Source organism: Gallinula chloropus (genome assembly GCF_964237585.1).
Source record: "Gallinula chloropus genome assembly, chromosome: 12".
In the NCBI taxonomy this organism is placed as follows: Eukaryota; Metazoa; Chordata; class Aves; order Gruiformes; family Rallidae; genus Gallinula; species Gallinula chloropus.
In genome coordinates, this window is record NC_140097.1 from 11,731,614 (window position 1) to 11,975,935 (window position 244,322).

Below are 244,322 nucleotides of genomic sequence, written 5' to 3' on the forward strand. Positions count from 1 at the left end.
CAGGGAAACACAGCATTTTATGACAGGTGGTCATAAAACAGATTTCATTGTTTATTCTTCAAAGAAATTATTTGAAAAAAAACACCACCTTACAAAAATCAGGATATATCAACTAAATTCTGAAAATATAAATTTGCTGAGAAAGGACAGCATCAGAAGTAGCTACCACAGATAGTTAAATGATTTCTCATACTGCAGTCTTCACTGTTGCTATGACAGAACATAGGCTATATATAAATCCAGACTGAAATCCCAAAACTTACTACCTACTAGATTTCAGCAGTCTTAATGCTCATTAACTGTTCATTAACTCTAATGTTTCTCTCAGAAAATGCAGATTACTTGAATTTTACATTAAGATATATTCTGCGGTATTCAAGTAATGCATAAAATTGGTGTTTACACATTAATATTACTACAGACTAAAATCCTAGTTGTATCTTTTACAGATTGTAAGGATGCTAATAATAGTGCATACTAATTTAAGACAAAACATTGAGGATCAGAAAATGCATGCACGCCCTCTTTTAGATTAAAAAAGTCCAGATGTTTCTTTTTACACAGTATGTTCCACCTCCTCTGTCAGCCCAGAAAAGCACAGGATCTTGTGAAGGCTGTATCTGAACTGCCCAAAGCTAGTCATCCAGCTGGCAAAGCAAGGCAACACCTCGCTTGATCCAGTGCTGGACTGGTTTATCCGTGTTAAGCATCAAAGCAATGACAAAGTTAGTAGAATGTCCGGTGGTGGATAAGACTCCTTTACGCTCACTTGTCTTGTAGAGTGGGCAAACATATGCATTAGATTTCTTCATATCCGATTTTGGAGCTTAAAAAAAAAAACAAAACCCACATTCATCAGGTCTATTAATAGAAACACAAGCTACATAGAAATATTAAGCATTTACAGTAACATCCTTAAAGATAGGTAAGGCAGAATTGTTTTGTGAGCAACACAGTAAAATTGTCTGGCTTTTTTTGTGTTTTCTTACACTGTTTGTTTTGGTTTTAAACCCAACTCATTTAACTACCATTTCTTTTCAGGACTCAATACTTCTCTGTGATTCTACCAGCTTTGTAGAATCACTCACGTGCACATTAAAATCTGAATAGTAACATAGTCAAAGCATAGTTCACACACAAGCTTTTAACAGCTCCACAGGAACTTTAGTCCAACAGCCACAGAATCTAACTGCAATTCAAGTCACCTGAGATCCAAGCACACAACTCCACATGAACTGTTTGTATGCCTGGACTGCTCACATGCAACTTGTGCAGTCTTAACATCATGTGTGTCTGAACACGTGCAGCCTCAAGAGAAAGCAGAAAAAGTGGGAACTCTCTGCAACAGCCCACCAGTGACTAACAACTAAGTGTGAACAACTGCAGTAGAAAGTCCTGCTTCAGTGAATAAATAAAAACAGGGTTTTACTGCTCCCGAACAAAGAAAACAAGAGATATGGAAAATGTATTATCAGTATAACATGCTACTAGCATAACAGATAAAAGTAACCTGAGCAAAACATGCTAAATCATGTGAGGTAGAACACTAAGTCAATCATAAGTTCTCCTCAACTTGAGTGGAGACAGGACTTGAAATACCATGTGCTTTCCTACCCAAACAGATCAGGTAGCACCTAAACATATTTATGAAAAGATTCATTTAACTAGTCCTTCTGTCAGATGAATAATTATAAAAATCTGTGGGGAGAAGCCTGTTGCTCAGATGAAGTGAGACTGAGTCAAGGTAGCAGGCCAAACTTTTTATGTAAAAGTCATAGGTCACATGCACATTTGGGTACTTTTTGGTGAGGATAGGACCATTGATCTTCTGTAAAAAAGGAATTTCACTGTGCCAATTTCTTGCTGAACAGCTCATGCTTCAGAGAAGTTATACTCACTTGGCTTTATCCAAATGATCGGCATAGTATCGAAGAGCAATTTGGGATACTGCTCTGCTAACATTCCCCTGGTGAGAGAAAACAACAGGTAATTATTTGTGGCTTGGTGTTAAACCACAGGAGGTTTGGCATCTGTTTTTCAGTTGCTGCTTGCCTGCATTTTTTTTAATTCCTGCATGAAAAAAATGTTTTATTTGGCGTGTTATTTACACAACATGACAAGTAACACTTAAAACATTTAAACAAATCTTGTTTGAGCACCTAAGAAAGCTTTCCAGAACCATAGTAAAACACTTTGTTACTGACTTGTTCCTGTCCCAGCGAGCTCCATCTAAAAATAATCCACGGATATAAACACCATCTTCTGGTGCAGTCTCAGCTGTATCCTGAGGAATAACCTACAAGAAATAAGTGTTCCATGTAATTAAATTTTCATAACTGTTTGCTTTTTCTATTGTGCCAATAACAAATTTTCAGAAGATCAATCTAGAATGAAAATACCATCATAATACCTTCCTTTCAGTACTACTGTTACACAAAACTATAAAGGTAACAGATTTCTCTGAGTTTGTTAATTGCCTCTGTTGTAGTTTATAAAATGAGGCTTTACTCACACACAAACAAGTAAGTACTCTATAGGCTGTTTTCTTGAGTGGAAGTCCAGGTACAACTCATTTTAACAAACTACTTTTACAGATGTTATTTAACAGGCCTACCTTAGCAAAGAACTAAATGTATGTCTTCAAATTGCACGGAGTAATTTGCAAAATATAATATCCAGTCAGGATTTACTTACTATATCTTGTTGCAATATCAAGACACAGATTAATAAAATACACATTTATCATTCATCTCTACCTCAAATTCATATCCCAGAAGGTCAATAGGGATCCTGTGCTTCCTAGCATAGTTCTGCATAGCTCCAGTTAAGAAAGCTTGAGTAAAATAGAATCCTGACAGCCAAAAAACCGTGGGCTTCCCGAATTCATACCAATCCTGGAAAGAACAAAATGACACAGTCAATAATCAGGAAAAGACACATCCCATATTGTTCGAGCATTTTCTACATAACTGTACTCAGAAAATGTATCACACCTTTCCCAATACTCCAACATACAGGACAAATTATATGAAAAAGCAGATAAAACAATTGGTGGTACTGCCTCTTGTACATTACCTGTAAAAATTTCAGCCTTTCTAGAAAATCTAGAATATAGCTCCCTAATGGTTTTAGACTCGGGTATGAACGTCTTGCCCAACTCTCAGGAACTTTGCCAATAAGTAGACTGCCACACACTGCCTCCAGTTCAGCATCCATAACAACCAGTCCTTTAATGGCTTTTTTCAGGTTAGTGAGAGTAATACGAATAGTTCGGATTAAACTAGAATTAAAAAATAAAACAAGAATTTCACACATTTTGCATGACATCCTCACTGGGAAAAAAGAAAAAAAAAAGGATTATGGAGCCATCTATACAACTCCTATAGCTGATACATAACTGCACAATTAGCCATGTGTGTAAGGTCATGGATATGTGCATTTGTGCGGATTTATTTTAGGAACAGTCTAATAAATTGTCTTATCATCTCTGATATCCTCTTACATCTTATCCTTAATTTGAAACTCCAAATGTATACACTGCATACTAGATGAAGGAAAAAGGTTTAGATTACAAAAGAAGAGGTGGAAAGGGTCTGCAACAACGGAAAACTTGGAAACTGAAGGACAGTAAAGACACTTTTCCATCAAGAAAAAGGTTTCATAAACTACATGTGTGTGTAGTACAGTTTCCAACACTTTTACCCTACAGATCAGAAATAAAATATAATCAAAGATAAAGATAGTGAAAGACAAAATGAAGTTAAAACACATCTATCCCACATTCTGCCTTCCCACAAGGAGTCCTAGTGTTTGGACTGCAAATACCACTGCAGACAATTTAGAAGAATAAATATTTCACACAGCATCGGCTTTACAGTGTATGATTCATAGGGAGACTTTTTCTGTGAATGGAATTATTTTGGTTACATTTAATAAAATATGACACTTACTTGTTAAATCTTTCCATTTCTTGCACCAATACAGTGTTCATACTTTCTTCATATCGCACAGGATATTTAGTTAGGCAACTTTCAACGTCAAAATCATTTGGCAGCTGTAAACGACACGTATTTGGAAATCATTCTATGTATCATTATGCATCGATACTACATCAACAGTATGGATCTATGAAAAACTGCAGTGTAATAACTACCATTACATTTTCTTACAAGTAGATCAACTCATCATTTAGTAGGTTTTTTTCAAATAAACATTATGGGATTTTTAAAGTAATGTTTGTCCTTTAAAAACTACTGAGAATAATTTTTCGTACCATGAAATGTTATGAATACATTCGTTTTGTTAATTTTATTGTTCACATGAATGAATCAACTGTTCTTTTAACTTGTGTTTTCTCTGTTTTCTGTCTCTGTCTCCTACATATTTAATAAGACTTCTTTCAGCTGAAGTATAGCCATGGTCACACAAGTTTTTACTTTAACATTGGATTAAATTCCTCCCAGGAGGTTTTTCCTCCAACACAATTCAATTTGACACTGAAGATTGTAGATAAAATATGTTCTGCTTTGTAAAAAGGTAAGTTAGAGTCACTGGAATAATACAATACCTTGCTGAGAATATCATCTGCAATTTCATAAAGAGTACTGTCACCACCTCCAGAAGTTCCCTGAGTGCCTCCTCCTTGTGTTAAAAGCAGAGATTCAAAGAGGATCTTAGTTTGCTGAAGATCTTTTGAAATATCTACATTTTCATGCAAACCAAATATCTCTGGGTGCTGACTAAATGGAAGACTCTAGGACAAAATAAGCAATAAACATCTGCATGAGATAAAACAGCATACTAGGAATCAGATCCAAAGCTTTTTTAAGGAGTGAAAAGCTAATACTGACTTCAGTTGAAGGTGGATAAGGACCTTAGCAGTAGGTATGTCTAAGCCAGTAAGTATTACTGGTAATAGAGCTATCACCTCACAGAAAGAAATTCCCTCTCCCTCTCAGAAATATTCTAGATCATGGCAAGGATCATTCAAGGATGCTAGGCAACAAGCCAAGGACACAGTTTCATGTGCTGCAAAACTACCTGTTTAATGCATGCTAATCCATGACAGAAGCCTTCAAGGATTGCTTTATTAGTGCATCATAATTAAAACAGTTCAAAATCTTGATGCTGCTTTTTACCTTAATAAACTCAATGTAGTCCTCATATGTGCCTTTTGGTGGAGCATAATAGTTACCACTGGGAGAAAAAGTGTAAGAAGGATTTTCAATTATATCTGGATTGTAGAAGTCATCCAGCATTGTCAGCAGTAAACGTCTGTCCCAGTCATCTGTCACTCGACCTCCATAGTTGCACTCACCAGTGAGGTAAGATATAGCTTCAAAAGGAACATGGCTATATTCATTTATGAATAACTGAAACAGAAGATTTGGGTAATTACTGAAATATCTGCAGAACAACAGTGTGACCTACAGACCAAACAAAGAGCTGGAAGCTATAGCGAACGCAAAACTGCAGTTTATGGAGTTTTCTCCTTGAATGGTGGAAATTCAAATTCTGAAATCTTTTTCAGGTAAAAATTATAGTTTAAAAAAAAAAAGGAGTTAGTAGTAAAAGCCTCGTATGAATATCCAAATTAGTAAATTATCCAAATAATTATTGGATTATTTACAAGTGGATAGTATGTCCAGTCTAAATTTTCTAGATGGCCATTTTTCTATGTCATAAAGAAACTGTGCATTTCACATAATTTTTCAGAACCCTCTGACCTCTTTCACTGATATATGATTTAATGATAACTTCTCCAACTGTTCAGCCTCAACTTCTGCAACTAACACTTTTATCTCTCCTGCCTTTTCCACACAGTGTAATGTTGAAAATATTTATAATATGATTGAAATTCCTTGCTTTTGTAGTTGAAGTCATGAAAATCTATGAACAAGTGATGTAACTTAAGTGTATAGCTCTTTTGACTGTCAGCTATGTTTGGCAAAACCCGAGTTAAAGGCGGCAATAGGTGATTTTACCTGCAGCTGTCTGATACTGATTCGCAAGTCTGACTCATTAAATCCATAGGGTATGTTCCAACCAAGGGGCCCAAATTTTCTTCTCTCTTGAACAAGAGCATGGAAAAAACAAACTCCAAAGAGCAGTTTCTCCCATACCTTTGAGAAAAACAAACCCAAAAAGTATTATTAACTAGCCTATATTCTCATGGTGGTTTGTAACTTGTGCAGAGAACACACCATTCAATCACCACTCTCCATTGAGGGTACAAACATGGGCAACTCGAGTATGCTGTGGTTACTTGGTTTGGGCACAAATACACACACAGTCTCCACATATGCAAGCACATTTAGCTAGCTCAAGTACCATTACACAAGTTTTTTCTCTTCTTCCATTTAAAGAGCAGCTGACTTTGTACGAATTAAAATAGCAGCAGATACTTATTTTTAAGGTTCATTAGAAAATCATAGATTGCATATGTATTGTTTTATATAAGTCCTTAGATGTATCCACTTATACCTATGCATAATGATTACCATACTTGTATTTCTGAATAAATCCACTGCTTTTTCACTTTCTTCATGGGTAATGATTAGCTAGGTGGTTCATCACTTACCAGCAAGTCATATAGGCACCGCAATACTGGTCCCTGATCTTCTCAGCGTTTACCACCATCTCAACTAGAATACATATGCCCTACTAAGGAATTATCAGAGTTTCTGTGTGACATGTATGTACTTTAATGAAGCCTAAGAAACCATTTTAAATACTGCAACATGAAATTACCGGGCAACCTAACTCTTAACTAATATTTTTAGGCTGAAAACCCTAAACTCACAACCACAGTAAAAACTGTAGCTTATTGCATTTACTGGACAGAAATCAGTGTATCTGTGGATTAAAAAACAAAACGAAAAACACAAATTCCAACCATAAAAACAAGAAAACTGTCAAGAGATAGACACATTACCAGCTCCTTTTCAGGGCATCCAGAGAAGAATGCAGGATCAGAAATGGGATCAGAAAGAAATGACTGCAGTAGGTTTAATCGGAGACCAGTAGGAGGTTCATTTGTCATCTTCACTCCATTCTGCAGAATGGTTACTGGAAACTAAAAACAGCAAAACTGCACTCAAAGTCTGGAATAGATGTTAGATTGTTATAACAATATATTATTACTCTATTTATTATATAAACAATTTTCTCTAAGAAATTCTATTTTAAACATTTAAAAAATTCTCAAAGGTATCAAGAAAGCAAGACCTTGCTCTAAACTACAAACAGATTTTAAAACGTGTTCTTAGTATTCAACGCCATACAAATAAAATGCAAAATGAACCTCAATGACAGCAAAAAACTTCATAATTATATATTCTGGCAAAATGCAGTTCCATTCAGTAGCACACAAAATATCACACAATATAATATCAAAATATCACAAAGGAAGCTTGATGTAACCATCTTTATTTTTTAATATCCCTTCTTGATTAAATTATCTCTTCAACAGCCTTACTCTATCTCAGAGAGCTTTCCATTTTCAGCTCATTCAGGGATTTATTTCTCAAACATGTCATCAACTTTGTCTTTCCCCAAATACAGAATGTTTGGCAATGCACACACCTTTGGTGAAGGGTAACTAGTAAGCCAGAGTCTGAAGACTGGATGACATTTTTCACTGTTAAAGTCTTCACATATTTTCTCCAGTGTTGGCATCCAGGAGACAGCTAAATGACAATTTTGCAAACAAACCCAGGTTCCTTCTTCCATTGCTTTCTCAATCATTTTTGTAGCTATAGGTCCTTGTCCTTGTCCTAATGAGATGGACTGAAACTTATCTCCAATCATCTCTCTGTCTTTTGCAAATTTCAGAAGGCCTGGAACAGAAACAATAAGCTTTTAGTTTTTCTTGATTAAAAAGCAGTTATATCAGGAAAGAATAAATTTAAAATGTTCACTACTGTTTTGTAGTACTTGCACAAAGGTGTGTCCTGAAAGGGAAATTCAAGTCCCTAATCTGAAAAGCTGTACTATGCTTTTGTTTTCTCTTTCTGCATATACTTACTAGACATGGGATCCGCTCCTGGAGACAGCACAAATACTAAAGGGATTGTAGAATTTGAATCTGAGTAACTTTTTGTTAGATCAAAAGGTGGTGGCTCTACAAATTTCTTCCCCAGCTTATCAGTTACAAATGTTGTTACAGCTGGACCAATCTGATAAAACAAGTGCAGACAAACCATTAACAGCAATTAAACATAACTGCATATATGACAGCATGTGCCATGTACTAGTTAAATTCCTGACCCTACAGACACCACTGCTTGAGGCCAGTCTTGCAGAATGCTTCAGAAGCAAAGGTTGACAACCCCGTCTCTTTTTTTCCCTTACAAGATGAATAATAATCATAGAGTCATAGAATGGTTTCAGTTGGAAGAGGCCTCAAAGATCGCCTAGTTCCAACCACCATGCCAAGGGCAGGGACACAGAATCACAGAGTCGTAGGGGTTGGAAGGGACCTCCAGAGATCACTGGGTCCAAGCCCCCTGCCAAAGCAGGCTCCCTAGGACAGGTTGCACAGGTCGGTGTCCATGTGGGTCTTGAATATCTCCAGAGAAGGAGACTCCACACCCCCCTGAGCAGCCTGTTCCAGCGCTCTGTCACCCTCACTGTGAAAAAGTTCTTCTGCATATTGGTGCAGAACCTCCTGTGCTCCAAAAAGATCAGGTTGCCTAAAGCTTTTAGAAAATAAAAAATAACATACCTTGTGTAAACAATATTAAATTACAGTAAGACTTTAATTCAGACTTTACCTAGAGTGGAAAACCAGCACATTCCCCCTTAGTAAATATTAATGTAGTACGTCATTAAGGAGCAATAGCAATATGTACTTTAAATCCCAAGAGCCCTTGTTGTTAAGGTACATGCAATGCAACTTGCTAAGTGTACCAAAGGCAGAAGGTGGTAAAAGGTCACCTCGGCTGTTCAAATAAATACTTTGGATCTCTGCCTCAGAACCCTTTGTATACCAGCATACGGTACTGGATACTCCGTGTCTTTGTTCAGATGAATATGAACAAGCACTTGAAGAAAACTAGAACAATGACTATACTTTGAAAGATGCATGAAGTCATGTCAGACAAAAGATTTCAGCTGATGCCTGGTGTGTTTGCATTGCCTAATTGAAAAAGAAGAATAGCATTTACTTTCTTAATAAAACATGATGAAGAGTAGATTAGGTATTTTAACAACCAGTGCAAGGTATGCTACAAGACATGGAGCAGTCTACAAACACTTGACAACAGATCATTTTACCTTGTCAGGTCGTAAGCATCGAAGAATTATCATCCTTTGCAATTCATTTAATGTATTATTCAATTGTTCTGGTAACGGAAAGTTCTGTGGCTCCTTGCTGTCATACATTTTTTGCCATTCAGTTGTATTTTCAGAGATGTGACTCCTAGAGAAAAAAACCCAAACAAATCCACACTTAAAATACTGTGAGTACTCGGATTCCATTTTTTGATGTTTATCAAAAGTTAATTGCACTGCATTGCTATACAAGCCATTCTAATTGGCAAATAATCATACAGCTGAGCTTCTCCATGCTGACGAGTGAAAAAGAAATCTTTTCCCACCATGCTATTGCAAACATACATAACTCCAGCTGACAGGTTCTGAGTTGACAATAAATTCTGAGCATTCCTTCAGCCAGCATTACTTGTAGTTCACAGGCCGGGTGAATTTTTTACCTCCTATTTCAGGGAAACTCCATTCCTTAACCAAAGCAAATTAGCAGAAAATTCCATCAAGGAAAAAAGATTTCCTTCCTTCACACAACATGCACAGTACATACTCTGCAATGGGACAACTCTCAGACTATTTAAAGGCTAGATCATCATCCACATTGCTACTAAAACTCCAAAGGGAGATCAACACAGACAGCCCCAAACATTTTCTTCTAACAGGGCAGTGTTTCCATAGTCAGATCCAAATCCTCCAAGTATTTGGGCTCTGTCAACTATTTATTTGCAAGGCTCGTACAGCCACTACAGAATTTAGGGTTTAATTCCATTTAAACCCAGGGTGAAATTCTCCTGATTTCAGGAAATTAGATTTTACCATTGAAACACAGTTTCTTTACCATGGAGATACACCAAAAGAGAATTTTCCTTAGGGAATGCCTCAAATAATTTAGGAAAAGAGTTTAATTAAATAATATTATAAGTGAAGCAAACCTAATGATTAAATAAGGGACTCATTTTACCATGCTGGCATTTCAGTGCTGGTTTAGAAAACATATAGGAAACATTTATTTTAGCATGTTATGCATGCTTTAGTCAAAATTAATTAAGGGTAGTTCATATCAAAATTTTACTCTACCTCAGTTCTTTCAAAGCTGAGAATTCACTTGCACGACATAATTCATCCCAGCTCTTATCTGGTAGCCAAGATGGATCCGGATTCTTGTACTTATTTTTGAGACCTACACCCCCAGTTAGTAAGAACATAAACTCTTGATGTTCTATTTCATTTTTAGCCCTGTATAAAAAACAAAGATGGATAATATTCAGTTACCAAGATACAATTCTACATAATATAAAGAGTTGTTTAAAACTAATTACATTTCTCTTTCATTTAGTATCACTTCTACTTTAGTAATAGCTGACATCAGATCACAGTATTCTGTATTTTTAAAAACTGTGTAGTAAAAATGACTGATTAAGACTACATTAAGGGTTTAAAGAGCCAAATGGTATATATCTGCTTATTTCTTTTTAAAAAACACACTTATTGCTGATTTTTAAAGGCTTTACAGAAAAGAATGCATTCTGGGAATAGAGTAGCCTTACAAATCGGCCAAGGAAGAATGGACTATATATGGAAGCGTACACATCATGATTAAGTATGCACAGTGTGACTATTATTGCAATTCTGAATTTTTCTTTCACAATGTATTGACATAAAATTAAAAAAGGAAGTTGAAACTAAAAAGCTGGCAGGAAAGAGAAGTCTGCAACTGAGATCTCATGATGTACACAAAAGGATACAAGAAAGAGGAGAGGAAATTAAAAATATAGAAAGGCCTCGCTGTTGCTTTGATGGCACATTATTGTATAGATTTCTTTCTAAAATGTTTTCTTAAATAACAGTAATCATTTCTGACATAGGATGTTATGTAGAACTATCCTGACCCTTTAAAGGGAATCAAAGATTTATTACTGGCAAAACAATTGATTTTAATATGGACAGGAACATTCTTTCATTAACATGTCCAAGGCTATATACATAGTAGTGACACATGCACTCACATTCTCTTTTACTTGTAAATATTACTATTACCAAGTCCCAAACATTTATGATCTTACTCCAAAGATTATATTAATATGCACAAGAACATATCTCAATATTTTTCCATTACAAAAACACTAATAATAATTCTGTTATTAAAGAGATTTCTCAAAAATGAGCTTACATGAGAAGATTACAACACAGCAAAAACGAGAAGAGCAGCTTGTCCTTTTCAAAAAGTGAACGACACACATTGCAATACAAATTGTATGTAAAGTGGTCATTTAGATATCGAAGTCGCTTCTCCAAAATTTTGGATTTGTTACTAAAAGGAAAAGAAGTGAGAAACTGAGACTTCAAATTTAATAACTTAGGCAAATCAATTAAGAAATCTGAATCTATTTAGGGTTGCAGGGAAATGACATTAAGCTTACATAGTCCACGACATACTCAGATGCCCATTTCCCCCAAATTCCAAATATATTCAATGTTTTACAGCTGTTTTAAAAGTCTCATAAAAAATAATGACCTGAAATAATCTTTTCAGTTAAGTGGTGATGCTCTTAGTGAAATACACTTCACCCTTTCTGTAAGTCACATTCTTAAGAATAATTAAATAAAGCACACACGGTTCATTGCTTGCTCAAACCGTAGCTAAAAAGAGCATTTACTTTATTAACAAATCATATTTCATTTAAAAACCCTGCATTTAATGAGGGATAAGAGATAAACGGTTTCAAAAGGGAGTGAACTGTTCAGAGCAGAACAGTGGAAACACCTTATTTTACACCAGAAAGACTGTATTTACCTGTCATGAATAGAGTTGATGAAGAGGTTAACAAACCAAGTAAGGGAGTACTGGTACATGGGATCAATGTTTGCCAAGTCTGCAATACTAAAGAACAGCACTGACGAATGCTTTGCAATAGGTCGATAAGCTTCTCGAGATTCAGCAATTTTAAGTTCCGTTTTCTCTGCAACCTAAATATGAATAGCAGTTGATAAAGAAAAGCTTTCAATATTCTCTTTCTACAAGAAATATAACTACTTAATAACATTATTACAATACTTCTACACAGGACTTGATAATGTCAGAGTAAGACAACTTTTATATTCCAAAACTCATAACCGCAGTAGGTGACAACTACATTAGGTCAAATGAGTACTTGACTAGCGTAGTACAGCCACATCTATTTACCTACACTACAGGATGCAGTAGTCAAAGCAAAGGACAAAGAATGTACAAGAGTTCCACTGCATCATTTAGCATCGACAGTATCAACCTTTAAAGTTGTTAATATTGCAGAGATAATCAATCTGTAATTACCCAGGTATTTAAGCTCTAGTTATTATACTGTAAATCCACTCTATATATTCAAAGTATTGTTTTGTAAAGAGGTCTTTCAAAATTAGATTAGATGTATTCGGAGTTTACATTTAATAGGCATTAACAAATAGCAGGAAAGTCAACATCAGCTTAAAGAAACCACTACCACGGGATTTCTGTTAAATCTATAGTAATTTTTAAAAATTAAAAATCTTTATTTTTTTATCAATGTTATTTAGTTGTCATTGGCTTCAGCTGGTGTTTTATCCATTAAGTTCAACAAAAGAATCTGGATTGTCTCCCTGAATATTTTGTTGTTTTAAAAAATTAGTTCCTTTCTTTTATCTTAACATCACCTAAACTTCAGAATTTACTTTTATCTCTTTATAAATTGATAAATATTCTTTAAAATATTTTCAGTTAAAGATTGAATAAACAATCTGTGAAGATTTGAGAATAGATCCAGTTTTATTTCCCTTCACATTTCACAAGCACAGTTTCCTCACGCTTTATATTCCCTTTGCTAGCTTCTAATTTTCACATTTAATTTCCACTTATTGTTTTCAATTGTCAATTGAGAACACATATACATAGTCGTTACCTGCTGTTTTTTTGTGATCTCATTAGCCATTATTTTAGCAGAATCCAAGATCTCAATAGCAGTCTCATCTTCCAGAATATTTCCTTCAGATGAATGTAAGGTTTCTAAAATTTTCTTCTCAGTATCTTTTAGATGCTTTTTATTTGCTGCAGATTGGAGAATGAGAGCATTTCTTTTCTCTTCCAGTTCTGGCCTAATGAAAAAACCCACGCACAACACACAGAGTCAATGTTCATGTTCCATTGAATCTCATAAAGATACCTCCTCCTTCCTAGAACAAATGTTTGTGAATGTTCTCTTCAGTTTAAGAGACTGTTACTGTTCAGCATATGTTTATATTTCTGAGAACAGATTTCTTGGCATAACTTCCGTTCAGTATTTGGAAATGATGGTCTAAACTTCAACATCTTAACATTTTGCATGTTGGCACGTTCTAGTTTTCCTTTATTACATCTCTACTGTCTGGAAAAACACCATGTGATATGCAGAACTACATCCTAAGACTTTAAATGACTATTTGCCGTAAAGAGAGACTTACCTCTCTTTTGCTACAACAATACCCAGCAATTGGTCTTCAAGTCCCTCTGGCGTTATCATGAAATTGAGTAAAGAAACTTTTGTAGCAAGTTCAGGCATATAATGTGGATTTCTCAGTTTTGTGGTAATAAAAAACTTGAAATCACTGGAATACTCAATAACGATCTCTCCAAGCCTGATACACTCCACACCTCCTAAAGTTGAGATGAGAAAAGTTATGAAAACCATTATCTAGTTAAATTGCTTACAGAAAAAAACACTTGATATATTGTAAATGGCAAATTTCTTTAAAAGTAAATAAATAAATGTGATGGTCTGAAAAATTTCAGAGACTTCAATGAGGCTACGTAGAATACCAGAGATGGTAACAGAGCGCTGTGAAATTGTTCTCAAATATGATATTCTTACAGACTATTCTTTTCTTTAGTTACCTGTCGGAAATAAATAGTATGAACGTGAAAACCCTTAAAGCAGGAAGGAAAACTCAATGGGGTTTATCTGCATTTTTCTGTCGTTTTCCAGGACAAAATAAAAGTTGAAAGCCAAATTCATTGCTACTTTCCTATGCTTAAGAGAAACATAGGAAAGTTCTGTCTTAAGCAGAATACCTTAACAGCATTTCTTGCCTGTGCAAAATTTAGTAGGTATTAGTATTAGACTAAAACATATGAAAAACTTCATTTCATTGACAATCTTCCCTTTGCAGTAAAGTGTCTTTATTCAGTCTCCTACAGTGACATGGTGAAGGTCTTCACATTAAACAACTATCATGTGATGTATGAATGACAGCTATTTAAAAGATAATATAGAACTTGAAGATGTTATGAAATCACTTTCCCCTTGCCACAGACAGCAGTAAAACAGAGAGTAATAAGACAAACATTAGAGACTACCATAGACCGTAAGACGAACATTAATATCATCTACTTCGGGGTTCAAAATAATTATACTGTACCTTGTTTAAAAGTCTGTTTAAGTAGCAGAGGTTCAAGGGACGGGTCTAGATCTTCTCCAACATTTTCTAGCAGAAGTGGAGTTCCAAACTGAATGCAGTTCTCCACAGTTCTCATATAATCTGTGTCACTGACCTTGATAACATTCAGGTTGTTTTCCTTCTCAAAATTCTTGATCCATTTATTTGCTTGACCTTGAGGATCAATCATTAAGGGCCTAGAACACAGAAGACTGTTTTCTCAGTGATTGCAGGAGTTTTTAAAAATTCTAAACTATTTTAAGACATTCTTTGCCAGGCTGTCAAGGAAAAGGTTATATAATTTTGATTCTATAAAAAATGGATATATCAAGCTTATTATCATAACTTTAAAACACCAAAAATAGTTCTTAAAATTGAAAAAAGTTAATAAAATACACAATAATGCCAAAACATTGCTAAATCTTGTTCTGTCTCTCCCCTGGAGTTCTCATTATTTCAAATTTATTTATTTTTACATAGATATGAGTTTCACACTCAGTAAGTATCTGTAAAACACAAAAATGTCATCTGATAGCCATGTAAGTCTAAGAACCTGAAGTGGACTGCAGTATCTTGACCCTGCAATTTAAATAACTGAATCTATCATTGAACACAAATAACGAGTAACAGGACAGCAAGGTACAACATTTAAAAATACAGTTTTAAAAAAGCAAACAAACAAACAAAAAAAGAATGAGAAAGATGCAGGACCGCCCCGGTCCAACTTTATCTACTGAAAGGAAAACCTTCAAGTAACTATGTACACAGATCTCTACAGGGCTGCACTGTCTCTTGATGCTTTGTTTGTTTGTTTGTTTTTTTTTTGAAAAGCGAAAACTTGTTGGGATTAGAAAATTAAACCTCTTTGTTACCTACCAACGTCTTGAATTGTCAACAATTACCCCATTGTCTACAGAAAATACGTCAGTTGGCAAACCAGCAATATTCCAGGCTCTTATTTTTATTGGGTCACCAAGAGTCTTACTTAGAGAGAAATTCTCCGAACAAGGGATATTTTTCTCCTGGAAAAACAGAAGAAAAGCCAGTTTATCTTTACTGCATGTTTCTTTACATCTTTTATTAAATGCCACTTCAATCCAAACTGACATTGTGCATTTCCTTTTAAGAGCTTGAAACAGGTCAGGTAAAAAACCTGGGAAAATCATAGCTTTAATAGTTAACTTTATTTCACCACCAAATATTTACCCTCTCTCCCACTTTTGTAGGATTTGTCCATGTTTCTGCACACTGTAAATGTGGGGGTTTAGTTACCTAAAGTTATGACAATGCATTATTTTAAGAAACTCACACAGTTGGAAATCACCCATTAACTCCCTACAGCAATCCAATGCTGACTTGTTACTGTTTATTGTCATGGTCACAATCAGTGAATTCAAATCTCTTGATTTATGAATAACTACATAAATGCATAACTACATTGGAATGTCCCTTCGCAAACAACATAACCATTTGGTTAACATATATTTACATTATATGTAACTGCATTGTAAAACTAGTTCTTTCATCTAAAGGCAAAACAGAGAAAATTCTGAGATTTTATTTAATAATCAATCCTTACGAAGTCAATGATCCACTCTCATTTCTCATATGATACTTTAGGCCCAGAGTAAACTTGCTGATTTAATTAATTTCAAATTTACAGAATTCTGGATCCAAAGAATTTTGCCCATCGATTTATCAGGTTAATATTAAATAAACTGCCAAATGAATGAGTCAGCAGTGGGCCCAGGGGGCCAGGGAGGCCAATGGCATCCTGGCTTCTATCAAAAACAGTGTGGCCAGTAGGTCTAGGAATGTGATTGTGTCCCTGTACTTGGCATTGGTGAGGCTGCAACTCGAGTAATGTGTCCAGTTCTGGGCTCCTCACCATAAGAAGGACACTGAGGTCCTTGAACGAGTCCAGAGAAGGGCAACCAGTCCGGTGAAGGGGCTGAAGGGCAAATCATATGAGGGGCAGCTGAGGGAGCTGGGGATGTTTACAGTAGTCTGAAAAGTGAAACCAATTAGTTAAACTGAAGATAATTTTCTAACCTTGCACAGTTTGCTCCAATCTTTTATACATTCCTGTCGAAATCCAGCAGTAAAAACTCCCAGATAGGCTATCACACCAGCTGATATCAGAACATCTCCTGTCAAATTATCATATACATCCTGAAGATCATTTGCAGCATCATTCCATCTATGACAAGAGGAGAAAAACAGTGCTGAAACCTCCATATTAATGATACCAATAATAAAAATGGACCTTTTTTCATTGTTGCTTATTTTAACTTCAGGTGGAGAACAAGGACATTGGGTTTCTATGTTTTATTCTCACTGTGAAGACTTTCTCTACAATTCTCCCCATGTTGCTGCCCATATTTTACATTATAAAAAATTAGGAGTCTTTCAAGGGCCTAGACACAGCCCTCACTACAGTCTTAAAAGCTCAGACAACTGAAGCTCAAATTCTGTTTCTACAGTGGCTGTTACAACTGATATTTGAACTTTAACCTGACCTTGATCTCTCTCCACCAAGGCCTCCAATCAGCTTCTCTGCTCGCTCTAGTTTTTTAGCACACAGATCAACCTGGAATTCTAAACGAGCCTTTTCTTCAGTTTTCTCAGTGAACGTTCGTTCCAAACCAGTCAAACGACTTTCAACTGCTGCAAGTTCTTCTCTCTTCTGATTCAACAGTGTCATCGTCTCTGCTAAGGATTGCTGTGCCTCTCTTAAACGATCTTTTTTGGGTGCAACGACCTATTCAATTACAAGCAAGACACAAATGCTTAAAGCACATTCTTGTAATTTTACTATTTAATACAATGGGTAGGGTGAATGTACCACACAAAGGGAAGGTTTCAGAGCACTGAGGGACCAGGATCACAAACGCACCTTTGCAACCCTGTCATACACCTCCATCGCCATAATCCACTTGCATAAACCCTCTGCTGCCGAGGAAGCTTTAGCCACCTTTTGTGGATCAAACTCAGGATTAGTCAAGTATTCAGTCCGAATCCTCTGCATGACAGCTGCCTAGATAACAAAAGCATTAGAGCTCATATCTTAGGACTGACAGTTTGAAATTACACCAACTGACTGCTGTTTCTCTACACAATGAAACAGGACAACCCACTCAGTATTAATTGTGGCAGAAAACACTGCTCATTTGTTTCTTTTGATTTTCCTATCATGATTTGTGGTCTTCTCCTGTTTTCATCCTAATCCTCTCCTATCCTTCATAATCATGCATATGGTGTGTCTTGCATACAGCAGCTACCTAAGTGCTAAGAGCATTAGTCACATAGAAGCCTTAATTTGCACTGTCCCCTGTGCAAAACATGCTAATTTCACTATTTGCTATCTTTTCTCAAGACACAGCTGTGTGGGATCACTGTAAAAATGTGTTTCTACTAATGTAAGACAAAATCCAAGTGAATTACCAGTTCTATAAAAGGCAAAGCATATTCAGTTTCAACTGAACTAGGTAAAAGGCAAAACCCCACACTCTAGGATAGCAAGATTTCTGGGGGAGATGTTCGTATTTTAAATAGAGTTACCCAGGTTACATAGTTACATTCTGGCATTTATTGTATATCTTCTAGTACATTTAAAATATTGCCCATTTTTTCACCATTCATTCAAACAAAATAACACAATTAGAAACAGCCATTAAGAGCAGTACCAATAGGGGCAGTTATTTAAAAATAGGAAAAAAGTTTATAATGATGAGTAATTTAGAAAAATGAACACAAAGAAGGCACAGAAAGGTTGGACATGGATCAAATATTCACTGGTTCCATGAAAAAGCCCCACTTGAAAACAGAATACATGAGATGAGGCTAAAAGGACTCAGGTTCAGAAGAAACAGGAGATAGTTCTTTATACTAAAAAAGACCAAAAGTGGACTTCTGGAACATTTTGAGAAAGACACACAGGATTTAAGTGGACAAGACAAATTCCACAACAGACATCCACTGAAAGCTACCTAAGAGACATTAACCACATCTACCTTTAGAAGGCCTTCATTTAAAGTGCCAGAGACTGGAAGTACATTTGGAGAAATTACTAGATATACTGTTCCTAGTCCTTCCTAGGCACCTGCTTAGGCCATTTTTTGGGCACAGTTTTTTTATGAGCTATTTTTACCTTTTAATGAGATACCACCTAAACATTGCAAAGTTGGAAATACTTGTACGCAAGACAATTCATTCAGACAGAAGGGGAATTCTTGAGATGCCACTTAACAAGGCTTATCCCAAGGAGATTTGACTTGCTTGCCATGACCATATTCATCCTATAGAGATATCCTATCATATTGTAAAGATCCTCGGTCATAATAGAAGTTGACTGACATGTGACAAATGGGCCCTCTCATATAGTATTTTCTAATTATTTTTTTTCCCTACAAGGAAGTGTCTAGAGGGTAAAAATCACTGAAAAATTAGACAGAAGTCTTACTGGAATATTATCCTTGTCGTACTCTTTCAAATCTTTTAAGAAATTCATGTCACCAAGCAGTTTCTTGCTAGGACCCCAGTAATCCAAAATCTACAAAACACAGTAGGAAATGTCTTTAAAAACTTTAAAACAAGCATACAATCAAAAATAACAAATTTTTAAAATTAAATCTCCTGCATATTTAACACTGATTACCTTGCATCTCCTTGAGATGTTAATAAAGGAGAAAGTCTATCAGATCACTTATTTTCCCCAAACCATACTTAAAGCCAAAAATTGATCAGTGTGTCTGGGAAGAGTTACATATTATTATCAACATACAAGTCGAGCAAATTAAGTCTATTCTCTCTGCACATTACAAAACTTAGAAAATTTGGAATTCTGGAAGTTTTCAGTGGAATAGTGCATGGAGGCTGTAAGTACTTGCCTACTTCAGTGGACCTTGGGTGACCTTGTTTATTGAACAAGTGTTCTGTGTGGAGAATAACAGGAATCACACTTGTATTTGAAACTTCTGTCTGCAATTTTACCTTTCTTCCGCTCCCTGAAGGATCTGCAATTCTTTCAGGTTTTATGTCTTTCATGACACAGATAGCAGACATGACAAGCTTGACACCAGATGGAGGATTTTTCATTGATTTAACAATTGATATATCAGAAGGCTAAAATAAGAATCACATTAAATTATGATGAGTGTTATGCCTTTCTCACCACTAAAATAAATGAACTAACAGAAAAAAGGGGAATTATAACACCATTACCGATGAACATAATTACAGAAGACATTTAGAGGGGATGATACAGTGTTAACAAGACAATTAACAATATCCACCAATGTATCCTATGCAGGGGAAATAAAAATGAAATAAATGCTAGTAATGGTAAAATAATGATCAATTAAAAGTGTATTTTAAAAAGCCCAGGTCATAATATTGTTATATGTTTCTGTAAATGTAATCTAAGACATTTCATGTACTTAGTAACTCCTACTATACTAAATTCTTGCATGACTATTTCCAACAATATTGCTTTCATATCACATGTAAGTCATGACAAGGATAAAACCGTTAAACCAAAGACCCAGATAATTCTTAGTCATAAACAAATGCCTTGCTATTCTCTGGTGGCCAACATCAACTTAGCTGAAAGAGGAAATTCAGCTGATACCACTGCTGGTAACCTCAAGTTTTGGTTACTTTTCCCACGTCAGCTTTCTTGCAAACAAACAATTTTTTAAATGAACCCTTCCCACTTTGTATTCTGAGTACATCAAGAGGAAATACCCTGAACAATGACTGCAGAGGTCCCCTCTGTTGCTAAAACTGAGGAAATGTAACCCTTTTCCAACTCTTCTAATCTTGGTACATTTCCTAAATGAAGGGTTTCATGTTAGATTAGCTTGCCTTCAAAGTGTCAAGAGCATCAAGTGCCGCCTCCAGGGCTGGGATCGCCTCTGCCAGGTCACTCTCACATTCATTTTTCAAGGTCTGAGCTTCTGCAGCTTTTTCTGTAGCAATTTCTTCATCTACTTTTACAGTTTTTCTTATTTGTTCTACCTCTGCAGATTCTATTTCTATAGTCTAAAAAAAAATAAATGGGTGAGCTTCCTACTGCACAGTGACCAATGAAATAAAATGACATTATTTAGCACAGCACTTATGGAATGAAGTAAAATATAAAGAGAAAAATTAAGTATTTCAATATTTTCATATATTTTCAATTAATGTAAGGGAATATTTTGTTTCATAACATAATATAACATCACAAAGCATTAACAGTAGGTAAACTGCATAAAATAGAATTACTGTCACTAAAAGCTGTTAAGAATTTGTTTACATTCAGGAGGCAAGGAATTCTTCACGAATGTGCATCAGGCTGTAACTAAACAATTACTAGCTTTTATAGTGAGTTTTCATAGCTTCATAGTCTGTAACACTGACTACCAAAATTTATTTTTTTTCCAGTGATGAGTCAAGCCTTCACCCAAGTACTTCCTTTTCAGTTCTACACAAAAGTGACATCCAGTTTTCTTTGAGGTTTGTAAGAGGTAGCACTGTATCTGTAAAAATACTTAACAAATCAGAAGGAAGTGCATAACAGTGTCAATCAAATCATACTTTTTTTGTGATGCAACAGTAATATACCAGCTAAGTGTATTTTCACAAGTCAGAAATTTCAAAAACACCCAAGAAATTGGTTTCTGAATCCCACTATATTTCCATGAAGTTAATCCCTTTTAGGATCCTTTCAAAAATCAAGTGTTTAATTCCTGTGCATGCAAAGACAGACTGCAAAACGGTTCTGGTTTATTTTGTATACTGATAAACTATTTGTGGTTTTTGCAATGTTTGTGAATGATCTTGGGAAACCCAATCTAACCACTATTTGCATGAAAGTTATTCTGACACCTTTCAGTATGGAGCTCAAACAAGGACTGTATATCCAGGCTCTGTATCTTACATAAGGAATGCAATTATCTTCCAGGTCCAATGATATAAGCATGAATACAGCAAGTTCCACAACACTGCAAACTCCAGGAAGAATGAGGTGACTTCAAAGAATCTAAACTCAACTCTTGCTTTGTGAACGTCCCAAATCAGTGACATTGTATGAGCAAGTTCTTCAGACCCTGTCTACAATCAGCTGAACTATTAATGTAGAAATACATCGTACAATTAAGATTCCTCATTCAAAGCTAATTATTACAAAGGTGAAATTATGGATTACAAGTCTACATGATTAAAACCCACAAAGTTGTATTTGAATGACTCTACCTTCATCATGTGTGCGTTATCCAATTTAGCCTCTTCCAGTTTAGGCTGCAGCTGAACAAGTTCTTGTTTCATCTCACCAACCTGTAACACGTGAAAGCAACCAGGTAGAATTCAGAAGAGCCAAGTACAATTTCCAACAATCTCACCTAATGACTAATTTATCAATAGAAGGAAATAATACTCAGTTTCCAATCAAAACACTTCAGAGACTCATTTTTATTTCATACACACAGTCTCTAGTTTGAAGAGCTACACTCATTTCCAGTCACCATTCAGGAAAGGGAAGCTCTGTTCACACACTACTTAGCAATACATGCATGGAGGTCTGTGGCCTCCAGCACAACTGCTATGATTGTGGGAAAGAAATAGTAAAATACAATTCTTGTAGTTTACTCATAAAGTAATGTTTTTGACTGACTTCTTCATGAAAAGACCAGCTTTTGCCAAACACTTTCAAATGGAGTTTCAGGTCCATTTTTATCCTAACCTGTGATTCAGCAAAAGCTAGTTTATTTAGTCCATTCACATATTTCTTCTTGGCTTTCATTACAGCGTCTCTTTTCTGAGTAAGAAGTTTCCGAAATGCAGCAATAAGCTCAAGATAAGAAGTAGGAGTAACATAATTATGTCGTCCCAGACTTTGTAAGAACCTAAAAAAAATAGTGCCATTAAGTTTTGGTTTCTTTTTTTCAGTTTAACTACTGTTAGAAAAGTTACATAACTGTTTGACACAAAATAGCACTAAACAATATTGATGAGTATTTTTATGCAGGCAGATAAGTACATGTTAACTTTTAATATAGAAAACAGTAGAAATTAAAAACTCAATTGCCTGCTCTTTTGTTGTTTCTTCTAAAAATCCAACTTCAGTTCTCTGTTGCTCAGTTTACTACTTTCAACAACATAACCTTTAAATTAATTAGTTGCTTTCAAAAGAAACAGACTGACCTTACAGAGAGTGACAAAACTGAAGTATGAAAGTATTTACAGATGGGCACAACTTCCTGACGTTCACTGTCTGTGAGCTCAAGTGTTTCTAAGAACTTATTAGCTACACGTTCAAGGGCATCTTCAGGCCAAGGCTGAGAGAAAAATGAGGAAGAAAGCACTTGTAAAATTCAGCTGTTAGCAGCTTTTATAATGAAAAACTTTTATAATTCATAACAGGAGAATGAGTCATGCTAGACCCAAGCATGTCTCAAGAACAATGAGCTGACAGAAGGGTTAGATCAGGTAGCAAGGTCCCTAGCCATGCAATGATTTCTGGTGACAACTAGCTGATCTAGTTAAAAGCTACATACTGCCATTCTACCCAAACATTTCTGTGTCATCTTTTGGCAGAGAAATTGACATGAACACCAGGCCAAGCTATAGAGCTAACTACACTTTAAGGAAGAGTGATACTGTTTACATCGAGGATTGTTAACTACAGCAATTTTCCAAGTTTTATTCTGCTATAAAACATCTACTATAAACAACAGACATTGTATTTGCTACTAATTCCCATGATGCATGATCTGCCTAACAAGCATCAGAAGTTATAACCTTTTTACAGTCACACTGAAATGGTTTCTCTAGTTCTTTAAAACATGTGTTACACAATAAAATGAAAAATTACCATCAAAGACTATTCACTACTTCAGAAATGTAAAATTTTTAGGAACAAAAATTGTTTAGTGGTAGAGTTATGGAGATTGCCCATTATAGAGTTTCCAAAAATATTACAAAATGCCTATGCTATTTTAAAATTGTGAAAACCACTCAGTATTTCTATACAGAAGACAAGAGAAAAGGCTAATGGAAACTGAAAATACAGATTGCTATAAAACTGAAGTAGTTTGTTGAGGAAACAACATAAATACTTCCACATACCTGGAACCAATCTATAGTACAGCAGTTGATGAGTGAGGGAAACTGTCTCAGACGATTGCGGAAAGCATCTCCGATGGGGCTGAATGCTACCACAACATGGAGATTCTCTTTGCAGAGGTTCACAAAACACGCGAACAAGGCCAAAGGACTGAGCTCTTCATGTTTCTTGCCGGTCTGAACTACTGCACGAACACCCTTAGGAATAATAAAGTAACGGTGTTACTTAATTTCTCATTAGAATCAGAGAATCATAGAATCATAGAATGCCTGGTCAGAATTAAAGGTAGTAGTAGGCACAAGCTACTCCATAAGTTCACTAATAACTGGCTGATTTATCTAAGACCACCAAAATAGTCACAGAATTAATAGTATACACCCAAAAGCCACACTTCACACTGAAATGACAAAACAGGTTATAAGGAAGGTGACATTTAAGACAATTTCTAAATATACCTCTAAGATTTCTTGTTTTTCATCTGCTGCAAAAAGATTGGGTACCTCCCCAGTGTTGAGGACACTGTCAACATCTTCTAAAAAGCATTCTTCTTTAATTTGTGCATCCGTGAGTAGAAATACAGTTTTCAAACCTTTTACACCAGCATTCCTGAGAAGACTCTAAAAATGCAAGACAGTTAAAATCCTGCACATTCCAAAACATCCTTCCTCAAAACGAAGTCAAAATGCAGAGAGGGTATTAATACTCACTTTCAGATCTTCTCTCCACTCGTTTGTACCATAGGTCTTAGAAATCTCTGGTTGAAAAACACACATTTTTGCCATGAATGCTGCTAGACGAGTCAAAGACTGACGTCCACTTCCTCCCATTCCAACCAACAAAGCGTTACCCCCCGGCTGCTTCAGAATACGGCTTATACGGGACAAGTGTTCCAACATGTACCTGTGTTTGAAATATGCTGATTACCAGGAATAACAGGACTGCATATACATTTATGCATCTAATAATCTGTGAAACAAATATAGAGGTATCACCTTCAAAACAAATTTCTGAAGGAGGAAGGGGGGAAGAGGGAGAAGAAAGGAAATGGGTATGCACCACAAAGTAAAAAACCAAAACTCACAACACTTGTATTACACATACTTAGCTAAATTTCAAATGTCTACAAATTACTGAAATGAATGGGAAGTGGTGAGAACAGAAGCACTATATGAATAAAGTGTCAAAGAAAAACAACAGAAATTATCTCCCTCTAAAATCATAACAGTATTATCAGTATTAACTTTCTTCAAGTGTAACAGCTTAAATACTTTTTAAAGGAACAACTCAGGAAAATGGGTTATGCCAATAAACCTCTTTTAACCTCAAAAAAAAAAAAAAAGGTTAAAGCATTTCAAAGAAGATAAATTCTTGTTTATTTTAATTAGTTAGGGAAAAAAGGAGTCAAATCCAGGTATTATCCATGAGATCTGACTTTAAAGCTACAGTCAGACATGCTCTCCTGGATTCTGTTTGGTAACTAGGATATTACTTCTATGCTCAGGAAGCAGTCTCTGATCAGAGGCTGCCAGGTCTTCAAACTCCCAGCATAGATGTATATGCAGGTACTCAAAACCCAGCTTGTCAAAATGACCTAGACTGAAATAAGCTGCTATTAGAAGTGTTTAAACTAACTCTAATCACCTTCATGAAGTATCTACATGCCAAGTTACACTGGCAAATATGAAAAGGTAGTAATCTCTAGCAATAGGAAGGAGGAAGGAGTTGTGACCTCTTAATCTGTCTCAGCTGTAGCTCTGCCTGATCAATAATTCAGCTAACAGTAGCATCCTACAGAGACTAAAATTTCACAGTATTAGCTACAACACCAGGCTGGGTACATGCCCTAAAGTAGGGCATGGCTGTGCTATGTAATAACAGAGCAGACAGACAGCTATGATTGTGCTCTATCTCACTCTGAACCTCATAACCTTTGAATTCTTGTCCTTGGTGAAATGAAAGTTCAGTGGCTGCAGGCAAAATTGATGTTCACCTTCATGGGTAACAGAGGTCATAGGAGAAACAGAGCTCTCACTGGTACAACTTCTCTTTTACTTTTGGATAAGAAAAAGAGGACCACTGGAAAAAGGCGTAATGCCACAAACACTTCTGCAGATGCATTAAGGGAAAGAGATATAGAAAAAAACATATCCTACAAAGTTGAATATACTGAATTATCAACTACTGCTTAAAGTTCTTAACAATACAGACTGTATGCACCTGAAAACTACAAGGTTCATTCTTGTTTTGTGGATTTGGTTATATTCATCCAGGCACTGCTCCACGACATCACTGAACAGCTGAATGCTTGGAATTTCAACATAAAGTCTTTCATCTCCCTCAAGTTCTGGAATCATGTAGTCACCAAAAAACAAACTTCTCATATTTTCTTCTGTTACCTATAGTAAATATTCAACACATTATGAAGTCAAGTTCAATACTTAACAAACATATTCCTTGCTGAAATGTTAGAAAACAATGAAGAATTTAGACAAATATTCCAGAGACAAGAACAAGCCCTCTGAAATATGGAGACTCACAGACAACACTCACCTCAAAATTCTCTATTCCATGTATTATACTTGTTCTTTTTTTGTTATGGAGAAAATAGCTCAAATAGCCATTAACAGTCTCATAATTAGGACCTTTAGATTACATCAAATTTGTACAGATGTATTTTTAGCAATTTTCAATATATTATGGAATGGATTACTAAGACCACAAAGCTATTTCTTCTAAATGTCAATGAAATGACAGGGGGAGAAAAAAAGAAACACATAAAAAGGAAGACAAGTCATACAGTATAACAGGATTAAACCACAACTTAAATACTATCACACAGTAACAGGCTAAATTTAAAAAGGCAATGTTTCTTTATGTTGTAAATCAGATCTCTGGAAGTCCATTAGAGAGTATTCATACTTGTATTTATCTCTGTAGGCACAGGGCTATGTGCAGATCCCAGCTACTGTTGTGGTAGTGGTTTATAAATCACTCTGTTTTTTTCTGTTACCTTATCTCCCCCTGCCCAAAGATTAGTATTTGCTGCTATGCCTCCAAAATTATGAGAAAGAATTTTTTTGAAAAGTTGTTGTGATACGATCATCCAGGAGCTTAATAAACCACTAAGCTTGATATTTAAATAAGAGATGAATTCCCCGGCGAGTGAGGGGTGGAGGTCTAGATCTGAAAAAGCATTGCACTTCTTTTTCACTGAATAAAAAACAAGTTTTTGTTTCACTATCAGAAGCACAACATTATTTAATGGAAAAGTACTAAGTTGACCCACACTTTACATCAAGTATTTTTTGAAAAGGATGCTTCCATGCAACAGTTAAATACTTTCAAAAAGATTTTTACTTTTTTTTTCCAAAGAAAACATCTTGCCAAATCCAGCTCAAATTTCTCAAGCACATTTGATCCAAAATTGATTGAGAAACTTCCTAGTCCTAAGCTTATAATGAAAGCAGTTGCTTTGCAACAGGTTAAAAGTTATACTCACAGGTGTGTTTCCTTCCTTCAGGTGTGCAAAAACTGAATCAAATGCTTCTTTGAAATGTTCTTTCACAATATCTTTCATTAAATTGAACAACCAGGTTCTATCATTATCTTCCACTAGACGGTCGTAGAAGACACGAAATACCTCGTGTACAAAGAGCCGAACCATTACGTGTTTGCTTTCGACTGACTGTCTCCTAATGAGCAAGCAGCCATGGATAACACGTGAGAAGTCACGCAGGTTGAATGTATAGTGAGATTTGGTTGGTGTGGGCAAAAGATTTTTGATGGCTTTCTTATACACCTTAAAATAAAAGCAACAAAGAAGAAAATCAACAAAATAGTAACACTATGTTATTGTAATAAATACAAAATGTCTTCTAAAATAGTGTCTCTCTAAGAAAAGCATTTCACATTTAATAAATGCCAATAATATCTAAAGATCTCTAAATCTTCTGAATGTATCAGATGGATACAAACCATTAGTAGCTTCTACTAGTGATTACTATTATAGAAACATTATTCTGTGTTTAAAGCAGCAAAACATGCAAATTATTTTTTTGTTTGTATGTTTTGGAAGGATTAATTGAACCTTAAAAAAAAATTCTAATGGCAGCTGTCAGTCAGTCTTGTGAACCACACACTGTATGTATTATCTAACAAGAGCTCTGAAATACCAGCTCTGAAAGTCCTTGGACTGAGATGGGTTTGGTCTTGAATACGTCCTTGGTAATAAGCAGAACTAACACAAATTTAAAGGCTATTTTCTAGAATAAGATTACTGCAGCAATAAAACTAAGACAATTTTGTCAAAGCAGATGAGGATGTATATAAAAAGTAATAGGGAACAAAACATCTGAAATCTCTGTTTCACCAATTAAATTATCACAGAGCCAGTGGAACTTTAGAACAAAGTAAAGAAAACTTCCATGAAGGTATTTGCTTCTTACCTCTAAAGTGGCAGTGACAATTTGATTTCCAGTTGTGAAAAACTCTGAAGAAAATTCACTAGCCCTCAGGTAGAACCCTACCACAGTAGAGAAGATGCGCACCATTGTTTCGTCGCTAAAAGAATTAATAGTGCAAATGTTGAAATGTCGCAAAAACCGAGGGGTAACAGGATTCCTCCCACCGCCTGGGGGCCCCATAGCAGCAAGTAACTGTACGTCAACAAGTGTAATTTTAGATGTATCCTTTAGATCATACCTTCAAAATAAAATCGAAACATGACATTTAGTTACAGACACAACACATTTGTTAAGGCTTAGATATATCTATATTAGAGGGTACTTTCTGCATGCATAATGTATGTACAAGGAAGTACACTAAAAAAATAAACCAATGAAAAATGCAGACAAAAAAATCCACGTGTAAGAGAATAATTTTTATTTACATATAAATATTGCTGATGTTCAGCAATAAGACCTTCTAAAAAAACTTGAAGTGAATCTGATGATCCATTTCCTAAATTGAAAAGTCACTTAAATAGCAACACAGAAGTTGCTTCTACTGGATAATAATACATTTTTATATAAACCAGAGTTATCTTAGCATTTACAAAGCACTTAAAAAAAGTTTTCAGTGTCAAATTCAAGTGAATAAATAATTACGACAGGAAATGCAGCAGCAAAGAATTTTCAGTTGTATTTCAAATAATTACCAAAATCCATGGTCAAAGAACTGTCTTAAAAGCTCTATAGGAGGCTGTGCACCATACGTCTCCAAAGCAGGCATATTCATATCATCTACAAAAATGATGCACTTTTTTCCCATTGGAGGGCCAAAGACTCCTTTGCGCCTCTTGTCCAGCCTGGCCATAATAATGTTCTATAATGCAGACAAGGAATATTCAAAACACAGTTTACATTGGTATATGTTATCTTTTTGAAAGATGAATATCATGGTTTCAACGGGGATAGAGTTCATATTATTTCCAGCAGCTGGTACAGTGCTGTGATTTGGGTTTAGGATGTGAATAACACTGATAACACCCTGATGGTTTTGGTCATTGCCAAGCAGCCAAGGACTTTTACGTGTCTTGTACGGCCCTGCTAATAAGAAGAAGGGGGGGGCACCCAGGAAGCTGGAAGGGGACACAGCCAGGACAGCTGGCCCTAACTGGCCAAAGGAATATTCCATACCATATCATGTCACATTCTGTTTATAACTGGGGGTGGGCTGAGGGACTGACCGGCAGCTGGGGGCCTGGCGCAGCAGCAGGGGTGTTGCACAGCACCAACTTCGGGGTGATCCCTGGATACCTGACTGCTCCTGGCTAAACCACAACAATAAATTATCTTCTCTACTGACCTGGGTCTGGTTGGCGCTGGTTCGAGCTGAAAAATTAATGAAGAAAGGCAAGTAGTGCTCCTTTTCCAAGTTATTCGTTAATTTGTCCTTGACATACACCGACTTCCCAGTACCTGTTGGTCCCACTAAAAGAAGTGGTCTTCACAAAGAGAGAAATAACATATACGGAGTGCACAAATCTAACCAACTATAAGGTAAATGAAATTATAAGCCAAAGGTTTAACTGACTTGCCCTGCTTGTACTACCTCTAAAAACACTGCATGCCTCAAGAGCAAACTAAAACTGTTTTGATCTACTCACACAACCCTCTCAGAATTTCAGTTTGGTCCCACCACCAAGATAAAGGAGACAAGGGGAGAGACATTTCTTATTCCTTTATTCTATTGGCTTTGGAGTATGTATGAACATACATGGGAGTTAAATTTCTCCTGGTAGGTCTTGCAGTAGTTTAAACCTCATAAATTTTTCAAGCTTTGAAATTTTGCTGGAGGCTGGCTTATGTTTCATTCTCTTGTGTGATTTGACCATAGCTAATGTAATTGATTTTTATATGACTAATTAAAGAAAAAAATTAACAAAGAAGAAAGAAATTTGCAGTGGAGTGACATAACTTACTTTCCGTGGGTAACGAACAGATCTATCAAAAAGGTATAGCGGACTGTTTCCATAGTTGGGACTATAATATCTTGAATCTTCACATTTTTATCACTGCAATTAATATTTTTAATAAATTTATTCCAATGTACCCAACATCCTCTGCCTTTCAGCTAGAAAGAAATAGATGCAAAATAGAACAGCATTACTTCTATACATATGGAAGGTTTTCTCTACTACTGCACTTTTGAAAAATGAAGCTAATGAATTTTAACAAATATTAAATGTTTCAGAAGTTCATATATTTAGGGTTTTTTCTCTTACTATGTCCTCAAGAACATTTCTAAACTTAAGAATACTTAAGGATTCCATTCAGCCAAAACAAATAAAAATACAAAACCACCCAAAAGAGCATATGCAGAAATTAAAGAGTGTAACTGTAATCTAACCTTTCTAATGGATACTATAAACAAAACTGGAATATAAGCAAACTGCCTGTGGGCTCAACATCCTGATTTCTTTCTACGCAGTCCACATCTTCCCTTCTATACAAAACCAGATTTGAGTCCATCAGTTTAGTTTTAGCCATAGAATAACTATAATGTTGCAATATTATATACATAACTGATGTGTACATCCTGGTATTTTCTTTAAAAAAATTGGTCAGCACATTAATTATCAAAACCAAAAAATAAATGAAAAATGCACAGTGGGATTTAATCCAACACTATCCCTCTACAACATCCAACCTGTTCGGTAAAGTGAAAATATCCATCTAGCTATATTTTCCTTCCATTCACACTTTAAGAACCTACTTCAGTCAATGCAGAAGCAATCAATCAATACCTCATACATATAGTCATAGACCAAGCCTTCCTCTTCAAAAGGACACTCCCATTTTCCCACACTTGTTGGTACAGGATTTGTTCCAGATTTCCCAGCCAAAGTTTCCCTCAAGAAATTATCAAAAATTATCCTGCTGTCACCATCACAAGTTGCACCAATGGACCAGACTGTGGCAAAAGCAAAGCAACCCTACAAGGGTAAAAAGACAAGCAACTGTCCAAAAAGTTGACATATTGTATGAACCTTCTACAGTCTGATAAACAAACATAATTCTGAAAATATACTGCTAAGGGATAGGTGCTACAAGTTACCCTTGATTAGCCCTGCGCTGAAGATATTTAGAAATTTAATTAAAGACAGAATAAACAAACAAAAAATCTTATTCAAGGATATACCTATATACAATGAGACACATAAATATATATGTATGAGACAAAATATACACACACACATATATACCGGAGACTATTATACAGAGAAAAAAATAAAACCCACTGATAAAAGCATTATGTCACATGACAAAGCCTGAGAAGAGTTCAATCATATCATCTCAGGATTTTCTAATTGCAAACCCAGATCTAGAAATTTTCTAATTCAGTTTTAAATAAAGGCTTCTACATTCTGTTTTCTTCAGTTTTTCATAGGAACAATCATATAAGATCAGACAGGGTGTCCAACTAATGTAACTCTATGAAAACACTCTTCCCAATTAAATCTTGCTCAAATGAGCCAATCAGTATCACATGAACACTTGCTTCCTTTAAGAGAAACAGTACAATTTTGCTTTTCCTAATTACTCGGTTAAAAAGCACATTTAACAAAAACTATCCCAGAAAAATAGCCTAAATATTTAATCATATTTGTTACATCTAAGACTTGTGTCTCATCTAGGCATCTCCAAAGTTTGGGAGAGGAGGGAGCAGGGAGGTAGTGAAACTGTTTCACATCTGATATCCCAGATTAAAGTTGTTTTGGTTAGTCCAATTTCTTTTGAAGATCAGCATATTCAGAAACAGATACGCGTTTCTCTACAGGTTAAAAACCAACCATAATCCACACATGGATGTTTTTGTTGGTGGGGTCTTCTTTCACAGTTTGGCAAATCAACATTTCAAAAAGCCGTGTAAGAGCTACTACAACGTTGATATTGCTTGCAGGTACCAGTTCCTAAAAGATATAAAAGGATGGATATTTTACTTAGAGGTGTTCAATTAGTTTATCTTTTGGATCTAAAATAATAAAATAATGAGATAATTAGCTAATTATGAATATTTGAAGGCAAAGCTTACACTGAATTTATTCAGAAGATGATTTGCCCTCCTTTATCACTGAAACATCAAGACACTTAGCTTGTTAGCAGTGTTCATGGCTACCATGTGAGTGCTACAATCATACACACTGAAACAAAAACCTCCATGGAAGTAACTACAGCAACACACAAGCAAAAGCCTATGCAGTGTATCAGCAGAGTTTGCAAGGAACTGCACACACTTTTCCTAAAACACAAAGTGCTTTCCTATTCAACATGACAGCTTTAAAGAAAAAAATGTGTAAGAAATTCTCTTGGGAAGACTTTTCTCTCAGAGTTTTAAATAGTTTACTTTTGAAAAGAACAAAGTGGAAACTATGATCAACCTACAAGTCTTACCTAAGATTCTCATTTTAACTTTCCAAAATGGACCAAGAAAATCCCCTCTCAAAACAAGGGGAGGATGATGCATATTAATGCTAATTGTACTTGTCATGAGACAATAGTCCCTCCTTACCAAGGGTAAATGGAAACCACCACCTACCTACTGCAGAAAAAATGGCAAAAAATACCTTGCACTGTTTCTGGCGGAGTCTTAATGCTGGTGGTATCAACCAATCAAACAGTTCCTGCAAAAGATCTTGATGTGCCTTTAAGTTAAGAGGTTCGGGCAGCTTATTCAACCAAGAGGTAACAATTGGTCTCCAGCCCAGTTGAGAGGGCTCCAAATAAATCATGCCACAACGACTGACTGTAGCAGGCTAGGGAGAAAACGTAAACACTTTTTAAAATACATTTAGTATTGATGCCTTGGAAAGCCAGAATCAGAACTCCCTAGCCTTGGTGACTATCAAGCAGGTATCCTTTACTGCAGCGCTGGGCACACAGGGGATTGCTTCTCCCAATGTGTGCGCCTATTAAAGCCAAATTTCTCGTATTTATACAGATTAACTATACATAATCTTTATAATTTCTAAGAAAAGGCAGGGTTATGCAAATTATTTCCAGGAAATCATTTACATTAACTTCTCCCAGATAGAGCATGCTCAGTGTTGCTTAGGGAGTGTCTTCCAGTGGTCTTCAGGGATAAAGGCTAAATGTCTTCCTCACTCTCAGCGCATGCTCTTTATGTGGTTATCTGAGCTCCAAAACACGTTCCTTTTTGCTGAAAACAAGATACAATCCGTCTCCCAATTGGTCGTCAGTCTCACCACCCCTGACTCCCCTATCTTCTGTTTCCTCCAGCTTCAAGTCTGCTACCCTATTGTTATGACTAAGTTTTGCAGACGCTTTCGCAAAACAGCTCATGTGATTACAGCCAGATTCTGCTAAAATCAAAACTAACCTATTCCTAAAAACACACAAATTCTTACTTCTTTATCTTCAAGGCTGTTACTATTGCATTGCTATGGTTAAGTTTTGCAGCTGCTCTCGCAAGCAGCTTAGACAGTTACAGCTTTCTCTTAGACTAATCTATTCTTAAAACCAGGAAAATTCTTACATCAAAGTTATGTTAATTGTCTCTTAAGCTACTCCTACGTCAATCCACTCAGCATGATTACATTTCATTGAGTCAGTATATTGAACTTCATTGTATATTTTCATTAAATACAAGACTTACTGATGCCTGGGAGAGATCCATCGTTTCAAAAATAAGATTCATCTGAAGGGACATTTGGATGATTTCCCCACTCATCAAACAAAGCTTTAATAATAATAAATTTTTTAAAAAGTTAGAAAAACAATTAGCTGTAAATTATGGTACCTGTTACAGGAGTGATCTATATGAAAATCAGCAAAACCCACTATAACCAAGGCAAGGTCAACCACATAAAATGCTTAATTACTTAGAGCAACAATTATTTTTCTTCATACTTTAGCTGAATTCTTCACTTGAAGCATAGTACTAAATTATCCTACCAGTAGGTTCACTACAGTTAACTACTGTGCATGTGGCAGGGTAAAGAAAAGACAGCAACAGAAAGGAGAAATTATATCTGCTGCTTATTGCTGCTAATACTGAAGCATTCCAGCTGGAGATTTGTATAGGTGCTATATTTTTAATATATAGAGAGATATAGATATAGATACATATTTCTACTTAATAAAGTCCAGTTTGAACATTTGACAATTAAAAAAGTTGTACCTAACTTTTATATTAACTTTGTCTCTAATTTTTATATTCACTCTAATTTTTATATTCCTAAGGCCCATTTTGAAAAGCATTGTATGGTTTAATAACTTCATCCTCAGAAGTCATTATTTTTGAAAATATAGACCTTTGTGTCTTCGGATTTTCTTTGTGTGCTTAAGTTTGTGTAGTTTTTGAAACCATGGGATTAACATTAAATATAATTAAATGCCTTTCTTGAAATTTCAGATTACAATTATTTCTGTTACAAACTTACAATATGGCATTATGGAAATACTGTACATTTAATGTCTTACAGGAGTTAATTGACTCTGTGATTATGATTAAAATAAATTAAAAAAATTTTGAAAAGGTTACAACTTGTTACCAAACCCACACTGCTTTTGTCTTTTTCAAATGCTAGCCACTGTTGTTTGCATTTGAGATTTTATATGCAGAAGCATACTTTCAAAACATCACATTATTTTATTTATGCATTTATTTCCACTGACTGATACCTTTTTGTTGTCATCCAGAACTGTGTTCAGGCTTTCTATCCAGAGAGTATCAACCGGCCCATCAAAGATAACCCATTTGCGTTCAGGTGTCTCAGATAGTGCAAATTCTCTGAAAGTATTAGCAATTATACCATCTGTCCACTAGAGGAGAACGTAGGAATGGAAAGTAAGACAGAATATATAGTTCAGTTAAAACTACAAGTTAGAGAAAAAACTTCCTTTTCTTTTTCATTATTCCTCTCTTCTAAGTATTCATCTCTTGTTCTGCAAAGAGCAGAACACACTTCGGCAGTTTCACTCAGGTTCAGGTAACATCAGCACATTTTAAGATAGTGTTTTTTTCAGTTTAAAAGTATATTGCTACAAAGAGAAGACTAGCAATGCAATTTACAGAAACTCAGAAACGCTTCCACTCTGCCTGGCATCTGTTTCTTCCCAGAGCCACCCCAAGTTTCACTACTTCACATGTACTTCATCATTGTTTCTTCTCCAAACCTAAGTTTCACACTTAGAACCCACGAGTTCTTAAGTTTTGCTAGATAGCTTTTGTATTTCTTTGATTATGCTGATTAGGAATAGATAGATAAATGAATAATTTCAGTATGATTTCCAAGCATGAACGCAACAATACTAGGACAATGACCCTCAAAACCCTATTGGTTTGGTATTTTTCTTCTCATATTTATACCTACATAACACGTGATACTGCATTTTTTAAACAATAATTTAAAACAAGCCATAGAAGTATTAGCTAAAATAAATTACAATTGTGTTCAAATCATAACATCATTAATTCAGTGGGATATAATCCAGAATAACAGAGGTCTGACACATGTATGTTAGAAAACAAACAAACAAAAAGCACTAGAAATACTACAAAGCAGAAAAAAACAGAGAGGATTATTAGCTCCTAGTCTTGAACCCATACTGGTATGTTTGCTTCTTTTTCTTACAACCAAACCAGTAATTTAATTCATAGCAGAGCCCCATAAACACTGTCTGGAGTGCAGGGAACAGAATTTGGACTTAAACAGAAGCATGAACCCGGTAAACTGCTTTTCCTGTCCCTGAAAACAACTGTGGAATGACACCATGAGTTAACTGGAAGTTGGAACACATGTAACTACACACATACAATCCCCATGAAAGCCACAGCAGGCGAGAAGAAGAAACAAATAAAGGTGAGCAATTAGTGTACATTATTTTTAAAACATACATTACCTCATGGGATACCATATCAAACTGCCCAAAAAGCTGACCCATAGTGATCGATTTAGGATTCACAGTTCTAAAAATCACTTTTTCTTCTTCACCATAACCACGCTCTTTCATAAGAGACAGCGTATCTGCCAACACATGCAGAACTTTGGTCTTCCCAGAAAATGATTCCCCTACCAGCATAAAGCTGAGAGATGGAAAAAAACCCCACTATTAATAAAGTTGTCTTGAAATTCTGGCTTTTACACCCCACACAACAGCCAACGGCATCATTCATAGACCTAAAGCTAATTTGCAGCAAGTTTTCCAAAAACAGAGCAAATAAATCTGGTTTGTCCTTTAGGAAAAACCATTCTCTTTGCACACACAGAGCCAGAAACACAGACTTACCACCACACTACTTCAGTTATTTGCTGAGTCAAGATTACTTTCTAGTTTTTTTTTTCCTGACTAGACAGAGTTTGTACAAAGTTTTGGAAGCACATAGGCAGAAGGAGCATGTACTACACATACAAAAAATCCCAACTATCATCTCCCACGATTCAAAGTAACTTCTTAGTCACCCAGTAGAGGGATGTGACTGTAACACTGTCACACTGAAAAGATTATTTAATGAGGTGAATATTAACAATCCTATGAATAGTGTCATATTGTATATACTTTCTCCACATAGTTGCTATTCAGTAATAAATGAATAAAGTTGCAGAGAACTGATAATGAATACTTAAATACAGACAAACTTTTACAGTCTTAATTCTTCACCATACTGATACCCACATCTAAAATTGTTACCCAGGTGAGGTTATTTCTGATCTCAAGAGCAGTACAATTCCCCAGAGATGCATTTACAAGAACTTTGTTACATGTAAAAGCAGTACTGGTTCAATAGAAACATTTTGCTACCCTTACGACCTTTTATATTTGATACAAATAACCACTGCAGTTTAAGTCAAACTCACAACAAATGCTGCTTGTGAAACAGCAATGAGACTCTTACCCGTGTCTAACAATCATCATTTCATATGTCTGTATCATTTTCTCCAGAAAAGCTTTTACAGGTTGGACATTATGTTGAATGCAACATTCCCTGGCACATTCCAGAAAATCCTAAAATCAAAGCAGATCATTACCTTAGCTCTACAATTTTAATTACTATCTCAAACTACAGTAAGAGAGTTAAATCCTTCATGATAAGCATTCAAATTAATTAGTAACTGAAATGCTATTAAACAGAATATAGCCAACATCCCAAGGGAAAAAGCCAAACAAAAAAATCACTTCTTTACTTCACATGCAGGACATAAGTATAATTTTTATCTTGAAGAGAAGGCATATCACCATCAGAAAACCAACAGTGTGCCTGGACCAATAGTCTTTTAACAGGACTCTAGTATTCTTACTGGAAATTTTAAAAAAAGTTCATCTAATTTGCCTTTTCCAACATCCTTATCTTCTTCCCAGCCATGCTCCTACAAGGGAGCTATACTTTAGCTATTGTTATAAACAAAAGAAAATACAAACTTCTTTCTGGTTGTAAAGAAACTCAGATGTAGATTATACTCGGTACCAAAAAAAATTCTTGTTCCAAGTTTCACTGGAAAAGTTCGGTAGTTTTCCTTATTTTACAACAGCTCACAGATAACTGTATTACTTACACCTAGTTAAAAACAGAATAACACAAAACAACACACAATAGTTAAGACCAATGAAAAGTTACGAGTGTATTTACATTGTAGTCTGCATCAGGAGGCTTGATTCCAGGAAATAAATCACTAGTTATACCCATGAACAGAGGTATATCATGCGCCAAAAATTTGGGTTCGTTCACATCCTTAATTGACCTAAGAAGCTAGAGGAAAGAAATATATATTTTACTGTTCCTATTAATCTAGCACATAATAAAGATTGATTGATTAATTAATTAAATGGTGTCTTTAGTAAGCAGTTAAGCACAATTGCACAGACATCAGCATAGCACTGGAAAGCTCAGCATGTACTTTGTCTTCGATTCACATATAGAGAAAAATAAGACACGTGGATCAGAGATATGACAAGACGTGGTGGAACTGTCTTCAGAAATCGGAACTGTGGGCATCTATAAAATTCCTTAAGAACTATTCCCACAGGAACTCACCAATATATCTTCATCTTCCGTGGGAAATTTCAGTTTTAGATTTCCAGCCGCCACCAACACAGCTTTAACCGCTCGCATACCATAGTCATAGTGATACTGAGAGGAAAGCTGTTCTGAACAAAGCCTGTAGGTCATGACTATCTTCACTGACAGGGACTTGGCATTCAAAAATCCGTATGAATACAGTGAAATTTCTGCTATCTGAGCATAGTTAGGAACCATCATGGCTACTGTTCGGAAAAGAACCTGAAACACACACCCAAAGAAATAGCTTTAATTAATGCAGGAATAGAAAGTAATTCAGAACTTTTGCAGGTGCTAGATCAGTATTCATCCCATCACAGCATTTCTAACTGAAAATAGTAACATAATTTTAAATGAAGTACTGATTAATATGATTAAGTAATGTGTGGATCATTTAAAACTGTTAGGCTGGGAAACGTTGGCCTGCAGAACATTTGAGAGTTAACAAAATGGAAGAATTATCTATGTTTGCAGCTTGTGACTCACTAGGGAAGCTAACCAAGCTCCCATCAAATTCATCTCATTGTACAATGTGGTACAGCAAAGACTGTCTTGCCCAGCTCCTTTCCCTCATCACAGTCTCAAGAATGCATTTTGCTCCTTACACTGATACATCGAACACAGCAGTAAGCAAAGGAAGGTGTTGTACACAGCAGGTGAGAGAATGCACATCCCTTCATTAAGTGATTTACAGCTGGTGTACTCTTCATGCTGCACTCACTCTGCTTTAATTAGCAGTGTACTTCCCACACAGGTGACCTGCTCTGGCCCAGGAGATCTGTGCCATGTTGAGTCTTAAGGAGCTCCAAAAGGCTCCAGAGAACTTTGCTAAAGCCATGCCTTCTCAATGAAACAGATAATCTAGTCCAACAAATAATCTCCAAGATTTTATTTCATCAGGTTATCTAAGCAAATTCACTGCATGTATTAAGCTGATTGATAATACCTCTTTTAAATAAGGGTACAATAAATTCAGTGTAAAAATACTTTCTCAAAGCATTTTTTCCAACATATACCTGTCTTAAAAATGTTAGTATCTAAATCTAATAATATACCCATGGCCTGACACTTGACAATTTACTTGCTACAGCACTTCATGATTATTTTCACGGCCAAAGACTGAAGAACACTAATAGACATAAAAAAATAAATATTTCAAATTCCTTCAAAAAACTCTAAGTACTTAGAAAAAAAGAAAGAGGAAAAAAAGGAGGCTTGGTATGTGTAAATTGTGCGACAAGTATTTCATATTCCATGTGGTACATAATGAATTAATACCAGCAATACATGTGCCCAAATTAGTTCCTAAGCAGAAGTATGTCTTTTGTTATCTTACCTTCAAGTTATCTGGAAGTTCAGAACGTCCTGCATAACCTGGATTCATAGTAATAGCTACAAAACAGTTAGGGTTAAGCTTCAGTTCAGTTCCTTCAAAAACAAATGTTTCTACTTTTATCTGTATAGCCCTCTGGATGCAGAGGATCTGCTGTGCCACAACAGACAGGACTTCCAGTTCAATGCGATTGAATTCATCAAAACACGCCCATGCACCTGATGAAGCCAAACCCTTGAAAAACTGGAAATGAAGAAAGATAGCAATAGTATCACCAACAGAATCTTAGGAGATTCAAGAGAAACTAAGTATCATGTTGGAAGTTGAATTACATGAAAGAGACCATTATGATAATAATGTCTAAGCCTGTTTAGAGCAAAGATCAGTGATGTACTGAAAAACGAAGTATTTTCTTGGTTCTGAAGGAAGCTAAATCATAAGATCCTGATCCTGTGAACTCTTTTTAATGTTTTAATTAGTAACTTAATAGGATTTCATAAAGCACAGAAAATGCAGTGACCAGTATATAACGTCCAAGGGCAGCAGACCAAAGGTACCACATTTATTTGATTCTGCAACGTAAGAAGACCCTACAATTTTCATCCTAAAAAAATAAAATACCTTTATTTTCTACTTACCTTTCCCATGGCCAGGTAATCAAGGCCATCAGAGCAGTTGAAGACAACACACTGAACAGCAAGAGCTTTAGCCAGATCTTTGGTTGTCTCTGTTTTACCTGTCCCTGCTGGACCCTCTGGGGCACCACCGAGGTTTAAATAAAAGGCTCCAATCTAAGAAACAGAAATAGTTTATGGACATCACCATTATTTCATTCATATTAAATTATTCTGAATGAAAACGTTAAATTGACCAGCACTATAGAGTTTTATATAGTCATTGTATCTAACATAAAAAGTATGGTGACACTAATTAAACCCAGTAATTAAAAATAGTCTGAAATTTACTTACAGCATGGAAATATATTAGAGAGAACTGAATTTTGACCCTAACAGAGAATATCTTCAGATGCATCAGTCAGGTCTCTTAAGACCATTTCTTTCTTAAACTCTACAGAGTTTGTGGTTAGGTTTCCACAGCATGAAAGTTACCATTTTACAACAGGAGGATGGGTGCCTTGAAGCCATACTTCAGCCAAGTAAACTGCAGTAAATGATAAGTCAGAAAAGCCATATCTGAGATGACTTTGGTAACTCTCGGTTGTCAGCTTGGCTGAGGATAGACCAGCACGATAATAAAGAAATGATAAACTCTGCTAACAAAAGCACAGATACTACAAGGTTGCCAACCTTTTGTACTAGTCTTAGGAACAATATTTTCAAAAGTGAATCCTCCTCCACTTTATTTAGCAACTACAGAACATCAGCAAAGTATTTTATGTTCTTGTAAGCTAGATAGGGTGTTTTTTCTGTTTGTTTTCTAAAAAACACAACCACAGCAGAATAATCCCCTAATGTTTCAGTCACATTGGTGGGCTGCCCAGATTGTTGCTATAGCTCAGTTTCATGTTCAATATTCCACATTTGAAAACTGTATATTAATAGAACTACCAGAGCCTTGACAGCAACTGCAAGCCCTAAAAGCATGGCTGAAATGAAGAGTGTAAAAAATACTATATTACAGTAAATATTTCTTTTAGTATTTATTAGCACTGGTGGAAGATCATACCAAGGTGCGGTAACACCTGTCTGTAAGAGGAGTAATGACCAGGCGCGGTGAGTTTCCGAGGTACTCATAGGCATATTTTACATTGCAGTTAATGATGCAGACACGAACGTTCTCAGATTCCCAGTAGTATCGCAGTTGTGCAAGCCACTGAAAGTCTGTTTCCCTCTGCACGCCTGATAAACACAGAATGGAAAGCAACCATAAAAGGCATCTTAGATAACTGGATTTTCTATTGAGTTTTAGAACAGCTTTGAAATTGTTAGTGTTGATGCTCACATCCAAATGCTCTCACACATAACTTAATACTATTGTGTTTCAGGCAGCAAAATCAGATTGGTTAACCATTGTTGATTAGCTATGTATTAAGACACACATGAAGAAAAAAACCCATTATAATCACCACTTTCAATCATTTCCATGAGGACGTCTCTAGCATGAACATCAATAGTAACCAAAGCACCCAATGTAGTCCTTGTTTGCTTTGACAGTTTTCCTCTTACCAACTCCACAATATCATTAAGTTGAAGCTGAAGTGTATCATAATAATCCTTTAAACCCTAAGAGAAAAAAGGTAATTAGGAAACGACAGTTTCAAGCATTCCAGACTTCTTCATGTTGATTAAAACTCTTAATGGAAATTGCTTATTAAGCCACTCTTGTATATTTTTGTGGTTTCGCATCTACTTCTCTCTCTCAGTTATGCATTTACATTGTGAAGCTACATTTTAATCTACAAGTGCTCTAAACAAGAGCATTCAAGTACCTGAATCACAGGTATAAATTACTGTACATAAATTCATACAAATCAAACTCACATGCTGATCCTTTTTCAAATTTTGATTGTAGAGAAATACTTCATTAAGCAAAATACATTTGATGAAACAAAAAAATAATATTTTTTTGAAAAAAGACTGCATTACAAAGTACCTCTGGTCCACTGCAAAGAACTTCATGTACCTCACTTGTCCAGAACATTTGAGACACACATAATACTACTTGTCCAGGCCACTCCAGAACCCACCTTTTCCTCTCAGTCTCCAGATATGCCTGAGAGGTAAATAAAATATATAGATACACTGCCAGTGCACACATGTCATATAGTAATACAGAAACTTATACTGTGACCCCATTACTATTTTTTACCCCTCTTTCTTTTTCTTGGCTATAAAGTCCAAATGAACTTTTAACTCTCATTCGCCCTTAGATTTGCAATTTGTTATCAAATAATTTTAAAGATTCTTGCAATTATCTTTCCATATTATGCAAACACTCCCACTCATAACAAAGAAACATTTTCTGGCTAATGATTTTCTATCAGGAGGAAGCAAGCATACTTCAAGTGTTGTATGTCTACCTTGCACTTAAATAAAAAACCCTGAATAATATATCCTGAAAAATATCTCTTATAATATAGGATATAATATAGATGATATATCCTATAAATGCAGTATTGCTGCCAAGCTTTTAAAGTAATTTATAGCCAGTGTTACAGGAAAACATCTTGATCCTTACTCAAAATTAACTCTTACTTCTCTCCCTGATCTATAAATACAAGTCTTGGTTAACTTGGTCCTGGCCCCATAACTTCATCAACTCATGTTCAGGAAGAATGTCAGGAAGCCAGGAGACAGCCTTAAAATAAAGGGCCATTTTTGCCACAGCTATTAAATAATTACAAAGCCCATACCATTCTTGATCTAGCAATAACATCATGAATACTCTTCAGCATAATATCTTCCACTTGAATTAACCACTTCTCCACTGCACCTCGAGCTTCAGAAGTAGAAATCGTTGAAATCAGTTCTACACACTCGCCTTCAGAACTATACATTGCCTTAATATCCAAATTGGGTAGGAAATGTAGCTTAGCAATGCCTTCAAAACACTTCTTCAAGTGAGGCTGAACTCTGAGAGGATCCTTAGTCTCTGACAGGATCTCCAACATTTCATCATTAGACAAGAAAAAGAAGCTAAAAAAAAGTAGGAAAATGGAAAAAGCCAACTTTATTATCAAGCTATTTTGAAGTATGACCTTCTTCATAACAAAATAAACATTCAGAATCTTTGTTTTTTCAATGGCCAAAACTCATCGTACCGAGGAAAGAAGAGTCGTTTTTTCTCAAGATAAGCATTAAGCCCTCTCAGGATTTTGTCGAGAAGCTCGTTGCAGCTCTGAAGCTTCTCCAGTAACCCTATCAAGGAAGTAGCAACAAGAACCTGCAACAATGAATACATGCAAACTGTAAGCTATAAATAAGATACTTCAAACAGTAGGTTTTTCAAATAATATTTTCTTTCAGTACCATACACTTCCCCTACCTTTGGGTCTTTGGCACAATGCTTCATAATATCTTTCCAGTGTCTGTCCACAGTCTGAAAGAGACGCCCCTCTTCTGGCATCTGTTGCATAATATCCTCAGAAGAGAAAATGGGTTCCAAATACAGCCACTGTGCTTGCACTCTCAGCCATTCATCAATAATCTCCTGAATTGTAATTAAGCGATTTTCCCATTCCTTAATAAATATTTAAAGAATGTCACCTTAGTATTTACAAACAATGCAAGAGAAATAGAGAAAAGGCAGATGCTTTGCTACTCTAGTTCCCAAGGAGAAAATGAAAAATGTCTAACAGTAAACAAAATAAATTAAAAATATTTAGGAGTATTTAGTTTCTTCCACGTATATAGATGGCCAAAAAATGTTCAGGAAGTCTAATGTACCTGGAAATTACTTTTCCAAAACGCAGTTAGCACTTTTGTGCTATGACCTTTTAATGTCTTAATGGTTAAGTAATACCAGGAGGTTATCATTGACAAACTGTTTTATGTCTCCACAACAAGGAGCTCTTTATTTGCAGCTGAATTAGAGAAGCGACTCAAGCATGCCAGAAAGGCCACACCAGATCACAGGAGAGATCCAGCCAGCCCAGTATTCTGTCCTTAAAGTGGACAGCATCTGGAAGATGCTGGAAATGCTGCCTCTAAAGGCAGCATAATGCCTATGTTCACTGAGCCTGCTTGAACCTGAATATTTTGTATGTAAACCCACAAATAACTAGGGAGTGTAACTGCACAGCAATTTCACCAGCTTCTCTCCTGTCAACAGTAATGGTGTTAGCATCACAGACTACTCCAGCCCTGAAATACAAAAGCAGGTGTAAAGCGATTCCATCATTGTTCTGAGGTCTGATTAAAAAACTTCCCCCAGCCCTCAAGAAGTTTCCTTGCCCAGCCAAAAACACTATAGTTCAAAACCAACAGAAATACTGATTTTACAAAATTAGTGAAAGAATAATCACATTCTCTTGGTTGCACTTGAATCTGAACAGAAGAGGGAATTCCAACACAGAAAAGTAAGCAGGATCTATAGGAACTCAAAAGAATCTTGCTGAAATATTAATGAAATGCTTTCATTGATAAGTCAAACAATTAAGTTGTAATACAGTTGGCATGCTCTTACTTTACAGTTATGCTCAAATAACAACATGAAAACCAGGCACCCGTCATACCCTGATTTCTTTGTCAAATGGTTTAATGAAAGGCGATCCTCTCATTGTCTGCGTTTTTATAATCTGATCATCGAGAACAGCTTGGATCTCATCCACCGCAGCCAGAATATGAATACCAGTCTCACGATACACACTTGTGTTGAAGGAAATGGAAGCCCAGCTTTCCCTCATGGCATGCATTGCTTTCTCTAAAGAAAACTCCTACAGTTGAAAAAGAAAATTATTTTTGTCACTGCCTTATTTTTTTTCCAGCTCACTACTTCAATGTAAGAGCTAAGCTATTTTGCTCTAACAGCATATATTGACTTCTTGTTTTTCTTAGCATACCGTGTTCAAGTGCACAGAAAGCAGCACACTCAGGATATATTAAAGATGATACTAACACTAATGAGATACAAACATTTACACGCTTACTGTTATCATCTAATGGGCCAAGGTCTCACCAAATCTCTTTTGTTGCATAAGGGCAAAGACAAATAATTCTAGTCTTTTCATTTCCTTCAAAAAAGCCATCCATCACCAACACAATCAAATCTCCATGCTTACCTTGCTTGCACCTACACTTACAGCTTCAAACTCTTCCAAATAAGGAGCTAGATTCTGCTTTAAAACTTTTCTGAGTGTAGTTCCAGAGTCTGGTGTTAAATCATAGCCTACTATACTTGACATCTGCTGCCAATGACGAGTTCTCATGCCAGGGTTACAAAAGATAATCACAGTAGGAATGTTCTCCTAATTGAGGAAAAACATTTATAAGGTAAAAGTTGTGATCTGCATTATTTCTTAACTTTTTAATTATATTTGATTTGTATTTGAAGTTCTGCTGCAGTAGCTGATGACATAAAAAAAACTTTCTGAAAAGTGCAAATGGATCTCCACTGGATTTTTAAATAATTGTGGCAAATTACTGAAGAAATATAAAATAATTAAGCACAGTGTTAGCAGAAGAAAAGGGACAATTTTTTTTCAGCTTTTTTAAATTCTGCTGCCATTAACGTAACATATAGTCCCATTTCAAAATTCCCAACTATATCATGATATGTTTGTCTGCATTCAAAGCCTACTTTTCTCCTCTATGTGTCCACTGTTTAACAAGTCCCATTTCTAAAACCCCAAAGATATCTGAAATCCTATTTCACTAAAATCAATAGGACAGTACAATCTGGAAATGGTGACTCAGTGCTCTTTCTCTAATAGGGGTCTCTGACACTCCATCATCTACCTATACTGAGTGCTGAATTAAGCATTTGTGCCTAAGCATGAAATACTAACACCCCTCACCTTTTCTTACCTTAAAGCCTTTAATCTGCTCCAGAACTGAACAACACATTGTAAGAGTCGGATTTTCCTTAGTTTCTTCTTCTGTCTTCAATTCTGCAGTTCTGTGTGGTGATATTTTCCAGTCCTGTTGAATTTTCTTCTGCTCTTGCTGGAAGAGCCTTGACATTTTGTACATCTCTCGAAAAAACTCATCGACCTCAGCCTCCATGTTTTCCCCATTTAGTTCCAAAAACATACCATCCATCCATCTGAGAAAAAAAACAGAGAACTGAGTAACAAATGTAGTGCAGAAATAATTAACACTTGTTTTGCTACAAAACAAGATGCACAATAGTTACTTAAAGTAGTGATAAGGTCTTGTTTCCAATTATTGTTATTCTACACAAAATTCTAATGCACAATTAAAGGTGGTTTTATAACACTGCTGTGTATTTCTGTAATTCTCTCAAGTCAGTCCCATGCTTAAACCAAGGAACTGCACCAATTGAGAAATATTAAGGTAAGTTCTGGATAGAGAGCAACATAGGAAATCAAAATATACAAGGCATTTTCATTAAAAAAACTGTAACTTCCAAAGAGTGCAGGAAGATGTACACAAATCTCACTTCATTTAGACATTACAAACCTAATGAAAACTATTACATATTTTAATTATATACAGACTGTAAGCTTTCTAGCTGAACTTCTTCCTTTTCTGGTACATACAATGGCTCATAACTAATGAAATTTTTTCTTCCTAACACATTTCTCTCATAAAATTTGGTTATAGGTCTCACCAATACAGTTAGAAGCCAGTCTGAGATATACTCCTTTGTATTACATTAAAAAAACCCAGAATAAACTGCCTTTTTTCTTAGCTGAATTAAAAATAACAACCCTGATATTTAAGTTACATTACTATTATACTTGGATTACTAATAACAAATTAGTGTTTATATGAAAACAAATCCATATTCTACATCTGACATGAACAAAATTAGCAGAAGGATTTTTCTCCTGTTATGCCTCATTTAGCTTCAGCTGACTTACCTCTTTTCTGTTCGTTGCCATTTCAGTATAAGATAAAAAAGTTTCTGATATGGTTCAATCTTAACTTTTAGGCTGTTTAGGAGTGGGAAGTCACTCAGCTCCCATTCAAGCAGAGTCTCTTCTTTATTAATAAGAGCTACTGCTTCATCAGCCTCCTGTATGCGTTTCTGTAACATCCTCAGGTCAGCCACATACTGAAATGAATTATATGTCTTGAGATATATCTAAGTTATACTCTGAACAGGCATGAAAATAATATATCAAAATATAATAAGCCTTCATATTGATTAATATTTTAGAAAATGTGAGTTAAAACTCTTTTTATACTTGAGTAGATAAACTGTGAAGGACCCAGATTAACACTGTGAAAATAAAGTTATCAGTACTAAAACCATGTCCAAAATGTTTGAACTTTAAAATTCATTGTCCCAGGAGGCAAGCACACACAGTTTTATGTAACTGACCTATCATAAAGGCCACTGGGATTTATTACCTTATGATTTCTGTTTTATGCTTTGAAGTGTTGTTTGGATTTCAAATCCAAAAAATACTAAAAATAATTGTGATAACCTCCAATTAAAGAAAAAGATATTCTCTGGCAATTACAAAATAGAAATCTGCAACATTTTGGAGCCAGTGGTCTGCTCTTCATTAGCAGAAAAATGAAGTTTTGAGGTTCATAGGAAGAAAATAAATCAAACTGCTATGAACCACTCTAACATGTTACTTTTCCCTTTATTTGCTTAATACATCAAAATCAGTCAAAGAAATTCTGATCCCACTCATATTATTTGAAAATAATGTCACTGTGGCCAGAACTGCATGCTTTATGTAAACCAGAGTAAAATAATAATTCACTTTATATATCTGCAATATCTCAGTCCTTGCTGGAATTACCTTGCAGCTAATTTAAGCACAACTTCAGTGTAAACTTTAGGACAGGTGTTGTTTTATAGAATCATAGACTCATTAAGGTTTAATAAGACCTCCAAGAGGTCATTCATTGCGGGAAGAGGGTAAGAAAATGTCTATATTCACAACTGATTACTTTTAAGTTTCTCCCATGACCCCTGTGTATTAAACATACAAAACATTTCTACCCCTTTTATACTAAATGTTCATCAGACCTGTGGCATGCAATCCAGCTCGGAGTATTCTTCAAATTCCGTGATAGAACGTGCCAGCTTGTCTAATTCCGCCATCAGTTTCTCACACCTATGTATTAGTTCTTCCTGTCTTTTATGTTTACACTGTTCAATCAGCTACAAAACAAATTATTGTTTTCAATGGTAAAAAAGCAATGCAAAAGTTATTGTAAGTCCTTTCAATAGTTAACATACACAGCACCATTTAAATTAAACATTTAGCACAAATAGATAAAAAATAAACAATACAGATGTTATTATCTCTACAATAACTGAGATTTCTTTCTAAGTTACTTATTGTATTTAAGTGTGCACAACTTCTCTATGTTAACATGGAACCTTTATCTCAATCATCATAGTGTTTACAATTGCTTTAAAGGACTGCTTCAGCACTCAGACAAAACATAGGGAAGTATTACAGCAAGAAATAGTTAGATTCTCATCTTTGGGATTTGGTGTTTTATTGCCCAAAGAGGACAGCCAATGCTATCCTGTATGTATCTGCTGCTACAAACGGCAGAAATTCCAGAACATAAGGCCACTCTAAAGCACAGGGTTTGCAGACAGAGGGGTTATTTTTACAGCACCAAACAAGAAATCAGCCAAGGCAGAGATCTCCTAAGGTAAGGACACCTACTACCATGCCAAAATTGTGAATCAGACAAACAGAACTTCTCCAAAGGAGAAACCAGTCTTTTCCTACTGCACTGGAAAAAGAATAGATTTATATCTTAGAATAGAAAGTGCAAATATTCAGTCATAAAAACTTGATGTAAAACTACTCTTATCCTCAAGCCAGTTGCTACACAGTCAGCTACCAAGAGATCTACTCCAGATGGGCTCATTAAATCAGACCCACTTTGTACTGCCATTTTCGTTAAAAAGAATTTCAACAAGCATCATGGACTGCCTGTGTACAAGTAGGAAATTAACTTGACTAATTTATTTTCCAGGAATAATAGAATGATAACATGCTAACAAACTATTTTAGACATAGTGTCACAAGCCGGGTATGTTTTAAGTCAGAGGCATATGATTACCCTTTAACATACTTTTTAGTATCTAAATAAGACTTAGTGAAAGAGAAATTCTCAATTGTGATATTCAAGAAATACTGATATTTTTATTTTTAAAATATGTTAATTCTTAAGGATTTCTAAAAGAAATTATTAAATCTGCACTAAATCACTATAGACAAGCAAGAGAACACCAAAAGGCTTCTTCCTGTGTCATAGCCAGAGAGAAAGAATACTAACAAGATGAATACAGACAAGTGAAGAAAGCAGTCTACATTCCACAGAGAGAATTAGGTGTTGCATGTTTGCTATTAATGATTGCTAGCTAAAACCCACAGTTCCCACTGTTGTTTTACTGATGAAGAAAAGGTTGTTTGAGCTAACTGATTTCCTGCCCAAGCTACCAACTCATATTAAAGGCCTGGCAGTTACATTTTCAGTACAACTGCTGCATAGCGCACTTTCACCTTCCTACAAACTTCCTAGTGCTGACCACAAACACATTAAGATAAGGTTACAGTGACAATTTTAAAATTACTCCACAAAAGCCTTCTGTTGCTATAACACACTGGAAAAACATTATTTATACATGTCTAAATTAGTTTTGTTCATGTTCTCTGTGCATTTGCATTTAGCATGCTGAAGAAATAAATAACTTGAATAAAGTTAAAAGTCCCACAAGCTAAAATATACAATAAACTAAGAAAATGCTCTTACATCATCATGCTCATCAAAAATAGGCTGAATCATCGTTGGCCATAACAGAACTGTTGTATTCAATGCAATGTCTTCAGGAGCAAATAAAAAAACATCTAAGAAGTAAATCATTTGCCGAGAGCACTCCTATGAAAAGAGATTTCAAAAAACTTCAGTTATCATACGTCTGTGCAAAATACAGGTTAGGCCAATATTATCTACAAAGACAGAAGCAGACTTTTCAAAATTCAGAGTAACGTCACCAAATTTAATATTAATATTCAAAATACATATGAAATGCTAGCCAAATCCTGGTCCCATTTATGAGCTTATTTCTCTAAATATGACTCCCATAGTCTGTAAATCTACGTGCAAAAGTCCCAATATTATTTTTAATATATATATATTCTGCAGAGTTAACATATATTATATTTACAGACCTACTACCATAACAGAAAATCTGATATATAACACTAAAACATCCAGCAAAGAACTTTTTCTCCAGTAACATTTCTGGCTGACCCACATCTTACACAAATTTTCAATCTTGCTCTCTGAGTACTTATAAAGTACTATGCTAACACAACTGATTCAATGAAATGTAATCATGCTGAGTGGATTGATGTAGGTGTAGCTTAAGAGACAATTAACATAACTTTGATGTAAGAATTTTCCTGGTTTTAAGAATAGATTAGTTTAAGAGAAAGCTGTAACTGTCTAAGCTGCTTGTGAGAGCAGCTGCAAAACTTAACCATAACAGTGCAACAGTTACAGCCCTGAAGATAAAGAAGTAAGAATTTGTGTGTTTTTAGAAATAGGTTAGTTTTGATTTTAGCAGAATCTGGCTGTAATCACATGAGCTGTTTTGCGAAAGCGTCTGCAAAACTTAGTCATAACAATAGGGTAGCAGACTTGAAGCTGGAGGAAACAGAAGATAGGGGAGTCAGGGGTGGTGAGACTGACGACCAATTGGGAGACGGATTGTATCTTGTTTTCAGCAAAAAGGAACATGTTTTGGAGCTCAGATAACCACATACAGAGCATGTACTGAGAGCAAGGAAGACGCCTGCAGACCACCGTAAGACACCCTCTTGACAGGCAGAACACGTGGGAATGGGGAATAAGGAAGACCAGCAAATGGCAAAAAAAAGAGCTGGATTTCTTACTTCTCTCTGGAGTAACACTGAGGGTACAGGTTTTTCATACATGCAGCATGATCAGACAAAAGTCTCTGCACTCCAGAATGAATTCTGTATTTGTACAGGCCAGCATGTTTAGCAAAAGATTAAGAATTAAAGAAGAGTAATTTACCTTGATTCTTAACAGCAGGTCCTGAATACCTTCAGTTTTGACTTTCTTTATATAAGCTATTGTTTCCACCATTTCTTCTGTTGTCTCAGGAACTTTCAATGCACGCTCCTTAATTGCTTCAAATTCCCTGCATATCCTATACATTTAGTTAGCATAAAATATCAAAATGTTAAGATTTTAATTTGACTGGCTTTAAGCTCTGCTTTAATAGAATTAAAAGTTCAAAATTAACCCTGCACAAACTCCATCCCTTCACGAAACTAAGTGGGGAATATGACCAACTCGGGGTAGAAAATTACCATTTATTCATTTACACTAATTGATTCATTTGGACTTTAGGGTATTCTTTTACAATAAAGCTTCAATTACTTTTGTCAAGTACATGAACAAAAGGACAGTGTCATTAGCATACACATACTTCCATAGTAAATAGTTTGAAATTTGGGTACTGTGGAATCCCTATAAAATTTGACTGGTTCATTTTAACCAAACAAGTTAATATGACCACACTCATGATTTTATCCATGTCTATACATTAACCTTTAGAATTGAGTAGTGCTATTACCAGTCATGAATACCTAGAGTTATATGTCATGTAATAAGAGAATCTGTCTAGTCTTTCCTTTGACAGTGCAGTAGTACTGTATTTCACACTTAAAGAGGCAGAACGGTAATGGAAGTCTTTGGATCTTTTAGTTCCTCCACTATTTAAGTCTACTAGTATGTTCCCCTACTAGTTATTGAGTCTAAAGCAGAGGAAAAAATAGATCAGCTGGCACAACTTGCATGAGCTCAGTAGTTAGCCAAGAGTCTACACTGAACAGGAGCCTGGTGTATTTGCATTTCTTCTACCATGCATTAAACACATCCAACGTTCACAAGCATAAAATTCTACTTACTTTTCATTTTCCTCTCTGTAATTCGTAACTATTCTGTCCATTAGCATTCTTGCAAAGTTGTCTGCATTACTAGCCAGACCTTGCTTTAAATCATCACAATTCAAACAGACCATAGGGAAATGCAGCAACTCTGGTAAACCCAAGATTTCCTTCTTGACAGTGAAGAATTCATCTATGAACTTCAGAAAAATATTAGATTTTACACTTCAGAGTTGCTAATTAAATACTTGGCTACATGAACGAGTATTACATATTGAGGAATTAAAACAGTATTTTTTCTATTTAGCACAGACTTTTAGGGAAAAAAACACAGTGTAGATTTGTAGTTAGTCAACATAATTTTTAGCTAAAGGCTAAGCAATTTTTATTCTCTGGATATCATCTCTCCCCTTTTTATTATTACTTTATGTAAAGTAAAAGTTATATATAAAATGTAGAATTAAAACTTACAGCAGTATATTCATCAAAACTGTGTTCTTCTGCTTCAAATCTTTCTACCTGTGCCTGTGCAGTTCCATCTACAAGCCAGCCAAACCTTTCAACTACAATTCAATAATATTATAATATTATTATAACACATACACTGCACAGCAAGGTACTTCTTTCAAAGCAGCAGCACAGTTATTTAAACACTCTTCTACCACTCACCATAGCTTTCAAAATATTCCTTTGGGCTTTTTAAGTTGTCTCTGATAGATTTTTTCAGTGTTGATGTGGCCCATGCTATAACATGACTAGGAAGCTCAGCGTCCAGGGTTGTAGTGCCTCCCATTAGCCAAGAATGCACTGTCTGGATGTTCTAACAGAAATGAAAATTCAGATTATTCTGATTATTTACATTTTAAAAAGCAATGCAGGAATACATAGAGGTAACTGCAATCTGCAGAAAACACAGAACCAGAAAAATATGTAAAATGGACAAAAAGTAATTACTCATTCTGAACCCCAAACACTTCTCAAAGTACCAAATACTCAAAGGCAAATATATAGTCAACAGGGATACAGGTAAAGCCCCCAGAAAGGCTGTCTTCCCTTGAAGCCACAGAGTGATTCCTAAGACAGAAATCTTTAGATATTGTATAAATTATTTGTTAGGGATTTGAGGCTTTTCTTAATCTTTGAAAGAAAAAGAAACTAAACTCCAGATTTCCCTGTCTTTCTCTGGACTTATTAATTCTTAATGCAGGTTTATTGTCAAGCATCACACATATAACTAAGGTGCTAATTATATTTCTATACAAAATGTTAGTTGACAGAAAGTATACAGTGCAAAATTACTTGATTTTCAATGTTAATAATAAATACACAAATAAATTTGAATATGTGGTTACTTAAAGCACTCTCAGGTTTTCTAAACATGCCAAAGAAGGAAAGAATTTTAGCTTCTAGCTTGTTTTATATCCTGTGTAGATTTTCAGACTGAATTTTATTTAACGAACAAGCAGACAGTTAACTTGTAGACATACACACAGATTTGCAAATTAAAACAGCAGACTAAACCAATCGGAAGCAGGTGTACCCACTTTTTAAGAACAAGGAATAACAAAGTGAGTTTCAGAGCCAGGAGTTCTGAGCATTAAGATTCATGATGTGACCTGCAGAATGCTTACTGAAAATAAATACCTCAAGATTCATTCTGCTTCCCCTTACCACAGCAGACTGCTAGATCACTAACATTTTCACATACAGAGCAACTTAGCAGTTACATATTTAAATAAAGATAAAAGCACACCTGAAGAGTTTGTCCTATACAATTTACTACAAACAGAATTGCTTCTTCTAGGTCTTGTAAGCTTGGATAAAATTCCATTTTCTTTTCATCAAGAATCAATTCCATCTTAAATAAAGGTAGAGACTTTTGGTCTTCGGGATCAAAAAGCTTCACAAAAGCTTCAACTGTTCTTCTCAATAATTCTTTCAGCTAGGTAATAACATACATCATTTATTAGCTGGACAAACAAAGAGCCCCATACCACTTTCCCTTTATTCAGTAGACCAGGACTTCCATTCATTTTTGTTCTTCCAGCATGATTTGGAAATGATGCAGAACTGCAGCACACCTAGTGGCAGAGCTGGCCTTTCAGTCTGCCAGCTGGTAGGGATTTTTGCTTTTAAAGGAGAGGGACCCGGTTTTGTTCACTCTGCTAATATATAACATGTAATTGTAGTTCCAAGATTGGTGATAGGAAGGGCCTGAGAACACTGAGATATTTCCTTCTCTAAGCTAATTCTAGTTAGTAGAATTAACAAATTTTCTGCATCTAAAAATCTAGAATAAAAAGAAGTAGACAACACCACCTATTTTTTTAAATGAGGGAAGTTAAAAATATTTATTACTTTGAATCCTTTACTGGATTATATGCAACAGATGGTTAACTATGATTAAACAGGCCCCATATCATATAGACTGCTGATTCATTAAAATTACCTGAAGTTCACATTAAGTTTATCACAAGGGCAAAGATTTTTTTTACCTGATTAGACATAAGTGTAGCCACACAGTTATAAAAAGGATCAACCTGATCCAACTTTATGCCTTTCAACGACTCCTTCTGAGTAAAGAGACTGATAACTTTCTGATACCACGTATTCAGTATCTTCTCTTCTGCTTTAGAACAGCTTAGAGAGACCTCAGTCTTTAAAGATTCACAGTCAATTGGCCATTTCAATCTAGAAGAGAAAGTTACAGGAAACTTTAGAAACAAAATTTAAAATTCCATGTAATAAACTAACAACCATCTATACTGTATTACAAACTCATTCGTTTTAGCAGAAAGCACAGTGGAAACCTAAGCATCACTTCTGTAGACCTAAATGAGGAAAAAAAAACCCTCAAACACAAGGAAATAAAGAATTGTTACCAGAAAAAATAATAATGGGAAAAGATACTGAAAGCTGTCTTTTTGAAAATTAAGAAAATTAGAAGTTCCAAGATTAAAAACTAAACTAAAAGGATAAAACCCAGCAAGAATTCTGATTCTTACAGTTAGCACAGAATTCCTTACACATATTAACACTAATAGAATTAAATTTTTCAAACACTACTTCAACCAGCCTTGTCTGGGGATCATGGCATTAAGATTAATTAATGAGACCTTCACAGAGTTAAAGGCAAAACATAAATCAAAAGGGCTGATACTACCAGCAATTCAAGCACCAAGAAAATATTTATGTGTAAGAGAGAGAACAAAATTTAAATGTGTCATAACACAAAGTAACCTCCTCAAAGAACACTGAATGACACATCTAAGAAATGTATTATATAAAAGAGCCTACCATAAATGATAGAACTGAACAAACTCTTCTTTACCAGCTTCCATATGCATTAATAAATTACAAAACAGACTCTACCTGAAACTTGAGAAATCCACTATAAGAAAGGTAGAGAATGCTTCATAACCATAATCCAGCAGAGTTCTCATTGTGGGTTGGAGAACGTGCAAGTTGGAGAGGATTTGCTTTTTTGCTTGGATAAAACTGTTATGCCATGGTCTAGAAAAATCCAAGCCTCTGATAAAAAACAACCAGAAAAACAAACAACAAAAGAATGAAGGGCTCAAGCAATACTTAAATAAAACACTCCTATGTATAAAAGTAGTATTAAAAAACTTTTGCACTAACATGAATAGTTATTTAAGTGCCATACACATATCTTCAACATGACATGGTGGAAGCCATAAAGATACTCTTCAAGATCAACCATGGTTTATACTCCAGAGTATTTTCAGATCACCTGCTTTTCATGAAGCTCTTTCAATGTAAATTTCTGAATTCACCAACTGCTAACAGGAGTTACCATCGATATTTAGATGACACATTCTGATGCTTCAGCACATGGTACAATTCAGATAATTATACTCTTTCTACCTGAATTCCTCTTCCATTTTGGCAGAGCATAATCACCTTTCCTTCAGTCTCAAGGTTTCACTTCATCGCAGCAAAGTCAGATAAAACGTTGGCATTAGATACAGTTTTACCATGTTAAATACTGCACAATACTGCTGTCTGCCAGTAAAGTGCCCCATATTTACACACTTCATTGCAGAGGTGGCTGCAACATGACTTCAGTGTCTGGGCACTCAGAGCCAGAAGTCTCATTTGCAGTCATTAGTGCTACTCTATGTAACTGTAACAATAGTAATTAAAGACTGTCAGGGCTAACACTTTGTAAAGCATTCAAACATAAGATGTTCAAATGTAAGATCCTCGGCAGACAAAAAAAAAAAAGTCTCATTAAGAGACTCAAGAATTAATATTGTGCTATAACTCAGTTCATGCAGTGGAACAAGAATTTAATTTAAGAAACTGAGTGTGTTTTGCCGGTGAGTTGTCAATTTAATACACTCACAGTGGTAACAAAGGCAAAGGTGTCTCCTCTTCATCTTCAAGCCCTTTTACATCTGGTTTAATAAGAACATTTTGCACTAGGAAAAAAACAAAACAAACCATGAACATTAGAAGAAAATTAAACCATATTCAATAGGCATTGTACTTCTTCAGACTTTCTCCAGGTTGAACCAAGCACGCAGTAGTATGGAAACAACTGTATCATGCAAGTCTTCAGAACACATTAGTATTAGTCAGTCCTACGAGGAGCTAGGAGCTGGACTCTCTGATCCTTATGGGCCACTTCCAACTCCAGAAATTCTATCATTCTAAGTACTCATGGCAATTTTGTTTAATATAATTACATACAATTGTCCCACTGATGACATTATAAAGAAGTTAGTCCCATGTTAAATTGTGTCTTTTTTAAGATGCATTTTAAAAAGTACTGTTCACCCACCAGAACAGTGATGAAACTGGCTCAGTTTCATGTATTATAAATGTAAATAAAAAAGACATCAATACATGATTTTAAGGGAGCGCCATTTCAAAATTCCAGTTCATGAATTTGTAAAGTCTAAAAAGCAAAGTAACTTGTATCAGTGATATCTTAAAATAGCTGATTATCTTGGCAGATATTTATTTTGAGTTTCCTTATGCATAGAAAGCAGCATCAGAAAACTTATGGATGTTCTTACGGATGAACAGCTTAAAAAAAAACTGTTGTTCCGGAGGAGGGGAAAAAACCCCAACTTGTACATAAAAGTTTCAGCTTTCTTTAGTAGAAAACAGCAATACACTCTTACATCAACTTAACTAAAAAGGTTAAAGACAATGTAATATGGTCATCAGCAATCAACTTTTTTCTCATCCAGCTGGTTAACTTTTTACTAGTTCAAATATAATCAGCAAGTTTTGCCTTAAATATTACAGCCTATACACATTTGATGAAGCAGAGAAAGAGAGATCAGTACTTCATTACAAAGATCAAGGCTGGCTGAAAGATCAATCTAGAAAAACTATTTTCAATAGGAAAAGATGGAAGAGCTTATAATATAGACATAAATAAATTAATAAAAGTACTGTGTAGTTTCTGATACTTACCCACATATCTTCTCATGCTTGTTTCATAATCCTTTATTATCTCCTCTAAAAGCTTTTCAGTTAACATCTCTCTGTCTTTGTCTTCCATAAGCGATGGTGGCACCAACTGGAGTATGGATACTAGCCACTGCTGCTGAATGGGCACCACTGGGTTGCTTTCCACACACTTCTTCATAAAGAGATAGTTTGTCTGAAACAACAACATTGTCAGAAGTTATGTAAGTATTTTTGCATTAAACTTGACAACAAAGTCTCTTTGCTCCCCGTGGCTGGAAAATTGTCTCCCTGTCTCAATGCTTAAATACAAAATATTGTACTTTTTAGTAAGGTGTTTTCCTTAGTTCTCTGCTGAAGTTTATGACTGACAATAAAGCAGTTCAAGGTCCATGTTACTGCTATTTGGACAAACATTTATCTGGCAAAAACTATGCACAGGTAATTGGGGTTTTTTGCCGAAGGAATAGGTATTTGTGCTTTTGATTGATAGCTTTGTTATAAACCAAAAAGGGGTCTGAAATCTCTGTGGTCTTCAGAATAAGTTTACCTAACATCAGCTAGGAAAAATACATGTTCCCCTAAGCTATTTAACATAAATATTTCAATGTAAATTTGAGTTTCAAGTGGCTTTCAGAGATTGGGTCCTATTTTAAAAGCTACACACAAATTCCAGGATTTATACATTGCTTCAAATCAGATGAACAATGTCAAAGACAGTTTTTTGAACAGGTTAAAGTACAATCTATGACCTCAGCTGAAGAAATCCAGAAGCCTGCTTTAACTAAGGTTTAGATCAAAACTTAAATTACTGATAAGCACACTTTGTATAATGAAAGACTACTTCCTGTCTGTTGGACCACAAGAAAAGATTCCTTTTTTGTTTCCTATTGCATTTTTCCCCAACAGAACTACTGAAAAAGCTTCTCCTGTTTAACCACCATTAATTCCACATAACATACTCGACACTTCTGAATAAAGACCATTCACTCTTCTAGTCTGAAAAAAAGCTGAAGAATTTAACTCACTCTTCGTTGTTTTTGCTCACTGTTCATCTGTATAAAAAAGGAACAGAAAATCCTAATGTATTAAGGACATGCAAACAACCCCTCCCCCCAAACAGAAATATAAAATTTAACAAATATTATCCCTAAACAAAGACTTTATACTGTAATATACAGGTATTAATTTAAATGGAACTACTCGAGCATATAAATACGTTTATGAATTACCAAGGATTGAGACAAGTGTCTTTAAGTAAATACTAGTAGTAAGAGGCATAAATGTCCCAATAACAAAGGATCAAACAGGCAATAGTTCAAATATTATAGAAATACTTCCTCACAGTGGAAGGGAGCTCCGGGATTGGGGGTACAGGATCTCTGTGGTATTTTTCTTCCATGGATGCATGATAGACTTTTAAAGCTCGATCAATTCTAATGTAAAACACAGAGTCAGAAGTGCAGAAAAACTACAAATAATATGTTAAAAATAATGCTATAATTTTAATTGATGTGGTCTATTTTGACATCCTTATCAGCTCTTTAATATCTAAAAACTAAGGCAGCCTTTTCATACTCTTTCCTTATATGAAGAGCCACATTTATCTTGACCACAATCACAATATATGCATGCCTCAATTCACCTCATCCAGTTGCCCAGAGCTCCTGTAAGGATTATATCTTACGTCTCCCCAGACAACGACAACAGATCTTGTCCAACTGTTTATGAAAAAAAAAAGTTAAAAAAAAGGAAAACAAACTGCAGAACAGAACTCCTAAAGCTGTTTAAGACAAGCTCTTTTGTACTGCCTGTGGCTAGAAACTGCTAAAAACTACCAGTTTTTTCTGCTAAAAAATACCAGAAAATTTTGAACAGTTAGTGTTGGCATACATGATGACCTTACACATTAAAACATTTCAGTCTATTTGGGATACACTCTGCATGTATGTTGCAAAGTGTATTTCAGCTTCATCTCAATATAACTGAGTTAAAAACTACCACGTGGAAGTCAGGCTGCCAATGTTAAGTGTACACTCAAACCATGGGACCTTACTTGAAAGACAATTCACTTTGTACAACAATGTAACAGAATCAATAGATCCCAGCAGAACATTCAGTGTTTGTCAGATAGCTGGTCAGCAGTCCCCTTGCTGGACAGTAACTTATCACTACAACATAGTTAGCATTTTCAGCACACTGAAGGGCTACATTCTAAAACCTACAATCTGCTACTGCAGGTACCATTGAAAGATCAGGATTAACTTTCCAAGAGCTAAATTTAAAAGACTTCTTGTTTATTAGATTTGCATTGTATCAGCATTTAAACTATTGAAAGAAAGGAAACATGTTTCTCTATTTCTAACCTCTATGTATCTTCTTCTAGAAGAATTATGCTTCCTATAAGAGATTGTTTCTACTGTTATAAAAAAAACCACAAAAAGAGAGAAAGAAAAAAGGCAAATCCTCCCTCACTTATCTTTGGCAAAAATCAAATTCCTCTTTGTGAGACATTCTTCTCAAACTTCTATTCTGCATCTTAGTTTTCTACTCTCTTCTAGCTCCATGAAGCCGATTAGCTGGGACACATACAGGTATCTTTACAGAAATAAACACCTGTAATATGTGGCCACTTACAAATTTAGCCACTGAAGTGGCATAACAATTACACAGGAATTAATTAAGTAACTGGTTGTCATCACCAGATCTAGTCACAACAAATGGAATCACTAAAAACCCACAACAAAAATAAAAATTGTATCAGTAACAATACACAAAATGTGTTAAATTAAAAGACTGTAATTACGTCTTTAATTTCTATTTCTTCTTCTGATAGCTGAAACTATTTTTTCTCTGGTTTTAATCCTATCAAATAGCATTAGATTTCCTTACTCTTTTAATCTTTTACATGAATATGCAAGTTGCTATATATTTCACCATAATACCACAAACAACACAACCTTAGCCTACATAATCCTCATGTTTATGCCAAGATAATCAACATGTCTAGGGATTCTTTTGTAAACTGCTGAAAAACAATGTAGGTATTTCAGGAATAAATTTATATAAAAATAAAAGATAGTAATTAAAAAAACTTTTCTTTTTCCATTAGGCCTATAAAAATTACATGAAAATAGCCTTTTCCTGTTGTCTTCCATTCTTTTTCTCCTTTGCAAATGAAAATCTCGAAAGACAATTTTATGGGCATTTACCAACCATCTTGTCAGCTGTGCTCCCCTGGCAATGGCACAGATCACTAAGCTCAGCAGCAAATGCATTAAGATAGTGACAAAGCAGCCTGTTAGAAGTAGACTAACGTTTGGATCATTCACACAAAAGCAAGCAAGTAATCCAGACTTTGATTCCCTTTGAAAAAGGTTTTCATAAGGAGAAAGGATTATTTTCACTCTATCATAAACTATGTTCAAAACGTGAAGGTCACTTTCCCCTCACAACTCACTCCAACAAACATACTTCAAGCAGATTTTGGATTCTGTAAAGAAAAAAAATCAGAGATTCCATCAAATGTTCTTCTATCATTAATGACTTTGGATGTGAAATGTTTAGCACTGCAATAGTGACATCCAAAAACACTAAAATGAACAAACACCATTGCTATTTCTCAGATGTCAAATGTGCAATGTTTCTTCAATTGGAATTTCAATATTTATTGAATTACATGAAACTCACAGTAACTGAATGAGCAACTTCTGCTGTTCGTTGCATCTTCGGTATGTCAGTATTTTGTTCTGTAACGGTGACACATCAGATGTGACTGACGAAGGTAAAACAGTGGGAAGAAACCAAGTTCTCAAAGTCCTTTTATTGGAAGGTGGTTGCTCTAAGCGTGACATCTAAAATCATAACAAAAACTAGATTGGAGAACACAATTAATCCCGTCCAGAAAGCAGTTTAACAGATGTGTGCGTTAACTTGAATTAACCTAAGGCATAAAATGAGGTGTAATAAAAATCTCGGTGTAAATGTCTAGCTTGTAGAACAGAAAAATACTGTAGATGCTAAAATAGCAAAGCTCCAGAGAGACTCTCTTCATATAGCCTGCACTAATAAAAAATGATGGTACAGTTCTATTAACTCAAGATTAGCACATTGCTTAAAAGTAAAATTCTATGACAAATCTGTTTAAGTACTAATCTGACAACTGTACTCTGGCAGACTGCACCTGACTGGTCCTGCACGTTTCCTGTTCTGGTGGTGCCTGTGACAGCATTGCTGTTTCTGTGGCTTCAGTGGGTGACTACATATACCTTTCTTATCTGGTCACTAAAACCAAGCTACTGCCTGGTTAAGTCCACCCATGCTAGGTAACATGGAACAAATTCAGGCAAGGGTGTCCTCTGAAGTTCTGGCGAAAAAAAAAAAATGCCTCAAAGCATCCTTGATACTTGGTGTCACTGTAAACATAAAGCTGCAGCAAGTCTTCAAATACACGATCCTAGAATTCTACTGAAGATAAACAATCTTCAAAGGAAAAGAATCAAAAGCAAAATGGCATCAACATACTCTTAACAACAAACGCATGCAAGCAAAATTATGAGAAAGTTCTTCTTTAGATAATCTTTACCACTGTTAAAAAGAGAAAAAGAGCAAGAAAAAAGTGCAAGAAAGCATTTATCTAAAATAGGACCCCATTCTCCTTTTTATGGGCCTCAAGGAAAAAAGAATTAAACTTATGTGCAAAGTCATTAAAAGTTCTATTTCTTATATGGAAACGTTAAACTGTATTGTCATCTTGTAAAGAGCAGTATAAAATTGATGACTATTCAGAAATAATTTTGCAATGTTGAAAGTCTTGTGGTGAACTTAACAGGCTGTTTGAGAACTGTCTTACACATAGTGTCAATAGACAGTAAGGATAGTGTTTTATGTATTTATCTAACGCAGAGCATGATTTAATTTCAACTGCCTGTCTGGAAACGTTTATTTAAGCTACAGGAACAAGTGCATCTAAATAGCAAGTAGTTGTCAGTATTTTGCTCTTATATGGCAGCAACTCTGGGCTCTTAAAATAATACTCACTTAGAGTATGGCAAGCTGTGCACCTCCAGAAACAAGATTTAGCTGAGAAAATGTGTCAGGAGTTAGCTGAGACAAAAGAGGCAAGCAAGGTTTTAATGGGGCTGAGGGGATGTGGCTAAACCCTGGCTTGTGAATAGATTCTCAATTAAAAGAATGCAATTTGATAAGGTGGTCATGAAATTCAAGCAAAGCAGAAGGGTTTTGCTTGTGACCACAGTTGTGGGTAGTTGGGCTGTGGAACAGGAGAGTGGAGACAGGTATGGGTTTGAAATAGGAATCCTGTTTTGGGGGTGGGATGGAGATGTGGAGCAGCTAAGTGAGTAACCACATTTAATGGCATTTAGCAACGAAAGTTTGATAAGTTTTCTGTCTATAAAGACAGAAAAATACAGAAAGAAAGAAAAAAAACTCTTCCTGTGTGACTGCATGGTAGGGGTACTCCTGGAAAAGCTATGCACAAATATGCACTTCAACAGGTTTGTAGAGGGGATCAGAAAGCCAAAGCTACCTCTGTAGTTAGCGGTATGTCCTAGAAATTAAGATGGGTGGGGTGTGGGCATCTAAAGAAACTCAGCTAAAGAGCCAAGATGCTGTTAGGTTCCCCTGGCTTCCCCTCAGCCCAGCGGAGCCCGGGACGCAGCCCCATCGATGCGGAGGACACAGACATCGCAGCATCAACTCCTCTGTGGGCCCCCGCCCCACAGAGGGCCGCCCCCCGCCCGCGCTGCCCTCACCTCTCCCGGAGCCGCGCTGCCGGGGAGCGCCGGGCAGGACGCCGGTATGGAGGCGGCTCAGGACAACAACGCGGTCGCCACGGAGCCGAGGGCGGGCGGCTGCCAGCGGAAGGGGCGAGGCGCCGTGAGCTTCTCCGACGACGGGAGAGGGAGTTTTCCGCGCGTCTCTCCCAGAACCGGCCTGCCAGTGCACAGCGCCGGCACCGCCCGCCCTACCGGGCGCCATCTCAGGTACCAGGTGCCGAGGCCGCCTCAGGCACCAGCTCAGCGCCCCTCGCACCTGCGGGCAGCGACCGCGCCCCGCGCAGCCCCCGCTGCTTTCCCGGCGGCGCCTTTAAGCCGGTCGCCTCAGCTCTCAGGGGCGGCTTTCCCCTTGCAAAGGAGCTGTGACTGCCTCGGTCCCTGACGTTAACGAGGGCCACCTGCCCAGAACAGCACTCTCGTACACTGCCCATTTATTCAGAGCAAGGGGCTGCTTGTGTTTGCTGCGCTTTGTGCGATCCAGGCTGATAATATACTCTCGTGATTTGAAAACAAACAACAAAACCCACTGAAAACTTGTGAAAATCTTACCTTAGATTCCCTAGTCTACCACATGGCTTAACACAGCCTAAACAGGTCAGAGTAAGTCTCTCTGCTCCGGTGTGCTGCCTGCACGGAGCAGATACAAACCTTCTTAGACCAGGTCACTGCAAGAACGCCTAAGAAGTTATAACGGCCTCACGCATCCGGTGGCGGCTGCTAAGCTTCTACGTTGTGTCAAAATAGAACTGTACATTTTAACCAATTCCAGAGGCTTACTGCACGCTTGCCTACATTAGGCAGAGAGACTTTAGAAGTCCAGTTTTGTGTCTCCGTGGGCAGAGCCCTACGAGCAGACTACATGAACGGCAGGTGCCGCTTTAGAGAGCCCCGAGCGCCTTCCGAACACGCGTCAGTAACCCGGGACTATCCACCCTGAAGTTTCCATTCAAGCACGGTACGTTTCCTCACGGAGAGAGAACAGCCCCAAGCCGTAGATATCACGATATTTATCATAAGCGGTTCGCACCCCTTCGTGCCGTACTGGGGAAAGCAGCCCCACCCCTCAGACAGCAGCTTGTCAGGCGGCCGCGAGAGCTCCCCTGAGAGGGGATGGCGGGGCGGAGGGAACGAGCCGCGCGGCTTCCCCTGCCGGTCTCGCTCGCACCGTACGGGCCGGCTCATCGCTGCGGGGCGGGGCCAGCGCGCGCGGGGGCGGTGCTTCAGTGAGGGCAAGGCGCTCGCGCTCCCGCCCGCCGCCACGCGGCTCACCCTCGCGCAGCTCCCCGCCCCCCGGGCGCGAGCTGGAGGCTGGGGAGTACCGCCCCGCCCTCCGGTGAGGGCGCGCGCGGCGCGTCGTGTCGTTTCCGGCCGCGCCTCTCGGAAGCGCGCGAGCGGCGGCGCCGGCTCCATGTGGCGCAGGCTGTGCTCCGCCCTCCGCAGGCTCCGCGGCTCCCCCGCCGCTGTCGTCGCTGGTGCCGGCCGCCCGCCCGGCGGCCGCGGCGCCATGGAGCGGGCCGAGGTGCGGTGCGTGCCGTCCGAGCCCAAGCTGAGCTTGCGGTTCGTGCTGCCCGACGGCAGCGCCAGGCACATGCAGCGGGACCAGGCGGAGCCGCTGGGCCGGGCGCTGGCCCGCATCGCCACCAACGCCGCCAAGGGCCGCGCCAAGGCGGGGAAGAAGAGCAAGAAGGCGCGGGCGGAGGACGGCCCGGCGGGGGAATCGGCGGAGGCGCCGCCGGCCGTGCGGCTCTTCTCCCACGACGGGGAGGCGGTAGCTGAGGAGGTGCCCAACGCGGCGGCCTGGCAGGACGGCGCCGTGCTGCAGATCGGAGAGGCGCGGTACCGCGTGGAGCGCAACGCGCCGGCGCTCACCGAGCTCCAGCTGCCGCGCTCGCTCATGGCCGGCTTCCCCGTCTGCCCCAAGGTGAGCGCCGAGTTCGCCGCCCCGCAGCACTGCCTCTTCCGCTGGTACCGCGAGCAGCGGCCCGGCGACGGCGCGGAGGAGGCGGCGGCGGGCGACGGGCCGGTGTGGGTAGAGGTGGAGGCCGCCGAGCGCGTCTTCACGCCGTCCAACGCGCTGGTGGGGCTGCGGCTGAAGCTGCGCTGCACGCCTGGGGACAGCGCGCAGCGCTACGGGCCGCCCCGCGAGGTGGAGAGCAGCGGCCCCGTGGAGGCCGGGCCCGGCGCCTGCACTTTCGACTCCCGGCACCTCTACACCAAGAAGGTCTGCGGCGAGGGCTCCGTTCGCGCCGTCTCCTACAACATCCTGGCCGACACCTACGCCCAGACGGAGTTCTCCCGCACCGTGCTCTACCCCTACTGCGCCCCGTACGCCCTGGAGCTCGACTACCGCCAGAACTTGCTCAAGAAGGAGCTGGCCGGATACAGCGCCGACCTCATCTGCTTGCAAGAAGTGGATAAGTCGGTCTTCGTGGACAGTTTGTCTCCAGCCCTAGACGCTTTTGGCCTCGAAGGACTATTCAGGATCAAGGAGAAGCAGCACGAAGGCCTGGCCACTTTCTACCGCAGGGACAAGTTCAGCCTCCTTAGCCAGCACGACATAACTTTCAGTGAAGCCCTGCTTTCGGATCCGCTGCACAAGGAGCTGTGTGATAAACTGGCCGAGTACCCCTTGGTGCAGGAGAAGGTGCTGCAGAGGTCATCTGTGCTGCAGGTACCAGCTTTTCTGTGCATTTTTCCTCTTTTCTCTTCCCACTGTCTCCAGGCAAGTGTAGCCAAGCCAGGTTTGTTGAGCATCAAACCACAGAAGAGAGGGAAAGGATTAACAGTCTGAGACAGAACAGTGGTGTGTTCTCTGTCAGCTAGGTTAGTGAACAGACTAGAAGAGCAGCTTTGGAACAAGAGCAAAGCATTGAGACTTTACTGAGCTGCATATGTGGAATACCAAAATTTGGTAATAAAGGTAAAATAACTCTGTTTTAAGATGAACATATCTGTTGAGAATCTGGGCCTGGTGTTGAGTCCTGGTTGATGGTATTGGCTGCCTAGTCTTTCATAACTTACTGTTGTGTGTCAGAATATATATTTGATAAGGCTTAAATCTTGTAAATCAATTGTAAATGAGGTGAAGCAAACCAGACATTTATGGACAAAACATCTGTCAAATAACTGGATGTAGTGGTAGTATTGGTAATACAGTGGATAGAACCCAGACCTTATATAGAAGATAAATACTCAACCTAAGAGCTGTTCTGTTCATCAGGTGTAAACATCAGATTCTTTGGATTGTCATAAAGGCATAAGTGAGCTATTGGATTTTTTAAAAAATATATAACTTCTCTTTAAGACTTGGCAAAACCTGCTTTTTCTCTTCAAGGTTTCAGTTCTTCAGTCTACAACTCATCCTTCCAGGAAAATTTGTGTAGCTAATACCCATCTGTACTGGCACCCAAAAGGTAACTTTTGTCATGTTTCTATATGTATATATGATAACTGGGTTTGTAAAGCTTTATACCCTTCCTAGGGAGAATAGATTTCCCCCTATGATTTTGTAGCTCTAACCTTTTCATCTGGAACTGAGAGTTTCTTGCCTCGTTTCCTATCTAGATGAATCAAGCCACGCTGCTAGATCAGATCTATTTTCCTTAAGATTGTTCTAGTCTGATTGGGAGTCAGTAAAAAACATGCTGAAAGCAAGGCAAAGACATGTTAACACACAGTTCACCCATAGACTGGACTGTAAAAATGCAGCAAACTTTGTGACTGGTAATGACTTCGCTGTCCTGCTGTACCTGGAGGAATTACATTGGGGCATCACCAAAAGGGCAAACAAATTGGGCTACAGAAGCTTTTATAAGAGATTATCCTCTTTTAATTTTGTTTTCTTTTAGTTCTGTGCCTCTCAGTTGTTTGGTTACTACAAACCAGAAAGCTTCTGTAATACGGGCGTTTGGGGTTCAGCATCCTTGTATGTGAGAGTTTAAATTAAAACACTGTCTGCATCTCTGCAGCTTTCCTAGTCACACCCTTCAAAGGCTTCTTTCTTTATGAAAACTATTGTAAAATCCAGTGCACAGAAAATAAAAAGTGAGATGACTGCTTCAGAACTATACATGAGAAACACTTACAAGAGAGACTTGCAGGATTGCCCCAAAGCTGCTGCGAAGTATTGGAAGTAACATGGCTTTGTATTTTCAGGTGGGAACATCCGTCTCGTCCAAATCGCTGTAGCCTTGTCCCACATCAGGCACGTAGCATGTGACTTGTATCCCAGCATACCAGTCATATTCTGTGGAGATTTTAATAGTACACCATCATCTGGAACTTACAGCTTTATTACCAGTGGTAGCATTGCTGAAGATCATGAAGACTGGGTCTCTAACGGAGAAGAAGAAAGGTGCAATATGCCTCTAAGCCATCCTTTCAAACTGCTAAGTGCTTATGGAGAACCTGCATATACAAACTATGTTGGTGGGTTTCATGGATGTCTAGACTATATTTTCATTGACAGAAATGCTCTAGAGGTTGAACAGGTCATTCCGTTGCCAAGTCATGAAGAAGTAACAACCCACCAGGCTTTGCCAAGTGTTTCACATCCTTCTGATCATATAGCACTAATATGTGACTTAAAGTGGAAATAGATCATCTCTCACATGGTGCTTTTTGGGGGTTTTCAAACAATAAATTTAATACACTGATGGGGAATTTACACCTTTGGCTTGTATGCTACAAAAAAAGTCATGACAATTACTGAAAAGTTCATCTTTAATGGTTCTACTGAACCTGTTGTATGTCACACGGTTCACAATACTTGTATGACATATTTTCCCTTCCCTTTTTTATATGCTAATAGGAAAAAGAAATATTTAAGATAAGGGATTTTGAAAATTGCATTATCACATACCTTTTTATAGGTGTTTTTAAAGGATTAGGAATTATTTTGTAAAAAAAACCCACATGAATTTAATTTCTTTATAAGACTTTATACAAACTGAGGCCTGCTTGATTCAGAACCAAACAAAGAACCCGAGGAAACCGTTTCAGCCAGTTCAGCCTTACCTGTAACCAGTGTAATGACGAGACAGAACTTCTCAAGCAAATTCAGAAATGGTTTTGAACCATTACTGTGCCCAGTTTTTTAAGTAAGTGGCATGAATAATACAGGTGTAGCTACTGCCTTCTGAAAAGATGTTCTTCAGTTGTCAGTGAACAGGCTTTCCGTGTTAAATTCAAGAGTATAATTGATTTGGAAGTATTTTGTTTGTCCACTTCCTATGGGTCATGGGTATGACTAGCTCCTGCTAAAACTGGACTACATATAGGTGGCATCTCCTTTGAACATTTGCTCCTTCCATTGTTTATAATCATTGGCAATATGAGAAACACTTGAGTTTAGAACAGCCCTCTCTGGGGGTGAGGGAGCTTTTGAACAGTGCACTGTTTTCAAAGGGGTTAATGATGTGGTGTGTTAAGTATCCACACCTAAATCTTTAAAGTGACTTGCAAACCTTTATGACAATTGTTCTATTTTCTTCCTCTCTTGCATACAAAGACAGCCTCACCTGTTATTAGCATTTTTCCCACATTTCTCATTCTAGAAATAATCTAGTCTTCCCTATTTGGTAGGAGAGAATTTGGATGTGGGGAAATCTGTTCTATCCATAGCTTCACTGACTGTGGTGGAAGGATTGGAATCCTTTTAACAAGCTGCTTTCCCTGCATCATTAGTCCATATACAACAAACAGCATTTGAAAACTGTTTCATTAGATCTCCCTTTTCCCTGTAATAAAATTCCCTTTTCATTGTCTGTTACTGTTGTCACTTGATTTCTTTCCAGTTACTGGTGCCTTTTTAGGTGACATGAGTCTGCCCAGGTTGCTAAAAGCTGTGCATCATGTACTTGCACAACTAGCCACTCATTTCCACTGCATTCTGCTGGACTGTAGGTTCTAGCTGGGATAGAACTAGATACTAAAGATAGTGGTAACTTTCCAGTAGCATATTACTGAGGGTCATTAGTCATGCCTCTTGCTGTAGTACTTGTGTTTTGAAGGGTGGTGCTTTGCAGAAGTTTGTAAACATCTGCCCTTTAGCATTTTCTGTTATTTCCAATAAAACTGGGGTTTGTTACTGCAGTATCTGAGCATCTAATAAGTTGATGCTGAACAGCTGTACCAGTAAAGCCAGTAGGGAGGTTTAGCCTCAGAGGTCATACAAGGCTGAAAAGGTGCTGGGCCGTAAATCTCAAACCACATGTCCATGTCTCAACATGACAGGAGAAGACAAATCTTATCAACTGTCCCGAATTTTGTTACCAACTCTGCACATAAAAACCCTATGTTGATGGGAATTGACAAAGAGACTGCTCCATTAATATGTGAGGTTGTTGAAGCCTGTTACTACATGAGATTTCATGTAAATGTCCTTTGTAAGTAGCCTTTTCTGACAACATACACAAGTACCTTCCATCTCCCTCTCACCCCAACCTCTCTTAGCTCATCTTGCTCTACCACCTCTGAATTCTGGCTACTTGTTGCCACCATAACAAACAAACTACAATAGGGAAGTGATCCAAGTAAAAATACAGGGCCTTTCATTTGCAAATATTTGCAAAAATGTTTATTGGTTTACTGGGTCGTTACAGCCCAAGCTAATTCACCATACAGCCTCTTGAGCCCAAAGAGCAAGATAGAGGCTTGGAGGTGGGAATAAGGAATCAAGGCCTGGAGTAAGGCCTTCACCTGCTTAAGCTGATCTGCCACAAAGCACAAGAGCAGACCTCACTGTAAGAGCCATCACTTACTGTAATTTATTGTAATAGGTAAACCTTTGGATTAATTTTTTGCACAGCCAGCATTTAAGGTGAAGTGTAGCTGACACAGCCTTTGGATAAGTAAAATAGAAGCAAACCAGGGAATGTGGCAATGAATGACATTAAATAATTGCAAAATAAGAGTAAAGACCAGTATGTTCATCCTGTAAAATTTTATACTCGGTACTTGGGTAGGTCCTTGATCAGCTACTGTTCTGGGTCTAATTAAAAAATGTAATGCAATCTTGCATATGAATTGAAAGTGATGCCTGTACTACTCCAGACTACAAAAATCAATACTACTATCAGTGTTTCATAACTATCTTCAAGACACAGGAGTGAGGAGGAAATGTTGCAAACAGAATGGAGGCTGTAAACCTCATGTCTGTAGGTGCAGGAAAGCTTACACCTGAAGATTGAATGTGTGCAAGCATATGGCATCTTAGAAGGCAGAAAAATTAATTGGAAGAGCTATTCAAGAAAAAAAAATTGTAAGTATTAAACCTTGGAAAAGCACTGAAAGTGACTACATTCCATCTGAGATAGAGGCCTTCAACTTGCCAGCTTTGAAAAATTTTGGGGAAAAAACCTGAAAAACCAAGCACTGCAGGCTGGCAAGACTCAGTCACTTAGAATAGTAAGTTTGCAACTGTTAAATTTGGAAGTGCACTCATATTAACTTACTAATATGCTAGCTGAGCTCCCCCTGTAACTGTAAAATCATTGTTTTCCTCCTTTTTGATACCTATCCATTACAACTGGATTGCTTTGTCTTATTTTCCAAACCTGAAACGTGAGCAGTCTGACTTCTCCATAGTACCAGAAGATGGAGAAGCTCAGTAAGGGACTTGCCTGGTGGCCTGCCCAGAGCACGTCACTCTCATTTCCCTCTGTCACTAACTTGGTTTGCTGCTTCTGTCTCCTTCCAGAGCAGAGCCAGGTAACGCTGGCACCTGCAGGAAGCGTGCAGAAAGGGAGAAACGTGGCACTGGAACAGGCCCAGTATAACTAGACAACCCTTGCACACGGCAGATAATCCTTTAATATCTCTTTAGGAGGAAATTCAGCCCCACAAGCTAGTGCTGGAGATTCTCATTAAAGTATCTCTGTTTTCATTAGCCTGGGCTGCCGCATTTGACTGAGTGCAAATAGCAGCAACATGTCAGCAACCAGTCCAATACTTCTGGAGTGAGAATGCAGCACTAGGGTCTAGGTGATGCAAAAGTCACCATTCAACACAATTGTCTTTTTGTTTGGGGTGGGGGGTGGGTGGGTACACCTTTGGCCTATACCCCCCCAAGCTTCCAAGCTTTGTACATCTGAGGTAATGTATGGTGCTTCCTGTGCTACACATACAGTTATTTGAGCTCTCGTTTTACCTCAACTTCTGGACCTTGCCCAGCAATTCTTGCTCTCTAAATGGCCTCTATAACCCAGGTTTGCAGAAAACCCATGAAGCTTCTCTCCATTGAATTCGATAAAACTCAACTCACCCATGTTCCTCTTGTAGCAATAAGAATGCTCCATATCCTCCACATCTAAAAACTGGTCAAGATTCTCTTTGTAGCTTTCCCATTGTGTTTGGGTTGTTTGTTGTTGTATCCTTTGTTTTGTTGTTGCCCTACTTTCCCAAACCAGCCATTAAGGAAAAAGAAACATCTCATTCAGCTTTCTAATCAGCTTCCCCATCTCAGTGACACAGCACTGCTCTGGCACCTGCTCTGACTAGCTGTTGTTGCAGGAGGGAAGGAGCTGCTTCTTTCCACTGACTCCTGCTGTGGACAAACTTGTCACTCACAAGCACATTGCAAGAACTAAGAACACCAAAAGCCTGTCTCTGGAGATAAGAGATACTTGGATAGTTTTTGGGTCATGCTGGTTATTGCGAAACATAGCTAACCCATGTATTTAATAACTGCAAGAAGCAATCAAGTTCTGCCAGATCCTTCAGACTGGTTTGGCAACTTGGAACTTGGTTTTGTTCTTTTTTTTTCCCCCCTCTGACCTTGCCCATTTCAGACAAAGAGGTCTCAGCCACCCCTGACAGTACTCAAATTCTTAAAAATCTGCATTAGTTTTATCACTGCTTTTTTAGAAGGACTAATTCAAGCTTTCAGCAAAAATGTATCACAATAAACCAAACAATAATGCAAAGTATGTTTGAGAGAAGGAAGAAAAGGAGAGAGAAATGGCACAAGGATGGGAAAAAGACCCAACACACTAAGGAGACAGATCTTTCAACACCTCAAATTAATTGTGTAGCTGCCTCATTCCTCACATTCCTAGCATTAAAAAAGTTGCAAGACTTTCAAGTCCCACCCAGTTAAGAGGGAGAGATTGAAACATTACTGTTTTCCCAGCATCTGCATCCATTTTCTTCCTAGAACTTGATGGGTTTAGCAACTCTTCTGCACAGTGCACACCAGTGAGTAGCTGAACTTCGTTCCCATCAGCAGCCAATTAAGGGGCATCTCCTACTCAAGCGCCCTGTCAGTACCCCAGGGTGGGAAAGTACCAGGACAGACATATGCCAAGTTTCATCATACTACACCCAAACTGCCTTTGTCCAGACAACCTTAGCTGATGTCCTTAATGTAAAGATCCCCCAGTTGAACAAGGGTTTGCAAACTGGGCTCTGCCATTCCTGCAGGCACCTTTGTAGCGTACTGCTGGTTCCAGTACATTGGCTTATATATGCTGAAAACACTAAGTGAAGCAAGCAGAAATACTTACAGCATTTGTTGCTAATTTCTGATGTTTTAGAGCTGATTGTGGTTTTGTTCTGCTTGTAGACAGATGAACAGAACTCCACAGATCATCTATAAAACACCTGCAGAGCAAGTTCTAGCTTACATTCTTCAAAGCTGCTTTTTTTTTTTCCTTTTTAAACCAACAAATCTCCACTACTATTTATGCTGTAAGATTGAGTGATCAGACTAGTTCCATGCACTGATTTTGTGAAATTACTGCTTTTATAGCAGAATTACAACCTACTGGTACACAGAGTGAAGCAGCTAAACAGAGCTCACCTAGAGCTGAGGATTTAATTAGTTAAAAACATTTGAAAGAATTACATCAACAAAATATTACTCCCTAAAAAACAGAAGGTCTCCTTCAAGATAAGCATAATTGGTTTCTAAGTCTCTGCTTTATTTAAAGACTACCTCTAACTCCTTTGGAAGAGAAATCATTTAATTCATCACAAGCATTGTTTCAGTAGATAATCAGGGTGACCAATACAATCCACATTAAAGACCAGCTGCCTCTTCTGAACAAGGTGTTCCTTTTAAGGGTTATTTCAAGAAACTGCATTGCTTGAAATATGCATATTAGCAGCTATTGATCCAATGCATGGATATATCTATCAACTTTGGTTAATATGTAATCAGCAATTCATTAAAGGTGCAAGCAAAACCCTTCTCACCTTTCACTGTCTCCTGGGTTTCTGTTACATATTGACAACAGTTAATGACCATATGCAAGAGTTCTGGAATTTTCTCTGGTTTAGTTTTGTTCACAGTAACAGTAATTCCTAAAAACATAAAACCTTGCTTACAGCAGAAGCTGCCTTGGAAGTTGCTCTTAATCTAAACTAACTTGAGTTTAGCAGACCCTGTCATTGCAATTTCTCGTACCAAGAGTAGCAAGACCTGGGCTTAAAATAAGAGAGGCAGAGCATAAAACTGCAATGAAATAATGCTTTGAGTTCCTGAAGACATAACAGAACATAGTATTTCAGTTGGAAGACTGAGCCATATCGGCACTCCCAGAGCAGACAGGCAACTAAAACAGGTTTTAGAACACCTGATGGTAGCAGCCTCAAAAAATATATTGCATCTTTCGAACTACCAGGGTATAGGGGGCCATAAATACAAAATCAGACAGTACCAACTGCATAAAGCTGATATTCTGGGGTGACTGTCACCATTAATATTGACTAAATTCCTGTACCAGTGTTCAAGATTACCTCCCAGCTAGACACCAACAGACTTAGCAATTCTCCTGCTAAAACCCACATTGGTTTTAAGTGCAGATACAACTACGAAACAGACATGCATGCTTTTTAGACAGATTGGATTTGTTTTATTACAATTTTTGTAACTGTTAGTATTTTCATATCTGGACATCTTAAAAGGAATTTCAGATTTACAACTTCAAAAGACACTTACAGAATTATATAAGTCTCGATGACAACTATTCTACTGCACTGTATACAACTTTGCTGCCCACCTTCTGCATCCCGCTCTACATAGCTCCAAACAAGTGAAAGTCTGAGATTGATGCTGACATTCAAGCTGCAGGAAAGATCAATGGAAAAACAATAAATGATAACTTGCAGTTCAACTATTTCAGGAATCAAAAAGAGCATACACAGATCTCTACATTTTATCATTTTATTAGGAATAATTCCAAGTGGGTTATGAAGAAAACTAATCCATTGAGTTTGATGAATTTTCCAAAATTTCTTTATGAAGATATGTTCACCAACAAACAGTAAAACTTCAGCAGAACTATTATACACTGGGCAAAAATAGTCAGGCTGATACCAAAAAGCAACATGCAACATAAAAAAAATGATACAATATAAAGGAAGACAATCTGCTGAATATTAAAAACAACCTCAACATGAGCTCTTCGCAACCAGCACATAACTATTCTACCCATCAAATCCAATTTACACAAAGGCAAGTTGGGCTGATAGACTCCAAGGACTAATAAAATGTTCCTCAGTGCAGTAGATTTGTATAGTGTTTTAGAGCATTTCCTTGGCTGGAACAAGCAGTATTAGGAATTCTTTTTGGCAAGGGAGAGAAATAAATACATACGGAATGCTACATTTTTAAATCAGCAGACTGTCAGAGGAATGAAACAGGGCATCAGTAAACTAAAAGTAGCAGGGAGAAAAAAAATTAAAACATTAATTTATTTGGGCTCAAAAGAGTATTCAAAACAGATCTTAAAAGATGTCACAATAACTATATTCAGGCATTTAGGCTAACAAGGGGAATGAAATCAGAAGATACACTTTTTTCCAAGTTAAGGAGATTTTTACCCAAGCATATTGCTACCTCTGCAACATGTAGCTCGGTAAACAATAATTGGCAACAAAATAAGTTGAAACGCTGTAATATCCTGCCCAAATATCAGTTCCAGATACTGTAATAACCAAGATGCAAACTAATTTTGTTGTAACAAGCCTAGACCACTTATATCAAACATGTCCCTGGTGAAAGAGTCATCCAGTTCCCAGTTAGCGTTTTGAGAGTTCATTTGACAGCCAGTCAAGTCCCTCATACAGACCAGTTCCTTGTGTAGCACAGGTAGCCTGGACATACCACTGTTAAAGCAGAACACAGACAAAGATTAAATTAGAACACTGACAAAGCACAAGCTGTGCTACCATGGTACGTGACACACTCCCAAATAGTGTTCTTCAGACACTGCTTTGCGTCCTGAGTCAACACTGAGCAGATAGTATAAGTTTTGAAAAGTATATATAAAGCAGGTGGGGTTCACATGTTACTCAAGGAACTCAGGTGTTTGCCTACCAAATACTAGGACACTATTCAGTGCATCAAGAAGCAAATACAGAATGTGAATTTAGTTTAGAAGATGAAAACTAGCTTCTTGGTTTTGAAAGACAGCTCTCTTCAGGAAATGAACATGGAATTATCTAAATTAACAGTTCTCTAAAACACCTGCTATGATATAATCTTAGTGTGTCAATATACAGAAGTTCAGCGAGTATTACAGAAGAGTAAATAGTTTGTGAGGCAGCCCTATGCCTCAAAGGCTTGTGCAGATGGAATCCAACAACTCCGGAGCCACGTAATTTCCTTACTGCTTTGTAGCAGTGAGTACACAGAACGCATTTTCTCCCCCACAAAATCAGGAAAGCCCACCACATACTGTGTCAAACATGTCTGACATCCGTATTTCAGTGACAGCCTGAAGAATCTGTATTTTTTTCCCAGAAGAGGGGAAAAGAGGAAACATCCCCAACAGCTGTACATATTGGATTATGGTCTAAATTACTAATTTGGAATTATGACCTTCAATTGCACACTACACAGTTCAACAGCAGGCACGCACATCCTTCTACAGAAAGAGGAGGAAACTTTCCTTTCAAGTGAGAACATTTACAACACATAAAGGAAGACAAGGGTTCAGCAGCCAGGAAGTTTAGCACTTACAGTTCTGTTGCGCAGAGACTGAAGACCTAGTTTATCTGTCATTTCACTGATTGCCATGGCGTTTGGCAGGTCCTGTTTGTTCGCAAACAGCAGCAGCACTGCATCCCGCAGCTCATCCTCCTGAAGCTAAGTGAAAGGATGCTCATGTCATTAAATTAGCCCAGTTCAGTGTTTCAATAAGCACTAAAGAAACCTCAATTCTGATTTAAGGGTTTTAATCATTTAAATTCTTGCCCCTTAAGTCACTGGGAAACACTTAGCAGCATTTAACTACTACCACCCAAGAGAACACCTCCTACAAGCACAGATATTCTTTCAACAGGCAAATTAAACCGGCAAATTAAAAAAGCACCTAGCTGCTGAGACTCTCAACATGCACTGCTTTTCCAAAATTCTTTCTTCATTTGCTCCACTTCTCTTAAGGTTTAATGAAGGTAAAAAGAAGGTCCTGACACTTCAGTATTTCTTGAGCTAAAGCTCTCTACAGAGTTGCAGTGCACTATGTGACCCAGAATTACCAGATAAATACAATATACACTGTACAAACACCTTAAAATTTTGAAATCCTTAGTCTCTTAGGGAAGCTGACACACATCCAAAAAAATGGCAAAGTATAACAAACTATTTCAGAAAGTTATTGATATTTACCATTTTCTGCAGCTCTTCTGCTGCTTCCTGGATTCTCTCTCTGTCATTGCTGTCTACCACAAAAATGAGGCCCTGTAAGAAGATAAGCCAATGTAAACATGTAGTGGTATTTTAAAATACAAACAAATAAAAAAATCCTGAATATTTTGACAGTCCCCTCTCTTAAGTAAGCAAATTTAACAGAAATTTCTGCTTAAGCAATGCAAGATACCTACCTGAACAAATACATAGTAAGTTTCAACTGCAAAATGAAGCTAGGCCTTCCAAATAAAAAAGTTAAACACCAAAAATACCAGTTTATCTATTCGTGTGGGATTCATTAGCTCGGGGCTGGGGAAGACACCAGCAAAATTGCAGAAGCTAACTCTCCCCTCTTCCTTTTCACTTACTGCAAGAGTACTTCATCTCATGTTTCACTAAAAAAAACCCCAACCCCATACCCTTAAAGTAAGGCCTGCATTTGTTTAAAAAAAGGTTGTACCAAACTGTATTTCTTATGGCATCTGTTATTCAATTGCCCCCCTTGCACTACTTACTCTTAAAATTTCAGCCTGAAAACCTCACATTTTCTCATTCTCTTTAAGAAAACAGAACCAGCTTTTAAAATTACAGTTAACAGGGTTGAAGAAGGAACTGAAATTAAGTATTACTCTACTCACCACAGTACTTCACTAATTCCTTTTTGTCAATCTAGACCTCTCCATTTTTTGCACCTGTCACACACACTATACTGCACAGAAGTTTCTTGGAAACAACTCCAGATTCAACACAGAAAAAACCCAACCAACCAAATAAAACAAAACCACCCCAGCCAACAAACCAAACAAACCACTCCCTAAGTTTCCTGATACTAACAAGAAACTTACCTGACTACCTTGGAACCAGAGGAATCACATTTATGCCACCAAAAGTGACAGCAGTCACATCACTATGAACCAGACATTTTTTAATCAATTGGTAACAGTATCTTTCACGATATTTTTTTTAGTCAGTGTACTAAGTACACTGACAGAGCACAGTAAAAGCTATGTATATTGAGGCTGACTAGGAAAAGTAATAGGTAGAAGGCTGCTTAGATAGCAATATTTCTTATGCATAAGACCATGCTTTGATGAGTTTGAACTGGCATTAACACAGAGGAGTTGAAGAGCTCCTCACAAACAAACCAGCAGCTCTGGCACATTACATAACACTGGTAGATCCATCAGGACACACTCACAACTAGACCTGAAGCCTTCAGGGTAACAAACCAGCTTAATCCAGAATAAAATCTAGGTAGCCTTTAGAATTTGCAGGAAGCAGTGAGGAGCCTTTCTCCTCTCCCGTTGTGAAAGCGAGAAGAGACACCTTTCCATGTATGAGACTCTACAAAACAGGTCTTGAACGACTGTCATCTCTGAACTCTTACCTGTGTGTTTTGGAAATAATGCCTCCAAAGAGGTCTGATTTTATCTTGACCACCAACATCCCAAACTGTGAAACAAATGTTTTTGTATTCTACTGTTTCCACGTTAAAACCTGAAATAAGAGTGTCAAACAGAAACAGTTAATGCTACTGTTAAAATGGAATTCTAATCAAGTGAAAGGTAGTGCCTATATTTCTCCCATATATACATAAAATATCTTATCAGAACTGAACTGCTAGATCAAAAAGAAAAGGGACCTGGGGGTGGTGGTGGGAACAATCACTAAAATGTCAACAGAACACCACCTTCGGTTCAACAACTCTTACAGCCACAAACTGACAGAGGTTCATGATGTGCTCCTGAGCATCTGATACTGGCCAGAGTCAGACACAGCATTCTAGTCTAGATGTATCTTTGGCCCGACATAAGTCTGTTGTGGCAGTACCAGAAAGCCTGTGTTGGTCTTGATGCTTATGCTACCAATAAAGACAGCAAACCCCTACAGTCTTCAGAAATCTAGATTTGGGTTGTGCAGACCGAGTAACAAGAATGCAAACGTGAGGATTAGTTATCTTACCAATAGTCGGAATTGTGGTGACAATCTCTCCTAGCTTCAGTTTATAAAGAATCGTTGTCTTACCAGCAGCATCCAAACCAACTAGGACAAACAGAAAACTTCATTTAGATCCCAATACAAACAATCTGTTAATTCAAACATACACCATTTTACATGCAGAGCATTAGGGTTTGAAGCTTTTTCCTGAGAAGAAACAGCTTTATAAGCACTTAAGTCACTGCTGATACACCACTGTATGTTTCTCCCCATATCATCTACTCAGCCCAGAGAGAACAAGCAATGAAGACAGCAAGCTCAATAACCCACTTTCATCCAAAGCTACAGGCTTACAAGTTTCTAGTCATCTTCCATAGTACCTGTGTTACTTAATTTTTCATATTCAGTTTGAAAGCTTCCTCTGGGCAAGTCAGAATGGTTTGAACAACTAGCAACCATAGCACGAAATAGATGCTCATTGATCACTGCTTTGCACTAAGGTTGGGGAGAGGTCTCAACCTTCAGCTAAGGCCAGCTTCACTTCCACCTGAACCAGGACGACTGGCACTACACTTCTGCCTCCCTCCTTCCAGTTTCTAGTCCTTTTGGTAAAACATTTCTTTTGCACTGACAAAACCCAAGCAGTTTGGAAAGTCCCTCTTCCCTCTGCACATACCCCAGGGGCTGTAACTCTTCCCAACAGATAGAAGTGATGCCCTGAAGACAGACCAGGATGATCTCAGTAGGAGTCTCTACTTATGATCACTACAGGCCCTCTGCACTGAGGCTTGCATTTCTGCTTCTCTAACAGTTTAGCTTATACTGAAGAACATGAAGCTTGTGTGGTAAATATGCAATCCCTAAACCAAACAAAACAAAGTTGAGTCTCAAAGGCATTTTTGAGAAGCATCACTATCACAAGCATATATCACTATTTTCTAAACGTGTTTGTGCAACTGCTTGTTGTTACCCACTTCAGAACATGTAAGAGCAACTCAAAATACAAACCTTTGCATTAGAATCCAATGCCTAGCACATAAACAAGCAGTGGGTACAAAACACCATAGCAACTGTTCAAATAAAATGTGTAGTTGTGAAAATTAAAATAGTCCATTTCTCCCAAATAAAAATTAAACACCCATCAAATAATTAATTATGTAACACTTGCACAAGAAACCAAATGTCACCCTTGTCTGATAACACTGTTAAGTGTTCTGAGTTAAATTCCTACTTGGTGACTGTGATATATTAAGCTTTAAGTGCTTTGATGACTCGACTATTAATAATATAACTGTTTCCCTAGTGTTGCAATAAAATAGAATTCAAAATTACCTACTCAGAATGAAAGCAAGCTCTTAAGAAGCCTCCTCCTTCTCAAGACACTAACTGCTGTTACAGCAAGCTTATTTAAAAAAAAAATCTATCTATAATTGTCCTATATTCTGATACATAAACATGTTAATGCAGTCTCTGCAGTATCATCATCACCTTTTAAAAAACACAGTTGGTCTGATAGTTAGGAAAGAGGAGGAAAAAACAATCTATCATCAAAACCAAAGCTTCCTTGAGAGGTAATAAAACTCCCAAAATGCTCAAATTAAACTTTTAAGTTTGCCATTGTCTAAGTGTTGGTTCTCCTTTAGAGCCACACACAGACATGAACAAAAGGACATGGCACAGCTGAAGTTTCACAGGGGCTTGCAAGTCATGAAAATTTTAGTGCTTCCCTTACACCAATAGTGTCCGGTAGCCTTCGAAAACCCTTTAAACTCTGAAACCCTCAAATACTCCATCTACACTGAAAAGTAACATTTTTCACAGCACAGTACTTGGAGCCCAACACTATTCTCACAGAGCTCAGCTTCAAGTGAGCATCTGTAAGGTGCTCAGATCTTGCAAGAAAACATTATCTGTGTAGATGATACATGGTAGCTTTTCAGTAAATTAAGATCACTTAGTGAAGCACTAATTAAAGCTACACACACTCACAAACTCTTCTCCTACCCCTCCAAAAACCCCCTCAAACAGTTATCAGCAGAACAAAAACTGACAAGAGTTGCTAAAATTAGCAAGGAAAGAAAGCTGACATTATCTACACTAACGGTGTCAGTGTATTTAGGGGTTATACCAAAGACACAGATAAAGAAAAAGCTGATCTCATTTCAAAGAACATACATGGGTACCGAGAACCCGAGACAGGATGCAAAGTTAAGAAATTCATTTAAAATTCCTGAACGGCTCTATTTCCTACATTTCACAAATTACTGCCCCAGTTGTCCATTCTCCTCTTGTGCCAGGACCCACTGTCACCACCTCTGGCACTGGCTGCCCTACCAATGTAAGCACAAAGCCCAGAGGCTGCTGAAATCCACCCTTACCCACAATGCGAAGGGGTTGGACTTTGCACCGAGGGAGGCTGAGCTGCGGACACGCGTCTTCCACTGCCTCCACTCCTGAGACAGTAGCTGTTAACCAAGGGGAGGCCACTTGTGCCAACCACTATGACCTTTCTAGCAAAACCGCCTCTTTCAGTCACACTGCAAACATTCTAAGTCTAAACAATCAATAGTTATCAAGAGCATAGCTTCCTCACTCCAACTGGTCATTTACCACCCGTTACAGAACAGGAAGTTTCAGGGCACCAAATTACGTTTGGTCTTCTCAGCCCCTAGGAAGTGTAACTATTGCTTTTAGTACTTCAAGCAAAATTTACATCTTCACTGGAACACTAAATGTACATCTATGAGCTACTTCTACATCATATCGAGTTTAAGTTGACCAAACTATCAAGATGAAATTCTAAATCTTAAATCCTTAAATAATGTAATTTTCTGTTTCTGCATTTTCATTCTGATTGCCATGTGTGACTGACCATCAACAAGACCAAGGTGTGAGAATCCCAGTGTAGGGCATGGTGGTCTGCAGCAGTACCACAAAGCATTAAGATTACAAGGAAGTACAAATGGGAAACACAGACTTAAACTTGCAACCATTTATCTTTAAATGGAGTCAAACATCCTCTTCCTCTAGCTGAAGGAAAAAAAAAAACAACTCTGCAATGCTTTCAGTTGTTGGTAAAGCCATTTTGGTTCTAAGGCCTTTACTCCTTTTAAGAGGAGTGTTTTACAGACTGTCAGTCATGTTTCTAAACCTCAAACGTGTAGTTCATTCATCCCTGGGAACCTGGGAACACCACCCCTGTGACCACATCACCTTCCTCACTTACCAACCTTCTACTTTGACCACTGGTGGCTGAGTATCTGTCTACTTGTCTGTTACTACAGCACAGAACTTCATATGAACTACAGATACAGAAAAGTTGTGAATTGACTTTTTAAACAGAGCCCCCCATCAAAACCACGAGAGTTTGGTTGAGAGATAGAGATTCCAAAGCTTACTATAAAATGCAGCATGTTGCTGCTTCCAATTTGTTTCCCATAATCAGAGAAGGGCAAAAAACCAAGGAAAACCAAACCACCCTTATTGTATTTGATTCATGACATCCATATTACAATCAAAAGCCAGCCTAGAAAAGTAAAATTAATGAATCCCAACTCACTACAGCTTTGCTTTCCTTCACTTTTACATTTATATCAGTTCTCTCAAAAGTTGTCTTAGTTATCCTTTACATAACATGGCCTCTTTCAGGTTTTGTTTCAATTGGGTAAGTCTTTGGGGACATGAAGGGATAATTCTCAGTACAGGTTCTCAAGTCCTTCCTATGAGCACGCAAACCAAGAGTGGTTAAAAAAAGCCACTTCAAAACCCTAGATAAACACCAGCTAAATTGTTTTGTGCTGTGTGGTGATACAGTTCCCAAGGAACCTAACAATTTTCCCCCTGATATATTTAATAGTTACCTTTGTATTCAAAGTTCCTGTGCATCTATTATCTCAGTTAACACTTGCACAACTACACCAAGGCACGGAACACTAAGCTACGATACTGAGACGTGCATGGTGAATAGGCAACTTTTCTTATGAAGTACAAGAGCAAAGAGCTTTATAGACAAGTGCATGTAGGGTTAGGACTGTTTTTCCAAGCTAATGCCCTGGTTGCCCAGCCTAAGTCATCCAATTCTATCCTACAGTTATTTCTTCTCTCTCGTGCTACAGCTATCTATAAGGATATTATTTTATATGCATGTCCTCAGAATTTTAACTTCACATTTCTGAAAAATGCTTCTTTTTCCAACTGCATTTTTACAAAAACTCCACAAATGCTTCCCTAAAGCGCCCAGCTTTTATCACAAACACAGTTTGAGAATATAAAGGACAGCATGTCATGTTTGCTGTTGGTAATGGCACCTGATGAGAGAAATACTCAAACTCTACAAAACTCAATACCACAGTTTGTCCTAAAAGCTAAACCAATTCTACTTTATCTTGAATTCTGCATAAACCGGAGAAAGCTGTGAAAAGGAAGTTTGAATTATAAATTAACCATCTGTTCATTATCAACTCACCCATATAATATTTTTCCCCTTACTATTTCTCCATAAACACCTTACCCCATAAAGACACTTCACTGGTATAATATACTTCAGCTCATTTTCAAATACTAAATTTAAAATTATCATCTGGAGGAAAAAATTAATTTTTTAATTGATTCATTCAGATATCTCTACTCATAGTGCTGATACACAACATAGAACACTATCAAGAGCTTTTTTTCCATGTCACAAGTGTAAATTAATTATGTGATCTCCAGAATAGTGTATTCTGCTTCTAGACACCCAATTTAGGCCTCATGATACGCTCTCACCACAACACAGCTAAAGTTTTACCCTTTTATACTAAATAACAAATATAGTGCAGTCTCAAGCAAATACCAGACTGGCTCAGAGTATATAATGTATGTCTTAAAATAAAAATTATTTTAAAAGATGCAGCTGATCCAACTGCTAGAAACTTAGTTTAAATTTAGGTTAGGTGAGAGCCTAACTATCCACCAATGAAAAAACTGAAGCCTTTCAAGCTATTTTGATCTGCATGACATTGCTTTCCTGTTTTCATTATTTTGCAGAACGCAACAGAGCTGCAAATACCACAGACACTACCTTGTCCTACAGTCAAGCTCATCTGAAGATCACACTGCATTCATTTAGAGTCATACATGGAGTCTGGCTACTAAGGAGAGAGTCAAATCATTTCCTTGAAACAACAGAGGTACTAAGTTGTCTCAAAGGAAAAAAATTAATCAGGTGATTTTGACACAGATGAAAGTCTCTAATCTCAAGCAGCTAAGATACAATAAAAATTACTGTGCAAGTAACAAAGAGCTCTGTCATCAGAGAATGTATGGAGAACACAAAAACTGTATAATTTTAAAACGCTGCAGTTTGTGCCTTCTGTGCATACGCAGTGGGTGCTAAGGATGAGCGGTGTGCCAAGAAGGGGCAGTTAGGGCCCAGTCCCACTGCTGGCTACACTGAAGCGAGCACTTCATGTAATTCCTTAGCACAAGCTCCTTCAGTCTATGGCCATGAATCAAGTTCCATTCACTTTACTAACAGCATTAAAACGAAAAAATGGGCGTTAAGATTTGTTTCTACGTAATACTACTGGGATGGGGAGGTGGGAAGAGTTGGAGTAGGAAACACAGAACGCAGTGTGTGCCCTCCCGGGCCTTCTGAACCTTCACCTCCAAGGGAGAATCTTCCCGAGCCACTGGCTCCAGCTCCCCCAGTCTGCTTCAAGAAAAGGCAACCTAAATAATACGAGCGGATAATAAAACCAGGAGAGCTGCAAAAGCAGCCTGCGGGGTTCGACTGTTTTGTGCGTTAAATTACAGCGCACACGCGCTATCGATTCAGCGACTCACTACACAGAAACGTCCTTTCGCCGAGGGTGAGGGATACAGGCACCTCGGTTACCGAAAACCGGCCATTATACGTCAACTTCTTAAGCTGCCGCTGCTGAAGGCGCCAGGCTTTGTCACATCCTGTTCCCAGAGCCACACGCCGGGGACTGGACCGCCGTGCCCCGGCCGAGCCCAGAGCCGCAGGGGCAGCGCGGGGCAGAGCGAGGCGCGAAGCCCGCTCTCCCCGGCCCCGCGTGCCTCCCCCCGCCAGCGGCCACCGGCTGCACCTCCTGCAATTCGATCTTTGTTCTACGTCTCGCTCTGGCTCAACGCAAGCGGAAACGCAGGTGCAGGGAGAAGGGGCCGGAGCCTCGCACGCCCCGCCGCAAGCCCCGCAGGAAGCGGGGCTCCGTCTGTCGTCGTCCAGCGCAGTCGAGACAGCGGGACTGGGGTGGAGGGGGAACACGAGAGAAAGGAAAGCGAGAAGGCGGCGGAGAAAAGGGAAGGGCAGACACGTCCCGATCCCCACCCCTTCCCACATCGTCCCTTCTCTCCCCTCCGCTCGCTTTCCAACGGCCCCGCGAGCCCTGAGGAAAGGGGAGCCTCCCGTCCTCCACACCCCGGGACGGGGCAAGGCCCCCGCCTTCGGCCCGCGGCCCCCTCCTGCCAGGCTCCCCTCCCCCACCGCCGGCGGGACACATCCCTGAAGGAGCGGGCGGGCCTGGCGTCGGCCTCGCAGAGCGCAACGGCCGCGGCGGCAAGGCTCCGGGGGCAGGCGGAAGCCGCGGCCGGGCGGCGGCACCACGCCGCTGTCGGCCCTTACCCATGAGGATGCGCATCTGTTTCTTGCCGAAGAGGCGTGAGAAGAGCGAAGAGATGGTGAGGCCCATGGCGGCTCCGGCGCGGGGCTGGGCGGCGGCGCAGCGAGCGGGAGGAGGGCGGAAAGCAGAGCGCGGCGCGGTTGCCGGCTGAGCTCACGGATCCCTCCGCGAGCGAGGAGACAGACTGCCCGAGTGCGGGGCTCGCCCGGCGGCGCCGACTTATAAGGCGCAGGCAGCAGCAACGACCGGGGAACCTCGCTCGCTCGTTCTCTGCCACGTCACGCTCGCCACGGCCGCCCCGGCTCCAACGCGGACAAAATCACGTCACGCTCGCCACATCCCCCGGCCGCGGCACCACCCCTCCGCCACACGGCCCGGGCGCCCAACGGCGGCGGGGACTACTTCTCCCAGAAAGCACCGCGCTCGCTCCGCGCCCGGCCGCTCCTGACGGCCGCCGCTAGTGCACGCCGGGAGATGTAGTCGGAGGCTTCCGTCCCGCCTTACCGCGGCTTCCGGCCGCCCCGGGCACGGCAGAGCGCGGCACGCTGGGAAATGCAGTCCGCCGGGCGCGGGCGGCGCCTGACACGGAGGCCCAGCGCCTCTCCGCAGCACCGCCCGGGGGTGGGGGCCGCAGCGCTTCGCCCCGGGAACACGCGTCCCTGGCGCCACCCACCCCCTCTTAATTGATCTCACAGCAGCTGGGGCTGGGGCCGAGACCCAGCAACCCACCGGCTTCTCGCCCCAGGGCCACAAGACAGCCAGGGGCTCGAGGCTAAAACAACCCCACGGTCGTTGCCAGGGCATTAAAAAAGGCACCTGTGCCCCACCCAGCCCTCCTGCCACGGGAACACGGCGTAGCGCAGGATGGGGACGTTGGGCCTGTGACCTGGGCCCGTGGCAGAGTCGGGACAAAACTCTGGTCTTGGCCACAGAAGCACACACGGTTTCTGGGCCAAGAAAGGGCCAAGACAGAGGGAAAGAACTGAAGCTGCCCCGGTTTATCTGAAATGTGAGAGTTTCTGAGGCATGATCGATTTCATAACAACCTCCAACAGCTTCATCCACAGCACCTGCAAAAGCACTGGGGTATGGCAATAAGTAAAGGTGGGCCAGAAGAGGAGCTCACTGGGAACCATGTTAGTACATACTAGCTAACATTTTTCAAACAGAAGTTATTTAACTTAGTCTCCCTTAAAAAAAACCAAAACAGCTTTAATAGCCTTGATAAAGAGACAGCCCTGAATCAGATCTAAATACTAAATTAGTGGGAGAGGGGCTGAGCTTAAGCTGTTCTTCTGTGTCAAGACTTAGTCGTTCTTCTGAACCAAAATCAGCTTTCAAGATCGGAAACTTAATAAAAATGCAGCTTAAGCTTCAAGTCAGTCATATTTTAACTTAATCCTGGTAACATTTTAGGTGCTAGTGTGATCCCGATCAACTATCAGGTTTCAGTTTCCTGATTGTTTTAAGGAGTCCAGGTCTAGGCTTACAATACTTAGTATTCTCTTCAGGGCACTCAGTATTTACACCTTTTTGTTTTCTGGCCAGGAAAGTTACACTTCCTGAACCCAGATGGGAATAAGCACACTACAAAATTTTTGAAGGACTATTTTTGATATCCTATGTGACTTAAGCACCACATGCTTTGGGTTCATTCTCCTCTTCAGACCATGGCCTGTTAAAGGACTAGCTGCACCTTTACTATATTTGACCAAACTTGATCTCATTTTTTCCTTCATGACATTATTTTTGCTTAAAAAAAAAAAAAAAACTTGAGAAGTCCCAAAGCTTACATATGTCCAGTTAACTCTATTGTTACACAGAGGCACTGTTTTCTTCTCAAGATCCAATTAGGACCCTTTATCATTAGCATAACTCAATTGAATAAGGGTTAATAAAAGCTCTTTATGTATAATTTAAGGACATTGAGTTAAAACCAAAACAGAGCAAAACAAAAAACACAGGGGTGGGAAAACTCACCCAGCTGGTAACTACTTTCTGCACCTGATGCAATTCTGCTGCTGCAACATCATGAATGGTTGAAGCAACCCTAGTCAAAATATGCACACTCACTGTTAAAGGGCTGCAGGGAGTCAGGGCAAGGTCAGAATCCTTCTGGTAAGAAAAAGCTCTGTTTTAGTGACTCCATTTTGCCTAGACATGTACCTATAGGTTAAGGTCTCTTTGAACCCCCACTACTGCAAGCATTACAAGTCACTGATGAGGATGGTAAACAACTCAGTACACCTTTACTTTTTGCCTTTCTTCTAATTCTGTTTAAGCATCTAATTTTTCAGGGACTTAAACTAATACCAACTCCATTAAAGTAGCTTTGCTTGCACTCTGCTTCCCACTACCATGTTTCTCAAGGGCCTCTCAGATGTGTACACAAAAGACCAAAGAATGGACAGCTTTTTCTTGGAAGCTGTTCCTGCCCATTGGTTTCCTGAGGGTTCTGCAGCTCTATCATATTATAAACAAGATGCATGGTCAACCTACCCCACCACTCCATCACATCAGGTATTTCGTCACCTAAGGGGTACAGCTTCATAACGTCAGACTAAGCAGCAACCTCTACAAGCTGCTCAACAGCTTTGCTTACAGAGGAGGGGGATAAAAAAAAAATAAATCAAACCACACACATCACCTAAGTCACATACCTCCAAAGAAAATAAAATAAAAATCAAATCCTTTATTTTTCTTTTACAAAAATACATATTTGCAGTCATGTGATAGTTATCATAGTTGTTACCAGTTTACATGGTTCCAAGAAACTACACAGTGCTCCAGGTTAAATATTTAGGATAATTTAGTATAAGAATGGCCACTTAATTTCTGGATTAGAAATGCTATTCATCAGGGTGTGCAAAAAAATTTGCAAGTTAGAAGTTAATGCTGAAGTGGTGTAGTTTATGTAACATAATAGGTACATTAAACTTTTGGTCATGAGTAATTGTATACAAACATAACCGTATTAAAATACATATTTTCATAAAAATACTGTTGTGACACTTTGTATCTAAATAAGAGATTTTTAGAAAGATGGTATGAAATATTTATCATACAAAAGCATATTCTTAGAGCAGGATTATGTCTTAGGTTTTTAAAAATTCTATCCAAGCACTTAAAAGCAATTTTTTTTTCAATAACCATGATCCACTTGTCATATAAAAGTGTACGATGTGTACACTATAGCATTGTTTATTCTACTTGAAACTGGTCAAAGTACAACACTGCATATGGAGCAGCTGCGTTCTTACATACCACTAAAACTTGTTCAAGAAGATAAACATCACATTCTTGTTGCTTAATATGCAAGAGAAAATTACTCTATGCACGTCTGCTATATGCATATACCGAGAACAATTTCATGCTACAATTTTTTCTTGCCACAGTTTGACCTTTCCATAGGCTTTTTTCAGCTGACATCTCCTCCCAGCCCCATTACCTCCTCAAACACCCTACTCATGTAAGTAAAAAATTAAGTAAAAAACCCAAGAGGAGCTGACTGCTATGATCTCTGACTGAAACAGATTGTATGTTGTATATATCAGCTAATTCTACTGAAATCACCAATTTTAAAATCCGTGTAAGAACACCACTCTGTTTATTTCCTGTGATGAATACTGCATACTTACATTTACACTAGTGATCCACTTCAAATCCTGAATGTCAGCAGTTAAAACCACCAATTAGTATACACTTAATTCATATTTAAGGCATGTGAGTAAGAGCACCCTAATCAACTGACATTGAATGGAGGAGAGTTCAGGAAATTTGTGTCAGCTGCCTTCTCTTCTTTACAGATGCTAAATTAATATGTTTTTGGAGAGATGGTAAGCAGGGGGAAAGAAGAAAGTTAAGAACTGATCGGATTATTTCAGCTGTCCCTGAAACAGTTTTGAAAGCAACAGTTTACCAGTGAAATACCGCAACTATCACGAATTCTGACCATCACACACTGTGCCAGTTTGGCTCATCACTAGATGAAAACTATAAGAAAGAAAAGCAATCGCATTCTATATCACAGGACAGTACAGGATCAATATTGCTTCCCCTGAGTTAACAGGGCTGAGTATAGCAGCACCAATTGGAAAACATTCTGCAATGCCAGCACTGCACCGTGGTCCGATACTGTGGTATAGCTTCATATACCCACAGATTTTTCTTTAAGAGCACTTATTTCAAACAGTATTAGACACAGGAATTCCTTTAGTTGCATTGGTTTTTAAGTGGAAAAAACAGTGAAAATAGTATATAGTGGGCTACACTATTAGTACAGTCCATTTGTAGTGTTAATATACCACTTACAGCTGCGTTCCAAAGTTGGTAAGCCACTGTCTTCTGTAAAACTACATTTGTCTTTTGTTTTCTGCACACAAAAAAAAGGCCCAGTAGAAATCATGTTGTGCCAGTTTTGAGCAAGATATCCTGTAAGTCATCTGGAAGTGCTAGTATGATATCATTGATGTGTGTCTGCAGCTTTTTCAGCGTGTCAGTTTTCACAGGAAGCTGTTCTCTGTCAGCCTGCAACTGCAAGAGTACAACAGAACATGACTTCTACTTCAAATGCAGATTTACCTTAAGATGCACCAAAGAGACATATAACGGATCTGGAAAAATAATTCCTCATTTGCCAACTCAGTTGGGATATGGACAATCACAAGCAAGGTTGTGTTTGTGCTCCCCTGAGGATTCAACCTCTTTCCACTCACATCAGGCACAAAGTTGTAACTGGTGTTTAAAGAACACGAGGAGACCAGCGCAGTGCTTCCAACGTGCCTGCCAGCGTTGCTAGCTAACTCTTCAGTCACCGCTGAAATAAGGTTTTAAAAGCCTGAATGCCTGATTCCTTGAGCCACATGGATCTTCAAAGAATATTTTTATTCAAGTACTTGCGAGCACAAGGGTAAAATACTTCTATCTAGTTAAATCAGGCGAGGTTTGAGCCGTGTTCAATTCAGTTACTTACCAGTTTATTCTTTAACTTTAAGACAAGATCCACAGTTTCTACTTCAGTATGCTTCTGACTCCAGAAAACCAAATTCTAAAAGAATAACAATAAAAGTATTGACATATTTATGGCAACATATATAATTTTCAAAACTAGTATCAATTCACACCTACTGTTCAGAATGGGTCTCTTCCTTACTCTCATGCCATTTACTAAACTCCTTTTATTCATGTACTGTCTCCTACTGTGAACTGCAAAGTCTGGTTTATTTGCACGTTTGTCCAGGACTTAGCAAAACAGGAGACTGGGACACAAATGCAATGCAATTAACAAAAAAAAGCCAAACAGGCTTAGTTTCAAAAACAGCATCTACAGTGCAAAATGGCAGTCAGTTTACCAAATCAGATCTGCCAGCACCATGAAATATTCATATAGGGCCAGGCAGCACTTCTTGTTTTCCAGGGCGTTAAAGGAGATCACATAGTCAATAACTAATAAAATACATTAAGTGAATTTTCCTGTGGAAGCTCTGTTCCCCTACCCCTTTACTATTCACCTATTAAAGACATTTGCTTACATACAGAAAGATGTTAACACTTGGATCAAAAGAAAAAGCCAGTTAGAGTCAGTAATAAATATGTGATACATCCCCTTTTCCTTGCAGTAAGTTAATGTCAGATATAGTTGGATAGATTCTAGGTGACACAATTGACCTTGATATTGCCCTGCAAATTATTTGGGCTGCTCTATTTGAACAAACTATTTGGGCTGCTACGATATGCTGTTTGGGAATTGATGAGGCAAGGGATAAAAATCAATGGCTTTTTAAAAATAACCAGCACAATTTTTTGTTTAAGCTGTGGTGATGACTTACTTTTTTTCTGTTCTTCCTATTCCCTCTCTAGCTGTACAACCTCTTCTCCTCTTGCAATACCTCTTTACCAGCTGCTCCGACTCATACTGACACCCACCAGCTTCTTAAGTAAAGAATGAATCTTACAGCACAAGATCATTTATGTGGCATCTTGTTATATATCAGTAAACAGATTTCACTTCTCGGCTTCCATGTACTATGGATCAATTGTAGGCTTATTTACTATCCATACCTAATTAGCTGTCAATTTTCTGTAGTGCTGAGTTTTTACCTTCAAAGCTACAAACTATATCACAACTAAAAATGTGTTCAAACACCAAGAAAGGAATCAAAGATCAAAAAAATTGGTTTTCTTTTTTTTTGGGGGGTGGGGTATGTTTTCAATTTCAAAATGCATAACAGAAAAGGATTAAAGATACATTTTACAAATTATGACAGTCGTTACAACAGGTGTCCTGTATTTGACAGTGTTCTCTCTGGCAATGGTAGTTCTGGTTGGTGCTTGGCTAACAGATTCATATTCTGCTAGATCAGAATTGACAAAGTTGTCAACGGTTTTAGGTTCAACTAATGAAAACATCAGGAGTAAAACAGACTTGGGGGAGAATATGTTTTTATTACAAGATGATAATCATGAGCACAGTTTTTCTAACCTCATTACAGAGAGCTTCTAAATGAAGGGCCTCCAACTTCTGTGTCATTTCTCTCTGCCGGCTCCTAAACCAGCCATCAAAGTTGGGTGATTTCAAGAAATGCCTGGTAAAACACCAAAGCAAAATGCAGTTTATATTTTCATTACAATTTTGATATAACACTGTCTTCTATGTCATAAAATGTTAAGTAATTTATGTTTGAGTTTGAAGATGATATTAGGACCCTTTCTCTGTTTAGTTTCAACAAATGAAATAGTCTGAGGTGGAAAAGAACAGGTACTTCTATTAATTATGACAAAGATTGAGAAAACAATGTAAAGAAAAGGTGTCTGAGAGACAATAAAGATCAGGAATTTTGATGGGAAAAAAAAGCAAAGCTCAGTTTCAAATACCCTCATTTTTATCTTTGTTTATTTGGAAGGAGGAATCAAGTTATAACCAGAAACAAAACTACAAATACTACTCGTATAATGAGACTTGTAGTGTTACTACCATCTTATGAAAACTATTCGTAGGTTGTTAAGAAGCATTTAAGTGAGTGATGTATACTAAGCATTATGAATTCCTATTACAGCATATAGTCTAAGTCTTAATCAAATCACTGCTGTAGTGAGTTTGTTCAGGGAAAGAAGCATTCATCTTACTGACCTGTCTTCATTGATACAGTTTAACTGTTTATGCTGATGAAAAAACATTACCTGTAAAGTCCTATCCAGTCTCCCTTTAAACCTGATGTGAGCTGTGGTCCTGCTTTTTCCAGTGTCTTCATGAAGTCATCTTGGCTGAACTGCCTCAGCTGTGGTGGACTCTGCAGAAAGAAATAATCATTAGCATATCATAACAGTTTTTTCTAATAAACACTTTCCTTCCTCTTCCTTACCTTCCATGGTGATATGCATTTTTGCAAAGGCATTAGGCTGGCCACGTATCGTTCCTAGGGAAAGGAAAAAGAAAGGTTGTTTGTACAACCAGTATTAAGGATACACAGTCCACGTGTATGTTTACTTATCACTTGTGACCGTAGCATTTTCTCTTCTGAGTATTGGTACAGGGTGAGGTCATGCGTATTTACTACATGAGAGCATAAGACGGATCTTATCTAATACCATTTTCATTTCCCAACTACAGAACTTTACGTCAGCAAGACTCATGGAAGACATGAGGGAAAGGAGGACAAGAGGCAAATGCATACCTGGAGTATATATACCCTGAACTCCAGTCACTACTAAACGTTCTCCCTTTTTTTTTTTTTGCTGACAGTCCACAGGTACCTTCATAGCATAGGTGATTCCAAACAGTAATCCCACTTCATATCAACTATTTGGAAGCGATTTTCAATCAAAGCCCCTTGTAGAAACGTTAAATACAGAATTAACCTACAAATGGCTCTATCAGCTATGGGCATGTCTGCAATAGCAGTGCTCAGCAAAGGTACGGCCGGAGCCCCAACTGGCTACCTAACCTGTGAGTGGTGGAGACAGTTCTCAGCAAGGCCACTGCTGAAGGTTGATCCCACCCTTTAGATTTATGACAGAAAGCAATAAATAGGTTGCCTGAAGTGAAAGCTTCAGCAAGATGACAGGAATTCTGGGAAAGGATTTTACATTGATCCTACATGTCCATCCTGTCTCAAAATAACAGAAAAAATGGACAGATTTTAAGAAAAAACTCTAATCCTTAACGTTCCAGGACAAGTGTCTAAGGATGTCCCAGTTCTTGCAGGACTATGCCCAGAATTTTTGACTATCTCCAAGAATGGAAGCTACACAAGTTCTCTGGGCAATGTAACCTCAGTTACCCTCAGAGTAAAAAGACGTTTCCTGATTGCCAATAGACCCTCCTGTGATTCAGTTTGCACCCACTGCCTCTTGTCTGGTCACTGGGCACCACTGAAGAGAGTCTGGATCCATCTTCTTTATAGCCTCCCTTCAAGTATTCATATACATCGATGAGATTCCAGCACTCGAACCTTCTCTTCCATGAGCTGAACAGTCCCAGCTCTCTCAGCTTTTCCTCAAATGAGGGATGCTCCAGCCCCTCAGTTGTTCTAGTGGTGCTTCACTGGACTCTCTCCAGTAGCTCCAAATCATTCTGGCACTTGGGAGCCCAGAACTGGATGTGATACTCCAGGTATGGCCTCACCAGTACTGAGCAGAAGGGAAGGATCACCACCTCAGCCTGCTGGCAGCACCTCTCCTAACGCAGCCCAGGATACCACTGGACTTCTTTGCTTCAAGGGCATGTTGCTGGCTGATGTTTACCTTCGTGTCCATAATGACCCCCAGATCTTTTTCTGCAAAGCTACCTCCCAGCCTGGCAGTCCCCAGTACATAACTGCTGCAGAGGTTTAGGCCTCCCCAGGTGTAGGATTTTGCACCTCTCTTTGCTGAACTGCACACAGTTCCTGTCAGCCTGCTAGTTATTGGGTAGTTACCGGACTTAGGCTAATGCCAGAAAAGTTTTGTATTATGTGTGTAAAGACTCCACAAGTCTCAGAACTCACTAATGGGATAATGAAGCTCTCAGTCAATTCCAAAAAATACCGCCGAAGAATCACACTCTGTGCTTCTGTGGGACGTTTCTGCTGCACACCCTTAAAAAAGAAGAAATAAAGTATGACAGTAAGGCTGTTACTCCAAAGTATGTTTGGTTTGGCTTTTTCTTTTTTCCAGAATATTTATTTTGGTGTTTCTGTATTCATTTGCCATAAGCTTCCACATAGCACCCTACCCTAAACCACAGAAGGAAAGCAATAGTATCAAGTCCTTTTGCACAGAGAGGCATTCATTTAATTACTGATATTTTTTCTTTTTATGCAAAGAAATTCTTTCCTCAAAAGAAGGAAGAAAAACTTCTATTGGCAAACTTGTGCAAATCTGATAAAGTTTGGAAGTTCTACTTCTTACACATTCAAGATTTCTTGACTAAAGAGATTGGGGGCAGGAGGCAAAGGGTAGAAAACCCAAAACAGTTCAGTTCTCTAAATTATTAAGATAACTGAGTTCTACCAGTCAAGCTTTCATAGAAACTGCTAACACAGCAGCAGCCGTTCTGCAGTGAGGGTGTTTACCTGTCTACTCTGTTATGAATTGAGGCAAAGGAAGAAGAAACTAGTTTCATTTCAGCTCAACCTTAAGTGGAAACACCATACAACAGCACACAAAACAATTTCCATGAAGCAGAGACTTGCACTATTACCTTTTGTAGCTGCTTAACGATGTCTTCATCTTTATTCAAGTATGGCTTGTAAGAGGTATAAACACCTGAAGAAAAAACGCACCATACATCCAAATGAAAAACTAGTCACACTTTTAGAAGTTAAAATACTGGTAATTTAACTCTGAAGCAACTCATTACCAGGTTTGGAGTCCAAAGTTTTTAGGTTCTTCAGTTTTTTCACTTTCACCTGCTTCGGAACTTCACCTGCCAAAACATTTGAAGTTCCCTTACTTGAAATCTCCATTCACATTACTAGATACTACAGTTAAATGTGTAATACATGATTGCTCTGATTTTTAGAAACACATACTTCTCTTTTAGAGGAATAATATTCTAAGAGGCATTAGAAACACAAGTATCCAGAAACGTCCCGTAAACAGGAATAAGGGCATACAGGCTTTTCACTTGATATATCAGTATTCAGTTTAAAATTAAAGAAAACTACCAACAAAACAAGCAAATTAAACAAAAAAACTGAAAGGACACGCTTCTGAATCAAAGCAGCCAAAGAATACTGGCTATATAGCAGTGAATGACTATTTCACTGATTTTGACTTTTACTGCTTCTTTCTTTGCTCCCCTTAGGGTAAATGCTTTCAGGAACAAAACCTTAGTACCTTGGCCAAATTAAAAATGGTATATAGGAAATTACACAGTTACCAGGGACTAAGTGTTGTAAGAAATTATGTTAAGACTTCTTTTTCCATAAGCCAAAGTAAGTTTTTTGTTTTTCAAATATGTAATTATCAAGCCAGAGACACTAAACTCTGTTAACAGTGTTGCAGTCTTGGCAAAACCCTTCTCTTTGATCTAGTTGGATGCTCAACTTCAGGAAAGAGCATAGTATAAATTGCCCATGAAACTGCAGAGCAGGGAGAAATGGAAAATTCAAACAAGCAAACAAAAAAAGAAATATACATCTCAAGGCCTCTCTTTGTCCCTGAAGAAAAACAATTTAAATTTTTAAAGGTAGGTCAGATAGATACATCTCTTCAAGTTCCTGACTAAGCATTGCACCTCAGAGTACCGCAGTATTTTATTACAGCCTGGCAACTGGCATGTTATCCAAAGTGTCTATTAAAATTCTACTCAATCATGTAAGGAAATCATCCAACCTGAAAAAATAATAATTACTGGAATATTGCCAGGTTAGGAATGTATTATCACAATACTGTCAAACTACTTTTTATATTGTAACATTCAAAATTTGCTTTCAGATGGGTTTTACTTTCTGTGCACTTACTGTGACTGGCTTTTTTACATTCTACTCATCCTAAAATTAACATCGGTAATAAGTGATGTTTCTCATTTTAATACTTTATTGATAGAGATATGAAAGCTGGATTGTGTGAAAGGTAAAACATTGTTACTAACAGTATGACGACCTTTTGCATTTAATATACTAGATTTGACAATACAAGATACCTGGTATTCAATAGCCTAATTTCACTTGACATATTTACATCCATGAAGATCTGGTTAGGACTAAAATGAATTAACTGAACTAAAATACACATGCTTGCAAATAAATAAACACATGGTTAGATCTTGTCACACAAGATCGTGGAAGATACTTGTATTTTACCTGGAAGTTTAATGTCTCCAATTCGGATAATGTGAGGCCAGTGCTGAAGGGTTTTAGCAAAAAATGGATTCGTCACCCCTAGAATGACAGATGGTCTAGAAAAAACAATGACAATGTTTAAATACAATGGTAAGAACTTCTGTGTTAATAAATACAAAGGGCGACTTTCATTCTTAATGTGAAATTATTTTCCTTCTGTACTTCTGACTTACATTTCCAGTTGCACAGGACGTTTAAGACAGATCATCTTTTAGTTCAAATGGTAGTGGGAATAGAAATGACATCATCTTGGCTAAATTCTGCCCATTTGCAATGATGATTTTTTTTTTAAAATTAGCAGACATTTGACTCATATTTAAAAGACAAATTACTGCCTTTCAAAGGTTGATTCTAACAAACTCTTGGGACTTCACTGTGCACATCACCATCATTGCCGTTTGCGTGCGGCTTCTCAGCGGAGCTGCTGGTCAGATGATATGATTAAGAGACAATATCCTATTTCCTTTCCACCACTTCAGTGTCCTTTGTTAAAAAGTAGTTATCAAGTGATGAAATAGAAGCACATTAATAGCATTGTGCCCAAGATCACAACCTGTCAGATTTTTCTGTCTCTTCTGTGCTTAGAATCTGGCTTTGGGGACGCACAGGGCCACCCACAGAACAAGAGGCAGTATGAGTACAGGGTGCTGCTACATGTGATGAAATACCAACATTTTTCAGAATAGCAGCTGCCATCTACTTCACAGGCTAATGTCAGCTAAGGAGAGAATATAACTGCAAGGCTCATTGGAACTGCCATGCTAAAAATGGTTACCATCATTTCTCCAGACTGTTTTTTAAAACCCCAAATTTTAACACTTTCCCTACACCGTTTTAAGTTTACTGTTTCTCAAGGGAAAACAGGGAGAAAAAACAGGTAATCTTTCTTCAAGTTTTCATTACTCCTTCCAGCTACATCATGGTAGCAATTAGGAATCAATTTCTGTATTAACCTACAGACATTTCTGACCTTCATTCTTCCCCCTGCTTGCTAGCACACGCACAGACACGCTCGTTACACATTCACAGGTCAGTTGAAAATCTGATCACACAGCTCTGTAACTTAGTATGATGTCTGGACTATGGAACTACCAATTGGCATCTCTCTGTCCTTCTCAGAATGAGCAGCATGAAATTGCATCAGATTCTCAAAAGTCTTGTTTATGTCTGACTCAACTGTCACCAGAAAATTCACTTCAGTCCTACTGCTGTTCAAGTGTGTTTACCTGCAACCATTTTATGCCATGTATTATGTATTTTCCCCCCAGTCATGTCAGTATTTTCATTATTTTTAATTGTTTCTATAATCCTGTCAAATTCATTTGCATTATTGGTTTAAATTCCTTTGGCTTTGCAAACATTGTTCATGATTTTTCAGTGTTACCATTCATGATTTATGATGGTTTATCTGACATTCTTTTCATGCTCGTGTCATCCAACTTACCAAGTCTCAAAAGAATCCAAACAACAGGCACACTCCTCCTCCCTAGGAACAGCTTGAGTCTAGCCTATCTCAACACAGCTATCAAGTGTTCTCATGCCTATTTTGTGTGAGCCAAAAAAGCAAGTTTCACACACATTTGTTTTGGATCAGTGCACACAAACTGACTTCCCCCCCCCCACCCCTAACTGGAGGGTCAAAGTCAAGCAAGGCTTTCATTTATACACACACAAACAGTAATTCTCCAGGTGAGGAATTCTAGATGAGGAATCCTGTTTTGCTGCTACTAGTGATAAAACGGCAAGACCTGGTAAGCTACTTAGTCTATTTTATGAGCCTTCATCTAGTGTATTTACCAGAACCAATTCTGATTTGAAACCACTGACAAAATTTGTGAAAAGAAACAGTAAGTCAGAACATCAAAATGAAAAAATACCCCTTGCTCTCCTCTTGCTAAAGGTAATAAAACACACAGTGTCTGCACCCCTCTTCCCCTTCTTCAAACCGCTGCTCTAAAAGCCTGTTTCCAGTTTTCCAAACTTTTTTTGTTTTCTGCAGGAAAGGTGGAGCAATTCCAGCTCTGTTTCAAATATGAGCAGGCGTACTGAACAACATTTCTGTTTTGCTGCAAAGGAGCAGATGTAAGTTTTCAGCATGGGTTACTGGAGTTTAACCAAACGCTTCATAAATTATTTTTAGAAATGAAATTACATACTGTGTAACCACGCAATTTGTATTCCATGGGAAACATAATGCCTATGTTTGTTTGTTTTTCCACTGCTGTATCTCTGGCAGTGCTTTTTATTGAGAGGAAAAATACAGTAAAAAAACCCAACAAAACACACAACAAAACCCAACACAAACATTAAAAAAAATGTTTATAAACAAGATCAGTGAATGTAACACATCCACCCCATTCCCAAATGAAGCTGCATTTATGTATCATATTTAGAAATAATGGAAGTGCATGCCCTCAAAATAAGAGAAGGATAAAAAAAAAGAAAAACACAGAAGAGAAATGTGTCCTTAAAGCAGTTGCAAACAGATTTGGTTTTGTAGACTTAAATTCTGAACTATTTACATTTTTTCCTAATGGATTTAATGAAAAGATATTTACTTTTAAACTTTTTGTCTCAACAAGGACACCGAGTTGAGCTCACAAAACCGCTGCACAGATGTTGAATGCTACAAGTCACTTCACTTAGCAATTGCTTAAAAATAAAAGCAACTACCGAACAATTTCCCAAAGAGCTACTATGGAGCTACAAGTATCCTGTGAAGCTGAAATGTACTTTAAATATGACAAAGCTACATAGGATAAAGAAGATATGAAACCGGAGGGAAAACTAAAAACAAGTACTGCACTAAAATCAATCTTATAAATAAGGAGTCTAAATGTATTTTCTAATGATACAAGTTCAGAACAGTTAAGCAGTACCTTAACAGATTTATAGTTACAAGTGGCTTTAACTTCCCAACAGTGTTTGATTTACTTACGGGGCTTGTGTGCGAGTTGTATATTCCTTGAATTCACTGTCATGTATGGTGAAGTATGGCCTGAAGTCACTGCAGTACTTTAACGGGGAAATACAGCTGCAAGGTAGAAGGAGGATAAGCACCATGTACACACTGTGAGATTTCATGGGAGAAGCAAATCTCAAGTCCAATGCTTTGTTAAATTCAGATCCAATGCAGTTGCTGCAGCTGCAATCTACAGTAACTCATGTGATCATTAGTCAGAAAGCTCAGCTACATTTACCTAATAAGTGCCAACACGGTTTCTGAAGACTCTGATGGTGATGGTGCCATGACAACAAGTGGTTCTCCTAGCAGTACAAGTTCCCAAAGCATCTGAATGTGAAAGAACACTGGACAGAAACACCTAAAACCAGATTAAGGTATTTTAGCACACTTAACATAACCAGGAGAAATATGTAGTTGATTAAGAACTGGATAAAAAGGTAGTTCACAGTAGCATTTAATAGTCACTTGAAAAATATTAAATACTTTTGTAAAATGGAGCATTTAATAAACTTATTACTTGCAATTTCAGCCTGCATGTTGTCTGAATTGGATTTAGCCAGCTTTACAGAAAGAGAATATTAATAACAATACCAGTAAATCTCAGCTTCCAAGCTATACATGTTACAGAACAGTCATAAATCTTTGATTTGTAGGAATTCAAAGCTGGGAATAAATCAGTGCAAACTCCTACCTGAAAAGATCTACTTCATGAACAGTCGGTAAAGCCATAGAGATCTGAGCATCTGCCTAAAAGACATCGTAATGCTTGGGTTTTAGTCATCAGAATACCTAGGTGTTAAATGAAAGTTTCCCTTCAATGCTTACAGACAGTAGGTGGTACGTACCCTAATTATTTACCACTACTTTACTACTGCAGTATGTACTACATTATCCCCACAAGTAACTGTGTGCTAAAACCAAGATTCCCCCCAACACACACACACACTCCCCAGAGCCACGTGACTTTCAGCCCACAAAATACACAAAATACTAATGCTGTTTCAAACCATGGCCATGCAACACCTGGAGGCACAGAGAGATCTGTTTATATCCACCTTCTATGGCTAGAGATTTTTAATTCAGTTTTCATCTTCAAATTCTAGTTTAGTGTAGTTTTAGCCATTACAAGGATATTTGTGGTCAGTAATTTGATCAGCCTACTGTCCTCTTTCAGGAGCTGGGCAATCTCAAGGTAAATGGGTTAGAAAGCATTTCCTATGAAGAACCCAACTCCAGACTCCTCCACTCGAAGTTTCAAAGACTGCACTGCATTATTATCAAAGTGTACAAGGATTTGCTACCAATCTTTCATGAACAAGTTTAAAGTATGAGAATGAAGGCAGGTATCCAGCTTTGTCTCAGGGTTATATGCAGGAGAAGTATCTCATCTCTACCTGGTGTGCATTCTGTACTACTGGCGTTGTTCCAGGCTTGTCACGGTATGTTGGGATCCGCAACTTGGAAAGAAAGAGACAAACTTTTTTTCCTTGTGTCAAATTCAGCAGAGACTCAAAAGGCTGACTTACATACCAGATGTAACATTCAATGATACACTGCACTACAACACTTTGCTTACTCTACAGAACGTCCACATAACAATGAATACACAGCTGAAGACGACCGATCATTGCAACAGGAATCAATATGCACTATGTAGTGCTACACTGCAAACTGAGCATCAGAATATGAAAATAACACTTCAGTTAAAAAGACTATTGAGAACATCACAACTATTACAGTAATTTCAATGAAAATACATTTAGATGTTGGACAGAATGATCTGAAATGAGTTTATGGGGTGTTAAGGTGGCACAGAATTACTTTTTGAAAAAAATCCTGTCATAAAACATCAGATGTCTGGTGGGTATGAGGCAGGATCCAAATCCACTGAACAACATAAATACCTTTTTCTCATCTCATTCTACATCTGTAAGTCTTGGTTACTACAAATGCAATCATATTGGAAGCTGATGTGCACAAATGGATTTATGTAATTTATACACAACAATTATATAATTCATACACAACAATTAAATCCAACTACCCAAACAGGGAAAGCCAAGGACAATACCACTGAGAATGGTAATTATGCCTTCACTCAGTTTCAGAACACAATTTCAACTCTCATCGATAAAAATTACCAATGAGATAAATGTAACAAGCCATACCCAAACAAGACATACCTGACACTCATCATTCTCATCCAGCATCCAGTGCATTGCTTTATTGAATTTGTGCTTTCAGAACAGCTTCATGAGGTTCTCCTTCCTCTCCTAGTGATGCACACATATCTAGCCATAAACTGGAGAGCACTTGCTAATAAAGTACTTCCAACACTAACCTGTGAATTCCATTTCATATGAGATGCAATGGCTCCCAGAGGCCCAGATCTTAGCCACCACTTAACCAACACAGTTCCTCCCCCTGCACTGGACATTACTTCTCTAATAGCTTTCCTCAGACATATTTCACTTGCACTGAAAATTATCAACGGACCAAATAATTAATTTCTGGTGTGTGAGCCAAAAAACATTTTTACTTGCCAAACTTCAGGAACAAGAATGATTTTCAATATATTTAATTTGCTTGACTGAAACTTAACTCTTAGAATTTAAGTGTTCTGTAATGTTTGATTTGATAAATATACTTAGCATTAATTTAACCTAGAATGCATATTCCAGAGGGATAATACAGACACTTCAACTAGTTGTACTGAAACACCACTCTTTTTAGTATCTACAAAAACTACACATTAACCTATGCACCATAAAAGTTCCTCCATTTCTCCCTGCAGTCAAGTAACCTAATCAAGACCTCTTGGACCTTTAGTCCAAGTGGAGTACACATCTATTCCTGTTCTGAAGTATCAGACACTGAAAACAAGGCAGAATACGGTGAGTGCCTACACATTACATGGGGTATAAAACACTGTCAGAGAAAAATAAGTGTAGGAGTATTTACCTTCATTATCATACCCATAATAGGCAAATGCAGTATTTTCCCTGGAATTGGTGGTGGCCAACGATCAACATCATTGCAGACTTAAAGAAAAAAAGAGTTTATTTATAAGCCCATGGTATCAGAGTCACCTTTGGGCACACTGCAATCTAAATTTGTGCCAACAGCCCACAACAGTTCTACTTATCTCTTGATCACTTGATATTTCAGAGTCTGACAGCCCTTATGACATTCATAATGGTGAGGCATTGGCAGAGGTTGCCCAAAGAGGCTGTGGAAGCCCCATCCCAGGCAGTGTTCAATATTAATTTGGAAGGGTTTTGGGCAACCTGGGCTAGTGGGGGGTGTCCCTGCCCATGGAGCTAGAAAGTTTTTCAGGATTTAGTTGTAAACTATTAATACCCATAAACAATTACAAATATAATTACTAGTTCTAGTGATTTCTGCTCATAATACCACCTGTCAAAAGAAAAAGCCCTGTTTATCTACAGGTGATTAAAAAAAATAATATGGGTTGCACAAATTGCTGCACAGTGAAAGTGCAAAGACACAGACACTGTACAGGGCAGACACGGTACAAATGAACACAGCAGTTCCAGGCAAAGAGCATATTGATAGTTTTTAGGAGGGAGCTTCAACTCTCCCATGGTGCATCCAAAATTAGATAATAGAATCATTTAGGTTGTGAAAGACCTTTAAGATCATTGAGTCCAACCACAGGTTAGCTCTCTACAACAGTCTAGAAATCAAGTCAGTTTATTGAAGTTTCAACCCTTTACTTTGCAAGAAGACAGAAATGCAAACTGGAACGTGACAGTCCTGTTCCTTATTTCTCCAGAAGTAGTATGTGATACTATAGGGGCTCTTCCAGAACAACATCATAGTACACTACCTGCTTCCAGGAAAGCTTCACTTTTTTCAAAATACTCTGGTGCTATTTGCTTTAGGATGGTGCGGAAGAGATGGACGTAAGGTAGTTTGCTGATGAGGACCAGTGACTGGAATAAAGAGCAACAAAAAATTGTAACTTTAAGGCAACACTTCCCTCAGTTCTACTGATTATCCCCAGAGAATGTCAAGTGTGACTGTGCTCACACATGCAAGCCTGCCACATGTTTGACTACAGGCAACTGCAGACAGCTACAAAAGTTACAGACTTCTTGGTTTTAAAACAGCTAAAGAATTTAGTTCCAACTCTGCAGTTAGAACATAGCACAGCTGATATAAAATTGTACCAACAAGTTATAAAGAATTTAGTTAAGACAGCAAGATCCTCTTGCTGCTCCTTTGAGGTCACTGAAAAATCATTAATTTCTGCATCTATGTTTTCCTAGAAGAACTGAAATTACCTTCTGGAAGTAGCCTCTTTTTAATGATTTGTCTCGAACTTGTCTGAAATATACGTAGCCGTAGTAATATGCTGGATCTTTCTGCAAAGCAATGGAGAGAATTCAATACAACAACCTGACACCACCCTTCTTTCTGAAGCATTTGACAGGCATTTCAAAACCTTATTTCCCTGCAAGCTCCAAAGTTGATTAGATACAACTACCAAGAAGGATTAGTCTGTTTATTGGCTTGTTTGAGGTTTGTTTTTTTTTTTAAGTACTTCAAAGAGAAAACAGCAGTGTGTGGAAACAGCTGTGCTTTCTGAATTTACTGTTTTTGTATCTACATTCTCCTGACACACCATTAAAGCAAAACCAGAAAATATTTCCTGAGGAATAAATCAAGAGTCATAATTTTGCAAAGTAGCACTAAAAAGACTTTAGCAGTTAAAAACTTTAGAGCCCTGCCTTGAAAAGATAAAATCTGGTATAAAAGATTCTTGGAGTATTAAGGATGCTCCCACATTTCAAAGATAAAAACATCAGCTTCATCCTTCCTACAAACAGAAATTCAAGTATTTGCCACATAAAAGATCTAAACTGAGTTTGAGAATCAGACTCAGTTAAAGGCCCCCATATTTTCCATATGGACGTGCCAAGAGCTTTTTGGTCTTGTAGATAATATGCTCCAACTTCAAAAAAAATAAAGTGAAAAGAGAAAGAGATTTCAGCTTTATGGTTTTAAGTTACAAAGCACTTTGGATTTCCAGTAAGGTAATCATTTTTATAATTTGACAGGTTTCTAGTCAGTAGTAAAATAGGCCTGATGATCAATTTAATTCCCTGTAGTCAACTCATAGTTAGAAAACTTAAAGAATAGCTACCAGAATTAATTATTAGTTAATTATTATGATAATAACATGCTACAAAAAAGCATTTGCTGAGCTTTGTCTTTCAGGACATCCAGTTCAGAGATTTTGTTTTTCAAGCATTAAATTTAAGTGTGAAAACCCGTAAGTTAACATTACCCAGAAGGAATTAACTTTTTTTTTTTTTTTCCCCTTATTTCCAACCTTTAAGTAAACTGGCAGATCTCTATCCAATTGGTCCAGAAAACAACACAATGAGACTTTCCTTCCAGGAGACCGTCGGAATCTAAAGCAAAACTGTGTGTCCCCAAGACAACCTACACAGGAGAAGAGATAAACAACAAATAGAAAGCATTCTGAGTTTGAGCCTTGTTTGTCTACAGCCAAAGAGGTAAAATCATTCTGGTTCATTTATCTTGCACTGCTGTTGTCCCCTCCTATTGTGACCACTTACATTTGGTCTTTTTATAAAGGAACAATTTGGCATCTTTAGCAACACTAAATGGCTTACCTTCAACAAGGAAAAAAAAAAAAATCACAGTGAGTTTGTTAGACTGTCATGTCCTTCAACAGCTCTACTAATGGCTGTCCTCCAACCATTATTACACATTTTATTGGTCTGCCTGCGTAGTTCTGATTACACTAAGCACACCATTGCTCCACTGAATGACTGCACTTAACCTTTTTTTGCCACTAAACAGTTCATACATCAGTCACACTGTAAAAGCATGTTATTCTAATCTCTTATAAACTCTGTGTGCAAGCCCAGGACTCAGTATTTCTTGCAAGTTGCAAAACTAACTGCAGAAAACTGTGAAACTGAGTATTACATCCCAGGGAGTGAAATTTCCCTTAATTTCCGTGAAAATCAATTTCTGAAAGGAAACATCTAACTCAGTAGATTATTTTCAGACTAGAAACAATCAAATTTGGGCTATATTTCTATCAGATGCCGAAGAGACGTTCTTCAGGTGGAACATGAGAACTGAACTTGCCTCACTGATACTCTCATGGCTGTGTTCTCCCCATTACAAGTGTCGTCTGCTCTTAAAAGTGAAGAAGTTCCAGAAAACCTTTAGTTCAACTAGAAACAATGCAAGCTCAGCAGAACAGGTAGCTCATGGGAATAGTGATAAGTGGGATGGCTGAGATCTTAAGAACATGCATGTACCTTACTCATTGTAGCAAACCTGTAAAAAAGAAGTCCCTTTGGAAGGCTGTTACGAACATGAACACCATCAATGGAAATAAGCCTCCTGAGCACTGCCAACCTGTGGGAAGCAGGCTATCTTCACCACAACCATAAGTATACATGACTATAAAAATCAATCCACTGTTAAACTTAGAGCTACTGTTATAGCAGTAAGTTTCCAGCTGGCCAAGGACACTTGTTCCACCGCACTGAACCTAACTTTAAGACTCTGCTTTTACAGCTTTTTACAGTAATTTGCAAAGACCTCCAGGAAAAAAATCATGAAGTCACTCCTCATCATCTGAACTCTTCACAGCTGTCCTGTCTTCCATCATCAAGTGCTGAGTGATAGTAAGGGGGAACTCCATTCTCCAGATAATGATTCTTCAGACCTAAAAGCTCAATCCCATCATCTTCTCTTTCAGCCACCACACTGCTAAAGCAACCAGCCAGCTAAAAGCCTCCAAGTCACTGGCAGTGCAACTGGCAGCACGGATTAATACTAGCTGTGTTCAGGTCTGACTCTGAGAACCCCTCAAAGTTGCAACAGGAAACCCACAATGCACCAAGACAAAACCAAAAAGCAGTTGCTTCACAAGTTGGATCCAATCATAACAACAAGAAACTCAGCACATGCCAGCAAAAAAAGCACTTATAGGGATAAAGTTTATAAGAGCAGTTATAGGGACAAATCCGTTACTACAGGTTTTAACTTTTGTACGAAATGAAAGTAAAAGGAAATGTTTGTACTCCTGCTGTATCATTCTGCAGGCAGTCCAAGTCAGCAGCCACATGCCTCCAATCTCTCCTTGGCAGCAGAACAGTAGAAGTTTAGATTAAAGAAGAATTTAGCCAGCAGGACCACACACAGCAACAGAAGCATCAAAACCAGGGAAGATATAAGATAGCCTAGGTTTTCCCCTCAAAACCATTCTTAAATTCAAAAGTGTTTGGAAAAAGTCAGTTTTCACAATTACAGTTTTATATTTAACCTTATTTGCAACTTTTCTGTAATGTGCATATAAGCATTTAATCTAAAAACATGCATTTATACTGTCATATACTTTCTTAGCACAGCTTAGTCCAACAGCAGACATACAAGAGAGTCAAGGGAGCACTTACCTGAATTAGAATCTGGAAAAGACAAGTAGCAAATATTGGTTTTCTGAAGGGTGGGAAAAGAAAACAAGAGAGCTTTTATATTTCCCAAACTTACTAAGCTAAAATCAAATGATATACTTGTACAGCAACCATGGCTTACCTCTTTATCTGTGAGCTTTGAGTGTGGAGGATATATGACCTACAGGAAAAAAAAAGTATTATTTCATTTGAAAACAAACTGGGTATAAGCAGTAAGCTTCTCTTACACATTTTTATGATACAACCCTCAAATACCTGCCTAGCCTTAGGCTATTTTCCATAGTAAACTATTAATATCACATGCCTGTTCTTATTTTTCACATGCTTTTAAGATAAATTGATTGTGTATCTTAACAAGGTATTTTGGATGCCGGTTAGAGATGATACAGATACATAAAAAAATTCCCAGTACTTGATATTTTTGGTGCAACAGGTCTCACAGAAGAGCAATATTCCACTCTTTAGACTTGACTTGTACATAGAAAATGCAGTAGATAATTCCACATAAGGCAAACAACACAGTACCATCTGAAATCTGTTGCAATGGATAGCTAGGTGGGAGTAATCAACATTCAATGACAAGTCACCTTTTATATTAATACTAACTCTTGGAGAATGGACACTGGCCCAAATGAGAGCTGGGAACTGTGAAAACTCAAGGAATACACTCAAAAAGCCACTATTTTTGTACTGACGGGGGAAAAAAAACAGTATCTTCGGTGTTTTTACAATGCAGAAATTGAAAACGATGCAAGACAATGTAAGATACGGAAGCTACTGGATGCACAGAATCAGTGATTATGTAAGAAAGTGAGAAAAGCACATGCAGGAAAGAGAACAAACTTGAGAGTCTTAAATTTCAACTAAAAAGTTCCTCAAAACTACCAAAATGCGTGGGTAGCTTGTAAGCAAAATAAATTACTCAAGAGATTCAAAGATGATGTTTCGAAGGAGGTTTCAGTGCTTTCATAGATGGGAACTTCTCTAAGAAGAGAAGTTCAATGCAAGAACATGAACTTAGCCCGGAGCTGTATTACTGTACCACTATCATCCAGTGGTTGAATTTAATCTTGCTTGACAAAGTGTAAGTAAATGTATCCCCTGATAAACAGGACACTCTGGAGGAAACAACAGATACCTCCACTGCCTGGTCTCTGCCTAAGCAGGCTTTCTGTCCACTGGCTGTAAAGTCCCCAGTTAATTCCCCCCCACCCCAGTTCTCTATACAGTGATGGACCACATACTACTGCTGCAACTAAAGCTGTAAGTAGACATATGGGTGGAACATTTAGTAAGCCTATTGTTATTTTTTAATGTCTGAACATTCCTCTCCGCTACCTTATGCTAAGCAATACACCAAAGTGTAATTCTCTCAGCAGCTGAACAACACTGAAGCTATCTGCATCTAGTCAAATGCTGGAGTACAGACCAGACAGGGCTTCATACTCCTTTTCCTCACTGGCAGGTGTTACCACCTCAGAAATCAAAGGAAGAGAGAGAAAAACAATTACAACTGTGCCCTCTATCCTGCCACATCTACCCAGCCTTTCTGACCTGCATGGGTGGCCCTATCAACACGATGTTGTGATAGCGAAAGTAACAAAGTTTTACCAGATTTCACAATGTTCTGAACAACTTCACTAAAGAAATCCAAACAGAACAGAGCATGAACGTCATTCCTATGAGCTACTGCTATGTCTGCTGTTCATTGACGACAGTGTTGAAGATGAAACTGCCTATCAAAAGCAAAGGGTAAGAGAAGATGGCAAGGGAGTCACAAAGAAGCAGGATTAGTGGAGACCATCACTTCCTGGTTTCCAAATGTTTGCCTATGCAATCTAAGCACACTTTGTGTTTTTCTCCCCCACCCAACAAAATAACAACTTCATTTGCTGGACAGAAAACAAAAATGCCTAAAAGACTCATTTTCTGAAAAATGGATTCCACTGTTTGTTACAACAAACCCTGTCTCAGAAATACTGATTCTGATGTAAGGAACTGTCCTTCCATTTGCAAGTGGAGAAATCTGAGAAGTGTGATTATTGTAGGAAATACAACTTTGATAACTCTCTGAGAACTCTTCCCTTCAAAACCAGCCATAGGAAATCTCTTACAGACTTGCAGGTTTGGGCAAGGAGCTGCTTCTTTCTTTCTAAGGAGTTTCCCAGAAACATCATCTTTTGTGTGGGTGTGCAACAATAGAAAAGCTTGCTTTGCATTTCTGTGTATTTTAATACTCTGTATGGTTAACTAACCTAATTGTTAAGGATTCCAATTAAAATGAAAAGCTAATTATTCTTCCTGCAGCAGCATAATCGAAAAAAAACTCAGGCCCTAGTCAGGTAGAGCCTTTAAGTTTCATTTTCTTTGTGCACTTAACTAAGATTAATGACAGTGTTATCAGAGTTGTTTGCATAGGTCAGAAGCTACTCTGTGCTCCCCTCAGATCTGCAGCACACCACCTGCTTAAGTCAGAGGTTACAAAGAAATGCTTGTCTTTGTTGCTACCAACACCTCACAACATCAAGCAACTATAGCTGTGCAACCCAGTGCAGCATGCTGGATTCTTATTGACACTTCTCTCGCAGCCAATGATGTGTATCAGTTATGCATTTTAAATACTGCAATAGCTAGCCTGGTTGAATTTTAGGCCAGCCTGCCACACGTTTGTGATAGCACCACTTCAACAAAACCCAACCAACCACAAAAAAGCCAACAGGATTTTTCCCTGCCTGTCAGCGGTGTCTGATGCAGTTCACACAAGTCTGAGAGTTCTTCTTTGTGCTCCTGTACTCAGCATTGGTGAGGCTGCACCTCGAGTGCTGCGTTCAGGTTTGGGCCCCTCACTACAAGAAAGATATCGAGGTTCTGGAGCGTGTCCAGAGAAGGGCAGCCAGGCTGGGGAAGGGGCTGGAGAGCAAACCTTATGAGGGGCAGCTGAGGGAGCTGGGGGTGTTTAGCCTGGAGAAGAGGAAGCTGAGGGGGACCTTCATCACTGCCTAAAATTGCCTGAAAGGAGGGTGTAGAGAGGTGGAGGTTGGTCTCTTCGCCCAAGCAACAGGTGACAGGATGAGGGGGAATGGCCTCAAGCTGTGCCAGGGCAGGGTCAGAAGTTCTTCACTGAAAGGATTATCAGGTGTTGGAACAGGCTGCCCGGGGAGGGGGTTGAGTCACTGACCCTGGATGTATTTAAAAGACAGATAGATGAGGTGCTCAGGAATATGGGTTAGTAGAGGATGAGTACGGTTGGACTTGATGATCTCAAAGGTCTTTTCCAAGCTAGTGATTCTGTGATACGGGACACGAAACCGATCCAAAGGATAGTTTCTCTCTCTGGGTTGTTTTCCAGCCCCATCACTTCCCTGTCGCAGTTCCCCAGGCGATGCGGTGACGGTCTGTGCCTGTTGCACCCAGCGGCACAGAGCCACCCAGGTGCGAACACCCGCGCTGCGGCGCCGTGTCCCTGCGACACCCCCAGGGCCTGGCATCCCTCCCGCAGCGCAAGGAACACGCTCCGGGGGCTCGGGCAGTTTACCCGGCAATCCAGATAAACCCGTTAGGTACGAAGACTGCTTGCGCTGGCAGCACTGCCAAACGAATCTGTCACATCTAGGTGCCGTGGAAATCTGTGCCGTTCGCATGCAGAGCGGGCCGATGGCGGGTTTCACACAAACAGAGGCAAACGGTGAGAACCCCTCACAGCAGCACGCTATGGGAACCCCTCACAGCAGCACGCTGACGCGACGCCCAGCGTGATAAAAACAGTCGCTCGCCAATGACCCCGCACGCCCCATGACAGCTGCGGCGGGCAAAGGCTCTCCCAGGGAGCGCTCCCTCCCGCTCCCCGCGTTCGCAGCGGCTCCGGCCCCTCAGCCGCCGCCGGGGTTTTGCACAATCTCGTTCCTCCCACAGCACCGCCGAGTTTCCCCGCCGCTGTGCAACGCCGGCACCAGAGGAAGTGCCCGATTCCTGCGCGGCCCTGCCGCAGAGACTCCCGCCCGTCCGCCCGCGGCGGGAACGGCGCCCGCAAGCCCGCCCAGGCGCCCCGCACGCCGCCCAGAAGCAGCGGCCACCGCGCTCCCGCCGCCTCACGTACCTCCACGGCCTGGCCCAGCTCCAGGTCGAAGCCCACCACACACACGCAGTGCAGCCAGGCCGAGAAACGATCCCACGGCAGCAGCGACAAGCACCGGTCCGGACCGTCTGGCTCCGCCAGCGTCGCCGCCGCGTCCTCCCCGGCCTCGACGGAGCCGGACGCGCTTCGCTCCCGCAGCGACATGGCGCCGCCGGCCCCGCGCCGCCCGGCCGCCGGTCCCGGCTCCGGCCCCGCCGCGGGGAGTCACGTGACCGCCGGCGCGCCGCCTTCTCCGCGCTCCCTCGGGGACTGGAGCCGCCCGAAGCGGGCGAGCCCAAGTGCGCACCGGAGCAGAGGGGGGCGGCCGGAGCCCAAACCATTGCCGCGGGGGAGAGGAAGCGCGGCGCTCCCCCCAGCGGCCCGCGAGGGAAGGGACAGGGCGGCCAGGCAGACTGCGCTGCGCCGGGCTCCGGAGCAGCCCCTACTCGCGTCCTTTCCGAGCTGTAAACAAGCGCTGGCTTGGCGCGGGCAGCTCGCTTTGAGGCAGCCCGTCGTTCTGCTTCAGCGGGAGAATTCCAGACAGAGCGGCCTTGCCCTAGGGAGCGGATTACCCTCGCGCGCTAGTGCTGGTGCGGGGGTATGTCTGCAGGCAGCGTGTATTAGGCACGTAACTACCGCCCTCCTATTGGGCATGTCAGTGAGCAGCACCTGGACAAGGTTATCGCTAAGTAATAGTCACATCCTATGTCCTGCCCGGCACATGGCAGAGCATCAGTCAGGAGACACCTGGAAATATCCCACAGGTTGGACAACTTTACCCTAGGCTGCTGAGGAAATCGGTACAACAGAAGCAAAAGCATCCTTAGTTCTTAAAACCTGAGTGGCCAGAAGCCCAGCCCTTCAGTTCATAGTATTAGAGCTCTAAAAGACTCTTTGCACGGTCCATGTCCCATTCATATTTCCCTAAGAAACACTCTGTGGAATTGAAAGGGTTAAATAGTTATGTTACTAAACAAAACAACAAAAAAAAAATCACCATCAGCCCCCTCCTAACCTGTAACTCCCATGATGCACACCAAATTCCTGGGTGACTGTTACCAGAACAGATTCAACCATAGCTGTGAACAGGCTGGTTGCCCAAACCACAACACACCATTTTTTCCCCAACAGAAGTCACAAATACTAAAACCAAGACACCACACCTATACAAGCTTAATTTACATCTCTTCAGATGCACTGTTTCCTTTAGACCCATTACCAACATTTGTTTATCCACCTAACAAAACTGCTAGAAATTAAAGCATTATTTGATCATTATAATAATTTCCTAGACAGAGGAGCAAACAAACAAAATTACAATACACAAAGTTACCATTGTAACACTTCAAGATACAGCAGCCTTCAGTTACCCTGTACCAGTAGTGGCAAAGGGAATTTCAGATATAAACTCAGATATGACTGGAGCTACGTAGCATGCAACAGCAGCGGGTGTACAGGCTCAGCAGTGGGTGTACAGGCTCAGCAGTGGGTGTACAGGCTCAGCAGTGGGTGTACAGGCAGGCTCTTGCTGTCTCTGTTTGCTTCATGGATTTTACAACAATGCCACCTAACACAAACTTTTCCAACAGTTAGCTCCTGAACTCTGTAAAAGATTACTATCCAAAACAAGACATGACTAAGACTTTGTTTCATCAGATTAAACTCAGGGCAATGTTCTCCAGTGCTGTTCCCATTTAACAGCTGAAACAGGGCCTGGCAAAAATCTTTTCTCACCTTGGTTTAGGGAAAGATATAATCTCACAGTTTCTTATTAAGCCTTCCCTTGTTTATATTTTCATACTTTCCCATGTTTACATTCCTGCTGTTGCAGGCAGAACAAGATTATAGCTAGCATTATCACCCATTCCCTTCTAGCTCTTGCTGGTCTCTATTTTTAAGTTTTCATGTGAATAAGAAGTATTTATACAAGTAAAATAAAAATAAAGTATCTCTTAAGACTGATATTCTCTGCTCAGTTAAACAATAACCAATAACTTCATTCCATGGGATGCTCAACAGAAATAATCTCCTGGCAGGACAAAGTTTAGAGAACAGAGACATGATTTTTGAGAAAGAAGTCAGTGAAAAATTTAGGACAGATTCTCTCCTACAGGAGATATGGGAAACATTACTTGAGGACAATTTTCACCTAGCCATTTCAAATACATTTCAGCAGGAAAATCCGATGGTCTTCCCGGTGAGAAAGGATGTCAATTGTTTAAGAACAAGAACAAAATGATTCCTGGATGTATTTTGAGTATCATGTTTAGAACAACTGATACTGGCTGCTCTCTCCTTCAAGAAGCACATCAGTGCAGGAGAAAATACAGACTTCAAAGTTGGGAACCTATGAACTGAGAATGCTTTGCTACAAATTGCAATACAGGCCCATGAAATACAGGGCTTTACACGTGGAATTTGCTCTTATAAAGCTCTCTGAGCTCTTATTTTTGCAGAAAGACATTGATATGTTCATACAAATAATCAGCAGGTCTCAGACAAGAGGATCCTCTAGAAAAAGCATCTCTGGTGATGTCAGTTGCTGGAATAAAAATTAGTACAGGCCTACATAGGACACCTGGATTCTAAAGAGCCAAAACTGTTGAGCATTTGAGCCTATCTTGCTTTCTCCCACCCTTTATCTTTCCCCTACAGCTGCTGTCTCTACTGTTCTATCCTGCCCCTCTCAGCGGGTGCTTTCTATCAGGTAGCAGCAAATGTTGTGCTGGCTGCTGGCTGCGGAATTCCTATCAGCTTCAGGAGGGAACAACGGTGTAGGCTGTTCAGATCCACTGAGTAACACCAAAGCATTGGATAAACATCTCATCTCACCTTCCCCCCTCCACCGCCTTGAGACTTCGGTTTAAAGCAATACTTAATTTGTATTTGAAAATTAGCTCTGGTCTAATAAATAGATTTATTTGAAATAAGCAAAGAAAATCCAGAAATGTCAAGTTTGTTTTTCAAACACTTCTCCTTATTGTTCAAACAGCCACAGAAAACATCAAACATTCCAAAAAGCCAACCTCATATTAACAGAAAAGCAGCTAAGACCTGGTTAGATGACAACTGTGTCCTGCTGAAATGAGTAAGCAGTGAAAATGCCAGATATACCAACTTACTTAACTTCATTAGAAATGAAGAAACATTCTATGTAAAATTAGTTACATATTAGCATAATACTGTATAAATAGTATGCATGTTACATTGTTTATGTATTCCATATCAACATACTTCACAACCTATATTGTATATATAGATAGGATACATAGACAATATTTACACAGACTTTATATACTGTAGAAATAGAACATATGCATATATTTAACAATGTAAAATAATTAGCATGTTCAATGTATTCTTGCTATGTAGATTACGTTAATATAATTATGTTAGGAAGATACTAATTTGTGAACTGGATGCGAGTATCTTTTAATAAGCTTAATGGAAACTAGAAACAGGAGCAGGGAAGAGCCTGAATGAAAATGAGAGAAATGAGATCAATACCTGACAAGATAGGATTACACCATCTGAGTTGCTTATTCTTTCAACATTAATGCTGAAAGATAATGCAATTGTTCTTTGTACAGTCAGAGAGTTAAAAGATCAAGAACAGAACATAAGTCTGGAACTCCTGATAGTGCTACAGTTAAAAAAAGTGCAACCACCCTTCAAGAAATCTGGGGTGATAATTAGAATAAAGTTTTGAACAAACTTTTCCAACAATAGTAGTGGGAAGAATGTACACATATTCAGCAGCTCCTCAAACAAATAGGTATCCAAAAATCCAAATCAGATTGTTCCTGTCATGACATACAGTGCAATGACACCATTTATGCCTGTGAATGACTAGTGATAGGCACTATCATGTGAGAACAGAATATTGTGAATTTCATCAAGAATTGAAAACAGAATATTTCAACAAGTTATAGAATTGCCACAATAATCATGCAAGTCCATGTTATGGATTTTATGAGACCACTTTTCCTACTGAAGAAAAAAGTGATTACATTTTTAGTGACTGCATCTCAAAAGCAACTATAAATCAGCAAATACTGGTCTGACCTACTTAGTCTGACATCCCATGCAGCTAGTCCTCCTCCCAGTACTCTACAGGAAACAAAATGATTGCTGTGAGCTACATTTCTGTAGTGCTAACATTCAAGTGTGGTGCACAAGGACATGAGTTAGTGCTGGACTTGGCAGGGCTAAGTTAACAGTTGGACTTGATGATTTTAAGTTTCTTTACCAACCTAAATGATTCTGTGATTCTAAATTGGCACATCTACAGCTCCAGGGAAAGGAACCTACTGCTTGGGAACAATTCCTTATTTTTTGACAGTTCAGCTTGATTCCAAATGCATTAATTGATGCATTAATTCCCAATGCAACGATCCTTCTTGAGACAGGATCTCCCACAAAGCAACTGGTTCACAAACACGTCACCACTGACCATCTGATGTATGTTAATATTTCAGTAGCCTTTTGGATCATCATTGCACAATACTCAGAAAACTGGCACTGAGTTGCCTATAGTGATGCTCAGTGGTTTTCTTTTAGTCAGTTACAGTTAACTTTGAATTCACAACTTCCTTCAGCAAAAGATGTTATTTTTCACCACGTTATTAAGACCATGGGATCTCTCTTGCACTTTGAGACATTGAAGGCAAAATCCAGATGTTTGGCAGGTACACACATAAACTTTACCTCTGCTGCATTTTCAGCATCCTGAAACAGACACTAGCTCTTCAGGGAATAAATGTACCAGTCACCTCCCCTCCATTTCCCTTACCCAAGATGGCTATAGAGCAGGCTGGTTCTGCCCTCAGCTATAATGGCTATCATTATTTTTTTACAGACTTCCTGCCCAGAAAAAGGATGGCCACCTAAGTGGCATCTTGCTGCCCTTAGCTAACATGGCTGCCAAAGCTCACTGCTTCTTTCAGTAGTGTGGCAAAAAGTGGTGTGCAGAAAGGAAGTGTGAGCTCACACATCCTCTTCACTCCCGCCCCGTACAGCACAGCCACTCAGCATTTCGTACGGAATTCTCTCCATCCACCTGTTGCTTTCCATAGTTCAAAGACAGACACTTCCCGGTAAGCATCAAATGCCTCATAAAATACTCATGCAATAGTTGTAGCCTCATTTCAGAATGCAAATGCTTTCTAGATTTTTAACTTACTCAGAATGTGCCCTGGTAAGTTTTGAACTGATAAGGCAATGTGAAATAGGAGTCAGAAGTCAGAGATAACTGAACTCATCCAACTTCCCCGAAAGCTGGCACTCCTACAGAAAAGGAAACCTCACGTTAATGCCCTTGCTGAAAAGTAAGTAGAACTCTGTTGTTACATGAGCTGCTTGGCAGGGCCACAAAGTATTAGAAAGGCAGCTGGCATGTACTGTTGCTTCTCCCATGGGACTGGCAAAATGGGATTTCTCCAGTGGATGGAAAAGGGTTCAGGATACCATTGTATGGTACTGGTTTACAGTTTAAAGGACACAGATACTTCGGTTTATTCTACTGGTTGCAGGAAGACTTGAGAAAGAAACTGTACAACCATACGGTATGAGATTTGTTTGAATCTCAATGACAGTATCTAAAAACTATAAATGCTTGCAGAGAACATCAGAAAAATATAACCACTGCTCACCTTATTTACTTGATTCTCTTATGCCCTATAGAGGATAATGGTTGTTCTTTGACTTTACTTTCAGATTCTTTTTCTCCCTTACGCACTCGCACTCACACTCACATAAACATTCTTTTAATTCCAACACCTGTAGTACCCTTTGGTCCCACTTTCTATGTCTTTGCAATTCCAAAATATTCTCAATTATTTTTATTTTTCCAACTCTTTCCCTCACATCTCATTTTTGATGGACTTAAATTTATACCCCATTTGCACCCCTTTCTTTCCCCCTTTTGATTAATTATGGCACCATGTGCTATAAAAAAACAGCCATACTGAATTTCCATTTATTTAAATAATGAGAAAATTAGGAATACATTTATCCCAAGATTATAATCTCATAAACAAGATGATGAAAGCTATTAAGCGGTATGCTAGATACCTTTTTGCTTTTCTCCTGTCAGGACAACTGAAATCTATGGACATACAGTCCTAAAGCTTCCATCTATTTGTCTTTCTTTTGTGTTCAAAAGTCAGAGCTGTCTCTCGTTTTGGATTTAATTTCTTTGCTTCAAAACAGATATTACAGCCTGGTTTTGCTGTGCTTTTCTCATCAGATCATTCAAACTCAATGATCAATACAACTAGGTTGTAATGAACCACACACATAACCCCCCGTCCTGCTGCAGTCAAAAAGAAAAATGAAGATAACCCTCAGACTTTTCTGTGCTACAATTAATAACACAGCAATCAAGCTGTCTCTCATATACTGCGCTGCCTTACCTCAATTGTTGCTTGTTTCCCTCAAATACTGCTGGCTAGATTGCTTGGCCCAGCTCCACTTCTCTCCTCCACAGCTGCCTGGCCTTCCCGGCATCAGAAAACCCTTCCATATCCCTAATCCTACCACCTTGTCACAGGGTAATTATAGCACCGGCACCACTCCAACACCTACCTCGTATCAAACAATCTCTGCTTGTTTGCTTTATAGGGAATGACGGACTTAAGAATTAATTTGGACTGGAGAAGCCTGTTTTGCACTAGCCTACTGCATGACCTTGAAAGAAAGGAAAAACCTTTCCCTGGCTTCTAGAAAACAGGGATAAATATGCCCTTGCTGGATGCTCCAAGCCCTTCCGAAGGAATTCTGTGCAGCAGTGACCCCACCTCTGTCCCAGCCTGACCCTGTTGCTGCCTTGTGCCTGCACTCACCATGCCAAGAGTTGCCCCCACTCCGGCTGCCAACCTGTAACCAGAGACGGCAAGACACACGCTGCCAGCGTTTCTCCCTCCCCAAGACACATCAAATCACACTGGAGCTTCCAAAACTTAAAGAACAGGGAGAGCAGGAGGATGTCGGGCAGCCTCCTGGGCTCTCTCATGAGAGCTCTGCTAAAGTGTGACCCCGGTTCCTCCTCAGGGCTTCCCTAATTAACGGCAATCGAGCCCCGCTCGCTCTATCTCTCCCTTCCTCCCCCGCCCAAGGCAGAGCTCAGTGGAACAGGGAAAGGGAACGAGACGGCACTCGGCCCGGGGCTCACTCACCTCAGACACCTGCCCCCGCTCCCACCTGCTAACGCGTCCCAGCTGTGCCCTGGCGCAGCAGCCCTCCACCCCTTTTCCCGCTTCACAGGGGGCCACGCGGACCCCCACATGACCGCCCAAACCCTCATCCCTCACAGCTCAACCCGCCGCCCGCCTCCCCTCACAGTCCCTGTCACCCTCCCGCGCACCCGGAAGAGAGCGGTAGAAGCACCAGGGCGGAGTCTCAGCCACTGCCGCAGCTTCATTGCGCGCAGCGCGCCTGCGCAGGTCCCCGTCCCGCGCCTGCGCAGCCGCCCGCGCGGAGGCGGGAGGCAGCCGCCGCGCCTTCCCTTTGGTCAGGCCCCGCTGAGGACGGCTCCTCCCTCCGCCACCGCCTGCCCTCCTCCCCGACCCCCGCCCCTCCCCGGCAGTGCCGCGGCTGCTACACCGGGTAGGTTTCCAGTCACTATGGCGGCCGCTGCGCTGAAGGTAAGGGAGGGAGCGGAGCCTTGGTGCGCTCTGTGCCTCCCTCGGGGCCGGGGAGCGCTAGGCCGGGGGAGGAGGGGAAGAGCGGGGCTGCGCCGGGCGAGGGACGGTTCTGACCCGGTTTGTTTTCGGCTCTGCAGGTCGGAGGAAAGTTTTCGTGGTCGGCGGCTGCCTGAGAGGCAGAGCTACTGAGCGGGAGGCGTCCGGGCCCGGCCGTCAGGCCTCTCCCGCCGCCGCAGGGCCGGCCGCCGCCGGACAAGCGGAGCCGCTCTCGGCGGGCGGAGAGCGCGGGGGACTGAGGAGCGGGCCCTCCTCATGCGCAGCCACCTGCGGAGGGGCTGAGCGGAGCGGAGGGGACGCCGCCTCTCCCGGCCCGCCGCTCCCTGCGCCGGGGGTTTCTGGCGGAGACTTCCTGGAGCAGCCCCCTGCTCGCCTTCCTCCTCCGCCGGCCCCCGCGCCCCCGCCCGCCGGCAGACCCGCCGCCAGCAGACCCGCCGCGAAGGGACGCTTTGCCTGTGCCGCCAGCCAGAGCCATCGCGGGCACCGCCTGGGAACAACCTGTCAGTGCACCTCGTAGGCCGTCCCCGAAGGACCCTTCCCACGCGTTAGTTTGTCCCCGAGAGAAGGAGAGTTGGAAGCCCTCTCCATGCCTTATCAAGTTCCTTATCTGAGTGGCTGCCTGAAACCGTAGAATAGTTCAGCTTTATCTGGTGTAGGGAAGGAAAACAGTATAGCTCTCAAACCCCATTCTAAATCAAGGACCACTTATTCTGCTTTGGTTCGATATATGAAGATGGTGAAATGCGGATCGCCTTCTGAAGCGACTAAATCACTGTTGTGGAGTGAGGGCAACTCCTGATCTGTGTGCGGTGAGAGAGAACACTGCTTTCTCCCTCATCCCCCTTCCCTAAACCTTGCCTTGCTTCCATGTTGCATTGGTCAGAATTTTGGTCAGTGCTGTTTACGGAAGGAGGGAGTAAAGAAGGCAGTTGAGACTACAAACAAAAGTACTCGTATGACTCATCTACTTGGATTTAAGACATTATATCCTTCTTTCAAGGAGGCTTTGCTTCTCTTTGAAGGAATCAGATGCTTGATCCTATTCTTCCAGAAAAGGATGGATTGAGAGTTGTACATTTTAGACTTTTTTTGGGCCACTGCTGGTATTAGTGAAAGAAATAATGGGGCTTTTTCACTGGATTATTGCCAGAATTAGTTTACACACTGAAACGATGAGTTGTTAGGCCTCATACGGTAACGTTTGTCCTGCTTTAATATAAAGTTGCTGTGGAGGTTTGGGTTAAAAATTGTGGAGGACAGTTTGCATCAGAGGAGGCTCTCTTCATCTCTGGTCAGTGTGGCAACCACAATCTGTCCTCGATGCCTTCAGCCTTGGCCATCTTCACTTGCCGCCCGAACTCTCATCCCTTTCAGGAGCGCCATGTCTACCTGGATGAGCCCGTCAAGATCGGTCGCTCAGTGGCTCGCTGCCGGCCAGCTCAGAATAATGCAACTTTTGACTGTAAGGTGCTGTCCAGGAACCATGCTCTTGTCTGGTTTGATCACAAGACAGGCAAGGTAAGATATTTTCTTCACTTAAAAATTGCACATTTGTTTTAGCAAGTCCCTGTAGATTGCACATTGCTCTGGTTTAGCTGCAATAAATACCGTTTCGTGGAAGCAAAAAGGTTTGTGCTATGGTTACAGTTGTTACTTTTCAGGTAAGTTGATGATTTCTTACTAATCAGAAACTTGAAAATATTATCAAAAGTACATAAAACTAATAGTTGAAAATGGTGAGAAGTGGTGAAAAATTTGCATAAGTATTGCTGGAAGTAGGTGATTTTGAGGTGAGTAATATGAATATGAAAGTACAGGCTTCAACTAATACAATGGGGTTACAGCATTTTTTCAAATACTGAGAAATTGCTATTTCATCTGAGCACGTAAATCTCATTGCAAGCAGTGTCAAAAACGGATTAAGAATATGGGGCTGGTTTTGCACTCTTCCTACTTGTCCTTTTGAAATTTTGTAGAGGGTATTTTGTTGTTTGGGTCTGATAGAAGATTTGTTACTGGCAACAAGAGTGTAACAAATGGCATACACGATGTTTTCCCAATGATAGTGAAATTTGTTTTAAAATACATTCTGTGTTGTCTTACCTGTTTCTCTCAGAAGGTTAGCTATCTTGTTAATTGAAATTTAGGGGTTCTGTAGTGCATGTTTTGTCCACTAGGGATTGAACTGGGACAAGTAAAGTTACTTTACTTAATGACTGTCAAGTTAATTTTAAATATCCAGCAAGAAATGAACAAAGTCCAGGTTTCAGTTGCTCAGCACTGTTTGTTTGTTTGTTTGTTTTCAAATACATTGATGTTATGTCCTGGAACTTCATGTGCTCTGAATCAGCTCTGGTTGTCTTTTAGCTTCACAGCATGCCCTTCTATGAAATGTGAACAGTGTAGCTCTTGCTTTTAAGAATAATATGGTCTGCAATTAATGCAGTATTTCTTAGTAGTATGACACAGCGTGAGGAACTGTAGCAGTCAAAGTTCTTAAACCTTCCATTGTTAAGTAGCCTGTGTTATGCAATACCTGGGCATGATGGGACAAGACAAGCATTTAATTTCTTAAGGTTGGGTTATGGCATGGCTTTCAAGTTACCTGTACGTAATTGTGCAAACTGCTATCTGTATTAGTGCTTCATTTAGCGTGTTGTTTTGGCTCTGCTGTTAATGTGCCTTCTTAGACACTTCAGAAACACTTAAGTGCGTTAAATATTTTTAGCTTAAGCTTAGTTTTTAATCTTTCTCATTTAACTCGAAGTAAAAATGTTCCAATTTATTCTGCTGCTTTTAAATTTAAAAGTATTATGCACATAGCTTTTTATTAATAATTTTTAAGATTTATAAAGATTTCAAGACCCCCATGTGCCTCTTCATTGTTCCAAATAATTTAACTGTGTTAAACATTAATTTGACAAAGCATTGAGTTGATGGAGTAAGTCTAAATAGACAAGCTAAAAGGCAATCAGCTGTGGGTGGGTTTTTTCAGAATTTATTGGCTTTGTCTTTTCTAACACAGGTCAAAAGATTATATGCTTATTTGCTTTATCTGACTGATCTAAAATAGCAACTTGGTAGTAGCAATTAAGTGGATGGTATGTGATAGTCCTTGAGATACCGTTGTGAGGAAGTCTTGGTGAAAATTGCCCAGGTGGGTATCTGGATCAGTAGCCATAGTGATAAGTAAAGGGGGCATTTAAAATCAGACATAGGAAGATGTTACTCTAAATCTTGTGTGTTAGATGTTGTGGTAGTGTAGAAGTATATGCATTCATACAGTGGTATGGAGAATTTTGGATTCTATGCTTTTTTCTGGGCAGTATGTTCTGTTTTTTCTCTGAGTATCTGAATGGTAAGTAGGGAGAGTGTTGGAGGAGAGGGGAAAATGCATCCTAGATATAACATGTTGTTGTGAAAAGGTGCATAGGAGATGTCACTAAATACAATCTTAATCTTGAGTTGCAAAATATTTTTTTAAAAAACTAGTGGTTTCAAAGTACAAAAGAACCCCACAAAAACTATACCAGAACATATGTATGCAGGAAAGCTTATTGTCATTGTTTATAGAACTGCTAATAAGTACATTTCATTTAGTAATATGTCATTATCATATCAATGATCGGTATTTAAACCTCCATGAATTCTTTTTGCCACAGTATTTGTAAACATTTCATAGAAGCTTATATATATAGGGCTCTTATCTATCTGGGCTTTGTGAAAGATAAAAGACCTTGGAATGTTAATTTAGTAACTGACAGAGTTCGTCAAATAATTGAAAGTAGTTCATGAATGATCTGGGGCTGCAGTTTCGCAAGTTGTGGACTTTGGCAATGCCGGTCTCTGGCATTCCCAGTCACTCAGTCCAGTCTCTCTGCTGTCTCTTGAGATGTCTTTCAGTTATATTCAAATATTTTTCTTTTCTTGAGGCTTTGGAGTTTTGTTTTGTTGTGAGTGGTCCTGTTTACTATGTAGCCTGCAAACAAGGTATCAGCCTAATCTTTAAACAAGGGTAGAAAAGGAGAATCAGTAAACAGGGGCATGAAAAGTTAGTACACAGCTGTTTTGAGGCAGAGGTAGGCCTAGGCTGAAATATGTCACATAAATAGACCAAGTTGAAGATGACATGTTATGTACAGTTGAAGATGTGAATGTTTACTTTGTATAAAGGCGTTTTAATTATGCATGGAAAAGTTACTTACCCAAAGGAGATAATGTCTATGTAATGCCAGCATTATTAAGGATAAAAGTAGGATGAGTCTTTAGGATCCACAGTAAATAGCAATTAAAAGCAGATGTCGAAAACTGGATTTGCCTTTTAAAATATTTTTATCATAATATGTAAGCCTAAAAATGTGTGAAATGGAAGGAGGGGGGGGAGCATGTCTGTACACAGACTTTTTCTGTGCCTAGGAATATTTTTATAGACAACTAGCGAAATGCCTCTTTTTGCTTGTTTGTAGAAACAGTCTAATATCTCCTTGTGGATTTTTTCAGACAGCAGTGACATTGGAAGCTTAAGCTTAGAATTTATTTTGGTTTTTGGTTGTTTTTTTTTTTTAGTTTACAAGTTTATGAATCTTTTTAAGAGATGTCTGAAAAAGTGAGTCATTAGATATGTAGGAAGTGGATGTTGTGCTGAGCATGGAGTGTTCCAAAAAGTGTGAATCAAAGCAAAAGTGGGCTGTAGTTCAGAAAATCTAAATATGTTTGTTCAGCTTCTATCACTCCATATGGGTAGAAACTCTAAAAGCTGCTTAATTGAAATAGTCTTCAACTTTTTTATAATACTTTTGTTTTGTTTTTAAAAATAAGCAAGTTGAAAGCCCTTGAGAATTTGTATGTGACTTCTCCCAGGCTGAAATGCTTCTGGCAGATGTGGTGGAAGCTTTTAGTAAAAACCTGAAGTTTCCGACAGATATCCAGGCTTTCAAAAACTGGGATTATTCATTGCTTTAGATTGTTGTGTGTGACTGTTACAAGTACCTTTCTCTAGAGAATCTGTTGCCACAGTTTATCAAAGGCACGAAGAAATTGTGTGCAGAAATAGAGTGTTTTCTTAGACCAAAAGGACTTCAAATAACTGGCCATTTTTAACAATTGAAAAAAGCATATAGGCAGGTTCCTGTGTTAAGGTGGTAGCTAATACGAGTGTTTTCAAAGTGGGTTTGGATTGAGCACATTCATAGTATCTTGGTTAATGTAACACTAACTGAAATTGAAATCCAAATAGTCCACATGACATCAAATGAAATTTATTAAGGCTGTGCTTTATGGCTTCTAGGCTTAAAATACGCGAGGGAAAAATGCTGCAGTACACTTTCTGCAGGGAGCAGCCTCTGAAAGAAAACAAATAAACCCTGCCTCCTGTGTTGTATCTCCATTCTTCCTCTACCCCCCAAACCCAACAAAACCCACACTCCAAAAACCAAAACCCCAACAAAACAAAAAAACCCAAACATGAACACTCACACCGTCACCCCCACACCCTACCACTCCCTATCCCCCCTCCCCAAATTACAGACTGGCTAGATTCTTTCTTTGTGTTCTTGAGAGAATCATGGAACAAGTTTTGGAACATTTTCTGGGCACAGGAAGATGATGATTTGGTAATGGTCAGTGTGAATTTGACAGGGATAAATCATGTCTGACTGCCTTGTATAATAAAATGCTACGTTTGTGGGCAAGGGAGAGCAGTGTGTACCCTATTTACCCTGCCTTTAGCAGAGCTTTTGAGTTTCTTATGATGGTCTTTTGTGGGGCACTGCAATTTGGATGTATGAATAACTGGATGAGTAAAATAAAACTGGTTTGAGGATCAAGCTCAAGGGTAGTGGTTAATAGGTGCTGGTCTGTGTGGATGCTGATAACAACAGGAGTCTGTATTATGACCTGTCCTGGTCCTGTTTAACTTTATTTATCAGTGACCTGAAGGACATGGTGAAGTACACTGTAGTCATGTTTGGTGATGATACCAAATCTGGGAGTGTTGATATGGTCAGGAACAAGTTGATATGTTCCAAGGGCAGAGCCACCATCCAAAAAGACCTGACCTTGCTGAGGGCAGGCTGGAACCTCAGGAGTAGGAATAAGGACAAATGTGAGATCCTGCACTTGGGGAGGACAAACCCCTTGCAGCTTTTTAGACCATGTGTAGGATCCTGCATCTAATTCTGAACCACCACTGCAAGAAATACATTGATAAACAGGAGTTGAAAGATTAGATGCTCTCTTTTTGCTGTATTGTACTAGGGATAAAAGTATATCGACTGTAAAAATGTAAAAAGGAAACATGTAATTCCTTTAACATTACATAGAATGTTTTGTGAAGATCAAGAACTTGGCAAGATTCAAGTATAGGACATCATCTCTGGGCATCAGGTTTGTTCAGAAGTGTTTTAGTAAATCTATCTTACAGAATTTAGTGCAATATGAAAAATGCACGTTTGGGATTGCAGTAACTCAATGGGAGTTTTTTTCTGCTGCTTCTTACAGAGAATCCTGTATGATACTCTGGGCTATTTGATGCTGATCTATTTAAGGAATATTTAATTTTTCATGTATTAGTAGCATTTCTTTTGATAGATACCGTGTCTGCTATTTATTTTTTCCTCTGTTACATCTTCAGCTTTCAGTTATGATTGTTGTCTTTGAGAGCCGAACAAATCTTTTATTTTTTCAGTACTTTTGGTGTTGCTGTATGCTTACAGGCTGCAGTGAGTGTAGAGGAGGCACTTTTATCTTCCAAACATTGGATGTTTATTCCAAGGGCCCTGGGAGACTGACCTGGGATCTGCTATAATGCACCAAGGTGAAATTTCAGTGCTTAGATGCTTTTGTAAGAGGGTGATGTCAGCCAGCCCTTAAATACACCTGTTAGTATTTTTATGTAAGTGCTTTTGACCCTGAACGAACTATACAATTTTATGCTGATATAATCATAGGAGTAAATGGGGTAGAGAGCTCTTGTTTTTGGGAAACTTTACCACCATACTTCTTTTAGAACCCAGCGTAGGAGGGCTGGTGGCCATTTATAGTAGAGGTACGTTGCTGCTGACAAGGATTTCCCTGCAGATACCATCTAGAGCCACTGCTGCAGAGCTAATACTGTAATTCTTGGAGCTGATCCATTGCAGTCATGATGCATCTATCTTGAGCCAGGAACACCAACACATTGATTAGGTTTTAAAAACAAACAAAAATCCCTTTTGTATTTGCAATGACTTTTTACAAACCTCAGATGAATCAGGTTACTTAGCAGTAATGAACGCCAATAAATGAGTTTTCCTTGGGTCTCTAATGGGATGGTTTGGGCTTTCTCCTAGTCCCGTGCTTATAAATGTAAAACCTAATACACTTCCCATTCTATAAAATTTCTTCTGACATCAGCTTTCTTTCACTTGTTTGTTGCAGCAATCATTGATAATTTGCAGATGGGTTTACGTTACATTGGAGAAATACTTTTGATTTTGCTTTGCCCTGCCCTCTCATTTTTCTGTACTGAATTTGAACAGTTTTGGTTGCTTTGTTTCTAATGAAAGTGACTGACTTTATCTGTGCTGCAAAGGGCCATGGGGGTTAGCAGTGTCTTAACTGTGTCAGTGTGCTACTGTGGTTGTATTGATTTGAATGTGATCTAGCTAAAACTCTGCAAAATGTGTAGAAAAATAACTGATTTGTTGCGTTTTGGGGTTTTTTGTAATTTCTTTTAAAAGATAATATTAAATGAAAGTTCTTGTTGTTTGTGGAAACTGGCAAGTGAAAGGGAAGGAAGAATGTGGTCTACCTCCTGAAAGCTAGCAAAGTTACAGGCTATTGCTACTAAATTACACGGTTGTTTGTTGTCTCTAGATTTTCTTTTGAGTCACATCAATAATTGCTTCCTGTTAATGTTGCTCACTTGCTGAGTGTTTGGATTGTCTAAGAGCTCCAAGTTTAGTTAAATACTTCAGTGACATTGAATTAGCATTCCCAACTTGTCTGACTTCTCAGAAACATTTCTGCTTGTAGCAGAATTTGTGGAAGAAAGCTTGTGGTACTGTTATGGTTTTGTTGAGTACAGACAAGCGCTTTTTCAGGCTGCTTTAGGAGTGGGAACCCGAGGCAGAGAGATGGATTGGACTGTGCAGTCTTAAGCCGCTGCAAGAAGGCAACAGCTCTCTGCCAGAGACCCAGAACAATTTCCTTGTTGAAAAGGACAATAATTGTGCTGGAGCCAGACGCTTAATCAGATACAATTTTTATCTTATGTTGTACCAGAAGTACATGTATATGATTGAGCAATGTCTTAAGAGTTTATTTCAGTCTTGAGTAAGGATGAATAAATGATCAATCTCCAAGCAGGCTTATAATAGAAAGTCCAAAATCCTGTAGTAACACTGTAGTTGAGTGGAAAAACACAGAAAATACTAGCAGGGGTTTTACTTTTGTAAACATGTAAAAAGTAAACATGAAAAGTACTGGGATTAGTCAAGGGAAGTTAAGGGCATGAGGAATTGACCATAGCTTTGCAAAGCTAAGGAACATTTCACTATTGGTAGGTGAACTATGTTGAATGCTGAAGCTGTTCTGAGACCTTTTTAATTTATAAAATTAACAGGAACCAACCATTGAAAGACTGAAGAATTAGTGACAAGAGAGGCCCAATCACAAATGTTCTAATACTTTAAAATAGGGAGAACTTGTACCTAAATACGGAAGTATTGACAGTATTGGGCCTCAGAACATCTTGTTCAGGTTGGGTTTTCATATGATAATTCAAATGTGTGGAAAATATTTATTGACAGAAAGACTTCAATATAGGAAACATGCAACATCTGATATAGAAGCTATATAAGAACAGTCAAGTGATCTTTTGTTCTTGTATTAAGAGGCTATTGAAAATACAGCTAAGAACATTATTAATGCTTTATATTGTCATAATTACAGTCATAATAATAGTTCTTCCATAAAAATAAAAAGAACACAAGCTTAAGATACAAGAGTTGTGGATGCCTATAACTCTGTATTGAGTAAGAACGTTTTTAAAGCAAGGAAGGGAAATGCTTATGCTTCAGATCAAAGAAGAAAATCTCTGCTATGTGCCAAATAGATATTTGTACAGCGGGTTCTTTAGAAGACATTTGGTACTGGCTGCTACTATTTGCATATGCCATTAGTCTTATTTGGTACTGCAGTTTTTGCAGTAAAACTGGTACTTTTTCAGATTTTGTTCCTTTTCTGGTTGTTGAGCAAGATGAAGTTTAAACATAGATATATATGTTTTCCCCTAAAACATTAATGCCTTTAATGTAATATTATTCATTTGCTGCAAGACCTCATTTAACACCTTCCCCCAGCAGATTTTGATGACTCAGCTTTGCTTTCTATTTTTTAGTTGCTTTTCTTGGGCTGCAATCCTTGACTTTTTAGTGTAGAAGACGATTTCTTGACTTTGCAAAGCTGGGCTTTTAGCCTGTTTACCTGTTTGCCTTTTTCAATTTCTGTTGACCTTCCCCAGTAGGTCCTGGCAAAATTGTCATCCTTCCCCTTTTTTTTTTTGGGTGGTGAAGGTGGGGTGGTTTGTTACCTGTAGTAGTTGAATGGATTTATGGGCAATGGCATTGCAAATCACATTCAGTGGTATCATTACTTGCAATTTTATTCTGGCATTACTGTTCTCTGTGTTTCCATTTACTGTTTCCAGGTGCTTAAAGAATCCGAAAGCTTTGAGGAGACATAATGAATAATTTGTAGTTCTTCACATTTTTTAACTTAGTTCTTTGAAACAAAATAAAGGTTTGGGTTTTTTTTTTGTATCTGATTGTGGATGAATCCGTTCTGCAGCCAAACTGTTTTTGCAGGTCTTTGATCTCAGTAGGTAATTGCATTGCTACTCCTTGTTGTTTTCCTGCTGCCATTCCAGGGATTCCTCTTGTGGAATGCCAGAGGATCTTTAAGGCTGTGTGCAGTCAACATAATCACATGTTATTCAGGGACAAAGTATAAGTTGGAAGTTTCTTTTCTTTTGTTTCTATGGATTCCAGAACTGTAAGTCATTATGTACAGTTAGAGTGGTATTTACTTTAAGGGAACTTACAATGCTGTGAACTAGGACAGCCAGATTCTCTGACATGGATGTACTGCCAGAAGATAAATTAGGTTGGTATGGAAGTTATCTGGTCTTACCCTCTGCTCCACAGCAGGTTGGATTGGTTTAAGTTGCTTGTGGACATAAGAATATTTCTAGTTCGACTCCTAATTCCATGAGGGTGGAAATAATACAACACTTTCACTTGCAGCTCTCAACCACTACTTCCTTTTTTAAGAACTCAAAGGGGAAATTAATTATTTTTTTCAGTCTTCCTCTTTGGGAGCTTTCCCTAGATTGCATATTCCAGCAGCTGTAAGAGAGCCTGGAATACAAATCATCATATAAAGGGCATATTTCTCCTTGCAGTCTGAGTAACTGGGTATAGCTACTTGTGGTGCTGTTGAAACAGGGCTTTGAGTAGGTATATAGATATTGTCTGTGACTCTGTTCACTGACCAAATCACTGTCTTACAGCCTTCCTATGTAATTAAAGGAAGACTTGATAGACTGCTATTTTATCAATAATGTATTGCCTATGACATAGAAAAGTATGGGGGTATTCTAAGTCTGTTTTCTTGTTACACATGATGTCATCCTGATTTTTAGGTAAATGAATGACTCTGCTAATTTGAAAAAATGTATGCTGTGTTTGGATAACCTTTAACTTTCGTGTACACAGAAAGGAAAATGTACTAGATGGTTTTTGTACTTGAACAGCTGCATTGTAGTGACACAAATGGACAAGTTTCTGCCAAAACTCATTTTTGTTTTGGAATTTGTGTACACATGCTACCTCACCTGCTGAAGTCAGCACAGGTCATCCATGCATCCTCTTGCAGAATATTGCCTCCTGTTAAATTTCATCAAGATCTACGTTTTAGTTGCAGTTAGACTTGCTTTGACCCCATGTTCCAGAAGTGGGCTTGGGAAGGGTTAATTTAGCAAAACATCAGAGTAGCTGTCCTGCTTTCTTTGAGCCACACTGGGACATCCTGATTTAGTTTCTGTGGACTCTCATGTTGTTCTGTTTGAAGATTTTCCCTTCCTCACAACTTGTTGCAAATGTCCCTGCAGCTGAACAGCTTTATATGCAGGTGTGCAGATAGCTGAGTTTCTTGGGTCTCCCCTGGTTGATCAAATCAAAACATGCTCAGTTTCCTTCTTCCCTTTCCCACATAACTTGAAACCTTCCCAGGATAGCTGTTGCAGGATGAAATTTAGATGATGACATATTTTATAAACTCATCTTAAAGGATCTTGATGACTAGGCTTTTTGTTTTGAGATCTGTACCTTGTACTCTTTGATGTATTTTATAGATTAAACTTGCTGTATGCATCTTCCTTTATTTTAATTGCAGTTTTGTTTCCAAAAGATTTACAAAAATAATTGCTTTGCAGTATCCTTTAAAAGCCTCTTACGAAGATGTAGTTTTGAGTCTACTGTTTAGGACGCCTGTACTCTTGTAACATAATTTCAGTGACTACATCTGTGTGCTGGTGTCATGCCTCAAGTTAAATCTAGAAAGTATGTTTTATAGTTCTGCTTTAAATACTGGTTTAGAAAGCTTTAATACAAAGATGAGTGGAAACTTCTCTCCTATCCAGAGCAAAAGAATTTCAGACAATAGAAGGATTTAGGAAATAGCAAGTGTTTGTTAAAACTTGTGGCCATTTGGAAGACTTAATGGTTTTCCACACAGCACTCATGGTGAGGTGTCCCAAGCTACCTCTTCATTGGGGAGCTGTGGTTGTGTACTGAGTCCTGGTTGTGCTGGACAGTGCTCAGAGTTGATTTGTATAATTTCTTTGTGATATATGACTGGGACATCCCTGATCTGCCTTCAGAAGGGAGCACTTGCCTGGTGATTGTTTAGTGGGGTCATTGTTGTTAGTAACAAGGATACCTTTTGTGATACCATCATGGTTAAAGCTGTTTGGCAGACAGGATGGGATTGCCATTTTCTCCATTAGCACAAAATGACAATGTACTTTGCAATTATTATTGTACAGAAATCTGGTGATAAAAATTTATTTTGTGTATTTTAAAGCTGGAATAAACCCTGAGAAATTATATTCTGAAAATCTGCTTGATGGTGTATTAAAGGCAGTGGAACAACAGATTTTTCCAATGTTGAGGCATTTGTATCTGGGTGTTGTTTTTTTATTTGTCTAGAGGGTTGTTTTGGGTGAGCTTTTTTGTAGGGCTGGGTTTTTTCTTTCTTTCCAAAAAAATGCTTGAATTTTTTCATTTGTCTTGTCTGTTCCCAGCCTGTGTTCATGTCCATAGCCAGCACCAAGTACTTGGGTTTATCCTGTAGCCAAAAGCTAAGTGTGCATGTACAGATGGCTATTATGTATCTTGAGTCCCAAGCTGTTGATTAGAATTGGTAATAGGACCACACAACCAGTCTGGGGACCGTACTATTACCATTTACTAACCAGCAGTAAATGCTGGGAATTGAGAGTAAGTTTTTATGGCAGGATCTGGTTTAGAACGTGAACCTGTGTTGCTATACAAACAGAAAATGTTTTTTGTCTTAAAACTTCATTTTTTTTTTTTTATTTACAAGCACAGCTGCCTTGCATATTTATTTTCAAGCTGGTTATATTTACTTGAGGAGAGAGTGCAAACATGATCAAGAAAGAAAAAATAAGAAGTGGCAAACCTGCTTCCTAGAAAGTGTCTCCAGTCTGAAGACAAGGTGCAACTTTTTGAAAGTTCTGGTTGAAGTGTAAACTAACAAATAACACAGTAGAAAGGACACACAGCAATACAAATATTTGGGAGCACAGGAAAGGGTCAGATTTTTGCAATTTTTTTATCTGTGCAATTGCTAGGACACTGAAAAGGGATTTTTAGTGAGTGTACTGGGTCAAATACAAAAAATTCGGTCTTTGCTCTTGCGATTTTTGACCCCTGGTCGTTGGGGTTTTCCCCTGTCATTGTTCCTTTCATGGTCTTCTCAGCACTCCTTCAAATACTGGAAGAGTTGTTAGCTAAACTTCTGAGTGCAGTAGAATTTCTTGCTGTTTGTGTTTTTTTAGAGTTCTTGATGAAATGTCCCATCTCAGTGAAGAAAGAAACATCAGTAATAAAATACCATAAAACCAGTTAGGAATTACATGCACTGCATTTGCTCATACAGCTGGCCAGGAGTGTGGATTCCTTCAGTTGTGTCTGTGAGTAGGTCTGAGGGTCTAACTTATGCATGAACCAAGAAAATCTTGCTATTTGGACTTAGGTTGGTGCAGGTTAGCGCCTCATTTTCCTGACACATTGTATTTAAGAGCAATTGAAAGTGTTACCTGTACTAGAGCTTACTTTTTTAATGAAGCCTTTGAAGTATGAGCTTTGTTTACTGGCATCTTAAGAGGGAGGAGAAAATTTATATTTTGATGAACAAGCTTTTAGAAAGAACTCTCTGACCTTGCATGAAGAATTATGATGGGAATAATGTCTTGTATATTTATTTTATATAATCAGAAGTGGTGAAGGCAGTTAAATTGCAGCGTGTTTAAAGTGTAAAGCACTGATATACCAGCCTATGCTTGAGGCATAGTAAAGGTATTATCTTTTAAATGTTTGAATGATATTAATTAACATTTGTTTAACATACTAATAGTGTGTTTAGCCAAATGTACAAGTTTCGAAAACATTATAATTTAAATACTTGAGTTGTTTGCTTTTCTCAAGTATTACAGCTTCAAGTTCTGGAAAATAGACATGGATGACTGTTCTTTTATAAAATAAAGCATTAACAATTTTTTTGGATGTTTTGATATTACTCTTGGGTAAAACTGTTACAGGCTTCCTGCTATGAGACATTTTTATGTCTTGCGTTTTCCCACAACGCTAACGAGAAATTGCATTAGGAAAACTGCTAGAATGTGGAGTTTTTGTTACTTTTAGCAAAACACAGTGCTGCAATTTGGAGAGGAATCATGCTTATTAGTTTCTAATCCTATTCTCTTAATAGGATTTTTTTCCAACTCAAAAGGTACTTTTTTTTTATAGTGATTTCTGTGTTTCTCTGTGCTTTCTAGTTCCCTTGATGAACCATCTAGAGCTAATAGCATGAAACAAAAATCTTTTCAACTTATTCTGCATTGTCCAGGAAATAAGTCTTTTAGAAAAATCCACAGTTGCTGAAGTCACGTGTCTGAAAATGGGTGATAACAGATAACATTCATTTAGAACAAGATACTCTTGCCAGTGGTAGAGCCATAATCTAGTAAGTAACAGGAACAGTGAAATGGAGTAGTTGGCAAAAAAGCAAGATGAACCACAACATTGGAGTAGAGTGTTCCTCGTTTCATTTATCTAATGCTCTTGAGACCTGAAGCCTGTGTAGCAGCAAATGCCTCTGTGTTGTGTTTCTTTGTGAATTTTTGGGTAGTAACTTTAATTTGTATATACAGTACTTCAGGTTGTTTCCCTTTTTTTACCTTCTCAATAGAAAAAATAATAACATGTTCTGCAAAATCCTGATTTCTTAGCGAGGTGTATGACAAAACAGAAGAAATGAGAATAGACCTGTGGCAGAAAAGGTTGTGGGTTCTCAAATATCAGATGAACCCTCCTGCATAACTGGTCCTTCATCCATCCTATCCTCTGCGTACTACTAACTCACTCGCTTGGGATGCTCTTAAAACAGTTAGACCTTAGACATCAGGTCCCTTGTCTATGCTCTGTGTTGGCCCTGTCTTCTTTCTGCTCACTGTGAGGAAATTGATTCCAAGCTTTCTTAAAGAGCTACCTTGTCTATCCTGTCTGGTTGTGAGCACCACTTCCCCACTGGAGTCTGTAAGGCGGTATTCCTAAAAATTAATGCTGTCTTAGCTGTCACCTTCCTCTTAGTAGTGTCCCTTGCACCAAAGAAAGACAGATGGCTTCCCAGCCATCTGTGGCAGCATCCCATCTCAGCTGCACATTTGATTCATCTCATCTTTTTGACCAAGGGGTTAGGTGTTCTGTGGTGATGGGGCAGACAGATGTAAGTGGTTTTAGGGACTGGAGAGAGGAAGATCAGAGGAAAGAAGAGTGATATGAAAGGCTAAAATAAACTTTTCTGGTTCTGTGTGTCTCATTACTTTAAAATACAAGGAATCACTTCTTGAGGTCATGCTCTCTGATTTGAGCCTCCTGTCCTTACCAAAAGGTGTTCCGCAGGCACCATGGGTGAGGACAGAGGAAGGTCATCTGTGTGGTCTGGTTGGAGAACTGTAGAGGTGACTCTCATGTCAGCACTGAGGCAGAAACCACTTTTCAGTGTTGGGGATAAACATCTGAGAAGAGCACTGAGCAGTGAGACACCATGGAGTTCGATTGCATTGGAAATTCTGTGAGGATGGGATAGGGACAAGGTGCCTGATGTTGCAAGTGGATGAAGTGATGCAAAAGGGAATATTGAAACTTAGAAACAATTGAAGTCACGATTACACACTTTAGATTGCAAGTTTCTCTCTTTAAAAAAAAGTAAAGAAAAGCCAACAGGAAACTTGTATTACCACTTCTCCTTTTTAGATTTACTTGTACCATTAAGCATAGGTGCTTGAGGAGCAGAGTTCTGTGCTGGAAAAAGAAGTCATTGTAAAGGTTAAAATTATCATTTAAGGTAACAAAGCCATTCCTTGAAAATTTTCAGCCTGCTATTTGAATGTTTCATTTTTAAAAATGCTTGTTTTTCTCAGCTTAATTTCTTAAGTTCTGTAAAAACATTCTTATAATATTAAAAAAGAGCTATAATTATGAATAATGCAGAAGTGGTGGTTGTAATGAGCTTTGTTTGTACAGCCTAATAAACATTTCTTTATCTGACAGATTTTTTCATTGAAGTACTGATACATTTGGAAAATAGGTCATCTTCTATGAAAGCTTTTAGGGAAAATAGTTTAATCTCTTGACTTGCTAATGAGACCACTGCATGTTAGCTTGCTTCAGTGGCTTTGGTTCATGTTTGCAATAGCAGTATGGAACTGTTTGTGTTCATTTCTGTGGCTCTGTCACAGCTAAAATAGTTTATTTCATACTTCATTTAGTTTTGAACATGTTGCTTCATGAAGAAAAGTAATAATTCAGTTTGCACTGTAGTAGATACGAAGTAGAAGTGAATGTTTGTATACTTAAACTGACACAATGGTAACCTTTCATATCTGCAGAATGTGCAAGTTCTAGTAGTTCTCTTTAAAAATCAATGGTAATTGTCTTTGTTTCTGAGACTGTCACAGTAAATGATTTTTATTGACTAAGTCTGAACTTCTCTGTAATACAGTGTCTAAAGTGAATGAAAAAAATTCACATAAAGTGTGAGTAGTAAAAATATGGTTACTTAAGTGACCAAAAGTATTTGCTCTGATAGTTATGTTTTTATAGAGTGAATCTTAACATAATGTAAGAAGAAGTAACTATTGCTCGGTAAGCAATTTTGTGTTTTACATAATACACCTTCTAAAAAGTTCTCTATTAAATACATTATTTGGCTGAATCAAGTTGTTGGGTTTCTCTTTGAGGGGATTTTTCCTTTGCCTGAGTGGGTGTTGTGGGTGGTTTTATTTCTGGGTTTCTTTTTTTCATGTAATGGTTCAGGGACTGAACTCTTATAATATGCATTGAATTTTCAGTTGAAATTATTAATCTGAGAGAAGATAAGCAGTAATCGTTTGCTATTTAAGTGGTATTGAGGTTCTAGCTGATTGACTGATTTATGTGGCACATGTGTTTCTGCTTTGGAGAACAAAATATTTGTAAATTAAGCACAGTTGGTAAACCTTTAGAAAGAGGGAAATGAAAGAATAAAAGGTGATAATTGTTCCTTAGTGATGTTTAATAATGCTCATTGTCTAACTGACAAAGTAAATGTGTTGCATTCTATTATAAGGCCTAGTGCAAGAATACTTCTATTGTAATTTAGCTTAGAATACTACTGTTGAGTGACTTGCTTTGCATGAATTGTCACAGTCTCTTCTTAAAGTAATAAGTGAAAATTGGATTAATAATTTGCAGATTGGTTATTGTTGTATGTATGAATGACTGAGAAAACCCAGAGTGACTTGCTATAATTATAACAATTTAGGTTTGCCAAATTGGTAGATATTTAGGAATAGTTAGGAATAAAGGCTTAAGTTCAGTTGTTTGAAATGCCTGCCATTTTTCTTTCAAAATAATAGCTATTTGAGTTGTTTTGGGATTTTTCTGCTCTACTTTGTTACTCCAAACTACTGATGTGGTTTACACATTTTTGTTGACTAGTTTGCTGTTTCTGGTATTTAAATTTTCAAGCTAAAACCTTTCAAAGGGAAGTGAAGAAAACATCAACGTTCCTGATGTGCCTGTTAAGAAACACTGAGGTTATAAAACTGTTGAGAAACAGAGAAGGCCAGTGCTGCTGGGTGGCTGATGCCGTGTGTCATGCTTTAAATTAGTTCTTGTTCGTGCTGGTTGAGTGGCTGGAGTTGGAGGTATAGAGACACTCAGCTCCTGAGTCTGGAAGTTGTCAGGCCATCCAGCTTGTGCAGTCGGTAGGTAGATAAGCTGCTCAAGTTGCCCAGCTTTGAATTAAGTGTGAAAAGAGCGATTTAGCAAGCAGCTGTGATGGACCTTGGTTACAGAACACAGTTATTTGGTCTGACTTGCACCTAATTGTGTAAGACAGACAAACAAGCCATGGAATAAACAAACATAGTAAAAACTCAGTTTGTTTCTCACATGAGAACTTATTAAGAACTAAATGATGTTTATGTCTGGAAATGCAGCACCCCTTTGTTTTTTTAAGGTACTGTCATTTCAGTTTCAACAGAAGGTATGGGGTATTCTGTGATGTGCTTCAGTTTCCTGATGTGCTTTGCACATGTTGCAGTTGCTTGATGAGAGAGGACCAGTCTACACTCAATTCCTCTACGTGTCAAATTTATATTTTTTTTCTTTTCCAGAGGAAACCAGAACATATAAACAGGGGGGAAGCTGTAGATGTGCTGTAGTGCAGCTCTTAAAGCAGATGTTTGGGAGAGCAGAATAGCTGTTAGCAGTGCAGAGTGTGTCTTCCTGCGGTTGGATGTGCTGTGAAATGTTACTGCTGCACTGCATAAACCTGGTGCAAAAGGAGGAACTTGTTAGAATGAAAAGTAATTGAAACATGTGGCAAAGAAAGCAGAAAGCTGAATACTGACACTGGAAAACTTAGGTGGAAGATACTTAGTGCTGTCGAGGAATGTGCTATTCAGTAAATTCAAGAGATAGTAGAGGCTGAGATTCTGTGTACATAACTTTCCAGTAACTCTTAAGAATATTTAAAACACAGCCACTTCTTCAGCCCCTAGGAGCTACTCTTAGGTGGCAACAGATTTAGCAGATAATTTTAAGATCAAGTAGAAATACTTTCTTCTTTTGAAGTCCATGGCAAACAGACTTAATTCTTACTAACAGCAATGTGAAAAGTTGCTTTGATGTACGAGGGTCTTAGCCTTTACTTGTCACCCATATCTGCTAGATTGTGCAATTTCTGTGTATACTCACATGGATCTGGGTATAAGTAATCAGGAGAGGTGTTACTGATCTGTATATAAATTTTGTGATCTCTCTATTTTGTATTCTGTTTTTATTGTAACAATAATATCTTAATTGTTTTAAGACTGCTTGGGCAGACTTTGAAGCATTTTTCCTATTTTGAGTGTTAAATGGTTCCTTACAATTGTTCTAGCATGAGGTATCACAAATTGGGGGGGACTGTGGGTTTTTTGGTTTGTATTTTCTATTTTATTTTTTTAATTACAGGCTTGAATTAATCCAAAAATGTCCTAGTCTAATGAAACATTCTGTCAATCTGCATCACCTATAGGGTTTGATATGCCTGGTATTTGCATAGGAGCTCAGTATACAACTTGGCTGCAGGAGAAAACTATTTTCCAAAAAAAGTTTGCAAGGAAGAAGCAATGGGGACACAAGCATTTCTCTTGAGTTTGTGTTCAACCATGTTGCATATAGTGCTGCCAGTTCCCAGTGGCCCAACCTATTTTCCTTTGAAACAAGCGATGGATAGCATCAAATCCTAATTAAAGTTTATTAAAACTTCATACAAATACTAGGCTAATTATAGGTAGCATAAAAGTCTCACTGATTTTTCTTTAATCAAAGTATAGTTTGTCTACAGCCATATTAAATTTTAAGTTTCGATGACAAACCTCTTGGTGTGTCAAAGCTCATTACTTAACAGCAAACGTGTTTTTTTGTGGGAAGGCTCTGTTTGTAGTGGGACTGCAGTTAGAATTTTATGTGAACTTAATTTGAGGGTTCATCTGTTTCAGTGATACCCAACACAGATTTTGGGTTTTTTCATAGAGTAGATGCGCTAATGTAGGTGGCACTGATTGGATGTACAGTACCAGTGCACTGCCAGTCTTACCAAATGTCTGTACCATTTTTAATGACTGGAGAAACCAAACACTGAGCTTTCTTCTGTGTTCTGTTGGGGCTGTAGATTTTGAAATAATTCTTTAAATGTTTTTGCTTTGATTTACCAGTGCATATCCTTCTTCCAGTCCTCCTTTTAGTAAATGACTCATTCCTCTGGTTTGCTCTCTGAACCTTCTCTTTTGTTCTTCTAAAACCCTAGAAAATGAATTGTAGCAAAACTTAATATGCAAAATGTTAAGTAAGTGCTACCTTTGTAATGAGGCGGCCTGTTTTGTGAACAGAAATATTTTTGAACTGTTGATTAGGTGTGGGTTAATTCTAGTTGTTCTGTGGCATACGGCCAATTTCTAGCTAGATAACTTTTACCATTGATGAGGAAGTTCAATTTATATCTATAGATATTTATTGTGAAAAGGTTTTGACAGTATTCTGATTTTTACACATGCTTGCTTATTCTGGGTAGAATTTCAGTAACTTGCATAATTTCAGTAGCAGGAACATTGAAGTTGAGAAAACTAATTTTAAATTTGTTAAGTAGCAGAATTGTTAATTTGGATGTTGTAGCTTAAAAGTAGCTTGTGGTTGAGGCTCTAGGCTGGAATGATGGGATTAATAGTTAAGGCAACTCACAGTATATGTGCTATGAATAATGGAAATCTCAGTATTTAAAAAACAAACAAAAACCCTCCACCTTCATAATATAAACAGTCTTCAACTTGTGATAGTACTTCTTGAATGCTTTGCTTTAGCAGATCTGGACAGGAGTGTGTATAATTGTGTTGCCCTCTTGTGGCTGTAACTCAGGATTAAATCGTGAAAAAAGGCATTTTTCAAGCTTAGGGAAGGATTCAATGATTCTTGCTTGCAGATGATTAGGTGTGGTGTTTCTTTACAGTAGTGGTGTGTTTACTGGCCTGTGGAACCACATGCTATTTCCCTGACAACTGCAGAACACCAGGATTGAGCAGAGAAAAATTCCATGAAGTCATCAAGTGCAAACAGTGTACTAGGTCTGGATGTGGAGTGAGGCAGGTCCCCTGAATTGGTAGCTGCCTGAGAAGGTTGGTACTCCTCACTACTTGGGACTAGTCATCTTTCCATAGTTTTGCATATGCTTTTCAGGATTGGAACTCTGCACTTATGCTGTCTCTCCTTCTCACCCCCTTCCATTTTTTCATTAAATCAATTTGGAATAAAATACTATCAAGTTTATTCTAACTGCTTTGTTAAAAAATGTGAGGGGGGGAATGGAAAAATCTTTTCTGATTATGTTACTGAAGTACAAAGAATTGTAACGAATGACTCAGTGTACATAGCAGCAACTCAGTATCACTGCTTTTAGGAGTTGAGTTGTGGAAAATGTCACTGCATATTTCTAGGCATTAAAAATGCATATCATCTTGGTAGGAGAAATGTTATATTGTGTGTTGTCAGTTGAACAGTGTGACCTGAGATCTGCATGTGGATGGTTGGAGGTGTCTCTGGTTTTCAGACCTGGAATGATGTGCCACTTGGAAAATGGCTTGATGGCTGTTTAAGGAATTAAATATCAGTTAGCCTTTATAAGATGTAAGATGGAGGGTATCTCTTACGACTGAGAAGCTAGAACCACTACTGGTGGTAGTAGTAAGAGGTTCTTTTTCTGCTTTGAAAAATGTTTTCCATTTTTTAGAGGGAAAATATGGCACATGTAGTCCAAAAAATTGCAAGACTTGCTAATGTATTTTTGAGAGGTGTGGATGACTACTCTCTCAGACTTTACAGCTGAAAGGGTGTGAGATTGCAGCAGTGCTTTGCAATTCCCTTGCTCCTCGCAGATTGGTCACGGGTACTTACGTGTTCTAAATACTTTTTTTATTGACAAAGATAATTTAAAGGATGTTCAGGTTTGTTTTCTTAGCTTGTGTGAAGAAAAAAAAAACATGGGCAGAGTGTTATCAGTGTAATGTCCCAGATGACTTTGTGAGTGTGATGGAAAACAGCTAGGAAAGAAGACATTGAAATAGCTTTTCGTGGAAAGCTGTATTGGAGTAATTGCCTTGGCAAGGCTTCCCACATGAGCAAACCTTGTAATCTGTCAACCCAGGTACCATGCCTGTGAATTTTGCCCTCAACTAAGACCTGTATGAATGAGTCACTGTGTTTGAAATTGTAATTACCATATCCTTGAACATCTTATCTGTGCTCTGCCTGTTCCTTTGTGCCTGCCGGGGTTCTGGTGTTCCAGACCTGGGAGAAGGCTGCAGCACCTGCCCCTTGTTCTGATGCCAGTAGGACACGGCTAAAGAAATGACTGACTAATAGTCCCTAAGATGGCCTGTCAGAAAACCAGCTCATCCAATCTTTCACATTGTTGGCAGACCCATCTCAGTATGTGGATGCATGGTCTAGGTATTTCTTGCCTTAAATTAAAAAAAAAAGAAATAAAAATTAATACTTTTTAATTGTAGAATTGTTAATCTCAAGGGAACACTGGTATAATCTGCCTTTTTTTTCATGAATAGCAGCATTCAATTGCCACTTGCTTTGAAAGTCTTGACCCAAGAATGAGTTGCAAATAAGTACAGCCTCCTCCCAGACTATTTTCACTCTTGCTTTGTTGGAGGTATGGCTTGGCAGTGCCTGGAGTACAAATATTAAACTCCCAGTTGTCAAATTTCTCCTCTGTGCCGGAAAGTGAGTTTTCTGTGTTTGGATGGAACCACACCTTCCTCTGACTTTGGTTTCCAGTTTATTGTGCTTGCTCTCTGTATGGAATGCAGTGTGTTTTGGGTTCAAAGTGCAGAATGAAAATAAGTTAAATCTAGTATTTTTTTAAAAAAAACCCCACTTTTGGACCTCACTTGATGCAGAGGAGTCTTCAGAAAAACTTGGAGGAAAGTACTGCTCTGGTGGCAGAGCCCTTGATTTCAGTATGAAGTGTGCTGTGAGTTCTCGCTGCCCTATGTTTTGGTAGTGTTTGTGGTTTGGACCTGTTACAAAAATATCTAGTTTGACATGATTAGTATTATATCATTTGTAGGCAGTTCTTTTGAGTTAGGACTTGCACTTCATCTTCATTGGCTGCATTGAGTTTGTATCACTGTGAAGTTAAGCTGCTCCTCAGCACGGTCATTTTGACCATAGTTCAGAAATGTACTCAACATTGTTTTACTTGTGACACCTGTCATCTGTTAGTAAATAGTTCAGGAGCAGATGATGTTAGAAAGCTGGAAGTCCTGTCTGTGCAAAGGAGAGGTGAATTTAGTAGGTCTGCTGCAGATTTTGTTTGAAAAAAATAGTAGTTGCACTAGAAAAGTCTTTTCAGGTGGAACAAAAAGTCTTTTCAGATGGAATATGTCTCTTGTTAAAAGAGAGAAAACTTCTTAATAAATTTTTCAGGATAACTTTGGAGTTTCTATCTAATGTTGTTATGACAATACCAAACTCCTATTGCATCTGGAAGTGGTTTTTGAAATTTGAGGCTTGGGTTTTATGGTTTTTTTTCTTTCCCTTTATCTGAATGTGTGATCACTGGGAGTTTTCATAGTCATAAAGCAGCAGTAGTATGGAGTTAATGATAGTAGGTAAACACAGTACCCTGTGTGGAAGGAGTAGAAATGGGAAAAGGTTGAAATAGTTTCAACAATTTCTCCCTTTATTACCTGTACAGTTGAAAAGTGAACACGTGAGAAGAGATTCTTCTCTGCAAGGGGTGTAGGGGAGCTTTGATGTAATGATTAACTAATTGGAGAAACTTTGCAGTGTGTAGCAAGATCATTAAACAGCTTTTGCAGTACTGCACCTGCCTTGAAATGTCTGGGATCATGGTTGAGCCTTGGAGTTTCCTGATAAACTAACGAGCTGTCTCATGCTTTTTACTTCCACATAAGTGGATCATCTCTTCTGGCTCTTCACGTGTGGAGTATCTGGTAATCTTGGCTTCTGTTGTGTTTTTTCTCCAATTTGCTTGCAAATGAAAACTGTAATTGTTTGCAGATACAAATTTAATAACGCAAATTTCCTAAGGAAATTTAAATTTCAGGTTTATTTGCTAATCACACATTAATTCAATGTTTTTAAAGAAACAGGAACAATGAATAATGTTAGCACTGGATTTTTGTTCTAAGTATTTACTGCACAAGATCCCAATAGGATTTCAAGACATCCTTTCTTTTATATACATTTGTTTTTCTTTGCCCGCTTTTTCTGTCAGTCCTGCCTGTTCTCCAGTGTTTTCCCACTGAAGCAATTTAGTGTTTATTGCATTAGATCTTTGGTTTTAGTTTTTTATTTATGCAAGGTTTTAATAACATAAGTCTCTTAAAATTTAAAGATCAAGAGAGATTTATGCCTCGGCTCCGGTCTTAAATTAAGGCAAAACCTGCGTCCAAACATCACAAATCTCCCTTTTTATGTTGTATTTTTTTATTACCATAGGCACAGGGAGACAAGACCACAGTCTATTTAAGTCTTGCGCTTTTACAAACTTTATAAGGAACATTATTATCAAGTTTAACCACTTTTCTTGGTCATGAATTTAAAAACAAAAATTTATTTCTCTGAACAGTTCTGGAATTTTTCTCTAGTGTAGAATATTAGTACAGGTGCTCTTGCATCTTGAAGGTAATAATGAATTACAATGATAAACTGAAAATCTCTAGGAACCTACATTTGAAAAGAATATTAGAGTTCTGTATGGGAACCTGCTCTTTGCAGAGCTTGTAATTATTTTATCTGGACACATGTATCCTACAAATAAAGTCTTTAAGACTTTGTACATTTCAAGGTAAAAGTCTACTTTTATTATTGCAAAGTTTGAGTGTGTCATGCTGCTGAACTCTCATTAAATGAGTTACAGTAAATAATTCTATTTAGCTTTCAGTCTGGTTTTGGATGGAAGTGTTTCCATTGGGGCTTCAGGTTTGATCAGTATTTCAGCAATTTTTGGCACTTAAAAGTTTTTTACTGTAAGTGGTTAACCTGAAGAAGCCTGGTTTTCTGGGTAATGGCCTGTTCAGGTGTTTTGTTTCTTTATTTTAAAGCTGTATTAAGTTGCAGTCTGTTTATGTAATTGATTAACATAAAGAATACAGTAACATTAAGGGAAACCTCAGAAAGTCACCTTGTCCCTATGTTTTCCCCAGGGTAAACGTTTGATGTTGATGTAAGTTATACACAGTAATCACTGGTATCAGTGCTACATACCCAAGAGATGGAGCTTCCTTAATGAAGTAGAGCAGGACAGCTTCTTTGCAACAAGTACAGTATCCAGCTAGAAACCTGGGGGGTTTATCTAGTGTTTCTGGATTTGAGTACATTACACTAGCAAGGATTGTAATATCCAGGAAGGAAGATGGTTTTTCAAACTCTCTGTGTAAGGTATTGTCATCTGTGACAGCAGTAATACAAAATAAGTCTCTTCATTATATAGCTTTTTTTTGTTTGAGCATCTTGGGGACCGTTTGTGAGTAACCATTTCTCAGGAATTTTCTCCTTCATTGTGCTTAATTGTTAATATGTTTTAATTTAGCACTTACAGCAGCAATATACCTTAAAAATCTCTCAGCACCTTCAGGTTGAGAGTTGCACACAGAGTTAAAATTGTACTTGAATTCTCATGTAGGCTGAAAATTCAAATATTTTCTTTGTTTTCTTAGTAGTACTGAGTTGGAGGAGTGTTTTGGTAGGAAACTTCTCTACTTTGTCTGTATACAAAATGGAGCTGCATCTCCTTTTCACAGGCTGTTAAGTCCTTAATCTGTTTTGTGACTTAATTATGGATGGAAGCTTCAAGGCACGGTGTACATGAAGGCAGACTTTGGTTCAGCTGTAAATGGAATAAGCAAAATTTTTTTGAGTTGTCCTGAAACCATCCAGCCTTTGTAACAGAAGGCTGAATTTCAGCGATTCTTATCAAGTCCAAGACAAAAGTTGAGCAGAAGAGGTATTCTGAAGAGTAGTAATTAGTAACTATGGTGACAGATGTCTCACTGTAACAAGTCAGTCAGCTATATATAAACCAAATTACTTGTAAATTGGAACCCTTCCTCTAGATCTTTTCTTTTTAAAAATAGCCTTTTGCATCAAAACTAGTGACACTGATGTGGAGTGAGATCTATTTTTGTATGGTATTGTCACATTTTGTGGTAAAACATTTTATCTTGAAGTTTTTGGGGAGTATCACTTGTCTAACAGTGAATGCGCTTCTGGGTTATGTGGATAATCTTAACGGTAGATCAGCACTCATGAGTAACTTGTACCTTTTGGAACTACTTTATTCCACACCTTCAGTTCACCACAGAAATCTTTATTTAGTGAGAGGAATGAATTTTGTGTTGTACCCTGCCTAGGATTGCTTCAGGTCCCATCCTTCAGCGTGAATATACTTATTACAGAATTTTGAGGAGTGAGGTGTTACTGTGCAATACAGGGTGGTCAGCGCTTGGTTTTGTGACTGGGCATTTTACTTCATCTTCCAGTTACAGAATGTGACTACTGGGAGGAGTTAACTTCACAGCTGTCAGGTTGGGTTACACATTGTTGTTTCTAGAAAATAGAGCTTGTGAGGTTACCTGAATGCCACCACTTCTGCCAGAGGGGGCTGAGGGCCAAGAGGTTGGCAATGGGAAGCATATTTTCTGATAAAGTTTCTGTTCACATTCATTAGTTCCAGGGGCTCAGTATTTAAAAAAAAAAAAAAAAAAAAAAAAACACAACAAAAACAAAGGAAAAAAAACCCACAGGACTTTGTCACCTTTTGTGCAGTTTTGGATGAGTGTATGAACACAGAGTTTTGGTGTAACCTGTTATTTTAATGTTGTTATTCTGCAATGCTCATCTGGTATGAAGGAATTTTTTCAATATAAATGACCATTACTGTAATATTACTGTACATTTTTCCCCCAGAGTTTTGTTCTAGGTATTTGAAGTGTTGATGGTTCGTTTTTTCTCTGAAACTATGTTAGTGATGTTTGTGCAGTTCTGTACTGATGGCTGGGATGTTGGAGTTTCCAGGAATTGTAATGCATTTTTTTCTTAGATTTTATGAAAGGAAAGATGGTGCAGGTTCTCAGAGTTTTCTTAATTTACTCCAACTTCAGAGAGCTGTCTCCTAATACAGAGATCTCCAAATTCTGTTTGTGGAAATGTACTTTTAGGTCTTAAGATCCTGACATCTAGCAATTGGCAGAAATTAGATGGTTGACATTGTAAATGTAGCATCCTGTCTGCCATTAATTTCTGGAATGATGCTGCTGCTGTGGGAAGCTTGACTCCATGGTTTAGGAACCAGCTTGTGCAGTATGCTCACTTTCAGCCCAAGTTATTGTTATGCACCAACCAAATTTTGTAAACTGAAAACGGTAGGAATTGTGTAATAAATTCCAAGTTGTTCAGCTGTCCCTGTCATCAAGCCAGGGTTGCTGCTTTCTGTGGTGGATAAGGAGCAGAAAACTAGAACGTTTCATGAAGCTTTGAGCAACTTGGTCTCGTTAAAGGTGTCCCTGCTTACTGCAGAGGGGTTGGACTAGGTGACCTTTAAAAGGTCCCTTGTGACCTGACACATTCTGTGATTCTGTGGTGGGTTCAGCTGCCGTGTTTCTTTTGGCCATTGCCACATACGAGTGGATGCTCTGTCTGGAACAGCATAGGGATTGGGAAAGATGGTTTGAAGTTGAGGGCAGCAGTGCATAATTCCAGCAAACCTTTGGTGACAAGCAGTAGACATATTTATCCTAGTTCTTTTTATCTGTATTGACAAGCTTTAAATTGTGAGCGTGGGTTTTTTTAAAGTAATATCTGACATTGTGTTTCTGAATTTCCCTGGTGTAGATTATGTGGATAACTGTAAATATTGAAGAATAGGATAGAGCTGTAAACTCAAGGCTAGTAACCTTGAGTCTTGAGCTTTTCACCTTCAGACCAGTCGGTTCAGTTACAACCACTAGCAAATGTGAAGTTTGAATAGTGATTTAGAAAGTAAATGCATTTGCCTGATGCACACAGCAGGTAGGAAATGGGATTAACTCTGTTTTTCTTTTTTGTAAAAAAACTTTGATAGATGTGAATGTGAATCTATAGAACTTGCTGGTTAAAACAAGCATTGCAGTGCAGTGTGTGAGAAGAAAGATCTGTGCCAAAATGTTTGCAGGTACAACACACCTGGAAATGTTTTCCTGGTCCTCTTGAGGAAGGTGATGTTTTGCTACCAAGGAACACACTGGAGCAGCTCAGGGTTGAAGGCAGATGCATGTTTTGTGCAGTTGAAGCTGTTAGTGCCTCTCAGTATTCAGTACTGCCCCTCTACTTAAGGTGGCTGTTCTACCTCCCTACAAATCCAGCCCATCTTCCCTTCCCCACCATGGCCCCCGAGTCTGCTGAGGTAGCTCAGAAGTTAAGCTGAGCAGCAGGGCTTGTAGTGAACTCCAAAGCACTTGAGCTTTCAGGACATGGCAGCAACAGAGGGATTAATACTTCACAGCACTTTGGATACATGCGGAAAAGGCTGAACTCTGTTTATACACAGACACAGTTATGCTGGCACAAAACTGCTTTTAATGCCATGGTTTATTTCATTTGACAACAGGTATGAGGGACCAGCAGGGTTGTCCTGGCAGTACAGTCAACAAAACTTCAAGGGGTAAACAGAGAGGGAATAACTTGGTCAGCAGAAGTGCATATTCACTGCTGTCCTCTCCCTCCTGCCCCTTGGAACTCCTGGCGGATTTGGAAGGGTAGCACTGAATTCCTGGGCGTGGCTCAGGATTTTAACCTTTTTCATCAGAGTAGCTGGATTTAGGTTAGCTTTACATTTTCAGTGAAACTATAGGGTGTTTTTGGTTTTTTTTTTTTTGGTCCAGTGCTATGTTAACAAAGGTTCACTTGTTCCTTTTTTCTGATTTACTTCATAGAAACAGTGGTTAAGTTTATTTTCCAAATAATTTACCAAAAACTATTAGCAAGTTGTACTTCTTTCTGAGGACCTTCAGTACTTGTGATCCCTGATTTTTCAATTTGACTGGAAAATCCTTTCACAGCCAGACACATTTAGTTTCACAGCCTGTGCCTGCCTCAGGTACCTAGAATAATTTCAAAAATGAGATTTGCCACGCAGTCAAAAGTTAGTTCACTAGTTCAGTTTCTAAGGTGGAGGAGCTGGTGTTCAGCAAGGAAAGGGCTATTAGGTCCGTGTGCTTAAGAAATACAAGGCTAAATAGAAGAGCAATTTTGTCTGTTGTACCCCACCCTGTGAATTATGCTTGCTTATGGAGACAAATACTGTACTTCCTTGATAGGTGGGTGGCGTTAGGCAAGTTGAGAGGGAAGGAATTTAGGATGTGTCTAAGCAGACCAGAATGAGGAACTCAGTCAATTGGATCTGGAGATAATTTAGTGTTTGAACTTCTCTATCTTAAAGCCAAAGGAGTGACCTGGAATTCAGTGCGGTTTCCACAGTGTACTCTGCTAGCAGAAATGCTGCTCCCAAATGAGAAAATACTCACTGTTAACACTTCAAGGAAGATAATTTTATCTTTTAATTGTTTGGGAGAAAAAGCTCTCTGGCTGCAGTATGATAAATGTTGGCCATATTGGTTTGACCCCATTATGTGTTGTTTAACATCTTCGTGGACAAATAGGATTGTGCAAACCCAATATACTTCATCTCATTATTCAGCAGAATTTTGGAGTGGAGTGTTGCTCTAGGGCCAGTACCAATTTTTAGAGCCTGAACTACTTGCCGAATTTGAGAATTAACTTTAGTACTCAGGAGGTGCATTTGTAATGTCAGCATTAATTGTGTCATGATTGATCATTTATATTTTAGCATGAGCAGGGGAAGTATCTGCCGTGTTATGGCTTAACATAATCATTTTATGGCTTAACTGTGCTAACTCGGAGCCTTGTTGCCCCTTTGCAGTAGTAAACACAGCAAAAATGAAGCTGTTATTTTCTTACTGCCCATAGTTCAAAATTTGTCTAATTTAAGTCTTGTAAAACTAATGCCTCAAAACCTGTACAACAGGGCTTTGAAGCACGTAGGGATTGTGTAGACTTCTTTCACACAGAAATGAAGAGATGAAGAAAAGAATGGTAAACCAGGCAGTCCTGAATTTGGGATTATCTTTCTGTATTAGTTGTCTAGGCAGAGAAAATATATTAATAAATGATGTTGATTGACTTTCTGTAAAGAGGCAGTGGCCTTCATTTTGGTGCTTATTATTTACGTACTAATTCATTCATGGAGTAAGGCTGACATGTTTAAATATATTCTATGGACAATGTTTGCATTTTTAGATGTAGAATTTGTTCCTCTTTGTGGAGTGAATCTCCCATCTCTACAGACAAACGAAGTTCTCCAGTAATTCTCCTCACTGTTATTCTCAGCATAATTGTCCTGTACCACAGCTTCAAGCTGGGTTAGATGGAGTAGCAGTAATGAGATCTTAAAATGGAAAAGGATGGCTATAGATAGTGATAGCAAATGTTACATGAATCTGTCTTGATGACTTTTTTGATTTACTGCCATGCTGCAGTATGGTACAGCTCTACCCTAGGAGACAGAGACTTCGTGTTCTTTTTTCATTGTATTGTATTTAGGGTTGTTGGGCCTTAAGAGTGTTTAAAAACCCACTATTTAAACAGTCAAGACCTCACTGATAGAGGACTTATTCTTTACACATGATTTTTTTCTTTTGTCCTTCATGTTGAGCACTTATTCTCCATCTTTGTAATGAACAGTTACGCAACAAAGATCTCTGGTATCCTTGGCTTTTGAGTGTGTGTTTATTATGCACTGCTGTTATTTTGAGACTTCAATTTTGCTCTGAGAAAGCTAAAAGAGTAAACTAGCAAGTTAATTAAAACTTTGTTTTTGATGATGCATTTGGCTACTTTTTAGACTAATTCTGGAACTTCATGTTAAATGACTAGCTTGAGCCTCAGTGAAATAATGGTCTGTAGTGAGAGATGCTGTGTCTTGTCAAGGTGAAGATGGAAAAAATCACTGCTAAAAGCAAGCATATAGGAATATATTAAATATTAAATGTAGGAAGATATTTAAACAAAAGCTTGTCAGTTGTTTGTTCTACCCTTGATTTGTTCTGTAATTAAATCACTGAAAAAGTTTGCTGCCTACTTTTCAGGATTTTTTTGTGCATCGCTGAGCCCATCTTTTGTCATTTCTGAGGTTCTTCAGAAGTGTCTCATCTCTTACCAGAGCTGCTTTTGGCTTGGGAAACAATGCTTCATGACTTTCTCATTTGTCAGGCTAAGTAAGGAGTTGTCTTTAGCCTTCCTCTTAGAAGATGGCAGAGTAGTAATCATTAAGCAGAATGGCTTGGTGGTGGTGGTTGTTTTTACTTCTGTGTAGGTAGAAAACAGTCTACGGACTTCTAATGGGCAAAGTTAAATCTGTCCTTCAGGATCATAGCAGTTCTGTAACTTCCTCATACCAGCAAGGGTTCATCTATTGTATTTTCAGAAGTTTAAGGTGTTGTTATCTGGGATCTCTGCGGAAGATCTGTTTTCTATTTCATTAATTAGGAAATATTAGGAATTTGTGACATGCAAGAAAATTGTAGTGCTATCTAGTTGCATGAACAGAAAATATAGACTGATTTAGCAAGTTGTGATAGTCTTCTGAGTCATTGACCTAGAAAGCAATGGAACTTAAATGGAATGAGATTTTTTTTTTTATACACCACAGGTCAAAGCAGAGGAGGTTCTTTTGTTCTGTTTTCAAAAATTGAATAATAACTTGAAACATGACAAATATTAGATTTTTAAAATTAATACATAATTCCTTGCAAAACATTGAAACACAAATCTAATTTATTGAAACTTCCTTAATAGAGTTTTTAAAGTACTGTACTGGGGAAGATTGAGCATTCTGACAAACTGCAGGTTTGACTTCAGAATAAAGTCTCCATAAATTTTTTGGAAGCAGCATGATAGGATGTCTGCAGTTAACTAAGTTTGTTAAGGGGGTATGAGAGAGGATGAAAGCAATCATGAGAACATAAATTATTAATGAGGAAATGTGGGCTGGGATTTCTTTTTCTATCTAAGGTGGTGTTACAATACTGGAGAGCAAGTTTCTTATAGTTGTATATTAACTTGGTATCTTATGAAAAAGGGAAATGACCATTGAAACCATATGTACAGACAGTTGTGATCTGGATTAAGGATGTGATCATTCTTCCAGTCCTCAAAAGATGAGGTGTTTTGAAGGTTCATGAGTTATCCTCCCAGCTTTAAACTGGACTTCTTAATGAGGCACAAAAGGGCTGGGACATCACTTTGTGTGAATTATAAAAGTAAATGTAATTAGGTCAGTATATGCTGACCTTTTTTTCTGGCAGTACCAGTTTAAGCACCTCCTCATATAACTCGCATCAGCTCTCAAAACTGGTTTACAGTGACTAAACAAACGCTTGAGCCAGTACAGCTGAAGAGGTGGTGGTGCAACTTGGCAATGAGCATCTGGGAGGGGAAAGATTTATAATTACTCTTAAAGCTGGCACTGCTGCTGAAGCTTGGTTTGTGCTGGAAAGCAGGAAGAACAAATGGTACTGGTTTCACAGAAGGCACTGTACATAGCTGCTGAGTGTAAAAGCCATTGTTTTTGGAGTTGGAGAGCCCACCAAGAACCTGCCATTTACTGCATAAGTAATAGTATATTAAGTACCAGCATAATACCGTAAATAATAGTTATCATCTACATGTGTTTGTTTCAGGACTTGCACTTGGTTTTGTTGTCTAAAGATAACTTTTAGAATTGATTCAGAAGTGATGACGGGATAAACTTTGAAGATAATTAGAAGCAGTGAAAACTAGTACAGAAATAACATTCAAATTTCCTACGTGAAAGGGACCAGTGCTGTGGATTGCAGACCAATTGCTACATGAGGACTGAATCCTTTTTGCTAAGACTTGTCTAAGTAGAAATGCATTGAGTTTGTCAGCTTATTAACACGTTACAGGTTTTACATATTTCTTTACTAGGTGCAGGACAAGGAGAGTATTTTAATCCTGTTAGTAAAGACTTCAAGAGCATCACTTTTCTAAAATTTACACCGTGAAATTCATTAGCAGACAGTTGAATGGACATCAATTTAATTCTGTGGCCATTTGTTTACAGATTTACTTGTCCAGTTTGAATTTTGAGAGTTTGCAGCTATTATGTAGCTTTGGGTTGCTGCTGGTCTGTTCAATTTTCTTTCTTGTGGTCACTTTCTTGTATTTCCCTGTGTTATCTTTTCTGAGCCCCATCTGCAGATTCTGCAGAAATATGTTTACAAGGGGCAGTGATTAATCAAAACTTTTGAAGGGATAAAAGAAGGATATTACGCATAAGAAAGAAATGGGTGGGGAAAAACTAATAAGCACAAGCATGTTTGTTTCTTCTCACTTGTGACTCACTTTTTCATAACAGAAGGATTTTCAAATGGAGCAGAAAGCTAATTGAAAACAAACAGGAAGTAAAAATATAATTATCTCTGCACTGAAACATGAGAGGGTTCAGTACTTTCAGATTAGTAATTTAACAAGCTAATGAATTTGATTGGCTTTTTAACTTATAACTGTTATAAAATCTATATTACATTATATTGCATTATACAGTAATATAACATTTCATCATATGTGGAGTATTATTAGAGGAGGGTGGGTCTGATTGTTAATGCAGTGAGTGCAGCCATAATTTCTTGATCTATGCATAATTTACCCTTCATCTTTATGAACATATGACCATTTGACTGTTATTTCCTCTTTCTTCAATTTAAGATCAAAGGCATTATCTGATGGTGGGGAGGGAATCTTTCATGTGCTGCCTTTCATTCAGTCATTATGTACACCTAGCTGAGATTTCCTGTGCTAGTACTGCCCTTAATTACTGTCTTAAGTCCCATTTTCTGGACCCAGTGGCACTAAAGATCTCTGTTTTGGGGCACTGCTTTGTGCTACTCAGGATAAGCATGTAAGATACAAGTGCTTTTCCACTATGACATTTGAATAGCCTTCATGCTGGTCTTTATTTCAACCCTACATTTTACTTCAGTGCTATTATTTGGAGCCATACATCACTTTTTTTGACAAGTGTGATAATGGGGGGCGGAGGGGAACAACCCCCAAATGCCATGGAAAAGATTTCATGGAATCCTGAAAAAAGCCCACATCTATTGCTTTTATAGTAAAAAACATGGGAATACAGTACTGTGTCTGAAGGCATCATCTTTTCCTCAGGCTTATTTTTGCTTTGGGACTTGATGGGATTCCTTTTAAGTGCAGGAATTGTGGTGGGGTTTGGGTTGGAAGGGACCTCAAAGCCCATTCAGTTCCAACCCCCTGCCATGGGCAGGGACACCCTCTATTAGCCCAGCTTGCCCAAAGCTCCATCCGGCCTGGCCTTGAACCCTGCCAGGGATCCAGGGGCAGCCACAGCTTCTCTGGGCACCCTGTGCCAGGGCCTCACCACCCTCATAGTGAAGAATTCCTTAGTAATATCTGATCTAAATCTCCACTTCTTTAGCTTAAACCCATTACCCTTGTCCTATCACTCCATGTGTTCTCTCCAGCTTTTCTGGAGGCCCCTTTAGATAATGCAAGGTTACTGTAAGGTCTCCCCAGAGCTTTCTCTTCTCCAGGCTGAGCAAGCCAAACTCTCTTAGCCTGTCTTCATAGTGCAGGGAGGCAGGAATTTCTACCATCCTAGCAGGTTCCTGTAATAAGTATTGTCACCTTGAAGTACTGAAAGTTGACTCATTTCAGTAGTATATCTGGCTGCTTAGCAACATTCCAGTCCATTCATTCATGCCATCTCCTGATCAGGTCTCAGCCAGTGACTGGTCTTCTGCCAAGTGATTCACTTGTAACCTCTTCTCAGATGCAGCAGTTTTGACTAGAGGTCTTGTGTCATAAGCAGTTTCAGATTCAATGAGTTGCTATTAAAATTTAATTAAGTCTACAAATGGATATTTACAAAGGTACTTGATGATGCAGCAATCATGAAATTAACTTAATGGTGTGAACTAATACCCCTGAGAGGTAAAAACATCCTAGTTTTATTTTCCTTAGTTTCACCATGGTCTCACTTTACAGTTCTTTAAATCTGTATTCTGCCAAAGCTTTTCCTTGTGCCCTCAATGCCAGTCTTCCCTATAGCATGTTTCTGTCACAGAACACTGGTACTTTAAATGTATGAGTGGGTTTGTGTGTTGGTCAGCATAATTAAAAATTCTTACTGCTGTACAGTAAAAGATGTTGCTAACGATGTCTGATCTTTTCCATGCAGGCATTAGGTTAAGTAGAGTTTGTAGCAATTACTTATTTGCATAATTTATGTACTAGAATTAAATCATATGCTAAATAACTAAAAATCAAATGGAAGTATTTCTTGATCATGTGAAGGTGTTGCGTCCTGAGGAGAGTGTTTGGAGTTTCATATATTTATCCTCTTTTACATTGGGAAGTCAAGCTATATTTTATAGCAGATTTTTAATGAGCTTAAGTTTAATCATGCTTGTTTTGTTGGATTTTTTTCCAAATGTTTTACTGTTGTTTTTGTTTGTTTTTACAGTTCTATCTTCAAGACACTAAAAGTAGTAATGGTACCTTTATTAATAGTCAGAGACTGAGTAGAGGATCTGAGGAAAGCCCACCATGTGAAATTATGTCAGGTGACATCATCCAGTTTGGTGTGGATGTGACAGAGAACACACGAAAAGGTAAGTGTATGGAGATTTTTTGTTTTAAAAAGTCTGTTTATTTAGAACAGCTTATTACAACCCCTATCATTAAGAGCAAATGGTATTCATGCTGTAAGAAAGTAAGTTGGGTTTTTTTGATTACCTCTTCACTCATTTGCTGGCTGTGAGTCCTGCAGCCAAGAGATAAACTGGATCAAGAAACCAATCTGCTGCAAACACTTGACTTTATCCACCCCCCCACATGCCAACTAGATTTTAACTGAGTCGCTTCCACAGCCCACCTTCTGAGGCAGAATGGGTGCTGAATGTGTGTAGTGGAAATTCTGGGCCAGAAGGGACTCAACTGGAACCATGTGCTTAGCTATCACCTGACTTCAATTGTCTTAGGCAATTTTGAAAGTGCAGCATGGGTATGTGTGTGTAGTGTTGGGGTGGTGTTTGTGGTTTGGGGATGTTTTTTTTAAATATCTTTCTGTCAAGCCTGAAGTTTAAACTAATAGCGTGACAGAAACATGAAACTGCATTTCTTGATAAAGTACTTGGCATAAGTTAGAAACAGGCTCACTTAATCCTTGTCAGGATACATACTACTTTGCATGACTGCTGCTGCTTTTGGTTTCTGCAGGTACTTATAAAGGAGAATAGAAAACAGCTTTAGCTGAAAATGAGGTGATAGGACTTTGGTTTGGTTTTCTTGCTGTCCTCTTCCCAGTATGTATGGTCTCGTGTTATGGTAATAGCTAGGTATCTGTGTTAATAAAGCACAGCCTCTTCCTCTTTTCTTTCACATTTATGTACAGGGCTTTGGGAGTCATTTCTCTTTCTGAAGACTGGTCTGTATGTGAATTACTAGATTTTAATCGGTGTTGTCAGGACTTTTTAATGTTACCTTATGGGTCCATTAACTTTCTGTAAGCATCAAAGTTCTTGCTGTGTCCTGAAGAATCCTAATTCAGTGACACACAGATACAGCACTAAAACGGCAGAACTGCCATCAGTGCTCATCTACTTCACTACTTTTCTGAACAAGACCTTCACAGAGCCTATCCTTAGAGGAGTATATTAGAAAAGAATGAAATGCAAGAATAATATGAAACTTAAATGTTGATGGCAAAGTTATTTTAAAGCAAACAAAACCCCCCAAACAAACCCTCCCCCACAGGCCACTACTCTCAAACCAATCTCCTTAAAACCCAACAAACCAAGGCATAGTGCAACAATAGAATTTTTAAAGGATATTAAGTGAACAAAACAAAACTAAGAAGCCTGTTCCATTACTCAGAAATTCTATCCATCTTTAGCCAGGTTGGTTGTAATTCTCCAAGTCTCAAGTATTGGGGGAAGGTTAATGAATGCATCTTTAAAGAACACATTAAGCAATGGAGGTGGCAAAGTATTTTGCCATGGAGAGCTTCTGGAGCTGTAGTGTATTTGAGTGATTCATAGTAGTGAAGGTCAAATTATGTTGTTTCTCTTTTCTTAAAAATGATGTTGCAAAGATTTAACTGCCAGATGTCTACTTAGATTGTCTGGGAGTTACTTAAAATGTAGTTTCACATGAAGTGATTTCACATATTAATGCTAGTAGTATATGTGGAATAAATCAAAGGAATACATTCCATGTGATGAACCTGGAACTGTTAGCTTTGAGACACTGTCCTCACTAAAAAAAGTTGAATTTCTTCATGTGTATTCTGACCTAAACAACTTCATGATTCAGTTGGAAGAAGTATTGGAGTTGACTTGATACTTTGTCAGCAATTATTTGCAATTTGTTTATGTGAAAGTTTGTGGAAAGTTCATCATAAACAAATTCTTGCCAGGAATTCTTGCCAGGAGTAGTTCTTCCCCATGGTTTTGTTAGTTTTACAAAACATGATCCCAGCGACCTGGCGTTTGTGTAATGAGGGATCAAGTCGTGCAGCCTTTCTTTTCCTCTTCTCTAGCTTTGAACATAGGAACCGTACTTATGTTACTCATAAATGTGTTGAGCTAGCTAATGAGAAGGAGCATACAAATTTGCTTTCCTCTCCGTGCTCCCTTAAGCAATGAAGATCGTATCATCATGCTGGGGCATGAAACAGCTGCATTGCACTCAAAGTGTTTATCTGCGAATGCAATTGGAATGCCTATAAACACATTTTTTCACCAGTTCATTTTGCTAATCTGAAATGTTAGTGTTAATCTAGAAATGAAACTGACATGAAAGTAGTTTTTACATTAGCAATTGCCTTTTAAAACCGTTTTGCATTCTGGTATTTACCTAAAGCCTTCCTCGCACAAGATACTTGGTGTTTTGCTGTGTGTAATTACAAGGTAATGACAGGGTAGGCAGAGTTTGTTTGCCTGTGTAAATTCTAGGATAAGTTTTATTGTTATTTTATTGTTCAGGCTGTGTTTTACTCATTTCCTTGCAAATACAATCTTGGTTCAGTTCATTAAAATACTGACACGTTCAGTATATGATTTTTTTTTTCATGGCAGCTTTTATGAGCTCTGATTCCTCCATTCCTGCTGCTGAGCTGAAGTCAGTAACAGGCCCCAGAGAAATGTTTCCAATCCTCCTGCTTCCTTATTTGTCCACTTGCTCTACTACTAACCAGCGCACAGGGGCTGCTCATTTCACCCTTCTTAATACAGTGCTTATCTATTAATCACCCTACCGTGCTTTTCTCTGTGTTAGTGTGGCTTATATTCTTTCCCAGTTGGTACCAGAGCATCCCAAGAGTTAACTGGCGGTGACTGATCCCCATGGAAAGGAGCAGCAGGGTTTTGAGTAGAGTCAAATAGTGTCAGATTGTTTACTTTAAATACAGTTTATGCACTTTTTCAATAGATCTTTTCCTTGTGGAGATGAGGAAACCCAGTGCATGCTGCTTGTCAAATACAGAGCCCTGCAAGGGGAGTGAGGGAGGCAGGTCCTTAGCCCCATTCTGATTATTGCCGCAGCTGCTGTCACCACATTAATCTCTGAAAACAAAACCGAGAGCACCATTTGCAAGTTGTCTTTCTATGAAGGAAAAATTTCGAAACAAACAAAAATGATTTCTTTGTCCCTGTTTCGATGGTCCCCAGCAGCATCATCCCCTGCTCGGGGCAGCTCGCTGGTGCTCTGGGGTGGGGTGGTGCAGCGGGTGGCAGTTCCGCGTTGCAGAAAGGTGCAGCCGTTTGTAAGTCAAGTTTCGCGGAGCCGCAGCAGTGTTTTCCGCTGTATGTGCGGTTAGCCGGGGCTCAGGCAGCCGCGCAGCCGAGAGCCGGGGCCCCTGGCCGGTAGCGCGGCTGCCGGCCCCGGGCGCCCTCTGCCGCCGCCGCCCTGGCGCCGCAGCTTCGCTCCCGGCCCGAGCGGAGCGGCCGCCCGCGCTCCGGGGCGCGATGGAGCCGGGGAAGAGCCAGGCCCCCGGCAGCGCGTCGTGATCGCTGCCGGCCGCCGGGAGGTGAGTGCGTGGCGTGGCGTCTGGGGCGCGGGGGAGGACCTGTCACGGTTGGGTTTGAGAAGAGCTGTCACGGGCCTGGATGGCTTTAACACCTTATTAATTCCCCAAAAGGAATAATACAGACGTGAATTGAAACAATTACCGTCCTGTCCAGCCACTGCTGCAATAACGTTTCGTATGTTGCTTTGCCTTTCCCTTAGGCTTTCTCATTGTTCTTCCAATCATAATAAACTGATAGCTAAAGGCCAGTGTGCAGGGTCTTTTTTTAAAAAAATAAATTGTTTTTATCTTATAAGCCTATTAAAATGCTTGGTACCTTTTCCCAGGCACTGTCTATTTGAGACTCTCTGCTAACCCCCCTGTATCTCTTAATTTCGTACACAAAGAAAACTGCAGCCTTTCCATTTATTTTTTTTAGTCTGAGTGTTGATGGAAAAACTTCAGAATTCTCTAATCTGACAGCAGACCTACCTGACATGTGACCCAAAGGTGAAGCTGTCTGTAGTTTCAGATACCTTAATACTTCCTTCTAAAAATCACTTATTTCCTCTTTATGCCTTAAAGGAAAGATTCTTTATTAGAAAAGTTGAGTGACTTACATACTACAGCTAATGTTGCTAATGTATTTTTGAAATGTTTTTGCAAGAACGGGTTCATGAATTCTGGGGACCTAAGCCTAAAGCCATGAAAGACACCCCCCAAAACCCCATAGATTAATAATCTGTTTTGAGAATAAGGTCCTATCTGTTCTTCCTTGGCATGTAAATTTAATGTTTTGCCAGGTCAGCTTAAAAAAACAAAGTCTGTAGCCAAGAGGATACTTCTTAGAGAAGAGCAATTTGCTTTTAGCACAGAATAAAGGTTAAGAGCAGCTCTCTGTAGTTGGATCATTTCTCCTGTATTTTTAGATCCTATTGAGGTAGCTTCCTCAAAGATGTGTCTCGTTTCCCTGGAGTACTACCATTGTCCTGAAACACCCATTGCCCTTTTTTTCTTCTTTCTTCTCAAAGCCAGATTATTAACTGTTTTGCTGATATTAATAACTATGAAAGTAGAGCAGCTATTTGTATGTTGGTGGGTGCTTTATGTGTAATGGTAGGTGATAGATGACCGTACGCTTATTTGTGTCTAGGTTGTGGTAATATTTTGGGAGTGTCAGTCTGTCTCCATGCAAATGGAAAGAGTTTTTACTTCCCAGATCCTAGAACCATTCAAGAAAAAAACAACAAACAAAAACCAGCAGAGGTAGAATTTGACTGTTTGCAGTGTCATTGAAAATAGATAGGAACAGTTTTGGGAAACATTGTGGAGAGAGGTTGAACTCGATGTAGGAAATCAATTGCTGTGTTTCCTCTGATTATTAAGATCTTTGTTGAATTCAAAGAATCCTGAATTTAGTCCTGGAGAAGCAAGCTCTTTCTGAAAAGAGAGGTCACTTGTCCAGAGCTGCGGTTAGACGTGTTATAATCATACTGAATTAGAGATGATGTCTCTCGAGTGATGGGGCCCACAGCATTCAAGAGGATGTACTTCTCGTGGTTCCTATGCTTTTCCTCTGTGTTCCTTTTTTGATCCTTGTGTTTGTAAGTAACAATTACTGTGCAAGTCCCAGATGTTGTAGTGAGTGTCTGGTGGGACAGATTGTGTGTGTGTTACCTTGTAAGTCCTTGGATATGTCATAGGAGTCTTGTGGAAAGGGTAGCTCATTGCTTTTTTAATGCTTCAGCACTCCTATTACCTAGCACAGGTAAGATTAATTCCTCTTTGCTCATTTTATGCTCAAAACATACAGGTAACACTTTAAAAACTCACTGCAGTAAAGAAATCTTGCAGGCATTGCTGGAGGTGGAAGAGTTGGAACTGGGACTGCTTCACAGCCAGGATTAATGCACAGCATAACCTTTTCAAGTTTCCAGTGCTAAGTACCCTGTCTCCAGAGGAGGTCCAAGAAGGCAGACACAGGGATTGGTGCTGGAAGGCATTCGTGCCTCCTCTTGTTTGCTTGCCTCAGAGTTTCTTCAGACAGTTTGCTTGGTTACTATAACATTAGCCATTGAATTTGTAATTAAACAGTAACGAATCGTGATGACTTAGTATTTGTTTCTTTTCAGTTACCCATGGATGTATAGTCTCCACAATCAAACTGTTTCTTCCAGATGGAATGGAAGCTCGATTGCGATCAGAGTAAGAATCAACATCTATTCATGTGTAGCAAAATTAAACTACTGTATAATGAGGGTTTGATGGATATTATTTTTCATATCAGCATAGGAACAGTTTCTTTTCCTGACAGTTTCTTGTCCTGTGATTATGCAGAGAAAATAACTGAGAGCATGGTTCTTTTGCAGGCATTCTGAAAAATAAGTCTCCTTTGCTTGTTGCTTTTGGAAATTAAGACAACTATGAAACAATAAAAAAGTTCTTATCAAGTCAGGCTTTTCTGACTGCTTGTGGTTTAGTGTACTGGAATGGGCATTAGAAAGAGAAGAATATAGGAGAAAAGCAAGCAAATGTACTTTCTCTGTCCTTTTTCTTTATATGGGAGCGTTACTTTGCTCCTTTCAATGTACATGAACTTTACTAAAGAGAGGTTAATGGTGTCTCAGTGTGTGTACGTGTAACACTGTAACATGTCCTTGTAGTGGAGTTATTTGTGTCACAAACAGTTTTGCCTGGCGTGAGGCAGGGAAAAAAATTGTAAAATATGTTGGATGGAATAATGTGTGGAAACTCAGATGAATATTGAGAGGTTTTTCTGTCTCTGTGTGCCCATTTTGGAAAAAAATTCAGAGGAGTAGAAACAAAAAATGTAAACATTTTCTTTGTAGTATCTAAGTGCTAATTACAAATTACATAATTTTAATTATCTTTCATCCTATTGTTTATTGTAATAGATTTTTGTCATTAGTATCCAGAAATACTGTCATGAAGCTTTAGGGTGTCTCTCTTACTTCTGGGTAAAGATAAGTCAAAATAATTAATTGTGGGAAATTTTCCATGTAATTGCATGGCCTAAGAGGAAATAATAGAAATGTGTGGTGTAAAATTTTGAGTTCTGATCAAAATGTGCACGTGTAACACTTGCTCTACTGGAAATGTACAAAATTCTCTAAGTTGCAAGATACTATTTTACTCAGTGTACTGAATTTTTTCATTGCTTTGTGCAAGTAAATTTATTTAAATCTTAATAAATCAGTTTTAAAGTCAAATATTATGTAATTACTAAAATAGAAGTTGCTACAGAGAGTTTTTAGAATAGACCTTGGATATAATTTCAAAATAGTTCTATAACTTTGAAAACATCACTCAGGTTAGTATTAACTGGTTTTGAACATTTGTGTGTTTATTCTTCAGAAAGAAGTGAAAAGTTAACTTAATATAGAGCATCCTGATTAAACACATGGTACTAGGGAACTTCTGGGGTTCTTAACTGCTGTTCTGCACTCTGTGTTCACTTTCAAATGTATTTTATTTTTTAGCGTTATCCATGCTCCATTACCAAGTCCTGTTGACAAGGTGAGTCAGTAATCTGCTGGGTTTCTACCTTATTCATCCATGTGCTGTTTTCCAACTTGTTATAAAGGTGAAGAAATTGTGAAGTGCAGTTACATTTGGATCTGTTTCCCACTGCCTGTTTTCCTGTAGCTCAATATTTTGAGCGACATTTAAGGTAGAGAAGGTAACACAGTACCACAGTGTATGCTTTTAAGGTAGCTTGACTTCTTACACTATGGCATCTGAAACATGGTTTTGAAAAAAAAAAAACCATTGATGTTAAGATGGTTAAGTTTCCTGGTACAGGTTGACTGACTAATAGGTCTTGGGTGTTGCATGATTTGATACTTGGTCTGTGTTCTGTGGGGCTCATTATTTGGTGTTTGGATGAGGTCTGTTGTCCTTGTATCTTGTTTGTTACAGAGAAGCTGCACTGCACAGGCCAGACATTACTCTGACATCTTCTGAAGGAACATTGAGACTAAACCTGCTTCTCTTGAAGAGATACAGATGGAGTCTCTCACTGTCTAGGGTCATGGAGTCAATAGTGTCTAGCGTGTCTAATTTTTAAATTCAGCTTTGAACATGTGGGGGACTTGCAGAAAAGCTGTTAAATAGATACACTCTTCAGACAAGAGATCAGGAATTGATTGTCCTTCTAGCCTCTAAAAAGGATTAAATAGATTTAAAACAGAGTTTTAAACATGAAGGACAAAATTGTGAGAATCTAAGGAAACTTATTTGTGAAGTCATCAGCCTGAGGAGTTCACAGACTTTGCATTTAACTTGATGTTTCAAAACAGTGTGCATAGCTTGAACCCAGGGCAAGGGCTGAAATTCTGAGGAGGGACTGCAGGTATAACTGCATGAAAAAACGCTTCAAAATTATCTTAGTGTAGGAAGAAACAACCAGAATTAGTAAATAAAGCCTTTTGCCTCTATGCCACTTCTGCCTCCCCCTGCCCCCCAGTTTCTGGGACTGTAGGAGGTATAAAGTAAGAGTTACTATAAACCAAACTAAGCCTGGCAGAGGCTATGGCACTGCATAGTAAAACTTCATTTAATTGCATATGAATAGAAATCAATTAAGGTGATGGCGCTCATATACAGCAAGAACAGTTATGGTTAAAGATGATGTAGGTATTCCCCAGATCTAAACCAGATACTTACAAGGGGGAGCAATGAGGATGGTGGGTAGAAAATGTCTGATGATGTGTGTGTGTGTGTGTGACAGTGGTGCAGAATTGGAATGTCACAGACTTTATTTTCAGTTCTGGAGCGCCCGGAGTTGTTTGTCCTTAGGTTAAATGGCTTCATGTTTGTGCACCTTGTTTGTCTTGTTGGCTTTTTGTTGGTGGTGGAGGGTTTTTTGTTTGTTTTGTTTTGTATTTGGTCTTTTTTCCAGTTCAGTCTTAACCAAAACAAAACTCTATGGTGCATTGGTGGTTCAGGGACTTGTGAAGACATTAACACAGGAGGGCCTCAGCCCAAAGTTGGGAAGTTCTGTGATAAAAAATAAAATAGTAACAGATTGAATGATTGGAAGTGCCAGTTGTCAGAGAAGTTTCATAACTAGATTTAGTGATGCATTTTGCATTACTTGCGTTTACTGAAAGAAATCCCAAACCATTTTGATTCTTAAATTGCTTTATTTTTCAGGTTGCTGCTAACACTCCCAGTATGTATTCTCAGGAATTGTTTCAGCTTTCACAGTATCTACAGGTAACTTTTCTTGTCAGTGTTTAGCCAAGTATTTAATCTTTGTTCAAAACACACATGTTATGCTCTGAGTATCTTTCTTTGGCTTGAATTTTTTGAACTATAATATGATAAAAATTGAACTACCTGTTGTGTAGTGAAATGTAAAACATTATTGCCCGGAGATGCCCCATCCCTGGAAGCATTCAAGGTTAGACTGGATGGGCCTCTGAGCAACCTGATCTAGTTGAGAATTTCCCTCCTCATAGCAGGGCGGAGTGGACTAGATGACCTTGAAAGGTCCCTTCCAGCACAATCCATTCTGTGATTCTGTGTTGCAGTTTAGCATAGTATAGTTCTGTGTAAACTTTCAGGGTTTTGTATGAGCAGTGTGAACTATGACTTCATAAAAGAAAATGAAAGCTCCCTGGTTTATAGAAGGCTCCCTGAATCCTATATACCTGCTTTTCCTGGTCTTTCTCCTATCCTACGTCGTTGTCCCCAGTTTTCTTTTGCTCCTGGTATTTTTGGCCTCATCCACTGCCGTGGATGGTACTGTGTACACATGTAACAGTTTTGGTAGAACAAGAGTGGTAAACCAGAGGTCATTTCATGGGTTAAAAACTACTTTGTTTCTGTGACTGCAATTTGTTAGTGTGAATGTATCTGTCCCTGTTTTTAATGGAGAGGACAGTGCTGGCAGCTCTTCCTCACTGGTATCACCAGCCTTTCTGTGCTTGCTCCTGTCAGTTTTAATAGGTGTGTTTTTTCTGAAGGTGTTAGGACTGCAAAATGGAAACATGTTAAAAGTGTGGGCTTTTACATATATATATATATATATATATAAATCAGCTTTCTGGAAAAGATGTGAAAACATACTTACTGGTAAATCCTATGTAACTTTAGTTTATGTATAGTTCTGCTCACTTATTTTGCCTTTTTCTTTGGTAATGGCAGTTTTAATTGCTCAGATGGATTCTGAGGTTTTTGAGATGGATTCTAACATTATATACTTGCTGACATAGCAGGAAGCAGCTCAGGCAGATGCTCTTTCTTGGGAGGCCAAATGCATACTCACTCACCAATCTGTTCACACTGTATCCTGGAATTGTTAGTAAGATGCTCTTCTATCTTACTGTCGTCAAACAAAACCAGTATTTATTGCTTGGCATTTTTCTTTTGTGACCTGATTTGAGGATGAACAGCTCATTGCATAGGAGCTGCCAAGCTGCCTTTTGGTGTTTACAGTTTTGTTGCTCAAGTTATTGACGAAAGTCGAAGTGCTTTGAAGACTGGGAAAGAATAACTTGTTGCTGTGTGTACTCAGCATGTGCAACATATGCTTTGAAAATGAAGGGGTTTAGGAATCGGCTTATAGGTGAGGAACTGAGGTTATGGGATAACATTTCCTCATTAAATATCCAAATAAGTGTATGAATGGATAAAATGAAATGGGCTTCTTGTAGCTTTGAATACGTGCTGATGTTGGCTATTCACACTTGCTTTTTTTCCTTGTATGTTGGTATCTTTTTGTTGCTTTTATGTTGCTTCTGTTGTTCTGAGTTGTTCCTGCCGAGCTAACTGGTGCTGTGCTTTCCTCATAGGAAGCCTTACATCGGGAACAAATGTTGGAACAGAAGCTGGCAACCCTTCAGCGACTACTTGCTGTCACGCAAGAGGCTTCAGATACTAGTTGGCAGGTATCTGCAGGCATCCTTTTCCTTTATGGAGTGAAATTTGCAACAGCATATACCTTTTAGCTATTAATTTACAAACAATGGGGGGGGCGAAATAAGAAAAACCTTCCAGCAGTTCTCTTAAACTGTGCAAAAGATAATCTTTAACAAATTTAGTGATCATCTACCAGTTTGAAATTAATTTTGTTGGAGTATTTACAACAAATATTGAAGTTTTTAATGCAGAGCTCTACTGGAACTACGTAAAGCACATTTTAATAGTAAGGTGATGTTTCTTTTTCTGCCAGGCTTTAATAGATGAAGACAGGTTGCTATCAAGATTAGAGGTTATGGGAAATCAATTACAGGCATGCTCAAAGGTAAGTTAATTTAAAGTTGAATGCTAGGAATGATAAAAGATAGCCCTTTAGAAGTGTTTTGAAACCAGTTAGTTGCAGGAAAGCATTTGGAATGTAAACTTTGTGAAATGAGCCTGTGCAGTTTTGATACTCTGAATAGCATGAAAACAGCATTTCCTATATTTCATGGAATGGCTTTAAAGCTAGATAAATGGCTATGTTTCAGCTTCTTTTTAGTGCAAACTGAATTCTTTTGTATGTGCATATAAACATGTATGTACTGAAATGCAGAGAAGGAATTTGTGTCATCAATGAGAAGCAGCCATGCTGTCCCATTTCTTGTGGATATTCTTTTCCAGATAGGAATTTGAAAAGCATTGTCAGTGAGGTGCCTGATTTTTTCAGAGGCAGGGTTACAAGTATGCCCAACCTTAGTTGTTGATTAGGCCACCTATGTGTGCCTTAGATGGATTTTTATTTTGTATTTCAATTTGTATTTTAGACTCCACTACCTGTGTTTTAAAACTCTTTTTGCAGATCCTGTGTGAGGTCTTCCAGGTGGGACTTCATAGCTTTCTGGTTTCCCAGATTGTTGGTGTCCCAGGCTTGATATTGTCTTAGCAATGCCCCAAACCCCCTCATAATTTTCCTGTAATCAAAGCTGATCACAGATTGTGTGCTGTCATACAAACACTTCAGAAAATAACTGGTTTATACCCAGTCACGTCAGGAGTCTTTCATCCCTGATTTGTCCATATTTTCCCATCTACTGGAAGTTGCTAAACCTTTTGGAATAGAACAGGTCTTATCACAACCTAATACATTTAATCAGCAAAATATTAATTTGTGTTCTCTTTCTATCTGAATTACCTTGTGTGTGCAGAATCAAACAGAAGACAGTATACGAAAAGAGCTTATAGCATTGCAAGAAGACAAACACAACTATGAGACAACAGCCAAAGAGTCCCTGAGGCGGGTCCTTCAGGAGAAAATCGAAGTGGTCAGAAAACTGTCAGAAGTGGAGGTATGGAACTTTCATGCCTAGTCTTCTGGAAAGGCTGAGCTAGTTGTAACTGTGGCTACTTAGATCCCTGTTTTATTGCCTGTAATATCCCAGTATTTGATGTATTTATTGTGGCATTTGAAGTATATTAAGTAATAGTAGTGCTGATTTCTCCTATTGGATGGTACTTAGATTGTTAAACAGTTAATGAGCACCTATTCTTTGAACTCCACCTTTTTGTGCCAGATTTCAAAATTCATAAAGCTGTTTTAGAGAATATAATATCTGTGGGAAATGGCATACATCCATTGGAAAAAGTGCTATTAGACCTTGCTTTAACTAAAACATTTATGGAAGCACTTAAGAATGAGCTTTTAAAATTACGAGGTGTTGGACAGTTTCTTCAAATAAGATTTCTCCTCCCTAGAATATCTCTTAGTACTATCTTTTCCTTTATTTCCCCTTGCCCTTATCATTATTTGCTGTGTTCCCTTACGTCAAGAAGTATCATCAGACTTAAGTTAGTTTACAAAATGTCTACCCTCTTCATGCATTTTAGGGAACATGATGGATGTAGTGCAGTGATAAATAACCTCCTGAGATTTCACTTAAGTACACGTTTTGTATTCTATTAGTTTTTGACAGGTTTATTAGTGATTTGAGTTTGTTTACCTCTAGCGCTCTTCTTCCCAATCCTGTACTAAGAGGAGAATCTTGTGGCTTACTATACTTTTCTCCTCTCTACTTTGACTCCTGGGGGAGAAGTATGAATTTAACTTCAGCAAGAGATTTGTTTGAGTGCTTCCTGCCACATATTTTCTCTCCACGCAAGGAGACTCACTGGCTCCTGGTTGAAAGTTGTACTTGAATAACTATTATATAATGTAGCTTTGAATGCACTTTTGTTTAAAGGTGTTTTGGTCTGTTTTGGTGGTGAAGGAGAACTGAGTCAGAGCTTGTTACAAAAAAAAAAAATTGTATGAATGAAGAAACAAATCTTGAGCAATGAGGAGGAAACTATACACCATTTAGTTAAGCTGCTTTAGTTATGCAAACTTCTGGAGCATTCCTTGCCTCCTGAAGGCCCAGTTGCCTCTTAGGTAAGAGGATCTTAATTGAGCTGCCTTTCCACATTACAGAGTTCAGAAAAAGATTAGAACACTTCCTTGGAGCCATTTGGCTTATGTCATGTGTTTAAATGTTCTTTCGCTGGGTGAATGGTATGATGAAACCTATTGATGACATTGAATCATAGAATACTATAAAACTTCCAGTTTATCATAAACCAGAAGAGAATGGTGTAGCTAGATCACATGCTTCAGTTCTTTACTCCTATCAATCACAATTCACTGTACAATATGGTAGGGGTTTTGGGGTTTTTTTTACACGTGCATGAAGCAAATCTTTTATTCACATAATCTGATCTTTAAGTAGAACATTACAGAGGGTTGTATAAATAGTGTGTTTGGCAGGACTTCCTCTGCTTGTTTAGCCTTAATCATTAGGAACAAAGTAGCTAAATATGATTAGTTGCATATACTGTTTGGAAAAAATGGAACAAGTTCAGTGTGTGCTGCTAGACTGTCAGTCTCCATTTCTTTATTGCATGATGACTCTGTCTTACAGCGGAGTTTGAGTAATACAGAAGATGAATGTACTCACCTGAAAGAAATGAATGAGCGGACTCAGGAAGAATTAAGAGAATTAGCCAATAAGTACAACGGAGCTGTAAATGAAATTAAAGATCTTTCTGACAAGCTAAAGGTAATAGCAGAACTTCATCTGACTTCTGATGTGATACTGTAAGACATGGAACAAATAAATACTATTTAGCAGTCGAATATAGGTTAAGAAACTTCTTTTAACAGGAAAATGAAAGATGCACGTCACCTTTTACATACTCTTTTGGTTTACATTTAATATAACCGAATGTATCATCAGTTAAGTAAACTGCTAAAAAGTTTCTTTTCTGTTTGCTTTTGAAAGTTATCTTGTTTTTGGAAATGTGATATATTTTAATACAAAATTACATATGATATAAAACTGTATTTAACTTTCAACTTAAACATCTTACAGTTAATAAGAAAGCCAACTAGAATTAGGAATAAATTTGCATTTCATGTTGTGTCTTTGTGCTGTTATAAACATAACTAGCCTACCTCAGCTTCCAGGGGGAAGGAGCATGCTCTCAGGTCTGTTACTAAACTAAATGTATATAAATATCTAAAAATCCTTTATGCAGGAGAACAAACTAATCACAATATGATAAAGCCTGTTCCCAAAGAGTCTCCAGTCTTTCAGTAGAAGATGTGGAGGAGGAAGGTGGTAGTGTTCTCTTTGTAGTTCTGAGACCGTTGTTGTATTTGTCTTGGATGAGTACTGGAGTTTAAAATTAGGTTTTCTGAGTTGTAGTTCAGCACCTCAGACAAGATTTTCTTCCTAACTTAAAACCTTAAATTGGTTTCCCAGTTATGGGTTCATCACTGGTAATTATTATACACAAAAGGATCGAAATTGAAACTTTACAACGTAGCTTAGAGGGAGGAGAATCTTTGAAACTTATAAAATACAGCAAGGAAAAGGATGTAACTTTCTGTCAGTTCTGTCTGTGTGATGTACATTCAGTTGAGAAGCAGTCTTGGGTTTTGATTATTTAGGATGCTGGAAGACTCATTGTTTTTTAGTCCTTGGGCTCTGGTACTCTTCCTGATGTTCTTTAGGCAAAAAGTTATGGTATTTTGAAATGTTTTATTTCTGTTACTGTACTTGAAGTGAAATCTGTAATCTTTCTGATTAAACTACCCCCTTTTTGTTGACAGTGGGCTGGAACTGGTAAATAAGCTTAAGCTCACACATGTGTGAGTTGTATATTGTTCAGCAACGTGCGTATAGGACTGAGCATATAAAGGAATGGTAGCATTGTAAAAGTACCCTGCGTTCATTTGATACATAATGTTCCTGTAGCATACAAAACAGCATCTGGCCTTTTGCTGTCCTTTGAAGTATTATTCAGTGGAAGAAAAAGATTGTTTGCATTTTCTTTATCTGACCAGCATAGCAAGTTACTTAGGAGCATTTAATGATATAAGTATCGTAAGCCAAGGAAATCTGTTCCTTCATATGTTAATTTTTATTTGGGGATTTCTTTTTACTCTTTCTTGAGCAGGTAGCAGAAGGAAGACAAGAAGAAATCCAACAGAAAGGACTAGCTGAGAAAAAAGAATTGCAGCACAAAATAGATGAAATGGAAGAGAGAGAGCAAGAGCTTCAAGCAAAAATAGAAGCTTTGCAGGCAGATAATGACTTCACCAATGAGCGGCTAACTGCTTTACAAGGTTAGTCACTAGTGGGGAAGAAACTTTTGATTATTTGTTTTTCTTTTAATCTGTGAAATATCTTTTTCTTGGACTTTTGTTTACAGTACGGTTAGAACATCTTCAAGAGAAAACTCTTAAAGAACACAGCAGCTTAGGTAGGTGTGATCAGTTTCTTTTTTCAAGCTGATTTCTAGATTTTCTGTTCAATTACTTTCATTACAATGAACTTGTAGTCTAGGTGTCTGGCAAAGGCAGAATGTGTGACAGTTACCTCAGCCGTGTATCTTCTTGTGTCGTGGAACAACTTGTGGCCACACACGATGTCAGTAGAGGGCACTGCTGTTGTGAGTGTTCAGACTTCTGGGTCCTGGCTCACTTCAATTTAGAGCTCTGTGCCCCCTCAGATCCAAAGTTTTGAAGGTTTCTATATACACACGTACACATATATACACGTATGGAATCTTTAAATGTGTATAAATATGTATTAGGCAGTAATTCCCTGTGTGACAGTAACTTCTTGCACATTTGAACAAACAGGGACGGATCTGTAGTGCAGGAAAACACATTAAATGTGGCCTGCTTTGTTTGACTAGATACTTAAAGGGATGAGATACTGTGAAATGCATCTGGCTTTTCATACTGCTGTTTTTATAAAGAAACAAAACCCAAACCATTTTGCTTGGTTCCAGAAATAATACCCTTTCTTAATCCTAGGCATACAAGTTGATGACTTCATACCTAAAATTAATGGGAGCACAGAGAAAGGTAGTGTATCTTAAGGCTACCTTTTGTCTTATGGTTCATGTTTGAAGTTAAACAAACTCAAAATGTTCTCTGAAGTTTTACTTTGAATAATATTCTCTTTAAAAATGCAATTGAATTTGTCCACTCATCTGACCAGCATGTTTTTGCTTAGACATTCAGCCTAGGTGTTTTCAGAAAGTTCTGTCACATGTAATGAGCCAACTTGGAAATCATCTTTTTGCTTTTTTTTTTTTTTTCTTCCTTTTTTGGGGCTCTCACTGGAATCAGTAGGAGTTTACTGAATGGTGTCAGGCTTGTGACACAAGAAAGTGGAAAACTCATTGACTTTTTTCATCTTAATTTTATTTTCCCTTGCAACACAGACAAGTAACATTTTTTTAGTAAATTGGGTATGGTAAGTAAAGTCATCAAAATGTATTTTTCCCTAACTATAATGTATGAAAAATGTGAGAATACAAAATATATAAATAGTGGAAATTAACTTAGTGGCTTTATGTAAAACAGGAATGAATTACCGATTGAACTGACAGATGGGTGTTTTTTAAAATGATCAATTAGTTAAAGCTAAGTATTTTAACTGATGTGTCTTAACAAACACTTGAAATATTTTGCAATGAAGTTGTCTGAAAAGACTATGCTCCATATCACATGAAGCCAAGATTATTTTAATTATAATTCTGAATTCACTGAATTATTCCATTGGCTAAGGAATATTTAACTATTTACATGACTTTTAAATTTCAGCCATGGTGTAGCTTTCTTCAGTGTTTTCCAGATCTTGCCTATAGATAGTGAAAGCTCTAAGGAATATGGTGATAATATTAGTTGGAAGATACTACAGAAGTCCAAGTTTTAACTAATATTCACAGTGATTTGGAAACACATTCTTTAAACTCTAACTCTTAGCTTTTTAATTTTTTGTTTTGTTTTATAAATGAAAATCTTCTTAGGGAGACAAAAAGCAAAATACAAGTTCTTAATCGTGGTATAACCTCATGTCCCTTTATTAATTGGAGCAGGAGGAGACATCTGTTAAACACTGGCAGGAATGGTAAAAAACCCTCCCCTTAATCTAAATACTAGTTACCCCTCAGTGCCTTTTAGGCACTCAGCTGCGATGCATGATGAGATTAGCAAGATGAAAACTTAATGTCTGTTCCCAGTTTTCTGGTTTTAGGTAGATCAATCCATATTGCTGATGCATATTTTTAAGTTGGTAGTACTCTTAATGCTTGATAGAGTGGTTAAGAAATAAATTTGCTTTAATTGGGGTTCTTTTTAATCTTCCACCCCAAAAAGTAGTTATCATCTTTACAAAGCAAAACTGTATAGGGGGATTATTTTTTTTTCTTCTAGTCATGTAAACCATAAACAGACTTTGAAAGCTATATTGTTGGAGGTTCTTAGAAAAACATGCAATACTGTGAACAAAAGCATCCTACAACTAAAGTGACACGCTTAGTAAAAACTTTCAAGCTTTGAGTGCAAATCCATCTTGATTTAGAGAACTAATTGACATCGCACTAAATATTTTCTTTAACAAACACTTTTGGGTTTGGTTGTTTTAAATTTGTTGGCAGGAATATGTTAATTTTTAAAATACTGATACCTCTTATCAGTCTTGAGTTTAAAAATGGTTTGAAATATTATTTCAGATTTCAATTAATGGTTACCTGATTCTAGCAAATATCGTTGTATCATTGATACTCACTTTTTCCTGATAGTTGAAGAAAACCATTTTTGACCTATTTTGGTTTGCATAAGAGTTTAGATGCCATTTGGATACATACATGAAAATACAGATTCCTTTATCCTATGAGTGACAGTAGAACTTGTGCTTAAAGATGGAAATTTTAGGAAGATGTCTGCCAATTTCTTTTTCTTACTGAATGTAGAGATAATGTAACTGCTTGTTCAAGTTGTCAGTCTGTGTTTTAATACAGTCTATCACCTTTTTCTATCAGGCATCTACCAAACCATTTCATTATTCTATATTTTAGCGTTTTTTTTCCATATTTTCCATTATTTTCCCTGCTATACCACATTCTTCTGCGTCTCTGTTACACATGGTCCATCCACATTTCTCTGGCCTCTTAGAGCTTGCTGGCCTGTGTTCTCTTCATGACAGTCTGTGCTGTTCTCTATCTTCCTGTCCTTTACCTAGCTTTCATATAATGACAGATGGACAGTCATTTTCTGTGCCAGATTTTAGATTTTGTTCTCTTTTTAAAGCAGTAGGAGGCAGTTACAGTTTCATTTGTTGGGGTTTTTTTTGCTGAGTAGTCTTGCGTTATTTTAGAACAGGTAAGAATTTAGGGGTTATAATGTAGATTCAGCAACTTTGGCAGTAAACAGAGGTTGTAACTATTTTGCATAAGGGAAAAACTTCACAGTTGAGGGCAGAAGTCAGAAATTCAATTATTTTGGGGGGGGTGCTAAATAGCCTGCAAGGGTGTTAAAAAAAGTTTCCTCTGTAAACAGAGGTATGCATACTTCTCCCCATCAGAGGAAAATGGTGGCAAAACCATGTAAAATCAGTATGCTTTTTAAGATTCCTTTTGTAGCTTTCAAACCTTCAGGTCAAGTCCTCAAGTTATGCTACTGGCATTCTTACTAGCTGTGGAAGAGTAAAGATTTTACATTCCTATTTTCTGCAGCTGTTCGTAACATTATAAGAGCTGTACTTCAAGTAGAGGAACTAAGAACTCAAGTTATAGTAGGTCTAGAGTGTTTTTATAACAAAGTGTATTAAGATGATGATGTTTAGGCATTCATTTTCTCTCATTGCACTTGCAGAAGTTCTGGTGCAGAAGAGAGAAACTTGCTTATGCATCAAGGCACTTAAAGGTTGTGTTGAGCTGAGTTATTTCAGTAAACGGTGTGTTTCTCAGTGAGTTGCACCACACCAACTTGTATATAAAAAATATTCTTGTATATAAAGAAAGATACAAGAAATTTCTATACAGTCACTTAGAGGACCACATAAAAAGGCTAAAAAATTAATTGTTTAAATATGGAAAATGTTACAGCCATGGTGCTAAAATATCTGTCTTGAGGGTTAGAAAACCTCAAGTTTACTTTTTTAGAGTAACTTTGGGATCTAGTACAGCTTAGTATTGCGTGTTTGATCTTAACAGCTAGGCTTCTGATATCAGCAGCTAATGATTGAAAGATTTGGTTGAAATGTTACGAATTTTTCTGGCTTGTGTGCTAAAATGCTGCTTTTTCAGATTGTTAGTCGAGTTTAAAGGAGTTTTGAGGTTCTTCAGAAAGGATTAGCACCTTTTTACTCAGAGATGCAAGGCTCGGACCATGTGGGTTGCTGAGTGAGGGCACCTGGGAACGACTTGGGTAAAGCTGGAAACTGAGCCTAGTTTTAGGATCTCTATGGTGGAACTGCCCTTCTTTCAAAAACCAAGTGCAGTGGAAACCTGTTTAAAAAGTAAATGTAAAACTTGAGCAACACATGCAAAAAAAAACTATTTCAAGAGTGTATTAGATACGAAGAATAAACACGAAGTCTAAAGGAAAACTTGTTAAACTCCTCTTTTAAAGCAAAGAAAATGCTGAAGAATATAGGTTAAATACATCTTTTTTATTTATTGAGTGCTTGGACTTGGTATGTGCAGTTATCCATGTCTTAGTATTAATTAACAAATAGGAGAAACTAGAGATAGCAGTACTATGGAGTTGCACGTTTCGGTAGCGTCATATGTATTCTAAATTTATTGTGATTTAAATATCACTTCTGTGCATTAATTTTGTTGCCAAAATTGTCAAGTTGTCATTGGAAATTTAGTTGAAATAACTGGTCCCCACCTGCAGTAACTGGCAAATGCAGAATGATTGGACTTTTAATAATTGAGTCTTATTAAATTTTGTTAAATAAAGTTTGGGATTTTTTTTTAATACCTTCTCTTGTGATAAGGGGCTTTTTATTTTGTTTAAGAGGTGCTATTAGATTTTGGCATTTTAAAGTACCCTTTGCAAATGCAGTTGAAGTACTACTTCTGATCAGTCAAGGTAATCTGTTTTCTCATCACTCAGACATCATTTCAGTTACATGTCTTGTCTGTTTGCATATTAACTCAGATTTCAAAAGTTCACTGTAAATACACAATTACAAATATTGTTAATATATTTTTCAAAGGTTTTTTGTTGCATCAATTTGAAAATTATAAGAAGATGTAAACTGAAGTGTTTCTTTTTTTACTAGAGGACTTTCTTTCAAAGAGTGGAGGGGACTGCACTTTTATTCATCAGTTCATAGAATGTCAGAGTGAGTACAAGAGTGTTCATCACATTTGCTTTGAAAACAACAGAAAACCCAGGAAAGGTGGATAAAAACCAGAGTTTGTCACTACTATTTAATATTTTTGTAGTAGCAGAAATCTTCTAGGCATGGAAATGTGGCATTATGATATTAAGCAGATGCCTGCAGTTGTAAGAGGATATTTGTGCTCTGTAAGAGCACAGAGCATGATGCTGTCCTCTGACCAATAAAAGGGTGGTAATGTTGCCACATGATATTTAAAACTGAATATAATTTTTCACCTATAACAAAGGAAGAGGTTGAAAATCTAATGCTGTCAGTTTAAGCAACCATCACAGTCAGGAGCAGGACAGAGATGCTTTTTCTTCATTTCACATGTTTATAATTCATCTGATAATTAAAGGTCTTACATGTTCTTCAAATTAGTTGTTACAGAAAACAAAAAGGAAAAGAAGGATTTTATTTTTAATGTGGAAATTGCAGAGTGTCTTTGGAGAAAAACAGAACAAATATGCAATACCAGTCTTCAGAAAGATGTGTTATTCTGGGATTTGAAACATGAGTAACAACAGAGCCCAGTCTGTATATCTGTAATTAAAGAAGAACTTCACATGTCAACACTTTTTGTCCACTGGGAGAAAAATACCTTAGGATGGAGAGAGAAAAGTGCTTTTAAACTGCAGAGAAAACTCCTTTGCAGTACTAATAATTGTTTTTTGACTTCAGAGTTTACAGAAATGATGTACCTACAGTTGAGCAGAGAGAAATACTTAAAAGCAGAAATAAAACACTTTAAATTATGCCCAGTGGACTCCGACCTTCTAAATTTCAAGAAGGAAGCATAGCAGACTTGTTTGACTTGACTCCTTGTGATACTGATTGCAGTGTTATAAACTGAATTGCAGTCTACTGCTAATGTTTATCTAACAAAATAAAAACTTCGTTTCTTGGAAAAAAGTTGATTTGTAACAGTGAATGACTGATGGCTGTCTTTTGCCTGGCTGAAGTTTAAAATAATTTTAAATTTTGAGAAGATCTTGTATGAATCATCTTTATTCAGGACATAAAAATGAATTGAAGTTAAATGACTGAATTTTTTTTGTCTCTAGAGTGAAAAATGAAGAGTACTTTGAGTGATGCTCAGATAGAAACTGGTTGCCTGTTTTGCTGTTTGGATGTTAGCTTCACCTCCTTTAGCAAAGCTTGTGTTAGTGTCACCTCTATGGATTGAGTAGCGAAAGCAACCACCAGGATCTAGTGAAAGTGTCTGACATGCAGTGGAAGTAGTAATAAGAGTCAAAGGTAGATGTTCTTATGCCTCCCCTTTCTTGAGAGATTGAAAGCTAAAGGTACTGTAAGGCCTTGACTGCCTCTCTGTAAAGAATGAATCTGAGTTCAAAGAGTTCAGAATTCTGCATTTTTGTGACAGTATAAATATTTTACTGTCCAGCCATGTCCAAAAAATATTCCAAGTCAGCAGCACATGGACTGATAGTTTGCCTTTCCCAAACTCAAACGCATTCAGTCAAGCCCCACAAAACCATGAGGTTAAACTACAAGCTACAGGATCTGTTATTTTAATTTTGTGTGTAAGTGCTATCCTTCAGTCATCTGCCCATTTGCCCTCTGCTGCAGTCAAGGTTGGGAGCTATTGGGGAAAAAAAATTATGGTTTCAGAGATTTCTAGGGACTGAAGCTTTAAGACATGCAGCAAAGAAGTTTTGAAAAATATCACAAAGATTGGAAGGAAGAAGAACTAATAATAGAAGCAGAGGGATCAAAACTATAGTATCACAAACAATAAAGGAAATCTAAAAAGAAAGGAGAATTGAGCTAACCTTTCAGTTTGTCTAGAAGACAAGATTCTGACTTGTGCTGGGACAGCAGGAAGGTGATTGTGCCCATAGTTCTGGGGAAGAAGGACATAAGGAAATGAGGAAAGCACAAGCAGAGAAATGAGGAAAAACACCTTCAGTCAAGGAAGTGAACTACGTAAGATACCATAAGAAGTAGAATTAGATGATTAAGCAATCTAGTGTTCTGTACAGGCATTTGCTGTACAGGTATAAGGCAACTGAAAGTGCTCATGAGTGAAAAGCACTCAAAACCTCTCCGGATACAAACAGTGAAGCTTTGAATGCTTACCTGGGTAGTGTTGTTTGTAACATCTGCCTTCTGTAGGGGTTTTTTATACTTTTTTGTTTTGTTGTTGTGGTTTCTTTTGTTTTGGGGGTGCTTTTTTTGGTGTTTTGTGTTGGGCTTTTTATTAAAGCAGAATAGGGCTCATGATCGAAATCATCCAGAGTAACCTGCCCTTACTACCTGTCTGCAGCATCTGTAGAATGTTATCTAGCTCTGAATGATCTGGGAAGGCTGTTACTTTCTGATCATTGCATCCAATTTGCTTGTAGCTCATTTCATAACCGTCTTGTTTTTAGCAACCACTGGTGAAAACTGGTGACATCAGCAACAAAAGTCATGGGGCTGCTTTTTCGCTAGTAAATGATAAGAGTAGTTACCAGAAATGGTGATGCTGTATAGATGAGAGAGAGATAAGTGCCCTGCTAGCTTCCTATCTTTCACTCCAATCTAACTTTTCTTTATATGGTCCTTTTTTCCTCGACAGTTGGTGATTTTTTTCACTTACAATTCTAAATGCAAGTCTGGGTTTTTTGACTTGTTAACAAGTTTGTGATTTTTAAATTATTACTTTTTTTAATTTATCTAAAATGACATCGCTTTTGGATGGATCAAATAGCTCTTTTCAACATTTCCATGAATTTATGACCTGCAGGTGGCAAGTGAAGTTAAAGCTGCTTAGTATTGCTTTTCTTCAGATGGCTTGAAATACATGTGCTGGGGGCTGGGTTTTCTTTTGCTGGTCTTCAGAACTGGCCTCCTTTGAAGACTAATTTGGTAGAAAAACATAAATGTCTTGAGGGTGTGTTACTTAAGTCATCATTGTAATGTTAACAGACCTTAACTTTTCTATTACACATAGTGATAGGCATCCTAAATCTAAAACAGAGTTCTTAACTGGAAAAGATTGGAAAATCCTAAAAACCTAAAGGAAAGCTGCCTTTGAACTGCAATCACCAGCAAAAAGAAACATAGACTATCTTGAAGATGAACTCAAAGATTAACTTCAAAGCACATTGTTTCAGTAAAAGTTGTTACTGTTTATTATATTTATCAGTAACACTTGGCTTTTTATTAAGTAGTGACTGGATAGTATGAAAGATAATGATCTGTGCCAGAAATTAAAGCCAGGATCCTGACCCTAATTCAGATTTTTCACAGGCAGAAACGTGCGTCTTGAGTCAGGAAAAAATGTGGAATGATTTATTCTTTTTAAAAGATAATTAATTGAGTTTAAGATAAGCTTTCTAAAATTGTAATGTCACAAGATGTGGAAAACTGAAAGGGGGAAGTTCTAAAGATACAAATTTGCCTGCTTTTACTTTCTGATGTCTGGATTCTGTCATTTTAGTACCTGGGGGGTAAGAGTGCAGAGTAAGATTTTAGTTAGTTTGGTGACATCAGCATCCAAATTTTCTGTTTATCTAAACATACACACTGAAATAAGTTGTATTTGTTGGCTCTGAAACATGCTAATGCGAGTGTTCTGAAAAAACTGAGATGTGCACTTGTGTGTGGTAGCAAGAGCTGTCAGCCACCAAGTGAAAGGTCCTGGCTGTGCCAGCTTTGGCTCTCACTGGGCACAGGGACTTGTGTGTCACTGCTTAAATTCTTTGCTGAAGAAGTATTTTCAAGAAGAAAAAATTTGTACAAATGCTAAAAATCATAGTGGAAATGAGAAAACAGTAAAATTCCATGGAAAGGGAAAAAAAGTGCTGTTTTATTCACAGAAAATAAGAATTCTTACAAGTGTGAAGAGCTGCTTTCAAGGTTTGAATTTGGAAAAAAGTCTGGGGTCAAGAAGACTAAATTCCTTTCATTGTGCTACAGTTAGTCTGGTTTTAACAGGTACTGAATTGTGAACACTCCAAGATCCATCCTTCCATAGTGCTAAGTTTCTTCTGTAAGCTGATTATAGAAGCCTATTTTAAGCCAACAGTCTAGCATAGATGAGGTCTTACCCCTCCGGATCAAGCAGTTGTAGCTACTTGGAGTGTTTGGGGTTTCTGTTCAGCTAGTTTTTTTCAGATGTGGGGGCAGAATTCCCCAGCTACTTTCTTGCTGCTGTCCTTTCCACCCCCTTCCAGCCTCAACCGAGTCGTGGAATAATCACATATGAAGACTTTTTCTTTGGATTGATTTATTTTAAATGGTAGAGGATTCGTGATATCACTCAGGAACTCTTCACTTGTGGCTGCAGTAACTTGATTCCCTCCATGGTGCCTTCCTCAGTTTGGTGCCTTCCTTCAGCTCTGACGAACTCGGATGATGAGTGATCTCCTGCAGTTGCTTGAGACCTGAAACCAATCCTTAAAAACTCAGTGTGCTGCTGCTCAGTGTATTTCTGACACAGTATTAGTAAAAGGTTACCAGAGCGCGGGACAGTATTTGTAGACAAAAGCAGATGGAGGAACTAGCTGTTAGATTGGTTTGGCTGGGGGGGCAGGATAAACCTCTGGCCATGCAAACCCCCCTTTAGACCTCATGGGTGTTGTTGGAAAGCTTGTCTACTGTCTAGGGCTGAAAGAGAAATCTCCCTGCAAATGTCCTGCATCTGTCCTCACGCTGTCATGGTTACAGCAACGTGCCATTGGAGGAGCAGAGGTTTAATCTCCAGAGCTACTTGAAGCTGGAGATGCTGAGTGAAGTTCACTATGATTATTTTTATTTTTTTTAATTACAATTTTGAAATATATTTGCTGTCACCCAGCTTCCTTAATCTGAACTCTCCTGTATGTGGTGTTTGTCCAGTCTTCTCTGCTTCCCAGTTCCATTAACAGCACATGGGGTAACCAGCAGACTGGGTTCCCTGCTGGGTTGTCAGGGATCTATCTGACAGGGAGAGCAGAGAGTGGAGGCAGAGGCAGCTTCAACTCTAGTGTTTCAGTGGCTGTTAAAAGCTTTCAGCATTGTCTAAATGGCAAGATCTACTGCATAGAAATTGATTATGTGAACTGCAAGATAGATGAGCCTTGGTAACTTCACATGTTGGCATTGTTAGGCAGTTCAGCAATTTAAAATCATTATATCTTCTCTGAAAAGGAAATTAATTAGTGGCTCAGTAGTTCTTTTAGTGTCTTTAATCCAAACCTTTTCTTCCCTTGTCCTTCCTGTTTGCCTTCATGTCCTAGCTGGAGTCAGGATGAAGTTAGCAGTGTAATTTCAAATTCTGTGGTTTAGGTTTTGATGCACCTGACAAACATGAATAGACTTCCCTGTCAATGCTGTATATAAATTCAGGGTTTGTGAACCTGAATGTGGTGCTTGGGAAGTTTGTGTAGCTCTCTGAAAGCTTTAAGCTAAGAAAGGCAATTTCTGTGTAACTTTCATAGTCACTGTTAAAGCAGCTGCAATGTGGGGGTGACTTCTCAGTCGCTGATTCACTGTGGTGTATTTCTAGATTTTTTCAGTGTCTCATGGGTATCTGTTTCAGGCTACCAGCTCTTAGAATTCCTTTTTTATAACTATAACTTGAGAAATGTATTTATTTATTTATTGCTCACAGTAAAATTTAAAAAAAAATTATAATTAATTTCTCTAACTTCTCATTAGTGAACTGAAGCATTAATGATGTAAGCTAATAAATTGCAGAAGAAATAATTATGCACTTTACCACAAAGTTCCAGTAGGCTTGTGTGCTCTGTTTCATTATTCCCTGTCAGAAAAAAGTTTTTGTTCAAGCCTCAGTAGGAAGTAATATTATCAGCTTTTAATTTGGTCATGGAATGTAGTCTACGTAGATGTGTGCACGGAAAAGCTTGCTTAATTTGAGCTTGGAAAGTAACACTTATTTTGTTTGGCAGACAAGATCATAGATGAAGGACATCTAACCAAAGTGGAAGAAACAAAGCTTTTGAAAGGTTAGACTTCTGGATTATTTAACTGATTTTGAAGCATGTTTTTATGTCACTTCAGTGCATGTTCTGTCTTAAACTACCAGTTTGAGTTTCGTTGAATATTTACTTAAGGGAAAAAAAAGTCCCCAAAGGGGAGGTATATTCTCTACTAACTCTGCTCCAGATACTATCGCAGGGTAAAAAGATATAAAGGAGACAATTTTTGAGGATATAGTGCATGAAATGGGAGTCTAATTTTTGACCGAGTTCTTACCTGAATGTGCTTTTTTTAAAAAAAAAAAAGTAGCAAAAAGTAAATTGATTTAAATCTTTAGTGCCAGCATAAATGTCACCCAGGATTTTTATTTTACTGTAGGACTAAGTAGATACAATGTTTGGCCTCATTTTCAGTGTTTAAAAAAAAGTGTATTTTAATATGACTGTAAATTACACTCTCATAACTTTAACATAACTATTAATCTCCTAAACGTGCTTTTCCCAAGTAAAATATAAATGTGCATTTTTTTTCTTTAATATAAACCAAGTCAAATACAAGGAGCTAATTAGAAAACAATTACCTTGTCAAGGAACAGTCATCCTTATCTTGCAGTGCCAAAACCAGGAATGTTACAAAGCATGTAGATCAGTATTTCCTATCTGTCTAATAATGTAAAATTGTTTGGATTGTAGACTGACTCCACTTTTCTAGCTTTTATTAATGTCTGTACATACTAACTCATTTCTTTACGCTCTGTCCTTTGGCAAAGTGTTACTATAGTAAATAAATGTTAGCTTGTTAGAAGTTCTAGTATTTTAGAGACGTCTCAGTTTATCTTCTCTTACTTTAGTGTATGAAATTGCACCTTTAATTTGTTTCTGTATGTGAGTAAGCTATAGACAACATGCCATATTTGGCAAAAGAATGCATACAATAACTGTAACGTAACACTTGCATGCCAGTTATCTTGCAGAGCCATGAGCTATTTTTGGTGTTTGTTAATGTATTCTAACTCATCAAGTAAGTATGATGTCACCACATTTTGAGATACTTCATCATTTTGGCTATATTTATTCAGCTTAGTTTTATTATGGGAAATAGGGACAACTGCTGAGAAATAATATAGTGCAGGAAAGAGTTTTGTGCTGATGAGACTGGTTCCAGAATAGGAAGCAGGTTTTTAAGCCATTTCTCTCTTTGACTTTGTGCTGTTTCAGAGGTAGAATCTTTCCTTTAGTGCCTAAATCTTGTTGCTTGTTTCAGGGGGAGGAGGACAGGAGGGAGGAAGAAGCTGGTATACCCAGGGGTGGGTGGGAGGGGGAATATGTGAAGGAGGTGGGGAGAGAGAGAATTAATTCAGCGGTTGGAACTTGCACTGTTCCTCCCGTTTCACAGGGAGCAAGAAAGCTGTGATTCTGTGTATGACCAGATATGGTAAAGTTAGTGGGATGCAGATATTGCTCAGCATAGCACTCCTGGATTGGCCGCTAACGTAAACGACATGGGTGAGGCTTTTAGGATATACTTCTCTTAATACTTTAAAAAGAATGTGTTATTTTAGTGATAATTGCAGCCTTCATTGCAGTCTTGTGAGCCTGATTCTATGATAGATCTAAGTGCTTTGTAGTGTAACATCTTTAGATACTGGTTAGAAATGCTATTCCTAAAAAATAGAGAAGTAGTCTTTGTTTTAGCAGAGAACCACCTTGAAACCTCAAGTTTGTAACTACTCCAGTCATAATGAGCTTTGAAATCATGTGAGATAGGTTTGGAATAGCAGCCAGGTCTGAACCCCTAGTGTGCTTCAGGTGTACAGGTGCTTTCCCCTTCTCCCCCCGCAGTGATTTCAGTTACATTAAGATAGGAAGAATCTGGCTCTTGATCAGCTGCTTTGTTTGAGTTTGTCGCCTTCTGTTTGGTGTACTAGTGGATGTTATTCTGGCATGCAGAAATAGAAAACTGTTCCTATTAGATGAAGAAAACTGTTTTTTTTCCTATTAACCTGACTGTGGTTTATCTTGTTCATTTCCCCATGTAAGTGCAAAGGTTTTTTTCATTTTCTGCTTCTTTCATTTTGGGGATGTTTAGTTCTGTTTGTTCTCTCCTCACTTGACAAAGCAATGCATGAAAGCTTTCTCACCACTCCTTTGGTTTTTTACGTGTTTTCATGTATTAACCCTGTTGGTATAACACACTTATTGCTGTACATCTTCCCATGTCCTTGTTCTTTTTTTGGTGCATCTTTAGTAACTATGTGTGAAGAAATTATATGTTTTCATCATGCCTTTCTGCATATATGTGGTAGAATTAAATCTGTATACTGAGAATCATGTAATGATGCCTTTTTAAATATATCTCTCTACCTGGAACTTGAGACCTCTGTTAATCTGTGGGTGGGCAGTGATGTATCAAACCAAGGCTCTGCAGAGTCAGCAGGAAAAGACTTTGGTATATATAACCTCACCTACATGCTGATTCCTCGCTGACAAAGTTACTGGTTTGCCCACACTAGATGTGTTATGCCTTTGTTTAATGGATTTGTCAGAACTAAACCAGAATGGCTATTTTAAAAGAAATAAAAAATTGTGGTGTCATAAAGAATTTAGATTCTGAGTCAGGGATACTTCCATGTGGGAAACAATGTATTAGTATAATTAAGTCCACTCACCTTTTGAAAATGTCTGGTCTCCCATGAAAAGAAATCCAGAACTGACGAAAAAATCAAACAGAAAACAACTCTGTGGCTTCTCTAAGCTGCTTGTAATAATGTGGCGAGTTGTGTATGAACAGACATTTCATTAAGGTATTCTGTGGTGGAAGGACATGGACTGCCTTCTCTTAATACACTTTGAACTGATTTTTTTTTTTAGAAATTAATGTATTTGTATTGCTGTGATTCTTCACAGGTTCATACCACACATTTTTGTTAACAGTACCATGTATACTAGGCTTGTTGCTATTATTTTATTTGTCCTAAACATTGAAGCACAATTTTATTCTTCACAACAGTTTCTTTCTGACGTGTTACAGTATCTGCATTGTCCTGGTTTTCTTTACTTATTTGTTCCGTGATTGAATCAGCTTTTGCAGAGAGTTCCAACTGGCAAGAATACAGCTTTAACAAAAGTTCAAGCTGTTCATGAAGCAGTTGCATCCCTTGTTAGATGCTAAGCTGGATTAATGACTGGTGATGCTGAATCCATTTTAACCCAAACTTGCAACGACATAAGCAACCACCAGGTTTTATGCCTTTCTTCAACTATGCTGCTTTCTATTGACATTTAGCAGTAGTTAAATAAATTGCTGTACAGAATCCGATTGAGAGTCTGAGCAGAGCATTTATTGATTGTAAATTGTAATTGGTTTGTCCTTGTCTCTTACAGAGAGTCAAGCAAGAGTCAAAGAATCTGATTTGTCAGATACACTTAGTCCAAGCAAGGAAAAAAGCAGTGACGACACTACAGGTAAGCATTTGACTGAGGATTCTGTAACATCTAATGAGTTGAATTAAATCACTTAATCACAAGCGTTTTCTAAAACAGCAGAGAAGGTGTGTATTGTGCAGAGCCAGATACAAGCTTAGAGCAGTATTGTCTATTTTGTGATTTCATAATTAACTGTTGTAATGTGAGAAGGACGTAAAAGCTTCTCTTTAAGAATGCACATGTGAAAACTGCCTGCAGTCTACCTGCTCTTTGACAGATGTGGGTTATTTGTTCTTTTTTTTAGATGCCCAAATGGATGATCAAGATCTAAATGAACCTATTGCTAAAGTAGCTCTTCTAAAAGGTAAACAAATTTAATTTTGTAACTTTAGATGTATAATTTGTATAGATATCCTTTTGTTTATTTGTTTTCTATCAAATGTGTATTGAAGTGAGTGCTGAAATTCAAATGTTATTATCATGTTAGTATGGAAGAGTTGCATTTAAATACAAATAATGATTTCTTTGGGTGGTGTGATATAAACACATACTTCTATGTATTAGTATACATGTAATTTGTGTTTAAAGCTAGTTTCTGCACTCATCAGCTCTAGGAATTTGTATATTGTAATTTCAAATAGTTTATAAGTACTTTCAGCATACACTTAAGTTAGGGCTAGTAGGTGGGGAGGAGGGATCCTTCCAACACTAACTTGTTTTAAGCATTGCCAGGTTTTACTTGTGTAGTTTCCATCACTGTCAGGAATGCTTCTGTTAGTTTGCACCTGATGGGTTGAAAAGCAAATATAAATCTTACTTCAGTTTGTGAATAAGTAAAACAACCCAACAACCCTATTTGTGTAGACTGGTTTGCTATTGAATTGCATACTGCAATTAACTAAAAGAATTGGAATAACTGTTTTACTCTTTGTGTTATCTGTGGTCCTTCCTATTTTGTTCTTACGAAACCATTAAAAAATACCTGTAGAATGAATCACTTGACCTCATAATCTCTATGGAGAGCCTGTAAACCTGCTGTTTTGTTGGAGGTTTTCTCAGAGAGCTACTTCATATGTCTCACTTTGCCCTAAAAAGGATCTGATTTGCCACAGAGAGATTTTCAAGTGGATTTGCTATGCAGTCAGATAATTAAGGAAGAGTGAGAACGTTTCTGCTCTGGCAGCTGTTTGGAATGCGGAAATGGCTGCTGGAAATGGCAGTGTTCCTTTTGTTTAACTGCTGGAATTCACAAAACAAACTAATGGAACAAGAAAATTACGAGACTTGTAATCACTGTAGTTTCCTCCAAGTGTATTTTCCATCAGTAAACTTTGAGCACATTCAGGATTTGTTTTAACTTTCTGCAAGTCAGAATTTGGCAGAGAGGCAAAGGGGAAAACCTGTCACAGATTAGTAGAGCCAACAAGGTAAATGACTTTATTAGCTAGTAATAATAGCTCCCTGGGTGCTTCTATCTTGACATGCTGTATGTGACTACTTACTGCAAACTTAAAATCAGGAAGATGTTAAACAGGTGGAAAGAAACAATAAGCATTATTGGAAGGTTAATAATTTGTTCTTACCAAGTTCTTTATATTACTGTAGTAACTACAAGACCAATCTGTGCAATCTGAATAAAAAGTGTTTCCAGTCAAGGGTTTGCTGAATAGTGGTAGTTCACATAAAAGATTTAGAGAATCATTAGTGGTCTATTGGTTTAGAAAGTTTGGGAATCATTGCTTTATGTTGCAATAGCCAAGTGTTTTACTTTAAATATGTCTGGTATAGTTTATGTGGCTCTTAGGAAGCTTAAGAAAACTCAGGCTTTTAGTTATTCATCTGACTTCACTTGAGTACCCTGAAAATAGTCACCTGAATAAACTGAGAAATTCTGCAAAATTCTAAGTGTCCTACTGTGAGACTTGGAGAAATACCAGCCTGCTCCTAGATCTTCTTCCACGGGCAGGCACATACAGATAAGGGATCAGTTAAAACCACAGCCAGCATGTGGTTCTGTATCATCTCTGTTTTCACATGTTTGGGAACGATTTGTACAGATCACTTTTTTTTTTTTTGGACAATTTTAAATCTTTGTTAAGGGAGAACTCTGTGTGTATGAAACAAAGTGGTGTTAAGTAAGAACCTTTCAGTCTGATCACACATTTAATTTTTCCACATGTGAATGAAGGTTTTCAAACTGTTGCATGTGACTTTTTTTTTTTGGCACCTTTTTGTAATTAATGATAGAATTCCTTAGATTTCTCTGAGAACAGTTAGTCCCATGCTGAATACTTCTGGAAATTGTTCAAATACTTTTTAATTGGGGCCTTTTACATTGATTCTCAAACCAGGTTGTTGTGATGTGACTTTGCTTTAAAAGGGCATTTGAAGCCTGATACTTGGTAGGTTTATTATTTATAACTAGAGCAATCCTACTCACTAAGGAATTTTTTCCAAAACTAGAGTTAGCACAAGAATTAAAGAAATGTTCAGTTTGGGTAAGACTGAAAAGCTTTTATTTTCCTGTGCTGTTCTTGGCTTTTCCTTTAGAAGCATGTCAGGCATGTGAAAATTCCCCTATTGCATTGGAGTAGGAAAGAGTTTTAATGTTGATTGTGCCTTTGCTAAACTGATTATGTTGTCCCGTAAGTTGAGTTCCTCATCTCCTTTGAAGCAGTGTTATCTTTTATGATGTGTCCTTTCATAGATTGGAAAATATTGTCCACCAGAAAGTTCATTTAGGGTGTCTATTGTTGGATTTGGGACACTGCTCCTTTATCAGACATGATGTGAGCACAATTTGTCAACTTCCTCATCCATTTCTTCTGAACAGTCTCATTAAGGAGTGTTGAAAGTCTAATTGCCCCAAGTCTTTATCCATGAGAAGCTAAGAACAAAACATGTTCAGTAAAGTGAAACTTGGTTTGAAACTCTACAAAAGAAAGTATTTGGATTAAATATGTAGTCCTCTCTGTTCTTTCTGCTCTCATAATTTTCCTCTGAGAAAGCCTAGAAGCACATGTGTGCCCTCAGCACTACGTGATCCCACCAATTCATTACTGTAAGGATAGGACAAACATAGCCCCTTTTGTCAGGGATACAGCATGAAGAGTTTAGTATGATTTGATCAAACAATTATTTTAATGAAGAAAACTAAAAAGTTATCTATTGGTGACTTATATGGTCAAATGTTAATGTCAAAAGTATAATGCTAAACTAAATGATAACTTATTTTGGGTTGGGTTTTTTTGTATTAGTGAAAGGTCCAGACAGCCAGAGTAATTTATCTTTTCAGGTTTTTATTCTAAGCAGTGTGCTTTTATCTAAAATCCACATGTTCTATAGTGGTAGCTGTTTATTAACCAGTTAGCTACATCTGCCTTTTTGTTCTCCCTCTCCTGTGATGTCCAACTGAACTTTGTTCACTGATTTCCCTTTTTTACCTTTCTCACTTGAGTTAATACAGAGTTTTAGCCCTCTATAGCTTTAGTGGTGTTTGTGCTTATGGAAAAACCTATTTCTGCACAGAGGCTACTTAGGGAAAATTTAATGAATTTAGTTTCCTGGATCCAGTTTCTGGCCTTGCACATACCTGCAAGTACAACATTGTCTTCCTCCTCATTACTGCATCTAGTTTCTAGTGTGTGCCTTTTAGAGGACACTGCTATTGGTTACAAATACTTAATTTTCCTTTCTGCAAAAACATCATCTTTAAAACTATTTAGTTATACTGTGACTGCAGTTATCTCTCATCAGCCCAAGAGGTATTTAATATGCGTTTTAGCTAACACAAAACTTGCGGGGAAGAGCAAAATAGTTTTAATTAGAGTTTAAATAACACACATAGATACTTAATCATGTTAAAGACTTAGGGGAAAAAAATCCAAGGTCAGCATTTAGCGTGGCATTCACTAGACCACTGATTGAAATAAGGAGGGTGGATTTCTCTTTATTTTCTTACTTTTGTTTTGGGAAACTTCCTTATATTTTTTTTACTTTCCTTGTAGTTACTGTCCATAGAGGGAGAGGGGGAAGCCAAGCCTTGCAGGTAGCAAGCCAGTTGGAAGTAGCAAACCACGTAGTAGCAGTTCTTTGCATAATCTCTTGCAGCTGAGTGGCATTACACAGCCTCAGTACAAGGCTGGGTCTGTCTGTGTGCTGGTATGCTGCCTGCCCAGGCTGGTACGTGCGGTTAGGAGCGGGGCTGTGGGAGGGTGGCCTTGGGAGGCAGGGGACAGGGGATTCTTGCTGAGAAGCGTGTGCTAGGAGTGAAGGTTAGAGTAGCTTCCTTCTTAAACAGAGTCAAGATCCTTATGTGTTTTGTTCATTCATTTTTGTCAATCCAGGAAGCCTTGTCAATCTACACGGTGTTTTTAAAAACTCTAATGCTTGATTGTTATTTTTTGTTTCCTACTGCATGTTGTATATAATGAATGTTTTAAAATTTGTGTTTGTTTTCCTCCTTTGAAAATGTATTACTATTTTTTGCTAATACCTAACCCAATTTTGGGTTTACTTTGACTAACTTTGGATTATTTGAATAAAAAGTTGCCGGTCATCGCATGGCAGTGCAAATTAAACTTCTGTACAGACTTATGATTTAAAGAAAATGTTCTTTTATCAGATGAATTGCAGGGTGCACAATCAGAGACTGAGGCTAAGCAAGAAATTCAGCAACTGCACAAGGAGCTGATTGAAGCCCAAGAGCTAGCTAGGACAAGTAAACAAAAGTGCTTTGAACTTCAAGGTGAGACCCAGATCAACTTGGTTGTATAGGATATCCATTGAAATTGTACTGATCAGGTAGTCTTAAAAGGGGGTCCAAGTTTTTTGACTGTTAGATATATTTGTTTCATAGCATTCACATCTCCTGCACAGAACATCAGAAACTGTTTTTTTCCCCAAACAGTCTGATTGAGCTCTGACTTTTACATTCAAGGTAAACCAACATCTTTTCATACTACTGAATGCATACTTGAACTCCAGATATTTCATCCTTACAGCATACATTAATCTACAAATATTTATTGATCCATATTTTGGTCAGATAAAGCACATGATTTAATGTATTCAGTTCAGATCATCCTGTCCAGTACGTAGCTGTATCATTATCCTCAGCAAAACTAGGGGTTGTTTTTCACAGGAAATGTTGTAGTCCAGTTTAATTACATAGTCTTCAGTGGTTTTTCCTTCTCTCACACCAGTTAGCATTTAGCACACAGAGTATTTGGATCAGGCAACAGATTATTTTAATCTCTAATTAATTGTAATACTACCACAATAATGGAATGATGTCTTCATATTAACTTCTTATTAAACTACTTACACAGTTACTAGCTTTGATAACTTACTGAAATAATATGATTGTTTTAATCTTTTCAGTTAAGGACAAGTTGTGACAAAAATGAATTGCACAGCTGAAATATTTCTAACACTTTGGGGCACACTTTCACTTTCATTTACAGCACTATTGGAAGAAGAAAGAAAAGCATATCGAGTGCAAGTTGAAGAATCTAACAAGCAAATCTGTGTTCTGCAAGGTAACAAGTTACTGGTTTTTACCTCACTTTTATGGAAAATATCTAAGTTCAGCTGTTCCCATGGCATCAAAAGTGCTAATCAGGGAAAAGATTAATTGAATGTATGTTTTCAGTCTGCTTTCTTTCACCATATATTTGTTTTTTTAATGTGGAATGTTTCCTGTCAATTCCTACTGTTCTAATCATAACTCAGGAATTGCAAAAGACACAATGTGTAACAGATGCCTCTTCTCTGTCCTCTCTCCAGTCCTTCTTGGCTTTAAATCATCTAGAAATTCTTAATGTGACTTTTATCTTCAGACCACTCAGAAGTATTTTTGTGCTACTCAATCTCTTCACTCCAGTGGTAGAATCCTCTTAAATAAATTTTTAATCACTACAGATCTGCATTCAGCCTCAGGCCATGCAGTAAAATTTCTGCTACAGAAATGCTGTCTGTAGTTCTTGAAAAATCAGTATGACCAATCATGCTCTTTTCAGGCCAACGTAACTTCTCTCATATGTTCTGCATCAGGTTAATTTGTCAGCCTGTGCATGTGAGTGAGCTCATTGGTGTACAAAGCAGTTTAGCCTTACAATCAGTAAGGGTTAAATTATTCCTTAGTGCAAGCATTAGTTTGAATGTCTATCCAGCTGTTGATTGGCATGAAACTTTTAAGAGCTTCATACCTTGGTATCTTTGTCAGCTTATTACTTGGTGTAGACCTAAAAATGGTTGGAAGGTAGATGGATTGACAGGCCCCCTCACTTAGGAAATCAAAATAGCTTTAGCAAATTACTTTACATGTACTAAATCTTTTTGTGGAATGTGGTATTTGTCATCTACCAGTTACACTCTTTATATGTGTGTCAGCAAAGAATATTGACATTTTCTGCCATTGCCCCTGTAAGAAAGAGGAGTTCACTTAATTCTCATCTTGAGAACAAGAGGAGCAATTTAAAATTTTAAACCTTGTCCTTCTAATAATGAAAATTCTCCAAGTAGAAGCACTATAGCAGAAGTGAGAAATCAGGATTTGGTAGATACTTCTATGCTGGAAAAAGAAATAGGGTTTTTAGGGGGTTGGTTTTTTCCCTCCTCACAAAAAGATAATTGATGGGGAAACTTGACAGATCTAAACTTAACTGCAAGATGCCTCTTGCTAGTTTAGTACTTTATTTTGTCTTCTGAACCCTTCTCAAAGGGTTCTTATGTTCCCTCCTCTTCATTGTAGTTCAAAACATTCTGATGTTTGTTGTATGCTTGCTGCTTCCCCAGCTTTTAGGGTGTGACACATATTGGAAAAAGTTATCAGGATGTCAGGATTCTCTCTTGGCAGCCTTATTAGATGTAGTGGGGAAAACAATAACAGCAAAAAAAATCCTGGCATACAGTAATGCTTCTTAGTCTGTTTTCATGAAATTAATGTTTTAGGCCAGCCAGTGCTATACATGGCTTTATATGTCTGTCATAGAGAAGGTGCCACAGAACTGAGATTCTGTCTCAACATGTGAAGTTCTCTAGATGAACAGATAGGTAAAGCAAGGAGATTCAAATAACTTGTCATTACTTATTTTACCAGAAAAGTGAAGCGTTCACTTCAGATGAGGTAATGGCTTACATAAATAAGGGATGCAATGAAGCTTTCCTTCTAGCTGCCCTTTCAAATTATATCTAGTGCTTCAGAAACAAACAGAATATTCTTGGTAGTAATTTTTCTGTGTAAATGATTTCTGCAAGTCCACCAAATCTTAGTAACACTTGTATGTGTTGGTATGTCATGCTTGACTTCACACCTGAACGTTTAAAGGGAGACTTGTTCATCCACAATGCAGATGGAAGGGAAAAAGATATTTGGAACACTGCCATTACAGAGAAGCAGGAGTTAGGTTCAAGGCTTCAAATGTAAGGATACATGGGAAGGCAATTACTAATGTGTTGTATTTTTGTTGGGCTGTTCTCTTCTATTTTGTTTGCTACTCTGTTAGTATAACCCTGTAGAAAGTGTTTCCAAACAAATTATGTTGTAGTAAACTTCACATTGCTCACATTGAAAAATCCATCATGCACCAAATACCTTTGTTGTGGAACAGATAGACTGGTTCATCTTACACACAATTGCAGTGGAATCAACTCAATGCTGCCAGTACCAGCTTCATGTATTACAATATATAGTAACTGTCATGGTTTTGCCCATACAGTCTTTCTCCTCCCGAATGTGGAATTGGGTAATTCAGAGGTTCTTTTCTTTATCTAATGGGCTACATATCTTGTTGGAGCCTGTTTAGACAAGGGAAAGAAATTTTCTTCTTCAGCCAACAGCTAGACTCTGCCTGTATATGAGTTCAACCTATACTATGGTATATGCAGCTACCAAAAAACATCAAGTGTACGTGTCATCAAAGGGCAAGTCTCTCTCAAATGGTTTTTATGCTGTATCAGTTTACAGCACAGCTCACTCAGATTCCCAGTGTCATCTTCTACAGTGGATCAAGAGAACAAAAATAAATACAAGAAATCTGAAGGTTACTCAGCCTTGATTATCTTTCCCATGCTTTCCACTGTCCTTTTTTGCCCTTCTGAAACATATAACCTCAAATGTGTGATTCTGACCTTCTACAGTATCGTATATTAGGTTTTCAGGTCATGTTAAGAAATGTGTATTTTTCTCAGAGTAGCTCATTAATTTGCTAATTGCTTTTTCCTGTGTTAAAAATGGATTAAATACATGTGAACTCTGCTATGTGTTCTTTAAAAAGGAAAACTAAAAGCACTGAGCAAAACCCACCCTGCTTCTATAAGTCAGGGTTTTAACTACAATTTTGTTCTTTTTCATGCTTCCCTTTCCTCTGTACTCTACTTGTTTGGTTTTTTTTCCCCAGCTGTTGGTGCTGCACTCTGTTTCCATACAGTTTTCCAACTGTAATTCTTGTTTCTTCTGACTCTCCATAATACATGGCGCCACGTACGTGTCTCTTGACACAACAGTTGGCAACAAGTTGAAAAAGGGAGCTATATTTTTTCAGAGTTTTCAGCAAATTCAGTTTTAACAAGTAGTAACATTAATGTCTGCTTTCCAGCTCAGCTGCGAAGGTTACAAGAAGATATCGAGAATCTCCGTGAGGAAAAGGACAATGAGCTTTCAGGGGCTCGAGATGAACTGGTCAGCGCTCAGAACGAGATTCTGTCGCTTCAACAAGTAGCAGAAAAAGCAGCATCAGAACGAAATACAGATATTTCTGCACTGCAGGATGAGCTGCAAACAGTGCGAGCGGAACTGGAGCGGTGGAGGAAGGATGCCTCAGATTATGAAAAAGAAATTGTCAGTTTGCAAGCCAGTTTTCAGCTCAGATGTCAGCAGTGTGAGGATCAGCAGAAGGAAGAGGCTACTCGTTTAAAAGGTACTTGTTTAAAAGGATGTCTCAGGCATGTTTTACAGGTGCTTGTGAGAGAACTCATGTGACAAGTTTGGAATAAAATATATTTGATATTTATGACTGATAGCAGCTTCTCCTCGATTTATTAGCTGGTGATACTTGAAGCTGTTGTGAACTAATTTTACTTGATTTAATTAAATTTTCTTCCTTGCAGGTGAACTTGAAAAGTTGAAGGCAGAGTGGAGTGCTCTGGAAGCTGAATGTGTTAGACTAAGGAAGGAAAATACTTCGCTTACATCTGAACTTCAGCGACAAGAGAAGGAGCTTTCTAGGTAAGGACACAATGGGTTTGTCCAGGAAGGTATCATAGTGCCTGAAGAGGGTTTTTTTTCCTTGTTGTTTTTACTTCCTCAAAGTGGTACTAAACACCTGATGGTGTTTCAATAAATGTACTGGAATTGCTTTTATATTATAGCATTGGGCAGAACACGCTTTGATGCCAAATTAGTTTATACCAAGCTATCTTGTTCTTTTTTGAAAGCGCTTCTGTATCACTTATCAGTCTTGTTACATTGTCATAAGGTAACCTGACTTACTTTGCTGCTTTTAATAAAGACTTGGAAACATGTATTGTGGAGGCATTTAGACTTAGCAATTATCCTTCTACTTAAATTACACTAAATAGAGTAGGTTTCCTAACCTGAAATTTTCTCAGCGTTCAGGGTTGGAAAATTACTGTCAGTGAGTGTGTGTCTCATGGAAGCCTGTCACATTATAAATAGCAACGATGGGCAGAAAGAGTGTTCTGTATTGTGTTTTGCTTAACAAAAATATACAAATCTTTTTGTCACAAGCACCATAGTATCTCTTGGGAGGGATCTCAGAGTGTGGGAGTATTTTACTGTATTTCTTTCCCTGTTGGAGAACATGGCATTGCTAAAGAGTATCTGAAACCTCTACATGGAAGTAACTTCCCCTCCTATCCCTTCGTTTGCCAATACTAATGTTTTTCAGTTTCAGGTATTGGAACATTAATACACATCATAAATATGGGACAGCAACTTCATTTTATTGTAGATCTAAATTTTACCATCATGCTTAGATAACTTTTTTTTTCTTCTGGTTTCCTCACTTTTGTAAGATCTGATTGAGAAGACAGAAATTTCCCACAGTAATACACTTCTAGAAGTAATGGGTTATTTTAAAAGACTCAGACATATCTTTTTCATTCCATGTTCTGATTTCCACTTGTAATTTTTCATAAGGAAGGTCAAGTGAGCAAATACAGGATTTGCATAGTGGAGGCAGTGCAAGAGCTCACCCATATTTTTGTTTGCCTTGCACAGGCACAAATTAACCCAAGCTGGTTATTACACTGAAGTTTGCAATGGCTCAATTTATAACTTTATATGACTATTACACAATTGTACTAAACACTTGAAAACTATACTAGCTATTAACTTATGCAACTGGAATATGCAAAGCAGCATGTAGGTGAATAAATGAAACACTTGACAGACTTCTCATTGCGAATTTCTGTCAAAATATTTTGGAGTATATAATAAATACTTAATGAATAATAAAAAGTAAAATAAGAAACACAATTATGAATTATAAGATATTTAAATTATGATAATTTATACACACCAAGCTATGCACATATATTTCAAAGCAAGACTTTGGCCAGCCTTTTGTCTCAGTGTTTTGTACAGGGAGACGATGATCTGTACTTCTGTTATTGCTCTAAGTTTATATTTCCATAGTAAATAAAAATGTGTGAAGCTTTGGAGGATGAGAAGTGCTTTAAAAAAAAATGATCTTGTTTGTTTAAATTTAAACCACATGAGGAATCAATTGGATTTTGTTTTTCAGCTCTCAGAAACAGAGTTTAGCACTAACCAGCGATATCAGTGTTCTTGAAATGTCTCGAAAGGAACTTGAAACTCAGATGGGATCTTTGAGAGAAAAACATCAACGGGATGCAGCTAGTCTGAAAAGCCAACTCAGTGAAGCTGAGAGTCAAGCAAAAGATGTTCAGAAAGAGGTAACATAAAGCATAATTTCTGTTTTGAGAAAATAGAATGCCTGGTGACTTTGACCTGTAAACTAAAAGACAAGGAAAAATATAAGACTTCTGGTAATGAAAACTTTTCATACTTTTATGGTAGCTAACAACACATAAACTGGGGGTTAAATCTAAAAGGGAATATTTCAGGTCAAGTTATTTGTCTTTGTCTTGGAAACTTCCTACAGTTTATTTTTTTTAGTTACCTTAGTGAATTTACTTTTAAGGTGTACAGACAGGGAACCTTGTAGTATAGAGTGGCATTAACTCTTATAAGTCAAAATCAATTCTTTTTAGTCAGTGTGATCTTCCTAGTTAGATTTAAACTCTTCATTGAACAACAGGACTTCACATTCTTTGCAAAGGTCTCCTTTCATCGTACTGTATCACTGGACTGCTGAGGATGATTAGCAAGTCCATAAAGAAAAGCTAATGCTTTTGAGCATGCATTTCATCTGTGTAGCCTCTAAAGACTATGTCTGGAGGAAGGCCATAGTCTCCCACAATTACTTGTTTCCCTATGGGGCATTTTGAGTGAAGTTCTTCCTGGTTGCTGCTTTTAATTTCTTTTCTGGTCCTTTGCTTTGTCATTAATTCATCCATGTCACATTCCTCACTGTTTTCAGAATTTGGAAAAGCCAGTCTTGTTAGTCCATGTTCTTGTAATCAGATGTCTTTGTAAACATGCTTGATCTTTTAAAGTAATGGCAAATGCCAGTACTGAGAGTCATTGGTTCTGTCCTTACCAGTCTGTCATGAGGACTACTGGAAAGCTGGTGATCTATAGAAAAATTGGATGTGAGCTTCTGAAAAAAGCTGCCCATACTGCAGGAACATGAGACATGTTCACCCAGTATTGTTTGTATTTGACCCTCACTGAGAATTATGCAAGTTAGGAATAATGTTTTTTTATGCCTTTCTTACTCCTGTGTTTGAATTTGCTATGTGGGAAGAGGGTTGGATTTACTTCATAGAGTGTTGATTTTTGCACTTGTTTGGTGTATTTAATCTACAGCCTGGATGTAAGACCACTCACTATTTCAGGACTCCTTGTTCCCCTGTTTCTTGGTGTTTCATCATCATCTTTACAGTCCTTTCCAATATGATAATGAGTATTTGCTTGATATGGGAGAGATTAATTAAGGCTTTGCATTTACTTCATATTTTCTTGCTTTTAGTAATCGTAGCCCTTCAAAGTCAGGAACAAAAATCCTCCTCTAGGAGAAAAAGAAAATAATCCCAAAGATCCAAGGCAAGCCAGGAAAGGAAGAGGAGAGCTAAGCAAGTGTAAGCATGTGTTGGGTGTCCAGGTGTCCACAGACTGTTTTCTCTTTTTCTTTAGTATGAAAGAACACAGACTGTGCTCTCAGAGCTGAAGGCCAAGTTTGAGGTGGCTGAACAAAAAAACCAGTCGCTCACAGAAGAGCTCAAACAATGTAAAGAGAATCTGAAGCTGCTACAAGAAAAAGGAAACAACGTAAGTCTGTACAGAATGTGTGGGGAAATAGGGTTATGAGACTGGCAGTTTCTGTTGAGGGAGCACATAAGCATCAAATAGAAAAGGACAGTTTTGTTTTTTTAAAGGCTGTGTACCATATTATATGCAAAATTCCATTCTGGTACTGCCTCTGCAGTTTTGCAGGTCATTGCACTGTTACAGTTATGGTTAAATTTACAGTTGTGTGACAGTTCTAAATATGGTCTTACGTATCTGCTGTCTTGAGAACATCTGGCTTAAATACTCGTGAACCAGAACTAAGCAAAACTTCTTAATTTCAGAGAATGATACATGGGAAATAGCTGGGAAACCTGTATCCAAATGAATTAAGCAACCTTTTTCAAGATGCTTTTATTTTATTAGTGTTTATTACAACAGATGTTTCCTCCTTACTCTTGCTCATGCTTCTTAACAATGGTTATTCCTGATCAGCTCATGCTTTAAACAGCACAGTTGAACTGTCTTTTCTACTCACTGATGAAAATACTCTTTTCTGCTGCAATTAACTTGAGAGATTGTATTGTTAGAATGGAATTTACAGCCAGGGACAACTTTTTTTCTATACTAAGACTTCTGAAATCCTCCAAACGTGAAGGGTGTGGTAGAGATGTCATGAAGTGGTCATAGTCTTATTTTAAATAACTTACTACCTTGGGATGGCTGGTCTCTTATCTTCCTGTACTGCCTCTATGGTCAGTGCAGGGCAAACAACTCCTGTAGTGGACAGTAAAAACCAGGAGGATCACAGATGCCTTTGAGAACACTTTCTCTGGCTGTGAAGAAAGTTTTGCAGGTACCATCCTCTAAAGTCAGCTGGCTGCTAGGTGCCCAAAGTTTGTGTGAATACTCTTGCCTTCACTAATTACTGAATGTAAACCTCTAATAGAACTGTCAAAGATTTAAAGAATTCAACGCCCTTCTCACTTTTTTCAGCCATGTTTTCAGGAATACGATGTTACAATTCTGTAAAAAAGCCTGTTCCCTGCTTAGAATTCTTCTGAAATGCTCAGATAATGTTAAGTTGCTAAATAGGCAAAAGTCAAGAACAACCAACCAAAGCCCTCCTGTTCTAGTAGAAGAGATCACACTGAAGTAATTGTGAATGTGTGATTTTTCTGGTCTGTTAAAAACATTAACCTCAGGATTAATATGATGAGTGGAAAAAGGGGGATAGGAGAGGGAAGAAATACTGTGGAGGGAATTGGAGCACCTGATGAAAGTGGAAAAGCTTCCGAGGTAAGGGAAACTTTAGGAAGAATGAGGTGAGTATTTAAATGAAATCAGGAACTGCAGCAGTTGCCAAAATCAGCTTCCAAAGAAGTTAGTTATAGCACGTGAAACCTGCAGGTCAGGGTATGATGAAGAGCATCCAGCCATATAAGGCCCTGCAGGACAAGCTTGCTGTTCAAATAAGCATTACTCACAATCAGTAACGTAAGAGATATCTTGTGGATTATTTGAAGCATCATGGATATTGGGCTGAGTCCAAGGTAACATTTTTCAAGTACCATTATCTGCTTACGCTGGAATCATTATCTGCTGCTTCATTTCCAAGGACAGCGTCCCACAAAGTGACCTCCCACTGTGGGATTTGTTCCTTTTAGCAGCCCACGTGTATCTGAGCGTGCTATTTATTCATATTCTCAGGTGGGCATTTCTGATGAAGCACCTAATTAAATGCTCCTCAACAATAGAGAGATGTGTTATAGATTGATAGGTTCATGGTGGAGGGAAATGTCATTGTTTGGAGGTAATTTAACATAATGTGGTGGATATTTATCACCTGTTTCATTTGCCAAGATGCCATAGCCATGAATGTGTGTAACTTCAGAAAAAAAAATAAATCCATAGAATTGTTCAGTGAACTAACGTTAGAAAAGACAAAGCTTCTGTACTCCATTTGGGATATCATTTAAATACTATATTTTACAGTTAAGTTTTACTTTAAAAGCAGTGTGTTCTGAAATGCTTAGCAGTGTGATGTACTACTTATGCTTGCATGCTTGTAGTCACTGATTATTTCCTGATGTGCTTTATATGACAGATATATGTGAATGATTTGAGAACATTAGCTGCTCTGGTTGACTGAAACTTCTGGCACTTTTTTGAACACTGCTCTGATTGTTTCTACCATTATGCCTTCTGTGGGAAGGTGGCACTCTGGTGTGTGGCTCCAATGATGCAAAAATAATCCTGCATGAAAATGACTTTGATAGTTACACATAATTTGTCTATTAAATACATGCCTTGATTAAAACAAATTTGAATTGAGTGGCAGAGACCTGTAAGATTCCTGTGTTTTGAACCATATTGGAGCTTCTATGATTAAGTGATGTCTACAAATTCCTAGCAGGATGAGCGTTTTATGAATCACAATGTTTCAGAAAGTCTTTAAACATGAATTTGTTTATTTGACTGAAAAAAAAATCAAGGCAGCTTCAGCACAAAAAACTACTTAAGAAAATATTTGGCATGGTTTGAACTTAACCTCTGTGTGTCTGTGTGTGTGCACGAATATATAGGCTAAGATACAAAGAAGAGATGTCTTCCAAGGACAGCATAAAAATAAATTAGGTCCATTTTTACTTTTAATTCATCATATTAAGGATAGAGACTATCCATCTAGAATGTGGAGGAAAGAAGCTTACACCTAATTGAACATAGCTAAGAAAATGTGTAGATGGTTCTAATGAGGCCTTAAGCTAAATGAACCCTGCAGTCTTATCTGCTGGCAGTTTGGCCCAGCTGCAGCATTTGATAGGTTTTTCGGAGTTGCATTCGGTCACAAGGCTGGTGACCTGCCAGAGATGCTGATCTCTGTGGTATCTCTGATAGAAATGAACTTCCCTGGTTCATCGTAACCTCGTGCTGATTGTACAGGCATGTTACAGTCTCACAGAAGTGTCTGAGCTGCTGACTTTGCCTGTGGATGTAGTTGTACTTGGTTCACTAACAGACAAAAAAGACTGGGGTTTTTTTGGAGGCTGGTGATGCAAAATGGGAAAGGCTAACTTGCAAGGAATGAAGAAGTAGCTGAAAAATTCAACATCTGGTGTGAGTCTTTCTGCCTTAAGAAATCCAGATGGGATTTCCTATCACTTGGAAAAAGTAAAACCAACTATAAATGAGATACAGGCAAATCAGTTTAAGATTTGTATTGCTTTTGAGTGCTAAATTCCAAGTTGTGACAAGAGGTTTCTTAGAACATTTTCTGCTTACTTCCCTTTATTTTTAAACATCCCTGTTCCTGGAGTAGAACGGTGTACTAACTTTGTATACCAGACTAGATAATGCTGTATTGTGTTAGATGTCTTTAATACATTTCAATTAAAACAAAACTCACTGACTTATTTTCCCCTCTCTAAATCATCTTTACCTGATTTGATTTATAGCACAAAGTGATTTTTAATATCCCTTCCCTTCTTTAGCCTTCCATATTACAACCCGTCCCAGCCGTATTCATCGGCCTAATCCTGGCTTTCCTGTATTGGTGTTACGGCCCATTGTGGTAGCGAAAGGTACAAGCACTACTGTTCAGTCGATGTATGTTTGTCCCTCTCACCTGTGTGTGCCATTTCTGTATAAAATAGTGCATGGTGAAATGCTCACAGGTATTTCTTTACCTGAAGCAAACCCTTCATTTAATATGCCATTCTGTGGATACTGACGAGCTGAGCAATCAACTAATCACTTAACGTCTGTGTGGCTCCTTGAATCCTAACAGTGCATTTTGTTCTAACTGGTTCTGAATGTGCCTCGCCTAACTCGATCTCAGTTTGTCTTCAGCAAATGGGCTACCTTTTGCACAATGCTGTCATGCTAGGGCCTGTAAGAAAACTTACTTGCTTAATTAACTATGACAAATGAAGAGTTTGCCTCTAAAAAAAATAATAAAAATCAACAAGCTTTGATTCCTATTCATGGACTAAGAAATTCCTCTCTGGCTCTAAAAGCTTTAATTTTTCTCACTATTGCTATGACGAAGATGGGAAAAAAAGATGAGAAATAGGTGGTTGGTTTGTATTCTGAACTCTCAGCTTGCCTTTTCCTCTAACGTCTCTCAATGTGTCCTCCTCTCCAAATGCTACTGTTGTCATGAAATGTTGGGACGGTCTGTGAGAAATGATGTTGTAAGGGTCTGCTACAGACTAACTTCATAGTTAAAATAACCACTGAAAAGCTAAGCTAAAGATGTCAGTGCTGCATAAACTTGTGTCTCATGGTGATTACTGGGCACAAGCGATGTTCTGAACACCTTAAGCCCTCACATGTGTAATAGCCGATTTCTTTGAGGTGTGTGCAGTAATGAAGCTGGAAATCTGGAACTGCCCAAAGTTCTCCTGATGATCCTCAGTCATGAAGAGTTGTGGAGTTCTCTTTGCCAGAGAAACATGATTTACTGTGAACCTGTAAGTCAGGACTAGCCTGTGATAGGGCTCATGGGTAATGTTTTAGCGATACTATCAACAGGTACTCAGGACTTTCAGGAACCACGGGGTAAACTGATTAGCATGAATTAGAACAAATATGATATTGATTTTCTTTTTCTCTCCACACAGAGACAATGGCCTTGGATGCCTGTGATGGCAGCTTTGGTTGCTGTAACAGCCGTGGTGCTGTACCCAGGCCTAACCAGAGCTTCTCCATGAGAACTGTTGTTGAATCCATACACCGTCCTCCCTTTAGAAGCTGGCAACATTCATATACTGAGGGAAAACAGATTAATTCTCTTCCTTTTTACCTCTTAATACAGCACAGCTCTGCGTGAGAACAGCAGTAGGGTCATTTGCTTTAAACTGTATAAAATGTATCTGTCTATAAAGAGGGAATAAAATTGTGATTCATCATACTGTGAGCAATATTTTTGCTTACAATTTCATGCAAGTTTTAAATTAGTATGTTGGGATTCTGAATACTATAATGGTGGCCTAAAGTAGGCTTCTTGGTACCAAATTATTTATAATGGCTAGGGTTGTGGACACTTCAGAATCTGATTGCCAGATTTAAAAGAAAAAAAACACGTTTCTGATTTGGACACCCAAGCCAAGTAACCTTGCAGATACTTGGAAAACATGCAGTGTGCTCAGTGCCTTTCAGTACAATTTTGTTTTTTAAACTAGTATACCGTTTTACTTGCTGTTAGTCACTGAGCTGTTGGGAACAAGACTTAAGAAAACTTCTCTTACCACGCCTTTTGAAGGAAGCGTATTTTTCTTTGATAAGGATTGCTTTATTACTGATTTTTGGGAATAAACACAATTCATATCCAGCCTTAAAGAGATAGAGATATTGATGGTGAAGACCAGCCTAGAGTATTTAGCGTGCGCGTGTGTGAGTGTAAGCATGTGTGTGTTCTTGAGTGAACTAAGGTATTTCTGGGAGCAAGTTCTTGGTCATTTGATGGACATAGTGCGGTGATTCAACTTACGTTAACTTTAGTTTGAATGTAATTTATTAAATTTCATATATTTAAAGAGATGCATTCTTTAAAAGTATGAATACTTTCTCACATATCACATGTATCAATTTATTTTTTCAGTCATTTGATACTTTCTGACTTGAGCTGGCAAAGCTCTTTAGATAAGCTTTTGTTGACGTAACTTTATTACGAGAACTGCTACAGTACATCTGTGATTAGCTGAAAAAAAAGTCTAAGGTACATAAAATACTACCAAATTGAATTACATACCTGATGAAGTGTTGTCAGGTGAAGATGATTTTAATTTGGTGGTAAGATTTTGTGCATCCTCATCACATGGCTGTAAGTATGATGCAGTGGTCCCCATTACAAAGTTTATTTTCCTTATCTAAGTAATATAACTATTGCTATTTGCTGACTTGTGGTGGGAATCACTGTAGATAGTGCTGAATTAAATGTAGACTGTAGTTGTCTTGTTCAGTTCAACAGTTCTGTCAAAAAAGTTTATTGAAGACTTAATATGCTAAAGAATGGTCAAGTAAAATGGCTCTGCTAAAGGAAACTTCAAAATAGGGAGGTAATCTCAGCAATTCAATTGGCTTTAAAGAATGTTATGGCAATCGACAGCTAGTTTAAATATTTAAATAGAAATTTAGCGTATAATTTACTTTGTGAGGTTTTAAGGGTCATTGTCCTTTAATTAAAGGTTCTATCTTAAGTTCTATCTACCTGGGATTTGCTAACGGGAGGATTATTAGGTGGAAAAAATAGTCCACAAGTGACTTGTAGAAATAAATATTGTCATTTAGTTCATTCATTTCATCCTTTCAGTTGCAGGAAGCCACCCAACCACAGAACACTCGTATGCCAGTGGTACTTAGTACCTCTTGTATATAGGTTATTGCAAATATTGTTCTGAAATGCTTAACTTCAGAATTACATTTTTTAAAGTAAATAATTGTTTTAAATCTATTTTGTAAAGATATAAAAATACAATAGAATTTCTGGAGTACAGATTAAACTATTTGCACTAACACACGTGATGTGCATGATTTAATAAAATAACTTTACTCTCCCTATGCATGTTTGAGTTGAATGTCATTTGAAACCAACAGATTCATGCTAAGTTTCTTTTGCGCTAGGTGTTGCCACAGTTACTAGGCACAGAGCCTGCGGCATGTCCAGTAGTAGCAAAAGATGGGGGGGTTTTACCTTGTATTTCACATTTGCACTGGTTTAAGTTTTTGTCTAGTTGATCTCTCTCCTGCCTGTTGTTCTCAAAAAGAAAAGAGGGGAGGAGAGCGCCGTGGAAAGCTTGGGAGCATATTGCCATGGGGGGGGGAAAGAGCGTTCACAGCTGAAGGGTGGATTGTGTCTGTGCCAGGGGTTGTGAGATCAGAGGAACAGTGGCTGCACATAGTGGGGCAGTAGTGGAAAGCCCTTCTAGGGGAGGGGAGCCTGATGCTGCTTCTTCCCTCACCATCTTAATCTCCATTTTTGTCCATCTTTCAGCTACTGCTTCTTTTCCAATGGATTCTGTTCCCTCCTCCTGGCCGGTAGCATGTAGCCATGGTGTGAGGAGGTGGAGTGGAGCCTGGCAGAGCAGTGGTCCCTTCTGGCTGGCAGCAGGGAAGGTGTCAAGTTCTCTGGGACCAGCCTCAGGGGTGGCCTGTGGTTCTGGTTGGTGCCCTGTACTGAGCAATGCTGCCTGTGACCTAAGTTTGTTCTGGTATTAAAGACAAATGTTGTGATTTCAGAAGTCTTTAGAGCATCAGAGAGAGTAAATTTGAGACCCAACATGGTTGTACTAAAGGAGAAAGATTCTAATGTGATTATGTGCATGTGTGCATATTTATATCCTATACACGGGTGCATAGTACATGTTGCATGGGGGTTTGTGCTTACAAGTATACCTGTGGTCCCCTAATACAGTGCCTTTCCCAGGAGTTCTTGACATTTGCATGTTCAAAATGATCAAGAATGAGCTAAAATGCACATTTCACTCTTCCGGTGTGAGAATCCCCGGAGGAGGATTGGATGACTGGGAAGTTGCTGTTCTTCAGTGCTTTGAAACTAAAGCAGCAAGTGGAGTTATTTTGCCAGCACTCTATGCACAAACCTTTCAGTTTCTTTTGTTGTGTTTGTTTGCAGTACGTGTGTGTGTTCTCTCCTGTTCATACCGAGGTTCTTCCTTTTTTAGTTGCAAGGTTTGATTAGCTAAGCCTTGGGGTTACTGTAACAAGAGCAGCTTTCCACAAACATGTAAGATGCTCTAAATCTACTTGTAAAATAAGTGCTCTGAGCTTGCACTGAAGTTTGGGGTTTTAAAAAGTTTCCTCATGCTAGTTGTTTTACCAGTTGCTAGTTCATTTTGGAAGATTTAATATAACTGAAAATGTCTTCAGTTTTGTCCCAGTGGTGTGACTGAGGCACCTTTTTTTAAATTTCAAAATAATTCCACCTCCACGGGTGTACAACATGTGGACAACAGCAGACCTTTTATTTAAAAATAGAAATATATAAAAAAATGTAGTCTGATTTTCCTGTTCCTTGCAGCAGAATTAAATACATTCTTCCAGAGTATTAGCCTCATCCTTCTTGCAAAATTCTCTGGATTTTTTGGTGCTAAATGGAGAATTGTGAGCCTGCACAATATATTGCAAAGTTTTCTCATAAAACAATCTTAGTAGGTTTAGTATCAAATGACTGATGGCTGTAGCAAAGGCAAATCATCTGTGCATGTATTTTTGGGGTATGTTCTTAAGTTATTTTTCTAAGCAAGTCTTCTGCAGTGTGTTACCTGTTCCAATTTTCAGTGTGCTTTACATAAGATTTCGAATGTCTCCTGCCTTAATCTGTAGGGTTCTGCCACTTCAGGAACCATTTCTGCAGCTTGGACCTGCCCCATGACAAACCCACAGCCGCGATTCATTCCACCAGCAGCATCCGAGCGCTTGGAAACACGAGGTGACCCCCGCAGCTCTTGGGGAGCCACTGTAGTTTGCACTAGCTCTGCAGCTGGGGCTGCCTGCTTTTGAACAAGGGGCCTTTTTACCCCTCTGGCTTTTCATCCACCATTAACATCTCATTAGCAACTGCCTCAAGATTTTGAGTCTCCCTTAATATAGCAGTTGGTCCTGTGAATGAATTGGAAGCCATATTCTCTCCCACTGTCGCTCGAGCATTATATCTCTGGATCTGAGGGGTGATTCTTCCAGCAAACAGCTGCACTGAATTCCTCAGATACAGCTGATCTACTCATCCCTGCCTCTTTTTGCTTCTGGATGTGCTTTCTGCGTTCTTTCTCCCCTGATGGGGATTTGGGCTGCCATAGGGGTCTCACATATCTTCCTTGTGTGCCAACTCATTCAAATTAGAGAGCAAAGGTTTGCCCACAGAACCAAATTCTTGGAGAGAGGGTTGCACCTGCTACTGCTTTAGAAACAGTGGTTGCTACCAGTATTTGACTAAAGCCTCTCAGAAGTAGGAGGCAATTAACAACTGAAATAAAACTTTTGAGTGGTAAGAGCCATTAGAGGCTCAGATGTCCATTTGTTAGGAAGGGAGCTCATCTCACTGCTGTTCTGGGCATCGCAGTCATGAAACTTCACCAGTCAATTTCAACATCAGAAGCATAATGTCAAGAAGTCAAGCAGATATTTAAAAAAAAAAAAAAAATCTTGCTTTAAGAACTTCAGAAAAAGAATCAGTCACCTCTGTAGGTAAGTTACTCGATCAACTACTGTTGTCTTTACAAAAAACACCACCAAAAACAAAACCAAAAAACCCCGAACAAACAAAAACCCAACCAGAACCCAACATTCAGGCCTTTGAGTTCATCTCCCTTTGGCTCCCAGCCATGTGATTTCAATATACCTCAATATACCTCTCTTGGAAGATGCTCTACTACTGCAAGTTTGCCCCGATCCAGGGATTTGACATACCATGATCAAAATACTTTCCAACTTTCTTACGTTATATGAATGGATTGAATGTCTCATTTTTATCCAGCCCTCTAGCTCCTGTTGTCATTTTTTAAATATTATTTCTGATTTTCTAAGTGTTCCTTGTTGAGCAGTAGATGCCAGAACAGAATGTTCCCTTACAGTAATGACCTTACTAACACCATATAAGTAGATAATAAGCTTTATAGCCCGATCTGCTGTTCTCATTTGGCTCTCTACCGGAACCCTTTTGGGGATTCGCTGGCTTGAGGATTTGAATTTCATCTTGTGAACCAAATTGTGCATTCCTCACGTCACCCTGACCCTGTAGTATCTGACTTTGCAATACTGTTCAGCACAAAACTGCTGTAGGCAGGCAGCCCAGGGCAGCAGGAACCTGTTCCAGTTGCTCTTCAGTGCTTCAGCAATGGTTTGGAGTTTTCTTCCTCTTCAGGTTTTTACAGGGATGACTACTGAAATAGTTGTTAGATTATGGATCACACACTTGAATGGCAGTGAGCTGGAACCAGATGCCTGCAGGGCAGTAAGGAAAACATAGAGTAATTCCTTCACTTGGTCTTTGCAATCTGTCAGCAGACTTTTACTGGGTTATTAGTGATAGTGTCATGACTGCTATCGGAATGTCAAATGATTTACAGGAGTCTTGATTTAATAGCACCAATAACTATTCACATTTTTAAAAACTTATAAAAATGAAATTTTGTTTTAAAATGCTTTGACAGGCATCAGTTACTCTCCATTCTTGAATTCTGTACAGATTGCTTCCCCTCAGTTACTGTGACTTCCTTAGGTCGTATAATGAAGCAAAGCCAGTCCTTCTCCCAAGGCCACACATTTTACTCTCTTCCCTCAGCCCTGCTTACTGCTGCTTCTCTCTAGAAGGCATCTCTAATTCTGTATTATTCATGAGACTATGTCTACTCAATTTGGGTCAGGGCTATTGCCAGTGCTGGAGAGGTAACACCTCTAATGCCCCAAGGGGCGTGTGCATGTGCGTACGTTGCTGTTCTGAGGCTGCGCCTGCATGCGGGAAGAGAGAGCGTGGTTACTCACCTCTGGCAGCCAGGAGGCTGGAGATTCACAGTTAAATAGGGCTCAGCTATGGGAATGGGGATGTCAGGAAAGAGATGTAATTCTTCTGTTATGCCAGGAGATACATCAGAAATGTGGATGTGCTTCCAAGCATGTGATCTTTTCTTCATATCTGGAGATGAACAAGCGCAAAGCTTGAATTAAACTAAAAGTAAGTTTTTCTTAGCTGATCATATTAATTAATAACTTGAGAGAAAAGGTTCAAGTGATCAATCCATTCTGTTCTATTGGAATAAACTATTCAAAAGCTAGCCTGTATTTGTTTCAGTACCCTCTGTTAGGAAATGGATTGTTTATTTTTTTTAGAAATACCACACACAGTACGAGTGGTGAAGTACTGCCTTCAGTATGGAATGGATTTACTATTTTAATCTTTTCATGCTAGATCATTTCTGAAGTTTAAATCTGTTTATATTTCTTGTAAGGAGTTCTTGCTCTGGAAAATACTTTTATTGGGTATGTCATCAATTTTGATGTCACAAAACTACTTGTCCTTAATATAGTGGCTATTATTTAAAAATGTTCCATATATGCAATATGTCTTGGGATGAATAAATGGTAAAAATGACAAGAATAAATTGACAACACAACAGAAAGCTGATTTGTATTGTACATAGTCTTTCATTCAGCCTAACTTTGAATTTCAGCACTCTGATATCCAACTAGCCTGCCACGCTCTGGTTTATTGCATTAGAAGTCAAGTTCCTAGGTAATGAAATCAATTAAAACTCAGTTTTAAAGTGAAATCTGTTTACCTGTTAAGTCTGTGCAAATGGGGTTCACAGCTGTATGACCCTTCCTACCCTGTGGTAAAGCAGTGCTCCAGCACAAATGCAGGAGAGAAGGGCTGGAACCCAGGCTATGAGTGGAACTCTGGTTGTGCAAGTGCTGTGTGTTTTCTAGTGACCGGGCACCCTCAGGGTGTCATTCACAGACCATCCTTGAGGATGAATGATCCAGCAGTCCTTGACCTGCACTGTAAATCAGATGTGGTTCCGGAGCTCTGCCTCAGTGCTGGCTCAGGTATTTACTGAGTCATGTAGATTTTAGCACGTTTGGGGAAGGGAAGTCTCCTCCCTGTTTGCTGTGTGGTTTGGACCCACCCCAGGGTGTAGTTCAAGTGTGGTTCTGCTCCAGGCTGTGGTGAGGCCTGGTGTCAGCCTGGGTAACTTGCCTCTCTCCTCGTGTTTAAGAAGTTACAATCAGAGTTGACATGAAACCATTCTACCAGATGCATGAGATGTTTTGGGGGGGAGAAGGGGAGACCTTAAAAAAGAAATGTTAAGCTTATCTGTCCAGTTGGTTTTCGTGGGATGCTGTTGGTACCAGAGATCACACCTAACATCTGCCAGTAGCTTCATCTCAAATTCCTGTCTCCCAAAGCACAGCGCAGAGCGCTTTTCCTTAGACCTGGGAGGCAAAGGCTGAGTTAGCTTATCTCTGAGTAATGCTATCGGTGAGCAGTGGTAACCAAACGTTTGCTGATTTGTAACCACTCAGTATCAGTGTTACAAGCCAGTTCAGAGCGATACTAATGGCCTTTGGTTTTTCTATTTGTGTGGCAGTCCCAGCTGACTGACAGTTTTTCTGTTGCAGAACTTGACTATACTCCAGCATTGTAACAGACATGTATGGCTCCGTGCTGTCCACTCAGTAATTATTGTATTGGCACCTAAGTGAAAATGCAGCCTGCAGCAACCTCCCTGTGATGTTTTTAATTGCCCTCACAGACGTGGGACGGCCAGGTGTCAGTGTGCCTGTGGACATGCTGCAGCACTTGTATGGCCTTCCTCTGCAGGCTGCTCTCAACCGTGACTCTTCTGAGTTTCTTCCAATATTTCTTTCAAATTTAAAGGGCTCTTGTCCCTCTGTTGTTTAAACAGTAAATTTGACATGTAAAATTAAACAGTAAATTGTTGCCATGATGCTCCTGTGGGGTAGTATCACGTTTGTACATCCCTTAATTATGTCCCAGCAGATAACAAATTATTAACAATCTCCCTCACTGCTCTCCATGAAAGGCTGCTGATGCAGTGAGCAGAGGTGTTCCTGGCATGTTCTTGCCCTTGTTCAGGAGACTTAGTAGAGAAATAGCAAAAAAATTTGTTGGTTTCCATGGTGCTTCTCATTGTTTCTCATTTCAAGTCTAGAAGGAGTGGTAAAAAATTATCTGCCCCACACTGATGCTTCCCCCAGTAATTAAGAAACAAATACTGGAATAATTCCAGCAGAATGAGTGCTGCTGGGAGTTTTCCTTGTCCGATGGGTAGGATGTTGCATCTGCTTGGAACATGGGTCTACTGGGCATCTTTGCTACTGCCTGCCTGCCCCTAGATGGGCAGGGACATTCATCGGTGAAGCCTCTGATGAAATGTGTATCGAGGTGGAAGATGAGACTGCTGCAGTGGCAGAGCTCTTGCTCAGCTGAGGCATCTCAGTTCTACTCATCATGTGGACTCATGTCACAGTGCTGTTTGTTTGTTCATTTAATGTAAATGGTTTCCAGTTCCCATGAAATACATTTCACTGGAGAATTTTAAAACATGGTAAGTTTTTTTTTTACTCTAAAATAAAGAATAATAATTGGGTATTGAGTCATATTCTGCAGCTGTACAGTTAACTTAATAATTTCTTGGATTCTAAGCAGGGATTCAGGCTGGATCCTGCTGGCTTGGATACTTCATCAGGAAACTGCTTTTTTATTGTCTAAATTTTGTGCATGTATTGGAGGTCTTAGTCCTTTTGGTTCTGAAGATACAGTGAAAATACAAAGGTATAACTGTTTAATGTGAAGATTGCTACCTGCAGCCTCTGAAGAGGAAGCTTGGAAAGCAGTCTGTCATAAGTATTACCGGAGGTGTCCAGGGATCCAGGTGTGAGCAGCCATCTCCCATTGAGGAAAAAGAGGATGATGACTCAGGGTGGAGTCATATCCTGTCAGTGCTGGGTAGGGACACCACCGCTTCACCCTTCCTGGGTTTGACTAATGAAGCTGTGAAACGAAGTAAAAAGAGACCCTTGAAATGTGAAAATGGGAAAGCTGATCCTTCAGGGATCATGGCTTTCCAAATCTTGTGCAAGCAGCTCAAGCTCAGTGCTGCATTTATGGTGGTCTTTGAGCCAGGCAGACTGCTTTCTCCCATTGTAGCTGTTGCTGCCCAGTTGTGGAGTGGCAGCTGTCTGCAGCCTCAGGCAGACATGTGGCCTGGCTCGCACCTGGCTCGCCGGCGTTCAGGCTGAGGTGATTTGCCCTGATGCTGCTCCTGGTGGGTTTGGGGAAGTGGGATCTAGGGTTGATTTCATTACGTTTCCCTGCACCTACTGCAGCGTGTACCAGTTTCTACAGAGGGAGCACTGGGCATCAGTAGTTGGCAGTACCCATGTCACCACACTTGGAACACTTGCCCATCAAGTGTAAAGCGCTGCCTTGCTCACATACCTCACTATTCTGCCTTGTGGGGTTGGCTTTCAGCCAGAGTCCAGCGTTTGTATCAAGTGTATTTATGCAACTTTTATTTTACAAGTACCTGTTCAATGAGCCAGCAAAGCTGTGTGTTCACACGGCTGCTTGGATCCAGGGAACACTGTAGCAGGAACAACTTGGTGCAGCAGAGCACTGTATAAAACTCAACACACCTGTGCTGCCTGTTGGCAGCACGAAGCTTTGTGCTCTCAGTACGGTTCTGATGACATAGGCTCAGGTAACACTAAAACTATTCCAAGTTTTTAAAAGCCGGCATGTTGAAAGGGTGAAGTAAGAATTGAGATATGTGGCCTTTGCTCTGTGTGTGGCCTCCATTGAGGCGTCTTGTAGCTTGTAAGAGGGAGTTTAAAAAGCCTCCCCAAACATACTGGCTGTCTCCCAGTAACTTTTAAGCTGGCATTGAAGCTAGAAAACGTTCTTTTTCTTTTGTTTCTGTGTTGCTTATTGCATGCAAAACTGACACTTTTAAGCAAGGAGCTTCTACTAACAGCTTGAGATGTCAAAACAAATTTCAAATACATTTCATCACACATTTCAGGATGGAAAATACTTCCCCTACAGCCTTCTGGAGAGAGGCCTTGCTGGTAGCTGCTGCTTCTGTTTTCCCTCAGATATGTCAGACTATTTTTTTCTGAATTAAGTTGCTTATCTTTGGTGTGTAAAAGCCCTCTTCTCCAGAGTTCTGTTGTCTCTGAAAGTGCCACCCCAGCAGTCTGTGCCATATGTGTGCTTTGGTGACAGAGACAATGAGGTGCTGCCCTGGAAAATGTGGCATGGCCCATGTCACCGTGAGGGGTGGCAGGAGGAAGTTACAGGTGTCTTGAGAGGAAGGAAACGAGGGGAAAACTGTGTGTTTTGGGGAAAGTTTGCGCACAATGCAAAGAAGGGGCATAGGGCTGTGGAGGGGCATCAGGAAGGGAAGGGCAAAGTAAGGCAAGCCAGGAAGGATGAGGGTGTTCCTGGGCTTTACCTCAGTGGAGAAAATGACTCTGTAGGCTTTGAGAGCATCCCTGTCTTCTCTGTTCCTGTCTGCTGCCTCCCACCCTAAGCCAGCATGGTGGTGGGCTTCCTCTAGTCCCAGCTTGCCCTGTGCAGGAAAGAGCTGCAGGACTTCGGATGCAGCGAGGTGGAAGGTGCTGTTCAATGCACTGTGCGAGAGAGGGGCCTTAGAAACAGTATCTGCCTTCCTGCCCCGAGCCTGAACCTCCTGGGAAGCCTGCTCCATTCTTTTCCCCTTCCTGGCATTGACCTGTGGGTCCACTGTGACCCGAGGCTTCCTCTTGCCCATGCAAAGCCAGCACCTTCCACTACTGCTGGGCCCCTGGAGTTTCCCTCTCCTGAGTGCAGGGGGCTTCTCCTGTTTTGAGATGACATGGAGCTTTGCTTGCAGCATTGAGCATAAAGTAGCTGCCAGCTATGTCCTGGGGGGTTTAATAGGGACACCCTTAGAGTCCCTGAAGTCACCAGGATGCAAAGACTTCTGTCCCAGCAATCACTGCTGTGGGAATCATTGTGGGGTGAGATTTGGTGGAGATCACCCTGCAGAGTGTGGATGGGTACGCTGCCGCCATGGCACTGTGTCAGTGCTGGCGTGAGCGCAGCCCTTGGTGACAGCAACTCCGCTGGTCAAAGTGCCAGAACTTACAGGGCACAGTGAAGGGTGGAGCTGTGCCTGACTACATCGGGAGAAGGTAAGAACTGTCAACCTTTCCTGCTGTAGGAAGAACTATGTTGGTGTCAGCACGTCTTCTGCGTTGTCTCAGTGTCACTCGGGCTGAGTTGCGCTGCGCAAGTGAGATGCTTTCGGCGCATCTGTCGCTTCATTCATTGCCTCATCCGTGGAGCTTTGCCTAAGCCACCCCTATGGCTAAGAGAGACAAAGATTCTTTTGAAACTTCAAAAGAATCTTTGTTCTAGTTTTGTTTTGTCTGATTCTCTCTCGTGTATAACAATGTATGTAATATATATATATATGGACAGTTACCTTCACTGCAGTGTGGTGTTCTCTGTACACGTGCGAGTGGGAAATGCTGCGTTAGATCCTCCTGCAATCCCCCAGATTCAGACACCGTGCTTCACAGGACTGGTTTAATCTACATTTACTGTTAAATAAAACAAGAGTTTCTCTATTTTACCAGAAGCAGATGTCAAGTAGAGAAGACTCAAAGCAAAGAAAAACCCACCCACAAACCAACAAAGCCCCCCAAAAACAAAAGGAAAAAAACCCTTACAGCAACCCTCAGTGTGTGGCCTAAATGCAGCACTCTCTTCAACTGTGCAGCCTCCAGCTGCTCTGCTAATTGGGTCCTACTTTTCACCCTCATTAGCCTTTGGGATTGTGTATGCTGCTCAGAAGGGACCCCCTGTTTCAGGGCACTGTAATACTTAGTTGTTACACCGCTGTATCTCTGTGGGAAGAAAAATTCAGTTCTCGGACCCTGTAAGTCCAAACTATAAGGTAAAAGTAATCCCTTTCTATTCTCTCCTAAACAGAACTGCTCCTGGAAAGCAGAAACAAACCCTAGTAATTGCTCTATGTCCCTGGAGTCCTTAACAGAGCATCTGCAGACATGACAGGAACAAGACCTGCTCCGGGATCCCTGCAGTTTTCCGCAATGGCAGAGATCAGTTCATGTTACTGTTTGAGTGCTGTGTGTGTGCTCAGTGCTGTGGCGTTGCAAAGAAGATGACTTTATTTTCCTGCTGCAAGGAGGTTGAAATCTTAACATCCTGACCGTGAGGAAGGAGAGTTTTCTCTGACTGTCCAAAATCTCATAAAATGTAAGCTGGGGGGGAGAGGGGAGGCCACGTGCATGCTCGGTGTTCAAGCAAAAGCTGTTTGTGCTTAGTATAATGGCAATATGTTTCAGTTGCAGCTCTCCTGTGCGGAAGTTTAATCTCCCTGATATGGACAGAGGGAGAGCAATCAGAGCTGCATCCCTTTTAACTTAGCCAGTTTTCTAAGAACAGAAGAAGTATGTGTCAAGTATGTGGTTTGGGTCACTTTTGCAGCTTTTTCATCTGTCTGTGTTTCTATTTATACCCTGGCCAGTTCTTACGCTCTCTGACCTGGTAAGAAAGTTAACATGGTTACTAAACTTTAAGAGGGAAGAGACTGGTTTCCTAGATTTGATCTAAGCACCATTCCCTTTATTAATATAAATAATGACATCATCCTTTATAGCAGAATGGGAACCTTAAATGGTTATGGGAAAGCAAATTTTAGAAACAGTGTCCTTATGAGACATATGTGATTCATCTTCAAGTGCACCTATTTAAGAAAGATGCTGTATTCTGAGCCAAATCAGCTCTGTCAATTGGACGTTACTCCATTTCAAGCTGCTTTTTTTTTTTCTTTTAAACTATGTGAAAATTGGTGCTTGCAGCCTGCTGTGAGGGGTGCTGGGCAAAGCACAGGCAGCTCTTTTGTCCTCTTCCAGCTTCCTCCAGAATCTGCTTTTGCACTCCTCCGAGAGCCTTTTGTAAATGATGCCTGAACCATGAAGTACCGGTAACCGCTGTCTCATTTCTGGGATTCGGTGTGTTAATTATTCAGAGCAGTGGTGTTCAGGGCACTGATGAACTGCCAGTAGAGCACTTGGTTTCCTACCAGAGGAGCTTGCTAATGTCTATTAAAAACTATCACCACATTGAGGTTCAGTCTCTTCTACGTAACACAGCGTGGAGGAAATGTGCATCCTTTTTGGCCAGAGCTGAAGAAGCAAAGCGATACACCACAGCATGGCTGTAGTTGCTGCCAAGGATGAACATCTGCTCTACAGCTTGTCATCCAGCTTTTAAGGGTTTCCTGTGAGCGGCCAAGAGCACTGGCCTGGCTCAGTTCTTGCATCTGTTCTGTACCTGAATGGGATGTAACTCGCTCCGAATGGGAAATCCTCAGCCTGGCAGGCTCCACCTCTGTGAGTTGCACATTGGCAGCAACACGCTGATCTGGCTGCTGCAGAGAGAAAACCCTGTTTTCTCCTCACCTGGATTTTCTGTGCCATATTTGCTTTAAAGCTGTTGGTCCTGGAGGAAAGCAGATAAGCGCTGCCCATTTCCTTGCAGCTGCCCTTGTGCCAGGATGTGGTCTCGGTGTGCCTCTCGTCGTGCTGTCAGTAAGCAGCTTCATCTGTGCTGGTCATGCAAGGCCAGGAGGCCAGGAGTTGTGTGGGTTGGGTGGTTTGTTTAACAAAATGGAAGTGTTTAGCAAGCATTAATGGTTGGTTTCAGTGAGTTTGTTTTCAAACCTGTGCTCATGCCATGTGAAGGGCCATGGTTACAGCGCTGCAGGGAGGACACAGCTGGAGAGCCTGGACTGGATGGAGGCTTGTTCATCCTTAAGCTCCTCCCTTTACCCTTCTCCTTTCCTGAAACTTAGGAGAAAGCTCTTCAGCCCCTCTGCCTCAGGCCCTTCTCTGCTTGATGCTGTCAGTGAGGAGTGGGAGCCCCGTCTGCTGGATAAGCTGTGTGGCATAACTCTGCTGGCACACAACAGGGAGGGTGCCATGATCCTTGCATCCTCCAGCTGGGTCCCAGCCTGTGTACCCGCTCTCCTCTCTGAGTTGGTTCCTTGGTGAGCAAAGACAAATGGTGCATTATTCCAGGGGCAGAAGAGCGTTTCCCAGACCCTTCTTGTGTGATGGCTGTTGCCACTTCTCCCTGGCTTTGAGCTGGGGCTGGCTCAGCATACTTTTGGGTCAGATTTCTGATTTCTCTCATCTGGTTGTTGCCTTTTCCCGTTGCTGCTTGCAGTGCTGCCAAGCTCTCAGCCAGAGCAGGGGAAGTGCTCATGGACTGACCCATCAAGCTGCTGCCTGGCCCTGTGAAGGGCTCTAATGCTGCCAAGGTGGTTTGGAGGCCACAAACTTGCTTCTTATGGCTCCTGCCACGTTTCACTCACTCTGATGCTTGAATCTCACACTATAACCTGAGGAAGACCACATCTGAAGATGTTCTGTCTTTTCAGCTTCCTGTGGGAGGGGTAACTCCCTGATGGCACTTCATGCCTTATTTTGAGCTTATCAAGTATCTTCTCCCTCATCCCAAAACACCAGCTTTTTTAAAAAGCAGATGAGCCAAGCTGACATGGGGGCAGAAATGAGAATTTCTGGGGTGTCTCACAACCATACCCCAGTTTGTTACTGGGTCCAGGACTGCTGGACTCCAGTTTTACAGCAGTGCTCCATAGAAATCCTCCCCAAAGGGCTCAGAATGCTCCTCCATCAGCATGGGTCTGCCCAGGTTGCTGTCCTGGCTGATGTGTAGGGCAAGAAACGGTTTTCACTCCTTCTTCCAGGAAGGTGAGGAGACTCTTTGACCAGTTTTAGAGTGGCTGGCCCTTGTTCAGAGAAGGTTTTGGTTGCCACCATCGTGCGATGATTCTCAGGAGTACACTTGAGACACTGCTTACCTAGAAGATCTGCTCTGCCTGGTAATTTTCGGGATGTGTGTTTCTTCCCTGGTTTTACAAAGATCCTGGTTAGCCATCTGGAAATCTCATCCTGTGATTACTCCAGAATCTGGAAGACCTTTTGTAGCTACTAATCCCAGAAACAGATTTTCCCTTCATCCTGTCTGTCAACACAGCCTTTAACTTATTTTTACGGGCTTCAGCACATGTTTGAAGCGTTGCTGCCTTAGGATATGGTCTGTGTTTTCCGGCCTACTGCATGGCCCTTATCCCTCCACACAGCACTTTAGTGGGTAGTCAGTGGGATTTTCTGTGTCCTTCGAAACTCGGCGCATCTCTGTTTGCACAGTGAGAGTAGGAATCAGTGTGACTCAGTGTGCCATGGGCATGGGATCCCAGGAAATGGTGGTTTACAATGCAATCTATTTTGTTTTAACAGAATCAAGTAATGTTTGCATTAATAAGATGTGATAAGGGTCGTCTTAAACAGGACAGATCCAATTTTGGTGGGGGAGGGGGGTAAAGCAAAGAGAACATTCTAAGATAGCTGGTACCATACTATGCTTGTCTGTGAAGTTTGCTCTGTGTCCTGTCGGGTTTATGGAGGCAGCAGCGTATGGCAGGTGGGATCAGTGTGCAGAGAAAGCTGTCTGACATGGTGCCATCTGCATCGGGGTAGTTTAGGAGGGTCTGTGTTGTGGTCTTGCTTTGAATTTTGGCTCCGTGTTCCTGCAAGAACCCCAGGCAGAGGTTCAGGGGAAACTCACTGGATGAGGTTTAGGACATCTTGCCCGTGGCTGGAGCACACCTATGTGGTGGAGAGGGCAGGAAGATGTCTTTGCATGTACACAGACCACAGCAATGGTTTAGGTGGGAAAAGACCTCTAAGATCATCGAGTCCAACTGTGAACCTAAGCACTGCCCAGTCCAACACTAAGCCGTGTCCCTTCAAGTCTGCAATGCTTCCAGGTTTGTTGGCATGTGTAGGAGCAGGCCCTAGGCTACATGTGCTCCTTGAGCCCATCCTTGTGCATCTGCAGAGAGCATCATGTGAAGCCACCTTCTACAAGGCAGGAGTGACACCAGGAGAGCTGCTTCCTTTTCCTCTCTGGTTAAAAACCAATTCTCAATAAATGTAGAAACATTTCTGGAGAACAACAGAAAAAACAGAAGAGCTTGACCTAATTGCTGTTCTAAATATATGTCTGTGGCCCCTGAAAGGCCCAGCAGGATATAAAGCCACCAGATCCAGTGCTCGTTTTTGCCAAAACTTCAAAGTGTTTCCTTTTATGTGGTAATCTTAATAGTGGTCCAAGAAAACACTCACGCCATGACTTAGATATTCCAGTTATGCCACCATTGTGGAAACTTAAATGATATTTTCCACAGGCAAAGCTCCCATCGTTAGTTAAACGTGATGGTCTCCTGCTTGCTTGTAGGGCAGATGCAGCCTCCTTTCCATGAGGAACGGTTGCGACTCACAAGCTAAGCCAAGAGTGATGACTGATGAACTAAGAAAATGGGACCATAACATAGTCCCTAAAGTCCTATTTAGGTTTTAAATGTTTTCTAATCATAGCCATAACCTTCTCTGGGAAGAGAAGCTTTGTGTGGACTAGCCAGTACTTACTAAAATAGCAAGGTTTTTATGAAATATTGGAGATTACAGTTACCGTCTCTATCAGTTGTGCATCATGTCCAGACTTTTCAGTAGAGATGAAAGCTCATGTATCTCCATTGATTAAAAGAAAAATTAGTTGGGCAGGATCCACTCCTCTCCCCCAAGTCTTAGTCTGTTATTGAAAACGTCGTAAACTCTGTAGTTCAGCTATCTCTGCCAGCGTGGCCACGTGAAACTGGCCATGCATCTATTTTGTCTGTGAAGTCACTGTGTAAGCTAAATTTCATAGAAGCATTTAGGTGGGAAAAGACCTTTAAGATCATCAAGTCCAACTGTAAACCCTAGTGCTGCCAAGTCCAGCACTAAACCATGTCCGTAAGTGCCACATCTGCATGTCTTTTAAATACCTCCAGGGATGGTGGCTCAATCCCTTCCCTGGGCAGCCTGTTCCAGTGATTGACAACCCTTTCAGTGAAGAACTTTTTTGGAACATCCAATTTAAACCTCCCCTGGTGTAACTTGCAGCCATTTTCTCTTGTCTTATCACTTGTTACTTGGAAGAAGAGACCCACCTGGCTACAACCACCTTTCAGGTCATGGTAGAGAGCGATAGGGTCCCCCCCTCAGCCTCCTTTTCTTTATGCTAAACCACCTCAGTTCCCTCAGCCGCTCCTCACGAGACTCGACCCTTCACCAGCTTTGTTGCTCCTCTTTGGTTGCACTCCAGCACCTCGGTGTCTGTCTTGTAGTGAGGGGTCCAAAGCTGAACCCAATGCATACCCAGTGAGCCATGGCTGGTCTGCTCCAGAGATAAGTATGTAGTAGAAATGTATGATAAAGTTGGGGAAGATGGGGAGGGCTCTGTGGGTCATTTTCGGGGTTTCTTGGTAAGTGCAGTTATGCAGGAAGGATCTGAGATTTCAGTTTTTCTGCTGGCAGTAGCACCTGACCTTGCAGTCACACTGAGGTAGGTTCGTCCCTTGGCTGCTGGGCCTGGGAGAGCCACAGCAGATGCTCCAGGGCCTGGTCAGGAGCGATTCCTGGAACGCCAAATGGCAGCCACCAAGGTCAGCAGGGACTCATCATACTTGAAGTGGTTTCAGTGACTACAGGAAGCATGGTCAAAAATGAAGAGATCATTCAAGGATCATTTAGATGGAGAGAATTCCTCCTGGTTAAGCAAATATCCTGCTGAGTTTCTCTTGGAAAAGAATTCAATATGCGAGGCTGTATCTTTTCCAGATTATGAGGGATGGGATGCAGGAGAGAGAAACTTCTATTTCTACAAACTTAGAAAGCATGTGGGCCTCAAACTCTTTTCCCAGTTGGAAAGTTTGCTGCTAAGAAAAGGAAACAGATTTTTATAAGCAATATTTAACTCAAGCATTTGGCTAATTCTCCTGCTGCAAAGGTTTTAGGTCAAAGTCTGATTCATTGATGTGGAACTGGAATGAAGGGGATTAGGAGAGGAAGGAGACTCTGAAGTTAGGAAAACTCTCTGGTTTCTTGTGCACTAGCTGCTTTTTTCCTACCCATCAAATGTATATTTGACCTATGTTTCTAATTTAAGTGCTGCAGAGTCACTTATTCCTTCACGTCTGCCTTTGCTCTCTCTGCCAGTTGTCATCAGTGCTGCCATGGGTGTGTCCCAGTTTGCTCTTTCAGGACAGGATTCTGATCTGTCCATATTTGGGGAGGTTTCTGGACATGCCATTGTTGCACAGATGCTGTGAGCATATACATTTATTCCATTAGGCTGGAGAATGGAAAAGGGGTGGTTTATTATTTTTATTGCTCGTTAAAGGTATCTGTTAAAGCAGTGCCCTGTTCACAGGGGATGTTCTGTGGTACTGTGGGCGCTGGGGAAGCTGTAGGTAGGACCTTCCCTTGGCTGCTCCGTGCCTGTGTTTGCACAGGTGTGTGTGTCTCCTTCAGGATTCCTGTGGGGATCACTTTGGGATCCAGCTGAAAGGTCAGGCTTGCTCTGCCTGTCCTTGCAAGCTCCCTATTACGTGTGTGGACCCTGACTCCTGCCACCCACCACCCTGCTCTCCCCCAGCCTCTGAAACCTTCCCCTTTCCCCCTGTCAGTGCTCTCGCTGCTGGGTCTCACGGACCTGGCAGTCGTCAGTCTGACGTCACTTACAGTATCCCACAGCACTACAGACAGTGGCTGTGAGAGCTTTCCCTTAGCTGTGCTCGTGAAGCAGCTACAGTAAGAGACTTATCAGAGGAGACAGGTCCACATCCTGCCCTGGCTCGGCTGCTGTGGAGCTGTGATGGATTTAAGGCTTTCATAAACGCAGCAAACGGCGCTGCCAAACCCAGTGGTTTATCTGGGGCCACCCATGTGCTATGCAAAAAATAGCTCATCCTCAGAGAAAGGAATGAGGCGGGTCTCTCTTCCCCTCTGAATTTGCAATAATTACTTTGGGAATAATTCTGTTTCTCAAAAGGAAGAGAGCTGCTGTTTGTTTTGTGGAGAAACGGGGTTAAGAACCAAGGGAAGATTGAATGTGATGAGTCCTCAGGCTGGCTGCGGGGCTGGGCAGTGAGGACAGGCAGGCAGCAGTGGGGCTCCAGCCCTGCCTATGCCCTGGAGATAGGGGGGAGTGTGTTGGTGATGAGCCAAATTCACCTTGGGGCTAGAAAACGGTAAGGTGGGAATTTCCCAGTAGATTGAGGATGTCCTGGGACGTCACCAAATAGTGAGGAGATGGGGGGCTTGGCAGTGCAGAGGACCTCATCGTTTTTCTCCCAGCTTTTACCATGTAATTCATGCTTTGCACTGTAAAGCATTGTGATATAGTTTGTATACATTATGTACAATAAGTTGTATTCTATTATATTGAACAAATATGAATATAAAATAAAGTCAAAGGATGGAGTAAAGCAGCTGTGTGGTAACTGGACCCCCAGTCCCTGGTTGCACTGGTTGTCCCATTCAGTTATTTGAGGCTGGAAAATCTCTGTTATTGCTCTGGGCACGGCAGATCCGTGGGCTGTTTAGGGCTTGTACACGTTGGTGATGGGACAGCATGTGGCAATTTGTAACCTAGGGAAAGCAAAACCCCAAATCTCCAGGGTTTGTATGGGAGGGGGAGGCTGGGAGGGTGGTGAGAATGGCTACAGGCACTTCAGGTAGGCAAATTGCCATTGCAGAAGGTGGGACCTGCCAAAAAATGCCAAGGTGAATCTCTTTGTGGGAGCAAAGATGTTGTCGTGAGCATCCTGACGCCAGGGCCAGACCCTGCTTCTGCCTTTCCTCCCCGAAACAGGGATTGCAGCCTGACCCCCCATCACCCAGCGTGCGTTGCAGGAGACCCAACCTCCAAGGACAGTCAGGAGGAAGAGCCCTAAATCCCAGCGGCTCCCAAGCACGGCTGCTGGGTCGGAGGAGCATGTGGATACGTGGGAGCTGCCAAGGAGATCGGCGCAGGGGGTTTGCCTGCACAAATCCTTCTGCTCTGTGGGAACTTCCCCCTTGAGCCACTGCTGCGCTTTTTAACCAGAAGATTAATGGAAGGGGGCCGTGGAAAGGGCCAGAGTGCTGGGTATTAGTTCATTAGTCTCCAGGCAAGCATGCAGCCGGTGAGTCACCAGCACCGCTTCCTGCGCGCTGACGCCGTGCTTGGAGCTCTCCCAGCGCCGGGTGATCCGGCCCAGCCCTGCGAAGGCTGGGAACTTGCAGGGACCAGATCGCTGCATGCTGTGACTGTGGGCTGTTAACGCTATAAAACACAAACTAATCTAGATTAATTACTCTGTACACATTGTTCATCTATAATCCCACTCCTCAGTCTCTTTCCCTCCCAGCGCAGCTGCCCATTGGTTTCTGTTTCCCTCTTAAGGTGTCCTTGACTCCCTTTGGGTTTCTCCATCTCTTCCAAGGGGTGGGAAGAAGGTGTCTGATGCTGGTAGCAGTGTGTCTTCTGTGCCTGTTCTGCTGGGGCAGACCCGTATCTGTGTATGGGGAGGCATAAATAGCTGGTCAGAGCTGTCACTTGGCTGTGGGTCAACAGCCACAGCATCAACAGCTTGTGACGCCAGTGTGGTGCTGCAGCAGTGCTCTGGTGTCCACCAGAAGTGATGTTCCCCTGAGGGGATGTACACAGTATGTGTTTGCTTCCATTGCTTTACAAAGATTCACTGCTCCATCACCCAGAAATAGGTTGAAATTTAAATTCAACCATGCAGGGAGCCAGCCTGTGACTGCCCCTGGTTTGCAGTCAGAAACAGGGTTATGTTAAACCTCCCATCGTCCTCCTCACGTGGAAGTGGTGGTACTTACGTGCAGACTCCTGCTGTTACAGGCCTGGTTGGTGCCAGCAGCCGTCTCTTCACTGCCCTTTGCAGGGGAGAATGGAAAAGCTGAAGCAAAGTGCTGGAATTTCTCATTCCTAAAACACATCAAACCTGCAGTGCTGCCCCATGGCCAGGGGAGAGAAACTCCAACCACTGGCCAAGACCTGGAGTGCCGAAGATGTCCAGGTGTCCCCTCCAGCGCAGCCCCCACTGCAGGAGCTCCCAGTGCGTGGCTTGTGTAGCAACAGGTGGGAGGTTTGAGCTCAGAGGGACCCACAGAGTCACAGCTGACATCCTTACCTGCCTCTGTGGCAGCAGGAAGCTGCTCAGCTCTGGCAAATTCATTCTTATGACAGGAACCAGGAAGTGAATGGTGTTGGCTCAACAAGTGAGCACATAGGAGAAGCCCGTTTGCCACCTGGAGCCTGTGGCAGCGTTCCCATGACTGGACAGGGAGAAGCACCAAGACCCTGATCTCCTGAGATGACAAAGGGCCAACACTTGCTAAATCTGGACAAAACGAGCAACTGTTGAGTTGCTTCAGACAAGAAGAGCTTTTGAAAGGATCTTTAACCCCATGGAGGATTGTTGCGCTTTCATGCGATGCCAGCGGGATCAGCAGATGCTCCGGTGGGGTCCCAGGGTTGAAGTGTCTGGAGACTCCCAGCTCTTTCAGGAGCAGCAGTGAGTTATGACCATCATCCATGTATTCTCCAAAATGTTCTGAACTGTTTTCTGCTGCGTCACTTCCAGCAGGTGTCTGTAAATGTGGCAGCCATTTGTTCCTTTTCTAGCCCCTGTTTTTTATCTCCTCTCCAACTGTTTGAGTGTTGCTGCCACAGGGGAGTGGATCAGGAAGGTTGGACCACTGGGATGGGACCTTTTACTTTTTGTTTTTCTGGGGTTTTTTTAAACAACTGCATTTTTAAATGGCATGTTTATAAGCATGCACCTTACTTTCAAAACAAGGAGCACCACTAACTTTGCAAACAGCTGTTACAGAAGAGAGCCCAGACTGGAGGAAACCTTTCACATCCGTAGCTCTGACCATGTCCCTGCAAGAGCAGTGGTCAGCACAGAGGACTTGGGGTACGTACAGCAGAAGCTCATGACCACTGCAGGGCTGGAACAGCTGTGTTTGGAACTACATGTTTTAGCCTGGTGTCCCCAAGCAAGCTGGGCTTTAGCTCAAGTGGTCCTTGACTTGAAATCGGTGAAGGTGCTGAAGCCCTGGGGAGGGAAGGACCCCGGGGACCCTGTTAGCAGGGAAGTCAGTCCATGGGAGAGGAGCTGGCAGTAGTCAGGATGGTGAAGGCCAACATGGGACAGGTGCTGGGTTTCTTGGCACATCTTGGGGATGGTGTCCACTTCTGGCCCCTGCGTGGGGTCAAGCTCTGCCACCGACACAGTCATCCCCGGCACCACTCCTCCTCGAGTGAGCGTGCTGTTTCTTAAATGGCCTGAACACTGTCATGTGGTGAACCTGCACCTTGTCTTGGCGAAACAGACCCTGTCAGCACCCCAACCCCTTCACCCCGGGGCTGCCCCCCAGCAAGCACCAGTCACGGCCACGCGTGTGCGGGGACGTTCTCAGCGGCGCGTCGTGCGTCTGTTTCAGATCACCTGAAATCATAAGCAAGGGGTCAGCTACGTTTCAGTGGCCTCAGAGGTGAGGCAGAAGAAATGAGGCTTGAAATTCAAAGCAGCCCAACCTGCCCCGCCATGGCGTAACCGTCTGAGTAAGGCGCTGGCCTCCAGCCATCACCCCGACTCCTGGGAGAGATGCTTTGAAAGCTCCCTCCTCGCATGGGCAGCTCAAATGATGTGCACATTGGGGGGAAAAGAAAATAGTGTTTAATTGAAGGGCTACACATGTATATATGTTTTTAGGATAAACAAAACAGATTGGGCAAATATTTATTTCTGCCCCCACTGCTACAAAGCAAACTTTCCCACAGTTTTTGACAGAGATAATCTGGTTTTTAGCCACTATGGTGAATTTGGAATGACAAGTTTTCATTTTGAATGCTTCAGGATTTCCTGATTGGTTCTCATGCAATTATTTTGATTAACAATGGGGTTTTCAGACCAACTTGAAAGGGTCTCAAAGGCTTAAGAAGAGCCTGGCTCTCTGGTACTCCTCTCTCACCGGGATTATTTTCTGCAGCTTTCTAGCGCTTGTATCAAATTATTTGGAAATCAAAGCAAACCCTATCAGAGAAATATTTCATATCCACACCCCTTCTGTGAAGGGTTTCTTTAAGCTTACAAAACAATGCTTGTTTCCCATATGGAAAAAAATTAAAAAGACAAAGCCAAACACACACCCCCATGGGGCTGCAATAAGAATGAAAAACCAAAGTTGTTGGTTTTTAGTGAAAAGGTGTGTTTTTAACACAAAATGAATGCTTTAGGTGCTCATTTTTGTGAGAAGGCAACATCTGAAAACAGAGACTGAGAAGTATTCAGGATGTTTCTGATTAACAAGGAAATGAGATCTCCAACTAGGAACCTCTGGGATGTTTCTCTTTCATTTGTAAACATAGGAGGTAGCTTAAGAAATTAGGGGGGGAAATCCATTAGTGTTGTTTGCTCAGGTTTCATTGTTTGATTCTTACCATCTATATTTTTTACCCTTCTTTAAAAGAGGATGTGGAAATCTCAGACTGGCTTTAGAGTGTGCATGCCAGCTGATGCTCCCCCACCGCCTGTCTGTCGGGTGCCAAGGGCACCTTTTTTGAGGTGGGAACAGTCCTCTGGAGCTCCCATTCTCCCCAGAAAATGCCAGCAAAGGCAGGTAGCCATTACCAAAAGCAATGAATAACATGCTTTGACCCAGTGTACCCTGGCCAGGGTCCAGATCAGCTGGGACTTGAATTGTCCCTACATGCCTGCAGCCCACCAGGCCCCTCTTCGTCAGGTGGTAAAAAAATAGGAGACCTTTTTTCTGTTCACAAGAAATGCAAGTGGAGGAAACCCAATCTCCCTATTTTCAGCTGAGAAATCCCCAGCATTTAATGCAACTGTTTCATTAACATCAGCAAGGACTAAGGCTGGGATAGCTGGCCACTGAAGCTGCCTTGTGCCATGGCTCCACACTGCCCACACCAGCACCTCCATCTCCCACCTAACCATCGGGATGATGGGAGGTTGATGTCAGCCAGGTGAGCCTAAACATTGGGATGTAATGCTGTGAGACAGTGCTGGGACAGGCCCTGCATTCCCCCTTGGTGTCCCAGGTTAATTTAAATACAACAGCAGATTTAAGCATCACGGTGGCAGAACCCAGTAAGGACAGAGAAGGGTGGGTATGATGTGAGCTGAGAAGCCCAGGAATGAAAACCCACTGGGTTTAGCTCCAGAGCTTTCTGAATTGGAGCGACTGCACAACCAAACTGTCCAAGCTGAGCAAGTGTGTCAGCGAAAGGTATGGACATTTAGCAGCCTGTTTTCTTTCACACCACGGAGAGAGGGAACACAAGGCCTGTGTCTGATGGGATCTCTGTACAGAGGGGCTTGAAACGCTGCCTTCGTCCTGAAACATCATTACTTTTACAGGGGCTTTTAAAAAGTGTCTTATTGCTGCTCACATCATGTGTACGTATTTTAAAAGTAATTTCCCCGGACTCCAATAAAACCTTCTAACAGAGTTTTGTTCTCTAAACAATTTTAACCCGTGTTTTGCCTTTTGGGGAATTCTTCTGGCCCTCGGGCAACGCAGAAGAAAAATTGCTGGCTAAGTAACACCAGATGCAGGAGAGACTGCTGGCCGCTAGAGAGCTCCCAGATGAGAAGGCCTTTCAGAAACACAAACACGTTTTGTAATGAAGGCAGAAACCTTCTTTTACTTCGGGACACAGAGAGGTTTCTTGCTTGTGCTGCAGCCAGAGGCATCATTACCCGCAACCACATTTTTGGTACTGAAAGCAAAAGCCCTGAAGCTGCCCTCCCTCCAGAGCAAGGTTTGAAAAATTACCTTAAATTATCGGACTTTAAGTCAAGTCACATAGTGAGGCTGAGCCCAGGGATGACTGAAAAGCTGCTGCAGCCCTTCAATAAGGGTGTCTGCACAGGGATTACGTGTCGGGCATCGTCTTGGTGTGCTGTCGCTGGTGAAGCCCCAGGGATGCTGTGTGTCTGGGGAGAAAGGGATAGGGGGTGCCTCTCCCCTCCTCCTCCCTTGCTTGGGCTCCTCTTCCATCCGGGCTCCTGTTATTGGGCAGAAAAGTACAAAAGTCACCTTTGCTGTAACTTGGGTTGCCTGGGTGCTTGAGGGGGGTGGCTGTGGCACGCACGGATGGCCTCTGGGAATCATCTGGGCAAGAAGTGACACTGAGGGGTGCGTCCACCCTGGAAGGGCTGGCAGAGGTTTGTGTTCTTTATATGGGGCTAAAATCCACTGGGCTTGTTCAGGGCCTGGGCAAGGCCCATGCCTGTGCCCAGGGTGGGACGTGGCAGCATCGGAGCCGTGAGCGGCAGGACCCTCCTGTTTGTCGTTTGGTCTGAGCACAGTGTTGCTGGTGATGAGGACGCGTACAGACGCCTGCAGAGGATAAGCAGGGGTGGGCAGCAGCTGGACTGGGGCCGGTTGGGGCTGGTGCACGCAGGACAGCATGCACTGTGCCACAGGGCGTGTTGGCTCCAGGAGAAAACCTTCACCACAGCTTGGCCTGCTGCCCTCCTGTCCCTGCCCTGGCCTGTGACAACCTGCAGCCTGCCCACCCGGCACATCCCCCCGTGCAGGAGGCTGGTAAGTGTTTGTTCCTGTCCCTGTCCTCCGACTGCCACCACAGCCAGGTGAGCAGGCAGCCCATGTGTGACAGCAACCCCAAGAGCAGGCTTTCCTCCCAGCCATGATTTCATGTCTAGCAAGTGGTGTTTGAAGAAGCCTTCACCAGGGCCAGACTTAGCTTAGTTTCTGGGGGGGGGGGGTGTCGGGTCGGTTTGAGCCTAAAAATCCCCAGTCTGAACAGGGCACGTGTGCTGGGTTAAGGTGAGAGCAAGCCTGCAGCAGGGGACAGGGGACAGAAAGCAGTGCCTTGAAATGCAGAAAGCATTCCATGGCTCAACAGTTGTACAGCAGAGGACAAGAGGAACATGGAAGTGAGGGCTGATGTCATCATGTAACCATGTTATGCATCCTGCTGGAAACAGCAGTATGTTGAATTCCTGGTCGCAGCTGGCCCTTCCCTGCCTTATGCATTATGGTAGTACCATCTCCAGAGGACAGTGCTGGTGCTCAGGTAGCTGGAAACCTGGTGGACTGTGGGGGCCAAGCAGGGGCATCATCTTCCCCCTGCTCTTTCATGAGCAAGACCACTTTCATCTTGAGCTGGACCACCAAAGCCTGGCCCCGTTTCAAGAAGCCCCTCTCTGGTTGAAGCAAGAAGGGGGTGGGTGCCCAGGAATGGGCACATCCAGGCTGGGTCAGTCTGGCTGGGGGCTCCTGGCAGCAGGGATATTTTAGGGCCACCTCCCAGTACGCCCTCACAGATCTGGGCTTTTCCTCTTCCAGACATGATTCCCACCCCCTGTAATTTCCCAGGGGCTTGGTGAGAAAAGGGAATAAGGTTTTCCCTTCCCGTAAACCCTGGGGCTCTCCAGCAGGGATTTGGCAGTCACAGGAATGCATGGGAATATGGGAGGCTTTGGGACGGGGCTTGGGGGTGTCAGTTTTTAAGAGGAAGGGCTTACTATGGGCTTCTCTGCAGCAAACTCACCCCCAGGTCTCAGAGCAAAACCACCCATGCCGCCCACCCGTGTCCTGGTTTGACACAGCTGCGTGTCCTCATCGCTGGCAGCCTGGCGCAAGGGTCTGCCCAGCTTCCCCACAAGGGATGAGCACGGCGGCGCTGCCGGCCCTGCCGATACTTTGCCTTGCAGGGCGTGAAGGAGTTAAACTTTTCAGATGGAAAACGAACTGAAGATCAAACCAGCAGCCTGGTGACCTCCCGCTGCTGGGACAGCAGCAGCTCCCCAGCCCAAGCCCAGCAGTTTCATCCATCGGCTCCTCGGCCGGCGGGGAGCAGCAGCTGGTAGGTGCGAGGGGTGGCGCGGTTGGGCATCACATGGGACCTGCCCTCTGCTCCGGCGGGACCCCCGGCGCTGGGGCTGGAGGGGGATGGCAAGGGTGTGATGCTCTGAGGGACAGAGGGAGTGCAGGGAGGGTTGTCCCCGATCTGCCTTCAGAAAAGGGATTGCTCAAAGCAAGCTTGTCCTAACAATGCTGGGGAACCGCGGTTTCTTACCTCGTGGGATGCCCCGGGCGGGGGATCCTGAGGCTTCAGGAGCGGCACGGTTTTGTAACTGAAGGACTTGCAGGCAGCAAGGGAGCGTGTCGTGGGTCTGTTTCTCCCTGGCGAGGAAGGGATAACGGCCGTTTTCTTTAACCCTGCCCTCTGATGATGGGCAGCATTTCCCAATAAACGCAGAAAGCCTGGGATGTGGGTTTACAGGTTCTGAACGATGAGAGACCGCGGTATAAACGGACATACTCTTTCTTCCTGGAGCTGAAAACACTGTGGTCTGATTCTAAGTAGTACCGGGCAGAGCGTGTCGTGCTAACTCTGTGCTGTCCTCCTGGCCCTGAGGTTTATTGAATGACACAAACGAGCAGATGCTTGCTGGCTCAAAGAGACTGTCAGTAATTGGGTGTTTATTTTGCAGTAAGGGAGTGGTGTAGCCTTACCTAAGGATTTGCATAAAAGTTTATTGTACAATTTACATTGTCAACTGTAATCGTGTTATGGTAATAATTCCTCTTGTTCAGAAATCAAGGCTGACTACAAAGGTCATCACCATTTCTGGTGAAGAAGCAAGGATTGCACTTAGTTCAAGGAAAAACAAGTAGAACAGTGTCCCTAAACAATTAAAACTAAAGGAGTATGTTGTTGTTCCCCTTGCCCTGAGAATACCCTCAACCATTATGGCATTGTGTGTTTTTCCTTAGAGAGAGACCAGAAACTGTATTTATTTCCCTAAAAGCTGAGATTTTTTCTTTCTTACTTGATTTTGCTTTAATTGAAATGACCTTGGGATGGTGTCTGAGGGAGGCTGCCAGGCAGATGGCTGCTAAGTGGTAGTTTCTGACCAGGCGAATGGAATTGCAATCACCGTCTTTCAGAGTCGGAGAGGCTCAGATTGCTCCTTACTGGCCTCCCGGTCGCTACAATCTGATTCCCACAAGGTACTTTCTGGCCAGAGATGAGGCTCTTGATTACAGAAACGCGGATCCCCTGGTAACCGCGTGTGATTTATTCCTCTCTAGCACGGAGAACAAGTCAGTGTTATTCTTTGGAACGTGCAGGGAGAAGGAAAACAGCAATTTTTATTATCTTCTTAACAACAGCCCGCAGGAATGTTCTCCACAGCGAGCGCAGCCTGCGAGTCCTCCTGCCTTGGCCCTGGCGCCTTTCCCAGGGGCTGCTGGCACAGCCGAGGACCCCTCCCCTGACCGGCCGACAACCAAGCAGGGGAAGCAGTAACCAAGCAGGGGGGAAGGAGGCTCTGGGATACATTAGGAGAGGAGCACCGGAAAGTTATTAGTAGAGATGCAGGAGGGAGCCTGCGGCTGCTCAGCAAGGGGTTTGAGGGCATCACCTGGGGCCAGGCAGCATCTGATGTAGGTGAGATCAGATGGGCCCCTGGTGTTCCATCTTACAGGACAGCTGGGAGGAGATGCTGGATGCTATGGCTTTTACCATGCAACTTGTTGGCTGGATGCCTTCCCGTGGCAGTGGGGTTTGCCCTGGGACATCCCTGTCTGCCCCTTGTCTGTAACCGACATTGCAGGGGAAAACGCCCATAGGAAGATGTTACCGCATCCAAGGGGAGCAGGACCGGCCCAGGCTGGTGGGGTTTATTCAGTAGGGACATGATGCTGCTCCCATTCAAGTGGATAATAAAGCTCCCATTGATGTATTTTATTTGCCTATGACTTTCTATGGACTCTCAATTACACTGCAGCCGTGCCCGGAGCGTGCGAGCGTGCGGGGGGGTGCACGGTGCTGCAGCGCAGAGGAGTCTGCTGTATCCTGTTTTTGCACAGGGCTTTTCCTCTTAGCAGTGGTAGTGAAAACAAACATGTGGGAGAACAATGGGATTTTTTTTTTCTGTTTTCCTCTACATTTTTAAATACAATAAGAAGGCCTATTAGAATTAAATAGAGCGTGTTAACAAAAAAGGGATACCTATATGTTAATGAGGAAAATAACTATGCGAATGTGCAGCCACAAGCCAAAGGTCATTTGCCTTCTTGATCTCAGCCTGTACTTTTGCAGTTGAATGTCTACTCATGAAATACCTTGTGAAAATAGGGCACTAGCGAAGTAGGACAATGCCTGAGCCGTAAAGCCCTTATCTGTAGTAAAGGAGGGTCAGCTTCACACCCCAGAGAAACACCCTCGCACGCTGCTGCCGCGGGACCATGCAGACTTCTGAGCCCTCATCTCAGCAGGGAGTGAGGGGGAGCCGGCAGAAAGGATTTCCTTTCTTCACATAAACCCAGAGGTATTTTCTTTGTTCTGTCTGAAATATTTTGCACTGAGCAAATCAGAATAATTCCAGTTGCTGTAGCAATGGAAGTGATGGCAAGCTATTCATTCTTCCGTGGAGCAGAACTTGGGATCGCTGTTGGTAGGACAGATGATGAGGGACAATCTAGTGGGTGGGACAGCCATCTCAAACTATTCCTGTTTAAACTGTGTGTGATTCAGAGGAACACCTGACGTGGGTCTGCTCACATGAGACGTGGAAGATGTACTGTAATGGGTGGATCAGGGTACAGTTAGTTGTTCCAAGGTCAAGTTGGTCCTATTTGTTCCCGAGCGTGCGGCTGTCTAGCTGCAGCTTTATGCCAGGGAGCCCTTTTCCCTCCAGGAAGGAGGACCCCTGGTCTCTGACACTGCTTCCCCCGTGCAGGTGCTCCAGTCTGGCTTTGACCTTCTCAGCAGCAGATCGGGCAGCCGAAGCCCTTCGCTCCCAGGTGGGTTTCCCCTGCTGTAGCCACCCTCCTCACTGCTCTCCCTTTTCTTCTCTTTTCTAAGTGGCACACAGCATGCCTGGAGACAGCTTTCTGGTGTGTTTGTATGGGGTGAGGTTATAACAAATGTCCAACTGCTTTGTGAAATTGATATGAATTTGGAGGGATTGTTTTAAGGGCAGAAGAAAAGAATAAGGTGCAATAATGTCAAAATACCACACTCAATGTTATTTAGGATGTAACATCTCAGATTTATTTGGAAACAGCATGTCCTTTCAAGAGCTGGTTTGCTTTTACTTTGTTCTAAAACATAACACGAAGTCGAAAAGAACCGTTTTGAAGTGCCAGAAGCTGAGGGGAGCAGCCTTTTACCATCCTCCTCCTGAGAGCTGAATGCATCGTGGGTTTGGCTCCGGCTCCTAGCGATGCTAAATTTAAAAATCCTTTCAAAGCAGGGCTCAACCTTTCTCACAGCTCTCTTCATAAAAAAGCCCAATGTTGAAGTGATAATGTTCAGAACAAAGAACACTTACTATAAACATTTCGTTTGTACTAAATAAATTACATTTGGTCTTAGAGTCACGTTATTGGTGACAGCTCATACAGCCGGCACCCTCCCCCTGTAACGCTCCAGAATGAAGCAAATATACATCGTTGGGAAAAATTCCTTGTCTTTTGTCAAAGAGCCCAACTGCTGTCAGCAAACATATTGTGGGAATAGGAATCTGGAAACAAACAGATCATTAGAGGGTGAGTTAAGGTTTTGTGATTTAATTCTAAACATGTTGAGTGAGCGAACCAGAGACGTGCAATGCCAGGAAAACTCTGCAGCAGAAGGCTTTTTTTTTTTCTCTAATGAAAGCTGGTATTTTTATTGAATGCAAAGTGCTTTGGGTGACAAAGATGGTTACATATGGAACATATGAAGTTCCGTTTGTTCTGGAGAATTATGGAGATCACTTGATTAGAAGTAACATTGTACCGAGGCAAGTTTTACATTATTTCCTTAGTGGAAATCGTGCATCCATTTACAGACCATTATTAACAAGATACAATCATCTTCTGACGTTAAACAGAGACTCGTATGCAGAGGACCTCTGCTTGCACAGAAAGTGGTGGCTTGGGCTCGTGTAGTCACATTCTGTCTCCATTACATCTGGGCTTTGCTCAGTTGCAACTATAATAGGATTTAGAAAATAAAGCAACTTCCCCCTTCAGAGCATCCTCAGTGGGAAGAGCCTGCACCAGGATCGCAGTGCCACCCAGCCCGCTCCGACTGCCAGAGCCGCTTGGGCTGAGGACTGTTGGGAAGCCAGGGAGCCAGAGGAGCTCTTTGGAGGCCTTCTGAGAGGACTTAGAAATAATCTGTGGAGTCCTGAGAGGGCCCTGCTGTTCCTTTTGTTTTAGAGAAATGGAGTCGGAGGCGGTGGGGCAGTGGGAGTGCTCCAGAGGTCAGAGGGAGCCAGGCCCCGTCCCCCAGTGCTGTATCCCCTGGGGAGGACAGAGCACCTGTGACCAGGCCTCTGTCTCTGCTGGGCTTTCATTTTTCTACTGCATCTCAAAGGTCCCCCTCCCCGTGCCTAGAACAGATATCCCCATCTGCCCCAGCCCCTGCTCTGCAGGGACAGTCACAAGGCAGTCTGTGTCCTTGTGTATCTTGGCAGATGCTGGAGCTTTTCCCTGCTTTGGTCTCTCCCCTTCCTATAGCCAGACAGCTACTGTGTTGGCCCTGCAGCTATTCCAATGGCAGCTGCTCCGCTGTACTGAAGAGGAGAAGGTTAGGGCAAGGGAGCAGCAGGACATCTCCACCTCAGAGTTCATTTCCCAAGGTCTTCAACAAGACAGCAAAGCACTTCACTTCCTCAGGAGCAGGAAGATGCTTTTATTGGAGCAAATTCCCTGCTAAACTGGCTGCAGCCCCACCAGCTGTTTGTGGCCAGGGAGACCCTCCCTGGGGGGGGGAAGATGGGGCTCAAACTTGGAGGTGGCTTGCAGCCCCTTCGCTGCCACGTGCCGGAGTCTTTCCCTGTGTGGGGAGTGATCCTTGCCTGTCCCGGCCCTTCCGCTGTGCTGTGCTGTGGTCAGGCTTCCAGTTACTTCAGTACAGATTTTATATGCTGTTAATTTTATAGCAAGGCAGAGGTTGATCAATACTTTCTGCTATTTCCTGCCTTCTTGCTGGTTCAAATTGTTACTAACAAATCAACCCCCCTCCAAGAAAACCCAGCCAGCTCTCTGAGCCCAGCCCAGCACTCGGGGTAGCAGTCAGGGGCTGTGCACAGAGTGATGCACATCTCAGGGTGAGGGAGCAGCTTTTTGCTGCCCTTCTTTTCCATCGAGGAGGGAGCACCAAGGCAGGAGAGGGCTGAGAGAGCACGGGAGCACCGCCTGGAGATGTTGGGCTCTAGCGAGGAGATACCAGACGAGAGTTTCAGAAAATCTGCCCCTTGGGATCTGAGGCTGCATCCAGAAGTGGTAACGGCTGGGATAATGTGTTGTTTATTGCAAACAGGCATCTGCAGTGGCCTGGAAGGTCTGGATGTCCGACCGCCCTCCTGCATGCATCAAAACCCCCGCTTAGCGTTTCAACCCCAAATTCAGCCTCCAAAGCCAAACAGTGATGGTATCACATTCGCTTTTAATTTCTGCGTGGGCACCATGCCCATGCAGTTATAACACAGCTGATTCTGATTTTCATATAGTTCATTGTTTACTTATGACTTACTATAAAGTTGAGCTTGTCTTATTTATGAGCAGCCATGAAGATATGGGATTTCATCCACTGGGTGATGACTCATGCATTGGGTTGGACCCTTTAGCTCCTAATACGTGACATATTTTGGACTATTGGAGGAACAGTATTTCTGCATGAGCCCAAATTAAATGTGATGAATGGAAATAATTAGTTATTTGTTTTTAAAAATCATATTTGTAGCTGGGTTTTTGCTGGTTCAGCTCCTGGCTCGTTCCACTGACGTGCACAAGGGCAGGACGAGTGCCTGTATGACTCCGGTGGAGAGGTGATAGGCCGTGTTTCAGGGCCAGACATCTAAACATGTCAGGGGTGACTTTGTTTCTGTTGCACAAGGAAAAGCTTTCCAGCGCTGGAGCATTCAATACTTTCTATGAACCTTCCTGACAGCAACTTTTCTTGTGCTGCTGCAAACAATTTGAGAAACTAATTTGTAAAATCACTCATAAAAATCTCATGTTCTTTCTGTAATAATAAAGCTCCTCGGCTGGAAAAATAAACCCAACTCTTCAGCAAGAGCAGCTCAGCAGGAGCATACTTGAGCTGCTCTCATCTCAGGCACGCTTTCCCCTCTGGTGGGTGCGTCATGCCCAGTGTGTTCAGCAGGAAGGATTCATGCACAGTCAGAAATATCGCCCCTGGAGACGCCCAACTAAATAATAACAGCATCACTAGGTTGGAAGAGACCTTTGAGATCATCAAGTCCAAAGGTACCCATCCTCTACTAAACCGTATCCCTGAACACCTCATCTACCCATCTTTTAAATACATCCAGGGTCAGTGAGTCAACCCCCTCCCTGGGCAGTCTGTCCCAGCGCCCAATAACCCTGTCGGTGAAGGATTTTTCCCTGATGTCTGATCTGACCCTGCCCTGGCACAGCTGGAGGCCATTCCCCCTCATCGTTTCAGTTGAGTGAAAAGACCAACCCCCACCTCTCTACACCCTCCTATCAGGTAACTTTAGGCAGTGATAAGGTCTCCTCTCAGCCTCCTCTTCTGCAGGCTAAAGATCTCAGTTCCCTCAGCTGCCCCAGGTAAGGTTTGCTCTACATCCCCTTCCCCAGCCTGGCTGCCCTTCTCTGGACTCGCTCCACGACCTCTTGTAGTGAGGGGACCCAAACCTGCGCCCAGGACTCGAGTTTTTTTAACAGTCCCCTTAGTACTACACCTCTGGGACGGGCCAGGTACCATGGGAAACCTCAGAAGTGCCTTTGTTCCGGCTGCCAGGAGCCCCGCGTGTCCCCAGCTCAGCGGGACCGGTGCTTCCCGGAGCTTTTCGGCGGGCGGGTGGCTTGGGAGGCAGGGGCAGGGCGTGGGGAGGGGGGGGGACGGACTCGCCATGACATAACCACATTCCTGCGGCATTAGCAGCTATTCCCGAGCACCGCGGCGGGGGGAGCGGGGGGGGGGGGGGGGGGGCAGCGCGTCCCCCGCTCCCCCCGCCGCGGTGCTCGGAGGGGAGGGGGAAGCGAGCGAGACGGGTCCAGGTGATTTCCCCACCGCAGCTTTGCGGGAGGGGGGCTGTGTGTGTGTGGGGGGGTGTTTCATCAATGAAACCTTGGCACCTGCCCGGTCTTTGGAGCGGGAGAGCGGGAGGGAGCCCCGCACCCAGCGGGGCGCGGAGCAGCCCCAAGGGCAGGTCTGGTGCCAGCCCCGGCTCCGTGGGAGCGTCTCCGCCCCACGGACACGGCCCTGAGGGAGGACGGTGGCGGTAGGTGGCAGCATCGTGAAATGTTTGCGGAGGGGGTGTTGGAGTGGGGGGTGTTGTTTGCCTTCCCCGGGCGCTGCCCGCCCGAGCCCCTCCGCTGCGGGGGCACGTAGGGAGAGCCAGGACCCGGCGGTCCCCTGCTCGGCCCTTGCCGTGTGTGCGCGGCACAACTGGGGGGCTTCGCCCCCAGGTAACTGCCAGCCCTGGGATGAAGCGCCTTTTTTGTAGAGCCCTCCGGGGATGCGATCGCCTTTGCCGCGCATCCCTTTGTTCTCCAAGGCCGGCAGCTAAACTGACTTCGTTAGTATTAATGAATTAATTTTTAAGAGCTGTCAGAGGGGTTGGGATATGCTGGGAAGGGAAACCGAACTGGACTCGCCGCTGCTCTCCTGCCCTGAGCCTTCTAGGCTGGGGTATGAAGGGCAACGCTGCTTCCCGGTTGCACTGCACCGGTTCTCCAGCACCGCATCAGCTCCCTGCTTCGCTGCTGGAACCTGGACCGCTGTCAGGGGACCAGGAAGAGGACTTTTGCTTTGCAGAAGGAAGATTTACTGTGTGATGACTATGGAAAACACGGTGGGTCAGCGCCTCCGTGGGTTTGTATGTGGCTGGACACCCCACCAGTGGCCAGAGTGGGAGGAAGCCTCTGTGGGGCTGAAGGAGCCTGTCACAGGGCAAGGCACGGCTTGTCCGTCCGTACAGAGCTCCCAGGCTGCAGCACGGTACCTGTGCCAGCTGGGCACTGGCAGCTCCAGGGCCTTAATGGTCAGATTTGGGTTTTTCTCATGGGAGCAAAGGCTCTCAAGGCAGAGTCTTCCCAGCTGCTTCTCCCAGAGAGGTGGACAGAAGGCAGGTGTGCTGGTGCTCGCCCCATGCAGCCCAACACTTTAAGACACAGTCATACCCAGAGCTTGACAACCAGTGATGGCTGGTGCCAAGGGTTCAAAGTCTGCAGAGCAAAAGGGAGGTTTCATGTACAACACCCAACAAGGAGGAGGTGGACCTAGAATATCATTGTCGTGTGGCAAGCAGGAGGAGGGGGCTTCTTATAGGTGCATCTGGCACCCCTGGCCCTACTGGTGTGTGTGGCAAACCAGGGGGGGTTCTGGACCCCAGAGAAGCTGTTGCCACCTCCCTCTCTGGGCTTGAGCCTCAAGGAGGCCAAAAGCAAACAAGGGCCATCGGAGGCACCTGGGCAGCACCATGCTGTGTCCATGCAGGTGGCCAGTGCCTCTGGGAGGGCAGTGGTGGTAACCCAGTGCTTTGCAAGGCTCCCGCACCCCTGCATGGGCACCCAGGAGAGTGATCTACACTGTCAGGACCCCACAAAAGGCCCATGAAAGGTCCCAGCTAGATCATCTCCATTCTGCTGCAAACCATATTCTCACTGTGGCTGTAAAGATCAAACCACTTATCTGAGGCAGCTGGGACCAAGACACAGTGTCCATCCTCAAAAAATCTCAAGTCATGCGCCAACCCTGTTCCCGTTTAACATTTTGCTCTTGCTCACTTTGATTAGCAGGACTGGGCTTGGTGCGACTCCTTTTTCCCCCTCCATGTCCTACCAGCCTCTCAGTTGGTGTTTTAACCCGTAGGGAAGGCATGATATGTTCACAAAGACAAGGTTCCTTGCTGGGAGTGCCGTACCAGATGGCTGATGTGCAGTGCCAGCTACCATGGTACAGCTGAGCTGCCCTTTGAAATACACTGCTCTGGGGCTGGAAAGGAGCTATTTTTACTTTTTGATTCTTTTCATTCAGGCAGCGTGTGACCAGGCTCATTCCTGATACTATCTCCCTTTTCAGGTGTCTGTCAGACACACAAAGAGCAAGAGGTGCCAGCTGCCCAGCTGGCTCCACCAGTAACACCTTTGAATGCCATCTTCTCCCACTACCATACCTTTTATTGCCTTTTTTTTTTTTTCCCACTGGTGATCTGGAGCTGCTTCCCAAAAGCCATGAATTGCCATTATCCAGCAAGACGTGCAGGAGCACAACCAGGGAATCGCAGGTTTGGCCCTGAAAGACAAGGGCAGAGCCAGAGCGAACAGGGGGACCCCGTAGGGGGAAATGTGGAGTTTGTAGGGAAAACTTACTCCCAGAAATTGGTAAGGGGATGGGCGATCAGTTCAGCTTTCTTCCTGCCCTGTTTTCTCCCATCTGGACGCTCCAGTTTCTCCAGACGAACCCTGTGGAGCCGTCCCTGGACGCCCAGTCCCCCAGTTCCTGCTGGCACAGCCTGGGTTTTCTGAGCTGTCTTCTTCCTCCTGCTGACATCCGGGGTGGTGTCTCCCATTTTCTGGGACAGTGGCAACACCCTGCCCTTTTCCCCCAGCTGGTGCTTCTTGCACCCGCCTCAGCTGTTCCTCCTCACAGGGTGTTGCTGGGCAGAGCTCAGCAGCAGGACATGGCAATATATTAACAGCTGAGAGCTATGTGGTGGGAATGGTGGTGTGAGGCTGGTGACTGCTGGCCAGATCCAAGTGCTTTTCTTTTCTTCCACCCTCTATTATTCCTAATTCTTGCCCAAATCAGTGCACTGCTCACAGAGGCCTCTGCCATTCCTTCTGCTTCTGCGACATGTTTGAAAGGTTAGCTCCCTTTGGAGCAAAGAAATGCCCCCGGATCTGTGGCCTCAGACGTACAGGCATTTATGGAGGAAGTTAAATTCCCTAATTGCTTGGCTGGATCGAGACCAGGCTGCCAGCACCGCACTGGGCTCAGTAGCAGAACAATGCGCAGCCCTTATGTGCCAGCTGAGCTTATCAGCCTGCAGAGGGGCTAATGAAGTAGCTTTCCAAATGAGTCAGTAGACTTAAGGCTTCTTATGCAAGATTTCTGTCTGGGAATATTTTTGTGAGAAACATTTAAAGAAAAAATAAAAAAGAAAGGGAAGGGGAGCAACTTCAGCCTCTTGCAGAGAGCAAATCCATTTACAGTGGGGTTTTCTGTTGGTTATTCACCATCATGAGAACACCACGGTGGGGCTGGTAGGTACGAGCAGCATTGTGCCTTTCTTCTGGAGTAGCTGGGATGTGCATGTTTTCCCTCACTCTGTGCACTGGCATTCCCATCCGCCCGGCTGCCACATCCCGGGGCGCGAGCCAGGACTGATGAGTGACCTCCCCCTTTGGCTGCACATAGGTCAACAGTTTTGTTTATGTCACACAGAAGGGCTTGGGTTTGTTTAAAAAATATACACTGTTCCCCTGGAAAGCGTTCCTTCCTACGCTCCATCCAGCTGTCCCAAGGAGGAGCTTGGCAGCTCCCCCACAAACACAACTCTTCATCTGTATCCCAGGTTGAAACAACTCCCGAAGAGCAACCAGGGAACACCTGGAATTTCGCACAGCCCATGAGCTCTGGCAGATACGAGATGTTTTATTCTGATTTTACACCATCAATCCTGTGCACTCCAACTCATGGAGTAAAAGTGTAAGAAAAGCAGCTGAAACCCTGGGAAAAACGGGCGTAGCCTCTTAGGACAACAGCCCTGGTTACTCTGGCTGCAAACACAAGCAGTAGGTAAAGCTGGGAGCAAGCAACAAAAATGTCTAATGAGGACCATGCCTGCGGTATCTGATACGGGCAGGAAGCTGTGATTAGCTGCACACTGGAGCATTGTGTGCTTTTGTATAGGATCTGACTTCTCAGGTTATGAAATCAGATCCTGAGTTATTTTAAAAATGCCTTGCCATTTCGAATTATTTTTCAACTCTGTGTTTGATATGTCAAGTCACGTTTATTTGGGTAAGCTGTGCTTTGCTCGGACACCCACAACGCGGCCATCGCTGCATTCCTGGTGCTTGGTGGGGGTTCTGGCTGGGAGCAGGCGCTGCCGTGGGGATGTCCGTGCTGCCTGGCATCGTCTACAGGTACCAGCACAACTTTTATTTGGGTTTTTCAGGGAGAGATGTTTATCCGTGGCTGTGAGTGTACGTCTCTCACTTAAAACCATCCTCACAAATCAGAAGTAAAATTAAACACCCTGCAGTGGTTTATCAATCAGAAAAACACAGGAACCCAGACAAGCAAATGAATGTTGGAGCATTTCCATAGGGACAAGCAGCAAGGGTATTTTGGACAAAAAACCCAAGGTGAATTCCTGAACGAGACATGCTCCCGGGGCATGCCTTGTCCTTGCTCTTCCAGTATGTGCTAAATGGATTCCAGTTTTGTTGTGTCCCCTGATTTCAGCTGCAGCAGGATGATAGCAAAAAGCACGAGCAGCCTCGCTCTTGGGCCATTTACAGCCTGTGTCAGAACCAGAGCTTTAAATTCCAGCTGTGAGTCTCCCTGGGATCCAAAGCAAGAGCAGCACTGTAAGTTCTGGCAAAGCACTGTGTTTGCCAGATGGATGGCTGCTTTTGGCACCAGTTTCAGCTTCTGGATAAATACATAATGTAGCAAGACAGCTATAAATACAGACCTCTATGTACAGAAGAAAAATCATATTCTTACAGACACACAGAGATGAAAAAGTGCCCCAGACATAGCTGCTACTACGAGCAACTGTTGTCCAAGTAGACTTTTGAATAATAAATTTCAATACAAATTCCAGGACAAGTCTTATGTTTTTCAGCATATTTCTAGAGACTTCCCTGCCTAAGGACATCCCTCTGTCCAGTTTAGACCAAACTGCTGTTGCGTGCTCTCGTGTTGCTGTCTTCCCTGGGTAACAGAGGTAGATGGAAAGAATGATGGAAAAACTCAAACAAGTTGTATCAAATGTCCCAGCCAGCGTTTGTATAATGCAGATCTTTGCCTTCCACACAGCTGCTGAATAAGGAAAATGCAATCCATGACGCAATCTATTGAATTCATGCTTTGACTTGAACGACTTGTCTCAGTTTTGGTTCGCTTGGTAGAGATCACAGTAACGAAAGGAGAGGCTTAATGACTACTTCATCAATTGAGAAGAAACACTTCTATTGTCTTTTAAAACCCAGTAAACAGCGTACCTGGTGAAGAAAATGTGCGGTGTGTTTGGAAACCTTTGACACGGGAGGCTGGGTGCTGCTCCCAGGGACCTGGCTGTGAGTGCTGAGCCAGGACCGGTGCTGTGTGGCAATGCCATTTATGGTCACTTAGTCACCAAAGGCCAGCAAGTTACAGTGTCTTCAGCTTCTGAGAAATCAGTCCTTTAACTGCTTTGAGTCCCAGCTGCTCTGTCTTTAGCATTGCTGGCTGAGTGTTGGATCAGTGGATGAATCTCCCCGTGGTGCTGTGGGGATCAGCATCTGCACGGTGTTCTGATCGCGCTGCAGTTTATTTTACGGTGTTTGTTGCGCACGGCTTTCGTTGCAACTCACAATGCTGTCCTGTGTTTGGATAAGGCTCTTATGTGCCAAAAACTTATAAATATTTAAAATCTCCTGATAAATTTCTAAAGCTACCCGAGTGCTATAGCCCATGGTTACTCTTTTTCCAAGTTATTGCTCTGACAATTCCCAAGCTCCGCAGCCCTGGGATACAAACCCTCAGGGTGCTGCGGCTTTGACAGAGCATTTGGAAAGGATGGAGGCATCTTGCTGGCTTTTCACCACATATTTCTGCTGAGATGCAACACATCTTCAGTGTGTGAGGGTGAGTTGGGATGTGGGGGGAATCAGTGCTCCTCACGCTGCTATTCCAGCACCCCTGAAATCTTTGAAAGATGACGTTCTAGTTGCAGAGAGAGGTGATAACTGAACCACAATCTGCCAGTGGCAGAGAAAAGCCCTTCCACCTGCAAGGACTCAGCCCTGAATGCTCAGCCACGACCAATTCCTGCTCTAGGCAAAGTGTGCAGATGTTGGATTAACATTTGATATTAATTTTGATTCTTGTCCCCCTACGATCAAAGCAAGCTGTTACTGAATAATGCATCAAGCAGAGAACAAGCACAGTGTCCCAAACGCCCGGGATCTCTCATAAATAGCCCATGATTTGGAGGAATCCAAGAACATATCATCACATGAGACCGTGATAAAGTTGATTACCCCAAAGCAGAACTCAGACTTCATTAGTCACCCCATCATGCGCTGCCTCTCCACTGATGTCAGCGAGGGCCCGGGCCGTTGCTCCCCACACCCTTCTGCTTTTGCAAGCCAGGCTTAGACAGACCTTTCCCGCTTGCAACAGCTGGTGATCAGAGCTGCTATTTCCCCCTACCATTGGGATGCTCCAAAAAACTAATGGCAAGTATCCACTGCAGAGTTCCACAATGTGCTTCCGGGGCCCTGAAAGATGTGATAAATAATCTGTGTTGAGATTAATTTCCATTAAGGATTATCATGGATCAAGAGCAGCAGCAGGTCTGTTAAGGCCAGCCAAATTTTATTTACCTTTACGGTTTAAACTCTGCTCCTAAATTTTTTTACTCCTGCCTGTGAAGCCATTTGCAGTAAATTCACAGAGCTTAACGCCATATTCTGGTTTGAGAGACATTCTTCAATGTCATCTTTGCTAAAAATAGAGAAACCGAATGCCATTACAATTCATTCCATTTGTCAAAGCCATGCTTTCAAATGCAAAATATTGCGAGCAGTTCTACAATAAAACAGTGAGCATGTGGCAGTGGAAGACCTCTGCTTTTGAAAAATATGGTCTTTTTAAGTCCAGCCATGCAGTGAATTATCATAGAGAGGAAGAGTATTTTTAAAACTGGAAAAAAAAATTCAATGCTGTGTGTCTGCAACTGCTCTGAGAGAACCAAAAAAAGCAATGACAGTGTTCTTCCTTCCTTATATCAGCATCTAATGTGCAAAGGAAGAGCTGGGGTGGAAAGAACCCCATCATACAGGACAAATGAAAAGAAAAAAGTATCTGCCCTGGAGCATAGGGTAGAAATGTCCCTCCCTCTTTGTATATATACACATATATCCACCCAAGCATCTACCTGTATAAATATACATGTAAGGTATTTCTGCAAGGCATACATTAGTTCATTTGTAATAATATACAGTACCAAGATGGTATTCCAGCACGTACAGATTCATGGGTTAGCTTGTTTTTACTTCTCTGCCTCCTGACGAAACTTGAAACACATGTTGACTTGTGTCTTCCAACTTCATTTCAAAGGAGATCCAGTTTTTCAGGCTAAACATGACCCCAAGAGCAACCTGACCATGAAGCAGTACAGGAGGTCTCCTTCATCGGCTAAGTAGGACAGGGAATTGGTGTTGGAAGAGCTGCCTGGCACAGCAGTCACTGCCACAGCCAGGTGACACACAGCTCCCAGGGACAGTGCCTCTCCCGCACTCATCTCAACACCCATGCAGGCGATGGTGGGCATGCAAGGAGTGCCCCCCTCCTCTGCCCACCAACCAGGATCAGTGCTCAGACCACAGCTGGGATGGTCATCTGTGAGGGGGAAGGAAGGACGGAAGGAAACAGGATCTGTTCCTCAGAGCAGAAATTATTTTGCCTTTTTCATTCTCTTCCCATAAAGCAGGCTTTGTTTCCCAATGATTGTGAAAGCAATCAGGATGCAAAAGGCCGAATTCTGTTCAGAGTCCCTGTGACATGCAGGGGAGGGTGGTTGTGACATGAACTGTGGCATCCAGACCACCAGCATCCCACCAACCCTGCATGGTCCCAAGCTGCAACAGCCCTGACTGCGCTTCTGCCCTTCTGCCCTTCTCCTGAGGCTGATGCAGCTTTCCTTACACATGCAGAACACATCGCTGCACAATACGATGTTAGGATGAAAATATTCTTTGCTGGGTCTATGGAAAGAAATTACCTCAATTGAAAATTTTAGCGAAATATTTAAGCTAAAAATTAAGGTCCTGATACTGATTCTGCCTTTTTCCTGCTTAGGTTTTATTAATTTCTTTTGCTACAGAAAAAAAAAAAAGGATGAACCTTCAGCTTTCAGTGTAACCTGGGCACAAAACATTGTTAAATAGAGTGTGCATTACTAGGTGCGGGCGTGGAAAGGAACTGAAATTAAAATGCTATAAGCAATCACATAATCCAGGTGTGAAAGAGTTAGTAGGGAGTTCCAACTCAGGCCAAAGTCAATAAGCAATTAGCTTATTAAAAGTTGAAGTAGAGGATGATGGGAGAAAAGCCCTTGAAAAAAGGCTCAGCTCTGTGTTTCCAGCCTGCTTTCCCCTGGCCTGGACAGGCCTGTGCCACGCCTGCCCCGGCTGTGGCATCTCTATGGCCTGTTGCCTGTTTTGCTCTGGAAATAAAAATCCCTCGGTTACAGTCAGGTTTTCTTTGAATCCCTCTTGCTGCTTGGCTCAACAATTTAAGGAAAGGGCAGTGGCTGCTTTGCCATTGGATAAACCTCATCATGTCAGTGTATTGAATGTGCTCTCTGATTTCTCTGATAGTTTTAAAATGGGAGGTGATGCTGCCCGATGCTTGAGGAGCACTGGAGATTTTGACATCACTCCCACTTTGTTTCATCTGCACCTTTGCTTTTTTCTTATTTTGTGAACAAATTTATCTAACAAAAAAGTCTGGGGAAGGAGTTGTTAGGTCACTGGAGAGAAACCACAGTTCGGTAAAAGCAATAGAATAAACCATTGAGAGGAAACAATTGGCAATTTGTATTCTAATTTTAGTGGTGAGTGGCTACGGTCATTTAATTGAATTAGATTTTATTGACTGTGTTTTAATGGATTTGTTATCTCTGACAGACTCTCGCATCTCTCAGGGTGACTCAGTGTAGATAGACACACAGGGATACACTTCGCGTGACACCGGTGGAGCAGCTCCTGGCAGCAAGGCCCAGACTGTAAGTGAGTGTGGATGGGCCCCGGAGGGCAGGGCGCGGGTGGGCACAGGCCTCCCTCAGGGCAGGGCCAGGCACCTCCCTGCGGCTTTCACTGACCCAGCCAGCATCACGAGCTGTATCAGCAGCCTCTGCAGAGCAAGGGAGTAGCACTGCAGATGGATAGTTCAGTTGACTCTGCTATGGTGGGATGAGTCAGCGGCAAGTCACTGTCTGGTAAGTCTTGTAGGGAGTGTCACGGCAGGAAGTCTGAGGAGTGGGGGGAAAAGGAGAGAACCCCCTGCGAATGCCAGCCTTGCTTGCGGCTTGTTGAGGTTTCCCGTGTGATGATTGATCAAACGGAGTATCCCCAAACAGAGGGTGCTACCCCTTAGCCACGCACTACATCTTGTGTGAGTGCAATCAAGTTCTGCTGGCCCCGGCTGTGCTTCGCACAGTGCTCCTCATGGCTGCAGTGTTTTACAGACGTGCAGAAGCGAATCCAGCCCAGAGAGATGGGGGGGCTCTGCCGGCCTCTGCCCCCCAGGCCCTCGCTGTGCTGGCCCCAGCGCCGAGTCACCCACTCGTGGCTGCATTTACCTC

At 40.0% G+C, this 244,322-nt stretch overlaps 5 protein-coding genes across 9 annotated transcripts; 2 read left to right on the plus strand and 3 right to left on the minus strand.

Annotated features, from left to right (window-relative positions):
• Window positions 1–635: 635 nt before the first annotated feature.
• On the minus strand, window positions 636–58,700 carry DNAH12 (dynein axonemal heavy chain 12; the record flags this gene model as incomplete). The annotated part of the gene is made up of 71 exons (XM_084269794.1): window positions 636–826; window positions 1,899–1,966; window positions 2,205–2,296; window positions 2,757–2,894; window positions 3,076–3,280; window positions 3,951–4,054; window positions 4,568–4,753; window positions 5,139–5,372; window positions 5,985–6,122; window positions 6,935–7,075; window positions 7,585–7,838; window positions 8,027–8,177; window positions 9,277–9,421; window positions 10,345–10,503; window positions 11,438–11,578; window positions 12,062–12,234; window positions 13,182–13,374; window positions 13,720–13,912; window positions 14,674–14,888; window positions 15,568–15,713; window positions 16,744–16,891; window positions 17,211–17,452; window positions 17,588–17,728; window positions 19,154–19,243; window positions 19,684–19,815; window positions 20,557–20,733; window positions 21,892–22,008; window positions 22,415–22,577; window positions 22,876–23,009; window positions 23,800–23,994; window positions 24,253–24,414; window positions 24,505–24,697; window positions 26,015–26,193; window positions 27,297–27,596; window positions 28,243–28,498; window positions 28,953–29,119; window positions 29,603–29,741; window positions 30,219–30,370; window positions 31,044–31,232; window positions 32,091–32,210; window positions 32,865–33,053; window positions 33,914–33,997; window positions 34,942–35,082; window positions 36,163–36,346; window positions 37,157–37,266; window positions 37,889–38,008; window positions 38,294–38,539; window positions 39,654–39,893; window positions 40,289–40,441; window positions 41,337–41,509; window positions 41,737–41,893; window positions 42,264–42,383; window positions 43,024–43,306; window positions 43,432–43,553; window positions 43,656–43,850; window positions 44,845–45,045; window positions 45,391–45,576; window positions 46,136–46,373; window positions 47,155–47,348; window positions 48,282–48,416; window positions 50,033–50,158; window positions 51,323–51,458; window positions 52,222–52,400; window positions 52,672–52,763; window positions 52,870–53,020; window positions 53,954–54,142; window positions 54,696–54,891; window positions 55,573–55,731; window positions 56,570–56,645; window positions 57,652–57,841; window positions 58,674–58,700. 71 exons carry the CDS (start codon window positions 58,698–58,700, stop codon window positions 636–638), a joined length of 11,655 nt encoding a protein of 3,884 aa, XP_084125920.1.
• A 6,151-nt stretch (window positions 58,701–64,851) lies between these two features.
• On the plus strand, window positions 64,852–68,390 carry PDE12 (phosphodiesterase 12; the record flags this gene model as incomplete). The annotated part of the gene is made up of 3 exons (XM_084269478.1): window positions 64,852–66,114; window positions 66,778–66,856; window positions 67,599–68,390. 3 exons carry the CDS (start codon window positions 64,852–64,854, stop codon window positions 68,039–68,041), a joined length of 1,785 nt encoding a protein of 594 aa, XP_084125604.1. The 3' UTR covers window positions 68,042–68,390.
• Window positions 68,391–74,270: 5,880 nt separating this feature from the next.
• Window positions 74,271–85,940, minus strand: ARF4 (ARF GTPase 4). The gene is made up of 6 exons (XM_084269674.1): window positions 85,640–85,940; window positions 79,039–79,119; window positions 78,464–78,573; window positions 77,056–77,127; window positions 76,408–76,533; window positions 74,271–75,551 (listed from the first exon to the last, which is right to left on the minus strand). The coding sequence occupies exons 1-6, from the start codon at window positions 85,704–85,706 to the stop codon at window positions 75,465–75,467; spliced, it is 543 nt and encodes a 180-aa protein (XP_084125800.1). The 5' UTR covers window positions 85,707–85,940; the 3' UTR covers window positions 74,271–75,464.
• A 3,831-nt stretch (window positions 85,941–89,771) lies between these two features.
• DENND6A (DENN domain containing 6A) lies at window positions 89,772–111,699 on the minus strand. Its single transcript, XM_084269849.1, has 20 exons — window positions 111,510–111,699; window positions 107,535–107,573; window positions 107,396–107,438; window positions 105,286–105,398; window positions 104,234–104,314; window positions 103,777–103,882; window positions 102,888–102,967; window positions 101,321–101,383; window positions 100,618–100,673; window positions 100,162–100,284; window positions 99,900–99,995; window positions 96,923–97,017; window positions 95,476–95,541; window positions 95,317–95,381; window positions 94,622–94,711; window positions 92,999–93,052; window positions 92,817–92,926; window positions 92,119–92,221; window positions 90,610–90,684; window positions 89,772–90,170 (listed from the first exon to the last, which is right to left on the minus strand). Exons 1-20 carry the CDS (start codon window positions 111,690–111,692, stop codon window positions 90,039–90,041), a joined length of 1,773 nt encoding a protein of 590 aa, XP_084125975.1. The 5' UTR covers window positions 111,693–111,699; the 3' UTR covers window positions 89,772–90,038.
• Window positions 111,700–120,547: 8,848 nt separating this feature from the next.
• Window positions 120,548–201,124, plus strand: SLMAP (sarcolemma associated protein; the record flags this gene model as incomplete). 5 transcript variants are annotated; one of them, XM_084269640.1, is made up of 23 exons in its annotated part: window positions 120,548–120,745; window positions 154,268–154,415; window positions 159,943–160,015; window positions 161,311–161,347; window positions 162,986–163,048; window positions 164,629–164,724; window positions 165,009–165,080; window positions 165,943–166,083; window positions 167,689–167,826; window positions 169,229–169,397; window positions 169,484–169,534; window positions 170,094–170,144; window positions 180,360–180,416; window positions 183,774–183,854; window positions 184,120–184,179; window positions 188,440–188,562; window positions 189,281–189,355; window positions 192,416–192,736; window positions 192,927–193,044; window positions 194,585–194,756; window positions 196,120–196,254; window positions 199,704–199,793; window positions 200,835–200,903. In XM_084269640.1, 22 exons carry the CDS (start codon window positions 120,548–120,550, stop codon window positions 199,785–199,787), a joined length of 2,463 nt encoding a protein of 820 aa, XP_084125766.1. In that variant the 3' UTR covers window positions 199,788–199,793; window positions 200,835–200,903. The 5 variants fall into 5 exon arrangements, with proteins under 5 accessions (XP_084125766.1, XP_084125763.1, XP_084125762.1 ...); XM_084269637.1 differs by lacking the exon at window positions 170,094–170,144; XM_084269636.1 differs by lacking the exons at window positions 170,094–170,144; window positions 199,704–199,793 and having other exon boundaries at window positions 200,835–201,124.
• Window positions 201,125–244,322: the final 43,198 nt, after the last annotated feature.

What these genes read in the sequence shown, in the direction of transcription:
- ARF4 (XM_084269674.1), bottom strand. Translation starts at nt 85,706, where the DNA reads ATGGGCCTCACCATCTCTTCGCTCTTCTCACGCCTCTTCGGCAAGAAA. An exon ending in ACAGATGCGCATCCTCATGG is followed by an intron (nt 79,120 to 85,639) that starts GTAAGGGCCGAC and finishes TGTTTGTCCTAG; the next exon opens with TTGGTTTGGATGCTGCTGGT. An exon ending in ATTATTTCCAAAACACACAG is followed by an intron (nt 77,128 to 78,463) that starts GTAAGAGTTCAG and finishes ATCTTCTTACAG; the next exon opens with GGCCTCATTTTTGTGGTAGA.
- DENND6A (XM_084269849.1), bottom strand. Translation starts at nt 111,692, where the DNA reads ATGTCGCTGCGGGAGCGAAGCGCGTCCGGCTCCGTCGAGGCCGGGGAG. An exon ending in TGAAGCTTTCCTGGAAGCAG is followed by an intron (nt 102,968 to 103,776) that starts GTAGTGTACTAT and finishes TTTTTCTTTAAG; the next exon opens with TCTGCAATGATGTTGATCGT. An exon ending in CATGAAGTAGATCTTTTCAG is followed by an intron (nt 100,285 to 100,617) that starts GTAGGAGTTTGC and finishes ATCTGGTTTTAG; the next exon opens with GTGTTTCTGTCCAGTGTTCT.